The sequence below is a fragment of the Abramis brama genome (genome assembly GCF_963993115.1).
Source record: "Abramis brama genome assembly, chromosome: 9".
NCBI classification, from domain to species: Eukaryota; Metazoa; Chordata; class Actinopteri; order Cypriniformes; family Leuciscidae; genus Abramis; species Abramis brama.
The window spans coordinates 33,542,935-33,831,292 of record NC_139971.1 but is presented as its reverse complement, the minus strand read 5'-3'; the positions used below and the strand labels follow the sequence as shown (position 1 = coordinate 33,831,292).

Below are 288,358 nucleotides of genomic sequence, written 5' to 3'. Positions count from 1 at the left end.
TGGTCCTGGTCAAGACAATCTCCTGAACTCCAAACTGAATGTCAGAATGGGAAAGAAAGGTGATTTAAGCAATTTTGAGCGTGGCATGGTTGTTGGTGCCAGACGGGCCGGTCTGAGTATTTCACAATCTGCTCAGTTACTGGGATTTTCACGCACAACCATTTCTAGGGTTTACAAAGAATGGTGTGAAAAGGGAAAAACATCCAGTATGCGGCAGTCCTGTGGGCGAAAATGCCTTGTTGATGCTAGAGGTCAGAGGAGAATGGGCCGACTGATTCAAGCTGATAGAAGAGCAACTTTGACTGAAATAACCACTCGTTACAACCGAGGTATGCAGCAAAGCATTTGTGAAGCCACAACACGCACAACCTTGAGGCGGATGGGCTACAACAGCAGAAGACCCCACCGGGTACTACTCATCTCCACTACAAATAGGAAAAAGAGGCTACAATTTGCACGAGCTCACCAAAATTGGACAGTTGAAGACTGGAAAAATGTTGCCTGGTCTGATGAGTCTCGATTTCTGTTGAGACATTCAGATGGTAGAGTCAGAATTTGGCGTAAACAGAATGAGAACATGGATCCATCATGCCTTGTTACCACTGTGCAGGCTGGTGGTGGTGGTGTAATGGTTTGGGGGATGTTTTCTTGGCACACTTTAGGCCCCTTAGTGCCAATTGGGCATCGTTTAAATGCCACGGCCTACCTAAGCATTGTTTCTGACCATGTCCATCCCTTTATGACCACCATGTACCCATCCTCTGATGGCTACTTCCAGCAGGATAATGCACCATGTCACAAAGCTCGAATCATTTCAAATTGGTTTCTTGAACATGACAATGAGTTCACTGTACTAAAATGGCCCCCACAGTCACCAGATCTCAACCCAATAGAGCATCTTTGGGATGTGGTGGAACGGGAGCTTCGTGCCCTGGATGTGCATCCCACAAATCTCCATCAACTGCAAGATGCTATCCTATCAATATGGGCCAACATTTCTAAAGAATGCTTTCAGCACCTTGTTGAATCAATGCCACGTAGAATTAAGGCAGTTCTGAAGGCGAACGGGGGTCAAACACAGTATTAGTATGGTGTTCCTAATAATCCTTTAGGTGAGTGTATATACACACATATATACATATATACATATATATAGGGTTTTTTTGGTGCTAGGCAACGATTAATCGCGATATATTTAAGAAATATTTGCATGTATATACTGTATATATATTTATACATAATTTATATTATATTATATATATATATAAATAACACATTTTTTCGTAAATATATACATGCATATGTTTGTATTTATATATACAAAATAATTGTAAACAGCACACACACATATATTAATATGTAAACACAAACTTTTATTTTGGATGCGATTAATCTGTTGCCCAGCACTCATTTTTTTAAATGGCTCATCTTCATCAGTTAGAATTGTGCTAGAATTGCCCTGCTGTATGTTATCATCTCTTCTCCTGCTGCTGAGGAGAACTAGGTGTTTCCAGTCATCCTTCATCAACACAGCCCTGTTGTGAGAGCATATGTCAGTGCTTGCGCTCTTGCATGTACAGGATATTTGGTTCTGTTTACACCCATTAACTCATCTCAGGTTTACACACACAATAGTTTAGGTTTCTTTATGTGTACAGCATCAATATAACGTCATACATCTGAAATTTTCTTCACATGTGTGCACCCATATGTTTAGGTATTTGCGTATGCATCCTTGTGAGCGCATGTGACGGGTGTTTTTTTCTCGCAACTTGGAACAGGCTTGTCAAAGGGGGTTCTAGCACCCGTTAGTGAGAGGAGGGGGGCGAAGGAGGGATTGGGGGGAGTGTGGAGAGCAGTAAATTATTTGTGCTGGCAGATGTTCACAGACCCAAATATGCATGAGTTTGTGGACCTGGCAGCTCTCGTCTCCTGCCAAACTTGCTGCTTTTTCATGATGCATGCGGGAGCAGTTGTTATTCTGGCGGCGTTACAGAGTGCATTAATCTGAACTGTCATCACCTCCAACCGCTTTTGGTGGAAATTATTTCACCCCTTTATTAAGGGAACTCCAGTGAAACATTACCGATGGCGGTAAGGTCAACATTCTTGGCGGTTCTGTCATCAGGCTGCTGTGTGCGTTGACGCTGGCCTTTCTGTGCAGCGTATACGGCAATGTAAACCTTGGATGAAAACTACAGATCATGAGGAAAGGTGGGACTGCCATTTCCTGGCATTTCGATCAACTTTCGCTCATGTTTGTTTTAAAAAACCCACGCTGTGATTTGATTCCATTTTAAAGGAACGCTCGTGCCAATGGCGTATTGCTGTAAAGTGTCAATGTATGTGGTTTTGGATGTGGTTCAGAATGAGTCAAGCTACTGTTGTGTTGCCTTATTAGAGTGTCTCTCTCTCTCTCTCTCTCTCTCTCTCTCTCAATGTTTAGCCAAACCATTTGAGCTGATGATTTCACAATTCATTTGAAAGCAATCTTTTCCAGGCCGGCCCAGCGTACACATACAGTTCACTGGTCCTTACCACAGAGTGGTTATGGGAATATTCTCCCACTGAGTGGTTGGTCAGTTTGACCATTATTGTTCAGAACACATGCTTCTCATAACAGCTTAGAGAAGCAGATGGAAAAACTCTTTGTATGAAAGAAGCAATCAGCGGTTTATTCAACTATCCCTTTGAAGAGACAGTAAGAAGCCCCTCTCTGTGTGGATCAAATACAGATGCGCCGTGTACATCTATACTTAGTGTCTGTCAATGGTATGTTTTGGCAGCTCTACCGGACGGGCTGTCATGCTGTGTAAATTGCATAAGTATTCAGCATGCGATGCCCATTGTGACCTTTGGTCTCTCTTCCTGTTGCAAACTAAAGCCATTTAGCCTGTCAGGGCCTCAACCTTTTTGTAAATGTCACTTATTTGAGGGATGTGTGAAAGCCATAACAATAGCCGTCGTGTAATCAAGTTATCAGCGTTGCCCAGAAAAAAAAAAGTGCAATTATCATAATAACATATCCAGCCAGTCACTTACTGTCATGCCTGTTCTGACTACGCACGGGGGTGTGCGGGGAGTCTTTTCTAAAGGAGGGCTTTGGCAGTCTGCCACAGAGTGCGCTTTTCCCTCGAGGCCTCTTACTCACCAGTCAGAGAAAATGAGAATTACACATATTAAAGAGGGTAAACGGCAGTAATCACCGCACTGGGAGGAGGCAAGAGGATTCACGGGCCTGCTGAACGTGTAGTGCAGGAAGGGAAGTGTTGCTCGGTTCACACACACACCCTTTTGGAGAAACGAGCAGTGCTTTGCCCCATATGCTCTCAAGAATGTGTTCCATAAACTCCATCCACTTGTAGGCCAGCGAGCTTTACGACTTGTTATTTTAGGTGTTCTCGGTGTCAGCGCGTAGGTTTTGTTTCCAGTCATTGATCTTAGATGAATAGACCACTGGTTAACACAATACATACTGCAGTGTTTTCCATCACTCTGTAGCATTTGCATGTGTGAAAATACTGCCAGCACTTCTGTTGGTTTGCCAGAATGTATTAGATTTAAATCAGACATATTTATGTAATTTATAGGAAAATATTTAATTGTGATTATTTTAAGTAGTGAACTCAATTGTTTAACACATCCGATTTTGAGTGTCATTTGTGTGAATGACACTCATAGTAAAACTACACTGTAAAAAAAAAATATATATATATATATATCCGTAAAATAACAGAAAAAGTATGGATAATGTCCGGGCAGCTTATTACCCGGACATTATCCAGTAATTTTCATTTTTCAACACAATGCAATGCCGTCCAAATTAATACCATCAAATTAATACAGTATATTTAAAACTAAGCTATATGTGCTGCTGGCTGACAGTCCGTCATTTGTACCGTAAATCTCTTATCGGTGATTATTGTACTTATTGAGCTTTGATGATTACTAATTTACTACATATAAAGTGCAAATGACTGTAGTTGTTGAACATCCATTCTGGGTTTGATTTTTAAATCAAATAAGAATAAATAGATTACAATAAATCCATCAATTTTAAGGTAAAAATTACCCATGTTTGACTTCCCCCCCCAAAATTTCCAATGAGTTTTATTAATCCCACGGAACAGAATGAAACTGTTGTAATGTTTAATTGAATAAATTTGACTGCCATAGTAACTTCATTTGTATTCTTCCAAACGCTGTGTATCTTATCGGGATACGCCACAAAATATCTCTTTCCAGTGTTGTATTTGATCTCTGTATCTTGTGTGACGGCCTTTCACGGCTCGCATCACGGCAGAGCTGGGGAGAATTCAGTCCAAGCGTGAAATCATCTGGCTTTCACCAAGCCCTTTTAGAGCTGTGATGTTTCCTCCGGTGCAGTCCTGAAAACATTGACCCCAGGCTACTCTGCTTTCCTTGGCAGTGACTGCGGAACCTTTACAAGGAACAGCCTGTTTGTTTGTTTGGTCCATAGAGTTCACTCAGCGTGGGTTGTGTTTGCCAGGTCACTAGAGCCCAGCTGAGTGGCGGAGAGGACCGAGGATTGGCTAGGACTGCTGTGGCGGAGAAAGGGAACAGCTGCATGGCGAATCCTACACTGTAACCCTTTAATTTATTGCTCATCGCCACGTGTGTGTTCCCTATCTGGCTCCATAAGGAAGATACTAGTGGCTAACGGCGGACCACCCTAACCTCGCTGGATCGAAGTCTTCACCACGAGCCTCAGATAAGAGGCCTGGAGCGGATCCAGGTGCATTAGAGCTGGGTTGAGTTTCTGACACGAAACAGCCCTCAGGGGGAACCACAGGCATCCATAAATATTTAGGCACCAAAGAGGTTTATGGAGTTTGTTGTAAAAGGATTTATGATGGGCCGCGAGTCCATCCAACAACTTGGAGAGGGGGCTTTTTCTTTGGCTTAATGCACTGTCGAACCGCACTCTTCACAGGAACATCAGCCATGGCTCAGGAGAGGTCCGATCAAAAACAAACACTTTACACACCAAGAATGCAAACAAAACCTCATGACCAGCAAGCTTTTCAGGAAACAGGTGTGAGCTTATGAAAGGCTCTTTACCTGCTGCATGAACGATGCGTTCCGGTATGCAGAAGAGATCAACAGATGTTTCGGCCCTTATTAGGACAACACAGGAATTGCGTAAATGTAGATGATGGCCTATGCCCATTATTGGATTTAAGAAGAACTTAGTAGTTAGGGAAGAACAAAATTTCAATACCATATTGGTAACTGGCCAATATTACTGTTTTTTTATTTTTTATTTTTTATTTTTTTTAAGTTTTGGAGTTTGGATATTTAATCGTGCATGCAAATTTCTCTGTTTATGTCTTCGCCAGAAAAAGACAGTTCTTTGAATTGGTTCCAAGAAACACACAGTTTGTGTGTGGGTTTGCCTACATTTGTGTAAGTGTGACAACGCCTCTTAATCTTCAGTTAATTACCTTGATGGAGATGGGGTAAGATTTGTGTTTTATTTTTCAAGTGAAATGTTTCTACTTGCATTTAATTATGTTATATATTCAAAACTGCAAATACAGTATGTTTAGCGCAATGAATTCAGTGAAGCATTTCCACATTGCTTCATTCCAGTGAGTCAGTCTGGCTCTGATGCCAATAAAATATATTTCCCTTTAAACTATTTAGTGTCTGTTTGTGCAGGTTCATTGGTTTATGGTGCCAAATGAATAAACACAGAAAGAACTGGAATTGCGTGAATAAAACAGATGTTCCTACTTCTGTGGGGGAGATCCTTAAAGGTACTCTATGTAATTTTTTTTTTTCTCAATACAGTCAATACATCATCAATTCTTTCTTCCAAAACCTGTTTTTGCCTTACCCTGATTCACTATGGTAAGCCTATTATAAGAGTTTATATTTCAGACCTGTTGGTACGGTTTACGGTGGAATTGTGTACATACATCACTCGCCTGTGCCATCTCGTCATATCAAATCTGTAAATAGAGAAAAGTTGCTCCAGCTACTCTGTTATGTGTATGGTGCTAAATCTCGAAACTCCGGTGAATCACCCGAGAACTGAACAGTCTGCTGGCAGATAAAGAATGCGATAGAGGACGTAATAAAAAACAACATTGGCTTGGCTTTTCGGAGATGTTAAGAACTGAGGGATGTTTTAAAAGTGAAGCGGAGATGGTGTTTTTATTACTCAACAGGTTATTAAGGTATTTTATTGAACAAATAAATTGTCAAATGTAGTTCTCTGAGTTCATTGTAAAGCATTATCTATTGAGAAAGGTCAGTTCATACGGTTGTTGTAGCGCTGCGCTGGAATTTAATTTCAAGGAGGTACGGTGTCCATTAATGGGTATAGTAACGTCTTCAGCTAGTCAGCTTGAGATCCTTTCCATCTAAACTGGTTCTCTTAAGTGTAGTAGTGAATGTTTTATGAGCAGTAGGATAATCTATCTTGTTTTGGTTTTTTTTGTTATGAGAAAGATCCATATTCATCCGCACGGTCACACAGAGCGAAGCACAAAAAAAAGCAACATTCTCGCTGGCAGTTTTGTTTTTTGACCGTTAGAGGGCCAGAAGTTACAAAGTGTACCTTTAATGTTGATTTACTGCATCTGCAATGGAATCTGTTATGGCCGATGTTTAAGATTGTGTCGTTTTAGGAAAAGCAGATTCTACTGAAGGTTTCTCATGTGAAACTCCCCTGATTAAAAGAAAATAGTACAACTATAGAGCAAAAGAAAACAGAAACCTTGTTCTCTATTTTACCGCTACAGGACCATTATGACTGGAGGCAATATCAGGACTCTCACTTTGTATTTTATGAATTCAGGCTTCAGGCCCATGTTGCTTTATTCCCCATGTGGCCTAGCTAAATGTGCACATTGACCATTATCACTCTGTGACTATTGAAAGCGAAAGTCATTTTTAGATGAATCTAACCCTTCAGACAATTGCCACTCCAATATCCGGCAATGTAACTCAGGCTGCCTTCTGTTTTCTTTGTCAGTTATCAGACAGCGGTATAATAAAAGAGAGACTTGGGCTAGTCTTTTATATCAGGAAATATGAATTATTGAGCTGTCTGAAGATCAGGCTTAAGATTACAAGGGAACATATCTCCAGCAGACATCATATAATGAAAGAGATTTATCATTTTAATATGTGCATGCTGCTGCTGTAAACAGGGCCTATGCTAGCAAAGACCCCAGGAAGGGTCCTTATTGGTGAGGGGTCCGGAGCGAACAGCAATATTCCACCTGTTTTCATTAAACCCATGCTCATCATGAACTCTATCATGGAGATGTCAATCACACCCCTTTTTTATTTTTTTGTGAAGGTATTCTGATTGAATAAGCCTCACAGTGGAAGGCCATTGAATTGAGATTTGTAATTTTTTTAGCCAATATATTTTTTCTATAAAATAAGCTGTACAATATTTTGCACCAATATAGTTAAGCCAAAAATCATATTATGGTCAACATCAATAAATGGTCAATTAAAGTCAATAAAATTCTATACTTTTATTGTCTAACAAAAATAAAGCATTTTGAATACAAGTGAATTAAGGCATCACACCATTAAAATATACAGTATGAAATTTGGATATTCTTTTTGAAATTTGACAGTTTTATTTAAAATATATATATATTTGCTTTAAATGAGCTTTAGATAATAGCAAAAACATGCACAATTAATATATCCAATATTGGCTTGTACAGTAGATATCCAATATTGACCAAATATTACTCTGTTTATTCTAGACCAGCGGGATGCAGCAACATTAGCCATGTTTCCATCCACCTATTTTTGATGAATTTTGGGATATCGCATTAAAATTCTGGATGGGAATGCCAAGATGCACATAAATTCTAAAAATACGCATTACATTTTTTAAAATCTGATTAGAAGACATGCGTATAAACTATACTGGGAAACCATTTAATGAATAAAATCCTTGATGCACATAAAAAAACAAACGTGTGACTTTGCATGATGGGATGGCATAACTGGACTAACCAGTGGACTGAACTCGATGTACAGCTTCTGAAATGTTGTTTTGGTCATTCTGAAATACCTTAGCCAAAGTCTGTTACCAAAGTGGTTCAGTATAATTACCTCCCAGAACTGTCTTACCCGACTGTGTTCCCAAACAACATAGCATCCGCCTCCAAAAGCAAGATAACATGACCGCGTTTATTGCATTTCGTCTGCACATTCTGAGGCACAAGTAATTTATTATATACAAAAAAAAAAGACCCACAGTGGCTTCTCTCTCCTGCAGCACCATCAATTTTTCTTAGTCATATTTGGCTCAAGTTTATTAGGAAGTTACAATTTTGTTCTCTTCGACTCACTGGATGGAAACGGTGCTTTATTTGCACACTTTTTATGTGATATTCCAATTTTGCGCTAAAGTTAAATTCACAATTTTGGATGGAAACATAGCTGTTGAGTCAATTCTGCAAGTTTAGGGCAGGACTATCGCTTAATCTAACCAATGGAAGTTGATGGAAGTTTTTTTCCAATTACATGGAAATAATTGCATTTAGTGACGCTAGGGGTGTAGAAATGACACACTTCATCTTTAAGTCACTCAGAAATCAAGCCCACTGCACAGCTTCACACTCTATTTTTTTTTCACACAATTCTTGTACTCTTGCTCTCTCTCTCTCTCTGCCCATCTGGCCAGCTCACAAACTCCCCTCCCCTCTAGTCATCTGTCCATTTCTCTCCTCGGTTCCTTGGAGGGGGTCAGAGGTTCTCTCTGTCGCAGATTGCCAGAAGATCAAGAATCCTCATTATCCTGTTAACTGTACATTTATCAAACAAGGCAGTGGGGCTGCGGTGCCCCGGCCATCATTAAGGTTTAATAGAAAGGGGGCAGAATGAGCGAAGGAGCAGTAAAAAGCTGTAGCAGGAGCTAGCGTTTCCTTTTAATGACTCTGATATCCCTGACAGGATTATTAATCAGGAAACTAAAAGATATTTCTTGACCTTTTGCTCCCAGCTTCCTCACTTTAGAGTCTTTTAGCTTGTGGCATTACATAGCAACTGACAGGTCATGAGGTCCATTGCTAATTGGTTCTATGGGGTTTTGAATAACAATGAGACGAGCCCAATTACCGCAGCTACAGAGAAGCACAGATGAGAGAGTGTGTAGGAGCCCAGTAGACGCTCAGTGCAAGCTCAGATAGTGGAGAATTCGGGGGGGTGGATTGATGGGTTTAAAAAGAAGGGGGGAAAGTTACGTTTCATCCCTGCTGTGCCTCTCTCTCTCTCTCTCGCTCTCTCTCTATTTCTCTGTAAGGGCATTAATGAGATTTTCAAATCAACTGGCATGCGCTCTAATGGAGAGCAGAGCTAAACAGTAGCATTCCTGAAGGACAGCTCTGCCTCATTGACTATTCCATTTGAGGAAGACATCCACATGTTCTCTGGGAATTATTTTAACGTCCCAGTTATCTCGAATCTTTTTGTATGGCATGTTCATTTATTAGTGATATGTTTTGCTTCCTTGTATCTCACACCGAGGATCTAAATTAAGGCTCCTTGATGATTGGCTCTAAGTGATCTTCATTGGCACTTTAATGTATTCTTCAAAGCTGCAGGCTGCTTCAAAGCGCCCAATTTGTTATGTAGATTATTCTCCGCTCTCCTTTACTGCCATGCCTGTTCCCACCTCCTATGTTTTACTTCTTATTTTTGCAAATTCGGATGCCTATTGTCCAGTTTATAACAATATTTAATTTCTTATGTGGTGACTCCCCAAAATGATACACTGAAAAAAAAAAAAAAAAGGTTGCTGCCTTGAATTTTTAAGTACAATCAACTTGGATGTTTAAGTCATTTCAACTTAAATTACATTAAATTGACTTAAGAAAATGATTTCAATCTTGTAAAACTTATAAGAAAAGTTGAAAATTGAAAATTGAAAACTTATTTTGATGAGTTAAGCAATGTAAAAACATATGTTGTCTTATTGAACTTATTGATCATATATTTTTTATAGTGTATTTATGAATTAATATTTGTAAACTTTTTTGCAAATTATGCTTGTATAAAGATTTAGTGAAAATCCTTAATTTTTTTCTTTTAAAAATGGAAACTTTTCTTGAAAATGTTTGATATGAAACCAATGTAATTACATTTCTAGGATCTTTGCACGTCTTTTAATTTAAACTATATTTCTGAGAGATTTATCCTTATGCATCATTGACCCTAAAACCTTCAAACATTAGTGATTTGATACATTTTCTTTGTTTTTTCTTCTTCTCAGAGAACCTACTTTATGAAGGCTTTGGTCTGCAGTCTTTGCCCTTGAACTAATGTGTCCACATCGGGTGCGAGAGCAAGAATTTAATTTGATCCCCGTTTAAATAATCTGTTTCAAATTCATGAATTCACACGGAGCAATCCTCCCCGTTCTGAGTATTCATCATTCTCAATAAGCCCTTGGAGAAGCCGTCATTAGGTTTCGGCCTCACCCGCTTGCACTGAACCGCTCCTCAAGGGCTGCAAATTGGAAATGGGACTTAAATACTGCTTGAAATGGATACTTCATATTCACCTAAGCCCTAAGACTGGGCTGTCAAGCGCAAAGAGGGAGGAAGACGTGCGCTTTCCATGCCCGTTGTACTTACGGCATTGAGTCGAATCCTTTTAATTGCCCGAGCTGAAAGGCTTTACTCTGACCTTTTCAAAGTCATGGAGCAAACAATTCTCTCCAAGGTTAATGCGCCTTCCTTGTTTTTTCTTTGGTGGGTGCTTTTGAGTTATTGACCGAATTGATGCAGTGCTTATGACTTCAACCCTGAGCTTTTGGAGTGAGCTGTATTGAAGAAGCTACTCAGAGGCTGTGCTCGAATCAAGCCGGTGGAGTGCAGTCGCATCGCAGTGAAGAGCCTAATCTAATTTTCATTTTTGAATAACTGTAAGCGCAAATGCAGCACTAGCGATACGTTGAGAGACTGTCTGATAAGAAGTGCTGATTGACCTGCCGCTCATATAACCCACTTGATTGGATCTGCCATTCGCAGACAATCTGTCACTGCTTGTGCATCCGCATATCTGATTCATTTGTGCTTTAAAGCAGTTTAAAGAGTTGAAAGAGGAAGGCCTCTTTGCCGTAAAGTCTATGTAAATACATCTCTCGAATCTCATCTCAACACAAAGACCCGGAGAGCTCTCTAAATCCCTGCAGTTTAAGAACAAACTGGATACCATCCACCAAACTTGACTGTGGGATCTAATTATGCATTAGCAACTTCCAAATCTGCATATCTGCATACAGTTGCGCAGCTGCAGCTGTTGTCTCTGAAGAGTTTATCATTATTTCACATTTATTTTGTTTCCCTAATTACCTAATTAATTCCGTTGTTTTGATTGTCATGTTTACCATTTGCTTTGTGGAGGCATTATCCTGTTCTGTTCGTCTGTTTGAAGAAGGAGACATCTCGCTGAATAATTCATGCCCTGTTCCAGCATCAGCGCAACGTTTAAACGATGAAGGAGTTTGTGCAATTCTGTCTTAGTCTTGGGTGCATGCACACACAATGTGTCTTTATAGATCCATATATTTATGCTGCCTGAGGCAACGGTATAGGTGAAAAGTGGATTTCACAAAGCTCACATGATTCAACAGCTGTGACAAAGATCTCCTCTGATGTGTCTCTCTAAGGCTTAGAAGAACAGACTAACTGGACAGTGGTGTTTTGGGACTGGGTTTAGTCTATGGAACATTCATTTACCTCTGTGTTGAGACTCTTAACCACTTGATTTCACTAATCAGCATCTTGATGACGCTAATTTGGGTCCTTACACTGAATTAGTCGCAGTGCCCTTTAGGCTGAGTAATGGCTTGCTGTCCTTGAAGTGGAATATGGGTTCTAATTGGGCTGCATGTCTCTTGGTTGCTTCTGGTTTTGCTCTTCTCTTGACATTGGCCTCCTAAGAACTTAATTTGAAGACAGGCCAATTGTAGTTGGGTAAGCAAATTGTTTCTGTGCAGTATGTGGTCTGGTTAAGAGGCAGAATACAGATGCTCCTCCCTGCTAATTCTACCCATCTGAGTGCATGTGAAGAAAGAGAAAGCATCTTTTTATGGTTTACAGGTTGTTCTTGTCATGCAGTACATTTTGGACCTTTCATGTGAGGTCAGTTTCGGTTTAACAGGCTTGCAGAAATATGCTCTGGTCAAGCTTATGCACTTAAACTTTCAATTATAATTTTGTGCACAATGACAAAAAATTTACGGATGGAAATAAAGTGGTAATGTTAGCCACTGCTCAGTGAAGGATTGTGAGTTAGTTTACATGGGGTGTCAGGTTCATTTTGATATTTATTTAACTTTTAATCTTTTGAGGTTTTGATGTTAACATAGCATATTTTGTAATTTTATCAAACATTTTTTGCTTCTAAAACATTTATTAAAAATGTCATTAAAAAACAGTTTTTTGTTACTTTATTATGGGATATTTCAAAAGACCAGATTGATGGAAAGTGATATTGAGGACCCAGAAAAAACTCAAGACCAAAAAAACAAAAAAAAACAAAAACAAAAAAACCTCTCTTCTTTTGTACTTTTTGATAGTTTTAAAAACAGCCATGTTGCCATTATTTGTCTCTTTGTTCAGTTAATTGAGATATTGTGCAATTTTTTAAAATATGATTTCAATCTTTAAAAATTGTGAGTTGAATGTTTTATGCTATATATTAAGACACGTGACATAAAAAACTGCTTAGCAGAAATGACACTTACTCTCAGGCTTTATAGATCATTTTTGCGTTCATCTTCTTCTGTAATTTTCTCTTTTCTGTTAGTGTTACACAGACAGATCACCAGCACATCAGCACAGGGTTCATTGTGTACTTATTAGCAATGTCATCCCTAATTATTTAAGCTCAACTGCAATCTCATCTTTCTTTACTTCCTCCCTGTCCATTATTTCCAGTCTGTCTCTCGCCCCTAGCAAATGTCTTTATGGATTCTGAATTTACATTGACATATGCTTCTGCTATCCACACTCATGATGAGAAGGGATCTGCCCTCCTACATGTGTGTGTGTGTGCATGTGTTTGTGCGAGTAAATTTGTTTGCGCTCAGAACCCGGGGTGTTTTTTGATGGACGTTATCACATCCAGAACAGAAGCGCCAACAGGTATTGAGTAGTGCAGCGAGCTTTTTAACAAACCCCCTCCTCCCAAAGGTGTAACATTTTCCTGTTTTTGATCTGTTCTTATATGATCATCTTTAATCTTCCCTGCAGGCCTGGCTCACTGCAGTACCGCAGCAGACCCAATGGGGGCGAGATTACAACCAGCAGTTCTGTTCCCTGTGGCATCTTACCTGCAGAGTCGGCGGGGGTGGGGGAGGTGGTCTTGGTGCTTGTTCATATCTTCATTAACAAATATCTTCATTACCGCACTGAAAAACAATAGGAGAGGAAAAAAAAACAACAGCCGTGCGATGAAACTATGGCAGCCCCTCGGGGCGTTCTGCTGTTTGTAGTGACACAGAGGACGAGTTATGCTAATTGAGTGTTCTTTGCATAATTAGAAAAAAGAAACTTTATCATTATTATGAGTACAGAATAGCCAGACTGTGGGTAATTTAGAGTTTCCCAGCAGGGTGCTGCACGGTGGAAAATGAGCGAGAAAGAGAGAGAGGATGCCCTCTCAATGTTATTCTTCTGGATATAGAAAAGCATGTTCATCAAGATGCTTTGCCAAAGTGTGCCTTAATGATAATTACTTTCCTCAATGTGCTCTTTTTCGAAGTGATTTAGCGAATTTGTTTTTGAAGAGCATCCGTTTGCGATGGAAATTCACGAGGAAATATTTGGATTGAAGCAATTGGCGTACATTCAGGCACGTTGCCAGCATCTTTTTTAGCAGGACCAGACGTTACTAAACCAATTAGGCGTCTTTGAAATATTAAGAGGCCTAGAAACCTTGCGTTTCATTCTTTGCAGATGGTAAAACTTAGTCATTCGGAGTGCTGTCATGTCTCCTCTCCTTTACTTTCCAACATGGCCGACTGTGTAGTCTACCTTGAGACAGCAGAGAACATCCCCTCCCGCTTCAAAGGTTCTCTCGCCTTTTTCATCTCTGTGTACCAGCCCACGGCCAGAGCCATGGATTAATATTTCAAAACATGTTTCCCTCTCTCTCTCTCTCTCTCTCTCTCTTTCTCATACCTCCTTCCAGCCCCCCCCCCTCCCCTTGCTGTCTCATATACACAGTCCTCGTTCCCTGTTCACCACTTACTCTCTCTCTCTCTTTCTCTCTCGCTCCCTCACTCGCAGCCTGGCTGCAGACACGTGTGATATTTTCCCATATCTCATGTTTTGCTACTCCGCTGCTCCCAGAGCCCAATCACTGGAGCAGTATGTTTTATGAATTAATAAGAGATGATCCTGGAAGGTCCAGGGAGGCAGCTAAGAGAGAGCCAAGAGCAGAAAGATGGAGGGAGAGAGAGAAAGTGAAAAAAGGAAAGAGAGAGGGTGGAGGCTGCAGTCGAATTTTAATGAGCACCAAGGGGAATATCAGATTTTTTTTTCTTTTTTCTTTCTGTGGATATCCAATGGCACACTGCTCTAAATCACTGTCATGCAAACAAGGTATTTCCCATCATGCCCTTGGTTTTTGGCTGGTAAGTGTGTCACCGTGTGGTACAGCTTGGCTCGCTGGGTGCACCTGCTCCGCTGTCCTAATTGAACAGATGATCTGCCAATTTGTCATGTTTATCTTCAGCGCCTTTCCTCGGCGGCTTGCCCACTCCCCACAGCCCCCTCGCAACACGCTGCAGATGTTAGCAGCATTTTTTATGACAGATCTTGTAGTCATTACTGAATAATTCATGCTTGCATTAATGTCTTCAGATAGCATCTCCAGCACCCCCTCCCTCCTGCTCGCTCTACCTCCATCACTTCCCCTCTCCCTCTCTCTCTCTCTCTCTCTCTCTCTCTCTCTCTATCAGCCGCTCGCTTTTCACTCATCCCCACCCCCCGTTTCTCGTCCCCAATCACATGGGAAAACTTTATTATGCCTCCCTCTGATGGCAAAGTATACGGATAAAATACCCCCTATTGATATGAAAATAGGATTTAAATTATTCACTGAGGTTTAAAGGTTAGTTGAAGGTTATTACTTGGGGACAGGCATAAAGGGAGGAGAGAGAGTCTCTCGGTGCATTGTTCACCAGCGAGCAGGCGAGGCGTCGGTGAAAGGCTAATTTGCGGCGCATGCTGCAGTGGCCTCTTGTGAATAAAGCCCAAAGCCTCTCAGGAGATTTTAACATGGGAGAAGTCAATTATTTATAAGGAAATTATGTCTGGCTTTTTCACCCCAACAAAAAAACATTTCTGCTTGTAAATAAGGTGGGGGAGCGTGTGTTTCCGCTCCATCCGATTGCTGTTCTCGAGATTATTATGACATGTCATTTTTCTGCTCAGCCCAGCCAGGCGAGGATAATAAGAGAGCATCTTGGAAAGGGAGGTGTCCTCTGAGATTGCCTTCAACATAACTCAGATGAGTTGTAACGCTTGCAGGTTTTATATGGGTTGGATAATGGGGCTTAGTATACAGTGGACTTAATAAATCATTCCCTTTGTTGGTGTGTGCGCTTTTTTCCCTATACGGGTTAAAGAGCCAGAGCCTGTTCAGAGGTTGGTCCCTCTGTTCTTACGCCGCACTGTATCTCCATGGCAACCACGCGTGCAGGTACCGTGCGTTAGCGGGGAGTCATGAGGAGCTGTGATGCACACGGACCTCCTCCTCCTCCCTCGCTTTCTCCATCACAGGCACACACAAACACATTCGCACCCTCCTTTTTTAATCTGTTCCTATCCTTCGCTCCTACTGTGGAGTGACCTGAGGAGGTTTGTTTACAGAGCTTTGTTTATGTTCTCTTATAACTCCCTGTCTCTTTGTCTCTGTCTCATTTGCATATTCCCACACAGCACTCCTCCTCTTCCTCCTCCTTATCCTCCTCGCTGCGAAAACACTCGGCGGCTGTTTGCCTTTACGCTCCTGTCATTTCTCCTCCGATTTTATGACCCCACCGTTCACGTGTCATGCTCGATTATTATAAGCTTGACTATTCTGGCAATCTTGAAACCCTTGTGCCTCATACAAGTGGATACAAGCACAGGCAAATCAATGTGCCTTATACAAGTGGTTCTGGTGGTCTGGAACATATAAAGTAGTTAATTAAAAAAAAAAAAAAATTTAGAAATACTGCAAATACCTTTTTGACATAATATATACTATACTATGACATAATATGCTATAAATAGGCAAATGCTTGAGAGTCAATGATTGTATTATTATTGCAGTGATTATTATGTTTAGCATGTTATATGTTTGGCAACTGACACGTCATGTGATGTTAAATCTTGTGATGTTATTTCCATCAAGAGGTGCATTAATTTTTGTCAAGATCTTGTATTGACAATGCAAGAGTCCAGCACTCTGTAAAGTCTCCTCCAGCACATCCCAAAGACTTTCAATGAATTTAAGGTCTGGACTCAGACGTGTCAATTCATGTGTGAACATGATTCTTCACGCCCCATCCCAATCATTCTTTCACAATTTGAGCCTGATGAATCTTGACATTGTCATCCTGGAATATGGCCATGATGTGTCTTCCTACATGGTTGTTTAAGAAATGAAAAGCTACACACTCCATCAATTAGGGTAAGAACTGTTGCCAAATGTTTAACATGATAGAAACATAATAATCCCTGCAATAATGATCCAATCATAGACTCTTAAGCATTTAAATCCAAACAGTGACTTTTTTTTTGGCAGGGCAGTGCATATTTTTATTTTTCATGTTCTAATTTCAGTATATTGTGTGTCTAATGATTAGAGCCCAAATTACACGAATCCATGGTATGTGAATAGTCATGGTGGTGCTTTTTTTTTGTTTTATTTATTTGTGGTCTGATTTGATTTGAAAAGTTTAAGAGTTACTTGTTTACGCCATTATAGTGGTTAAATTTCCTTTTTTTAATTTCAAGGCCATAAATGCACCCCGTGTTTTTGGGAAAATCTGAAGGATAGCAGAAGTGGTGAATGCTCATTTGGAACAAAACAATTCATTGTGGTAAAATGAGCACCTCCTTGGGAATTTCCTCCCATTAGTTTTTAAGATAAGTAAGAGTCATTAGTTGGTAAGATTTACGCTGGCTTTCCTAGGCTCCAGTGTGTGTGTGTGTGTGTTAATACTTTAAATGGAAGTGTAGCCACATCAAAGATCCACAAGATGAGAGGAAGAATTAATTGCAACCTTGGGAAAGTGAGACAGAGCTGTATGTGGTAGTTTGTGCCTAGTCCCTTGTCTCCATCCGTCCAGTCCCTTTCTCTTTCATGCTCTCTCTCCTTCTTTCCCCCTCATTCCGTGTTTTGTCAGGAACATTTATCCTGAGCTTTAAGCCGCCTCATAGATGCCTCTGAGTGATGTTAATTACAACCGTTACCACAATTCATGCTGAGTGTCAATTTTCACCCCCATAGATGCTCCCTCTCCGTTTTCTCACCAGTTGAGTATTCATTTGCTCTGAATAATACTGAGCTTATCAAAGTCAATCAGCTGTGAAACTCATTTTCAGATGGAAAATTTGAGGCTATTCTGACTTAATTTGGTAAAGACTGCTTTATTTGCCCGTTCACAGAGCCCAGAAATTTGTTGGTTATTGGGCCTGCGACAGCAGAACACTTTGTTTTTGATAGTTTCTGAGCAGATCATTAACTGAAAATAAGGAACTCGTGAGAGGCTTGACTGAAGCACTCTAGCAGAAAGGCAGTTCCAGATGGTCGAGCGCTGGTCGAGAAAGCAGATGTGCTTAAATAGGAACACACACACATCACGCTGTTCCGCTTCTTCAAATGGAGCATAGGAAGCTGTCATATATCACTAAAATACATATTCTGGTGCATTCATGCAGGAAAACATGCATTCACACTCATAGGATCCTTCTCTCTGTCTATTAATCTGGCTCAGTAACTCGGAAGTTAATGCCTTCCTGTATTGGTGTTGCTGTTTTGAAAGTTCCATATTGGTTGCTTCCCCCCCCACACACACCATGCTCATTTAAATGCAGTTTTTGTCTGTTGAAATGATGAAAATGTCCTTTAAATGTACTCAATATTTCAAAATATTAATTTTTTTTTAATTGTCAATTCGTTCTCTGACGGAAATGGCATATCATTTTAATCCGCAATTTGACTATTTAGTTAATGATGACAAAAGGGTCAAGTAAATTTTAAATATTTATAAAAATTGTAAACATTTATTAATTTAAATGTATCAGAAATCCATTAACATCAACAAAAACACGTTTTAATTGTGAAAAACTGATCTCCAGAATTAATATTGTTGAAGGAGCATAATGAATTTGCTACTTTTTCTGATTGTTTGCTTGCTGTTTTCTGATTGGTGGCTTGTTTATAATTTATAAACTCTTTATTCACTTTCTATTTTAGAAACTGTACTACATTAGCATTGTGAATTGTGTATATATATATATATATATATATATACAGTATATATATATACAGTATATATATATATATATTTTTTTTATTATTATTTTTTTAATATATATATACTTTAACACAATATATTTGAATTAAAAACATTTAATTACAGTCATGATATAACAACATATTTGTCTCGTCTTGTCTAGCCTTTATCCAAACCAACAATTTTGTCAGTATTTCCATTTGACAACATTAACATTGGTTGACCCCTGAACTTTTCTGTTGTCTCGAGGTTTCGACTCGACCTTTCACGCCTGGTAACTGAATGACTAAATAATGACAGGACAAATGCGTATTCTGCATGTTAATAACAAATCCATATTAAAAACTTACATGCAGTGACACATTCCATGTTGTAAAGGCCTCAATTTGCTATTTTTGGATAGTCGTGATTGATGAGCGATGTAGATTTGACTTATGCGGTCATTGATGCACCTTAGAGAAGTCCACATTCATCTCTCTCCCTCTGTTGCTGTGGAAGCCGGCGGATCAGATGTGTGCTGTCAGACAAGGCCGGACTTAATGGATGGTGTCAGCAGAGGGGATCAGTGCCATCTCCCTCCCCACTCATCCCTCCAACAAGGCTACAAAAACTGCACTCCATCTCCGGTGAAGCCAAGAGGCACTTCTGCAAGGAGTTTTTCCTGCTGCTCCAAACAGCTTGTCTGATTACAGGCTGATCAATACTTGGCCTCTCTCCCCCTCCTGGCAAGGGAAATGATGCGACAAGAGAAGCTGTGACATTGACTGGGCCCTGGAGGGGGTGCCTGAGTATTGGTCTCAGAGAAAGGGTCCTGCTATTAACTCAGCTGGCCTCCTCTGCTGTGTCATTGTTAAACGCTGGCAAGGAAAAGCAGCTTGTATTAAACGGCTGACAAATGGCATCATAATTGCACTCTTGTTTTTAATCGATGAAATTAGGGACCATTTACACAATGGCGTTTTTGTCAATGGCGTTTTGGGTGCCTAAAAACACAAACTTTTGAAAACAGGATTTAAAGTGCAAGTTTTTCAAAACGATACCGTTATCGCTGCCGTGTAACCTACAAAAACGTGAATTTGGGAAAACGGTGATGTCATGAGCATGCGTATTACGTGTTCAGTCTATAGGCGCGTAATGTTTCTTTACAAAGTGACATCTCCAACTGCTGGCCTAGCAGCGCAATACAGCGTTTTTAGTCGTTTTCGCGGATCCGCGTGAACGGGGATCGTTTTGACAAAGTTGTCGCCTACACGCAAAAAACTTTTTAGTACATCATTGTCGTGTAAAAGTACCATTAGTTTTATTTAAGGAGTGCCATTGTCAGACTGATTGCTGTGGAAATTAAATCCATCCGTTCACTCCCTCCCTCCTGTTATGTTCCATAAGGTTCTGTCAATATCGTTTTCGCCAGCTATGTTTAGAAAAAATGGCTCTTCCGCTATTATGTCTGTCATTGAAAGTGTTAGATATCTTGCTTTCTGTCAGTGTCTATTTTCCCCTTGTGTCTCCATTAGGGTGCTGTCTCTCTGAAAAACTCTCTAAACCCGTAACCATCATAAACACACATTTCTATTCAGATTAGCGGTCAATCAATTACAGGTCATGTAAACACCCTGAACTCTGTTCAATATGCCAGATAAAGGTCATTAATTGTTTAAGCAAAACCCAGTCGGCACCATTGTAAACATCTTTATTATTTTTTCATGTCTGTTAACATTTTGATGTCAACACTAAATGAAAAAACAGTCAATTTCAAAGTTTAAACAAGTCAAGTCAAGCGCTTTATACAACACGCATTGTTTCAAAGGATAGTCGTCAAAGCAGCTTTACAGTGATAAACGGGAAAATAATAGAATCAGTGATGCAAATAGAATTAAATTCAGTTGTAAAACTCTAAAAAAGTCAGTTCAGTGTTGATTCAGTTTGATTCAATAACTGTGTAAAGTGTATCAATTATGAAACGAGTTCAATTTAGCTATAAAGGCAGCTCTGCAGAAGACAATAGTGTCGATATTCACTTTGAGTCAGTTCAGTGTTGATTCAATTCACTTCAATGACAAAACTCGTCAATTATTGAAAGTCGAATCAGCTATAAAGCAGCTATGCAGAAAACAGTGGTGTCATCATCCAGCTCAATTCAGTTAAACTTTGGTTCTCATCCAGTAAATTCAAATCAATATTTAGTGTCCTCAACTAAAGCAAGGAACTCGAACTCTTCAGGTGACAGAAATGGAGAAAAAAACAAAACATTTTGAGCATTTTGCTGTAAACACATTGAGTATGATTTACATTTCCTCCCACCAGTCTTGAATATTGGGTTACATCCTTGCTCATACCTCATTGATTTATGACAGTGTACCAGACACTATAGAGTTCAGCCCACTTTGAAGTTATTTTAGCTGATATTGCAGAGGTGAGGTTTGTGATATGGTGTGTCCTGTACCATAGTGCCCCTCACCTGGTCCTCTGTGTGGGTCACACCGCTTATCTCCCCATCAGTGGCTGTCTGGTAGCTTTTACAGCCTCAGTTATTTACGGCTGAGCCAGCATGTCTTTCTCTCTCACTGTCTCTCTGAGGCCCCGCCATACCTATTGAACGCTTTTATAGTCTCCCCACCGTTTCCTTGTTTGAAACAATATAGCCTGGACTGTTGTTATTGATTCTACCGGATTGTGCCCTGGGTAAGTGCTCCTTTGAGCCTTGCTGCTAAATTAAGCCATCGTTCCGACAGCGGATGACAGCACTCCTTAGATCCTGGCGGCCTTCTAATGGCTCTGGTATTACTCATATGTTAATTGATTGGGCGGCGGAGGAGGAAGCCGGCAGCAAGGTGGAAATGACTCTGCTCAGCACAGAAGTCTGATGCAGACCTTTCAGAGAAATAAGTTACCAAGCAGAGTGACAATGAGGTCAATCAACTGCACAGAGAGAGGGAAAATTACTTTGATGATTAAATTGATCAGAATGACTGAAGCACCATAATGGACTACCTGCCTGCGTGCCGCTACTATTTCAAGACTGGACCTCTGTAACATTTACATCTCAGAACACTGTAGAAAACGATTCTCAGATAAAGATGTTGATTATTGTCATTATTTTAAGTTTATTTATTTTTTACAAAGATCTTTCTCGCAGAAACGCAAGAAATGGATCTCATTTTAAAGTCAAGTCACCTTTATTTACAGTATATAGCGCTTTATACAATACAGATTGTTTCAAAGCAGCTTTACAGTGATAACAGGAAAATGATTCAGTGATGAAAAAATACTGCTAAATACAATATTTATTGTCTGTCAAAATGACGGAAAGTACTTTGAAATATTATCACTTTTTATTAAGGCAATGTATGTTACATAAAATAGACAAATATTACTACAGTGATATTTAACCTGTCCATATATTGCTGCAGACAGAATCAAACTTTTGTGGTTATTCGTGGTCTGTTGTATTAATTTAATGCTTTTACAATTTTCAGTTTCCTTTTAATGTTTGATGGTTGAAGGGTGAGAATAATGTCACTTCATTGTACCCAGTTTTTTTTTTTTTTTTTTTTTTTTTTTAACTTATTATTGCGTTCATTGAGCGAGCCTTTCACTGTTTGTTTACAGTTTAATGGAAATTAATCCTATAATTTGCGTGACGTGTCATGGGGTGTAGGAAAAAGGTAGATACACACTTTAGAATCGGAAGTAGTAGGTCATCCTGTTATGAGTATACTGTGAATTCGGAAATACTTTTTTTGTGACATACTGTTTTTCGCCTATAATATAGCATAGGAAAGAATGCTATTTCAGACGCAGCCAAACACTGACAAAATTGTGGTTCATCTAAAGAAAGGAAAACATCTAGATTGGGGATGGCATGAGGGTGAGTAAATGATGAGAGAATTAAAAGTTTTGGGTGAACTATTCCTTTATGTATTTGTAGTGGGTTGGACAAATGCATGTACTACATAGTCATTGTCTCATGAGTGTTCATGTGATGTTGTTTGCAGAATAAGATCATATGCACTTTTATCACTTTTCTCTGATGTGTATACTTTCTCAAAGAAAACACTTTCAAACAATGATTTAAGGTTGTATGCCGATAAAACTTAAGACATCCATTTTGAGTTGAATGGACTTACTTTTTTAAGTAATTTAAATTAATTTCTTAATTATTTTAAGTAAAGACCTCAAGTAAACTTAGTGTCAAGTAGACTACAACTAAAAAGCCACACAAACTGTTGCCTTCATTTTTCTGAACACCTCCTTTCACATTTGGCCTTATTTGTCATCACCCTGCAGACTGGAGAAATGACACAAGGGGGCAATCGACAGGCTTCAGATCGCAGCTCAATGAGCCAAAACAGCCAGAGGAAATATTTGCAGTTTAGGCGGTTAAATGCAGAAAAAAACATCTGGCCTGTCACTGCATAATCCCAAACATAATCCAATTGGCTGCGCTCAGCTGAGGGGGTTTTCAGGGGGTGCAAAGGGAACTGCTAAAGTCAGATATTACTCTTCTGCTTATCCAGTGCTACTCCTTGTTAGTAATGTTTTTGCGGCCCTATAAGCTGGAAGCCGTGCTAAAAAAATATCACCCAAGTCGCCCGCAGTAAACGCCCCATTCATCCTCCGTTGTTCTCCCTGTCTCTCTCTTTTTCTTCCTCCCTCCTCCTCTCTTTCCTTCTCTGTCTTAGGCCTCATTTCCTTTCTTGTCCCATGGATGATTAGGAGCAGCCTGCAGCATTTATCATGGGCTGAGAGGAGGAGAATAGGACAGCATGAGGCTGAAAAGCAACCAAATCTGCTGAGGTAAAATAAGAGAATATCATCTTAACCCATTTGATCCCCACACCTACAGAAACGTGATGGATTTTAAAGAATATAGAGATTGTAAACCTGTGCTTTGTATAACAGAAGTTACTCTCTTATAGACTTATGTAGAGCAGAATAAAGTACACGGCATATAATATGACAGGAAACAAAATGAAGCTGTGAGGGGCAGAAATACAGTACATTTAAAATCAGGTTAAATGTTCTCATCCTATTTAATCCATACGTTTTTTTTTTTTTCTCATATTCTGTTGACATTGACTTTAATGTTTTTTTCTGTTTGGTGTTCCTGAGACCTCACTGATATATGTATAAAATAATAATAGTCATTTTGATAAATGAACTCTTATTTCCCTTCAAATTGCTTTAATAGTTTCTCTGAAATAAATCAAAACCCAGTATGCAGATATTATTGAAGTTTTATGTCTCTTTTATGTTTTACCACAAGGTGTGAATTATTCTAGTGATTTTGTTTCAGTCCTGGCTCAATCTCAACCTCTGTTTTGCATGTGAAAATGATTTGCCTTTATTCATGTCTCTGTCTGAGACCCCAAACATTAGCAATGTAATGTTTTTTTTTCTTTATTGAAATATGTAATCAGAGTTTATATATAGTTTGTAATATCATAAGATTTGGAGTATTCATGAATTGTGAGCCATGTTATGTATGTTTTTTAGATGTTAAGACCCCAAACAGAACATTTTTGATTCCATCAAATGAAATATGGTGTCTCCTCTGAATAAAGTCTATTACCTGACTGTCGCTAATGCTGTTTTCTCTTTCAGCCAGAGGTGACATGTGACATTGTGTTGGTATTTTGTACATGGAGCTAATTTGCTAATGGAAGGGCCTCTTTTTACTAGTAGCTAATGAATATTAATCACTGCTAGTTACGTGTGGCACGGTTAATTTGGCTAGCTGTGCAAGGGCACCATTTTCTGTTTGTGTCTTTAAATGTGTGTCCAACCTGGTCTTCACCAACCACCCCCCACAACTGGCTCGCTGCCAGGCAGAAGCATTATTATGATCATCAATCAGCGAGAGGGGCAGCTAAATGTCATTATTGCATGCTGCAAGTGCCTCTCGGGAATCTGAGGCTGCCCGTTTAATTTCTCTAACAGCCTGAGAAAATGTTTCTTTGCATCTCTGGTCCGTGGCAAAAAAAAACCTATCAGCCACCACGCAATTAACGACATAGATCATTTACATAGTCACACAGCTAATTTTCATAATGTTCCCTTTATTATCAGAGGAAGAAATTAACCCAGGAATTTATTTACATATCCACTGCAAACGGTAACAGTGCGCTAATTGGCTGTTAGATGATTAATAGGCTTACAGCAGATGCTAATGAATCATGCACTCACTGTTCTGAAGGTGCTCTTGCAGTGTGTTTGTGTTTTGGCAGCTTAATTAGTCTGATAATTATGTACTTGTTGCGTTTGCTTTCAAGCAAATACAATCAAACATTGAAAAGATTAAAGTGGATTGTATTAGTGAGAGCAAGTGTTAGCTCTAGCACTTAACGACCCCGGCTAGACAATCATAGATTTTTGTTGTTGCTTTAAGTTAGTACTTGAAAAATGATTTATGATTTTGGGCAAGGTAGATTTGTGAACCAAAAATAGACAAGCACAAGCTTTTAATGCTTGAATATAAGGGAATATTGACAAATTGCAGCACGCAACTCAGCTTGACTGACAGTTTGAGACTTAATTAGGCAAATGAAACCATCTGGCATATAATTCAATAAAAAACATCTGTTTCCATTTCTAATTCATTTTAATGGAATTTATTTGTGCAGAAGAGGGGCTTTTTTTTCCATTGACTTGCCAGATTTAGGAGGAAAATTGCTCTACTCTTTAGTAAACTCTGAATGTTTACTTTATTTGCCAATGTGTGTTTTTGCCAATGTATTTACACACACACTTTAATTTGTCAAAAACAAATGCAAATGTGTATCTTGAACGATATGTCATGATACTGACCCAAAATTTGCTTAATTTGAAACGGACATCACTGAAAATAATGATCATAAAAGAATAATCAATTCAGTAAGTGAGTCAGATAATTGATTCAGTTCAATGAAGGAGTTGTCAGACTGATTCAAACCAGTAACATTTTGATCTATTCATTAATTCATTCAGGACTACACTTTTTTATTCATTAAAAAGAACTGGCTCATTACTGGACTACACTGGTTCCCTTTCAAGGGAACTCCCGTTGCGTCGAGAATGACGCTATGGGGAACGCTTTGCGTGATGACGTCTTGAAGCACATGTAAAATCAGTCCAATGGTGTAGCGGGACGTCAGAGGCGGGTGACGTCACGTACCAGGAAGCTATAAAAGCCGGCCCGAAACAGAAAACGAAAGCTTTCTGAGTCTTCAGTCGCGCTCTGTGTTGAAATCTGTCCTTGTTATTTGGTGTTGTCTGTCTATATATATATATATTTATTCAGATATGGCGAGCAAGCAGCAGTATCGAGTGTGTGTCCATCCCTGCCCGCGTTATTTAACGGGAGGTGACACACACACTCTTTGTGTTGTTTGTTTGGGAGAGGAGCATGCCCAGTCAGCACTCGAGGGTGGTGACTGTGTGCATTGCTGTGCGCTTCCATTGCGGACGCTCCGATCCCGGTTGGCTCGGTTCAATCCCGACCACGTTCCCCAGGGCTCGGGTCCCGCCGCGGCTGAGGCTCGGCGGCGATCTCAGACCTGGGGTTCGCAAATGGATCTGTCAGTGGATGTTGAGACGGGCTCTGCCTTATCTCAGCCTCTTACTGACAGATCCAGTGCCTCTCATCAGGGTGTGGAAGCACGCGCTGCGGTTTCTTCCCCCCCGATAGAGGCACCAATACTGCAACTATCCAGCTCTGAGGAGTTGGATGTTGTAAGTATTGATGCTGAGTCTGAGGATTCGCCACCTCAGTCTCATGCTTTTGAAGAACTGCTCGATGTGATCACGAGAGCAGTTGACAGATTGTCTATTGAGTGGCCAGAGGATAGGCAGGACGTTCGTTCAAAAAGCAAACTCGACGAACGCTTCCTGCCATCTCGTGCTCAGCCCCAGCGTAGGAGCCTGCCGTTTTTCCCCGATCTCCACACCGAGGTGTCGAGATCGTGGGGGAGACCAGTCTCTTACAGAGTTTACACACCACACACCTCTCTATATTCCACCATTTCACGATATAAAGAGCATGGTTATGGGGAGATGCCGAAGGTGGAAGAGACGCTCGCGGGCTATCTCTCTCCAGCAACGGCATCTTCCCTGAAGGCTCCTACACTTCCCTCAAAGCCAGTAAAGTTGACATCTACCCTGATTAATAAGTCGTATGCAGCCGCTGGTCAAGCTGCAGCGTGTCTGCATACGATGTCCATTTTGCAAGCCTATCAGGCAGAATTATTGGGGGATTTAGAGGAGGGCGGGGGAATCGGTCCCGACACTGTGGCTGAACTGCGCAGAGCCACGGATGTTTCTCTCAGAGCCACCAAGGAGACCGCTAAATCTATCGGGCGGTCTATGGCAGCCCTGGTGGCTACTGAGAGGCATCTGTGGCTCAACCTGAGCGATATTAAGGACAAAGAAAAGCATGTTCTGTTAGACGCTCCGGTTTCCACTGCCGGGTTATTTGGGGATGCAGTAAATATTGCGGTTGCAAAATCACAAGAAGCCGCTAAACAAGCATCTGCTCTTCAAAAGCTTCTTCCCCGCCGTTCTTTCTATGAGGCTGCTGAGCGGGAGCAGCCTCACTCCTCTAAAAAGGGTGCTGAGCATCGTGCCACTCAGAAGCAGAGCGTGTCCTCCCGTGCTCCCCCACAAAAATCTCGGGGACACGGAGGGCGCGCTCAAACCCAGCAGTCTTCGAGGGGTAGAACGGATCTGCGGACCGTTATTACCGCCAAGAAGGCTGCTGGGAAAAAATCCTGACGTCCGAGGGCTCAGGATTAATGAGGGTAGTCCCCCCCGAAGCAGAGCGGTTAACACCTCTTTTTACGGTGCCCGTCTCTCTTCGGTACCCTCAGGGGACCGTTCTGCCAACCCTGCCGCCATCGGTGTTACAGGGCGCAGCGGTCTCCGGCGAGCACATATCTCAAGGACCACCCGGAAACGTAGTGGCCTCGGGATGCCCGCCCCCTCAGAGGAGGGTGTTAGAGCAGTCTGTTCGGTCGCTCCCTGCCGGTGCGCCGTTACAGGGCGTCGAATTGACTGCTCAACAACAACAAAATCCAGAAACCAGTCTCGAGAGGCTGGTACCTCTAGTAGAATCTTTGACAGCGTGGAAGCTACTGTCAAATGTTTCTCGTTGGGTCCTGCAGACCGTAGAAAAAGGGTATCAGATACAATTCAAGAAACGCCCACCTCGGTTTATGGGGGTCCTACCCACAGTGGTGGGCCCCGAGCAGGTTCTGGTTATGGAACAGGAAGTAAACACTCTGTTAGAGAAAGGGGCCATAGAATATGTACCTCCCTCCGACAGGGAAACCGGGTTTTACAGCCGGTACTTCATAGTTCCAAAAAAGGACGGGGGATTGCGTCCCATTTTGGATCTTCGAGTTCTGAACGAGTCAGTCATGCAGCTCAAGTTCAAAATGTTGACATTGAGACAGATCGTGCCACAGATCAGGTCCGAGGACTGGTTTGTCACGATAGATCTCAAGGACGCATATTTCCATATTTCCATCCGTCCGTGTCATTGGAAGTTCCTGAGGTTTGCTTTCGGGGGCAAAGCATACCAATATCGTGTTCTTCCATTCGGCCTAGCTTTATCACCCCGCACTTTCACGAAATGTATGGATGCAGCTCTGGCGCCTCTGCGCCTTCAGGGGATTCGCATCATGAACTACATCGACGATTGGTTGATTTTAGCTCAGTCGCATCAGTTGGCGGTTCAACATCGAGATGTTGTTCTCGCCCACATGAAAGAGCTGGGGTTACGGCTGAACGCCAAGAAGAGTGTGCTTTCTCCACTCCAGAGAACCACTTTCCTAGGCGTGGTTTGGGACTCAGTGTCGATGCAGGCGCGCCTGTCACCGCCACGTATAGAGTCCATCCTTGCAGCTGTGAAAAGTGTAAAGCTAGGCCAGCTACTCACTGTCAAACAGTTCCAGAGACTGTTGGGTCTCATGGCAGCAGCTTCCAACGTGATACCTTTTGGACTGCTGCACATGAGGCCCCTGCAGTGGTGGCTCAGGACCAGGGGGTTTTCCCCGAGGGGCAACCCATTTTGCACAATCAAGGTCACGCGGCGATGCCTACGTGCCTTGGTTATGTGGAAGAAACCTTGGTTCCTGTCCCAGGGCCCAGTGTTGGGAGCTTCTTGTCGTCGCAGACTGCTAACGACGGATGCTTCCCTCACGGGTTGGGGAGCGATCCTGGAGGGTCGCTCAGCTCAAGGTCTGTGGGAAGACCATCATCGTTCCTGGCATATCAATCGCCTAGAGATGTTAGCTGTCTTCCGGGCTCTGAGGAGCTTTGTCACAGACCTCAGGGGACACCATGTGTTAGTGCATACGGACAACACGTCGGTAGTCGCCTACATCAACCACCAAGGGGGTTTGCGCTCGCGCCCATTATCAAATCTGGCACGCCATATCCTCTTGTGGTCCCAGGGGAAGTTGCTGTCACTCAGAGCAGCCTACATCCCCGGGGTTCAGAATATAGGAGCAGACACTCTGTCGAGGCAGGGGCCGAGGCCCGGGGAATGGAGGCTCCACCCCGAGGTGGTGGAGCTGATATGGAGGGAGTACGGCCAAGCACAAGTGGATTTGTTTGCGTCTCGAGAGACGTCTCACTGTCCACTTTGGTTCTCCCTCACGCATCCAGCTCCTCTGGGACTGGATGCTATGGTTCAGACGTGGCCGAGGCTACGTCTGTACGCCTTTCCCCCAGTTGCTCTGCTCCCGGGAGTTCTGGAGAGAGTTCGCAGGGACCGGGTTTGCCTGCTTCTAATAGCCCCGCGTTGGCCGGGCAGAGTATGGTTTCCCGATCTGGTCTCCCTCCTCGACGGGCATCCTCTGGAGTTACCCGTCAGGAGAGACCTTCTGTCCCAGGCAGGGGGCTCAATATTTCACCCCCGCCCAGAACTGTGGAACCTGTGGGCTTGGCCTCTGAGGGGGCCCAGCTCATAGAGTCAGGTCTCTCAACTGAGGTTGTTGAGACCATTCTACAGTCCAGAGCTCCCTCCACGAGGAAACTTTATGCCCTGAAGTGGAGAGTATTCACTTCTTGGTGTAGTGACCGTCGGTTGGACCCAGTCCACTGCCCAATTGGTACAGTGCTGGAGTTCCTGCAGGACCGGTTCACTGCAGGTCTGACCCCGTCCACTTTAAAGGTCTATGTGGCGGCCATAGGTGCTTACCACATTCCTTTGGGTGGAATGTCTGTGGGGAAGGACCCTCTGGTATCTCGTTTCCTTCGTGGCACTTGGAGGCTGAGGCCTGCAGTCCGCTCTAGGGTGCCGCCATGGGACTTGTCCATTGCTCTACAAGGCCTGTCCCTGGCCCCCTTTGAGCCCATTGAGGAGGTTTCGGAAAAGTTTCTGACTTTGAAAGCTATTTTCCTTCTTGCCATTTCTTCTCTTAAGAGAATTGGGGATATTCAAGCATTGTCGGTTGCTCCGTCCTGCTTAGAGTTTGCTCCGGGTATGGTGAAAGCTTTTCTCCATCCCAGACCGGGTTATGTCCCCAAGGTCCCCACTAATGTGGCCAGACCTATTATTCTGCAGGCCTTCTGTCCTCCTCCCTTCCAGAATGCGGACCAGGAGGCTAATAATTTGCTTTGCCCAGTTCGGGCGTTAGACGCCTACGTCCACAGAGCTGCCCTGTGGCGCAGAAGTGATCAGTTGTTTGTTTGCTTTGGCTCCCCTAACAAGGGAGGGCCGGTGTCTAAGCAAAGAATGAGCAAGTGGGTGGTCGAGGCTATCTCACTTGCTTATGAGGCGGCTGGGCAGCCTTCTCCTTTGGCTGTCCGGTCGCACTCTACAAGGAGTATGGCGGCCTCTAAGGCCCTTATTTCAGGAGTTTCACTACAGGATGTCTGTGATGCGGCAGGCTGGTCCTCACCGCACACTTTCGTCAGGTTTTACTCTTTGGATCTAGACTCTGCTCCAGGGTCTCATGTTTTGTCATCCTAGTGCTGCTCTATTAGATTACACACAGGACAGACATTCGTAGCTATGGAGGCGTTGGTATAGACGTTCCCCATAGCGTCATTCTCGACGCAACGGGAGTTCCCTTGAAAGGGAACGCCTCGGTTACGACTGTAACCTCGGTTCCCTGAAGAGGGAACGAGCGTTGCGTCGCCTTGCCATATCTCCTTCATGCCTGTCAGCTCGACTTCAGACTTTTACGAAGCTTTCGTTTTCTGTTTCGGGCCGGCTTTTATAGCTTCCTGGTACGTGACGTCACCCGCCTCTGACGTCCCGCTACACCATTGGACTGATTTTACATGTGCTTCAAGACGTCATCACGCAAAGCGTTCCCCATAGCGTCATTCTCGACGCAACGCTCGTTCCCTCTTCAGGGAACCGAGGTTACAGTCGTAACCGAGGCGTTTTACACTGGTTTTTGATTCACTCATTTGCTTCTGAATTTAACTCCACTATTCATTTCAATAGAACTATGTTTCTTGCCATTTTTTTGTTTTTTATGTTTTATTTACCATATTCATAACAGACTTCTGACTCCCATTCACAACTCAGGTAATGATTTATTTTGCAGTGGCACTGAAAAATATTAATATAATATTATATTACTCAGGACGTAAATGTATATCTACTTAACAAGGACACATTCAATATTTCAACCCAAATTATGTAGTAACACTCCTGATCCACACATTATAAGTGTGATTATACTCCTAATGCTTGGATGAACTTTCGCATTTTGTCTCTGTGACGATACACAACTGCATTCTGCATATTAACAGGTCTTTGAAACAAGCAGATCAAGAGAAACCCCCAGTGAAATCGTCTGGGACGGCAGAGGTGCACTGCCCTGTAATTAAAAGATTCCAGTAAGTTCATTGACTCTGCACAATGTCCTATAATAAACCCCCCAAATCGGCTCTGGCTGGAGAACCATTAGGAAGCATTGCTTATGAATATTTGATGCAAATCCTCCTTTTTGTCTTGGACACAGCTTGAAGCAGGAATCGCATTGATCTGCTGTTATAATCACAGATTAAAAAGAGCTCTCCCCAAACCATTCCCTGATTAAAGGCCTGTTTACATGCCATGCTCACACACCACTGCTGCTTTTTCATAGGCCTTGAACAGGCCCCCATAGGCTAAACTGTGCGGCAAAAACCGACTGAAACTAATGGGCCCCTCACTGGCTGCTGAGAGCAGGGTGTCTTTTAGATTTGTGTTTCAACTCGTTAGTTTCTAGATTTGGCCGGAGTCTACAAAATGTCCCTTATGAAATATTAAATTCATCAAATCCTCTAGGAACTCAGCTAAAAGAGGAGTTATATCACTTTGTCTTTTTGGATCATTTCTTCGCAGTGTGCTCTGACCGCATCATCACCAGAAAATGGACATTCGAAGGCACTTAAATGTGCATTTTTTCTTAACCTACTTTTCAGCCAACATTAAGATTTTCCCTGTAATCCAATTCATGGTGTGGTTTTTTTTTTTTTTACTGCATCAGATGGTTTTGCCCCAAAGAAAAACTAGGGAAATTCTATGTTCTCTTCTCTCATTCCCTGGCTTCAAACAATGCACAGTTCTCTTGTATTACCTCCACTTTGTATTACAGATACATTTTGCCACACATAGTGGTTTACAGTGGTTTAGAACAGCTAAACTTATACTTTACCTTTCTTTTGAGAAGCCTGGATTAAGCATTGACAGATTATTTCTGACAAAAGCCATTACATTCAGGATTGGCTCGGGTCATTCTATATATTAGACTTATACATTAAAGGAATAGTTAACTCATCCTCATGTTGTTTCAAACCAATGTGACTGAATCTTTTAATGCTGCTGCTGTTTATTTTTCAGTATATTGAATTTTCCAAGATGACAAAAAAGTACCATAAAAGTGGTCCACGTAAGTCGTGCTACATTCAAAGTCCTCTGGAGACATACCATAGCTTTTTGAAGATGCTATTCACTGACATTTCTTTACCTTGACCTTGGTGTGAGTGTTCTGTTATTGATGATACTGAGCATACATGGTGCTTTTACATCCTTTTTATGGAATTTCTCAGTTGAGGAGATCACTATAATTCTCTGCGACACATTTTTCTTCAGTGCACATGCAATTCATTTGATATTGAAGCTAAAAGAGAGTGATGTAGATTTATCTGGCTTCTCGATTCAGAGTGTCACTGTCTCCAGTAAGATGGATGGCAGCAGGTTGAGGGGCCCTTAGCAGTGTTCAACGTGTCTGCCATCAGATTACAGGCTTCTGGGAGCCCGGTGCCCCCCGTGTTCACGTCAAGAAGGGGCTTGAAGCGTAGCAATTATGGAGAAATCACAAAACGTATGGTGCGACTCTTACCTTCACTTGTCATCCTGACCGTGTCTCATTTGCACAGCCTCTCGTCTCAAGTGGCAATGAAAAATTGCTATAATATAAAAGATTACATAATAAGCTATTTGCATCTCACCGAGTGTGTGAGGCTCCCTTAAGCGTAGCATAGTGCAGTCGAGCTCTTGTTCAAGGGAGCTGCTTCACGTCTAGAGCAGAGACAGAATGAGGCTGTGGGTCGAAAGATCAGCAATCAAATCAGCGTAGTGTTGGGTTGTGGAGAGTCCTTGAGTGACAGCTGTCAGAGGGTGCATCCAGAATCACGCATTATAAACTCTCTGGCTTCCTGGATGAGCTCTTGTGGTGACGCATGCGATAGTGACCTCAAAATAAGGGCAAGTTGATGAGAGGGTTTGGGACAAGTGAATTAGCATAGCTCGGGATGCGTGTCTGAGGCAGCTCTGTGGAGATTCGTGAACACTTGAGTTGGCCGCTCACACACTGTCCTTCTAACCTTCACTTTTGTGGCTATACGATCAGTGCACGTTTAACGCTTGCCTGAGTTTTAAGCCACGCTGAGAGTGCCCGAGAATTAAAGCGCCGCTTTCGTTAGTGCTTGAGCATGTTCTGCCTTTGGGGACGTTCCAGCTTTGTAAGATCTGATTTCCCAGCTTGTCAACATTGATCATGCACTGTTGTGTTTGAGAAAACACAGTTTTCACCCATTCTGTTTTAAAGGGCTTGTGGGAGCAGTGCTCTCTTTAAACCACGAGTCTCAGAAAGAGCAGGTCAGAATTCGGCCTTCTGATGAATGGTTCTTAGATTTAATAAATAATGCTGAAAGAATGAGCAAAGATCTATTGTAGCTTCTTCTCTTTTTTTCTTCTTCTTCTTCCTTTTTTTTTTTTTTAGATTATTGTGGCTTATAGTTGGTTTATAAAAAGATTTTCTTTTTTGTTGTTGCTTTAATCAGGTAAGTTAATGCATCTTTTCGTGTCTGAATAGGCCTTTACACTGAAAATAGTGGGTTTTTGTTGGGTGTTGTTCGGTCCCATTCATCCTCTCCCGAAATCCATTGAGGCATGAATAAATTGAATGCGTCACATTTAGTAACTTCTTGTCTTGTGATGAGCTTGTTACTGTTACTCAAAATGATCAGTTTGTTGATTATTACCCTAGTCATCATTAATTAGTGTTTAGGTGTGTAGCAAGTCAACGATATTTGTTTATTGATTCATGCATGTTAATGCGATGTTGTCATTTATTAGTAGAAAACAATAAGCAATTTGTATAACATGCATCATATTGAACATTAAAGCATGCAAATAAGTGGAATAAGAGCATATAGAGCTTTTTAAAGTGATACAGCTTATAGGCAAACTAAATAGGCAATTGATACAATAATGGCAAATTTTAAGTCATGGAAACTTGACATTTAAAGTTCAGTGAATACAATTTCTTCAAATGAGGTGAATTTAAAAACTAGCTTAGTATTCTTAATTTAAACATAAAATATTAACCTGTTGGGAGTGCCGCCTGATGATGAACAGGTGTGGGTAGCAAAACTCTGCCCTTATCATAACAGTGTCTGTCAGTTAGCTCTCAAACGCAGCTGGTTCTTCCTAACTTGTTTAAAGTACTGGAAGGAAACATCCATATGCTGTCAATCAAACTGATGGTGATGTCATTATATCTGCTGTGAGGGAGTTAGTGCTGTATGAAGTGGGCCTGACCTCGTGGACAACAGCGGCCTTGAGAAAGATGGGAAGCTTGTTAAATAGATAATAATCAGGAACAGAACCAGCAATGCCAGATGCAGACTCCTGTTTCTGTATGTTGACAAATGGCTTCTGTGTCTGTGCTGAGAACGCCCCTATGACACAGAAAAAAAACAACAAAAAAAAAACATATTTTTGTGATTGAACAGGAAATGTGCTCAAAGTCTCTTTCATTGAACAAATAAAAAACAATTTTCAGCTTCAAATGCCACTGTAAAAATTAGTCAGCCAAGTTTTCAGTGAGAAAAAAAAAGTAGTATTTAGCAACATGGTGGCCCTTATGGGAAAACACATTCTCATATCATGTGAACAACAACAAAAATGCGGCAAAATAAAATTCTGTCATTATTTACTCACCTTTGTCGTTTCAAACCTGTATGACTTTCTTTCTTCTGTGGAGCATAACAGATTTTTATTTTTTTTCTCATTTTTATCTTTTGGTCCATACAATGAAAGTCAGAAGTCACCAAAACTGTTTAAAAATATCCTCTTTTGTTTTCTGCAGAAGAGAAAATGCATACAGGTTTGAAACGACATGAAGGTGAGTAAATTATGACATATGACATATTTTCATACCCAGATTTTTGGGTAAACTGTCCCTTTAAGTGTGTGAATATTTTTGGTGGGCCACTGCATCTTGGTCATTTGGGATGAAACAAAATAGCCACATATACCCTAATAGTTTCTAATCGCATGATATGGATAATGCGTTATGGGTCAGCTTTAACACCTGAACTGAGCTCTGGTGGGATCACAGTCATCCTGTTACATTATGACTGATTTCAGCACGGGTGGAGTTACCAATCAATGGAGAGAGAGAGAGAGAGAGAGAGAGAGAGAGGTGCCCCCTTGCACTTTGACTCTGTTGAATACTGATTGTTTCTCTGTCTTGCCGCCTCTTTCACTGAGCCATGGAATTGCTCTCTTCTCATTCTCCAGCACTTGTGCCTTCCCTCGCTGATGGACAGCCGATTCATAAGACGTTCCCACTGAAGAGTAACATTTCTCATTTTGTATCTGATTCCTCCCTAACAAGGCGATTGCACCGTTGCATTCGAATGCGGAGATAATGAAAAATGTTATGAATATTTCAACGGCGTGACAAAAGAGAAGTTTGTTCGATGGCTCTGTCCTCTGATCAATCCCCACCGGACCAAACAGGCTTAATATGAGAGAACAAGCGATCCGACTTATCTGTGATGTGAATGTATAATGTTAGGTTTTTTAATAACTGCAGAGTGGCCTCGGGGCCTGTCTGCAAAATAGCTGGTTCGCTTTGGTATTTGTGCATTTCATTTCTGTTGAATCATTAATGTTTCTCTAGGCTAACAGCTCCTCTGGCAGCAACAGTGGGATCGAAGAGAGGCTGAACTAAATGCCTGCATTGAGCGGTACTCCATCTAAGGCATCAAGCCTTTTTATTTATTGGATAAATGCATGTGTTCTATTCTCATGTGCTTTCCTTCTGCTACTGCTATATACCTCAGTGGTGACAGAACATGCCTATTGTGACCTTTGACCTCAACCTTGTACTCATGTTCTGTCATGCAAGTAGGTGCAAACATGCATCCAGATGAATATGCACTTTAATGGATTTCATGTGAATAATCATTTCTGTCATGGCCAACAAGATCTGTGCGCTCTATGTTCAAAAATAGTGTTTGTACAGAGGCATTCACTTTAATGGAATTAATTATAAATGGATAATTGGATCAGTGTGCCTGGCAGAGACTTTCAAGTATACTGAGAAAGCATCTTAATAGCCATCTTTCTCTTTCCACTGAGTTACGCTTTTAAAAGACAAGGTGCTGGTCTAGAGGTTAACATAATTAAGGTCCAATTCTCTCATTCACATCTTTCAATGATAGTAATTAATCTTGCACATCTTCAGAATGAATTGCCAATGTGGTGTGTAAGAATGCTGAATTACTGCTTTTTCATGTCGCCTTCAGATTCAAAAGTCTTGAGTGCTGTATTGAGCATTGCCATTTAAAATAATGGGCGCTGTAGCTTTAAAAGGGATAGTTTATCCAAAGATGAAAATTCTGTCATTCACTCACCCTCATGTTGTTCTGAACTTGTTTGACTCTCTTTTTTTTTTTTTCTGAGTAGCACAAAAGAAGATAGAAATGTCTCATTGTTTTTTGTTCACATAATGAAAGTCATTTGGGTCCAATGTTGCTTTGGACCCCATTGACTTTCATTGTATGGACAAACATTTTTCATGAAATCTTCTTCTCTGAGTTCTTTCAGAAGAAAGTAAGTAAGGGTGTATTTTTTGGGTGAACTATCCCTTTAAGGAATTTAAACCAAGGGCCATTTGTTTGAAAATTGCGGTGAATTCATGATTATGCATTGTTGGTTGTCGAGCACTGCAGGGAGAGCAGTTTATGTGCAAACTATAGAACATTTGAATGTAAACGGTGGTGTGCTTTACCCATCTAAAGCCCTGATTTACATTGCATCCTAAGCAGCCTTTGTGAGCCCAGTGAGGTGTGAAGAGATGTAATGAAACAGAGCTTCTGTTTATGAGGGGAACATTCATATTCATTAGCAGTCAGTCATTAGCATACGATGCCTGTGACGAAGCCTGATGCATGTTTTATGAGCACGGTTAATGGTACATTGACAGCGCAATAAAGTCGAGGGAAAGTGTGTGTGTGTGTGTGAGAGAGAGAGAGAGACGCTTCCCCAGGAAAGCCACAGGGCGCTGGGCGGGTTATTGATTCTCCCCTGTGTCCTATTGATCTCTGATGTTTTCATCTCACAAAGGCCCTGCTAAGCTGCCGTGTATCTGAGAGACACACTGACAGCGCAGCCCATTGACTCTGGCTATCAATAGCCGGGGAGCTGGATATCATTAAATCCTCATCATTGTGTTTTTATCTTCCACATACCACTGACTGCCTCTGGTGACCTCCAAATGAAGCTGAATGTTGCACGAGATCGACACTGCCTGGCACAGAAGGCAGTCTGGTGCATGGCACTTGCACCTCTATTAAAGCAGACTCTTCTCACATGGTAATCGTGGCGGTGTGTTTTTGTAATCAGTTTTCACAACTTTGCACATGAGCATGAGTTAGAACTGCATTCAACACAAGTGAAATAGTAAAGGCCCCGATATTATTCAAGCGAAATCAAAGAACAAACTGGTGTTTCGTCATTTCGAACCAAAACCAAGTTCGCTTTGTGTTCATTTCGGGAGTTCGAAACAGCTTTCCGGAAAAGTTCGCTCTGGCTGTTAAACACCTTCGAACTACGATTGGTCCGTGTTGATTACATAATAGGTAGGTATGCTCTGTGGCTCCGCCTTCAGTCACATGGAAATCTTCTCCGGTTCATCTCTTTTGTTCAGTCCCTCGAGGTTGGACGTCCTCGAGTACAAACATGAACACACTGGAGAGCCCCTTTATAGTAGAAAAAGTAGTTGTAATTCTGTTTTTTTTTTTGTGGGTTTTTTTACTGTTTTTTTATGTTTATTACTGTAAAACTGCTTGCTTTTAAACAATATGTTGGTACAGTATATAAATAAATGTGACACGACTTTACTGGAGTCTCGAATTGCAGAGCTCGTGGAAACATCGACTTCACCATGATCAGATGCTTTCTTAACTACAGTTTTCTCATCACTCTCACATTTGTGTTTATATTGTTATTGATAGGAAAGTGCACAGGACACATTTACATATGTTCATCTAAACGCTGCTCTCAGCAGCATGTGGGCCTTGTCAGGATGTTAACAGTATACCGTTTCTCACTTATTTCTAACTTCTTTTTGAACACTTCTTCATAGTGCTCCAGTAGCTCCAATAGCAGAGCATGTATGTATGCAATATGAGTCACTATATGGATAAAATTGTCTGCTAAATGCAAAAATATAATGTAGTAAATACGTATTTTGTATTTATATGCAATACTTATATTTACATATTTTTCATTAAATGTTTTTTTTTTACTATGAACAATAATATATTTTTAATATTTAACATTAAACAATATTTATAAATGCTGAAAAAATTGCTGTTTGTTGTTAGTTAATGATACTTAAAGCATTAACATGCATTCTTCTTATAGCTTATATATGAAGGTAATGACGTTTTCTTTCTTGTAAATATTTGTAGGGCAAGCGACATTCTCGTTTTCTTAAAAATAAGTAAGTAAATAAATAAATAAATAAATTGAGTGCTTCTTCACAATAGGGAATATGACATGGAAATCGTTTGCTCTTGCTAGCAGAATAATTGTCAAAAATTCAAAAAAGTCTAGACTGCAAGAGTAACTAATAACGAGTTATTAAAATGCAGAATATTCTATAATTTGAAGTAGATAGGCACATTCCTATTGCATAATGCATGCGGGGAAAGATCAAAGGGAAGTCATGTGTGAGACATGGTGAGATTGTCTCCTGTTGCTAAGAGCCCCCGTGTAATGGTTTCTGTTGCTGTTAATGGAGGTTTTGCTCTCCTGCACTCCGCTGGCTGTATACCTGGGGGGTCGGGAGGAGGAAGACTAGCACCTGATGAGGCCTTCTTTCTCTCCGGAGAGCTCGAAGAGACTAGTCATCATGGAGCAATTCTTACAGGGACAAGACACGTTGCCCCTCTGTCACGCCTCGTGGGGAAGGAGGGGTGACAGCGGGGGCAAGGACGGATGTCGCAGGGATCAATAGAGCTGGAGGGGGTGGGAGGAAGAGCTTGGATGGTAAGGATGGGTGTGGGGGGGTTGTTCTAATGCCATGCTCCATTAGAGACTGGAGACACTCGTGACTCACGAGCAGACAGCCTGATAAACAGCCTGGGTTCTGATAATAGTCTGTCTGATCAATAGCCTGTCCTCCCTCTCTGTTCCCTGGGAGTGGGGCAGGGAGGACTGGCTGGTGACCCCGGGGTCAGAGGTCGTGGGTGCTTAAGGAGTGGAGGTGAGAGGGAGGAGTCAGTCATAAACATCTCTCCAGGCCTGTTTCTCATCACACAGCAGCTCTGGTCTCATGTTTTCTTAATATCTCTTCCATCTCCTTCTCTCTCTCCACGCAATCATCTGTCCTTGTTATTATTGCCTCGCCCGCCCTTTCAGCTTATTGATCATGTGATGAAGAGTCTTCTAGAGGAAGAGGAAGAGTCATCGTGGCTCCACTGATCTAATGGTTTTCATTTTGCCGCTGTGGATGTATGGCGCAGGTTATTGATGGATATTCTCAGCACCTCAGTCACTCCATCCATTTAGTTTATTTCCAGTGCAGTTGTTGGTCTGTTGTGTTCTATTGCAAACCCACACCAGCCTTATATGGCTGACACTGGCCTAAAACCTATATATTATTATTTTCTGGAATTATCTGTGGTATTGGGTGTATGAAGGAGAGACAAATGTATCATATCAGGGCTCAACTGTAAGTTCTTTTATAAGGGCTATTAGTTATTTAACATTTTCACTAGCCCCATCACAAAAGAATGATACATTTTTATTTTATTTTTTATTTTAATTAATTTTTTTCAATTATTATTTTTAGATTTGTTAGAAATATGTGTGTATATATATTTTAAAATATATAATATGTGTATATATACAGTGCTAATTTTTTTGATAAAATATCAAAAGGATTAACAATGCAGATTTATTTTGATCATATTTACCAAGGGGGCAAATCATTCTGACCATTTACTATTTTTGTTCAAATTTTTAAATATTTTAGTTCTATTTTTATTCCTTACACAAAAAGAAAATATGCTACAAACAACAAATTGGGGGGAAAAAACTATAATGGAATACCATAAACACATGCACAAAACAATGGCACAGAATGCAAAACAATACTGATTGATTTGTACTTTATATTCATTACTCTTATATTCTTACTGATACTAGCCTAAAACACTCTCAAACTGGCCCCTTTGTTGAGCCTATACTTTGAGTGTTTTAATTAAGTCCTGTGCAAAACATCCATTTATGTGTGAAATTTATTGATTTGGTTACAAAAGTCATTAAGGTCATGTTGCATTTCTCTAGCAATTATCTTAAAGAATGTGATATGAGATATTCCATGTGATAATATGTGGGCAGGAGTTTCAAAACAAACCAATTCATTTAACATGGCATTGTTTTTTTAAAATGTAAGTTCTGAACTTTCTGAAATGCTGGTAAACTCCAACAGAGTCTATAATTGGATATTTCTACGTAGGTTTTATAAAGGTCAGTCCTTTGGAGGTTTTCACTATTTAATCAGGCATGTTCAAACAGTGTGTACAGTCAAACCGGCAAGCAATTTAAAAACTGAAGATGCACTTTATCTGCCTCGCTGAGTCTGTGGAAAATTATTTGCCTTGTTTTATAGAGTTAATGATGTTTTAGCATGCATATTCAAAGAGGATGTCATATGTGGCACAGCCATGCTCACCCCACCGCTTGTTTTACATAGGCCGGATGGAAAAATGTGAGTCAAAGAGGCCTGCACTTTTATCAAGTCGTGTTGCGGTGTGTAAAAGTCATGAGTTTAGCAGAACTAACGAGGTTAAAAGAACAAGTTCCCTTTCTTGAGGGCAGAGTGTGGGAGGAAGTTAAATCTCCAGAGCGCGAGTTTGCAGCCTTGCACTATAACTCAGAACAGGAGGTGGAAAAAGCGCTAGCTCGCACAAGTACACAAGCTCATGTTGTCGCTGAATGAGTTGCGACCGCAAGACTGTTTTTAAAGTTCCCCTTTTTTTCCCCCTTCTATCGCAATGCGCCGCTGTTATCTCTGAGTGACAGTTGTGGCTTGAACGGTGGCGATATATCCTGCCTGGGAAAGTGAGACACCATATCTTGAGAGAGAGAGAGAGAGAGAGAGAGAGAGAGAGAGAAAGAGAGAAAAAACAAACCCACAGACCATAAACCACATGCGAGCAGCCTCTGTACTGCAGCGCGCCTCGACTTCAAACGCTAACAAGTTGGAATAACATTTTGCTTGGGGAGGCTTCTGCTGGCGGTGGTGGCAAGCTGATTTGAAAGAAGCCAGATTTATTACATGGCTTGTAGACCTCAGATGCAAGCTAAACCGCATTGCATAAATAGCGGGGGTGGGGGGTGTCGACTGGTGGAGCTCCTGATTGCATTTACATTTACATTTATTCATTTAGCAGACAGAAGATTGCTCGACGAAGACCCCTCAGTTTTTCACTTCGATTTTCCTGCATCTTTTTTTTTGTTTGCTCTATATTAGGCCAGTCCTCCTGGGAGACGGCGCATGCTTTCACTCCGAGCTGCGTGCAAAACATAACGGTGTGCTTTACTGGCACTTCCGGGCGCGTCTGACTCTTTCTGAATATGCTGACAGCGAGGTAAATCATGCCGAAGGGGGGACTGGATGTGTCAACTCGCTGTGGCTGGGGCACAGCTAGTTCTGTGACAGCATGGGGCAGAGTGCTAGGCTCCACACTAAATTCCACTTACACTAACTGGCAGGGCTGTCTGTTGTCATGGCAACAGCCAAAAAATGTTCACAACTGACCTCCCAGCATTTCTTGCCAGAGTGTACCGTTTACCACGCTTCACAGATTTCTATCTCTTTATCTCCTTTTATCTATGACTGTCTGTTCCTTAAGCTCACTCTCATTTCTCTCTCTCTCCACACCTCTTCTACTCGCGCGGTTTCTCTGATGTGATAACAGGAAGTCGGAGCCAATGGGATCCAAACGTCTCCGTGCACACAACAACACACATTGCAATCGTGCCATTGCACGTAAGAGCTTGCTCTCATATGCACCCACATAAAAAACCAAAGCAGCTAAACAGACAGCAGGGCCTAATGCGATAACTACTCGCACATGTCTGAACAAAGTTGCGGCTTTGCTGGTGGGACATCGACACATGCGCCATCTGAGATGCCGAAGCGAGTGTGAAAAATGTAAGCGAGAACACGCTAGTTTAACCAAACCACACTAAAGGAAGTGGCATGGAAAGTATGGTTGAGGGCTTTGGGTTGAGACGTAGATGATGTTTGTTTTGTTACAGAATAAGGTCAAGATCTGAGTGTGCTTTCAGTTCCTGTGTAATACGATTCTGATCTATTTATGCTTTTCCATCACAGAACTAAAGAGAGAAATCACACCACAGAGAAGAGTCTAGCTTTACTTTCACCTCATGCTTTGAATGTAAGGTTAAGGCACAGGCTTTCAAGAACACTTCAGTTATTTGGAGATATGTCCTCTCAGTGGATCGTGTATGTTGCAGTATGCACAATGTGACATTCTTGAGCTTTCGCCAAGTATCTCCGTATGAAAACTTGCATGTCACTGCATAGGTCAAATACGTTATAGAAGCCCAAACAGCCTTATTTAGATGCTTTTCTAAGGATGAAGAAGTAGGTAGTGGCTGGAAAAAGACAGCGGAGGCAGCTCAGACCACCCACCTTGTGACGGAAGTATAAATCGGGCAAAGTGTGGTCTGGGTGAAATGAAGCCTCTAACCAGATAAGTCTGTGCTTTCATCAACCACATTAGAGGAACCTACATCTGCAGAACATTTCCGCCCTCATACATCTCAACAAAACACTCCATTTAGACATCACAGAGTTGGAAATTAATGATTTTATTGACGGTGATAGGAAAAATGGGCACATTTAGTTTAATGCCAAAGTGAATGTGCTAATCTTTAAGGGTGTATTTAAGTTTCAAGTCAATTAAGCATTTTTCCCCCCATTAATTTCACCAGAAAATCTGAAATTTAAAAGGATTGGCAGTTGCTTCTTAGAAAATGAATCATATTTTCAAATGTAAATTGATTATATGGTAAAGTTTTGGTTATTGTGTTTATGAAATAGTTACAGTTAACGTAATAGTAACAAACTGGTAAGTTAACATAAAACATTATGGTAATTATCTTAAAAATATGTATATTTGTTTATTTAGCAAGTTAGAAGCACAGGGCAAGGAAAGGATAAAAAGGCATCTTCATGTCAAAAGTAAAAAAAAAAATAAAAAAAAATAAAGTCAGTTTTACACATATGATAGACAGAAATAGTGAATATTTTGTACAAAAATGCATGTGACAACCTTTTGAAACCACTAATGACTGTTTTCAAACAACTGTCTGTCACTGGTTGGATAAACAGTGAAACTCAGTTCTACCAGAAAGACTCGAGAGGCAAAATGACGTACAAAGCAAATTTATTAACAGACCAGCAAGAGCAAGCAAATATTATATTATGAGGTTCTTTGCCGTCCGTAGCTCACAATCAGAGGGTAACGGAATCTGCATTTTCTGCCTGAAGACGAAGGCAGGGGCGCAGCCGACCCCCTGGGAGGTATGGGCAGGGACCATCCTGGTGGTGGTGGGGAGGATGGAGGTGAATGCTGGCGTCAGCATCTGCGAACTCAGAAATGTGTAAGTACTGATCTTTTATACTACAAGTATTAGAACATGATGTGAAGGTAATAAGTGACGTAACAGTTGAGTCTTCCTGTTAGAACTTATGCTAGAGCTTTAATTTCTATCATGACAACTCTCGGAAGATTGGTATGGTAATAGAGATTGGCATGGTAATGGCAATGTTAATGTGTTTGGTCTAGGCGGAATAGATCTGCTACGCTGCTGCTGCTGCAGAGCAAGTATGGGACTTGCTACTACCAATACATTCACAGACATTGCTGTGAGCAAGTAAGACACGCTGTACCAGATCTATACAGGTGGAGCTGGGGAAGGTGGAGGTTTCTGAAAGCGTGCTGCAGACTGCTAACAGCAACACTACCGGTATTTGTTTGAATGTTGAGCCGCAGCTCACTGGCCCCTGATCCAACAACAACCAATTAGCTGCGCTATGTAGATAATGACGTGATTGTAATCGCTCCCAAATGAGTTAGATCTATCAGCCTGCGCCATCTAGAGTTTCACGACAGAACTATGTAATAATGTCGGTTTCGTTGGGATGCTGATAGCATCAAAGAACTGCTATGTATACACTTTTTAAGGGAATCTGCCTATACGCATTACTTATAGATATTTTGGTGTATTAATACAGCAGAGAACTTTTAAAAGGATTGTTTTCATTGTACTTTCCTTTCTTGCGTTCTCCTTTTTGTGAGGACAAACATTAGCTGCCAGGTTTTTCTAAAACTCTCTTGTCATGGGCAATCAATACACGGCCATGATTGTAGTGGTTAAGAGCTCCTCTGTTGACATGCTGAGACCTCTCCTATTCTTATTCTTGAGTGGTCACACCACAGTGTTCACTGTATTGGATGAATGGCCAAAGTTCAACCCAAAGTGGGTTGAAGACGGCATAGAGATGAATTATGGGAGCTTGATGTCTGTGTGGTTTTTATCCTTTTCGTATTTCATTGATTTACAGCAGCGAGGCAGGCTCATTGTCCCAGCCACTAAAAATAACAGAGAAGGAAAACAACAACAGTGACACGGCAGCGGTATTGATTTTAATGGCTGGCCGCAGCCTTCCAGCCGCCCCAGGGTGCTTTTTATCGAGAGCAGTAAAATAACAAAGGAGATGGGCTGGAAGTTTTCCATGTATACCAATCAGAGTTTATAAATTGCTCCATTACCTTCATTTCCCTTGGTTACTCTGGGAACATTAGCAATTATTTTCTCACGGGCTTCGCCCATGAAACTAATAATCTGGTGATTTAGTGTCTTGTGGCATAGTGCACCCTCTCCTGCCTCCCTTAATCCATTCATCTTGCCACCTATCAGTTTGACTTTTGTGGGGACAAATTGCTTTTCTGAGTACATCTGGGGAAAAAATGGGTCAATAGGTGTCTTCATGATCAGTCTAAAGGTAATTTCTCCTATAAAATAGGCTGGGACTGGAAAGAGGGTGGAAATTGTTTCCTGTATACATCATGTCCAAGCAGAGAGGCTTATACATTGGCTGTTTGTCTGTGTGATTATCTGAGAGTATACTAGCGTGCAGGGCAGCAGCTTATTTTAGTTCTGTTAGTACAGTAGATGGATAGCAGGCTGTGGGAGCGGAGAGGGCAGCTGCGGTGTTGTGGCTTCAGCATGCTGTCCCATTAGCACACCCCTGGGGAGGGACAGACCTGGAGGACAAGGAGACAAGCCCGGATTAGCTCATAAATCACAGCCCGGGGGACCTACGAAAGGCTGTGACATCATCATTTAGAGACAGACGACTGCTCCACACAGCCCAGCTGACTGCACGCTCCTCCTGGTGTTTGATTTGGATGCAACGTTGGCTGTGCTCCAAAACCAGCGTTGTGTGAAATTCACAAACGGCTCACTTTCACTTTCACTTTCGTTCGTCAGTTATTATCTTTCTATCCATCGTTCTATAGTGTTCTATCTCTGTTCATAAGCCACCTCAAAGTCACCACTTGTGTGCTTTTCTAGTTAACATTAGTCATATGAATTTTGATTCAATTTAATTCTACTTTAATTCAGTTGAATTCCAATTTTGCGTCCTGCTCGCTACTTCAATTTACATACAAGAAATGAATTGGAATTTAATTCAGTTCTTAAACTCTAATGCAATACATTCTATAAAGTAGTCTTTGTGTAGATGGTAAATATTCTTTTGGAAACTTTGAGGTGGACGTTTGTGTCCGACGTTTTGTGTTTTTCTTCGACTAGGGGAGTTCGCTTTTAAAGTTGGTGTGTGGGATGTGTTTGTTTTTATGGAGGCCTCAAATTTGTCCAGTTCTCAGTCTGTAATAAGGCTTGTGGGTCTCCCTCCTTCACACAAACTCACACACATGGATCTGTGGTAAAAGAGTGATCCAGCGTTGGCTGACGGCCCTGACCTCAGCTCTTCCCAGGCTGGGTGGGATGGCGAGCGCTGCCAGGCCACAGTTTTACCAAAATGGGCTGAGAGCTCAGACACCACAATGTGGGTATGTGTGTGTGTTCATAGCGCAAGGGGATGTGGCTGTTTCACCAGTGACCCTGTTATACCAATGCCACATACCAGCGTGGCCCACCCAGGAGCTCCTGAACACCAGTAACCTAATTACCCACCCAGCACCTGGCTTCACCATTGCAGCAGCTTGGTACGTGGCTGTGCATCAAAGGTAGAGGGCTTGAGCAAATGTGGTGCTTTCTGTCCACAGTAATTCATGTCACCTCCGAGGCCTCTGTGCTTACCGTAACAGCAGTGCAGTGCTGTGGGATGAAGGCTCTGTGTATAATAGGAGTCGACACCCCGCTCTTACACCCATTGGCTGGGGGGTGATGGAGTGGAAGAGTGCTTCTCTCCTAGGTACCGCAGACCTAGATCTCTCATCGAGCCGTCTCAAGGCGCTGGGGGCAGAAACTGTGTGTCACCCAGGCGCGAGTCACCACTCTCTCTCTCCTTCCTCTCCCCATGGGGTGCTGCCCTTTGTCCCTGTCATATTCAGTTGTTAGAATCTCTCAGACTAAACTGTACATTTGCACAGGATACAAGGCTGAGATAAGATTCCTTGAGGGTCTGACTTATCTGGAGGTATCAAAGGGGAAAAAGCAGGAGTCAAGCCAACTTATCTTCCCCCTCTGTCCCACCAGTGTCCACAAGCCTGCTGTTTTGTCTGACTGTAAATGTTAGTCAACTCATAAACAGTTTTTAAATGGAACTGTAACACTGTTATATGTTTATGATGCGTACACTGCTGTTTTATAGTTTGTAGTCAGTAAGATGTTTTTAAACGTTTTAGTAAGAAGTCTCTTATGCTTACCAAGCCTGTTTTTATTTGATCAAAAATACATAAAACTGTAATATTATTACAATTTAAACAAACTGTTTTCTTTTTAATACATAATGTATTTATTCCTGTTATGGCAAAGTAACATTTTAACAGCTGCATTTGATTGATGTTGATAACATTTGTGCTGCTTAATATTTTTGTGGAAACTGTGAATACAATTTTTTTCAGGATTCTTTGATGGATAGTAAGCATAGCATTTGTATACAGTAGCATAAATTTAATGTATCCTTGCTAAATAAAAGTATTAATTTCTTTCTTCTTTTTAAAAAAAATCTTACTTACCCCAAACTTTTTAACAGTGGTGTGTATACGGTATATACATGTAAAAAAGTGGAAAAAAAGAAAGGAAGGAGGAAAAAAGAGCTTGATATTAATATTAACAGCTGTCACAAGTTTACTGCACTGCACATTCCCACATGTAGGATTGTCTGCGCAGTGTTTTCTGCATGTTTGCAATGAGCGCAGGCGAGGGACATGAACGTCTGTCTGCCTCTGGGTTTTAGAGGAAATGCTTCAATACTTTTTACAGCTTGCTACCATATGAAATATCAAAACAGAGTCTGAGCAGGAAGGGAAATAAGACATCACAGTGTAAGTAGCAACTGCGCTCATCTGAATACGTCCTGTGATCTGGATGCAATGGAACCGTTATAATAGTCTATGTGTTACAGCCGAATCAATCACATAGCCATAGACATTGCATACAACTGCAGGGGCCCAGGCACCACTCAGCACTACCGCAGTCCCAAATACAGGGTAGTCTGCTCCACGCTAAACCCCATGTTAAGCGGCTTCCCGACCTCAGCGCTAGGGGTCAGAAGCGGGAAAAAAACATCACACAAGAGCCACAATTACAGGCCTCAGACATGAAAAGTGTCTCTTTTTATTCCCTGACAGGGCTCCCGTTGTTAATGGCTGGGTCTGCATGCTGTGTAAACAAACTGGCAAGCCGAGGCCAGGCCGCGTCTGTGTTGGCTGCCAGCAGCAGCGGCAGTGGTTTCAGTGGTGGGGGCCGATTACAGGATCCAGCATGGGCTGTGGCTGAGATGGCACACAGTTCAGTCCACTTTGGGCTTCCGTCACATTGTAAAGTGCTCTCTATCTCTCTCCGTTTCCTCCTGACCCTCAATCTCTCACTTTTCTCCCTTCCGATTTCTTTCTGTCTGTGTTTATCAGTTGATGTTGCTAAAGGAAGCATCATTAGCTTCGTTTACATGCACCCAAATAATCTGTTTATGATCAGACCGATGATGGCCCAATCCGCTCATCATGTAAACACCACAAACGATCCAATTGAAAGGGGTGTAGACCTTAAATAATCTGATCAACAAGAAAAAAAAAAAAAGCATGTAAACAAAAATAATTCAAAATACCTTCCACACATGTGCAGTGCTGCGGTGCGTATGTTTACTTACATTTGACATCATACGAACATTCGTGTTTATTTACTTACCATGTCTTATGAACCTGTCAGTGAATTAAATATTAAAAATATTATATTTCTACTAATATTTGCAAAAATCACATATCTAAATACTGTAACATCATGGAGACAACTTTTGGCAAGGCAAGCACCACTCAGATTTTCTTAAGAAAAATAGTTTTGCTTGATGTCTATTTTTTTCTGCTCTCACTGCTGCCATCAACCGCTATATAGTATTTTGGAGGAGCCTTTGGGCTTTACACAGATTCAAATCAACTATCTTCTGGTTTAGGAACTGTGTGTGTTGTACATCTGTTATGCAGTCCCTAAAGGAATGACTGTCGTTATGCTGATAAAGTCCATGGAGGAATTACTGTTACCCATCATCATCTTTTAAAAATTGATACTAATATACAATATTTTCTGTGCTGAGAATATCACACCCCAGAGTTGGGATTTATCCTGCTTATCTTTAAAGTAGCATAAATAGGTGGAATTTGAGTTCTATATCCATAATTCCTTTATATGTATGAAGATCCTTTTCATCTTTTTGGAAAATTGAGAACGGAAATATATAAGCGCAAGTCAATTTACATTTTACATTTAAGCTATCATTAAGCCCAAAAAGTTGGGGGCCTTAAAGTACATATAGATAAGATTACAAGTGTCCAAAATCCAAGATGTCTTTTGGTGCTCCTTGTAAAGTTAGCCAAAAGTTAGCTCTACCAAGGCTGTATTCAAAAATACATTGGAACAGTAATATTTTTGAAATTTGAAATAAGTCGTCGTCAGTTATTCCTTAATGAGTGTTTATATTTGCTGATGTTCTATCAGATCTTAATAACAGCATGCAAGCGGCCCATTTATGGCTATACCTCCTTTTTGTAATCTATACATGTAAAGAATGTGTGCTTTTAAGGCCCCTCAACTTTTTGTTTAATAGCCTATTTTTTGTTTAGCGGCTTAAAGATAACACCTTTGGAAAATGTTTGATAGTTTAGAGTAGACAGAAATGAAAATGAAAACACGGGACATATTGAAAGGGGAAGATTACAGCAAATACAGCCCTTCCATTAGACATGCACACACAAACATCCGTAGGCTTACACACACCATTCCCCCAGTGGCCTCTGAAATAGAGAGAGAAGTGCAGCTGGTGCACCTGCCTGTGTTTGTCTCCTCTCCCCTCCTAAGCTCTGCTAATGAGGGGGATTTTAATTACTGATAGCGTGTCCCAATCCCTCCGCTAACTGTACTCGGCTTCATTAACCGCCATCAACAGGAGAGTGCTGAACATAAACACAGCTCATTAATGCTGCCTATCCTCCCGCTCAACTCGCCTCATTTTTCTCTTTCTCTCTCTCACACACATCCTCCCTCCCTCTCTTTCCTCTCGTTCTCCTTAGTGGCATTCCTGTGGGATGGGAGGAGGTCACAGTCCAGGTCAGCCCTCTCTTAGATTAAGATGCAGAGTGCTGAGAAAGTGATGTTTTTTGTTTGCGCAAGGACTATTTCAGAGAGTTCTCGGGGCAGGTCAATATCCCAGAGGTCACATGACTGTACAATCTCCACAGGAGAGATTCACCTTGATATAGAAACACTGGATGTTGTTGTTGCTGAATTATCTTATGAAATGTCACAGAGCAGTTTGAGGAGCAAGTGAGCAGAGAGCACCCAGCGAGTCCCCGTGGCACGTCAGATAATATGGATTAATCTGCCTTTCACACTCCAGATACAGCAACAGCATGAGCAGACCCGGTCCCACTCCCTCTCTCTCCTCGCTCTGGACTGTTCATTGGACCTGAAAATGTATTTTCGCATCTCGGCCATAGAGAGAGTGATGGAAAGAGGGAGGGTGAGTGCTTGGGCAGACCTCTCGGATTCAAGAAGCACACAAGAACTGTGTTTTACTTTCTCCATCTTCCTCTTTATCTGTGTACACACTCACACACAATGCCTTTACACTTTATCAGTCTGACAGACACCCCACACTGAGTGGGAAGCTGCTAAACAGCACATTGTCTTTTTGTATTCTCACCCAGAAATGCAGTTTTACAACTGTGTGACAATGACAATAACAACATACTAATGACTTGTTCATGACATACATATAAAAAATTACACACACAGTGGCCCGGTTTCACAGACAGGGCTTAGATCATGCTAGGAGTAAGCCTTAGTTCAATTAGGACATTTAAGCAGCTTTTAGAAAAACACATTACTGGTGTGCATCTTAAGACATTAAACAATGGCACTGACATATTTTAAGCAAGTTGCTTTCAGTTAAAACAGAGCAAACATACATTTTAGTCAGGGACTAGCTTAAGTCTTGTCTGTGAAACCGGGGGAGTGTGTCAATCAAAACATGTTTTGCCCCATTCAAGTGTTGGTTACTGTTTTTACATTTACTGTATGAAGCATAACCATTCATAAGATTGGAAAAAAGCATTTGACTTGCACAAAATTAGGATACTCGTAACAGTGGAATAATGCTTGGAAACCCTTGTATTGATTATCTCGACATCTTTCATGGTCCATTTTGAAGGCAATCAGCAAAGAAATCTCAGCGATAAGCCTTATGGGAAATGACGCCTTGCGTGATATCAGTGCTCCAGTAAAACCAGTCTTGGCTCTGGGATGAATGATTAATGTGGCTACAAAGACGGAACGTTTATGACATCATTTTACCCTCTGGAACATGAAATGTGTCAGATGTAAATGCAATCATTTGCCGTTCTAATTACTCTCTAACCAATCTCTTTCTCCATCTCACTTGCAGAGTGATACATTGCACCAGCATTCACACGGCGGCACATTCATTAGGCAAAAGTGACGGCAATATCACAGGCCTGGGATGTCGGCCCACGTATTTGGATCTGCATGAAAATATTTTGGACCATGCTTCGATTCCTGCCCGCCACACGTCATCAAAGCCTTTAATGTTGGCTGGCTTAGGAGTGCACAATGTAGCAGGTACACTGTGCTCTTTGTTTACCATCTTCTCTTACCAATCTGGTGCACAGATGGCTAACAATTACTTCTCTGTGTGCTCATTGCTGCTGGGAAACTACCAGCATGCTCTGAGATTGGTGTAATCTTTTATTATTTATGATTGTCTTAGATTTCTGGATCAGTATTTGAGCACAATCTGTTGAATAGCTGAGAGGCGCGACTGAACGGGGGAGGCGGAGGAGTAAAATTGAGTGTAAACAGAGCCGAGAGAAGTGGAGGAGCTACCGTAATGAAGCTGTGATATTGGGCCCGTTTAAACGCGAGACACACTCCTGAATTCAGCTGGATTTAATCCCATTACCACACGCTAAATATACAATTTGTTTTAAGCTTGCCGTTGGTTGTGTGTATGTTAATAAGCGGCATGCTGGAGGCGCTTTCAGGGAGACTTTTGGAGGGCACAGGCTAATAATTAGATTTCAAAAGGGAAGTCAATTTAAATCCTCATTTGAAGGAAAAATAAGAGGCTTAGTTTCACACTGTAGAACCACATTAATTTGCATGGCTTCTGTTCGCTCTTATTAAGATCCTCGTGCCATATGATATCAGAAATCTTAAATTAGCAAACGTAATGACCTCATTCCAGCGATATCAGCGCTGTGAGGATTCTGTCGTTATCACATGGCTGTTTTTGTTTGTTAAATGGCCGAATGGCAAGGGGAGCTATTACGTGAACGTATAGGTCTCAGACCAGTGATCAATGTAATTTCCAGCTGATTGTTTTGCAGACCCACTGGTGAGATCAGAAGTGCTCCTCTTCACGGATCTTCACGTCCCAGTGAGCGATCTCTTGCAGAAAGGCCATGGTTCCAGCTAGACGCTCACTCTTAACACCAGGCCTCATCTCCTGTCAGAAATCCCACTCTATCCATCGATCTGTTGTTCCACGTAAAATACATCTCTCTCTCCCCCTGCCTCTTTTCTCGCTCTCTGGCTTCTCTATTATTCTTTGACTCTAGTCGTCCTTCTCATTTTTCTCCTCCTCTCTCACCGTATCACTCTATTACATTCCCTCTCTATCTTTCTCTCTCGTTTTCAACTTAATAATGGAATGGAGTCCCCCTCTGAGGCGGCACAGCACCGTAGATGGAGGAGTAATTTTTTTAGGGAGCATGTGTCAGTCAGCAGCTATAGGAGTGCTTGTGCACAGGCAATTTTGCCTGGAGGAGCAGGGCTTTATTGCTTTTGTGGCAGGAAATAAGAAAAGAGACTCTCCATGGTGTGGAAGTCATGAAATTACAGTATCTCGGAAGAAAATGAATAGGGGCCGTGTGAAGTATAAGTCCCAGCCTTTGTTCTGTGAAAGCAGCACTGGCTGCCTGAGCCTGTCCGAACGTTACCGTCAAACTGAGTACATGGTCACCCTGATGGAGCTCAGGTGTGGGACAGGAACAAAAGCCAAATGTAGTTTTTTCGCCAAAAAAAAATCTTTATAAAAAGATTTGCAATGCCCTTTAGCTTCAACAATACAGTGAATATATAGCACCGCCTCTTGTATATTATTGCTTAATTAGAATATAAGTGAAATCTAGGGTTGGGAAATGTGATGGAGACTAGACCTTGAAGTTGTCTTCCATCACTGTTTTTATTGTATTCTTACTGTTCATTTTATAACATTTACTTGATGGTTTATATTTCTGCTTTTAGCTGAGTGGGCGTGGCCTTAAATAAGGCGTGAACCTGTAAGGAATGCTCATTTTAGCTAATGTATAGAAATGTTTGTACAAAAGTTTGTTTTGGTTTTATCCATCCTTTTAATTGTATTTACTGATGTTTTTTTTAACTCTTGTACTTAATAATCTTATGTATTTATGTATTAATCATATGGTGAGACAAGAGAGAACTTGGTAATAGTATGTTGCAATTAGTAAGTGCGGGAAAGATGTGTATATAAGATGGCGGACCAAAGCAAGAGACTAGCAGATGGATTGTGGTTTTAGAGTAAATTTAGACAAGGTTATTGTAGCACTGCTTGACCACAGTAAAACTCTGGCCTCAACTTTTTTTTAGTACCAGTTCTAGTTTTTAGACTGTTTTTATTAATAACTTTTGTACTATTTAAACTCTTAACCATATTTATTTGCATTTTGCACATCTGCTTTTAATAAACATCTTTTTGGATGCCAACATCGCAACATCGTTTACATCTCAGCGTGATTCATCTTGTGACCGCTTGGGTGTCTATCACAGGAACTGAGAACTGGTTCTGAATATAATTTTAAAAAAGAATACCAGAACCAAATGCTTTTGGGTGTTCGGTCTAGTTCACAGTTTTTGCATGTGTCGTCGGATCGCTGTGCTAAAATACTCTGAAAGTGTTCCCTGCATTGCTATTCAGTGAGAAAAATACAATTAGATCTGTGAAGTATAGTCCTCAAATGAATCAAGAACAGACAGTGCGACCAGTAAAGTCTGATTATTTAGTGTATCCAAAGGGATAGTTCACTGAAAAAAATAAAATTCTGTCCACTTTACTCACCCTCAAGTTGTTCCAAATATGAATGAATTTCTTTGTACTGTTGAACAAAAATTATTATTTTATTTTTTTTGAAGAATATGGGTTACCAAACAGTTGATGGACCCCACTGACTTCCATAGTATGGAAAAAAATACTATGGAAACCAATGGGGTCCATTAACTGTTTGGTTACCGACATTGTTCTAAATATCTTCTTTTGTGTTCAACAGAAGAAAGGAAGTTATACAGGTTCGGAACAACTTAAAGGATGAGGGTGAGTATAAAGGATGACAGAAATGTAATTTTTTGGTGAATTATCCCTTTTTAAGTCCGACTCCTCGTAATCGTTTTACAAGTGAAAGACTCTTATGACCTGTTTGGAGAGTTTATTAAGTAATCTGATTCATTCTTCTCTTGAGACCCCTAAATCAGAAGAGTTACTGACTGGCTGTTGACAATGTGTAGTTGAAGAGACAAATAAAGAGTTTTGTCTGTATTTTATACCAAAAAAAAAAGTATTGAAATATTTTACCATGAGTTTTCATTGTTATTTTATATTTACTATTGAAGTGATCATTTCACAGCAAAATTGCATTTTTGTTTTCTAATCATTTCTTCCTCAGATTTGAAAGAACTGTTGATGGAATCGTTAAGAAACCAGAATCATTAAATTCCTTATGTTCCCATCTCAAGAACTGTCAAAGAGTTCTTCTGTTCCTCCCACGAGTTTGGTTTGGCAGATTCTCTAAACAGAGGTCCTCTGGCCTCTGGAGCACGGGGTACAATTTTTATTATTGTCATATCTGCGTTCGGTGCTTGCAATACATCTCTATAATCACACAACACCACTGTTGGCCAGACAACTGATAACTTAATCTGCTTCCTAATCCTTCTCAAAGCATGCACTTGCACTGAAAGCCTTTTTTTTTTTAAATATTACTTTAATGCATTACTTTGCATAATCGGTTTTGATGCGTGGTTATCTGCCTGCATTTGTTAACTTGTTGAGTCCAGGGTCAGGTTGACTGGACGGCCATACTTTCATTCCATTTTAAGTGCCAGACTGCGTATCTAGAAAAAGCAAATGTATTTAGTAAAAGTCATTTATCATACGAACGTATACGTTGTTGTGTTTCTTTGGATTGCACTTTTCATACTCGTTTCCATGGCAACTATGTGCTGCACCTTTACAAAGAGATTATGTTTTGACTAAAGCATTCTTAACTCCAGCTTTGAAAATGAATATAATTTGTTTTTTATTAAGCCTTTCTGAACAGATTTTGATTGAACAGTTGCATACCAGTGTGTGTGCGTGGCGGAAAGCAAGCATAGCGGCGTTCATTGCATATGACATTCTGGAAGTGAGTAACAAGCACGTAGGAGATAACAACTTGGCATGTAGACAGCGCTCGAAACCTGCGGTGAGTCTCCTGGCATGGAAAAGCATCGAGCGACAGAGCAGTTATGAGAGCAGACAGCACGCTAAAGCTGTTTGTTGCAAGGGGGAGGAAGCAAGCATCTTCTTGCAGCATTAGAGAGAATTTCTGGAGCCCCCTAAAGTCTAGAGTCCATCAGGCTGGCATGCACGTGAAAATAACAGCCCTACTGTTTCATGCTTACATATTGAGGGTCCCTGCTATGCTTTCTGGCACATTGATGGCATGATGACCCAGGCCACCACCTGCAGCGCTCCCCGAGGGTGGCGTTCTCAGCTGCAGACAGACGACTCCCCCTTCTATCTGCTCAGACAAGTCTCCCTGTGATTGACCCACAATCCACTGGGCTTTCAGTTCCCATGGCAACAGATCTCCATGCAGTCTTGAAGTGATCTACAAAATAATGCACATCAACGTTCCTGTAATATGCTTCGCCGTCTCTCTCCCCAGCAGCTCAGCGCTCGCAGATGAGCGCGCACACGCTGGAAATCTGTCAGACAATTAGTTTTGCTTAGATTCATCACAGAACTGTCAGGCACAAAGCTTACATCAATCACACTCCATTGATTTTATCTAACTGCTGCCGCAAGAAACGAGACCTTCGCAGATGTACAACAGATAGTGTTGATTTGTGTGAAAATACAAGAGAGGCAGAATCTAATTAGAATCGGATTAATCTTTTAGGGGGGTGGGCATAAACTGACAATGATGTTGTGAACCGAGAGGGGGAGGCGTGTGAAAAACAGAACAGATTCTCCTATTTTCAAGATGCTAATGGAATCGTCTTGCAAGGTGTGGTGGGTTTACACCTTGATTATGGCCCATTGTGTTCTTCATCCTTTGGGGACAATTTGCGCTAGACCCAAAGAAAAAATAGTAAAGAATCTGCGGTAGGGGTTGTTTGGGGGAACACTGGCGAGTGAGAGGACCTTGTTGATCAGTGTGGAATAATAATGACACAATACTCCATTAAAATCTCCCTCCCAGTGACTAATCCCTCTCCACTTTAATGAGAGCGACCGAATCCAACAGAGACACGGAGCGGTTTGTGCTCTGGGAGTTCAAAGGAAAGGCTCTGGGAACTTTAGCGGCTCATTGTGAAATTGATGTAAATGCCGAAGTGAGTGTCGCTAGCAATTATCTAACGGCTCTGCTCTGGCCTAGTCTGAGTGAGATGTGACTCGAAGAGAAAAGACGAGAGCGCGGATAACAGAGGGCCCTTTTGCCGCTGCAGCCACGGGTTTGACGCTAACAAGAGAGCGGAGGGGGTCGCGCCATGTTTACAACAACACTGAAATCCCTTCGTAGGAGAGAAAAAAAATGTATTCTCAAGTGTCATCGTCTCGCTGGTTTGCGGTTAACCTGAAGCTACGTGATGCTCTATATTAATGGATTGCTAATCAACAATGGCACAAGAGAGGCTTTCAGTAGCTTTTTGTAGCTAAGAATGCCTGACAGGAGGTCAGACTTCAAGGGTTTGATATCACACAGTCTGCCAGCCTGAGCGGAATAAATGATGGCCGTTACCATTATGGAGGAGGAGAGGCTTTGTAAATGGGAGCATACAAGCCTCTTGACAGATGAGTCAGTCGCTGCGCACAATAGTCATTAATGCAGCTGTGTTCTCAAAACGGGACTCATTGTAGCATTTTATTGTCAGAGGCTGAATAGCATTAACCCTTGCTCTGAGGATATGAATATACTCTCAACAGATCCTCCAAATGAGGAAAAAATGACCATCTGACTGGTAGTGAAATATTAACAGGCCGGAGGGAGTGTGTGCGAGAGGCGTTTCTTTGGCCGTTAGGCCCCTTCTAAAGCAGTGTAGACAGGGCTATTGATTTTTACGACAACACAGTGAGAAGGTCATTGTGGTTGAGAGGTTTTGGGGGATCTTTACTGTTCATTCTGCCAGCGTTTTACCCTTGGCGGTTCCAGCAAATTGCTCAGGCAGCTGTACCTTTCAGACACTCGCATGTAATGAGATCTTCGCTTGAAGTGATGTCAAAATGAGTAGGATTGCGTTTATTAGCGACAGACAGAGAAAACGATACAAAAAATAAACGACTAACAGGTGTAACAATATACTCATCACATGACTTGGTTCGATACACAATACTAATCTCATGGTATACGCTACTCTCACGATGCTTTGAACAAAGCCAAATCAGAGTTCTTTTTTAGTACTTCTAACACATATTGTAAACAAAAGAACAGTTAATTAAAAATGCTAAATTTAATGAACTTGAATAGGCTTGGACTTTGTCATTCTCCCTCATGCACAGGGCAATGGTGACACCAGAATAGAATATTCATGATTCTGCTTAGCCAAAAATACAAAATTGCAATATATTGTTACACCCCTAATGACTAATCATCATAAAGTCACATTCAGCCAAAGTATAAAATAATTTGACTATCAGACGATCTAATTTGTGTATAGTGCAGTGCAGAGACAATGCATTTCCGTTAGCCTGCAGCACGTAGTGCTAATGCCTGTACTTGAGGCTTTAAGATATCAATGAGTGGCTGTTGATGTCAGAGAATTAGAATTTCAGAGTAGTAATTGGCTCTGTTTCCCCGCTGCTGGCTGCATTCAGCCTGGACCGGAGCCTCTGCCAACGGCTCCATCCCTTTTTGTTTGGCGACACTGTTCATGTCTGCATTTGTCCCTTTTGATAAGGCCTTTCATCCTGTTTGCATTGATTACAGCCTGACGAGTCACCCTGATACACTGTGGGCCATTCAATTCCCTTCACCACACACTGGGCCCATTGTGGGCTTGGAATGCGTGTGTGTGTGTGATTGCACTCTCTGTTCTCCTGGCTTTTAGGTACCAAAGCGCAAGCATGTCAGTGCCCTGGAGACAGCGCTGCGGCACAATACTCACTCATCACGGAAATAAGCCCCCCATTTTATGCTCCATGAGCGGGAACCTTCCAATTGAATATGGTGGAGAGTGTGGCGCATTACTCATTTATGGGCTGAGAGTTTACATTTCACCCTGGCTTCTTATGTGCGTCACATTAATGACCACATACTGAGCAAATCTGCATAAGGCACCAATCGGATGGTGATGAATGCTGGTGCAGATTCAACTATTTATCTGTGCCTCGTTTTCAGCGTGCATGAAACCATTAAGGGCTCACAAGATGTATAGCCTTCTTATGAACTGGCATTATACTGAATGTTTAACAACAGCTGAGCCAGAACAGGAAAGAGCCATCTACAATGGCGAGAGGGAGAAACACAAGACGAGCTGAATAACTGGAATATGTGCACATAGTTACTCAAATGTCTGAGCGTGGCTGGATTGTTTTTGGTCATGTGTTTAGGTTGTGTATATGTGTGTGTGTGTACGTGTGGGAACTGGGCAGCGGCTCAGGTTGAGAGCGGGGCAGGCGATCCTTGTTCTGCAAAGAATTAAAAGCACCTCTGCAAATAGTGGCATGTGTAAATCCTGGGGGTGGGAGTTTCACAGTGGCTGGGGTTTCCGTGTAAATAAACAGTGAGGAGGTCTGTGTGGGTGGAGGGGCCCTGGCCTTCTCCCTGGGGTTAGGCCTAGTCTTTTGTTGCTCTAAATCCAAGCACTTTCTATTGAGGAGGATGGGGGGTTGCCTGGGAGAGATTAGTCTGCCAGTTCTGACACCCACACACACACACACACACATACATTCTCCTTCTCTTTCAGCCAAAAGAACAGCCCTGATAAGCACCTCCTGATTTTTTCCTTTTTTTATCAAAAGGATGGACAGAATCAAGAGTATCAGTCACAGGCCAACAACAGAACATGACGTGTGTCTCTATGCATGACACCCTCGATTCAAAACCAAAACCACAGTCCATAAATACTAAAGACTTCACATCACTGGGCTGTAATAGTCCCAGACCTGGAATAAACATTAAGCAAATTCATGGTGCATTGCATTTTTTTTTCTACAAGACCACCCTGGTGTTTATATGTTGTATATTATCCATATTGATGTGCATATTATAAAATAAAAAAGTATGTAAATCCAAGAACAAGTAAACAACAATAGAAAAGTATGTGATATGCAAATCCAAGAACAAGTAAACAACAATAAAAATATGATAATGAATAAAATAGGAATAGCGGAAACAATAGGATAATTTTTATATATATAAAAAAGAGATTTCTCTAAAAAAATAAGATAAACATAAATAACAAAATATTAAATGTCCTAATCACAAAGCATTAATTGCTCTCTAAATACTGACTAACTTGTTTGTAAACAAATATCATCATGTTCAGACATAATTTTACATTTTATTAATTTATTTCCTTTTTCAAGAAATAAAATCAGCTTATACTGCTATAACGATGCTATTTTATATGTGAGTAACATGTGGTTATGAGCGAAGGGATTTTTTTTTATGTTATTAAGTGTTTGCATGCTCCTTTGCTCCTTTGTTTTATGTAAGGCTCTCATTACCACGTGGTAGTAACAGATTGTTTGAACTGGAAAGAAAAGCCATTCGAAGCTAATTAAGCAGCCATTCCAGGCACTATTCACGGGCAGAAGAGCGAGAAGCACAGGCATTTGTCAGCGCTTGACCCCGCGTGGTATTGATTGACAACAAACCTTCTTGAATGACAGCCTTAACCTTTACTGTCCAATTGCAGTCGAGAGAATATGAATGCTACTCTGTGATTGGCTGAGAAGCTGTAAAGCCGCAAAGGGATCCCACGTGGGTGCAACAGAAGAAACTGCACGGGATTGGGCGCTTCTTCCTCTGAGTTCAGACATGGCTGTTGTTCACGGAGATCAAACCTGAACAATCATCGTATTCCCAACGCTAGCTATCTGTCCATCTTGACGATATGTCATGTACACGTTGTGTACATTATGTTATGAAAGGGACATTAGCTTGAGAAATCTGAAAATAATGTTTTGTAAACACCGATTAAACGTGCGTTATTTAAATAGGAAAATTAAACGGATTAGAAGTTATGGGTATTATATATACCTACTTTAAATTGTGATTTATTTATTTTTAACCGTGAGATGTACACATACACGTTATTAATGTGTGTGTAATCTCATCGTCGTCATTTCATATACTGTTTTCCTCTAAAAAACTTTAAGGCAGATTTCTAACCTACTAAACATTTAATGTTTTAACCGACATAAATAATAAATAATAGTGTTTGTAATACACAATGTTGTTGTTTTCCTGCTCAGAACGTCGTATGGGTCTATACTGTGACTGTGTTAGATCTCCAAACAAAGACATTGACTGTGACATCGGTCCACTTTGTTCAAAAATACCTAGAAATGTTCAGCGGCTGCATTACGAGCTACCTGTTCTGATCTAAAATGGCGAGTATGATGTCATGCATCAGGATGCAGTCCCCACGTGGGGACGCGGCCCTGCAATTGGCAGGCAGGGCGAAACTCTCGGTTCTCTCATCTCATTGGCTAGCAAGAGGCGCTCTCGCAGTGGCTCAGCCCTCGTGTCAGTAGACTGTCTGTGTGTGGCACAGGGTTGCATTGCTGGACGAAGGGGAAATGCTCGAGCGGCGAAGAAGTACAACGTTACACTTTTAAACGTCCCAAACCTCTTCAAATTCGGAAGTATCTTTTTGGCAGTGTTTTCTGGGGATTACACGAACCTTTTTTTTCGCGCCGTGGAGTTTGGCGTCTCTTTATTTCTTTGCCTCGGAGAAGCTGATTCTCATCGAGTCGCTTCTTGTGATAGAGCGAGCGCACGAGAGATGTTCGCCACCGTTCGCGTCAACCAGGAACCATATTTTTCTCTCAGATATTGAACCCGTGATTAACATTTCAGAAGTGGAACAGTGGAAGTGATTCGGCAGTTCGGGCGCACAAAGACAGGTACAGTGGGCTAGCAGGTTAGCTAACGACAATAGCTCGTTATCCAACCAACCAAGACTTGAAACGCTTCTCACACTCACACACTGACTGAGCTCATCACTTATCACTTTGTCGACTCATTTACGGGCTTCTTATTCGGTTTCTTTCAAGCAATGTGAAGCGCTAGATGAGGTCCTGTCAAAATATCAGTTGCCAAACAAAGAAAAACACCAAATTTCTTCTCAATGTTCCTGTTTTTTTAGTAGCAGAGAATGTGTCGTTTCGCTCGAGCGTGTAGTTTTTTCCCCTGACACAATGAACGGAGTTGTTTTCAAAGTGCAGGTGAAAATGCGTATCTCAACCGCAAGTTTAAATGTCCAACACTCATTTTTACCCTCTGTTTGAATGTAACGGTCTCCTCCTCGTCTGTTTGTTTATTTTTCATTGTTTGGGTTCCAGCAACCGAGATCTGAGAGGATTTTTGCCCCCAGCGTCCAGTTGGCTTCGTGTCCGGCTGATTTTTACAGTACAGTGGCGTGCCAGTGGACACCCCCCACCCAATAGACCTCCAAAAAATAAAGGATACATTTCAAAATGTATCCACAGGGCCGGCATCCGGTAAGTGCATCTTGAACTGATATGGAACATAATTGCTACATCTGCATCAGTTTAGCTGGAGAGCAAGGGCAGAGCCGCCCGTCCATGACGAACGACATCCTGATGTGCATGATGTGCACCTTCATTTGATTTGCTAAGCCCTGGTGCCTGTGATAATGCTTTGAAGTGAAAGAGCAGGGTGGTTGGAAGCACAATCAAGTGGGGTAAAAACCTCTGAAGCCTCTTGTCAATAAAAGAGTTGATGTTGAATGGTAAAGAAATCATCATTGTTCTCTCGTAGGTAAATTTTCATGTTTTTTCACAAGCACCTGGTTTAGAAAGAGAGAGAGAGAGAGAGAAAGAGAGGCTGAAAACAACAGCTTTTTACAGGCGTAGTTTGGCACGCTCAGACCTATCCAAGCGAGGCGACCCCATTTCTCCCGCCGGTGTTTATGTGAGGCACTAAAACGGCAGACCCAGAACTGTAAAGATTCCCCCCCCGCCTCCTTTGTCAGAGCGCTACTGGTGCTCCAGCTATCTCCCAGATGTCACTGTAGCGTGGATGTCACCCCCAGCCCTCATTCAGGCTGAAATATTAGAGCTGCTCTCCCAGGGCCCAGAATGCATTAGAGGCTCGCTCTGCAGTCGGTGGAAAACAAATTTGGTTCTCTGAGGATGTAATTGAGTTTGATTGATGTGATGGCTGTCTTTCAGGCGCCCCACCAGCCTGGTCAGCCAGGCTTCAAATTCACTGTGGCGGAGTCCTGTGACAGGATCAAAGACGAATTTCAGTTCCTGCAAGCCCAGTATCACAGGTAATAATTTAGAGTTATATGGCCGTAAAGTAGCTTGTACAATTACCGCTTGGCCTAATTGTGTTTCACAGGCGAAAGAGGAAAAATAAATCTAATTTGTGTTGTTTTTTTTGTTTTTTTAAGTGTGCTAAATGGTAAAAAATGTGAAGTAAAAGTGCATGATGTATCGACACCATATTGGTTATTAGCTAATGTTATGGACATTTAATTGTAGATGTTTATTCTGCCTGTTTTTAGATTTTTGATTACTTCAGCTGTCATCTAATATTAATCTAAAGTGATTGTGCTTGATTACAACAAAGATTTAACCTATAAAAGCACAAAAATAATTTTAGTACAATAATGGGTAACACTTTATACAAATAAGGTCTCATTTGTTAACATTAGTTAATGTATTAACTAACATGAAATACAATTGTTACAGTATGTATTAATCTTTGTTAATGTTAGTTAATAAAAATACAGTTGTTCATGTAAGTTCACAGTGCATTAACTAATGTTAACAAATACAACTTTTGATTTCCATGAATTAATATTAATAAATGCTGTAGAAGTAGCTATTGTTCATTCTTAGTTCATGTTAACTAAAGTAGTTAACTAATGAAACCTTATTGTATAGTCTTTTTTTTAGTGAATTTTGTTTATGTCTAACTTCACTTTAGCATTACAAAACTTGAACGTTTGCTGATTTGAGTGACAAAATTGTTATTTTATTTATTTGTGATTTTATTATTACTCTTATTGCTTTAAAAAACAGTTAAGTTTTTATTATCAGCTATAATGTGAAAATTATTATTATACTGGTTCATAAATGAAAATATTATTATTATTAATTTTAATATCGCTGCGTCCCTAATTTAAAATGTTAAAATTGATTTTATCACTTTTAAAATGAAGCCTTGTAAAATGTGAATTTATTTGTTTAGCTTCATGTTTGCACTGTGGATTATTTTTGTGGGTGTAAGCAGTGAAAACACATGTTTGTTCAGTAGCTGATTTGTTTTGTTTTCATCCCAGTCTTAAAGTGGAGTACGACAAACTGGCCAATGAGAAGACAGAGATGCAGCGCCATTATGTCATGGTAAGATTAGCCAATATGTAAGCTGCCATTACTAGTAGCTGGGGCGAAGGCAGATGCCTTGTTGCGTGTCTCTCTGTATGTGTGTGTTTTAGAATGTGTTTGTGAAACCCCCTCTGGTGCTTTTAGTTCAGCCTCCTGCTTTATTAAAGGGCCCTGACTGACTGCTCTTAGCCTCGGGCCCTTTCATACACCAACCCTTAACCGTAGGGGTCAATGACCACAGCATTGTCCCCTCTTCTCTCTCCCCCTTTTCTCTCCCCCTTCTCTCTACCTCCCTCTGTGTGTGGATCTGATTATTCTCCAAGGAGACGCTGCTCTCAGACAAATGCATGGCTGTAAATTGGGTGAGGGGTGATGGAGGAGTGCCAGAGGCGTCTGTGGGAAAATACTAGATCGCAACAGAAATCCAAAGTCTCTGCAGCGTTCCGTCTTTGATTACAAGATTTTCCGCACAAACAAACGGCTACATAAATTCAGTGTTAATCTTAATCACGGGCTTAATCATTTACACAACACCAAAGCCCTAAATTCAATCGTAGACATTCATGAGATCAAAACAGCCTCATGTTAGGATTTATGATAGGGAGAGGAAAAACAAAGCTTTCCGTGGTGTAGCTAAACAAGGTTAAACTGTGGAAGTGTATTCTCTTATCTTGTGTAAACATGCGAGCAATGACTTTAACCAATACCCAGGGACGCTAGTTAAACATTCCATTCACAGGAAAAAGCATGTCAGTCAGAAAGAGGAGGAGGAGAGGTTAGGTAAACACCATGTAGAATCCCCATGCTGACTGTTTGAGCTGATAGTGTCAAAATCTAGACTTGCAGAAGGATCAGGGTGTTTTTTTTATCTTTCTTTTTATTATTATTATTATTATTATTATTATTATTAGTTTTATTTATTAACTAGGTTTTGCTAGAACAAGGTGAAGCATTTTAAAAACATATATATTTTTTAATATGGTTTAAACTTTTGATTATATGAACAGGTTTCCCAAAGTCAAAATTGTAAAATTGTCACTTTCAGTCATGAAATTGATAAAATATTAGTGGAAATGTTATAAAATGTGTTAATAAATAGTGTTATTTCCTATTGTTTTTTCTGTTTGAATATAATTTTTGGCTACAAATTGCTCTTTGTGAGAAATTATTACACAACCTTTTGACCAATAAAATACTATTTTTCCCATAAATTTATGGGAAATTTAGTATTTTATTGGTCAGAACGTATGGGAACTCTGACCTCAAAACCAAGTGGGATTTCCATTGTAAACTTTTATCGTTATAATTTAGTGAAAAAGAAACTGTGCAGAAATGAGAGGCTGTTTTGGGACATGATGTTGAAGTGCGCAGCAAAAGCCTGTTCTCCTCTTTTCCCCTCATGTTTCACTAGAATCTGACTTTCTTTTCTCTACTCTCTGATGTGAGGTGAAAATGTTTGATGTTCCTCGGATTGAATAAAAAAAAACCTGAGTATTTTTCATTTCTCTTTCTTTCAGTACTATGAGATGTCCTATGGGCTGAACATTGAAATGCACAAACAGGTATGTAGCCCTTTGATCCGTGTTCACACAATCTTTGAGTCACAGAGGATCCATGCGCTGTGTGTGTAGACGTCAGTCAATGCAGTCACACCGGTGTGTTAGGAGACAAGTGAAGTGCACTCCTTAGAGATGATGAGAGAGAGACTGTAGACTGTGTTCTTTTGAGCAGCCGTTAGTATAAGCTAGAAGTCAGGACATTACAAGCGCACACACAGAGTCACACACACGTCTCTTTTCCTGCTTGTGCTGAGTAGAGTGTGGTCAGACAGCTTTGATAAGATTAAAGTCAGGACTTTGGCAGGAGGGGCCGTGTGATTTAATGACTAAAGGGAGTAGAGTGTGGAGTCCCTATTATGTCAGCACATTTAAGACACCCTTTATAAATTAATGCTAAGGGAAAAACAGACTGCCATGAATTCATCCCCTCCAATCAATTCTTACCCTGCAATTTCTCTAGGGCTGCAACTAACATATATTTTAATAATTGGATAATTGGTCATTTATATCTTTGATTTGATCATATATTCCATATCTTTTTCAATAAGCGCCTGAAGCCAGCATCATGGCCACATTAAACTATATGACCTATTATGACCTTCTTCGAAGCATTGGGCCAATTGTGTTGTGGACTTTTTCCCCTCCTCTGCCATTTAAAAAAAAAAATTCCTGACAATTGTTTTTTTTCCTACTGCAAATTGACATCACTGACAAATGTTATCTGTGCACAGGATAAGAACTGACTAAGTGACTCTTTTCATATTGATATCAACTATTGTTTTTATAAATCAGTTGTTTATTTCCTATTTTTTGTCCACCTTACTACTTTCAAAGTTGCACTTCAAATTTAGGTGACTCTTCCACCGTATTTGCAAAGACTAATCTGATGTGTCTTGGCATTATTGTGATGCATCGTACATGTCCTGTCCCCTAGATAATAATGAGATTGTGCTGTGCACCAGATGTAGTTAGGCCACCTAAGAGACAACCCAACTTCCTCAGCCTGCTCCCCTTCTCCACCTTATGAAGGTTAATGGCATCAGGGAGGAGCTTGTGGATGGCGATCCATCAGTGTCCACAGTGTGAATCTCTGCACTCATCTGTCTGTCAGGGCCCTTGCCCCTGCGATGCCTCCTGTTAACCACTTATCTCCCAACTGGTAGCTAAGGGACAGAAGAGTGAGAGAATAGGAGTAGAAGGTGGGAGGCCTGGCCTTGTGTAAACGGGTTAATCGACTGATCCATTTTAGCGCCTTGACTTTTATCAGGAACCGCCACAGAACCCATGGATGCACTATTGAATTATTCATCCAACGCTGAGCCTAACCTGCTAAAGAGGAGGGAGGTAATGCTGTTCATAAGCAAACAGACAGATCCCACCCTTTTATCCAGGTCTGTTGATCTGGGTTAAACTGAACCCAGGAGCGGATGCCAGACGGGGGGTGGTTAACCAACCGAGGTAGTGTAGATTGCAGGATCCACACCGCATTATTCTCAGCACTGAGGATTTAATTCTGACCGCTAGGCAATCCGTTTCCTCATCCATTCTGTCGTCTCTAGGCACTTTGTATTTTAAACAGTCGTGGCATAATGCGGATTTCAGGATGCACGCTAGCGTCTGATACCTGCAGACAGCCATAGTGAGGGTGGAAATGCAGCTGTAATGGCAGCTGCTCCATGTCAATGAGCTGCTGTGATGACAGAGGTGCACTCACAGCGTAGCTTATTTTGTGAGTTTTTCTCACCTGGTGTGAGACTCAGAAGGAATCTCCTCCCCTCTCCTCGCTGTCAAACCCAGATTGTGGCAGTCAGGCCCGGCTTGACATGAGGACGCTGATAAATGATTTATAAGGGGTGCCCTAGGAAGTGTTTGCTAACTGCTGGATTGTCCTTCTCTATGTGAGCCAAAGCAAACTGACTGGCTCAGTGAGATGAGTACACAAAGCCTCTGATAAAGAGGTGGGAGGATTGGGAAACACAGGCCTGCTCCGTCATACTGTTTATGGTGGTTAGGTCATGAAACCAGGTGAACCTGTACAATGACTCTCCAAACATATGCATAATAGAGCAGGGCTATTTGCAGAGGCTGAGTATGTCAGAGACAAGCAAAAAAAACAAAACAATTGAAAACACAAGCTATCCACCCGTGCAGACCTACAGCCCAGCTCCACTAATGTCGATCAATGCAGGTAAATTTTAGTGCCAGTTCTCAACAGTGCTGCAAGTTAACAACCCTGTTAAGCTTGTGCTCTCACCTCCGCCACACACACATATAGATCTTGTTATACCTTTACTACTGAGCATGAGGCTGTCACAGAGCATTACCACCCTCTCACCCTGGCAGAATACAGGGGCCCCATCAACCTGGCTAGGTCAAGTATTGTTTGTGATGGAGACGCATGCCTGGAAGGGCCAGTTGTTTTCCTCTATATTCAATGCTCATCAGCGTCTCACTCCATTCCGCTGGCGCTGATGGCAACAGACAAATAGCTTTCAGCACGCCATTGACAGCCTGGCCCTGGAGTGCTCTTGAAATGGTGCTAGACAGGTCCGAGTACCTGTAATTGTGTACCAGAGCGTGAAGCTCGCCACTTAAGAGGCAGGCTTTCATCTGCTTAAAGTGACATCCTATTTTTATCCGCAGTTGTAGCTAAAAGCTCTGCTTGTCCAGCTCAATGCACAGCACTGCTTTCATCATAGATTCATATATTACGCACAGCATATGCCGACTTTTTATGTACATCACCGCCGTCGGACATGTTTTCCCCCGACAGCGGGATTGTTTTTGCAAGATAAAGCATGAAGCTTTAGAGTGAGTGTCAGATAAGGCAACCCTTGACCTCACTCGGCCAGCTGTCAACGTTGCGTTAAGCCCTTAAGGAATGTGTTCGATGCTCTCCAGGCCTCTCAGCAAATCCTGTCAAATGTTAGGCTGCTATTGACGCGGTTTATCTTGGCAAATAAGGATTATACACTGAGCTGGCTTTTCAACCAGCATTTTGTTGATGCGTTCTTCTAGTCATTTTTTTCCAGAGTATAGTAGGGTGTCTAAAAGCTGAACTTGTACCCTGCTTGTCACACAAAGTTTGACTATAGCTTTTGAGAATGTGTAAAGCTGGTTTAGGGATGCACAAAATATAATGTTTTTAATGTATTTATTTGTATTTTTTTTATGTATTTTTTTATTTTATATATATATATTTTTATATTTCATACATATTGTCTTTCTAACCTGTTTCAGATTTACAATTTTATACTTTGCAAGCACTTAAAGTATTTATAGTTACTAACAGCAATATGGGCAAAATTATATTGCGCATTTCTAAATGTCAGATTTTTTTTATATTTTGATGTAGCATCATGCTTTTGAAATGGACTTATGTACATAATCTCAGATTGTGCTGAGCGTTTCATTTTTATATGGTCGGCTATAGTATTTTCTTTAATAGCGTGCATGGTTTATTCAGTATTTCCACTATAGCTTGTCCCGACATACAAAGAGAGGGAGCAAAACTTTCTTGGGTGTTACAGAGTATCTTGTACAAAAATATTGTGTCTGGATTCTGCAACCGCTTGGCATTTTCGGCAATATGTTATAAATAATTTCCTGGTCGGCGCAGCGCTGCGTGTTTGCCATTGAAATGAAAAATAGAGCTGAAATTCCTGTGATGTGTTTGTACTCCGTTCTGGCCCTGGGTTGAACTGAGCCTCATCAATTCTATAGATGATGTATCTGTAGCCGAGTTATTTTGCAGAGGCTTTCCTTCCCCTGTCCTTTGGTCTCAGTCAAAGCCAGTGCCAGACCTGTGATGTGAGCTCCTTTCATCAGTGGAAGAGGCTGTGATGTCGGCCGTGCTGTGTTCCTGCTGGCGTCTGATGATGGAAAGGAAGAGGGATGGAGTACATCCTACTGTAGCTGCATGTAGCCTTGGGTGGAGAGCCCTGGCTTTGCCCCCACCCCTCCTTTTACTGTCATGTGTTCTCACAACGACCCCACATCATCCTCCGCTATTGCTCGCCTTTTTATCCACCATTCGTGTGCGGTACTCAGCCGATCGACAGGCCGAAAATTCAATTTAATGACCTGCCTGTGTGCACGTAATATGATTTTACAGGCTGTTACGGTCAAGCTGAGGTACCATTTGCATAATGATCGGCGCGCGATAGGAGACGAGGCCTGCTCGGCTACAGTTGCCATGGCAACGGTCAGGCGGGTGGAGAGAGAATGAAGGTCGGGTCCCTGCGGTGGGCTAGATGAAGGGGGGACTTGGGGGTGGGTTGCTGAGAAAATGAAAAAGGTGGGGTCTGGAGAAGGCAAAATAGGTCTCAGCTCTTGACAGGTCTGGACGTAATCCACCTTTGTTCATTAGACACATTATTGTGATGTGAACAATTTGTGTTCTGTTGTAAAGGCTCATCGGAATGCAAATTTTAAAGGTGTGAGTATCCCTTCAGACATTTGGGCCAAATTTCTGAATAACATGTTCAGCTTTAAATGAATATGGTGTAATTATTTTTATTTTTTTATTTTTTTTTAACTAGGTTGTAGTAATTTTTTTTTTATTATTATAAAAGCACTGAAGCAACAATGATGCTAAAATCTGTTGGCTCTGACTGCTGCTGCTTAGACAGTGTGTAAAAATTTTGGATGGTGGAAATTCATAAATTTGGGATTTATAAAACAGCTTTTTTGTGGTCAGCCCTTAAGTCTTTTATCACATTCGTCTGCTTCCAACATGCCCTCAGGGACTGTCTGCATTATTTAACATCTGCTAAACAACAGGAGTTGGCAGTCATTTTGTTGTGGAGACATGTAAAATGAACGGAATCAACTTCTGCAAGCTTTTGTTTTTAGTGCAATTACAAATCAGTGGTGATAATGGTAGAGATGAAAATGTGAAGTTCAGAGTGCAAAGGAAAGTCTTGTGTGCTAGTAGAATGTACCTGCAGGCTAATGGCAGCTGAAGTGCAGTGCTACTCTTAACACAGCTCCAGTGTATCTGGCTCGTTCTTCGTGTGGTTTGGAGTATACACTCATCACAGCTGTGCTCTCTCTCTCTCTCCCCTGGGCTCTCATAATGTTTTAAATATTTCACATGTCAATATCACGCAGTTTGGAGTGTGCCGAGTCAAGCGGTTCTGATTGCCGTGGTAATTGGCTTAATCGTTGGGAAACGCTAAAAAAGGCTTAGTGGTGCACTTTAACAGAAGTAAATGAACCCTTTTTTTTACTTTTTCCTCTTTCTTTTCCTCTTCCAGACTGAGATTGCCAAAAGGCTCAATGCTATTCTAGCCCAGATTATGCCTTTTCTGTCACAAGAGGTGAGTTTTATTTGAATTATAGCTTCATTTTAGTTTTAGATGTAGTGTTTTGAGCTTTATAAAAATTTGAAACCATATCTTTTCTCCTAAGTTGTACTGTTTATTATTATTTAAGAACTTTTAGATTTTGTAATTTGCTTTGACTCTGAATTTAACCAGATTTTCTCTACCTCTTGCAGCACCAACAGCAAGTAGCACAAGCTGTTGAACGTGCAAAGCAAGTGACAATGACTGAACTAAATGCTATCATCGGGGTACGTGGACTTCCCAATCTGCCTCTCACCGTGTGTATACCTCTTTAATTACTTTATTTGACCTTAAGAACGGGGTAAACCTGCACTGTTGTAGATGCAAAATAACCCTATTAACTGATTTAAAGATTAATTTTGGAATTGGTAGCTTATTTTAATCATGTGCAGGTTTGCCCCTACAATGAATGCCTTTTTAATGTTTTAAAGATTGAACTGTGTGCTTAATCTGATTAAAATGTATTTGTGGATTGAGTGAGGAAGTGGATGCATTTATAGGTGTATTAGGGTCAGAGTTGGCGTTAACTGAAAACTTTCTGTCATAAACCGAATTCACAATATTTTAGTGTCTGATTAAAAAAAGAGAATGATAGAAAATATACAACCCAGTCCATTAAAGGGATGGATAATGATTATTTGCAGCACAATCTCTGATTAGGTCTCACTTTTCTTTACCTATTGGCTCATAGCTGCATTATTGTTTCTCTAATGTACAGCCGGACACTGTTGACCAAGCTTTATTTAGTCTACTCTATATGTGGCAGGAGTGTTCTTAGTGTCCTCTGTCCCCTGAGTTTGCATCTAGAAGCTGTTCAGAGCTCTCTTTCAGCATTAGAGGCTGGATACCTTTAATTAGATCAGGTTTTTCAAGAGAGGCTCATTCCTCTCTGCTGACCTGGATTGTGCTGGGAATTAAAGACAAATAGGATCTTGCACACATATCCCTGAGCTACCACAGCAGTTCTTTTCCTAGAATTGCCCACAACTCCCTTCTAAACGTCACTTATTGATCAGGGGCAAGTGACCCAGATCCCTATCAACATGTAGGCAAAAACAAATCTGACCCCTGTACATCCAGAAGTAAGGCTCGCTCTGATCTGAGCCTGCTTTGATTTGCCGCCTTTAGATTTGATCTACAGGTGAAGAATCTGATAATCATGGGGTGAAGGTTTGAGGGTGGATTTGTGTTGTCTGATATTGGAATTCAATTAGATCCTGAGCATTGACACTTACTCAGAGATAATTCCAGGAATCAAGTCTGAACGGGGTAGTCATGTGGTCGCTCTAAAATGCCACGTTATCTCCAGGAAGGATAACCGTCTGATAGCTTTGATGTTGTATTACAGCAGCCCAACTGACTCTTAATGACTCTTAATCTTTTAGAACTCATCAAAAAGTTGAAAAGCAGGAAACATACTTTCTTGTCGGAGAGTTTTTTCTTTGAGTAGGGGGGTATTTGTAATTCACACAGTAGTAGGCAGGATGTGTGCACTCACGCAGGTGCCATAGTCCTCATAAATAGTATAAGGCAAAGGTGAGATGTGAGCTACACGTACACACACACACACTCTCTCAGAGCAAAAACCACCAGCATCTCTTATTGATGAACCTCAGGGCTGGTAATAGGATGCATCTAGGGCAGCAGCTTTTTTTTTCTGCTGTGCTTTGACTTTGATCAGAGCTCTTAAGATGGCCTCCTCTGGCAGCTCAGCATTTCTGCCCTCACCAACAGTGTGTGTGTTTATCTACAATAGCCCTATTTATTTTAAAAAAGCATAAGTATTTATATACACATTTTATATTGTTCTCAGTTCTTTCTCCCTAAGCTTAACTTCCTCTCTGTTTTGTTTGGACTGGTCTGGTTGTCAGGAGTTTATAGGCTGTGGTTGAGTTTGAAGCTTGTAGTGGTAGGCTTGGCAATATATGAAATATTCACAATTTGCTGGGTGTATAAAACTAAGCTGCTTAGTTTTGTTGATTTTAACATGCTTCTTATTTATTCATTAGGTTTTCAAAAGAGCATGTCATTAGACTTGTGACTTTTTAATAGCGTCTTTGATTGACACTTGACTTTAGTATATATTGCATTAGAAGTGGTACGTTTGATTTATTTCCGGGAATCAGTTAAAATAGTCACATTCAATTAAATGATTTAGTGCTCCAATTCAACTATTTGTGAAATGTTTTAGTGAAATTATTTTCTTTTCTACCATGTACTACTGTTGCATTGGTGCAAATACATAAAAATGAATTGGCTATATTTTTTCCTTCTGTTTATTTAGTGGAAAACATGCATTTGATTATTTTAACTAGGCCTAAATTTTTACTGTATTTTTACTTTTACAATTTAATTGGCTGCTTGGTCAATGTTAATTCCTCTAATTAAAAGAAGAAACAGCCTTTTCAAAACTAAAATAGACACATGTAATATAGATATATCTATTGAATGTTGTCCAAAGGCAAAAAATAAAATAAAGATATGATTGTTTTAGCTATATTTCCCAGCTCGATGCAGTGGGCAGTCATCTGCTGTGGATGTATGGATAGATCTCTATTAAGACTGCCCCCATCTGTGCTGTGGGCCCAATTAAGTGTGTTTGTGGCCGAGAGGGTGAATCATGGGGCTTTATGTTTTTGAATCCCCTCAGGCCTGCATGTTGCATGGTTACAGCACTAAACTCAGGATGGGGTTGTTTAACATACACACCTGAGAATAGAAAAAGGCGCTTGTCTGATTTAGCCACTTATCTTTTATATGTCCATTGTTAATTGTTCACACTGGCTCTAGACTCATTGTTTTGCTGTAAGAGGGAGAGATTAGCACCAGTTGAGACGGTCTTTATGCAGGAATATTAAATTACTGGGGACATTTTATTTCTTTATTTTCTTGTCTTCATAGCCGGGTCTCTAATGAGGGTTCTCTTATTGTCCATGCATATTACACATCAGTGGCTCATTAGCTGGAATGAGCAGGGAGGGTTCTCCCCCATGAATCAACGGCTTCTTTAATTTCCCATGTGGTCAGTCATCATCTCTAAAGCCACACTCAACCCCCACCCTTTTCACTAGCGGTTCACCTCACTTCCTGACACATCCACATGAACACCCTAGCACCTACACTGTTTCTCTCTTACAATCACTCACTTCCACTCTTGTCTCACTATCTCTCTTCTTTTCTCTTGCCCTTTCACTCTCTCTTCAAGAACATGCACCCACCACCCACGTTCAGTGCCACGGTACACACACACTTCCTTATCACATCTCCTCACAGATCCACACTCTGAGGCACAGCTCATAATTGGCTTGGCAGCTCTGTTGTGTTGGGGAGGGTAAGGTTGCAGGTTCAAATCCCAAGCGGAGCTCTTCTATATACCATTCGCTCTTCTGCCAATCTCAAAGGCCCGAGTCTCAATATACAGCCAGCTGTGCAAATAATCCGCAAAGCTGTTAGCAATTATACTCACCGCGAATAAGGGCCTGTGATGGACATCTTAATAATGATTTACCCACTGGAAAAGGGCAAGCTTTTGGAGCATTCCAGACTTATAAATAAGCCTTTAGTATTGATATTTACTTATGGCATGGCATTAATGACCTGCTGATAATTCTGAAAGGTTGTACCACCATGATCGCCGTACATAGCCAATAACATCTACCCTTTCTAAGTCAAGCCAAAAAAAAAATGTCAGGATTTTTGAAGAATGACCATATATGGTCATTGATTGAATGGTGAGGTCTGTACAGAGTTGGGTGGTATGTGCACTAACAGCCATTTAAATAATTCATTCTTCCTGTGGATGCTAATAAATTGTGGAGGCTGGGTTTTTTGTTGTTGTTTTTTTCTTTATTGGTGGCTCTGCTAAGTATTATTTAACCTTGCTTTAAACTGCTCGCTTCCCATGCTGAGTGGTTTTTAACTCTCGTCAGTTTCCTCCAAGCTTTTCAAATATTGATGGAGGTATTGGAGGCTTGAACGCGTGCCAGAACAGGACCCCTCGTTCTTGGCCGCCGTTGCCGCAGCCGCTCGACACGCACACACACACAAAAGCGGGGCCCAGCTGCTGTTGGAGTGGTGTTTAAAGTTTGGTTTTCTTGAGTGACTCATACTTTGTGCAATAACCAGACCCAAATGTGAGGGAAGTAAATATAGCCGTCCAGCGTTTTGATGGGGCTAAGGAGCAGGTGGTGTTAAGCCAATGAGCTGACAGCATTCCAACGCCTGCTGTCTTTAAACTATCTTAAATAGGGCTTGACGACTCTTTTGGAGAGCAAGAGTGAGTGTGAGAGTTTTATTATTTAATGAGTGAATTTACATGCTTTTTTGTATAATATTCCACAGATTTTGTTACATTTGAGCTGGGAACCTGAAACGTAAAGTCACTAGGTGCACGACACTGCAATTTTTTATATTTTCAGGTTAAGGTCCAATCTACATAAAGACGGGGTTGTTTGCAGGATCCTCAAATATGACTTGCAAGCACGTGAGGATGTAAACATCCCAGGACCCCCGCCTGTGCTTCTGAATTGGCCTCACAGAAGCAGTGTGTTTTGATTGTGGCATAGATTTCTCTACTTTTTTCCCTCTGGCCCACTCTGTTGTCTGTCTCTCCGCAGCAGCAGCAACTCCAGGCCCAGCACCTCTCTCATGCTGCTCACGGCCCTGTGGCTTTACCTCCCCACCCTTCTGGCCTTCAGCCACCAGGAATCCCACCAGTCACCGGCTCTGGCTCGGGCCTGCTGGCTCTGGGAGCCTTGGGAAGTCAGCCACACTTGCCAGTGAAGGATGAAAAAAACCACCATGACCTGGAGCACCGAGGTAAGGAGCAGACTCCCACACTGCTCTCATTTAAAGCCAAGAGAGTGAAACATTAGTTGCTCAGCCATACAGAACTCTTGTGTGAATCAAACGCTTGTTTCGTAACACCCTCCTCTTCAATAATTATTACAGCTCTTATAGTGCTGCTGACATTATTGACCTCCTTAGGTTTTCTTTATAAGAGTACACTACTCTCATGGCTTACCATTTAAGGATGTAGCCTATTTTCAGAGAAGAACCGAAAGTGTATAAAGCGATTGAACATACACATGACACTCTCTGTGGCTTGAATGATTGGCCAAGGTTAATAAAGGACACATGCTAATGGTTTGCTAGCTGTATTGTGTACATAACAGACATATTCTGCCTGCTGATGAAATCCTCTCTTAACTCTGATTTTCAGTCGGTCAGGGTAATTGACTTTTGTTTATCTCTGTTTTGTTTTGCCGTTCTGCCTGTCTTTCAACGCCAACTGGGGTCTGCTGACTACAGAGAGCACGGTGAGTCTCAGGTTTCCTGTTGCCTCAGTTGTCCTCTTCGATTTCTTTGTCTTAATAGCTTTCTTCCAAAACCTAGTGAGCTGCCTACATAGGCAACAAATCTGCACAGGAGATTCAAGACTTTGTTGATTTCAGTAGATTTTGGAAGTTAGCATGTTGCTAAACATTGGATAAAATAATCTATTGGTAGTTTTTATCCGTGTTTTTCTGTATTGAATATGATATATATAATACTTAATAACTTTAAACATTATGAAATAAATTTCTCACTTTGTCCGCCGTTATGATTTATTTACAAAGTGTCGAAAAGCAGCATAATTAAGTTGCATAGTGTTTTGAACAGCCTTCATGTCAGGAGCACTCCTTAAATGATACCTTAATGTTGCCTCCATAGGCGGCTCACTAGGTTTTGAAACGGAGCAAATATGTCTTAGTTGTACTGGGTGAATACCACCTCTTGGCCCATTTCATGCCTAAGAAAATTTCCATTAATGTAAATGTCAAGTAAGATCCTTCATCCTGAAGCACACGCAACTCGTGCACGAAATGGTAATCTGCGTTCATTAAAATGACTAATAGAGAAACAAGCTTTTTATGAAATAAGCACTCACATCTCTCCGCAGATGGGAAATGACTCGTATTACAGTGCGCAGATTAGCGCGGCTCTATAATTTCATCACAATTAAAGACGACGTCGACTCCCTCCCTCCTTTGTGGGATTTATTTTATCCCTCTCCCCTCTTACCCACCCCTCTGCTATCTCCACTTGTTTACCGCCCCTCTCCGCTCTCTTTTGCTAGCGTGATAAATATGTATGAGCACAGGCGCGGGAATTGTTTTCCTCCCTCTCATCTCTGTGCCCTTGTAAAAGGCATTTATTCGACGGGGTTTAAATCTCTCTGATGGCTGATTGTGGCCGTGAGATTGGGTTTCTGCTGGCCCGGCGAGGCCTGAATGGGTGCAGTCATGTCTGAAGGAAGGGGAGCTCCTCTGGCGGTTAGCAGTCCAGGCGCTGTTGTGAGTTCGCTGCTGCCGTTGTCTAAGGTCATCTGATAGCACGCTGGTGACTCTCCTTAATGAGTCACGCTAAGCATCTCTTTAGAAGGTCAGACATCATGCAAAGAGAGCGAGAGAAACAGAGACTATTGGGCGTTCGGCCCAGTCTGCTACTTCATCTTCTCAGCTGAATCCTTTTACGCTTCCAGTGATCTGGCCACATTTTCCCTTGTGAATCTTGTTGCCTCACACTGAGTGAAGGCTCTTGGGACAGGATGAGTAAAGCTCTAGGAGAAGGGATTGTTTTGAGAAAGTGCCCAGAGAGCACTCAAAGTCCTGTTGCATATGGAGCATGCTTGCTAAAGACTATGAAGTCATGAAATATTTTTACAGCGCATTATTGTGAGTATGGGCGGTAGCCTCAAGCAGAGTCATCCACCATTTCCTAAGGATATAAGTCCCCTTTTCCATTTTTCTGCCCTGTAGTCACTACAGGCCCACAGTGTGCTGAGGGAAGGGTACTAGGTGATCAATGGCTATTACATGCTCCCACACACACAGCCAGAGTTGGACTTCTCTCAGATAATGGGCAGTTGTTCGACAATAACGTGCTGCTCAGGTCTTCCTGAAGCTGTTTGTTGTGTCTTTTAGAAGATGGAGGGATTGAGGTGGGGGAATGAAGGGAGGGCAGTAGGGGAAAGTAAAAACAAGCCCCGCTTTGCTCTGGTTAACTGTCTCTACTCTGTAGTGCAGCCAGCACATTTTTCTGTGTTTAGTCTACTGTGGGTTGTTAGATACAACTTGGTGAGTCTCACTATATTATGTTAGGCCTGTTTTGGGCATTCGAGTTGGATAGCTGGAATGAATAAATCGCTTTTGGCTTTTTAAGTGTGCGGTTTTGGAGTGATAAGAGCTACTCTGTCCTTTTTTTTTCTCTCCTTGCTGTTGATTTCCGAGCTTGGATCTCCTTCAGATCCGACAGCTGTGAAGTACCTGTCATTGTAATAGTTTTTGGCTCTAAACTCAAATAATTTGTCACATTACATAAAACCAGAAATAAACTTGAATCAGGTTGAATCAATTGGATAAAAACTATTGTGTGCTGAAAGGGGTTGATGGGTCCTATAGGCTATTTTCAAAGCAATTTAGAGGTCTTGTGACAGTGGAAAACAGTGGAAACCACCTGCAGATCTGCATGTAGAGATAAATGAGTTGAAATAAAGTCTGCAGTCTGATGGCACACTTTCATATTTCCCCTTTGTCTCCTCCTCAGAACAACTCCATCTCTCCATCAGACAGCCTGCGCACAACTAGCGAGAAACACCGTGGCTCCTCCGATTACAGCTTGGACTCCAAGAAACGCAAAGTGGAGGACAAGGACAGCATGAGCCGATATGTGAGTGATGTTACCTGAACCTCCAATAAAAGATTCTTGTGTAACAAAATGCTAGGGATACTAACTAGTTGACACATTGTGTTTTCAGGACAGTGACGGAGACAAAAGTGATGATCTGGTGGTTGATGTTTCCAACGAGGTGAGAAAAATATTTTATGTTGGGACTGAGAAGTTATTAGAAATTGAATGCAAATTTTTCTATTTAATTTGTGCTTTTATTTTCATTAATTCAAATGAAATGCCATCAATTATTCCTTGCATGTATGGTCTTATATTTAACTCCTTCCTGTTATATATTTGCGCTCTAGGACCCTGCCACACCCAGAGGCAGCCCTGCCCACTCCCCTCCTGAGAACGGCATAGATAAGCCCCGCCCAGCAAAGAAGGATACGCCCAACAGCCCCGCCTCTGTGGCCTCTTCCGGCAGCACCCCCTCCTCTAAAAACAAGGAGCACGGCCATGTACGGATCTTTCTCTCACACTGTCACACACGCACATCTGGCTACATTTAATACAGAATGCTGCATTTATGTGTATCAGCTCTATCTGGATTTTTATACTGTAATAATTGGTAGCACTGCAAGATTTGATAGAATATGGGTCTGTGCCACTGAAGCAGAATTATAGGATATGTTTGATGGGAGGGGGCAGCTAGGGAAGCCTGAACGCTCTGTGATCTTCCACTCTCTCTAATGGCTCAGGAGTGAATGTCTGTTTCCCAGCCTCAGCTTTAAATACATCTGTAAATGTCAGGGATAATGCATTCCCATAGCTGGATCAGTCGTGTCTTCCCTGCTAATAACTCAATGCGTTTAACCATTCTGGGCCTCTGCATCAAAAAAAAAAGATTAGAGGGAGAAGCGAGGGAAGGATAAAACGAGCCTCATCTCCATTGTAGCAGTAATGGGTTTGGGGATAAATAGCAGGGTTTATAGTTTCGTAGGAGTAGTGAGTTTGTCAGAATTGGATTGGATTAGGTTCTGGCGGCACTTAAATCTTCTGCCTGGATGCTGCCTCGTTTGGGGGATTTTAACTCTGTTTTCTCTATCTCTCTCTTTCTCCCTTCTCCTCCCTCTCTTCTCTCACATCTGCAGAATGACAAATCCTCCACGCCCGGTCTCAAGTCCAACACCCCCACGCCTCGTAACGATGCCCCCACCCCGGGTACCAGCACCACCCCTGGGCTGCGGCCCATCCTGGGCAAGGCTCCGATGGAAGTTCTAAGTGAGTTCATAATCAATGTCCGCAGAGGTGTCGTTTCACTCTATACTCTATACTGATGGGCCGCATCGTACAACACAAACACAGCCAATATTGTAACCAAAAGAGAGTTCTTTGCATATGGAAATAATCCAAAGCTTCAGCAAATTTTTAGGCTTGCCTTTTTAACAGAGCTTAAAGCAGTTTTCGTAAAACTAGTCTTTGAAGCAGCTCAGTGTAGGCAGGTCTTTGATTGAGATTTATCTCCCTGTTCCCGAGTTCAGCTCCTTTCCCCGCGGTTGACTGATGCTGATTTATGATTGGCTGTGTGTCTCTGTGCTTGCAGCCGCCCCTGCTCTGCGCACCCCCCTCTCTTACCCAACTCCCTTTGCCATGATGAGCCACCATGAGATGAATGGTTCTCTGACCAGCCCTGGAGTCTATGCCGGCCTTCACATCTCTCCTCAGATGAGTGCGGCGGCTGCTGCTGCCTACGGACGCTCGCCCATGGTGAGTGTGTGTGTGTGTGTGTATGTGTATGTATGTGAATAAGTGCCTTCAAAAGAAGGGGTACAGGGAAAAAAATATTAACAGATGCATCATGATCCTGGATCTGTTGAAATTTTTAATTAATAATCTTGTAGGAAGTGGTTCTTTTTCATGTACAACCACAGATAACAATATTCATGCTCTTTAAAAACAATAGAATTTATGGTTTCTCTAATGCGGAATTGCAATATGTGTACAAATGAAAGCTGAACAAGAGTTAACATAACATGTTTAATTGGTGGGTCTGAGCAGGCAAATGTTTTATATGTGAAATATTTACACATAATTTGGCAGTAGGCCACCTGAACTCCCCAAAGATTTGTGCCGCTACGCTTCTACTAAATTTTTTTGATGTATTGAGAATTATTTTGCAATCATATATGTGACTCCCTGAAACAAAATCAAATAAAATCCTAAGGTGCCTGAAGATTCCCACCCATACTCAAAAGTTGGTCTGTCCCCCACCTTACCTTTCTTTTCCAATTTCTGCCTCTCATTTCTTTTTATTTTCTTGCTCGATTTCAATCTCTGTCTCTCTCACCCAAAGCCCACAACCTGAGAGTGGAGGGAGTGCATGAGGTGATGTAGTGTGTGTGACTGGGTGTGAAATGAGCGTTACATTGACTGGGCTCTCAGGCTACCTGACTGCCTGCCGTCTGATTGCTTCATCCTTTCGGTTAAATGAAGGTGCAGGGCACAAACCATTCCTCTGTGGTTGCATGGTTTTTTTGCAGTAAACATTGATCTAGTCAAGTTAAAGGAATATTACACAGCACAAAAATCTAAACAGTCATCATTTACTCACCCTTATGTTGTTCCAAACCAATAAAATGCCAAGGAGAAATTTTGAAGAATTATACTGAATTTGTTTCTCTTTTTCTGTGCATAAACAATGAATGGGGGCTGAGGGTTTCAAGCTTAAAAAAATGCAAAAATTAAATAAATCATGGTGCACTCCAAACTAGAATCAACTGTGAATTGAATCAACTGATTAATTGAAAAATAATGATTTATTTACATATTTTGGACATTTTTCACACACAGCTATTGAATGGCTCCATAAGACATGAACCATAGGGCACAAGTAATATGTACCACTTTTTTAATAAATGCAGACCGTACAGGTTTCAAACTGCATAAGAGTGAGTAAATAAAAAGTGAATCTATGCACAGGTCTATACTGTATAAGGCTTTGCTTGTGGTGTTTGAAATGTGTGTTTTAATACAGATCTTTGTTGAAATGCAGCATGTTCTGTTTTGTTTCTGTAGGCGGGTTTCGAGCACCCTCATATGAGAGCTCCCGGCCTCCCTGCCAGCCTCACCTCAATCTCTGGTGGAAAACCGTAAGTGTCCGTCAAAGATTAAATGATCATAAATAACTTGTAGCCGCACTAGACCTTTTTCTTTCCCCACGCTATTTATGTAATGGTTCCATGAGAGTGCTTAAGAGCACAACCTTTTCCACCTCTTAATACCTCATTTCAAACTACTTACTCATATTGCTGTAATTTATTTAATTAACCCACTTCAATCAGTGCGCTGTTGACTGCTAGATTACTAACGAGGTCTCTCTCTCCTTGTCTGTCTGTCTCTCTCAGAGCCTACTCTTTCCACGTCAGCGCTGACGGACAGATGCAGCCTGTGCCCTTCCCTCCAGATGCTCTCATTGGTCCAGGGATCCCACGCCATGCCCGTCAGATTAACACACTCAGTCATGGGGAGGTTGTGTGTGCCGTGACTATCAGCAACCCGACTCGCCACGTCTACACTGGTGGCAAGGGCTGTGTTAAGATCTGGGACATCAGTCAGCCTGGAAGCAAGAGTCCAGTGTCTCAACTTGACTGCCTGGTAAGGGCCAAAATCATACTTAATAGAACTATTGCTCCTCTTATTGTTTATATTATATTAATAAAGCTTTACATACTTATAGCACCTTTTTAGTTGATTCTAAAAAGTAACATCTCATAACATTGAAGTATTTGTGGGAATATTTTATTGTCCCTCTACAGAACAGGGACAACTACATTCGGTCCTGTAAGCTGTTGCCTGATGGCCGCACACTTATCGTCGGAGGGGAGGCCAGCACTTTGACCATTTGGGATCTTGCCTCCCAGACACCCCGCATCAAAGCCGAGCTGACCTCCTCCGCACCGGCCTGCTACGCACTGGCCATCAGTCCAGACGCCAAGGTGTGCTTCTCCTGCTGCAGCGATGGAAACATCGCCGTCTGGGACCTCCACAACCAGACCCTCGTCAGGTGGGCCTATTTCAGGATTTCTTTTTCTTGTGAATTACATTTTCTTATGTCTTTAAGATTAGAAGCAAAGCCTTTCTCTAAACCCTTTACTTTTTGTGATTTGCAGGCAATTTCAAGGCCACACAGATGGTGCCAGCTGCATTGACATCTCTCATGATGGCACCAAACTCTGGACAGGTGGCCTTGATAACACAGTCCGCTCCTGGGACCTGAGAGAGGGCCGGCAACTCCAACAGCATGACTTCACGTCTCAGGTTAGGCCACAGCACAGTCGTGGAGCTTTGAAGTCACGATGAAACGGTGACAGATCTTTTCTACTGTATTGTGACATACATCCGAGTTTATCAATACTGAAAAAGAAAAAATGCAGTGGTGTTCTATGCATCGGTTGTTGATTTAGATTTTGAAGTATGGTCATTGCATTCAAAAATGTAGGCAGATAAGTGTGAGTATGCAGGGGCGGGTATGACTAAATTATCTGAAAAGTCCTGCATACATCACTGGAGTCTGTTTCACCAGAAGATCGAGTTATGAAATATTCATCATTATTTTATTTTTAATTTTTTTAAATGAAACTTGCATGGATCAGTAGTTCACAATATGACCTAAAACATGCATTTGAAAAAAAAAATGCATTTTAATTTCATGCTGGCTTCAAGTGCAAAGCTATGGCGCTCAACTTGTGTCTGTTCCCCCCAAACGCAGATCTTCTCCCTGGGCTACTGTCCGACGGGTGAGTGGCTGGCTGTTGGCATGGAAAGTAGCAATGTGGAGGTGCTCCACCACACCAAGCCTGACAAGTACCAGCTGCATCTTCACGAGAGCTGCGTTCTCTCTCTCAAGTTTGCCTACTGTGGTAAGAGACTTATTCAAGCTTCACAGATTGAGTGCAGACACTCTATACATATCTTCACTAGAGCTTTTGCTTGAAGTTATCTTAAAGTTATACAGCGGCACTTCTGCACAGCACAGTGACAGAACCTTGACTGTCCATTGTTTTGTTGTTTTTTTGCTTTCCATTTTTTTGCTTTCTGTGCATATCCTCCATTTTGCCTGAATGTACTCTGAACATAGCTCTAATTATGTTTGATTTCCCTTGACAAGGTAAATGGTTTGTGAGCACTGGGAAGGACAATCTGTTGAATGCATGGAGGACTCCCTACGGCGCCAGCATATTCCAGGTACAGAGATCAATACAGACTGTCTGCAGGAAATGTGTGGGTTGCCTGAATCAGTAGAAAGGGCACAGTGACCGCTGGCTGACAGGCCAGGCCTTGATCAGCGGAAATGGGCTGGAGTATGTCATTAACGCTGGGTCCTGACCACTTAGTGCGGATGTGGGTCCGCGTGTGTTGCTTGCATCTACCAGCTTAAGAGTAAATAATGATAACCCTTCAAGTGTTTATGACTGAAGGGGCTCGGCACGAACGCTAATGCATCATTTGGTGGGGGGAGAGAAGTGCTTTATATATACAGTTGTCAGCATTTTCTTTGAGTAATAGAGGATGTCTGAAGAGTTTTATGCAGGCCCTTTGTGGCACATTTGAAGTTAGTATTTACATATTTTTATTTCACTAGATTTATTGTGGCTTTTTTTTTTCCCTTCTCGCAGTCAAAGGAATCATCCTCGGTCCTGAGCTGTGACATATCAGCCGATGACAAATACATTGTTACAGGCTCTGGAGACAAGAAGGCCACGGTGTATGAAGTGATCTACTAGACTGAGAGGTAACAGACTGGAGCACTCAGGCCTCTGGAGGAGGAAGGGGACACACACAACTTCTCACTCCAGTGACTCTCCTAGTCAAACAGACAGGAACAGCCCTTGTCTGTCTGACTGTCTGTCTCACACTCACTGACTTTTTACTGACTGACCGCAGAGGTGAACGAGTGTATGCTGGGGTGACCCTGGACTGAGCTGCCTGGACTAAGACATGAATGTGCAGCCCTACAGACCCCAAACACTCGCCTGGTTCATATGGCACTAGAGAACACTTGATGTTTCCTTACTTGCTGGGTTTTTTTTTTTTTTTTGCTTCAAACATTTCTTTGTTGGATTTTGTTTCCTTATTTTTTCCCCTCACTATGCAGTGAGAATGTTCCATAATGCATTGTGAAGCAGCGCTTCGTTCTGAAACTTCATCTGTGTGGAGGGTATGTGAAAAGTGTACATAATGGAGTATTAAAATGCCTTTTATAGATTTATATTTTGGTGTCCTGTTACACTTGTGATGGTTCTCTTTCTCTCTCTCTCTCTCTCTCTCTCTCTCTCTCTCTCTCATTCTCTCCTTGATGCTTCGTTTCCCCTTCGAGGTTTGGAAATTAGATTAAGACGTTTTTTCTATGAGGATATTCTATTCCGTTTTCCCCTCCCTTTGAGAAGTTCATTTTCCAAGCTGACCTTTTATGGAAATCTAATTTACTTTTTTCTTCCCTCCTGAAAAACAATTTTGAGCTAAATCACATTACAGAGGCGTTTTTGTAAAATGTCCTGTGGATTTTTTTTTTTTTTGAGTGGCTTAAACCCGATGCAAGGCACCTGAGACTGCAGTTGAGACTCCACGGGGAGGGAGTCAGTTCTCAAACAAACTCCCTGTCTGCTCTGCCTTCCTGTGAGAAAAGAGAGCCTGCCTCGTACAAGCAGACAGTTCCTCAATGGTGCACTCGGCCCTGGATTTTGATATTTACCGATTAGTAGAGGACTACTTTCAATCCTGTGACTTCATTGTGCTTTTGTATGACCAGCACATGACATCATCTCTTGTAGTGGAAGACTTGGAATTTGGATCAATTGGTTATTTTTTTCCCCCTTTCTTGAGTCTCAAGTGACACTGTGTTTTGTGTGCATAGTGCTCCATATACAGGAAACACAAGAGTAAAATGTCTGCCGATAGGCTAAATGGACTGTAACACCCTGGCCTAACGCACAGACACGCATTTACTTACTGTCCAGCTTGTTTATAGCATCACACTTGTTAGTATGCCCCCTCCCGAAAATAAAGAGAAAAGAGCTGCAAGAAGTGGACACGTCTCAAAATACACACCAAAGTATGTAGCAAACTGTGTTGTCACTGAAGATATGTACAGTTGTTGATAATTCAATAAACTGTTTTTTTGTAAAAAAAAAAAAGAAGAAAAAAAGAAAATATTTAAGAATGTCTCAGTGTTGTAAACTAGACACTCACCGTTGGCCTGTTCGGTGGGTATTGTAATGGTGCATCAATGGAGAGTTGAACTTCAAGGCACTTAAGGGGAAGAATGACGCAAACCCTGCTCTTCGGCCTCTCTGAATGTTCTGTTGGTAGTGGAGCACTCTTATTAGGAGGTCAGCTGAGATGAATGCCCTCTCCAGCCCTTATTTTCTGTCTGTTCCTCTGTATAGCGAGGGGCTCTCTTTGAGAGCTCCATCCCCTTGCCTCTTTAGTGATGTTTTTGTAAGACTATAAAAGCAGAGACGGATGGTTTTGGCTCTGAAACGCTCTCTGTCTCTGCTTTCCTCTGCTTGTTTCCCTTTCTGTAATGCCCCCCCACATAGACACAAGTGTGCATTTCCTGAGTGCATCTATATAGCAACCCCTCTGCTCTTCTGGAACTTTCCTCCTCTCAATCAAGAGGTTGAGGGGCCGTACAGGGATGAAAGCTTTTACTCCCTCCGAGTGCCTGACACTGGACGAGTGGATGGGCTGTCAGTCGTTTCCGTCCCTTTTCATGTTTTCAACAGATCTGCTGGAGATGAAGACGGCTTTTCATTTACATCTTGTATTTCTTATTGACAATGAAATCAGGTAAGCCTTCAGAGAGCTGTGATCTTGGTTTCAAGAGAGGCTTGATCTTTGTAGGAGCAGCTTTCATCTGATTGGTGCATGGGAAAGAACATCCGTTTTCAATACTTTTGCTCTGTTTAGGTTAAAACTCTGTTCCAAAACCTAGTGAGCTGCCTCTGTAGGTAAAGTGTGTTTCAAAATTGTGGATCTCTTCCTATGATGCAAAGCTGAATTTTCAGCAGCCATTACTCCAGTCTTCAGTATCACATGATCCTTCAGAACTTGCTTGGTGCTACATTTATTATTATTATCAATGTTGAAAACAGTTGTTTAATATTATTGTGGAAACTGTGATACATTTTTTTTCAGGATTCTTTGATAAATAGAAAGTTTGAAAGAACAGCATTTGTTTATTTTTTTTGGTAAAAATAAAAATTAATAGTCTTTACTGTCACTTGATAAATTGAATGAATTTTTGCTGTATAAAAGTATTTTATATACTGTATATGTATTTTGCTAAATGTACATAGTAAATTGATATAGTATATATATATCTTTCAAAAAATATATATTTTATCAGTAGTGGATGTAGAATGTTCCTAATCAGTCACTTGAAGTTCCATTCTGATTAGGATGCTGCCTATGTAGGCAGCGAGGCACCTCACTAGGTTTTTGAAGCTTCTTTGATCATGCAATGAAGTAAGTACACACACACACCTTTACTAGTAACATGATTGCCAATGCCAAACTGGATTTTCCCTGTCCATTTTGTGGTTATAATGCTATGGTGCAGCAATTACGGATCAACAGCAATGTGCTTCTGCTGGTGTGAAGTTACATTCCCTTTTAGCCAGTGGAGATGGACAATGTTTCGACTGGCAAGGTCCTGGCACGGGGCTGAAAGACTGTAATAATGGCCTAATCACCTGAGCATTGCCAGGCTTTGGCTTTATCTGACGTGGATGCGAAAGCCCCCTCGGTGCTGTGTGATTACAGCGTTTGATCTGGGTAATAATGTCTTTACTGTGGCCCTGTCTGAGCCCTACGGGCACTGCTCTGCACTAATCCACACAGTGCATTCTAGTGGAATCGCGTTACACAAAGACCACCAGAGTTCTCTGCAGAGGAGTGGGAAAACTGGTGGGGGTTGGGGGGTGGACGACTGTGGTTGCCATGGAGACAGATCCCTTTTCTCTGCTTTTCAATCTCCCCTCCTCCTTTTCTCTCCCCTCTGCCACCTCCTCGCTCTTTTTCCCTCTATTCCTCTCCTCTCTGGCTGCCTCTCTCTCCCAGGACAGATAAGCATGAGGACAGGTTTCTGTGTTTACTTGACACAGTAGGGCCCTCCAATCCCCAAGCAGGGCTGACCCTGATAACACCGCCTGTTACAGCAGAAAACCACTGACAGTTGATAAGCTGCAGTGCAGGCATCTCCCTTCCCCTTTCTCCCTACCCGGGATAACCACAGCTACGCACGCTGTGTTCATTTGGATTAGTGTGGATTCAATTGGATTATTCCTCCTGTGTTCAGAATGTTGATGTCCGAAAGCACAACACTATTGCTTCCTTTTTTGGAAGGCTGGAAGGATGAGCTAAATGTCATAGTCAAGAATCTGCGGTGAAGTCATCGGCAAACTTTTCATCGTCTGGATTGTGTGGTCACTGACACTATCAGTTGAGAACAAAACTTGAACTGAATTGAACTGGATGGTGAAACTATCGACACTGCTTTATAGCTGAATCGAATTTGTTTTATAATTGATGAATCATGCAACATCAACACTGTTGTTGACCTGAATTGAATCAGGATCGAACTGATTCGAATAATGATTTGAATAAAGACACTATTGTCTTATGCAGACCTACTTTTAGCTAAATTGAACTCGTTTCAGAATTGATGATCTCTACACAGTTATTGAACTCTAAACTGACTTGAACAGAATGACACTAATCTTTTTAGAGAAGATTTAGAATTTTACAGAATTTCCATTCCAATGTGTTACTTTTCCATTCTTTTTCCTATGTAAACACGTGCTAGATGGACGTTTATAGCGGTTGCACTCAGTCTTTTGCAGTGTATCGCGTATTGACACTGCGTTCTAAAAACACGCCGCTCAAATTAAAATCAGTCCAACATCTCTAGACCTTGCGTTTTTTCCCATTCCGTCTCACGTTTTTCAAAGCAAAAACGCGTTCTGTGTGAACGAGTCCTTATAGCAGAATTTGACTGAGAATTTGAGGAAGTTTGCATCATTGATTCTTTTATTACCATGAAGCTGCTTTTAAACAATCTCCGCACTATATAAATACAGATGACTTAACTTTAACAAGCGGCATTTCGCAGACACCTAGAAGTTCTTGTGAATAGCCTGCATTCCTGGGTGTTTATCTCTTAACTGCTGGCCTGTGATCGTAGTCATATGATGGTCCTTTCCGTCCTCTTGACATGGGGCTAATATGCCTTGATCAAAATCACACAGTGTGGCTGTAAAAGATGAGGTATTTTGAGGCCGGGCTGTCAGGCTCAGGCTTTGTATTCCTTCCAAGTAAGCATTGAATTCCAGGCAGTAATTAGATGTTGTCTGTAATGAGATTTGTGTGATACGTTTGCTGTGAGAAGGTACCGGCACTCACTCACTTTGATGTTGAGATTAAGACGCGCACAAGAGTGCTTTTATGGCGCATATTAAGCCTACGCGGTAATTACATTCTCACACAAATGTTGAGGTTTTAGGCCCAGCTGGGGGTTAAAAAAAGAACATGCTTAATTATTGAAGCGAGAAACAGATTATTTTGTGAAACAAATGCTCTGTTTTTATTATAAAACCCTTGCTTCCAGGTGTACAGTACATGCAGACTGATTTGATTTGTGAAATAATTGCTTACATTTACAGATGTGTACTAATTAAAAGTTATTTGATAAACTATAGGCTGTCTTTGCCATTCCATGAATCATAGCGAGACTACCGTTTCTTGGTCTTCACACATTTTGAAGATACTCTAAAATTATTAAATTACCCTTTTGTTTTTGTAATATGACAATTTTCTGCCTTATTTGTTCAATAGTGGATTTTTTCATCTTTCAATGGTAATTTATTATCAGACATTTTAAAATGGCCCTGCTAGCAACCATACAACATTGTTTTCAAATTGAAAAAAACGATTCCAGATTGTTTATTTAAGCTTATTCCATTTTTAGCACAAAGTTCATGGACTCTGAACTACCAACAATATGGAAATACTTAGCTGAACAGAATGTGTTCAATTCAGGTCATAATTATCTCTAATGGGATTCTAAGAGAGGTCAATCCAAGCTGCAGACTGGCTATTTTCAAACGATTATAGATATTCTAGTGTTTATTTATTTTTATTTTTTTGTTTGCTTTTTTTAATCCATTTTACCTTCTTCGTGGTTTAACATCTGGTTAAGTTGTAATTGCCATGAAGCTCAGATTGGCAGTCCCAAAACCACTTGTATTTAACAGACAAATTTCTCTGTTCGTCTTTTATATGAGGGCACATATTCTTCAACAAGTACATAGTATGTTTTCTAGCTTCTTCCTTTTGCATCTGAACATTGTTACATGAGAAGATCTGGTCAGATTTGATTATTCTGTATGAATTATGTGGTTTATGCTGAGTTATGCAAATATGCAGTGGCAAAATAGTACAGTTTGCCTTTCCCAAGGTAGCCATAGTCAATGTACCATCTAAACATGCAACACATACAGATTCAAGGGCAAATGCACTTATACATGCATATTAAATAAGTTAAAAATGCAAGCTTAAAGGCAAATGGTCTTTTACATTTATTTATCCTATATTTGTCCTAATAAGCAGGAGCTGGTCCTTGTTTTTGCATGTGAACACCATGAACCTAAGACACCATTTACCCTTTTTTTTCTGTGACCATTTGCATAAAAATGATGCTTGTCCAGCACAATTAGAGTCAGTAGGAAAGTGAGACAGATGACCTGTAACATCAATGCAAAATTATGCGTGTTTGTTTGTCAGTCCAATCCATGTGTGCTCCAGTCCAGTTTTTGTTTGACACATCTAAAAATACAGAGCCCTGCACTTCACATGCAGAATAAAGTAGGTAAATTGTGCTCACAAATTAGTACAATGTGACCAAAAACAGGGGGAAATTGTGGGAGAAAATTTTTCATTCATCCATTTTTTTATTTTCACGTGCAGAGTTATTTACAAAAAAAAAAACCTTTTAAATTACATTTAAGCATCGTTTCCCTCTAGTCAGTTGCAGTCCAGTGAATCTCATCACTGAGCACTGAAGAAAGCATGGGCTAAAATGTCTGCTCTCTGGTCTGTTTTTAAGACTTTGCACATTTTTGATTGACCTTTTTTTGGCCTAAATTGCATTTTTTTTTTTTCAGTGTGCGGGCAACTTTGGCTACTTGGTTGACAACTTCTATAGTTCTACGCACCTGAGAACTCTTCTTTTTTGAGCGCATACAATTCCTTTTGATGATTTTGGAGAAGTGAATCTAAGCCATTTGTGTATTAATTAATGCATTTAATTAATCAATAATTTAGGGTGTCAACATCAGTAGATCGTTCTTCTTAAGAGTTCCTGTAGCCCAACCGGTAAACATATACTGGTAATTATGGATTTTTACATTACCTCCTGATTATATGTAACTGATTAATAATTAACATTTAATTATTTATGCTATAGCAATTGCCTAGACAATGAAATCAGCTAGATTTGGGCTTGTATAACCGTGTGTGTGTGTGTGTTTGTGTTTTAAGTGTTGGTTTTTGGGGGGGGTTTCTCAGTGAGCTCATAAATTTTCTTTTTTTTTCAAAAGTTATACAAAAATCTTTTTACAAGAATTTATTTTATGTCAAAATACTGGAATTTTTATTTAGATTTCTGCAGTATTTATTTAAATGCCAATTGTCCTTTGCTAATGGTATCTGTGTCCTGTGGCTGTTTCCCAGTAACTAATGTATTTATTCTTCTAATAGAGCAATACTGCATTTAGATATTCCCTTTCAGTAGCTTGGCAATTAAACTGCAGTGTCAACAACTTAATACAACTGCTTTTGTTTTGTGTCCTCCTGCCAGGATTGCAATTACAGGCCCTTGTAATGGACAGGCTTTGCTTATGGGTCAGTAAAATGACTCAATAGACTTTAATGCTCAAATCCAAGTTGGAGTTGATTAATGTCTATTCCTTTTGCTTTGGGGCAATTTTAATGTTTCGTGGTTTAATGAATTAACTATTTTACCCTTTATGGGTTCTTAGCATTCGCCATCTCAGGTCACTTGCACAACCTAATTTTGACTCATCCCCATCAACCATGATGCATCTTTTAATTGGCTTAGACACGGATTTGATGGCTTGTACTGGTACACGGTTTAATACTTTAGCCCGTACAAGCCCACTTGGTTTCTAAAACAAAACATGAGGTATAGTGGAATTAAATGTGTTGATATTTAAAAATGTAATGTAAGTGATTAGTATTAGATACAGAATAGTTGATGTCTACAACATCTGTTTGCTCAGTATGCTTGTAATGGACATTTATTTTATGGAGACAAATGTTCACACTTTCAAATGATTTAAGTGGTCATTTTATGGATTATTTTATTAGTTAAGGCCAACAGGCATAATGGTATTTATTGAAACATGAAATAAATATTAAATGTAATACAATGGAATTTCTTTTTTAATGTTTCTTTGTTAAGGTAGAGGGTATATTTCAAAAGAAATCAATATTTTTTTTCTCTAAAGTTTATTTATAATTGAGGATCCTTCGCTTAAGTGGATCTTTTCAGTTAGTCTATGATGAGAGTCTGGCAAGGCCAAATGCCTCAACACTAGTCGCTTCCTGATATATTGTTAAACAGAACAATAGAGAGATATTGTTATTCATTCACATGGCGTAGGCGTCAAATACGAGTAAAGATGAGACTTTCTAAACCTCTAATGGAATGCTAATGGAATGTCATGTATTAATTTATTTTTTAAAGTGAATAATTCTTACCATTGTTGATTTCCCTTTCCATTTTAGGGTCACTTTAACTGACATCCGCGGGACTGCAGTTCACGCTGGGTGGAAAACGCATCTACCGCTGCGGTGATGTATTTGTGGCTGTGGTAAAACCTCTCCAGGTGCCCTGTTTGATTCATTGGCGCATCTGTCATCCCCTGCCTCTCCTGCTAAACCAGACAAAAGCAGAGCCTCGCTAGATTGAAAAGGCAGAGGAGCAATCTTTTAAATGGATCTCTTTTCGAAAATATATTATGACATAATCATGTTTTCTTCTCAAAGCCCAAGGGAAGGCTGCCTGTCAGACTCTGGCCTTCTCTTCACTCGCCTTCCCCTGAACAAAAAGCACCAAAAAAAAGAAAGAAAGCGAAAGGGAGGGAAAAAACGTGGTTGTGTGCTAATAGAACCCAGAGGCACTCTGAAACCTTAGACATTCTGCTTTTCTGCTCTGAGTCGGGAGATTAAAGCTGGGGAAACGTTACAGGAGGCTGGATAATTGCCCCTGTGTCTCCAGCAGACAAAAGCCAACGCTTCGACAATTCCCCGCGGTAAGTCGTCAAGAGAGGCTCAAGGATCCTTCAAGGCTGCAGCAAATTGTATAGTCCTGTCTAACAAACTACCAATCTCTGGATATTATGAGGCACCCATACAATCCCGGGCGTAATGACAGCTTGCACTCCCATAATGGAGTGGAGGCACCGAATGTTTTTTCCTCTTTCCTTTTTTGTGAGCACTCTTGAAATGGAAAAAAGCTACACTGGCTACTGTTTTTTTTTTTTTCCTCTCTTTTTGTGTTCCCGTTTGTATTTTGATTTGAACATGTCTCTCTTTGTCTTTCTCTGTTTTAAATATCCACTATCGCTAGCTGCCACCGCCAACAGGTGATTGCAACCTTTTCCCCAAAGGACCACTTGATCCTTTGCCTGAGAAAAATCTGCACGCAGCTAATGAGTTGGCTAGGATTGGCGTGGCTATAAATTAACAAGGGTTTTTGGTGTGATTTTCCCCTCCACCTCAACCCCTCCCGCTCTCACGTTTTTCGATTTGCTCCCTCTCTCTACCTGCTTCACGCCTCATTGCCGGCAGCAGCGGTGTTGTCTGGCTCCGAGCAGCCCTTTTTTGTCGGTTCGGTTCATGTTTAGAATTAGCCATTTGACAAGAACAAAAGAAATTAATTGGTGGTTTAAGCCCTAATGAGACGGCTTTGAAATTAACAGGGCTCATCAATGGAAACAAACAAAATCCTTCAGGGCCGTTGTTGAGGGAGCATTACTCTGACAGAGCTTTTGACACAATGATGAATAGCAGGTCAGGAGAGACCATCTGTGCTTATTTAAACTCCTGCAGGAGAGGGGAGGGTTGCGGCCTGGCTGGAAGAGATGGCGATAAAAAGAGGGAGGAAAGGGAGTGGGGGCCGCAAATAAGCCGAGAAAAGCTTCAAATTCACCAGCTTTATTCATCGCCCTTCAGCATGACACCACTGCCCAACTAGGGCTACAATGGAAATAAAAAGCACTCACATTTGCATGTGAAAGGTTCAGGGACTCTGACTATGCATCCAGAAAGCCAAAGAGCTCTGATTTCAAGGGATATTTAACCTCCATTCAGACTGTAACAAAGGCTTGGCTGTCGGGCTGAGAGCCCCGGCTCGGGCTGATTGGGGAAGGGGGAGGATGGTGTGGGGGGTTCAGGATCACAGACCTCATTTGTTCTCCCTCTTTACTCTGCCCTGTCTCTGTATCCGCCAAGAAGCCATAACCGCTGCCTCCCGTTCGTCTCCACGGGCACAGGGCCCTCCGCGTTTTGTAAAGGCGTCATTTTGCGACTTTATTGTGTAATTAACACATTAATAATCAGTCAGCCGCACGAGGGGTCGTTCTTCTGCAATACAAGCGGGTGTTTTGCCGCGTGATGTCAGGGTGGTTGCGGAAACGGTGCCGCCTGTTATCTCCAGGCACAGCTCAGACTCAATGGCCTGGCCCCTGATCCCTGAGACTGTCCTCCCAGCATGCCTCAGCTCTCCCCTGCCAGCTTGTTTGTGGATCACAGGGGAGTGGTGATAAATAAACAGCCTGTGTGGTGAGGGGGGAGGGCAGGATGAGTGCTGCGGTGTCTGTGTGATGTTTAGCTCTTCCTCTGTTAGATAAGGAAATGTTTGATGAGGTAAGGAGGAACGAGAACGATTTAGGTCATCTAATCTGATTCTCAGAGAATTGGTTGAGCCTCAGTGGGGAGCAGTAATTACATAGTAGGATTAGCGGGTCCGCTTCCCCCCTCCTTCCAAAAAGCGCTCATGCCCTGTAGGGGTGGCCTTTGGGGGAGGGGGGGGTGGCTCAAGGGGATGTTCAACATGTCAGTCAGAGTGCACTCTGGGTAAAGCTGGGGAATGAAGATCTAATAATATAAATAGGTAAATCCTTTGCTTGCTAAGACAGGGATTGCTCCGTAGCCTAACAAGGATTAGCCCAAAATATAACATCTGATGCTTTTTTGGGTCGGTCAAGTAGTAGGTATTAATCAAGTGCAAACTGATAGCTGCTTAGTCTCTAATTTATCTGGTTAGGAGGAATTAACTAATAAAGATACAGAGGACAGTCTGATTTAGTTACTTGAATTGTACAACAAGGGATTTCGAATTGTATTCATCTGTATTTGTCTGTCTGGTTTACCACTGTTTTCAATGTTTTAAATTAAAAGGTTAATAAAATAACTATAAGCCTGTTTCTGCCTCTCAGTAAAATAATAAAACGGGTAACTGAAAGTTTAAAGATACGTATACGTATACACATATATACATTTACACAAATAAAGACTGTATTCATAATAATTTCAACTTTTCATCTCACTTTGACTATTTCTTACTGTGTGTGTGTATATATGTGTATATGTATGTATATGTATATATATGTATGTATGTATGTGTATATATGTATTTGTATACATGTATGTACAGTGAGGAAAATAAGTATTTGAACACCCTGCTATTTTGCAAGTTCTCCCACTTGGAAATCATGGAGGGGTCTGAAATTGTCATTGTAGGTGCATGTCCACTGTGAGAGACATAATCTAAAAAAAAAAATCCAGAAATCACAATATATGATTTTTTAACTATTTATTTGTATGATAAAGCTGCAAGTAAGTATTTGAACACCTGTCTATCAGCTAGAATTCTGACCCTCAAAGACCTGTTAGTCTGCCTTTAAAATGTCCACCTCCACTCCATTTATTATCCTAAATTAGATGCACCTGTTTGAGGTCGTTAGCTGCATAAAGACACCTGTCCACCCCATACAATCAGTAAGAATCCAACTACTAACATGGCCAAGACCAAAGAGCTGTCCAAAGACACTAGAGACAAAATTGTACACCTCCACAAGGCTGGAAAGGGCTACGGGGAAATTGCCAAGCAGCTTGGTGAAAAAAGGTCCACTGTTGGAGCAATCATTAGAAAATGGAAGAAGCTAAACATGACTCAATCTCCCTCGGACTGGGGCTCCATGCAAGATCTCACCTCATGGGGTCTAAATGATCCTAAGAAAGGTGAGAAATCAGCCCAGAACTACACAGGAGGAGCTGTCAATGACCTGAAAAGAGCTGGGACCACCGTTTCCAAGGTTACTGTTGGTAATACACTAAGACGTCATGGTTTGAAATCATGCATGGCACGGAAGGTTCCCCTGCTTAAACCAGCACATGTCAAGGCCCGTCTTAAGTTTGCCAATGACCATTTGGATGATCCAGAGGAGTCATGGGAGAAAGTCATGTGGTCAGATGAGACCAAAATAGAACTTTTTGGTCATAATTCCACTAAACGTGTTTGGAGGAAGAAGAATGATGAGTACCATCCCAAGAACACCATCCCTACTGTGAAGCATGGGGGTGGTAGCATCATGCTTTGGGGGTGTTTTTCTGCACATGGGACAGGGCGACTGCACTGTATTAAGGAGAGGATGACCGGGGCCATGTATTGCGAGATTTTGGGGAACAACCCCCTTCCCTCAGTTAGAGCATTGAAGATGGGTCGAGGCTGGGTCTTCCAACATGACAATGACCCGAAGCACACAGCCAGGATAACCAAGGAGTGGCTCTGTAAGAAGCATATCAAGGTTCTGGCGTGGCCTAGCCAGTCTCCAGACCTAAACCCAATAGAGAATCTTTGGAGGGAGCTCAAACTCCGTGTTTCTCAGCGACAGCCCAGAAACCTGACTGATCTAGAGAAGATCTGTGTGGAGGAGTGGGCCAAAATCCCTCCTGCAGTGTGTGCAAACCTGGTGAAAAACTACAGGAAACGTTTGACCTCTGTAATTGCAAACAAAGGCTACTGTACCAAATATTAACATTGATTTTCTCAGGTGTTCAAATACTTATTTGCAGCTGTATCATACAAATAAATAGTTAAAAAATCATACATTGTGATTTCTGGATTTTTTTTTAAGATTATGTCTCTGACAGTGGACATGCACCTACGATGACAATTTCAGACCCCTCCATGATTTCTAAGTGGGAGAACTTGCAAAATAGCAGGGTGTTCAAATACTTATTTTCCTCACTGTATATGTGTATATATGTATGTATGTATATATGTGTGTATGGAGAGTCCCCACAAATATAGCGAACCAGACGCGTGCGTGCGCATATGTGTGTGTATATATATATATATATATATATATATATATATATATATATATATATATTATAATATATATATATATATATACACACATGCGCACGCACGCGTCTGGTTCGCTATATTTGTGGGGACTCTCCATAGGCATGATTTTTATACTGTACAAACTGTATATTCTGTCCCCTTACACTAACCCTACCCCTAAACCTAAAACCCCTAATTTAGTATGTTTATTAACCCATTTCCCACTGGCTGGTCCCCACAATGTAGGTGATCTCAGGTTTTACTATCCTTGTGGGGACATTTGGTTCCCACAATGTAATATAAACTTGTACACACACACACACACACACACACACACACACACACACACACATATACATGTATGTATATATATATATGGATGTGTGTGTATATATATCGATATTTAATTGTGCATGCTCATTACCTTTGCCATTTAAAAACAAAAATCATTAATGCTGATAATTGTAATCTTTAGCAAATATCAAAATGAATTGTTTTGTTAGGGAAAAATAGTATTTATTTTTAATATTGATAATTTTATGTTATCACCCTTAACTGGAAATTAATTTTGCAGATTTTAATGTCAGTGTATCCTTATAAATTAACATTATCCTTTAAATAATTTTTCAGCTTTAATTAATATTGTTAGTTCTGATACCTAATGCTTCAACTAATGTTAACGATCTGAACCTTATTGTAAAGTTAAATGTAACTGTAAAATTAACTATGGCTGTCAATACTATATGACAATATGTATAGGCTATATATATATATGTATATATATATATATGTATGTGTGTGTGTGTATATATCGATATTTAATTGTGCATGCTCATTACCTTTGTCATTTAAAAACAAAAATCATTAATGCTGATTGGATGGCTAATGTATATCCATGAATGTGTGCATGTATTATACAGTATAATGTATGTACATGTATCTACATAAATTACATGTAACATTGTAAGGCCCCATCTTTATGCTCACCATTGGTTCTGTAGCCTCACGGGACCATTTGACAGAGTGCTTTAGCATACAGAGACATACACGGGCCCTGTCCTTCTGCTTACCTTCTGTCTGCACCAGAAACGGTCTTCAATGTTCCTTTTGCATAATTCCCAACTGTCAGTCCATTGCATCCAGGGTCAACCGGGAGTTAACTTGTCCCCAAGGAACATTATTTGCTGATGGATACACACAACACATATTGAAAATTTCACTGCGTTCCACCCTCCTCTATTTTAAGCAGTTGCCTGAGTGCGCATGTGTGCGCTTGAATATTGAGTGGCTACTTTAAATCATGCAGAGAATGCGAGCATGCGTGTGACATGACTGTGTTTTTAAATTGCACACATAAACGAGTGCGGCCCTACGAGAACAGCAGCCTCGATTGCGAAAATGCCTGCCACGCATGGCTGCCGTTTGGAAAGGGTAATCCACTCATTGCAGTTTGCATTCAGTGCTGTGAACCGTGGGGCGCCCGCCCGGATGCCCGTGCATAAATTACTGCCACGGAACATAAAGTGCTGGGAGGATTTTCCTTAACGATCGCCCTGGACCGCTTTAAACGCTTCTGCTTGAGCAGTCGATACTGCGCAGCCCATTCAATTATGCAGACGGCAGTCCCTCATTAACAGAATCCCGACCTTGACATGCCTGCCCTATTTCTCTCCCCTGCCAGTCCATGCCGTCTCCCCCGCTGCACGCGCACACGCACGCCCAACCGCTCTGTTTGCCTCTTCGCTGACCTGGAAATCCATGAATATCGATTAGTTGTTTGCCGTGTAATTGAAAATGTCAGTTATGAGGCCTGCACAGATAAAGATCAACACCGGCAGTGGGGGCTAGCTGTACTACTACCTGCTGCTCATGTTTATGTGTGTGCTAGAGCGGGAGATGAGGCGGCGGTTGCTTGCTAAAGTGCTCTAAATAATGTATTTCATTGACTTGGTGTAAGTGCACAAATGGAGATGTATGTATTCGGTTTGTTTTCATTCTAATAGAGACGTATGTATGAAAAAAATATTCATTGAAACTCTCTGAACCCCCCCCCCCCCCCCCCCCCCTCCCTCCAATTTCATAACCTTTCTGTCATTTCATAACCTTTCTCTCTCGCTACTGGGTTTGATGAATTGACAGCATGTCACTTGATTTGAATTCAAAATCAGTTTTTGAAAGGTCAAAGGTTAGTTAGCATTCAGTTCACAAAGGGCTCACATGGGGGTTTAAGATTATGTTGGGCATGTAGATGCCTCGTGTTTTTTGTTCTTCATGCCATCCAGGAGCAGGTGGCTAGCGTGCTTCCCATAATGTTTACGCATTCGGTCAGAAGTGGAGAGTAGGTGGTCTTTTGTGGCTGTTCAATGCATCAATGCGTTTACACTACTGAAGCAATCCGGTTGAATGCTTTTTCAACTATCTTTGAAAGTGGTCCAAAGTGGACGATCACAAAACATTTTAGACCCCGTTTACACCTGTATTTAGCGTTGTCTACTTGTGATCGGATTGATGAAAACGTATCTTAAAGAAACCGTATGTAAGAAATGTATTTCAATTAATCATAAAATGGCCCTGATATGTCACTAGACATTAAGAAATAATGTTCATTTCAAATACTTATATCACTGACAACAGTAGTCCGGCCAGTATATTGTCATTTAAAAGTGAAGTTGCAGCCCTCAACTGATGTTGATGTTGTCATGTTGTGTTTTGGCCTGATGCCCCACCCTCCACCTATCTACTAATCACAAAGTCAGTTGTGTTTCGGCATCCGGGTTGCCAGCTCTGCTCTAGTTACCACAGCTGCAGCTAAACATGTCGGATAAAAAATGCCTAACGTTACGAAACCTAAAAGACCTTGTTATGAATCCAAAATGCGCAAAACATCTCTCATAAAGCATTAAACATAATTAACAGAAAAAAACGTACTGTGCAGGACTCGTCACTTGCCATTGGAAGCTCCTTGTAGCAGCCTATGTTCCTGCTGGATCCTGCAGCCTAACTGGCAACCTCCAGTCAGGGGGGAGGGGGAGGGGATACACCGCTCTACAGTAATTTGAAAGTGATTGCAGTACCAGTTTTGGCCACAATCTTACATAAGGTTCCTTTAATAACAGGGTGTAAACTATTTATATTTGTTAGCTTTGAGGCTAATCTATATGCTAAAATACTCTGAGAAGTTGCTCAAATTAGCATTAAACATGTTTAAACTTGTTTTATTGTCTTTCAGTTAATTTTTTTTGTGTATTTTTTCATTTTTAGAAGTTTTTTCAAATGTCGTCTTAGTTATTCATTTTTATTTTTATTTCAGTTTTAGTTATTTTAGTATTTTTTTTTTGCTAATTTTTTTACAATTTTGCTTTTTTGTTAAAATTTTAATTAGAGAAAGACATGCTGATGCAGACATGGTGACAGAGCTGATTTTTGTCCAATCAAATTCTTAATAGAAAGTGAATGCCCCACCTGCCTCTGCAATAACAAGTAACAAAAAATGGTTTGTGTGTGTGTTTTTATATATAAAACCTTTCCAAAATGCCCTGCCTAAGCTTCCTGATTAGGAAAACATTGAAACTGGAATGTAAACTACTCATTTGAGTAGGTTTAAGTTGTAGTTTTAAATGCTCAGCATGGCTTTTTAACATAAAGATTTCAACTTTAGTCCGTCCCTCTTTCAGGCACACCCATGCTTCCCTGGATGCCACTGCCTGCCTGCTGGTTCTCTAATCGATTGCTAATGGCTTCAGTTCCATCACTGCGGAGCAGCTTGGAATCTGGCCCTGGGACTGAATGGAGCGGAAACACCATTTTCAGCTCTATGAGCCGTTATACTGCATTGAGAAGCTCATTCTGCATGCTCCATAGCCCTGCTGATGGCGAGTGCATGATGGCTTTTGAATCTGACTCGCTCTCTAATGCTCTCTTTTTCATTCTGTCGATTTCTTTACAAGTCGTAATGCTGAGGGCGCGGCTCGCTTCGACATACAGCAAAATAATCTCTGCTGATCTCCGTCAATGCATCCGATGATTGCAAATGTCCTTGTTGTTTTCTCTGTTGTGTTTTCAATAATGTTATCAATATTCATAACTGCATTGAGCGCTTTTTAAGAACATCCTCGATGTGTTCTATGATTTTAGATGGCGCGATTGTTGGGTCTGTCATACAGAGTGTCAGTGTTTACACACATCAGTTGGCTCAGTGTAAGGTCATGCTGACATTAGAGCTGCAGGCTCTATAGGATGTTATTCAGCAGAGTGTGTCAGTAACCCAGGCTTGTGTTAATCTGGGATTTCTGCAATCCGGGCTCGCTGTTAATGAGCACCTTTGGATTATGGCCTCGGGCGCTCCTGTGGACCACTAACAGGCCTCAAACCACAACACCACATGCTGATGATCTTCTCTGCTCTAGATGCATTTTAAGTTTTGTAGTTTGACACAGCCTTGGGCAACTTCTGATAGTGTTCACTTATTTTAAGAATGTTTTGGCCTGTCAAGAACCAGAACATTTTACAAAGACAAGGGCAATGCATGTTTGTTTTTTAATCATCTTGTATTTTCATAATGTATATTTATTTATTATCTTGTATGTTCATATTTGTTGTCTGCTTTATCAGAAAAAAAAAAAAATATATATATATATATATATATATTTTTTTTTATAGTCCTGCATCTTCCACCATGTTATGCCATTTTTTTCTTCCAAATGATATTTACATATTTGATTAATGTTTAATACAAATAATTGTAATATTGCTTTTAATTATTAAATAAATGTAAAAATGTTAACCTTTTACCTAATGCACGGTATAGTGTTATTGTGAATAAATAATCGGTGTGCAAAAAAAATCGGTGTGGGCTATTAACTTTAACCAAATATTATTTAGGCCTAGTTTTAGGAAAATTCAGCACCGACTTTTCACCATAATCAATTCCTGATGAATAAAAGTTCCTTTTTTTCTCATTGAATTAGACATCTGAAATATTTCTAACAGAAACAAGATATTCAAAGTGAAATCGTTATGGTTTTTATGTATTTTCATGTATTTATGCCCATCTCTGCCCCCGTCTGCTATTAAACTGTTACATTTCCTGATCACGTTAAACGTGCCTTTAGACTTTCCCTCCGAGCTGCAGGGTGGCCGCAGGCTTGCTTTTCCCTCTTAAAACACCCGTTTATACTTACAGTACCTTGTGGGGGAAAATACATTAACATCCCAGACTTCCTCTTGGGAGGCAGCCAGGGGATGCTGAGTGTTCAGAAAAGAGAGAGTCATGCTGGAAGAGAGAGCAGGGTGTGTGTGGCACAGTGACGTTTCAGAAGACATACAAACGTCTTCTTTGAACTGTTCGCATTCTCTTCCAGAGAGCACCTGAATAATGGATTTGTGCTTATGAATATCGTTTGCAGGACTTGGGATGGGATTGTGATCAAATGCATATTTGCTGTGCTTATGGCATATTGCATCTTTCTGCTGCCTTGCATTTATTTGCTTTTATCTGATGGTTTTTGTGTATCTTCTGATCCCATGATTTGCATTAATTTTATGTTTGTTTATCTATTCAGTGCCTAGATGTTTACTTGGAATGTATGAACCATGTAGAGTGCATGAACTCATAATACATATTTCTCTGCATTGGAAATCGAATCGATGAGTCATTAGGCCTATACTAAAATCTTGTTGATTTTCATTCTCTACATTTATTTATGCTTTTTACTTTTTAAACCTTTTGAAATAATTTTGTATTGTTTTTGTATTACTTTTTAAACCTATACCACAAACCAAATTATACTTTTTAATTTGATCTAGTTTTTATTTATATTTTATTTTCAGTTTATTCGTTCAAATCAGTTTCGTTGTTTATAGTTTTCACTGTGAATTGTTAGATTTAGTTCAGTTCAGTTTAGTTATTTTATTAGTTTTTATTTTAATAAAAACAAAGTTAATGCGCTAAATATCGGCCAATAATCGGTATCAGCCGATATAAAAGCTTTTGTATTCATACAATCTGCATTGTTTGAAAACAGCAGATAATCAGGGCCAATTATAGGCTATCCTGTTCATCAAAAGAGTGCTGAAAAAGTGTCAGACTGCAACTCATACAGAAGGAAATGTTTATTGTGTTAAAATTAGGACTGTTGAAGATATCGCGACAATGAGGCATTAACAGTTAAAAATAGCGACGTTAAAGCAGGCTGTATTTGACCCTACAAATCACCCGTAGTTCAAGACAGGGTTGCCAGTTCCACGGTGTTCCATACACCAAACATTGTGGCGTGTGTTCCGTCTAATAATTACTAACAGCTTTATTACTTCTGATAAGAAAGTCTCAGCTTTCAAATTCTGACTTTTTTTTTTTTTTTTTTTTCATGTAATTCATAGGCTACTAAATTAAAGGCAAAATAAGTGGCGTTAATTTAATGGCTCTTAAATGTGACGAGACAGATCGCTGTATTGTGCCTCAGTTCAACTGCCAGTCTTTTTTTACACTCATACAAGATAAAGAAAAAGAAAAAAACCCTGCATGAACATCAAAAGTTATGTTGAAAGATAAAGCAGGCCTACAACATACTGAAATGTATCGTCTCGTGTAATCGCTCAGTCAGTGATTCATATCGGTAAGACGTCAATAAAACAGCTTGTGAACAGTTACTTAACGTTGCATTTACCTCAGTAAAGTCAGGGTTTACAGTTCGTTTGTTTGCTTAGCTATACAAAAAAACAATAGAGAGTCAGAGGGGAGCTTAGTTATACTTACTGTTAATTATACTTGTATGTTTGAATAAATTTGTCTTGAAGAGGTGTTTTAAAAACTTATTGTACACCTGAATTATATACAAACATTTCCGTTTTTATTTGAGTGTAATTATTATATCTGAAAATAAATAACAGTTGGATATAATAGTTTGGGCTCTGAACCTTTAGAATTATAGTAATGTATCAAATGAAAAATCAAAGTATAGGTCTATCAGTATCTAGTTTTGAGAAATAAAGTATCCATATATATATATATAATAATATATATTAAAAATGTTTCATGCTGTTTAAATTATCAGCACAATCTAGTTCAACTGCTATCACGTGGCATTTTTGTGTTTAATGCAGGCAGATTGTAAGGGTTTAAATTTTTATAATACAATGTATCAAATGTTCTAAATATATTTGTGGCTTTTTTTTTTTTTTTTAAATTTTCAATTTACGTTGATTTTCAACATACGTAAATTTTCAATTTACGTATGTTTTTATCTTTATTTCAATTAATGAAAGGGTTTTTTGTTTTTGTTTTAAGAGAGGATGCAGTCATTACAGTCCCAGGTCATTTCTCATGCATGACTAAAAGAAAAAGCAACATGGGTGAGTCGATGATGATAGTATTTTGAGTTCAAAAGCAAATTAAGTTTGACCGCATGACACCGTTTTTGAAAAAAATTTGTTTCACATCGAGGTGGCATGATGCTTATGTTTGAAATGCATGTCTTTTTTACAATTTCATCTTCAAAGTGCCGTGTATACGACTGCTCAGCTCACCTACAGCTGTGAAGCTAGTAAAGCATGAGAAGCATAGAGGAGGAGTCCTGGACCACAGATCGAAAATAAGAGGGAAGAAAGGCAAAAAGAGCATCATGTTATATGAGCAATTCTGGGAATAGCCACATAAGAAAGCATACATTAATATATTGCACTGCTGTGTGTATGTGTGTACCAGGGAGAGAGTGAGCTCATCCTCTTAGAGCGCTGGTTACATGGGCCTGTGTGCTCGACGAGAGATCTGCATGGGGCTCAGAACCAGGAGCTTTGTTGAAATGCAAAGCTAAGCAGTCAACACTGCTCTACATTTCTGAAGCATTCCCAACAGACTTTGCGGTCTTTGAAGCATTTCTAGGCCAGGGATACAGCCTTGTTTATTCAGTGCATCTGGAAAAAAAGGAAAACAGCACGAGGGGGAGAGAGAGAAGAAAAACGCAGGCTATTTTTTGTTCCCTCGATACAGTGAAGTGTAACTCTCTTTGACGTCTCAACAGAAGGCCTTGTACTACAGCACTTACTGCCAGATGCCTTGATAGAAACACCCTTGTCAAACAGGAAAAGAAATAAATGCTTCATTGAACTAAAGCTTGGTTTGAGGGGGTGCCCGCCTGCCCGGGTGTTAGTTCCCACCTTGTGTGTTTTCCCCGCCACGTTGCGTGTGTGTGTGTGTGTGTGAGAGAGTTTCTTTAAACAGGAGAGGAATAATTGTACTGCATCTTTAATTTTTTTTATTAATAGATTGTAGTTCTTAGAATTCAGTTAGACCTTTTTTACTTTTTTTTTTTTTTTCACGCCACTTTTTCAAAAGCAGATGTTTGTGTTTGTTCTTTCAGGCACATCCTCTGCAGCGCCAAGTAGAGTATGAGAGGATTTACATTCGGGCTTCTTAATCTGTGTAAGCGAACCTGTTTCAGGATGTAATTCACATGGTATGTCTTTTGATTCGGATTAGTTTGGGCAATCCTCTTACCCGCTGGCTCAGTATAACTTATCACTGACAGGGCTGTCTCGTGGAACACAGCAAATCCACATATCCATCCCGCCCAGACTTCCAGCCCCTAATTCTAATCTGTCTAAATCTGATCGGAGACTTTAACTTCCAAATACCTCTTGAAAGCCACAGCTCGCTGGGTAGTTCATGTGAAGGCTTTATTTTGATGAGAAATCGTGGTCGAGGACCGCCGTGTTCTTTTCGTGCGTGAGCTCAAGGGGAACTTTTGTAATTTGAAGGATATTAATCGCGGCTTTAATCTGCCTTGATGTTGCAAGGTATTGTCAAACCTTCTAATGTTTTTGTGTGTGTGGTTTTAACTGTTTTCAATTAATAATTATGACCGCGTTCCACGTGCCATCGCCCCTGACCGGTTATGAGCGTGAAGACATGCATTAGTCTCTTTCACACTGGCACGGTTGGCATTGACACCTAAATTGCAGTCTTAAGGCCAGCAACCCACTCTTATCCCTGTTACTTCCGTGTGCCTCCTTCATCTTTGTTGGTAATACATCTTGTTGAGATAGATTTAAAATCAGGGCATGGCTTAAAAAGCTTGAGGCCAATGTTCTGTCACTGGCCATTTCTCTACTTTCTTTTTTTCCCTCTGTGCTTTGACTTAGAAATACCATGAAATATTTAAATCCTTGAGTCATATTCTTTATCCTTTAAGGTTCTTTATAATTCAATAAACAGGATTAAAGGCAGAGCAGGCATGCTCCACTTTTCTGTGTCAGCCGCCAGGCCACAAACAGGCTCTTATTAAACGTTGTAAGATTACGCCTTAATCTCGCAGAACACATGTTGGGAGGAATAAAACCAATTTTATTTCAGAAACGGGAGTCCGTGGCTCTCTCCGTAATCTCATCGTCGTGCCGTCAAAAGGAAAAGACGCTGTTATGCGTCAAAGGCAATGTGAGGGTGTCGAAGGAGGGTGGAAGACAAAAGATGTGACATGTCGGGGTGATTCTTGTTCTCGCTCTCTCTCTCTCCCTCTGCCTCCCACACACAAACACACACTCACACACACACCTGTTTTCCAGTCGGGCCTCCTCCCTCTCCCCTCGCATGAGCCTGCTTACTTTAATTTGCTTCCCAATCATGCAGGATTTGGTGCTGTGGTCCCTGCGCCCAGTGCGAGGCTGGTGTGAAGATGACGATAAGCTAAAGCCGTAAATCCCTGCCTCAGCTGTCTTATCAGGAGCTGCTGGGGCGAGAGGCATGCTTTAATGGAGGCGGCTCTCTGTCTGGGATTTAACTCCAATCGCATTAAGACTCGCCTTCACGACTGTGCCTGATTTCTTTTTCACCTCCTTTTTCGTCATCATCATCATCTTTCTTTTTTCCCCCTTTTTTTTTCCTGTTTTTTTTTTTCAAGTTGGATGTAGGGAAATTCAACTCATAAGCTCCCGCAGTTAATTCTCCACATAGTCATTTGTCTTCCTGGCATTTTTCTGGCTGCTGTTCGGCAATGATTGTAAAGAGGCGATTTAATAGCAAATTACTTTGCTTGCTTTTGTGCTGATATTGTTCCTTAATGGACTGAAAGGGAATTTGGAACAGCCATTACGACGAGATTGTTAAAACTGACACTGTAAAAGATATTGGACTTGTCATAATGCTTTTAAGACATTGTTAAAGCACATTTTAACGTCTGTACTCCTGTTCCTCTGCATCTACGGATTAAATATGCCTTTCGTCTAAATGTTTAGTATACCTTAGGCTGTTCACACTGTCAGGGTTTGGGATTGACAACTGCATTTACATACAGGTGTGAGTCTCAATGTTCGGTTCATACAGCAACTTACAGTAGTGTCTCGAAATGCTGTCTGTATGAAAGCACAACCGAAGTCTAGCCGTAACCCACCTGTAACCACAGCAAAAGACAAGACAAGTTTTTCATAATGCACAGTTGTTTCATAGCAGCTTTAGAAAAAATCATGATGTTATGTATGTTTGTAACTTCTGTTGCTGTTTACGGTCAGGGACTATTTTTTCCAGCGGAAGGAAGGCTAAGGCTTTTAGTGATTTTACTTCATGAAAGTTGCATAGATACATATTTTTCGGCTTTAATACTTGTATTGTGTGGTAACCGTTTTATAAAAGCACACCCTTCAGCCGTGACTGCCTTATTGCTTAATATAGTGAGCTGTGCGAGATTTGCGATTATATTGCATGAGACACTAAAGTAATATCAAACTGCATCTAAAATCTTCAAATGACACACTGCTCATATATCTGGGGCTTTGCAAGTTAACAAAATCACGCATGAAAATGTGGCCATTGTGAACGTGTCCTTAGATGCGCACGTTTTTGACTTCAACTGCTAGTTCTCCATTAGCAAAGCATCTAGAGCAAAGCTATGCTAGGTTCCAATTCTGAAACGCTGTGGTATCAGTCTTGTCTCATCAGGGAATTAGCTTGTAGTAGGCCTAGCTTACGTTACCCTTGACCTGACATAGTGGGCTTACCGTGTGCTGAAGGCTGAGCACAGCTCTAGCATCCTTGGCCTGACACTAATAAGGTCCCGTAGCTCAGTCACACAACAACAACCTGGCCCATGTGGCGCTCCAATGCCCGAGGTTGCACATAGCTGGCGGAAGTCTGGCCAAAATGACAGGGAGGGCTCTAGGGAGAGCGAAACTGCTTTTGGTGTTATCTCCCGTCACACACGCTGTGACTGTCTCTGTGTTGATTCAGGTGCACCGCACTCCGCCGCTCAGCTCTAAACTCCTGGGCCAACTCGAACTCTCCGCTGCCTCTCAGGCAAATGCCAAAACAAATCTTATCATAATTAGCAGTAATCCAGCTCATTACCGTCTGCCTAATTATCCTATTAATAGCACTTCCTGGGAGAGCTTGTTTGCCACGCAGGCAAATGTTTGTTCCCAAATTAGCAGACAAGAAGACAGCTCCATTGTTCAAACACAGCGCTTTGACAATGCAGAGCAGGCTAGATTAGTGACACGGGGAGGGAGGGGTTCTCTGAGGTACATGAGCTCTGTGCTTGCTCAAAGCCAGCTGCACTAGTGTGATGCTGAGTGTGTGGTATCACGAGCATCAGCTCTGATTTAATGGAAACATCAAATCAAAACTTTGACCTCATGTACTTTCTTAATGCATGGATCTAGTCTAAATGCAAAGTATTTGTAAACTTTTATAGCGACATTCCTTTTCAGGTATCGTCTTACTTTGCAGCTCTTCCTCTTAAACCACCTGACTACATTTTGGTATGTAACACCCACTTTACACAATCCAGTCATGCATAAATGGTCTTAGTTATCTTGTTGATTTTCATCATTTACTCACCCTCATGTCGTTCCAAACCTGTATGACTTACTTTCTTCTGAACAATACAAAATAAGTTATTTTGAAGAATGTTTAAAGTGTTTTGTCGATACAGTGAAAGTCAATGGGGTCCAAAACAACTGGTAACATTTTACAATAAGGTTAACTTTAGTTATCATGAACCAACAATGAACAGTACTCCTACAGCATTTACTAGTCTTAGCTAATGTAAATTTCAACATTTACGAATACAAGAATTGTATTTTTATTAACATGTTAACAAAGATTCTAAAATACTGTGAAAAAATATATAGGCAATTGATAGTTTATTTTAGCTAATTCATTAGCTAATGTTAACAAATGAGACCTTATTGTAAAGTGTTACCACAGCATTGAACCTCATTGATTTGTTATATAGTTGTATTAACAAAACAAAAAACTTTAGAAATTTTAGAAATATCTTCTTTTTTGTTCCACAGAAGACAATAATGTAAACAGGTCTGGAACGACGTGAGGGTGAGCAAATTATGACTTCATGAGTATATTTTTGGTTGAACTGTCTCTTTACCAATACAGAGTGTGTAATTAGAAAGACAGCGTCATTCTTGTACTCTGACTGTACCACTTGTGGTGGTGAGTCAGACGCATCGGGACATGGGATTTGTGATGTCTTTTTTTGCAATATGACTAAATGATCATGAAAAGTTTTAATAAAAAAAGGTTTTTCCCCTTGCAGGTTGAAGTAAAGGTCAGGCTGTGCCAGGTCTAGAGGAGTTAGGCCAGGTGGTCTTCATCTTAGTAGCTGATGCATGTGCAGAGAAGACTGATCTTACTCAAGGAGTGTTGCACAATTAGCTTCAGATAAGCCTCAATGCACATTGTCGGCAGTGTTCTGTTTTTATTTCAGCTCTTCTTGGTTACCTGTTTCTGGCATAACACTGGACCTGAGCCAGAGAAAAATCCCTTTAAGTCAGTCCGTTTGGCAGCCATCTTGGAAACACCAATTTTTTAGCTATTTTCTATGAAGGTAATAATAGGCATGCTCGTATTAACTCCAGAACTGTTTATCAAAATGACACATTTCATAATTCACATCAACAGATAAAATCTAATAACAAGGTATAGGTTCAGTCTATAACCAGCTATCATACACTTAGCTTCTTTTTGCTTCTTTAGCCAACATCACACAAAATACATTATATCCCATTGTTATTGTTAACTAAAACTATTTTAAAAAAGTACTAAAATTGAAGTACTAAAATGACTAAAACAGAAATAAAAATGCATTAAAGCTATATAGAAATATTAAAACAACTAAGAAAAAATTACCAAAGCGCATAACAAAAATGCTAAAACCAATGTGCCGGGACTTCAGATTCATTTGCTGCTATTCCATCGAGTTTTCCATCGATTTGATTCTCAGATTTGATTATGATTATAATATTATGTAATATTATTATATCATATTTTTAGTCATCTATAGTTAAGTTATATTTTGAGTATTAGAGTATATTGAAGTTGAATATGCTGGCAAAAATACAGATAATAGTATTTGTAAGCTGAAATGTTCATGCACTGTACTGCAGCTCATAGGGTAAAGATTGTTTTGATTCTTTAATAAGGGAATTGTTCCTTGTATTAGCTGTGTTTCCCTCAGAATATAAAATGTGTGTGAATTTTAGAGCCTGAAACCAATTACTTGACCGACTCTTTCCGTTCTCCAGAGTTTTTTTTAATGAGTTTACCGAAAACCACTCTTTGTAAACTAACACGCATATTGCAGACCACGAACATGCTCCACCAGCTCTATATATAATAAATGACTCTCTTTCCTCACACACCCTACCCTCCCCACACACACACACACACACTCAAACCCTGTCACGGTATGAATAAGCAGTTCTTGGCCTGTGGAGCCAGCAGTGCTGTCAAGCCATTGATGTACAACACTCTGGCCTTTGTTCCCCTGTACACAAACACGGTTGCCACATTAATATTTCACAGGAAATGTACTCTCTGCTCCTGATTTAAAGCCCTTTCTTGTTAACAGCGCTGTTTGCCTCATTCGGCCGCTCTGACGTATGAGCTTACAGGCCCACATTTGTCCCTGACTGCGCACTGTCGTTTAGGATCATACCATATTTATTTTTCATAGCAAAGCGTTTTGGGTAAGAGGTTTAAGAATGAAGTCTCTTTATGGTTATGTCCCGCAAGTACCCTAATTTGTTTGTAATTAGAAATCATTATGCTCATCTGCGGTTTGCTTGTAAGATTCATTATTTGTATGGGTTTCATTGTTTGTTTAATGCATGCGAGTGCGAGCACTTGTAAATGGCCTGTTGTCGGCCATGTGTTTGTGTTGCGATAAAGTCAGTGTAGTGTGATCATTTGTTATAAAGGGAACGGAAGCAGAAGCACTGTAGAGCCCAATAAAAAAACAACAAAAAAACAAGGGATCAATAGATTTTCTCCGCAAGAGTGAAACATAACAGACGCAACTAAAGCCTTTTATGAGAGAAACAATACATTATTCATGGCAAACTCTCTTTTGTTCTGCTTTGTTGTGTCTAATACAGATGGGATTACAGAAGGCTAGATCTTGGAAACATATGAAAGATTAATACGTGAACGGGGACATGGTTTGCTTACGAAAGCACTAAATAATTATTCTTTCACAGTGAGTGGTGGTAGAGCTCCAGAGATTGGGAACTGGGAGCACACTTTGACTGCAGAATGAGACGGGGAAGTCAAAGCAGCCCCAACCGAGAGTGACCTTGATCTGGCAGACACCGCTGAGTCTATATCTGGAACTTAAGACTTTTTTAGTTATCCGTAGATGTGAAAAGTAATCACAGATTGATGGTCTTCTTAAAGAAACCACGTTAAGTGAATTTTTATTGGATGTTTCAGTGGTGTGTTAATGTTTCACAGGCCTGGGTGCAACCGGAGCGGCCTGTAACATAAGATGATCATTGACGGGGTTCACATGAGGACTGTTATCTCTGAGTTTGTCCACACAGGCCAACCATTTCCACTCAGTCTAGCCTTTTATAATCATACCACAATATTCTGTGCACCGTAGCCCTGCTCCATGAATAAATAACAACGAGAGATGTGAAGCGTCCATTTAAAAAGCTTACTGCGGTTCGCTCTTGCTGGTCACCGGGCGTTTGTAAACAGATTGATATCCCATCGACTTCATTAAGGGGCTCTGCTGGAGCGTAATTGGCGTGTCCCGAGGAGCAAGGTTAACAAATCCTTCCGCTGTCCTTGTCTATCATCAGACTGGCACATTAATTGATATGAATGCGCAGGCACAGATCCATATGCCGCAGAGACGCGCTGATGAGGCGTTGAGTGAACAAAAAAAACACAGGCGAACTGGGATAAATACAGTTGTTAAGGAATCCCGGCGTAAATGAAAATGAATTGATTTATTTTAATTGATTGAATAAAACACAACACATCCGTAATCTTTGCCGAGACGTTCGAAGGAGGACTAAACATTTGTCAGTCTTTATCTATTTTCAATTAGCTGGCTATAATGATTAATTGAGTGCTCAGAGTTATAGATGAGTTAATTAGTGTAGAGAGCTCATCTCATTAGAGCAGAGTGGCATACTCACCACATGCTGCAAATGCTGCTCAGGGTGGCACTGCTCTTTCTATCTGCACGTGTCCACCATTCTTGAGACCCGCTCATTATTGACACACTGCTGCTAGTCATTATCAACATCATCATCGTCACCACCAAGGGCACAGAGTGCAGTGGCTTAAGTTGAGCTTGTGTTTTTCTAAATTCTTGGAGATAAATATAGATGATGCTCCATACAGCCATGATAACATTATTCTCTCATGCACTCTTCCTGTACGTTGCAGCTCATAACTACCTGCTTGACCTTGAGACACATGTTGTTTCTAATGGGGTTTCATGTGCTTGTTCAAGGTTTATTTTACAATTTCTTCTACTTTTCATTCATTTTCACTATAGGGCAGTGTTCGTTTTAGTTTTTGATTGATTGATTTTTTTTTTTTTTCTTAGGGCTGCCAAAATTAATGTGCTAACTGAGATCATTCAGATATTTAAATATTTAGCAGTGTTAAATTTCTCACCAAAGTGTTAATGCTATTTAGTGGAATTTCCATGGTTAAAATACACTACCGTTCACAAGTTAGGGGTCTGTAAGATTTTTAAATGTTATTTAATATTTTTAATTCTAAATTTATTGCAAAATGTAATATAACCATTTTCTATTTTAATATTTTTAAAAATGCAATTTATTCATGTGATGGCAAAGCTGAATTTTCAGAAGTCATTCCTCCAGTCTTCAGTGTCACATAATCCTTCAGAAATCATTATAATTTGCTGATTTGGTGCTCAGGAAAATGTTTTTATTATCAATTCTTTAATGAATTAAAAAAAAAATATTCCAAATTGAAATCTTTTGTAACCGTATAAATGTCTTTACTGTCAGCTCTGATTAGTTGAATGTGTCTTTGTTGAATAAATGTGTTCATTTATTTAAAATTTTATTTAAAACTTTTGAACGGTAGTGTAGGTGAGATAGGTAAAAATTAATTTGAGGCCATAATTAAGTTATTTTTGTGTCATGAAATTTTAGTGTTTTTATTTAGTTTCAGTTCAGTTCAGTTCCACTCATTATAATAACTGGTTTCTACCCTCCCTTTCTCGGGACCTTTTATTCCCAGTGCTGTGAATGCCTATGTCCGAGCGAATGCAGTAGTCCTGGAAGCATATGCCCTTTAAATCTGAGAACGTTTTTGCAATTTCTCTTAAAATTATAAAATGGAACCCACACAATGCTCTCAGCTGCCCCAAACCACAAATAACAACACCTATGCATTTGTGAGGGTTTCCTATTTCTCAGGACTGAGTTGGCATTTAACGGCTGGCCGTGTGCCATTAGCTTTTCTTCTCGTTCTGTACCTCATTCACCTACTTGTTCGCTTTCTAGCGACGTTTCTAATCACTTGAGTGATTAGATATTTGTAAGCAAGTGCATCGCCTCATTTTAACTGTAATTAAGCTCGATGAGAATGATCCGGCTGAGATGACAGGGAGTGTGAATCGCTGCTCTTTGTCTCCTTCTCCCCGCCTGTCTCGACTCACCTTCATGTAATTCCCTCCAACTACATTGAGTGCGCCGACCACTTCTTAACTCTTTGCTAAGTGTTAATTAAGCACACAAGAGCTCAATAATTGAGATAACATGGCAATTGGATGGCGGATTCCTTTTATTTTTTAATTATCAAACCCTCAGGGTGTTACTCCATCTTAATGAAATATGGACAATTTGACAAATCAGTCTTTCCTAAAGGCGTTAATGCCTGCTGCATATTCATGGCTTTTTAGAAGTCTAATCAAAGTCGTTGTTGGGCCTCCCGCGTGAGCACTGCATGGATGTGTGAGCGCGCGCGCGCGCGTGTGTGTGTGTGTTTACGTCTCTCGCCTATGAATGATTCATGCTGTTTAGCTCGCAGTTGCTTGGGTGCATCTGGCTCGGGGAGGTGTGAGTCTGGCCAAATGGAGGGGCCACATGGCAGCTCCAGATGTTCAGCTTTTGTATATGCACAGCTCATCAAAAACAACAACCCGTGCCACCCCTGGGTCTCTGCCATCTGGGGGAGAACCTAACTACTGCTTCCCGCCAGCCTGCCAGTGCATTGTGGGGGAAGGTTTGCTGCAGCACTTCTGGAGGAACAGCACTAGCACTGTCAGACGAATCTCCAAACTCTACTTTTCCATCTTCTCAAAATCGCGGGTCACGGTGCACAACTGATTGGTATCCATAGATACGCATATCCATGTAAAATCCCAAAGCACTCAGGGAGGATATTTCATGGCCTGCCTCTCTTATCTTCCCTTTGATACATTTTTTATCCACCTCGATTGAAGATTCAGCTCTTTCATTTCCTGTGATATGTGTCCTGGCTTTTCCCTCTCAGCAGTGAGGAACAGATAAAGCCCCCAATAACCAATTCAAAACTACAGAGCTCCTCAGCTGCCCTTCTTCCCACCTTAACCCTGATAATGAATTCATTAGACTTTGCAATAGCATCTGCTGGGAGACCAAATGCAGCAAACCCTAATAAATGCTTTATGGATTGATGTGGCTTTCGTAGTCGACATTTGGTAATGTGAATGGCTGGCAATAAAACTTGATGCATGCTAGTTGATCCACTGAATGCGTGATGACACGATAGGGTTGGCGTTCAAGAGGTGGAACAGACATGAGGATTTTGTGTGACTGGTGAGCTGGTGACTGGTGTTTATGATTCTGTTTCTACAGAAGTTTTATGTCTTTGTCACTTTATGTCATTATCTTTATGTCTAATTGTAGCCAATCTAATTTATATTGGCCTTGCAGCTTGGTAGCACCCATTTATTATCTAATTACAAATCAGAAATTTTAAGAGAAAGCAGATAGCGGTATGTTCGCTTCTCGAAAGAGGGGAAAGGTGGATATGTGAAAGAGAGGAAAGGTGGATATCCCTTTAAAGTGTGGCTTTAAAGGGATAGTTCACCCAAAAATGTAAATTTTGTCATAATTTACTCACCCTCAAGTTTTTCCAAACCTGTATGAATTTCTTCTCCTGAACACGCACACACACACACAAAAATATGGGTAACCAAACAGTTGATGGGCCCCAGTGACTTCCATAGTATGGAGAAAAAATACTATGGAAGTCAATAGGGCCCATCAACTGTTTGGTTACTGACATTCAAAATATCATCTTTTGTGTTCGGCAGAAGAATTAAGCTCATACAGGTTTGGAACAACTTGAGGGAGAGTAAATGATGACAGAATTTTCATTTTTGGTTGAACTATCCTTTTAATAGCATTAGTTGTTTTTTTAACATTCTTTGTTAAATTGGTTTTAAATCTGTTGCAGTAATGAATAATTAAAATATATATATTTTTTTTTTTATATAGGTTGGACTAATAAAAATAAAGCTAAAGCTTTGATTTAATTGTCAGCTGACATTCCTTTAAGGTTGTTGTGAACTAATTTGGGAGTCTTTTCCAGTGGTGACACCTCTGTTTATCACATGGCATACAGAAACTAGATGGCCTTCTTTTTAAACATCAGTTTTCTGCCCTCTGGCTCTCTTCCTGTGATGTGTGTCTATTTGATGTGACCCAAGCTCACTTCTTTGACCTCCTTGTTGATTCTCTTGTACAAGTCATTGATTGGTTCCTCTTCCTTGCAGTCCATACTGATCTGCTGACACATTGCAAGTTCACACTTTGAACGATTGTGGTTACAATGTCAGGTATATGGGAAATACTGTAACAGGTATTCATTATGTCCAGTCGTCTAGTTATATAGATGAACAGAACAGATGCAGAATTTGCAGTTTAATACTAACTGCATTATGAAGGGCTGCTACTTTAAATGCAACACATGTATTTAAAAATGTATTTAAAATTTCCAATTTTTTTATGTTGTATTTAAATAGTACTAAACGATTCTACAATGTCCAATTGCGAAAAAATTTACTAATAATAATAACGATGCTTGGTACATTTTGTTCATAAAAAATTGCTAGAAATTATTTTGGTACATTTCCACAGTAGCAATTCCCAATTTTACTAATTGAAGATGATTCAGACGGCATGAAATGTCAGCATGGCAATGGCACAGAAAGTGAAAACGTGACCATATGACCTATACAGTATGTGAGATAGTGAAAATTATGTGAGAATTCTTATTTATTTATATACTTTTCATGCAAATCCACATATATAGTAGAGTATGCTGTTGTAATATAATGCATAGAATGTTGGAAACACCAAAGACATTGGGCATTTGGTGTGTATAAATACACTTTGATCTGAATCCATAATCCACCTATTAATAAGAATGATAACACTAGACTGTTACCATCACCAATAGTCTTTCTTTGCTTTGTTCAGTATATGTTTGTCACAATAACATATTCCATCAACAATAGCTTTCATACTTTTCTTTTTTTTTTTAGTTTTGCATCCAGGCTCATAGCCTCCCGACAAAGAGAGAGGATTATAGGGGAGTTCTATGAGTGAGTCATCACTTTAAACTACAGATGGAATTTACAGTTCAAAAGAGATTATGAATATTAAAGGGGGATTTTTAATGATTGGGTTTTGTTCTAGCAGGCCGCACAGTAAAAGAGCACGCACAAACTCAAAGGATTAGATAAACACAAAGCTTTAAGGTCTTTGCCTGGGAGAGAACTGTATTTATTAAATCGCCTCTTTGTAATTTCCTTTAAATAATGTATTATTGCTGAGTCTAACCGCTCATCACTGAAACATAGTAAAAGCACTGGGGAGTCAGACTGGAGAGATGTGTTCAGGGTTTTGATTGGCATGGGTGAAGCACAGATTCTGCTGATCTTTGGTTAGTGCATCAGTGTGTGTGTGTGTGTGTGTGTGTGTGTGTGTGTGTTTGTGCATATATTATCATGTTTGCGTTGTAAGGACTGGTGCGTTGAATTTTACATTATCCAAATGCTTTTGATGATAATCCCCTACTTGTTTTGTGAATAATTCACTTTATATTAAAGAGAAGGGCTTTGAAATTCAAACACACTTTTATAAAGCACTCTAGGGTGGAATAAATGGATGTCAAAATGCAGCCTGCCTTTGGTTTAAGTGCTGGCAGAATAGAGGTACATATTTAAGGCAGTTAATAATCAAGACATTTGAGATATCTATCCAAATGAGAACACAACAGAAAAGCATATAGCATATAATTAAACAAAACTGTCTTTTTTTTAATCCTTGTCACGAGAATCAGATGCACTTGTACACTGTAGCAGTGATAAGAGGATCGGTATGAGCTCATATATCGTCTCTGCTGTAATCATGTTTCTCAGTGAGTCTCACTGGTGGTAATTAATGTGCATTGCCTGCTGAGTAAGACAGTAATAATAGTGGAGACCCATTATTGTAGCACACCCCCATACTTCACATATGTTTGGAAGCAAATTACTGACCCGGTCGATACCCAGTGGGCACAGGCGTAGATCAATACCTGCTCTCCCAGGGAACAATCTTCAGCTTTAATGACAATACATTGATTTTTAAATAACTGCTCATGTTTCAGAAACGCTAATCACTCCGCTTTCTCAGGGGACTGAGAGTCTGTCTTTTCCATTTCTCCTTTTTCTTCTCTGCCTCTTTCTCCCTCTTTCTTTTATATGTGAGAAAGAATGTGTAAGTGTCCTGAATTAATTTTTTGGGTAGTTTAGTTTTTATAGATTTTAGTTGTAACTTTTGCAGTTTGATTGTTTCCCTACCTGTAAGCTTTGTATATTTTGATCATGGTAAATGCTGACAAACGATTGTATAACATACTCTTTACTGCTCAAAATTATATTTAGTCATCGGTGCATACGGTGCTTGTGAACTTATGAGGACATCAGTGTGCATGCAAAACAGTCCCTGAGTACTGATAGTTACCATGTTGAAATTAAATTAAATTGATAACAATCTTGTTAATAATGCATCATAAAAAATAATTACAGCAGGAATACAATGCAATTGGTAATGCAATTATAAATAATATATATATATGTTCTGTAAATACTATACACCTGTTTGCATAGCAGCTTGAAAGACAGGTAACACTTCAGAGCGAAAGTTGATTGAGGTTATTTAATTGGGTTTTTTCTAAATTGGAAAATAAAGATGAAATTGAAATAACAAACTGAATGTGATGATAATGTATTTTATTTACAACAATTGTCAATATTACAATAGGTGTTATTTTACTTTGAGCTGTTTTGAATGCGCAGTAAAAAGCATGGACATTGCCAAGGACACATTCCAGATGTTTGGTAACCCAACTCAAAGTTCATGTGGTCTGTATCTGTCACGAGCATAAACTCTATGCTAACATAACACCCTGACCCAGGTCACAGCAGTAGCACTGAGGCCAGCTGGCACAACTTTGCAGGTGAAGATGTTGTGTTACCGTCTTGACTGACTGAACTGAGTGACTGCACAACATGAATAAATGATTAGAGAGTAGAGGTGAGCCGGGCGACAGCAGGCTAGGCTGGATGGGGTATGACAGACACAATCTCACGTCTTTATTTTATTTTTTTCTCTAAGGAGACTGACTCACCAGCAAACAAGCCCCGCTGTCGGAAAAAGCCAGACAGCAGTGTTAATTAGAGGAGCAGGAAGATAGAAGCGGCAGGGGCAGGTAAAAAAAAGACACACATACACACACACACACACACACACACACACACACACACACACACACAGAGAGATGGGATGTCTTGGAGGAATGTGATAGGCAGGTAGTCGTGCCATTTTCTTTCAGACAGGGGATAAATAATTCTAAGCTATTACCTATTAGTGAAGTGGGTGTTTTGTTTTGTTTGTAGTATTTGATTTTGCTGATTTTTTTGGGACAGACAGATTATTGTTTGCAATGCACTGTTAAAAATAAAGGTTTCAGAAAAGGGGTTTTGCCACAGAAGGGTTACGATACTTACAATGAAAGTCAATGAAACCACTTTTTAGAGGATTTCATAAATATATAAATAACTTTACGCAGGAAAAAGTACGGGTTTTTTTTTCCTCACGTTACATTTTTTTCATGCTACCAAATGCATTACCTAATGTTATCAAATTTAACCTTATTGTAAAATGTCACTTGGTTATGTAAGGCATTTAAAAATGGAAGACAGGCATTTTGAGCCATGTGTCTGGGCCGCAGACAAAACTTTCCCTGACAGGTATCACAATGCAGCCGAACACTGATGTGGGCAGACGGCACCAAAGCCCAGCAAAGCCTCTGCTATTTCTGATGCCACAGATTCACTGACAAATGCACCCACAGACTGAATAACAAATCCCTCTCTCACAGCCTGGTCTAGACAGAGAGAGAGAGAGAGGTGCGAGAGAATGAGGGGTAGTGTTAAGTGTCTTATTAAAGGAGGATGATTACGGCGGCGGCGGCTATGGAGCCGGACCTGCCACATGGCAGTCATCATTAGAATGATCACAAGAACCTCTTGTCGTGGATGGAATCGTATTTTAATCCACAACACATTATTACCACAGCGAAGGGCAGGTCAGCTCTCAGACACATTTAAGTAGTGACTAAACTCTCCAGAGAGCTTACAATATTCCTCCTCCCAACCTCAAACCAACCTCCACGGTGAAAAAAACTGGTCATATTTTACATTAAAGCGGCTTTTTTCAGTTTTATACAGCCGCAGTAATGAAGAGTCTAATGTAATGCAGCTGCCGAACCCTCCATGGGGACGATGAATAATGCAAACCTACTTGTTCTTCAGTTCGGCTGATCTCTGGAGGTTTTTCTCTCTGTATTGTCCATTATGACAGCCTATTATCTGGCCTTCAGACTGCTATCTCTCAGACGTTGTGCCCGGTCCATTTGTTACCCCTCTTGCCCCTGGTAACCTTCAACCAACTGAGGAGAATGATTGAGACAGTATTGTTATATAAACATAAGAGCCACAGGCGAAGAGAAATGGGGAGGTGTCACATATAAACCTTCCATCTCACGATGCATTTGTGCATTGAATTGCTCTCTTCTCTTCCTCTCTTGCTCTCTCTCTCAATACACTTTTTCATTAAGAGCCATTTAGGCTTTACTTCTTGCTTGGTCATGCAAAGACTGAACATCAACTTATGCTCTCAGTGGTGATTAAAGATTCTTAAGAGGTAAAATCCATTTAAAAATTAGTGGATGGATGGCCATAAAATAAGTTGCAGTGTTGCTATAAATATATGGAGGATAATGATGATGTTGTGTTATACTAAATGTTTATCTGACCCATCAAACCACTGTCACACTGTGTTTACATGCACTTTAAAAGTTTTGATTGCAGTTGGACTAAAGCAGGGCTGTCTGATCCTGCTCCTGGAAGGACACTGTCCTGCAAAGTTTAGCGCCAACCTCAATTAAACACACCTTAAACCAGATCATCAAGGTCTGACTAGGCATGCTAGAAACGTCCAGGCAGGTGTGTTGAGGCAAGTTGGAGCTAAATTCTGCAGGATAGTGTCCCTCCAAGAGCAGGTTTGGACACCCCTGGAGTAAATCATTCGGTTGTCTTTTTAAAGTGTCATGTTAATGCTTTAGTATACAAAAGGCAATTGTAGCTTGGATTTTTCCAGCATGTTTATATGTTAAGCAAACTACAGTTGCAGTTACTAAATTGCTATGAAATACAGAGGTGACCCGTGATGTGTAAAATCGGCATGAAATGAAAATTCGCCTTATCTATTTTCTAATTTCATAGCTCACAACTGTCTCCATCCAATCAACAACCGATGGATAGAACCAAGTCCCGCCCTACATTTATCTTTTTCCGAGAATTCGTGACACGTTTGTGTACAGAAGAATATATCTTTTGCTACTTCTGTTAGATATGTTATGATATGTTTTGTGTTATGTATATATACGAGGCTGTAGCTTAACTATTTTAAACCCCTCTGTATCAGGATAATAACTGCACATGTAAATTTACTTACGGTACATAAATAAAATAAAAAACATGCATAATAATTTACTAATACATTTAATTCACTTAGTCAAATTTATAATTTACTCATGTTGTTTCAAACCTGTATGATTTTCTTTCTTACATGTAACTCAAAAGGAGAAGTTTTGATGAATGTTTATGCTGCTGCTTTTCTATACAGTGAAAGTGGATGACTAAAAAAATGACTAAAAGCACCATAAAAAAAATCATAAAAGTAGCATAAATGGATCTTATGACCCTATATATATCATATAGCCATATGATTGGTTTGTATGACAAACAGATAAAAAATGTTGTCATTGTTTACTTAAAATCTGCTACATTTCTGAATAAGAGTAGATTAGATGCTCTGCTATAAATATCATTAATGTGGATCAAAGAAATGCATTCATGTGGATTTTGAAAGAAATGTGAGTAAATCATGACAAAATTGTCTTTTTTTTTTCTTTTTCTTTTTAGATTGAACCGTCCCTTTAAGGTAAAATTGTCATCTTATATCAATACCTGAACTGACACTGTGTGTCAAAAGCTATATATCTGAGGTGGAGTGTGTCTTGAGATGCACATCTGAAATGTATACTGGCGAAGACGGGTCACTGCTTTGATCGGTCATTGGCTTCACAGTGGGTGTGTGTGCATGTCTGTTGAGCTTGATTGTGTCATTAGGTGAGCAGAACAGTTCCCCCTTGGGTGACACCTCAGCCATCTTGGATCAATGCCGGTAGCGGTTCTTAAATCAATGTAGCTTTAGCATTGCGGGGATTTATCTATAGACTCAACCTGAGACCAGAGTGAGAGAGCAAGAGAGAGAGCATGAGCCTTATCTACTGACCTCAGTAATTACCCTGTCCTGCAGCTCTAATTCAAATGTGTTCTGACTGAGATAATTGCTTATTGGAAAGCCCAGTTGAATCTCACAATAATCACCAGCAACCCCCACAGCCTTTGCCGTGTATGTGTACATGTGTGTGTGTCCGGGCGCATTGAGTTAATGCATGTGTGTACAGCCTGCTGACACCACTGTGCTTCCCAGGTCTTTCTCTTCTGGTTAGTGTCCCACTGTTTTACGTGACAGAGAGAATTGAAAGTGCAGTTTGGGTTGTGCGCACCACCCAGCTAGTAACCCTGCTGCGGTCCCGCAGGGCTAAGGCCAGCTAATCAGAGCGCTGATAATATCAAGGCAGAAATGGAGAAAGAGAATAAGGAGGGGGAGGTGAAGGGATGGATATATTTATCTAGTTAATGAGAGGCCAAACATGGCCATGCTCCATGGGGAGAGGGTAGGGCTGAGGAGCCATGAGGGGATGATGGTCTGCACGCCGACACGGTCCCTGCGCCACTCATTATATCAGCATCATCCTGGCCACCCTGTACTCACACACACACACACAAACACCCGCATCCTCTGATTAATTCATGAGAATGGGGAAGAGTGTGTCTACTGAGAGACATGGCTACTGGCTTCAAAACAGATGTCCCCCCCCACCCCCCACCCCCCCCACTTCATCTATTTGGCGATGAGACGGGGCGAAAATTATCAGCGATACAGATGTGTTGTGAAACATTAATGGTACTGCGGCATTTCCCCTACTGTATTAAGGAAACCCAGCCAAATCCATGCATGTGTGAGTGTTCACTTTTATTTTAATGTGGCGCTTTCCATTGTTATCTAGATGAGGCGGCGTGAACACGACAGGCGGTCTAACGCGCTCGTTGGTGCGTTGCCCATGCGTGTGCGCCTTTATCGAGACTCCGCAGATGCACTCTCTAAAGCCGCCCGAGGGAGGGGCTCGCTGGCACAGCCAAACAGGAAATGGGCCTGGATATGGATTGCTCCAATTGAATTAAAAACATTAGCTCTAGAACGATGGGGGTTCCTCGGGAAAATGTGGGGAATTAATTTGATTGCAGTAGCATGGAGAACTGGCTCTAATGGAGCATCGGGAGGGAGAGACAGACGGGAAGCAGGAAAGAGACAAAGGAAGCAGTGGCGAGCGAGAGAGAGAGCGAGGGATAGACAGACAGACAGGCTGGGGAGGGGAAGGGAAGGGGTAGCGTGCAGAGTAGCCAGATAGTTTCAAATTAACTGTCATCATGGGCAGCTCCATATATGATTACCCATGAGAGCTTGGAGTGTGGAGCTCATTTCCAGAGAGAGGTCAGATGAGAGGGAGTGAGTGTGTGTGTGTTTGTGTGGTAGGCTGACTCTGCTTATCCCATGCCCCATCATGCACTTCATTCCCTGAGTCTCATTATCCCCGATCTCCGGGCGCTGGGGGTCGGTCACGCACTCCTAATGATCACACACAACCGAGCAACCAATGATTTTTCAATTAAGACAAATCGTTTAATTGCAAACAATTAATCTATTAATTTACTGGAATGGCATGCACACTCTCTCTGTCTCGTCTCATCTCCTGTCTGGTTTGTTTACACAGGCAGTGCCCCCCTCCCCCTCCCTCTAACATGTGTGTGTGTTGTAGCTTAACAGGATGCTCGGGAGCGCAGGAGGTCAAGTAATGGCAGCCTGTCTCTGGTTTCACCTCCACATGTTAGTTCTGTTCTCAGCGTTGAGAGGGGGTGTGAAACAGACCCCGAGGCTGGTGAAAATAGATCAAGCTTGCATCCCCCACCTCTTTCTTTCTCTCTGTGTGTGTGTGTGTGTGTGTGTGCACTGGGGGCCATCAGTGCCACATGGTTACAGTCCACCAGGCATGGTCAGCCATGCGTAAAGAGAGGGGGAAACTGACAGCTCCCAACAAAAGCAGCATGACAACTGAATGCTTTGTTTGCCAGTGATTGTAATGACTTATTATAATTGGTCTGCTTATCTTATATAATACACAATTGTGCATGATTGGAATGATTCCAGTTTTTTCTTGTCACATTCCTCCCCTCACCCTCTTTTTTTTGTGTGCGTGGCGTGAAGTAGGATGACAGTGTGTAATTGATGTGACAAGCCAGAAACGCTTTTGCCATCCTCTTTTTGAAAGCAGCAGGATGTGTTCGGTGCTGTTTTGTAAAATTATTAGGTTGGAATGCATTCTGCCTCATTATCGTGGAGGTGGAAAATGTAACTATAAATGAATCATTAAATTATTCTACTGACATGAAGCAAGTGATTCTAATTGGCAAGGCTTTAAATGTTATCTGTCTTTCTTTTTTTCCCTCAAGAGCTGATGAATGCCTGCTTGGTTTGACTTTGGTGGGGAGCAAGGCGAGCTTTACAGTTAAAAGAGGCTAAACGGATGACAAGCGTTTGGTTGTACGGTAAGCCCGCATTATGATGCTTAGACATGAATGAGGATGTGAAGCTGCACCAGATCGACTCACTGCACAAGCTCCATGTGGTGATAAGATGCTCAGGCTTGGTTTCGCCACTGCTGTCTGTCACACACAGGGGCTTTTGGAGGTGACATCGCTGACATCAATCATCCGACACCTATATAAAACGATTTTGGATGGTTTACACATCTTAAAAGACACTGGCTAAAGAAAGGTTCTAGATTTAGATAAGTAGAAGTGAGTGATTACAGTATTGTTTGGTTCAAAATTTTGGAGTCAGTAAGACTGATCAAAAGTGACAAAGACATTTACATTGTTTCAAAATATTTCTATTTCAAAGAAAATTTCAAGAAATGCTGTTCTTTTGAACATTATATTCATCAAAGAATCCTGGTTTCTGCAAAAATATAAAGAAGCAAAATTGTTTTCAGCTATGATAATAAAAAAAATTCTTCAGCACCAAATTATAACTGAATGATTTCTGAAGGATCATGTGACTTTGAAGACTGGTGTAATGATGATGAGAATTCAGCTTTGCCATAACAGGGATCAATTACATTTAAAACAAATAATAATAAAAATAAAAATAAATAAAAAATATATATATATATATTATATATATATATATATATATACACATTATTATAAAAAAAAATCTGGGCCTACTTGCAACTTACCCCACGATCCCCCGCATCTTGGTTACAAAAGCTTTTTCTTTTGAAATGAATAATAGCAAAATTCAGTACATACAAGTCAGGCACAAGAACAGCTTAATTTAAAACCTATTTATGATATGCACAATGCAGGACAAAGGATCTGCAATCAACCACTATTATCCAACATCAATGCACTGTAATGACTCTCAAACAATGGTAGAAACAGTTAGGGGTTCGTTTCAAGTGTACACACACTCACACACACGAGCACTCTCTAATGGACGCCAATTGCAGTAGATCTGGATCTCTCCGCTCATCTGTTGCTGGGTATGTGCTTTGATCAGCAGTGTGGCACAAACTGAAAATCCTGCACAGCGAATGACCAACAACAGACCCATTTAGGATGACATATTGGTCTAGGCTGTCCAAGTCTTGGCTCACAGACATGAATTGTGGTGGGTAGATATTTTTATGTGTCTTCCGCTGTACTACGCTATTCAAGTATGTTTTCTGTATTTATAGGTTATGAGCAATACTGTTCTCAGTGGTGGTTTGTGGATTTGGTGTGCGGTGGCTCTCTGTGTCATTTGAGTGATTTGCAGTGAGATTTGTAGTGATAGCCATCAGATCGGTTCAGCCTCCCCCTGCAGATTATGGGCTGCTATAACTGCTGATTATGATGGCAGGTTGCTGTTGGGGAGAGATAAGAGATTACACACAAGGCACAAAACTTGGTGTGTGTGTGTGTGTGTGTGTGTGTGTGTGTGTGTGTGTGTGTGTGTGTGTGTGTGTGTGTGTGAGTGGGTGGTTGAATACTCTTGAAGTTTTATTGGATGGTACCAATGATTCACGTCTGGCATCTTAATCCTAATCAAACCTGCAGGGTCTGACTAAAGACCAACTACACAATCAATCACAGAACAATCTCTGAGGACTTGTATTCTGTTTTTACTATTATATAATATCTCAGCCATAAGTTCTAATCAGACTAGTGCCTGAAAAGAGTCTTTCTATTAATAAAAGAATCCACAAAAATCTCTTATTTGTAATAAGAAATGTTTCTTGAGCAGCAAATCAGCATTTTATAATGTTTTCTGAAGGATCATGTGACACTGAAGACTGGAGTAATGATGCTGAAAATTCAGCTTTGCCATCAAAGGAATAAATGACATTTTTAAAATATATATGAAATAGAACATTTTTTATATATATATATAATATTTCACAATACTGTTTTACAGCATTTTTTATCAAATAAATGCAGTTTTGGTGAGCCTAAGAGACTTCTTTCAAAAACATTAAATATATATAAAAATATTATAACAATGTTGAAATTATTATTATTATTACTATTGTTATTAACTCTGTCTTGAGTCAAAGTCACAGTTTGGAGGAAAACCTCTGAATCAACTTTACTGGAGTGCAAATTAAAATTTAAAACCTACAAAAGACAGATAGCAGCTATCTAAAGTTCATTGTAAAATATACTAAAAATGTTAGCTGAGAACTGCTTTAGTTTGTTGTTCTTATAAAAAATATTTTATAATTTTACACATCAAATGTTCATGAATCCACATGTAAATTTCAAACTGATAGTTGTGGTGTATACTATAGCAACTAGCTTTAAATTTTTCTCACTTAAAAAATTATTTTAAATATTCCAAAGGTGAAATGGTAATTAGACCCTAAAACCTCTGAGCAAGTATGTTGTATAAATTGCCATATTATTACTACTTTGTTTTGTTTTTGTTTTCTATTTCTTTTGTACATGTAAACGGCATTAATAATTATAATAATAATAAAGATTTGCAGTATATAGCAATTACTTCTTTTTAGGAGGAAAGTTCACCCAAAAAAATGTCTGTCATCCTGTATGGCTAAAAGAAGATATGCTGAAAAATGTTTCAAATCTCTTTGTCAGTACAATGAAAGTCAATGTGGTTCACCAGAAGAAAGAATGTCATACAGGTTTGTAAGTGATGTTTTAAAACTTCGTATTTGGGCAAACTATCTAAGCATGTGCCATTTAACCATCTTAGTATTGTCCTATGGCCATCATAAAGATAATATGAATTGCATAATATAATGAATTAGTTTTGTAGTTAGATATTGTATTAATCGAACTAGTAGCATAGGTTAAGGATTGTGAACAATGACCTGGGCCCGTGTCTGATGATCAGTTGTCCCTTGAGCCCCACACAGAAAGTATCTCTCATAGATACAGGTGCATCATTAGAGTAGAAACGACAGAGCAATGGAGGACAGTGTCACCTTTCCTGCAACCATATTATTTTACCTCAGGCGGAAAGTTGCCCAGCAGACAAGACTACCTGCCAGGCCCCCTGGGGAGCCCACTCTCCTTGTCTCCATTCTCTCTTTCTTCCCTGACTACTCGCGTCTCCCCTGAGAGTGCTTTCTTGCCTAACCTCCTGAGTGAGACTCACATTAGCTGACATTTCCAGCAGCTCCGAGCCGAGGCTGCTCCCTGCCGAAGAAGAGCAGATTTATCACACCCAAATGTGCGCCACCTGTCTGCCTCCCTCCCCCATGCCACCTCGCCACTGCCACCAGTCACCATTATGGCACGTCGCTCAGCGGGAAGCGGTAATACCCTCTCAGTCTCTCTTATCATAAACAGCCAATGTGTCATTTTTATTAAGGCTGAGACATGAGACTGTGGCTTACAGATCATACTGCCTTGGCAGATTTCATGCTTGACATATGCGAATACGCCACAAAGTCAAAATGAAACCTGACATATCAGAAGGTATCATTTTAAATCTATTACTTCAACAGATTCGGGACTAAAGAGCTTTGCCGCGTGTGATATCATGTCCTGAAGGTGGCCGTGTATAATAAAAAAGCAAAGCGCAGTATTAAACACTCACGTCTGGCTTGCATTAATAAAAGCAGGTTGGAATAAGTAATTGAATTTGCTTTGACGTCAAGCACCTTGACAGTGAATCCCTTAGGTGTGAAAACCATAATTCTTGAGGAAATTTTCTTCTATTACACCTGCATGAAACTCGGCTCAAAGTTTCTGCTATAAAGCGCTATATAAATAAAGGTGACTTTAAAATCATATTTGAGAAATAAGTAAGGGTGACGCCTTCGACAGTCGTCCAGTTGAGGTTAGGAGCGTGTGCAGAACGTGTGCACACAGGGAGACAGATGGCCTGGCACTCAAACAGAAAGGTCACGGAGGCAACCGTGTCCATGCTGGCTGTGCACATTCATTAGGAGGGCAAGAGAGCTGCGGGAACCTCCAGAGCACAAATTAATCAGCTCTGCATGGGATATATGGGCCCTTTAATCCATCACACTCTGCATTCCACTGATATATTAAGGTTATTAATAAAGACTAATTTGGATTGCGTTTCAAACCATGATATATGCACCCGTGAGTAATGTGCCACAATTGGGAGCTATTTATAAATGAATGAAAACTGAGATATGTGGGAAAAGATGTAATATTCACATTCATTTTAGGAGTAAGTGCTAGCCACAGTGGACGTTAACACATTCTGAAGCATTGGAAAGATTTGTGTTAGGGGCAGACAGTTGATTTAAAATCGTAATTGTGCATGTATTATAATGTTATTAATGTTATATAATGATATTATTCACACATAGGTTCATTTTAATTTATACAAATTATATTGTTCATTGCCAAGTTTGTTCATATATTATTTCATTATAAATTTGTTTGACTAATGATAAGTTTAGAACCTTATTGTGAAGTCTTGCAGTATATTGTTGTTTTATAAGCCTTTGAACATAAGCCTATCACTGGCTTACAGTCCAAAACAGTCCACTATTCAACTTGTCAATCTGTCAGAGGATAAATTTATAGGCCTTTTTTTATTATTTTTGGTCTATGAACACATCTTTGGCTGTTGCATTACATCTTGTTGCTTTTTTTGCCGCTTCACTCCATAAACGATATGCATTTAAGACACTGTCAACTTAAAATCATTTTTCGAGATTCTGTTTCATTCCGTTGCACTCCATCCAGCTGGTTTTGAATGAGAAAACACATCCAGCTGACAATTGACAGTCCTAATTTGTATATAATTTGCATATTACACATCACTACACATTATTAATTGTCTGGTTGTACATCATTTTTTTTATCTTATGAATGTGAAATTATATTAAAAAAAGACCATCTCAAAACAAAACTAGGCTGTAAGCCTGGAAGAGAAAAAAAAAGAAAAGAAAGTGGTATCAAGAATTCATATTAAAAAATACGAGGGATGGTAATATCATAGCTTATTCTCACTTTTTTCTCATCTCTCTGTATCCTTTGTGAGTGTGTCTGCAGGCTGTGGCAGGTGAAAATTGGGGGTGAGGGTTCTAAGAATTCATTATAGACAAATGATTACAAATCTCTCTCCAATGAGCTTTTTTAATCAGAGGTGGCAGCGGAGGGTGTTAATTCATTCTGTGGGAGGGAAAGAAGGAAGAGGAGATTGGAAGGGTAGACTCTTTTCTCCTGGGCTCCTCGTCTATAATTTAACCACCGCGTGCAGGAAGAGAGAAATCGCACTCATCTCTCCCGCAGCCCGCTGCACTTAAGTCCACCGCGTAGAGGAGAGCGTTTATAGGCTGATTATGTTTTTGGATCAGAGGGAGAAACTAATTAGATTTGCTGTAGACTTTTCAAGGCCTGATTTGATCTCAGGAAGATCACCAGTGACTGAAGTGCATTTGTTATTCAGGATTTTGTTGATTTGTTGTGTAAAAAACTCAATCTCGTCACGCATCCTGTCGCAAAGCCCTTACGCCGAGTCCACATCTTATTTGTTGTTGCAAATGTAAGATGTTAATGACACTCAAGCTGTTTACTTAAGCCGAAAATAAGCCCAAAAGGCACTTTCTCCCCCTTTTCCGTCCCCGCGTTCCCTTTATTTCTCGGCTAAAATCTGGGCTTTGGAGCTCAGTGCTGGAATGAGCAGCTCCCAGATGCCATCCCTGCTTAATAGTGTCTCTGAGCTCCCCTCACCACCCAGGTTGGCACCCACTACAAAGAGTGAGGTTGGCAGTAGCTGTGAGAGACTGGAGGAGATTACCACACATGCTGCTTAGACTCAGTCCATACTGCATTCATTGAGGATTAGACCTCATCACAACCTACAGCCCTGGTTTGTGGCCTGCAGCGGCACTCTGTAAAAGCCGGCTGCCTACCTGGTGCCATCCGTCTGCCTGGTCCATTTATCTGGCTTTATCTGATACGCATGGCCCACTGTTTAGGCCCCAGGGGTGGAAGACACATTAGCAGATAAAGAGACGAAGGGTATTGCTTTCATATACGGCTATGGGTGGGGCTGGCCTGGTTAGTGGAAATGGATTCCGAGTGCATGTATACATTGTTTTTCTTTTTCACATATCATGATATATAAATGAGAGCGACTTTATGGTCAATCTCTTCCATTAGAGAGATAAGTTGTTAAAACTTTTCCATCTGCAGCGAGCAGGTCTTATTGCAATTATGATCAGGGGTGCACATAACTGGTACGCAGCAGAAAACGTGTAGGGAAGAGCTTTTGAGTACCAACATTTTTGGGGACAGGGACACGTTTACTTACTGGAGTAGGATTTTTCTCCATCATTTCTCCATCGTTAGATAGGAATCATGATGATGAGTGTGTTCATTAATTATTAGGCGTGCAACGGATCGCAATTGAACCGTGATCCGCACGGACCAGGGCCCCACGGTTCGGCACGCATGTGATTCGAGGATTAACTGCCAAGTTTAACCATCATAGAGTGAAAGTTTATCATTTGTACGTTTTTTTTCCTGCCAATTTACACATCCAAATGATTTTAAACGAGGAAGAGGTGAAAATCTGTACTCTGCACACGCAGAGAGAGAGAAGCGTTTTTAGACAGCGCTCGAAAACTGATTGATTCCTCTTCTGCGTTTTCTTGCACTTGAACGGTCACATACACACAAAATTATGTCAAAACACCCGTCTCAGCAAGTATTCTCTCGGTTATGTCATTAATAAGTGAACACTGAACAGTTGAGTTAGAAACTGGATGTGTGTCTGTACATGTGTCGGTCTTAAAGTGACAGCAGCCTAATATTGATGTTGTTGTCTATGTCATTAATGTTAAGCTTTTACAAAGATGAACCTATATTTAATTTCTACAGTGAACAAATAGTGGTATTTTACATTTAGGCAGCTTGTAGGATAAGTGTGCCACGTAAAGTGTGAATACCAAGCATCATCTCCAGGTGCTCTCTTGAGAACCAGACCAAAAAATGTATGTGCACCCCTGATTATGATCATGTGTTACACACCACAGATTCCATGCAAAGCCGTTTACCTCTTTAGTTAAAGAGATCACCCAAAAAATTACAATTACAAAAACCTGCATGACTTTCTTTTTACTGTTGAATGTAAAAATGATGTTTCGGATGCCGCCGACTTTCACTGTAAGAAAAAAAAATGTATAGAAAAACTTCTGTTAAGTTTATGGACATTAACTTCAAACCTAAAAAAAAACGACACGATCAATGCATAATTCAAAATATGGGTAAAACAACTGTGAAAATCCAATGTGGATTTCATATTCACATGGTGCTTTGGGCCAAAAAACTTAAACATCCTTAAAAATGCATAAAGTTTTGGATCAGGCAAGTAAAAGAATTTTCACCCTAATTCACTTTCTCTGTCATTTTATGGCGAGTATATTTTAAAACTCCACAGGAGAGTGTATTCTAGCTAAACTTTCCAGTGCATCATTGTAATGTACCCCTCCTCTCTGCAAATAGCTTGCTTTAGACAGATTATTACGAGTGTTTAATGCCACGTGAATGGAGAGTTTAAAAAAGCAGAGAAAATCGAGCCAGATGAAATGGTCCGGCGCGTGAATTGGCAGCCGTCCACGTTGTAAGTGTAAATATAAACAGCATTAAACTAGGGTTGCAAATATTGAGTCCCTTGATACTAATGAGAGTGCTTTGCAGAGAGTGGGCCAGGATTACTGAGAGGCCATTCACTGGTCCGCTCTCTAAATGCTATGCATTGTAACGGGAATCTTGTTTTCATGCTGGATGCAGTCCCCCTCAGCTGCCTTCTATTCTGACAGATGCAAGCAGATTTTTTCCTGAAACTGGATCTCTGTCCTGCACTGTCACAGTGCGTTCTTTTTCCTTTCATTTAGGCGTAAGGTCAGCCTCCTGTGGATAGAGGTCCTGCACTCACTCACACACTCCGGCCTGTTATTTCTATCTGTTGTGGTCTGTTCTAATGACCCTGCCCACTCAATCTCGTGTTCGGGAGGGCAGCACGACCGTAAATGTGTTGATGTGAAATCATCATAGCGTGTCAGCATGTGGGCTGCGGTTCTGTCAGAGCACACAGCATCTAAAAGAGCCAGACTTCACTACACACTAATTAATGGGCTGTACTTTCCAGTGAGATTGCGCAATTTTCCCGGCAATGGCTATATTTGCATCTGCTGTGTGGGCTAAGGAGGGTATTTATAGGTAAAAATATTAGCCGAGGTGTCATGCAGCTGATTTTGATATCCAGTTACGTAAGTGTTAAGAGAAGGTCAGAGAACTTTGAACTCCATTAGTATAAATGTGGCGCATAATGATGTGCATGCTGATTTTATTTTCTGATTGTGAGTTGCACGTTTAGAGAGGTTTAATTGGAGGGGAACGACACCTTGAAGTAAACAATGATTAGCAATGTCCATCCCATTCCAAATTCGTCATTACTGCTTTTTTGTTGCATAGAATAGAGTGCATTAGTTTCCGTCCACTTTGGATTTTTTAGTGTCCGTGTTGTTGTTTTTTTCAGTGGCATAGTTTTTCAATTCATTTTTTCAATAGGGGATTTTTTTTTTTTTTAAGTGTATCTTTTTATAAGATATGAAACAAGCCAACCAGCTATGAGGTGAATTACAATATTACAAACTTTGATTTAATTCAACACTGTAAAGAATTATATGATCAATAAGTCATGACAACATATGTTTTGAATAATGTAACTCATCAAAATAAGTTTCATATAAAGTTTCAAATACAATCTTCAACTTTTTTTTATAAGTTATACAAGATTCGACTCATGTTAAGTCAGTTTAATGTGATTTAAGTTGAAATGACTTAAACATCCAAGTTAATTGTACTTGAACTATTTGCAAATCGGACAAAAAGACACGTACAAGACTGTGTACTTAACGGCTTTAGTGAGGGAAAGAACAATCCCATGAAACATTGTAAATTATATAATCAAATTAAACTATGGTGAAATATAAAACTGTTCATTTAAACTAAAGTTGTTGATTATATCTATAGAAACAGTACATTTTAAGTTTATTGCAAAATATGCATATATTTACAAATATTAAAGCATTAGACACCGACTTAATTACATCATTCACGGTGCTTGCTGGGAATGAGTATTCCCTACAGAGCTCTTTTGGTGCGATTTGCTTGCCCAATTTTCTCTGACTGTTGGATATTTCTGTACAACATATTGGGTAATGTAGTTTTTCACCCCACATTCCTCTGTTAAACATGATTATTTAAAAAAATAAGTTGAAATAATGTGAACAGATGGCTTCAGCATAAGCATACACCATCAATTAACAACCTCGGAGTTTGTCTTTAAAGTTTCCCTATGGAGAAAATGAATGTTTTTACTGACTGTTTCACTCTATAAATACTCATACAGGTTTTGAGGCAGAGTAAAAAAAGTGATCGTTTATCCAAAAATGAACAATCTGTTCATGTGTCATTTGCGTTTTCAGTGTCATGATTTACCACATTCACTTTCTGAAGTTGACATGGTCAGGATGATCAAAGCGAATACTATAGTAAACTATACAGCACCGTTTGTTGGCCCATCTGGAGACAGTCCTAAGCACTATCTGCTCATCTCTGCCATCGCATGAATATAATCGACTCTTGCTGAGCTGTAGAGGGTGGCATGAGGACGAAGGGGCAGGGCTTGAGGGTGCTGAAAACCAAGCTCTCAGGGTACATGGGGAGTCCTTGTCTTTCACAGCAGAGCACTGTTGTCACCTCTTCTCCTCTCCCTCTCTCTGTGTGTGATAGCAGAGGGCTCTGAGCAGCTGAAGTCAGTGCTGGCCATCAGCGAGGGGATTGTGTGTCTGCTCTGCCTGCCTGTGTGAACTGTAAAAGAAGCCTGCATTGGCAGGAACATGCCTGCACCCTTTATATATAGGTAGTTGATGCAAAAACGATTGCATAGACCTGTTTTGTCAACAGATTTTAGATTAAATATAAATGATTGTATTGCATAAGTAAGTGTATAGGTGCTGCTTGTAGAGCATTATTAATCATGATTAATGTTAAATTCTTCACTACAGTTCAAAATGTTGTTTTTTTTTAAGAAAGATTCAGCCTTGCTATTACAGGAATAAATGGCATTTTAAAATATATTGAATTTGAAAACAATTTATTTTAATTAGTAATATTGTAAAATATTATTACAGTTTTTTTTTTAAATAAATGCAGATTTGGTGAGCATAAGAGTGTATATAATGCATTTAAAAAAAAGTTTATAATTAAGTATAAATTAATGAATAAAATGCTTACAAGTTAGTATAAATTACTAAATATTCGAATTAATAAAATATAAACTAACATTAGTTATAAACATTTGAATTAAAAATGAACAATAGGCAAGGCAAGTTTATTTATATAGCACATTTCATACACTGGTAATTCAAAGTGCTTTAAACAGAAAGGAATTAAAATAATCACAAAATAAAAGCAAGGAAAATAAAACAGTTATAAAAGAGATATAAAGATGATACAGTTATAAAAGGAATTAAATGAGTAAAAATATGATGCATACTGTAGATAAACTTCTCATCAGGCAAAACACCAGTGTATGATATTTCTCACAGCTGCTTGTTTTACTGTGAGATTTTCCAATGTTGATTGTACTGTGTCTATGGTGTTCTTTCTGCGCCTAAGAACAATAGTATATAAAGTAGTATTAGCCTACATAAATAAATAAAAACCAAACTGGTTCATGAGACATAGTGCATTAGCTAATGTTAACAATCCTTAATGTAAAGTGTTTTTAAAAGTATAATTAAAAAGCACTTTTTCTTAAAAGTACATATATTCTACTTCGACTCTCAATTAATATAATGTGACTTAATAATTAGAGCAAAAACCTTTTCAAATATTTTTAGTGGCAGGTCACACGTCGGACATGTCAACGCTGTTTCTAGCTTGCAGTTCTAAATGTTTGCTTTACTGTTTCAGCTTCACAATGATTCCGTTCCACTTTGGCATGCGACCGCATATAAAAAGGCAACACTCGATATTACAAACTTCCTGGAAATGCCAACATGCGAATATGTAAGTAGCTTCAGAGCTAAGCGTTTTTTCGCCCCTCCCCCCTCCCTTGTGGTCCTGAGCAGTGTTTGTGTATTTTAAGTGCCTCTGAGAGTATAAAACTAGCAGCCGTTCTAGCAGGCCAGGGCAGACTGCGGGTGTCTGGTATCATGTTGAATTAAAGCACTGTCAACACATTGAGAATGGCAGGGTCACATTTCGTCTCGCTCCCAGCCTGCAGTTATGTGGGCAGATGAACACAGTTGCCTACTGCACATTAGACACACACAATTAGAAGCCTGTGATCTGCAGTGGGATTGCACTATTCTTTTTACTTGTTGTTTGCTTTTGTGCAGTTTTGTACGGTTCTGTTCAATACACGACAACCAGAGATGATTTTCGATCCAAATTCCCCTTGTCACCGACTGTCAAGCTTTGTTTACTGAATATTCCCTGTAAAGACGTAAAGTAGGATTGAATGCCATTTCTTATTGATGACATCAAATGAGAAAGGATGACATCTTTTGTCCCGCTGCATTACTGTCAGTATGAATTATTAAGGATCTGGAGGGGTGGTTGGCGGCTGTTGCACTGCGGTGCCGCGTTTTAGTATTGATGTATTACGACACCATGTCATGTCTATAAAGGGGTGTTTCTGCTTCAAGGGCGAGAAGTGCGGCCCTCCCCTTTCTCTCTCTCTCTCTCTCACTGTTTCCATATCTCTCTTGAGCACTCCGGCTCCATTCCTCTTTATCACTGTACTGCAGGGTTGTGCTTAGAGGAGCAACTATGGAAGCTTGTTTAATTAAAAGCAATCACAACTTTTTATTTCACAATTCAGATGTTTTTCCTCACAATTGCGAGTTTATTTGTTGAAATTGCAAATTATAAACTTGTAATTGCGAGGTTAAATCTAGCCATTCTTCATTTTTCTCTGAATTCTGAGTTTACATTTAGCAGTTCTGTTTTTGTGTGTGTGTGTGTGTGTGTGTGTGTGTGTGTGTGTCCACCGTGGAATCAAAAAAGTAATCGCAAATTTCAAAGTTTAATCGCAAAGTTTACATCTCGCAATTATGACTTTTTTCTCAGAATTATAAGTTTACATTTCACAATTCGCGAAATTTCACTGTTCTGTTTTTTTTTTTGTGTGTGTGTGTGTGTGTGTGTGTGTGTGTGTGTCTACCATGGAATACAAAAAAATGGAAAGTAATCACAACTTTTTATCTCACAATTGAGAGTTTATATCTCACAACTACAAGCTATAAACTCAAACTAAAGTTTACATCTTGTAATTCAGTTTTTTGTTGTTGTTTTCGCCTCGGAATAAAAAAAATAAGATATTTGCAACTTTTTCCCCTTTGTTTCAGTCTCAGTTACAATTTATAAACTGAGTTAATGTCTTGCAATTCTGACTGTTTTTTTGCTTCTTTTTTTTTCTCAAATTTGCGATAAAAATTCAGATTTGTGATATATGAAGTCACAATCCCCTTTTTTTTCTGTGGCGTAAATAATAAATGACACAACAGCAAAGGAGTTAAGTCCCCGATATACTATTTACGAAGAGAAAAAATCGTAAAACGAACTGATGTAACGTCATTTCGAACAAAATCAGGGCAACACCACTTCTTTTGGAGTTCATTTTGGGAGTTTGAAACTTTCTGGAAAAGTTTGCTCCGGCTGGTAAACACCTGTGTACTACCATTGGTCCGTGGCAATTATGTACTAGGTAGGTGTGCTGAGGCTCCGCCTTCTTTCACATGGAAATCTTCTCCGCTTCATTTCTCCTGTTCAAATCCGTTTGACTGAGAGCTGCTTTATAGTAGAAAATGTTGTACTTCTAATGAAACGAGACACTGACACTGTTTTTCATGTTTAATATAGTAAAGCTTCTTGATTTTAAGCAATCTATTCTATATAGTGCAATACCTATAAACAACCGTGTCGTGAATTTACCTGAGTGCTGAATTGCAGAGCTTGTGAAAACAAGACATAAGACATTTGAAAAAAAAAACATATCCACATTGCCGTTCAGATGCTTTTCTTATGCTTTATTAATATGCTTGCTGTTTACTCAGTTTTGTTGTGTGTTTATTTTGTTATTGTGAGGAAAGCATGCAGCACATATTTACATATTCATCTAAATGTCACTCTCGGCAGTGTGGGTGGCGTCAAATGTTCGCTAACAGTATATTGCTGCTCACGTATTTCGAACTTCGTTTTACCCCTTTAGTGAAAATCACTTCCAGAGCCCCCAGCCCCCTTCTCCTGTGTGGGAAGATAAATGTCAACCTTCAGCTTATTAGGCCTGACAGCTCAACCACTGTCCTCGGTCACTCATACATTATAAACAAAAAAAATCTCTCACTGGAGAGAGAACCGCTAGCCTTAAAGCATGCATGCATGTTTATCTGAGCCAACCAGGCACAATCAAGCTGAATTAAATGTGGCTTGATTTAGTTCTCATGTTCTGATTTGTTTGTTGTCTGCACAATCTGCAGTTTTCCGGTGAGCTGTATTTGTGCACACGCTGTTTTTTTTTCCCCCTGGAGATTGTTGCTTGAAGGTGACATCTGTCTGCAGCTCTGTCAGTGCACTATAAATATGCCTGTGCAGTAGGTGTGTGTGAAAGTGTACACGTTTGTCTACGTGTGTGACAGAGAGCACAGTTGATCAGATGGTATGGGCTGAGTTCAACGGCATACCTGCTACCCGTTCTGTCACATCCATAGAGCTCTTCATTATTGTGGCAGCTCCCTTCTGTACGCAGGTCCAGACATGGCTGAGCCCCAGGCAAAACACAATCTACACATAAACACACAGGCACACACATGGGAAGAAACTAACTTTGGCCTGTGTAAGCAAATAAAGTGACTGTATTTGGTAGGCTGGATGTGGAACAAATAGCACACTTCAATTGTAGTGAAAATCATATTATCTGGCACCTTATTCGGGGTGTCTATTTACACTAAGTGCAAATAGCCCGCCTTGTTGGCAGAGGCTATTTACACTAACTCCGCCCACTGACGTCTGGTTGGGCCAGACAAAATTAAGGAAGTCGCTAGATTCTCAACATTAGCAATAGTGTAGGGGTAAGGCGCGTGGCAGAAAGTTTTGACGCGATTCGACCCTAATTCGAATCTGTCTTTTGCCGAACTTGCTCTACTCCCTTTTCCCATCACATATCAGATCAGAAAGGCATTTATTTAAAATAAAAATTTGAAAAATATTTGAAACTGGAAAAAAGTGTCTAACGTGTGTTTAATAATAAAGTGTTTAAAGTTAGGGGCATGTGTAGGGAGGACTTTATTGTCCCAATAAGGCGTCATCCATTTAATCATTTTAATAAACATAATCATTTAATCGTTTCATGTACAAACAACACTGAGGTGCAAATAGTAACTCCCACTATTTTTGTGTAAATAGCATCTAACTGCTATACACTCAGCCTATTGCAAAGAAAATACAATATAGAATATATCACTATTTTCTCTTAAAAATAGCATATCGCTAAGAAAATGCTGCTATTTTCACTTAGTATGAATAGAATCTATTCCTATTTAAACTTGGTGTAAATAGCAGCTATTGCTATTTGCACTATTTGCACTTAGTGGACAAAATCTTTAGCCTTTGTTGATTTGTCTACTTACTATGTGATATTGTATCTTCAACCTTTTTTACTTTAAATTGCACCCAAAAAAGGAGAAAGGAGATTTTGTGGCTTTTAGTTGATGTTATTGGCTAGCTTTACAAAATAAAATTTTAGATGATTTTTTAAAAATAAATGAATACTTTTATTCCGATAGAATGCTTTAAATTGATCGAAAGTGATAGTAAAGACATTTATGTAGAAAAAAAGATATTTCAAATAAATGCTGTTCTTTTGAACTTTCTAATCATTAAAGAATCCTGAAAAAATGTATCAGTTTCCACAGCAAAATTAATCAGCACAGCCATTTTCAACAGTGATAACAATAGTAAATGTGAGCACCAAATCAGCATATTATAATGATTTCATGTGGGATCATGTGACACTAAATACTATATAAAAATTCAGCTTTACCATCTCAGGAATAAATATAATAAAATATAAAACCCAGCCTTGATAAACATAAACATATAAATCTTCTTTCAAAAACTTCACTGTACTTACCAAAAACCTTACCGAATCAAACTGACCACAAATATTCTTGTTTTTTTTAATACAAAATGGTCATAAAGGACACACAAGACTGATTGTTTCACAGCAACATTCTTACATCTTCACTATATTATGAATTTCATCATCACAATGAATTTTATCATCATGAATACATTCCTTAGACTGCATCGTTTGGCTTCCCTGTGAAGGACGTCTTTACTGTCCCTGTGAGGAATGTGAAACAGAACCACAATGGCTGTTTTGTCTGTCAGAAAGAACTGTTTGGGGTTAAGATGTGGTCTGTTAGGTCTTGTTGACTGTGTAATGTTTGAATTATCTGAAATGAGGCTGTTCCAGTATGTTCAACATATGTATTTGTACGTGTGTGGCAGAGTAAAAACACAGAGACAAATTACATGTTTCCATTAAGTAAGTCAAGAGCGTGAGTGAAATGAATGCACTGAAGTTCTCTGCTAAAGATGGCCTCACTTTCAGCCTACAGCATGTTTGTCAGCAGGTTGCTATACTTATGACCCTCACAATGTGTGTCAGTGTGGCTTTTGCCCGAACTCGACTTTATACGGAAGAAAAAAAGGGTTTTCTTCATGTAAACATTTTCATTGGAAAGATTTCTCCAACCACCTAAGGCCTGCTGTGGTTTTTGGCATAAGAGCTGGGCTCTTGGCATTTTTAGGATATGAGAGGTTTGTCTTGGCTAACTCGACTGGCCTTATGTCTACAAATGTACTCTCTGTCTCATTGAGAGAAAGATTAATGTTGATGTTTCGGCCTAGCGTTGAGGGGGGGGGGGGGAGGTAAATTTACCATACGTCTCCAGGGAGGACACATGTTTATTCTGCCATCTCTGCATAAACAAAAGTGGCACATGCGTCACAGGTGTCAAGCACTCACAGAGATCACTGCAGGCTTGACTCTGTTTGATGGGCAGGGCTATTAAACCAGCACTGTGCAATTTCCATCCAGGTTTCTTTTTTTATTTACACTTCAACCGATTTTTATGTCATGTTTATGGTGTGTGTTTTTTTACGCGTAATAGCTCTAATTCAGAAGAACCATGTAAAAACTGTGTAAAGTGTTTCTGTTCGTTTATGAATAACCGTTTATAGTCTACTTACTTCTTGGTCGGTCTTATGAAAATATTGTGTCAGAATGTTGCAAGAAGAGGGGCACATAGCATGATTTAATGGATTAATTCAACCCTGGGTCTGCCTTTTATCAGCTTTATTTATTTTTTTAAAGTACGCTGGTGAGGGTGCCCACTTTTTTCCTTTGGGGTCATGAGCCCTCATGGTTTGAGGAAATGAAAACAATCCCATAGTCGCTGTTTTAAAAACTGAACATCCTGAGTTTCTAAAGCCCCTTCTAAAGAGAATAAATGTCATCACTCCAGATATTTTTGATTCCTTTAGTCACTGAAGGGAGAGAGTGAGGTAATTTGAGGGCTTTTGGGTTTTGCACTCACAGGCAAATAAAAATCTGAAATTGCGTGACCATCAAAGACCCTTCTCTTCCCTCTCTCCCAGTTCCCCAGCTGCCACGTGGATGTGGGCATGACATGTATCACTAGCAGTCAGTAAATTGAGGAACAATTTCCCATCTAATCCCCGCCTTCATATTCTTCATCATTTTCAACCTTGACACGTCATGCTCGCTGAGAACCATTGAGCAGTCAAGCATTTTTTCTACATTGAGCAGTCAAACACTTTTCCCGCTCTCTCAGAGTCCTTTGATACTTCAGTTGCAGTGCAATATCTTTTATGTTTGTAAATTAGATTCAGAAGGTCATCGTGCCTCATGTCTCTGTCAGTGACACTGTATGGAAAACGACGAACCTTTCTTTAATCTCTTTTATCTGGAATCATTCATGTCATGTTGGCTTCTCTAAACTGATGCTTAGATATGGATGAAGGCCTTTGGCACTTTGGCATATACAAAGATGTCTCTAATGGCTCTCAGTCTGTGGTGAAAGAGAACTGCTGTCACACTGGATTTATATGCAAGTCTTTAAGTATTTTTATAACATTAAATGCAACTGAGAAAATATTGTGTTTTTCTGCTCTGGTATTTATATTTTCAGTGTGTGCAATTGCTTTGAATTGTAGGTGTCCCTGAACGAGAGCTTTATGTCAATGCAAAATTGTACAGGTCTAAAAATATGTCATGCATGTAGATAAATTACCAATGTATAATGTAATTCATTCATCTAAAGACTAGCAAGACTTTTTTTTTTTTTTAGCTATGGGGTAAAGTATGCCAGATCCTTTGGGGTAAGCTGTGTCAGTGGTTCAATTAATTGATAGTGAACTTTGCCTCCAAATTCAAGAAATAGTATTATAAAAGATATTTGAAGATTGTCTCCATACATTAAAATAATCTGAATATTAAACCTTCTATAAAAATGTGAATAATGTGCATAAAATGAATTCGGATAGTACTTTTTCGTGTTTTTTCCCCAATTGTTTTCCCCAATAATTCAGCTTTATCTTTAGATATTCTGAATTATAATCTCCTCTCAACAAGTGACACAAGTCCACTGTTCTCTGTACTTTTTATATACTATTTTGTTTCATTATATGTTATACAAAATGTATAATAAAAATTATATTTTCTATGCATGTGTTATAATGATGTGTATAACATCATATATAAGATATTATAATGTTTCACACTGCAACGATTTGGACTTGCGGAAGTCATGTCTGTCAGTGCAGTGTTGTAATGCTGGTGTGTATGCAGGTATAATATTTATGTTTTCGCTCATCTGTGACACGTAGACTCACTGATTAGATGCTGTGCTGCAGACACTTGGAGGACCTGTTTTGTTTACAGATGAAGATTTGTTTACTATGGTACGTTCAATTTGCTCTTGAAAGCTAAAATATTGCAAATATTAGGGAAAACAACTTAAAAGTGAGCAAAGAAAAGATAGAATGTCAACTCATGCCATATTTGAATAAGTAGGCTATATAAAATATTATCCATCACAGCATAAGCAATCATGCCAGTTTAAAATTGCACCCTCAGATTTTAAATTCAGCTTGCAAAATGCACACAAATAAATTAAGTTTCATGATTTTTATAGATAAAAAAGGGTATGTGTGTCTGAAATGCTGTGGCAAAATGTCACACAAAAAAATGCATAATGATCAACTTCAAAGACACACTTTCACTGTTTATAACGGCAGATTGTTTTTACTAACAGTTGCCAGCAGTTGTCTCGCTGTGAGCCCAAAGGAGAATAACATGACCATCATGCTCACTGTCAGCTCTGGAAGATGACCAACAAAACCGTGTGTGTGTGTGAGAGAGAGAGAGGGAGAGCGAGAGAGAGAGAGAGAGATGGCAATCTCCCACAAAGATGCCAATATCAGAAATCCTTGTCCTTGTGGGGACAGTTTTTGGCCCCCATGAGGAAAACATCTTATAAGTCATGTTTTTTGAAAATGTAAAAATGCAGCAAGTTTTCTGTGATGGGTAAGTTTAGGGGTAGAGTTAGTGTAAGGGGAGATAATATACAGTTTGTACATAATAAAAATCATTATGTCTATGGAAAGTCCCCATAAAACATGAAAACACAACGTGTGTGAGAGAGAGAGAGAGAGAGAGAGAGAGAGAGAGAGAGAGAGAGAGAGAGAGAGAGAGAACGAGAACGAGGGCACATGAAAAATAGAGTAAGCGATGTCATTGGATAGATGACCAAATATGGCCTGACCATGTGATTAGACCCCAGGGTCGTTGGCTAAGTCACTTCAAGTTTTATGTCTGGCCTTTTAATTATTCATCAAGGTATTGCTTGGGATGTAACCTCATTTAGAGCAGGCTCCAGGGCCAGCCCATGTGGTGTTAACACTGCACTGTGATCAGATTAACCACAGAGATGACTGCCAAGGGGAAGCGATACTGCGCGGCCTGGCTCAGGTCTGGAGACTTCAATTGGCTCGCATTAGCAGGGCTTCAAGTGTGCTTTGGATGTCTATTTGATGTTGAGGGACTGCGGTTAAGGCTGCAGGGGCTTGGGGCCATTTTAACTGCGCTTCACTATTTGCTCCTGTCATCGGATCGAGCTAAGCACAGGTATTTGGAAGAGAGAAAGCAGGAGATAGATTTTTAAGGGCGTACGGTATAGATGTGGAGAGAGAGGATAACAGACGAAGGCTTTAATGAGCTTAAAGAAAGAATGGAGCACGATGTACCCGCCTGGGACGGATTGGCTGCGCTCCCACATTCTCTGACCTCTGAGGTGGTGGCAGTAGATAATAGGTGAGCTGTCACTGAAACTGATCCAAGATCAGCAGAGAACTATAATTTCCTCCCTCATCAACCAAGTCAATAACAACAATGGAGACCTCGGAAGTGGCACACAGCTACATGCTAATTTGTGGCAAATGATTTTACAGTGGAAGGATAAATGGAAGATTTCTCAGATAAATCCTCACAAGGTCGTTATGTTGCTCTGCCTCGCTGCCAAGTTCACCTGCTGGGAGTGAATTCACCGGTGGGCTAGCATCAACTCAGACTAATTAAAGCTGACTGACACTAGCGTGATGCTAGCAGAAGGTGCTCTGGCAAGAAGCAGCACCTCCCCGCTAGTATTTGTCCAACACGAACTGTTGAGTTGATGCCCCTGCGTGTGAACTCCTGCGAGGTGTTGGATGTTGCTCTTTTACGGTGATCTACGATCGCTCTCTTCTGCCCCCGTCTAATGCCTTAATCACTGACCTGATAAGATCAACCTGTGAGGGAAAGTTGATCCAAAGATTCAAATTCAATCATTATTCACTCATCCTCATGTCATGTCACTCCAAAAATATATGTTTTTCTTTTCTTTTAAGCACAAAATTTCGGAGAATTTCTGAAGTCTTAATGCAGCTGATTTGTCGTTAAGCCCCCCCCCCAAAAAAACTTTAAAAAAACATGAAACGTAGTAGTGCATATGACTACACTACAAGTTTGGGGTTGTTACAATTTATTTTTTTATTTTTTTAAGTCTCTTACACTCACCAAGGCTGCATTTATTTGATCAAAAATCCAGTCAAAATAATATTATTAAATATTAGAATTTAAAAAAACTGTTTTCTATTTTAATATATTTAAAAAAAAAAAAAATTTATTCCATGAAGGCAAAGCTGGATCGTTACTCCAGTCTTCACTGTCACATGATCTTTCAGAATTCATTCTAATATGCTGATTTGCTGCTCAAGAAACCTATCTTATTATTATAAATGTTGAAAACAGTTGCTGATCAATATTTTTGTGGAAACCGTGATTTAAAAAAAAATCAGGATTCAGGAACAGCGTTTATTTGAAATGGATATCTTTGGCAACATAATGAATGTCTTTACTATCGTTTTTGATCAATTGAAAAATAAATGCATCGTACTGACCACAAACTTTTGAGTGAAAGTATATGAGGGTAAGTAAATAATAACTTTCAATGATTATTGATGTAAATAATTCTTTTCAAAGGAGAATGGTTCAAGAGGGTTCCTTTTTCTCTCAGGAACTTTTTCTGTTTCTGTTATCAATAACGCTATAGTGGGATATTGTGCTCTGTGATCAGTGTGAGATGAAAACACGTTCAAACTCAAAGCACGTAGACAGGATGTTTACCTTCCACTTCTTTGTCCAGCTTATCTTACCACTTCTTATTCTTTATCCTTATCTTTGTGTGTGTGTGTCTTTGTGTTTGTGCATTCCTGCTTTAACAAAATCGTTCTTTACCGCCTTCAGATGGAAAGTGCACAGATCCAGTGCACAAGTGGATTTCTAAAAATGTAGTGCATCTTCCTATAATAACAGCTTTAGAATATAAAACTAATGCTATTTTTGTCTATGTTGACATATCCTCCCCTCTGTCCATCCCTTGGTATTTTCCCAATGACGCATAAACGTTCCCTGTTCGCCCATCAACCCCTATCATGCACATCCAGGTAATGCTAATGAGTGACGCTGCCATGGAAATGTGTGACGAATGGCGCTTTCACGCTGCCTTAGATCTGGCCCTCGGCCGTGCCATTTCCTGTTCCCTGAGCCACTCGCCACTCAAAGCCTGACACTGATATCCACCATCTGCTCCACAACGACGGGACAAATCGCACACAGAGCCCTTCAATTTCCCCCCGCTGCCATTAAAGACAACTGATTCAATAGAGACCGAGAGTGCAGGCATGTGGGACTAATCTATGAGGCAGCGCTGGAAAAACAACTCCTGCCCTGTAATTGACAAATGTCAGCCCACAGCACTTCTGCGCATTCATTAAAAGAAGGAAACCTTGTAATCCAGAATTTCATCGTGTCCAATGAATGCATTGTGTCTGCTGACAGGGAAGTTTATTTACACCCAATTTACTGAAAGAATGATGCAAATCGGAAAGTGCTCTTGCTGCACCATGGAACTGTTTTATGTACTTGATTTATAGTGCTCTTCTCCATCACATGATGAATTACTGCTTCCATAAAATGTGCCCCCCCCCCCCCCCCCCAAAATTTTTTTTTATATAATATAATTGCAAACATTTTTATAAAATACTGCCTGATTTCTGTGCAAGCTGTCAGATAGTATTTTGTAAAATGTTCTTATTTTATTTTTTGCAATAATATTTTAAAATATTTTTTTTTAATGCAATTGGCTGATGCTTTTATCTGAAGCGACTTCACAGAATGTCCATCCGTTTCTCATTCATTATGCTGGAACTAATATTAGAACTTTATTCTGACTAAATGAGTCTTTTATTACACACCTCGCTGTCAAATGTTAACCTAAACAGACAATTACCATGTTATGGAAAGCTCTCACGCAGCATGGGGGTTAATGACTGTCAACAGACTCTCCAGCATGTACATATAATGGGAAAAGCAGAAGCCCCTTTGAGCTCAGGAAGAGGTTCCGTATTACACCCAGAAGTGCCTTACAGATGTCCCGGAGAAGTGTAAGCAGATCCAGGGAGCACATCCTGAAAGAGCCCTTACAGGAAACCCGGCCAGATGGAACATCCTGTGTCATAAATAGTGAGTGAACTGTGAGCACAATAAAGCTCCTCATACACCACATCAGATGACTAGTGTTTTTTAAATTCATGACAACAATGATTAGGGTGTGGATTGTGAAAATAGCCACATCCTGCTCATGACTTAACGTCTTCCTACGAAACACTAAAGGATTTATTATGGCAAACGCATCAATTATGGAAAAAATAATGGGGGCACGTATACAAGTGGAAAAAATCATCGTACGTGTGTGATATCTTAAGATATCAGAAATGTACTCTTCTACAGTCAAATGGTCATAACTAGGCCCTGAATTCTGCACCAGTGGAATTCATAAGAAAACTGCAGAATTAGAACATGCTTTCATTAATTTGATAGTGCTTACATTATCAAATATTGGTTGATAGTACAGAATTTTTAATTTATTGAATACAGTGTTATTATGCATACTCAAAATCTGAACCTATTCATGACCCCAAATGTATTAATATTGAATTACTAATTATGTTAATGCTCTGTTCTCTGTGTTACACCATCACAGTAGAGAAAAGCAAGTTACACTAATGTTCAAAGGTTTTGGGGTCAGTACGATTTTTTTTTTTATTAATACTTTTATTCAGCAAGGATTAAAAGTAACAGTAAAGACATCGTTTTTTCAAAAGATTTCTATTTAAAATATATGGTGTTTTTTTTCCATCTTTTTTCACTTTCTATTTATCAAAGAATCCTGGGGGGGGAAAATCACAGTTTCCACAAAAATATTAAGCAGCACAACTGTTTTCAACATTGATAATAATGAGAAATGTTTCTTGAGCAGCAAATCAGCATATCATAAGACTGGAGGGTTCGGCTTTGCTGTCACAGGAAATTACATTTTAAAATATGTAAAAATAGAAAACTATTATTTTAAATTATAACTGTACTTTTGATCAAATAAATGCCTTGGAGAGCATACGGAACTTTTGAGCGATAGTGTAGATGTACACTATCATACATTGTGGCCCTCAGGTACATTTTTAAGTGGTAAGAGAGCAGTTTGACCCCATGAATGTGTAAATGAAAAAGTAGACATCCGAATTGTGTTCTAAATTAAATATGTGCCTGGATGTCTAAATGTGTGTTTAATTGCTTACAGAGAGCATTTGGTGTTCTGCAGCAGCAGAGTTTGGCATAGCATTGCGGTGCTCAGTGGTTGCTTCAAACATTGGCCTCTTTTCCAAAGGAGAACTAATTTAGTGCAGGCAGGCTTCACAGCCAGCAGTGCTTCACTTCTAACAAGAGCAGGGTGCCTGCAGTGCTCTGATACAACCATGTGCTTAGCTAAAACATGAAGCTCTTTTATACTGCAGCAGAGATGTATTAAAAATGCATTAAAGCAAATTATGTCATTATAACACCATACCTAACTTTATATGTACAGAAATATTTCAGTACTGTGGAATACATGATATGCAGTGAACTACCTGACGCAAAACTGTATTATACAAACCTGCTAATTATTATGCAGTGATGTCACTATGCGTGCGCTAAGCTGTGGTGTTTAAATAAGAGACTTGAGTTTGTGTCCAGTCTGCGCCGTGCCTTGATTCCAAAACCCTCCGAACCTCCCTGGTTTAACATGGTTAATTAAGTAGCTTCAGGTTTTGCTATCTATCTGCATCCCTGCGCAGGCTTTGTATGTCTTTGTATGGGCATATTTTATCTCCTCCACTGCACCGCTGTAATATTCCCTTTATTGAGTGCATATCGCTTTTGTTCAGAAATATGAAGGTAAGTCAGGCCTTTGTCTGAGAGAACCGATGATGAATAACTCCCAGGGCCCATTTGGGGCCTGGCTTGTGTTAACGGCTTGTACGCCTAGATTTTCAGGGCGGCGCTGCTCTTTTCAATTGACGCTCGCCGCAATAAAGGAGCGAACATTATAATAACCCAGCTGAAAGAGACGTCGGGTTGCAGCACTGGCAGCTATGCGCGGGCAGAGTGCCGTGATCCGCCAGGATTATCCGCGGTGGTGGTGTGGCAGGCGCTAAGGGAGCGGGGCTTTTATTATGGAGTGTTTTATTGCTGACGGGGGTAAGACTGGCAGGGGAGGAGATGCAATAAAAGGCAGCTGTAAAATATTGCGCCCTGAGCTTCCAGTTGTCTTGTCGCTTGGTGGAAGAATTACAGTGCAGTTGTGGGGGTGATAGAAGGAGGGTATGTGTATCTTGTCTATGAGTTTAATGTGCATATACAAACAAGTGGGGTTATACATGTGTGTGTGTGTGTGTACTGGGTGTCAGGCAGAAAGCTGAAGTAGGTGTTAATATTGGAGTTAGGCCTCTGGAATATAATAACAATCCTGAAATATCTTTACCTGTGGCGTCGCGAGATATATGGCAATGACCTAAACCTAATTTCACTTTCTACTCAGACACACACAATGTTGTATGTGTGAAAGATACTGAGCTCTGCTGGAAAATAGCTACATATTTAGCTGGTATATTAGCGCTTTAGTAAGGTGGCACGTTTGTAGCTGACTGACCCGCTTGGACCACCTAGAAAGCAGCTGCTATATTCCAAAACACACTTTAAGCTGGGTTTTCCAGAAGGGCGAACTGACTGGCATTTTAACACGCTGTCACCTCTGTTTTAGGACTTAAAAAAGGTCTGGCTATAATTAAGTGACCCAAATATCTCGCATCAATCTGCAGTGCAGGGGCGTTAGTGGAGCCATGCGTGAAATGTAAGAGAGTAATAAATCAGTCTTATGCTTGTTATTACATTGAGTTTAAAGCACTGTGACTGAGTAAATCAAAATAATAGACACACTTGCTTGCTGGTTAGTTCAAGCTCATCACTGGCAGTCACACTAGTGTGCGTGTGTGTGTGTTTGTTTAACCTACATTAAACCTACTCAAGGATAGTAAAACCTGTTTAGTGTAAGGGGATAGAATATATAGTTTGTAGACTATAAAAACCATTACGCCTATGGAGAGTCCCCACAAAGATACCACAACCTAACGTGTGTGTGTGTGTGTGTGTGTGTGTGTAAGTGCGTGCAACTTAGAACTGTTGTGGCTTATAAATATTAATTAAGTAAAGTGATTGGGCAAGATTAGGAACAGTCGGGTTCTGGAAGTGAAAATGCCATTCGAATTTTCTTCACAGCGGAATTGATTTTTAACGATTAACGATTAAAGACAGACCTACTGTGAGCTCAGAGGTTGTTAATCGATGGTATGTGCTTTTGTTGAAGCCATCTGCCAACATTATCTCAACTTATTTTTTAAATAATCATTTTCAACAGCGGAATTCCAGGTGTAAAACTACATTACCCATGATTCTGCGAAGAAATCTCCACCAATCAGAGAATAGAAACAAACAAATCATGTCATAAGAACCACCCACTCCCATGAAGCACCGCATATTATGTAATTGAGTCAGTCTCCCTAGACTCTCCTTTAACTATTTGTGTGTGTAGGCCTATGTGTGTATATAAAAAATAGTTTATATAGAGTTTATATTAGAGTGATATATATGTATATATAGGCCTAACTCTTTTTCGTTTCAAGTTTGTAAGGTTGTGATTCACCTTGTAGCTGGTTGTTTTTGTTCACTGCATATAACTTCTGCATACTGCCATATAGTGACATAACTACCAGTCCATCTTTGCTGGCCACAAACACTTTTTCAACACCTTACACTAACTGACGAATGCATAATACAGTATTTCTTCTGTCATGAAAGCATAGAAATGAATAGGTAAATTATGGCTGGGATTCTGTCTGTGTGTGGCATGGTGTGTGATAGAGAGTTACCGAGAGAGGGCATGTTTGCCGCTCTCTTTCTCTCTTTCTGTGTCTCTTATTACTGCTGTTTTGGCAGCTGACTGTGGGTAATGGACGCCGAGCTGTCAGGGAAATTTGTAGCTGTCTGCTTTACAGGGGCTCTCCATTCCAATCAGCAGCTGTCAGCCTGGGCCCGGGTGGATATTAATGACGGCCACTAACTGCCTCGCAAATTCTCCACACTATTTGGGAGCTGGCATGAAATAGGGTTGTGCTTTCTCAGTGCGCTGCGGTAGACTAATGGAGAGGGCTCAGATATCTCACTGCACCAGAGACACAAGCTCTAAAAACTCCAGCCAGCCACAGTCTCGCTCTTGCTGAAGGATTAGCACTGCCACTGAAGGCTAAGGTGCCTCTTTAGCGGGTATTTACAGGTGAGTCCTGTTGCCCCCCATAACTCTGCCCTCATTAATTGTCATGTACGACACAGTATGTAATAGCTATAATTGGGTAATGATCATAAATAAAGCTCGGCTGACTAGAACGTAGGAGGTTGAACTAATAGAAATGTTCAGGCGAGGCAATAAATGTGCGTCTGACGAAGAGAGCATGTGTGGGCTGACTGGGGAACATGCAGCACATTTGCTTATAAAGGGAGTTTTGGGAGCAGCTGACCAATAAATCCTTCAGGCCAGGAGGGTAAGGGTGGGCAAAGGCCGCAGCTCATGTAGTCGGCCGCAGTGTGTGTGGGGGAAAAAATGGCTGGGAGAAGGATCAAGCATGTGATAGGACACCTGAGAATCTACTGATGATGGCATATCCCCTGTCTGTCCCAGTCACTTCCTGTTTGGAACTGGCTTGTTAGAATTACAAGGAACTACTGAGTTAAGCCATGTAATTTCAGTCATTGCAATGTGAAGGGGAAACCCTACATTATCTCTGGAGACCAAGGAAAATTATAGCTCATATCAATGTAAACCTGTTAACCTCATATATGTAAACCTGTTTAATCTTGCCATAGCATCTCTGTTTTGATTTCATGCATCATCGTGTTTTCATAAGAGATTTCAGTTTTTCTTTTATTGATCTGCTGCTGCGTGTGTTGTTCAGCTTTGTTCTGCTTTATCTTTCATCTCTAGTCTGTCAGTCTTCACTCATCCGATGCCTTGCAGTGTAATTAAGACTAATGCCAGTGGCCATTACACATTCCTGACCTGTGACAGCCACTTATTATACACTTACAAGGTGTAACAAACCGTTGTCTTAAGATTTATGTCTCGGTCTCACTCTGGGGGAAATGCCAGATGTCTTTCACTTTCAGACTAAGAGCGAGCGAAATGTGTAAAATGTAAGCTTTATTTGCACGTAAACATGGCTGTTAGTGTATGTTTAAGCAATAGCACACAAACAAGAGTTGTATGGGTTTGTATGAAACACAGCTCTAAATCAGCACTTCAACACACTTGCTTTTATATAAAAAATGTTCTATAAAAACGTTCATATAAAGTACCTTTAAGAGAAAATTTGGCCAGTTAATTTGTATAATTTTTCTCCACCAAAGAAAGTTACAAAATTGCCATAGCGTTTATATCACTCTGGTTGTCTGGGCTTGTGAGTTCCAGACACGTTGTCAGTTTGTGTATCATTGCATGGAATTTTTAGCAATCATTCAACTGATTCGTTATAAAACACTGATTCTTTCAGGAAACAAAACAAGCATCCGGCTGCATCTGAAATTACATACTCTCAAAGTAGGTACTTATTTTGAGCAAGTAATTACTTTTTGATCATATGAATGTGTCTGGTATGAATGTAATCCAGATATATATGACATTCGTCATGTCATTGTTATGTGACTTACGGTGTCAGTTGTCGTTTCTCTGCCATTCACATTTGTGTTGCCATTTACTCTTGTGGCCTCATAGGATATTAAAGTGTCCATCAGATGCACACTTCAGAATCTCGCCAGAAGTAGTAGGTTATCTGGGTACTTTTCACCTATATGCTGTGAATTCAGGGAAGTATAGTAGGAAAGTATGCATACTCTGATGCAGCCACCATCTTTATTAGTGAGTCATTGACTCATTGATTCAAAAACACACTCGCTTCGTCCGAAATCGAATACTTTCCTTCTATATATATCTAAATCTATATATGCTAAAACTGTACACCAAAAGAAGAGTATGTCCGAATACACAGTATTCAAAAAACAGTAGGCATTCGTCAGTGCGCATTCGATGGACAATTTATTATCCCATGAGGCCACGGGAGAGGATTTATGAATGGAAGTGAAGCGATGCAACTGACGCTGGTAGGTCACATGACAGTAACATCATGGCGGTTGTAGTACATCCGAATTACATTCACACTCCCATATTCATACTACATAGTGTACTTTTTTTAACGGCTACAAAATAAATTCAAATTCAAATGTAGTACCTACTCAGACAGTACGCCATTTCAGATGCAGCGACTATCTTTATGTGAGTCATTACACGCATGACATCAGTAAATTGTGCTGAAGCTTTGTTTGAAACTGTTTTTGATGGTGGAGCAAAAAAAAGACAAAGTAACTGGATATATTGTGTCTAAAATGTAAATTACTCAATAATAAATTATTGATAATTGAAGCTCTTGTAAAAAAAAAAAAGACAAACACTAGAATAGAAAACAACATCACTCATGCTTGTGTGATATTGCTTAAATAGCAGATAGACATGAGTAAACAGGTTAAGCTTTAAACAGTAAAAACAATAAGTTATTAAGGCTTGTAATATGATACGAAACAGCCCTAAGCAAATGAATCAGATTATATCTATAGGTCTGCTTCCCAAAACATCTAAGCAGTGCAAGGGCAGATAAACATGCATGACGCATGTCGATTTTTGCATGCACGTAATAGGAGATTTAAAAGAACTTTTTCTTGGCACAGATCTAGTGATGGGGAGAAAGAGATAAAATGGTGTTAATGAGAGCTACTGAAATGTGGTAAAGCAGGTGAGGTGAATTACTTGTTTTAACACAAGGTTTAAATGAAGGGTAGAGAGGTGAAACCATTCAGCCTGGAGGCTTCCTACACCCTTTCTCTACAACACTAGAATACACACACCCAACCCTGTCAGACAAGCACTTCATGTAACTGCACATTCGCACGCACACACACACAAAGATACACAGAATGTGGGCCAGGACGGATCTCTCATCATAGACTTGTTGGTTGTTTTGGCAACAGCCAGCAAAGAAACGCAAAGACAACACACTTGATAACAGACAACAGCTCACAAAGAGACTTGTCATAATGATGAATCTAAGCATTGTGATTTGGCCTCTGCTTCCGACAGCCTCTTGTGTTTGTGTGTGTGTATCTGTCTGTCTGTCTGAAGCGGCTCATTAAGAACTAGACCACATATGAGACACTGTGGAGATTCATTCCATCACACCTGGAGATTGGCAGCACTGAGTTACGAGTTCGTCTGATTATTCAGGCGGTCACAAAAGAGAGTTCGGACTGCCCTTGCCTCAGGTTGGCTTCCGTCAAGAGTGCACTGGAGCGTGTCCGAGCCCGTCCCTGACTACTATAATTAGCCAACTTTAACTGCTTATTGTGAAGCATGCATTCGTTTATAAAAGATCTGTGTGTAGCACTGATTGTGAAAGGGGAGTTATGAGCCAAAGGGTTGATTTAAAGGTATTTATTACTTACCTGAGGCATCAGGTGTGTGTGAGAGCTTGAAGCCTCAGTACTGAGGTTGAACCAAAGGTCTACTGAGAAATTGCATGTAGAATATTGAATTTCTGTGTTTTATTAAGTATTTGGCTCTGTCACAATGTGTACGGGTCCGTTACTTTTTTTGTGTCTATATATATTGTATAAATATATGTATGTATGTATACACACACACATTATGCATACAATGATACATTTTTGCATAGATTTTTTACTTTTCTAAAATATTTGTTATTTTTGGGGAGCATAAAGCTATAAATGACTGGGTGATAAACAACACTACAATAAAGTTCAACTTAACATTAAATAACAAGACTAGTAGTAGTGTGTATATGTATATATAGTTGAATATATGTATATTATATATAGGAAAAATAATAAGTCAATGCTTTTGTGTTTTCTCACAATACGTTTTGCGTTCCCCTAAAAAACAAACACAAAGTTTCTCGGGAGACTCAAAACATTTGCGAGAGAATGCCAAAGTATTGACATATAATTTTTCCTCCATCTAATTTTTTTTTTTTTTTCTTCACTCAATTTTTTTCTTCCACCCCCATGTCCCTTTTGGGGCTTCATGACATTTACTAATACATTATTTCAAAAAAAAAAAGTTGTATCTGTTAATATTATTTATTGTATCTGAGCATACCTGATCTAACAATAAGGTTGTGTTTTTTATTAGTTAATGCAACAAATAATGTTAACAATGGGACCTTATAATAAAGTGTTACCCTGTCCAGATATCATAGGATGAGAAAAGCCTAATTTAAATGGTAGTTTGGCATAATCTTTTAGTTGTTATTTTATATATATCTTATTTCTGATTGACCCTTAATCTCTGGAGCTAATAGATGCAGACATATTAAAAAGACCTCAATAGATTTTATGAGGGAGGGAAAAATGGGTCAGAGGCCCTTGGGTGTATAACAATCCTGTAATACAGAGGAATAATAGGACCGGAGGGACAGAGAACAGAGCTAATAGGCGGGTGTTGATCTGTTGGCCCCGAGAAACCTGCATTTAGTGACGTGTGAGCTACGTGACTGAACAGAACACTGAGACCCAGCTGTACCACGGCATCATTAGTGAGGTATGTTATCTTAGATTTCATCAGATCGCATCGTCTATCTCTCCATAACTGTGTGCCGCTCACGCCTGTTTTCCCAGTACACATTGAGTGAGCAGGCCTTAGCACTTTCTAAAGGCTTTCATTTGTTCAGGTGTTTAAATGTTGTTGTTTGCTTCAGACTAAGCCAGTGGCTGTCACAATGAAGTTAGTATACATAGCTTGACTTGATCATTATGTCCTTCAGCCATGGAAAAGATAAATTGCATTTTTTATGGTGGAAGTGTGGCTGTGTTTGTCAGGTGAGAAGGTTGTTCCTCCACCAGACATGTTTTCGTAATGCTGTGGGATTTTTCATGCTTCAGTGGCAGACCAGTGATTTAATCTAATCCTCATTCCAAAGCGAAGTCGTTTTATTGTTCGGAAACTATGCAGAACCGTTCTGGGTTCCTGTTAGTTCAGTGAAATTAATGCTCTGTGTCATCCTGCTTTACGCTTTTAAGTTTGCAAGTTACATCCGAAGTGGTTTGGTTTATTCTAGGCCACAAACACTAATTCTTATTTGGAAGAAATAAATGTGTCACTTCCTCTTCTTTTATAGCCGTTTATCATCCATCTGTGCTGAGGATGATGATGCGCACAAACACAAATACACCCATGACACTGTTATTTCACACAAACACATTTCACAGGAATCATATTTTTTTGGAGGAGATATTTTAACACTTGTGTTTAGCCAACAGATTTCATTTCATGAATACTTTTGCCAAATCGTATATCGTCTTGCACAGGTATAACGTGCAAAAAAACAGTGCAATTTTTCCCACAAACGCCTCTTTATTTCACAGTGGGTCTTTTAATAAACCACCGTGTACAATGATAATACTGTTTAAATTATTCAGAATAATTCGCATGAACGAAGATGCTGTTGATTACCACAGAAAATCATTTACAATAATTTGCACTAACATAGAAACGCAGACCTTGTTGTCCCATAGACTTTTATTTATAAGTGTGTTTCTGTCCAAATATTTTGTTGTTTGCTTTTTATAAAATGGGTTACAAGTTATTTAGAAAATGTATATTCAGTAAATCTTTTAATTTATCAATATAAACACTATTTAACCTGGAATATTTTGTTTAACCCTTTCACGCATAGTGGTCACTACAGTGGACAGCTATTAAAAAAGCATTTTCTTGAATTTGCACGGGTTTTTATGGCAAAGTTGCACATCAGCCTCTTCATTGGACCCTGGTGCATCATCCTATAAATTGCAACCAAGTGGCAAGCCTTTGTGTTTCGATTTTTTCCCCCTCCAAACCAAGATGGCCAAGGGTCAGTCAGACATGCCAAGTTGCTCCGGAATATCCACCCATTCCTTCTATCCTATGAGACTCTTGTAGGTAAAAAAAATATTGCAGCATCAAGCAATATCTAATGAGTCATATCACAGTAAAATTTTCCAAGTTTTGATTTTAGATTGAGAGAAAACTCTGATTAATCACATGTCCACTGTAGTGGACGTCATGCATCAATTGCTATATTTCAGCTACAATTCATAATTATAATGTGAATATTGTTTTTGAAATTTAAAACTTAAAAACTTAATCTGCAGTGACTTTTTTACTGTAAATAAATGTACTTGTATTATTAGAATGTAATTTTCATTAACATCGAAAAAAGTCATGTGATTACATAATGTATGACACTTGTAATGCATTACTTTACTTGTTAGATCAAAAAGTAATCTGATTTCGTGATGCATGTTATTGTAATGCGTTTTTTTACTCATAACATCAAAAAGTAATCTGATTACGTAATGCATGTTACTTGTAATGCGTTTCTTTACTCATAACATCAAAAAGTAATCTGATTACGTAATGCATGTTACTTGTAATGCGTTTCTTTACTCATAACATCAAAAAGTAATCTGATTACGTAATGCATGTTACTTGTAATGCGTTTCCTTACTCATAACATCAAAAAGTAATCTGATTATGTAATGTGCGTTATTGTAATGTGTTTCTTTACTCATAACATCACAAAGTAATCTGATTACGTAATGCATGTTACTTGTAATGCGTTTTTTTACTCATAACATCAAAAAGTAATCTGATTAGGTAATGCACATTACTTGTAGTTAATTACTTGTTAGATAAAAAAGTAATCTGATTAGGTAATGCATGTTACTTGTAACACATTACTTTACTTGTAACATCAAAAAAGTAATCTGAATGCGTTATGCATGTTACTTGTAATGCGTTACCCCCAACACTGATCATTTCAGATGAGATTGAAAAAAACGTATCGCTAGGTTTTCTCAGAGGAGGGCTATGATAGAAATGTGCATGTCCATCTTGAACATAATCAGAATTATCAGCCAATAAGGGTAAATCTTCATACTCTGGTGCACTGGAGGGAGCATCTGAGTGGTTTCCACAGTTGTACCTTGACATACTGTAGAAAATTCTGATGGAATCACATCCTCATGTTCTGATATCAAAGATACGCGAAGTGCAACTTGTATGAAGTTGTATGAAGCCTTTGCAATATTTTGCATTTATATTTTTTGTATATATTTTATAGTTTTCACATGATTTGATATAATTGTATTGATTAGTTTGTTAAATTCACATACTTTATGTGTTTGATTATTGTCTTATATTTAATATATTATATCTTAAGTTTAAACCAACTGCATGCTGTCCACTCAAGTGGACATCTGAAGATCTCTTTGAAAAATTTGTAAAAAAATTAAATAAAAATCAATTCTTGTTTTTCATGCCCTAAGAGCAATAAAAACACACACATAGGAAAAAAATCCTGACTGAGGTTAACATAATTCATGCATGAAAGGGTTAAATGTAGCTATGTTCATCTGTTGTGTCCTGGTGGAATATTACTTTAAGAAGAATTGTAATACGATCTTGACATCTTAAAACATTTCATTTCAGAACCAGAGGCATTTGATACGTCTACTCAAAGATCAAACGTTATAGCATTTAAATTTCCATTGAAACGTGAACGTTGGCTCTTTAGTTTCTCACACCACAACACTTGGAATCAGATGGCACTGTAATTATTGCATCTTGATGAGAGTCTTTTCCAATTAAACATATCAAACTTTGAAATCAGCAAGCATGAGAGAACAGGACAGTAGGCGTTGAAGAATGTGTTGGAGATCAGATTAAAAAAACTATTGTTTGACATTAGAGAATAAGTTGTGGAGAGTCATGTTGGCTCATGGTCAGTGTAAATCCAACCTTGTTTTTCCTTTTTAGTGAAGTTCCATTGCTTTGAAGAGGTAGAGAAGCATATTATTCATAGGTTTACCAAGCCACACCATCTGCCAGCCCACATCCTGCATATTATACCTCTCCATGGAGCAAATCAGTTTGCTTACCCCACTACAGTCTCCTCACACTTAAATAAGTCCTTTGGACATTATTGTACTGTCATAATTCATTGTAATAATTTGTTGAGTTGGCTCATGCGAAAAGCGTAGCTTAATTTGTTATTCAGATGCTTCACCACCTGTTTGCGAGCCTGTGATTCTTGGTGCACTGCCATGCAAGAAAGGCATTTTAGAACACAAAGGGACCTTTCGTCTGTCACACAGAGCTAGTTATTAGCGTCTCAGGATGGGAACAGACTGAGAGAGGTCTGAGAAGAGGCCAAAGCTAACCATTTTACCAGGCTGGAAAATATTGTAAACATCAGACACCCGCAGCCAAAAAAACATGGTGGTCTATTACTGTATGTGGGCAAGTAATTGATCCAAAATAATGTCTATCCACGGACAAAACAAGGGGAGAGTTATGGTAGGAATCAAATTTTTAAAGATATTTAAGGAACAAAAAGATATTTTCATTAAAAATCTTCCCATACGAGTTACAATATTTTATTTATTTATGTACCATTCAAAGGTTTGTGGTTAGTAAAGGTCCTTGCACACTGAGTCTGAAATTCACATCCGAATTTTTCGCACATTAAAAAATAAATAACGACTTCACGTTATGTCAATCACGCTTGCACACTGCCTCCGAAACTTTCGTCCGTCATAAAAAAATTCGGATCAGGTTCGATTTTCTGCGTTTTTCGCATCCGAAGCAAGCATTTTGAATGGTGTTTTGACAATTCAGAGCCACCGAATCACGACTACGAAAAAATGCATGCGAAAATTTCGGACTCAGTGTGCAAGGACCTTAAGAAAGAAATTAGATTTTTTTTTTTTGACAAAAAGCAAATATGCATTATATTGATAAGAAGTGACAGTAAAGACATTTACATTGGTACAATAAATATACTAATATACAGTGAGGAAAATAAGTATTTGAACACCCTGCTATTTTGCAAGTTCTCCTACTTGGAAATCATTGAGGGGTCTGAAATTGTCAGCGTAGGTGCATGTCCACTGTGAGAGACATAATCTAAAAAAAAAAATCCAGAAATCACAATATATGATTTTTTAACTATTTATTTGTATGATACAGCTGCAAATAAGTATTTGAACACCTGTCTATCAGCTAGAATTCTGACCCTCAAAGACCTGTTAGTCTGCCTTTAAAATGTCCACCTCCACTCCATTTATTATCCTAAATTAGATGCACCTGTTTGAGGTCGTTAGCTGCATAAAGACACCTGTCCACCCCATACAATAAGTAAGAATCCAACTACTAACATGGCCAAGACCAAAGAGCTGTCCAAAGACACTAGAGACAAAATTGTACACCTCCACAAGGCTGGAAAGGGCTACGGGGAAATTGCCAAGTAGCTTGGTCCACTGTTGGAGCAATCATTAGAAAATGGAAGAAGCTAAACATGACTGTCAATCTCCCTCGGACTGGGGCTCCATGCAAGATCTCACCTCGTGGGGTCTCAATGATCCTAAGAAAGGTGAGAAATCAGTCGTGGCCTAGCCAGTCTCCAGACCTAAACCCAATAGAGAATCTTTGGAGGGAGCTCAAACTCCGTGTTTCTCAGCGACAGCCCAGAAACCTGACTGATCTAGAGAAGATCTGTGTGGAGGAGTGGGCCAAAATCCCTCCTGCAGTGTGTGCAAACCTGGTGAAAAACTACAGGAAACGTTTGACCTCTGTAATTGCAAACAAAGGCTACTGTACCAAATATTAACATTGATTTTCTCAGGTGTTCAAATACTTATTTGCAGCTGTATCATACAAATAAATAGTTAAAAAATCATACATTGTGATTTCTGGATTTTATTTTTAGATTATGTCTCTCACAGTGGACATGCACCTACGATGACAATTTCAGACCCCTCCATGATTTCTAAGTGGGAGAACTTGCAAAATAGCAGGGTGTTCAAATACTTATTTTCTTCACTGTATGTATATATATATATATATATATATATATATATATATATATATATATGTATGTGTGGAAATTGTGATATTCATTATTATTATGTTTTTATTAAATCAAACTTTTCAACTCAAATTATTATTATTATAATATTTGTAAAGGAAAAAGTAAAAAAATAAAAAAATAAAAAAAGAAGCTAAACAGAAGCATTATGAACTCAGAGTAGTAATGTGTAATTCTCAGGATCAGAAATCCTCCTGCCCACACAAGCCTTGTTGGTCTCAAACATTGGGTCTCGGTTTGAGACGAGCCTTTATGTCTGAGGAAGTGGAGCTGATCTATCCGTCCCATCAAAACAAAACACTCAGAGAAAAGAAGCCCTTAAGCATCCGAGCCAGGTACGGCATGGAATTCAAGTTCAACCGCAATGCCACCCACTCTCTTTACCAGCGCAAAGACTACAGATCAAATGAATTCGGAAATGCGCAGTTTTGTGGCTGAGCTATTAGTGGCTTTCGGAGCTGGCAGTTGTGGAGATGGATGGATTAGCTGACTTTAATAGCTGGCACAGCAGCATTAGAGCCAGGCTGAAGCAGGAGAAGAGGAACAATACGCCACATTAGAGAGGCAGCCAGCAAACACCAAGCTAGTTCTAATTAGCATTCATTAACTGTAGGGGAAAGAGCGATTATAGTCTTTAAGAAGTGCATTAGCTAATGTTGCTTTTTCACATGTCAGCAGATCTGAATGGGGACCGTGTTGCTACATCAAAAGGTATTTGTGTTACGCTCTCGAGATCGGTTGGGGGGTGTTAGTTCGGTTATCTCAAACAGTGCTCAGCCTTTGTTTGTTTGGTTTTAAAGCTTCGGATGCAACTCAAGCTTGACTGGAGTTTAGGCCTGACCCTCAACTTAAACGTTACGCCTGCTTATCCATATCAAATGACCCAAACTAAATACACATGCAGGGAAAATGAAAGCGAGAGTCTTTTCAGTACCTGTAATATTCCACACGTCACACAGCCGGGCCGAATATTTGCTCAAATTAGCCAGGTCTGACTTAAGCATATCAGCGCATATTGTTCGCAGTTTGCCCCATGGCAAGAAAAGATATTTTCTTTTGCCATCATGTTGACAGTTTCCCAGAGCCTTGAGGAAATTGCTCTGGGTGTATGTGTTGCTGAGTGAGGCCTATTCCCAGACGGTCAATATTTGTCTGTTTGTTTGCCAGCGAGGCCCATAGATTAAATGGGACAGGTTAGCAAGCCTCATCTAAACAGTGAGACACTGTCATTTGAGAAGTTAATCTTTTCCCCTTATTCGCATTCTCTAATGAGACGCAAGTCAAACATTAGTCAGCCGCTTGTTGTTATTAGCGCATTCACCTACACAATCACTTCTATGTTAGATTATGATTCATGCGGAAAGCTTTCGGTGCGTTTAGGGTCACATGACAGCTACTGTTGATTCTACCAAACCAACTGTTTGCACAGCTCTCAGGGCATAAAAGTGTCTGTGATTACCGAGGAGACGTGTTGATACGGTCGTAGGTGGGGTGGGCGTGGATCTTATGATTCACTTACCTTTGTAAAGACAGACAAAGAGTTGACCTTGGGCCTGTTGTTTGTGTCCTTTGACAAATTGACCTTCCCTTGCAACCCTGAGAAGACACAGCCCTCATTAATCCCACAGCGCGCTTATAATAGGCTGTAAATATGTGCGATGTAGATGGAACGACGGGAATCTTTGACCGATCTTTGTTGGATCACCGGCTCCTTCAGCAAGAGCCAGGAGCAAAAGAAGGAGAAGAATGCTTTGCTAAATTCCTGTCATCTCTGTATCCCATGCTTTGTTGCCTCTGTTGTGAACGGTCAAGGTTCACCAAGAGCACACACTAGGCCCCCTCACACACACACACACACTCACAGACGGTGCACTCCCCTCCCCCACCTTCCGCTCAGCCTGTTTGCTCAGCTAATATTGACTCTCCTGGCTAACACTGCCTCTATTGAGCTGAGCCATTCACAATAATGTTTGACCAGCATTAGAACATCATTGAGATAACAGGGGAGGCGAAGACCAGGCCTCGCTAAGGTTGTCCGGCTAATGAAAACCAGAATAGGAGTAAATGACAGGGGAACTGGGAAAAACCACCTCAAGATGAACGCGGCTTCCAAACCATACCGTATTTGCAGTGTGACGTACATCTACCATTTCAAAAATGAGGAAGAACAAACAGCTTTACAGCACCTTTTCCATCCCGTTCCAAGTACTTTGCAGTCGTGTATTAACATTTCAGTATTTCCACTCATTCGCGGTCTCAGTATGCTTCTGTTGCTCTCTTGGACATATTTCTCATAAGTCGCTTTAAGGATAGTCAGTTCACTTGGCAGCCATCTTGGTAAAGTCTATACAGGCAGTTGATTTTCAATGTAGGGTAAGAAAAATTTGTTATTTTAGTATTTTTAAATATACTAGCCTATTATAGAATGTATTGTTTTATTTTTATTTATTATTTTTTGTATAGGTTGTAGTAATTTAGAAATAAGTTATGGGCTTCTGTCATTTTATATTTTATATATTTCTAATTAACTTTAATTACTATTATTATTATTATTTTTTAACTTCAACTTATATATTTCAACTAGTTGCCAAGACAGCATTGTTAATTTTTTTCAGTAGTTTTTCATTTGATGCTTTTTATCTAATATTTATATTTTATTTCAGCTTTATTTCAATTAACAACATTGATTTTTTTTTATTTATTTTTTTTTATTTTTTATTATTATTATGTTAGTTTCCGTTAACAAAATCAACCCTGGGATAAATTGAATAAAGAGAGGCTAAAATCTCCAAAACTGTATGTGTCAAAATTATATTTCTGTAACATATTTCAAATCAGTAATAGACTTTTTTTTCCCCTTTCTTTTTACATTAAATCATGCTAAATATTTTTCAGGTGGATTCAGTTAATGCTTTAAAAATAAAAAATAAAAGCTCTATAAAAGCATACTACTCTTACTATTTCTGTCATATGGCAATATGCTGAATTCAGCCTCCCATTCATTTTTATACAAGTGGTCCATCTCCTCCCACTGTTTGTACCCAGCAGAGCGTAAATGAGGAGAGATGGAGGAGACCCGGTGTGAGCGGAGGAGAGTGCTGCCATCTCATGGTCGTATGCGGTCCTGCTCCTGACTTCTGCTGGGCCACACTTCATGCCTTGTGTGAATGGCTTCAGGTTATATTTCCACTCAGCCATGTAAGCTAAATGAAGCATATATAATGCAAATAAGAGACCAAGTGAGAGAGAGGGAAAGAAGGGAGGTGTGGAGGAGAATGATAGCAGAACAGCCCTCTATAGTGTTGCTGGTTGAGAAGAGGGAGAGGACAGCATCTTTTTGTGTGAAAATCTGCCATTTTTGGGGGAAGAAAACAGAAAACGATTTTATTAGGCCATATTAATAAGACCATATAAGGTTTAACTATAATCTACAGTCAATTCGGTAACGCTTTATATGTATTCTATATATAATATATTCTTACAGCATTTATTAACCTTTGTGAATGTTAGTTAATAAATTCAGAATTCTAGTGTTAGTCAGAATTCAATGCAAGTTCACAATGCATTAACCAATGATAACAGATGCAACTTTGATCTTATTAGTAAATGTTGAGATTAACATTAGATTAATAAATTCTGTATAAGCATTGTTCATTGTTAGATCATGTAGTTAACTAATCCTAACAAATTAAACCTTAACGTAAAGTGATACCGTAAATTCTGATGTCGTTATATGCAGGGAGTTTTATATGTAAATAGACAGCATGAAAACAAAATAATCTAAAATGGCTGTGTGTCAGCGCAGGTGATTGCTATTTAACTTGACTTGGCAAGGCTGCCTCTGTGATATTTAGAATTAATTATTCTAAATGTCTGTCAGCAGCGATGGCAGACCAGATGCGTTCACACGACAGGTAGGATCTTGCATAACAATGCAGATTTGTCTTATGTCAACAACCAGATCTAAGAACTATTATATAAATATATAGATATAGATATATATATATTGCATGGAGCACATGGCATGCTATATATATACATACATAAACACACACACACGTACATATAGTATATAGTATAAGTTTTGAAGCCTTCACTGAGCCCATATTCTCAAACTGATTTTATATTTAATTTATTTTTTGCAGTATACGTACTAGTAATACATAGCGAATAGCTTATGCTAGCTATGTGGAATGTGTCCAGTGGACAAAAAAAAAATCTGGCAGTGGCCTTATATTGGCTTTGACAGAGACGAGAGATAACAGAGAGACATTGGCTGTTCTTTATTAGATTCTCCTCTGCCCCTCAGCAAACAGAAGTAGCTCCGGCCAAACAAGCTCAATCAAAAGGTGGCTTCACTGGACGATGTTAGCTCAGCAAATCCAGCTCCACACACACGGCTTCAAAGAATGGGCCCATCTCCACCTAACCTTTGATGTATTGTGTATTGATCACGAGGAGAGCCGGGAGAGAGTGATGCGATGGATGCCCTAAGAGGGATTAGTGGAGGCCTGGCCAGGCTCAAATACAAATGTTCCTAAAGAGCAGCTTGGTCTCTGGGGCTTGGCCGGCTGCCCTGTCCCCAGAACAACACTGTAGGAGTGGATGCTTTAAAAATGCCGGATTAAAAAAAATCACTTTTAATTAAAACAGACATGCTTTGGTGGATAAGAACTAAGTCGGTTGCTCTGAAGTGACTTCAAAATCACTCAAAACACAAATGACTCCATATATCACACTTTTTTGCCAGTCCACTCCAGAGGGTTTTATACTTTTGTAATGTAAAGGCCCAGTTATACTGTCATGCACTCATCTCCCGTCTTTATACCTGTCTCTCGTCAGGGAAGTTAAGTTAGAATGACATTGTGAGTTTTGCTTCTTTTTTTCTTTTTCACCACAGACAATCGGAACGGGCCGTCTTGGAACAGTGTGTTCGCACCTGTACCTGACAGCCACTGTGACGGGTCTCTTCAAAGTCCGTGTTTACAGAACGGCTCCTCACGACTACATGAAAGAATGGAAGAGATGAAAATCCTCTTTGAAAGACAAGAGCTGGGTATCTAAGCAGCAGCCTACAACATTTCATTGAAATAATATTTTTATTGATGAACGCTTACGGGGTAAAGGCACAGTGCATGTCACAGCCTGCCACCATTTGATATCATTTCAATGAAATCACACAGACTTTCAACAGGCAAAAAAGCAAGGCATGCAAGAAAGCGTGTGTATTTTACGCATGACACTGAATGCCTAATTTTAAGTAATTAAATACTACGTGGTAGTGCATACAACTAGTATACCCAGTGCATAGAGGAAGTGGATACAACTTTTGTAGTATGCAAATACTAATTGTAGGGGGGGGCATAGTTGAAATCCACTGAATAACACACTTGCTCTCTAATAACATGTATGAATTGGTTCATTTGAACAGTTTGTTTTAATGGATCGTTTAAAAAACTGAAATACATTTAAAGTCATGATGTAACAGAAGTAGCAACATTATTTTCTTTCAGAATACATTTTCATTAAATTAATTTCACCGAAAAGATCAATAACATAATTTTTTTGAAAATATATAGGTAGATTTCCATTTCATGCCAACTTTAAATATTTGGTAAGACTTTATAATAAGTATACAGTAAAAAAGTGCTTACAAATGATTAACAAATTATTATAGTGTATATTGTGGACTCTACATTGTTAATATATTAATAGGCAATATGCAAATAGTGAGTTCACTGTAAATAACACAATTATTATTGTTTAATTAGCTCATGGTAAAGGAATAGTTGGTTATTAGGAGTAAATAGAAAAAAATGTTACCAAATATTTTTATTTTTGGTATTTTGAGTAGCAGCTGTCACTTTAAGATCCTGCTTGTTTGGGACAGATAAATGAAATTTAAATTTTAATGTTTTTTTTATTTATTGTAGATAGCTTGCCTAAGTCTCTAGCTCAACACTACACATCGGTAACTGGATGAAAGCAGCAAGCCATGTAACCGTGCAGCGCTGTGAAGGACTCACTGTGGTCACAGCAAAAGTGAGTCAACGGAAATCAGTTCTGGCAGACTGTCACCGCTGCGAGGTCACAGCCTGTTAGTTTGGGCAGCGCATGCAGACGTCAAGACAGCTGCAGAGAGTTAGAGCACTGTCAGAAACAAAGACCCCGAGGGGAATATAATCAACTGTTCATTCATACTCGTATTGTGATACACATGAAAGGATATTTATTCTGTGGAAACTACTAGTTTCTTATACTGGAGGACATCCATGTTATTTATTATGAGCTTTTTGGCATTTGCACTAGATCTGTTAATTGTAACATTCCTCTATTTGGACAAATATCCTTCATAGTAAGAGGATCATTGTCTCATTTTACATTTCAAAATGTAATGAAAGTTTCTAAACAGATGTCTGGAAGGCGTCCATTAACTCCATTAAAAAAATATTTATCAGCATCTGTGAGGGAGAGTTCGCCCAAAAATGAAAATTCTGTTATCATTTATTCAGCCCCAGAGGTGGACAGTAAAGTTCATTTACTTGAGTACTGTCCTCAAGTACACTTTTTGAGTGTCTGTACTTTACTTGAGTATTTTTTTTTTTCTGGAAACATTTTACTTTAACTTCACTACATTTGAAAGACAAATATCGTACTTTTTACTCCACTAGATTTCTGTCAAGGTAGTAACGTCAGTCAGGGGATGATTTTGGTTGCAGGGGTTGCATTTTGGTTGGAAATAAAAGTCGAGTTGACGTCAGATTGATGTTAACATCCAACGTCGATTTGACATTGCATTTTGGTTGGAAATGAAAGTCGGGTTGATGTCAGAACCCAAAAAAGTTTAAATAGGGCACTATTTGAGGGAACAGCCATTTGAGTGTCCGAAACCATTGTGGATGTTGAGTGCACTTATTCAATCTCACATTCAATCCCACTACTGGAACTGTGTTCTAGTAACAATAATAAAACAATGCATAGACATTTACTTTTTACTTTTGATACTTTTAAAAACGAGTACTTCTGTACTTTTACTTAAGTAAAAATCAGTCTTTACAACTTTTACTTGTACTGGAGTAATATTTGACCAGTAGTTATTTGTACTTTCACTCAAGTAAGGAAGTTATGTACTTTGTCCACCTCTGAGCCTCATGTCATGAGTTATTTAAAGCAGAAAATCTTTTTCAAGATGAATTTGAGCCTGTTCCTTAAGCTATATACATTCCAAATACTTGGAATATGATGCATATGGACCTATTTTATGGTGTTTTTGTTGGAGCTTGACAGCCCCTGGTCCTCATCCAAAGTCATTGTGACGAAGAAAAGAGCAGCGTTAACATTCTGCTCAACTGACAGGAGTTTGAGTAAATCAGGGCTTTAACCATAACAGACTCTGAGGGAGACAAGTACTACTCAACTTTTTTATGACATTTTACCGTTTTGAAAATATGCTATCTTTTTACAGTATTCATTTAATTCATAACTTAAAGGGATAGTTCACCCAAAAATGAAAATTATGTAATTAATTACTCACCCTCATGTCATGTCAGATAAAGTGATCGTGTCTCTTTTGTACTAAATATATATTTTTTAAATAATTAAACAGTGAAGCCAAAATTAACAATTCATATTGATTAGTTTTACAGTCACTTTATGAACTTTTTGAAGCGTCAAATGGCGCTTTTCCAATGCATGGTACGGTACGGCTCGATTCGGTACGGCACGCTTTGGCGCTTTTCCACTGCATGGTACGGTACGGTACGGCTCACTTTAAATGGTACCACCTCTGTTGAGGTTCCAAGCGTACCGTACCGATACTAAAATGTGCCGTGAAAACACTGCAGATCACTGATTGGTCAGACAGAATCATCACTACCAGCATCCGCTAGATTTAAATAGCCAGTAGACAACAGCCAACGCTGTAGCGCCTGTTTTAAAAGTATTTGCTTTAAAAAAAAAAAAAGAAAAAAAAAAAAGAGTATAAACTTCAAAAAAAGAAATGGCTGAATCGTGGTCAGTGGACAAGGTGCAGACGTTCCTCTCGTTGGTTGCCGAGGAGTGGATGGGGAAACACGGAATGAAAAATTTGCATTTAATATGATGATATCATGGCAGTAGAGACGGCAACTATAACGATCAGTCCCACCCACTTTGAAGCGGTACTAACTGCAGTGGAAAAGCAACCGAGCTAAAGCGAACCGAATCTTGCCGTACCGAGTCGAGTCGTACCACGCAGTGGAAAAGCGAAGCGAGCCGAACCGCTCCGCGCCGAGTCGAACCGTACCGAGCCGAACCGAGCCGTACCATGCAGTGGAAAAGCGCCAAAAGTGTCAGTTGTGTAGCTGTCAATGGTGGAACAAAAAGCACTCAGATTTCATCAAAATGATGAAATTTGTATTCTGAAGATGAACAAAAGTCTTACGGGTTTGGAACGACATGAGGGTGAGTAGGCCTATTACATTTTGGGTGAACTATCCCTTTAAGGTGATAAGACAAGAAACATTAGACATACCAATGATAGTGAATGTGTGCAAATTTTAAAGTTTAAAGTTGTTTTAGTTCTTTAGTTTTAGTAGATTTAGCAGTTTAAATTCGATAACTCCATAATTAGAAGTAACTGTTCTTTTACCATTACTTTTTCTTTATTCCCTTAAGTTCTTTATTCCCTTATGGCCTTGGAGTAAATAATGACAATTTGAATTTTGGGTGAACTATCCCTGTAATAATCAGTAAAAAGAGTGGATAACACTTTAGTTTAAGGTCCAATTCTTACTATTAACTAGTTGCTTACTAGCATGCATATTACTAGGATATTGGCTGTTTATTAGTACTTATAAAGCACATATTAATGCCTTATTCTGCACGACCATATTCTACATCCTTAAACTTATTAATAAGCAGTAACTAGGACTCTATTGAGGCAAAAGTCATAGTTAAAAGTTAAAGTGTGAATTAGACCCTAATCTAAAGTGTGACCACAGAGTGTTTACCAAGGAGGTAAACTGTGTTATCTTACTCCCTTTTTTTACACGAGAAACAAGAAATACAGAGCATTTAAGATAGTCACAGGCAGTTCAGGCGATACACAACACATTTTTTAGTCAGCGTTATGAACACGCCTCAGGACAAGGCAAAATAGACTGACCTAGTGTGTTAAAATGCAGCTCATATCTCAATTTACCCTGCGTATTGGTATGCGTGCTGATGAGCAGGAGCCAAAGAAGAGTGAAGCACCACAGTAAAGCGAGATGAGACCTCGGGGTGGGCACGAGACACGCTGAATGACAATTGCACCCGACTGTCAACACTCATCTGCATTTGAACCTCCCTTTGGACTGACACACTGGCTCACGGGCAGCCACGATCCTGACATATCAAGATGTAGAGCTGGAACCCTGCTCTGGGCCTTCATTAGCAAAGCGCAGGGCTCATGCAGTATTTACAGAGTCGTCCACTAATTGAGTTTTAATGTCAGTGACTGCTCCCCAGGACACGTCTAGATAGGTATATGGGCCTTTAAAGGGCAGGCTCATCTGCGGTTCAATCGCCACCAACCACAACATGCCCTTCTAAACCTCATCGCCCCTGAGGGGATCCCGCCATCATGATATGCAAGAGGAAAAACTCCCCTCTCATCTAATTCAGCTAAAAGGCTGGAAGAAAGCCTCCTCAGCTGACCACCATAACCAGCCTTTGTCCCGGTGGTTAAAAGATTAATAGAGTCAGCATGGCAGCCTTGTTTACAGCATATGAAGGAAGGTTTCCACTGCATAATGCCAAACACTAAGTGTTGACAATCCTCTCCCTGAGTGTCTACATAATACATAACATCAGCCAAACATGGGAAAACAGAAACGGCCTGTGCGCCGGAGCCGGCTCCGCTGACATGACCTGACAGGCCGTGAAGCTCAAGCACACCTGGTTTACACGTCAGATCAAACGCCGATCAAGTCAACAAGCTACGGACAGACCATGATGAAAATCTTACATTTTAACTGCATCTGTGGTGTCGGTTGATGTGGGAGAGGAATGATTAACGGCAAACTGATCGTATTAATGAGAAAATGAACCTAGAGTGCTCAGGTTGACGCATGAAATAAACATGGAGAAATTTGCATCGGTAATGGTTTGGTGTGGTGGGGAAACGCGGCGAGAAGCTCATTAGGTGGTCTGCCTCACTCCAAATTATTTTGTGTCCGTTTCTCTTGCGGCAAGCGATAGACTAACAGAGGACCAAAAAAAAAAAGACTCTGCAGGAATTAATCATCCAAATAGCAGATAAACCATGCAATCATATATTTTGAAAAGCCAAGCTGACTAATTAGTGTGAATTCAAGCAGGCAGTTCTCCAGTATTTTCTCTCTAATTCTTTATTGTGTATTCTGCAGGTGAAGCACTTAAATAGAGAATTACTTTCACTTTGTTAAAAGAACTTCCTGCCTTAGAAATGTGCCAAATGACTACTGATGCATTCTGGTAAGTGGTTCTTCCCTAGCTTAGAGAATTTAATAGCAAAATTACTTTCATTTTCTTTTTTTAAAGTCAACATAAAAGCATTTTTTATTTTCTATTGTAATTCATTTGTGCAGATTGTTGCATATAACTGTTTTGTCCTTGTAACCTTTAATCAAAATATAATAACTTGGCTCTCTTCTTCTGAAATGATATTTCTTTTCCGCCAAAGTCACTTGGCTAAAAAGTTAGCCTATTACTGGATTATTTTACTCTATTCTGGTATGTAAAGGCCACTTTTAACCATAAAATGAAGAGAAACAACAATAAAAAACATTACAATACAGAAGTAAACTAGCAGGATTTCATGTTCAGTATAAATAATTTAGTTATTAATACATCTTTTTTGGGGGGGGGGGGGGAACCCATTCGATTCCATGCATTAGCATACAAGCTACGGAATTCTACGAAAGCAAGGTTAAATAATAAAAACACCAATTGGCTGTGTATTAGTACATCATAGTAAATCAATAAGCTTACCATAACTATGAAGGCTTTTTTACAGTGCTAACAGTGCTTTTCACTCCAGATCTGATGGCATAAGTGAGTAATATATGCTTATTTATTTGAAATTGCTATATTTTCCAGTGAGGAGCTCTCTGAGTGGTAGTCTTCCAGGGTTGCTCATGTGTCTCTCTCTTTTTCTTTCTCACACTTCATCGGATCATAATCCTAATGCAGTAATCTAAAGCTCTATCATAGCATAACATTCTCGCTAGCTCCAGAGCCATTGCCAGCCGAGCCAAATGATTATATTGTAGTGTGGCTCATCAAGCTGCGTATGGTCAAAAAGCAGAGCACTTGATGGCTTGCACAAGTGAGTTTAATGTCTGCTCGTTGCTTGGAGCCCTTGACCCTCTCTTGGAGGCGCTCCATGTTAGTCACTCTCTAGTGCCTCCAAATTGAAATGGAGTCAGAGGAGCAGATGAGATATCCACCATCAGGCTTTGGCTGTGGAGCTAATAGAGAGATAGATACAGGGCCCATGAGCCATTCTCCTTACACAACTCAGATTGAGATGTCACAGAGGACAATTAGCCTACTGTACAATCCATGAGCAGATCATTTAAAGTGCCCCATTATGCTTTTTTGGATATTACCATTAATGTAATGTGTTGTATATCTGTTTGTGAATGTAAAAAGACTGTAAAAGTTTTGAAGATCACAGTGCACGATAAATGGAGTTATTGTCTCACAAAGGAAATTCCAGTCTCCTCCACAAACTGTAGGTTTGTAACAAATTTGCATAATGCCCATCTATGGTCTTCATTGGCTGCCCATGAAAAGCATCTACTTTGACCCGCCCTCAAATTCTGTAGTTGTAGCTGAGGCCTGGAAGAGTTTGTCGACATGTCAAGAAGATAATTTTCTGCTCTGCGAAAGCAAAGCCACTTTCGCATGCACATCCAATGAGGACTCATGCTGGAATTGATACGGTAAAACCATCGTCATCGTTACAGTTTGAATCATGTTTAACTCTTTCCCCGCTAGTATTTCTATTTTTATTGCCAGCCACTGCCAGCATTTTTGATAATATTAACAAAACTTTCATGGCCACCAGTATATTTTGTTGTATGAATATCTGAACATGCAATATATATTAAACGAAAACGAAAACAAAAAAAAGTTTTATTCTAGCTTCGTGCATTCTTTTCTTATCAACACTTGAATGTGGGTAAGTTTCACAAAAAAGCAACATTTTGAAGAAAAACTACAATGCACAAGCAATGCTTTTATAGCTTGTTCTGCTCCTTTTTTGCCTGTGTTTTGATCTGGAGATTCAGTACCCTTTTAGATGATGCGTAATAGCGCCCCCTACCATATAACATTAGCTATGATTTCCATCACCCTGTTTTTATGCGCATTTTGAAGTATTGCATCAGAAACGAGTGATGGAAACACCAAATTTCGGAAAAACTCACTCATTTTTTTTTTTTTTTCGCTCACTCGAGGTGGTTTTTGACTTGTGCGAAAAAGAGTTCATGCGAATAATGGGAGATGGAAACGCATTTCCCAAATAAATTTTGACGTAGAGAACATTAAACCTACGTGTTTCATGGGCTGTTTCCACTGATGGTTTTATTTATTGTTGGTTACTAGGTTACCAACACCACCGTCATTCGCTCAAACAACTTCGCACCTAATCCGCATTTGTTTTTTGGCGAACTGAAAAGATTCGCTTCACGTTTGAATGGAAACCCAGCTAGTGAAAACATGGAAAGCCGGAAAATTACGTTAAGTGTTAAATTGTTGAGGAAGCCTCTGGAGCTGAAATCCAAATATGGTAGCCTAGTGGGCATTTCATTTTCAAAACGCGCTGCAAGCGATAGACCAATCACAACAGACTGGACCATCTGACGAATCAGAGCAGAGTAAGCTCTCTGAAAGGAGGGGTTTAGAGAGACTGAATCATTGATCTAACCATTTCAGACACTGTGACAAAAGAGGTGATGCTGCAATGTATATTATGAGAAATTTTTTTTACCTTGGATGTATGTAAACCTATGTTAAGAGACCTCTAAAACAATATTAGGAACCTTTAATATGGGCCCTTTAATATTTTGAGAACGAGACTATATGGTTTTATTCTAAGCTGAAAGAGAAATCCCAGATAGAAAGACAAGGTGGATTCAGTTACAATTTTTTTTTTTTTTTTTTTTTTCTCAGAGCAGAAAAACCTTTGTCCACAAACCTCATTTCAGCTTGCTGTGGGAATGAGTGGTAGAATACGAAATTCTTTCGAAATTAAATTGGCAGTTTTGGCCTTGTAAGCAATCTTTTTAATCGAAAGGTAAATCCAGGAAGGAAGTTGAAATATTGGGAAAATATTTTGGAGGAAGTTTGCCTCATTTGAAATGGAATGTCTGGGCTCCAAACTCTTCAGACATGGTCCACTTCAGGTACTTGAGCAAAATTGCTACCACTCCGACCTCCTTGACCTGTAAACATAGGCACACTTTTTTTGTCCTGATACAAAATTGCTTCCACTCAAAGCAGCAAACACTCAATCACCTGCTAACATCTTAATTCTAACCAACCAAAAAATACTGTGTAGTCTTACATTTTGCATCAAGCTTCCTTGCCAAAACCCTGAATAAGCCAATAAGCTAATGACCCTTTTTAATAACCATTTACCACCTAATTTAATATATATATTGTACATAGATACAAATACAGCAATTTCTGCAATTTAATTCAACAGTCTGTCCTGGCATATGAAGTAAACTGTTGAACTCTCAGGAAAAACAACTGATGGTCTGGGCTCATTCATACCATCATAAAGATGTGTAGAAATGTTTGTGTTCGTACCATATGTGAGAGATGTGTGAACAGTTTCAGATTATATTACGGTAATAATTCTTATCTAGATCCAATATCTTTGTGAGACTGAGTCTGTATTAAATATTTAATTGAAAACAGAAGCATGGCACCATACAAACACAAAGAGCTCAACAACTCCAATATAACAAAACAAAAATAGCACAGCCCTAATGTTTTTCTTTGTTGGTGTCAAAATGGGAGAAAGTGGTCAAATCAAGTGCTAAGCTTTCTGAACCGGTTTTAATGTCACTTGTCGTAATGTACAAACAACAGCAGTGCATATTTCAGTAAGACGCATGACATTGGCACATTTACTTCTGGCCTCTGTGAATTGAGGCTTTTAACGCATTTCAGTGATGCCAAATCAGATTTGATGCGTTAAGTAAATACAATTTCATAATCTAGTGCATAATCATAATTCCTTTAGACTGGATTTCAGAAACGTTTATTTACATGCCATGGATGTTGTGCTCACTAAGGCAGAGCCAACTAAAATATATTTTGTGAGCAGAATAACAAGCTAACAGCACAGACATTCAATTCAATATTTGTCCATTGATATTCTGATAGATTTATCATTCATTTATTTGTATATTCTTAATGTGACAATCACTATAACAAGATAATACAAAGCCCTTATGTGTTAAGCATGAGTTCCTGTAGGTCAAAGAAAAATTGTTGGCTTTTTAAATAGGTTTAAAACAGGTTTAAAATGTGAACATAAAAAAAGGCTCTTAAAACACTAGTCATCCTGTCTAACAGTCACTACTCAAACATGCATGACTGTAAAATGTCTTTTCCCCCCAGTAAAGTTAAACATTGCATCTACATCTCAAATTATATATCGTTTATTAATATTTTATGGAAATGACAAACACTTTGGCCAGAAAAACACTATTGCTAAGGCTAATTTCTTTTAGGATTTTTACATTCAAATAACCTTTCATAATCTGAAAAATATATACATACAGCTTGATAAAAACAGTGCTTTCTGATATTTTCCTTGATTTTTCACTTTTCTTCACAACTCTCATACTTCATCTTAAAGTATCCATTGTCTACATGAAAAATACATAAATAGCCTTACTGTAGGAATTAAAACTGCTGTCCTCGATAGTTTAAACACTACTGCCATCTACTGATTTCTTATTTCAACTACTGAGAGAACTGCATTACAAAAACAAAAAAAAGGAATAGATAAATGTGTAAAATTAACCACTATGAATCAAATAAGTATATCATATGCAGTTTATTAATGTGTCTGCAGCAATATCATACAAATGAAACTACATGAGTACTTTTCCAAGATGCTGCCTAGAGAAGTCATGAGAATGACTTGCTAAAGGACTTATAGAAACACCAGCAAATGTTTGTCCTAACTGTCAAATTTCAAGAGTAACATATATATATAAAATACACGCAAATAGCTAATGTGCTTAAAGAGACCGTTAGAAAAAACAAAACATTTGTAACACTTTTTTTTGTTTTGTTTTAAAAACCACCCAGACTTTAAATGTGAATTTTACATGGCAACACCCGGGTAGAAAACGCAGTACAAAAACAGCTTTGGTGAACTTGTGTAGTCTTCTATAAAAAAGATTCTTTACATAAAAAGCATTAAAAAGAAAGTTTAAATATTATAAAGTGAATTTGCTATTGCACACAGTGAGGAGAGGCTTCGGCTGTGATGGCAATGCGAGAGCAGTCTCAAGGCTTTCTGCGTCTATGAAACAAAAGGGGGTTAGACCTCAGCTTTTAAAGTTACTTTTTACCTGTGACAAAAAAATATTATGAAATGATACACAAATAGAGAGCTTACTTTGTATATCCGTGATGCTGATATCCAGGTCCCAAGTTTGAGCCAGCTCTCATCTCCAAAGCCACAGAGCACTAGAGTAAAGTCAATGGATAGATTTGGATTATTTGTCATTTAAAATATAGAAACGTATGCATGCACACACTCGTTCAAAAAAGGATGTATTACATTGATCAAAAGTGACAGTAAAGACATTAAATGTTACAAAACATTTTAAATAAATGCTATTCATTTAAACATTCTATTCAAAGAACCCTGGGAAAGAAAAAAACATTTCCACAAAAATATTAAGCAGCACAACAGTTAACAGTATTGATAAGAAATGTTTCTTGTGCGTCAGAACAGCATATTAGAATGATTTCTGAAGGATCATGTGACACTGAAGAATAATGAAGAGTAATGATGCTGAAAATTCAGCTGTGTCATCACAGGAATGTTTTTTTGTGTGTGTTTTTTAGGTTTTAAATACCAAAAAGTAATCATTGACCTTTAAATGTGGGCATTTAAGTGTTAGTGTGCGCATTTAGCTAGTTGACAACAGAACATTTCTTTACCCTCGTCTCCACATCAGTCCAGTCTCCCTCCATAGGCTCACCATCCGGGCCAGACTCTGATGATCGCCTCTTACGGCTACTACTTAAAACAAAAAAACAATATAGAGCATTTACACAGAGACCTACAAGTTATGCACACATGACCACCAAAGCATTCAAACTTGGCAACAATCACCTGGCCACAACAGGGTTTTCCTGCTTGAGCGTTTCGATGTCTGTGAATTGAACAGCCTGTCCTCCACCTCTAGTTCTGAACACTTCACCCTGATAAAGAGCAAAGGATTTTAATTTCAGCAGACACACAACACCAGACTGAGCAAGACCGCCAGAAAAAGGAAGCTACCTTGATTAGCTTGGTCTGAATCTCCCCATCCGAGGCCACCTCCTGGTGTGTCAAAACGTACTTGTCACACTTGGACAGAGCTTTCTCATTAGGAGCGTTTACTTTGATGGCATTGGGAATGTTTGGCTGGAGAACTGTATCCAGGTCCACATTAGTGCTGGGTGTATGATCAACCCACCTCTCCCCACCTGCGGAGTGCGAGCGTCTGTGTAGAGGCCGGACCGCCGGCCCAGTCTATTCAATTAAAACAAACACAGTAAGACAAACAGAAAACAGACCACAAGCATGCCTAAGCGTTAGTGTGTTAGTGAATTTCTAAGCACAAACTAGACGTACCAAGCTGTTAGGAAGGGAAAAAAGCTGGAGATTAGAGTGGGACGCTTTATCTTCAAAGAAAAAAATCTGCTTTTCAGTCTGCAGATATTAAATCTTAAAAAGTTTAAGTTTAACAATTTAAGCTTCACCTTATGAGCATAATCTGTCTAAAGTGTATGAAGAGCAACTAAACAGTATTATGAGTAACGGATGACATTGAGAAGATGAAAATTCAAATTTATTCATCTAAAAGTGCAAAACAAAGCCATTACATGGTTAAAATAAGCAGCATCACATAATACCTTATAATTTTACATTCAGATCTTCTGGATAATATTTGGTGCAGCTTAAAAACAGATCAAAAGGTCTACATTAAGCTACAATGTCTATATTAGTGTCTTGTTGAAGCTATACCTACAACTACAGCAAGATACTCCACTGACCCAGTGATCCGTTTCCTCTAGGTCTACATCTTGCGGCTGGACAGGCACCTCTCTGGCCCAACACCTGCCTCTTCTCCTGCTAAGACTGTCGGGAAGGCCCTGAGCTCTCTTCCTACTGTCTGGAGGCGACTGGCTACCCTGCCTGCGAGACTGCGGGACTCCCTGCTCCCACTCAGAGATGCAGGAAGCCACTGACACACTGCCTGGTCTGGGGAAGTGAAGATCTGGCCTGACCGTCTGAGAGAAGTTATATATAGGCTCCAAGGAGGAGAGGGATGACTGCGAACCATTGTAGGGAGACTGAAAGTGACATGATTAGTTCACACATGGTTTGCATGCAACAAACACCAGTACATTAAAAACAACATTTACAGCATTAAAAACAGCTGGGAAATCTGTGAAGGCGCACAGGGTTATTACACACACACACTGCAAAGCAGACCATGCATGGACAAATAAAGATGAGGTTTGTGGATTAGGTTAGGCATAATTTTCAGGGTCAGGCGGTCTAGAAACGCAAGTCAGTTAAACGTACAGGAACGGGTGACGGGGAGGCGGATCTCTTGGGGGGAACTTTGTCCTTTTCTCTGGAGGGCCGCTGTGGTTGCCGGTTCTCCGACTTCCCCTCTGTCACAATGGCTTTGAGTTGTTTGAGTTTCTCATCCTTCACCCACAGCTTATTCTGCATCTCCAGCTGCTTGGCATTAACCCGCCTCTCCTGCAGAGAACAAACCATCCATGTATTACACCAACAAATTAAAAGAAAGATAGGCTAGTCTTAACCAAAACAAACTAATTTCAAATATGTGACCCTGGATCACAAAACCAGTGACAAGTAGCACAGGTATATTTGTGGCAATAGCCAACAATACATTTTATGGGTCAAAATTATTGATATTTCTTTTAAGCCAAAAATCATTAGGATGTTAAGTAAAGATCGTGTTTCATGAAGATATTTTGTAAATTTCCTACCGTAAATGCATAAAACATTTGTTTTTGCGAGTAAATGCAGCACAATCGCGAACATAAATGGACAACTTTAAAGGCGATTTTCTCAATGTTTCGATTTTTTTGCACCCTCAGATTCCAGATTTTCAGGTAGTTGTATCTCGGCCAAATATTGTCATATCCTAACAAACCATACATCAATGGAAAACTTATTTATTCAGCAAAAATCTATGAATGTATAAGCTTCAATTTCAAAAAATTCACCCATGTGACTGGTTTTGTGGTCCAGGGTCACATATAAGGTCTATGGAAAGATACTCACACATTCCTTCTCCCACTTGAGCTTGGCGTCAGTGACGATGCCCTGCATACGTGATTCCATGCGTCTCTTTTCAGACATTTCCCTTTGAAGCCTCTGTTCTCTGCTCTCCAATTCGTTCTGTAGAGATCGCTTGTCCTCCTCATAGATGTTGGTAGTTTTCTGCAGGATGTCAATCTGCACACAGAATAGCAATGCAGATACATTAAAGCTGCCATATTCAACACTTCCAACATATAGTAATTATTTCAACCATAATTATCATAGCCTAGTTTGTGTTGTGAAATGTCAGTTAAATCTACTGTGTACACTACAGTTCAAAAGTTTGGGTTTATAAGATTTTTTTTTTTTTGGCAAAAGTACATTATATTTGATCAAAAATACAATAAATATGAATGGTGATATGAATATTTGTAATACTTTGTGGTTGAAAAGACTGAATCAGTTTCATACCTATACATTGCCTCTGACCTAGAGAGAGCAGTTGTTGAGTAAACACAGATTTGAATGTTTTGGTGTGATTGATTTACCGGTGTCTATTAAACCTTTGACATTGTCATTTAGGAATGAGATCATTTGAATGTTTGAATTGAGATCTTTTAACGATAAATTGTGCAGCACCATGTCCTTGTTATACAAGTATAAAGTTCTTAGAAACAGGGTTCCCACACCTTGGTTAACTTCAAATTCAAGGACCTTTCAAGGACTTTCCAGGTCCATTGTATCTATGCATATTTATTTAAAAAAATTAATAAATCTGATTCACAAACTTTCAAGGACCCGTGGGAACCCTGTTAAAACAACCCTTTAGAAAAATATTGCACTTCATTTTTATCCTGACTCAATGATGGTGCAAATACCTTGTACTCCAGCATCTTAGATTTCTTTTCCAGACGATCAATCTCGTTCTTCTGGTTCTGTATCATTTTATCCTTTTCCCCAAGCTTGCCACGCTGCTCATGGATGAAGTTCTCCTTGGAGAGAATGTTGCTGTCCTGCTCTTGAAGCACAGACTTCAGCATGTTGGCTGAAGCAAAATAAGGACCAGAAATTAAAAAAATAAATAAAAGGTTGCGCATGAAAGACAATTAAAAAGCTCTGAATGATGATTTTTACCTGTTTTATTGTACTCCTCTATCATCATCTGTCGAACCCTGTGTCTCTTCTCCAGGGCCTCGATGAGTCTGGGTAGAGTGACATCATCATTAGGGCCAGAAACCTCACAGGGAGGAAGTGGAGGAAAGGACTGAAGAAGCTGGTTCAATACTGTTGGAAACTCTGTAAAAGCACACATCACATATTGTAACATTAACAGTAACATTTAACTGAGACATTAGCCTGCATGTTAAAGAAACAGCACATTTGAGATGATGTTAACTCGTGTTACATTCTCAAATAATGTGAAAGTTCACACACACAAAAAAAATACCTCCATCTACAGGACCACCACGTTCCTCCAGTCTGCGAGTCAGCTCGTCTTTGAAGGCTTGGTTCCTCTGTCGGCGACCAGCAGTATAGCCACAGATAGGCCGGTCAACAGGCCGGGCCACTTCCACTTCCTGAGTCATCTCCGCAAAGCGCATCACCAGCTGCACACAGATGAGAAACCCAAATATCACAGTACATGTAGTATAAATCAACAGGAACAATCCATCTTTTGACCTGTTGATATTGCTTACCAATGTCTCCTCATAATCATCAGCTTTTGGATTTACACACACGACCATCCTTACTTTGCCTTCACCATCGAAGTAGTTTTTGAATAGATGGGTCACTTTAGAGTCTCTGTATGGAACCATCTGAGGACAGAAATCAAGAGTTCCTTGATGTTGCTGAATTTAGAAATTTTTAATTAAATGGTCAGTCGAAATCTTCCACATACCTTGTTCGTGCCACACATCTGGTTCTCCCTCAGTACCTCAATACATGTGCGCAGAGTCATTAAAGATTGGTTTATGTTGCCTGCGAAAGTGAAAAAAACATATGGTCTTCATATAAAACACACCCCTGAAAACCTTAAGTAAAACTTTAGTTCTTAGTGCCATTGGCGGACCTGCTTCACGGAGACGACTGCCCTCTGCTCGAGTTCTGCTAGTGCGTTCACTGCCAGCCAGATCCACCAGACACAACTGGCTCACGTTCACCTGATTCTTATCCTAAAAAAAGGAAGATCATAAATTAAAATCAAGTATTAGGTCAGTGGTACCACTATCACAAACAATTCAGAGCCCAACTTTGGCATCTCCACATGTAGAGCCAAAATGTCACATTTGAAGGGTTAGTTCACCTAAAAATGAAAAGTCTCAATTACTCATTCTCATGTCACTCAAAACTCAAGATTTATTTCCCTGAAGATATTTTTAACAAACCCCGAGACATTTCCATCCAAACCAAAGCTTTGACGCTTCAAAAAGTAAAAAAATAAATAATTTGACATCCAAGTCTTCCGCAAAGAGACAATCACTTTATACTTAGAAAAGATTTAATTTAGGCATAGAAGACTATGCTTTTAACATCACACAATCCATTTAAAAGCTTTATCTGACTTGTCTCAGCTTTGACAATGTGAAATTACCCACAAATATCAGGTTCTCAGAGGGTTGTGTCAAAATACTTAATAGAGTGTTTAAAATGAAGGTGAAACTGCTGAACATTAGTTGATCACTAGGCGGTGTTAAAATACCTACAGACATCACATTCATTAAACCTGCATAAAGATCAGGAACACCACAACTGTTTAGCTGTGGCAAAAAAAAAAAAAAAAAAAAAAAAAATTGTACATGCTTTATTTATAATGGGGTAAAAAGAAAAGTTTTACTTGGCATTTGTCTGAACAACAACATTAGGTACCTAACAGTTAACAGAGTTATATTATTAAAATAAAATAAAAATTGTGTAACTAGTGATTGTTTATTGCAAAAAGGATTATTAAAAATAAAAAATAAAAACACTTTAAAGCATTAGAATTAAACCAACCTGAAGCACATTGTCTCCATCTGCATCCAGAGGTGCTTGTGCCAATTTAACAATGAACACACTATGAGAGCGGCTGGACTCACGGTTCAATTGCGTGTTTGCAATCCTGCGCTTCTTCTGACCTGTTTAGAAAACAGAAGTGCTCATACAATAGCTCTGCGTGCTAACCACAAACAAACCATTTGAAAAAAATATAACATCTACATCAATGTACCTCTCCAAAAGACTTCAAAAGCTTCCTCTGTTGACTTGACCTCAACCTCGGTGCACCCAGCCACATACATGTTGTGATTTTGATCTTCACGCAGTATTTTGGATTGGGGCGGTCTGAAATGTGAAAAAGCATGAGATCACTTCTGTAACCACAGAGTAGAACAAACAAATTATACAGCCATGTTGCAATGAAGCGCAGTTTCTGCATGGGTGTCTATTGGCAAGGAAAACAGACAGCCAAGACAAAAGCTTTTACACTGGCACAAAAAAATCTGATTTTTTACTCACATCTGACAGGTCAGAATTTGTTGCACACAAGTAAACACAAATCGAAACCATTTTCGCATCTGATCTGAGCATTTTCCAAATGTGGTTTTAAATCAGATACACATCTGATATCTGGACATCCAACATGCATCTAAAAACGTATATTCAATTTCAAGTCACCACAAGGCGAGGCCAACACATTTGCCCACAAAGATAGCTTTTTAATGTCGTATCATGAAGCAGATGTGCCTGGTTTTTGCAGTTTTTTATTTTTTTTATTTCAATTCTTATTTCAGAATTCTTATTTCAAAATTACCCTTATTTTCCTATATATCCACTCGGTCAGATTTTGCGGTGCAAAACATCCATGACAGCGGTTTTCTTGTATATGCTGGCAAATAATCACGGCCACCCGACATGAATTATATTTAAAAAAATTAATAGCATGGCCATTCAAAACCAGAGGGTCTACCATGTGCATAGTAAAGTGATCACCAACAATCATTTTGGGAGGGAATTAATGTAAACAGATATCGGATACCAGTCGTGTCTAAAGTAAATGTAAACAGGCAGGCCCAAAAAAAAACCTGGATATGGTCAAAAGATCAGATCTGAGCATTAGGACGTGTAGTATAAACGCAGCCACAGAGAGACTAAAAGCAATTGAAAGCAAAGACAGGACATGCAGTACAGCTACACAAAGGAAAGAAAATCCTTAAAGGCAGCAAGTCCATCTATAAATGGATTTCACTGGCCACGTACATGAACTCAGTGTTGTTTCTCAGAGGTGTGCCTGCACCATTCCACCTAGTGAAAAAATATAATACATTTATCTATAAACTAAGCTCACTGATATTAAACAACTATTTTTAACTTCTTTTTTTTATCCAATTAAACTAAACTGAAACAGTCTTGGGGTTGGTTACTAAACCTACCAAGTGCAATGAAACATTTAAATTGAGTAAATATTGCCTAAAATAATTGTATTAATAAAAAAATAAAAAAGCCTAATAAAAAAAATCATAATGACAAATATACAGTGAAATAGTAATATTGCTTGCTACAATTTAAAAATTCATTTTAAAATAAATTCAGCAGCTATTCTTCAGTCTTCAGTCTCACGACACTTCAGACATCATTCTGATATGATGATTTGGTGCTCAAGAAACATTTTTTAATCTTCAAAACTGTTGTGGAGTTTAATACCCTGGTAATCCATAGTTCTCACAAGAGCATAAGTTGAATTTGCTCAGCAAGTTTACTCTGGTGTTGAGTAATGATGCTTATTAAATATGCCCCTCGATCTGAGCTGCACCAATCACATCGGGTTATCTGATATAGGCAGGCCAGAGGCGAGCTAAACAGATGACGACAGCGCTGTGACGTCGAAGTCATTAGTAAACATTGCAAGATGGCTATGGATGAACACCAGTTGTTTGAAATGGCTTTGGCCACTAAATGAACGAGTTAGACGTGGCTTTTTATCTAAAACAGGAACAGAAGACGCCGCTCCGTTTTTGCTGTTTTGACAACCGGATACGGTAAGAGTATAATCTACCAGTTAACTCCGCTGGTAGCTGGGATTTATTGTTGTGATTGGTCGTAGTGTTATCCAATTGCGTGCAGTGAGATTTTCAAATGCACACTTGGTGCCGCTGTTGTGCCGAATTTCGACCCCCTGCCAAATTATTACCCCCCTCGTTGAAGTCAGTACCTGATTGCCTAATCCTAACCCCACCCCTAATCCTACCCCTCCCCCACAACTAATCCTAAACCTACCAATACTAGGGGGGTAATAATTTGGCAGGGGGTCGAAATTCGGCACAACACCGCCCCTCGAGCTGGGCGATTTTCATTAGTCGACACCAGACCATTAATCTTTTAGATTTAGGTCTGGATTTCCAGGCTAGGAGCTTAATATGTTTGTGGGGGGGGCAAAAAAAAAATCTGGATAATTTGATAAATATAAAGTTCAAAAGAAAAGCATTTTGAAAGGCAATCTTTTATAACATTACAACTGCTTGTACTGTCATTTTTGATCATTAATGCATCCATGCTGAATAAATGTATTAATTTACATATATATATATATATATATATAAAATATAACGGTATTAAAAAACCTGATTCCAAACTTATGAACAGTACCGCATAAAGTAAGTGTTTTATAAAGCATACAGAGGACATACAGCGCACAAACAGTGAATGAGAAATGATAAAATCACTCATTTCAATTTACCACTAAATATTAAACTTAGCTAGCTTACTTGGGCTTTATTGGGTCAAAAGGAGTCTCCTCCAGGAGATCATAGATGTAGTTGTTGTAAATCTCAATGTAAGACACAAAGACACTATAGCTGCTGTCCTCATCCACCCCATCTGCTCTACAAGCATCCTCCGGGCTGATCATGTCAGCAAACTCAGGGTCAATTCGCCTACAAAACAAGAACAGCAGATAAATGTACTGTGTTTCGTTTAAATTAGATTAGGTTCTTTTGTAACTGATTTCAAATGGAAATAACCTTGTACTTGGGGTCTTCGGTACAGTTGACTGACTGTCTCGCTTCTGTCGGTCCAAGAGTGCATCTACCTGATTCTGCACCTCCATGCCATTTTTATCATCAGGCTTGAAAACCTAATGAGGGAAAGATCAAGATGGCTCAAAGATGGAAACTTTACTTATGCTCTTTTATTCTGTTATGCAAGAATAAAAGAAAAGTAAATTGACGAATTGACTCACATATCTCTTGGCCTGGTAGGGGCCAATGCTGTTGAAGATCATGTCAAGGGACCGTGGAAGCAGCCCACCTTGACCCGGTGAGCCAGTCATTGTATGAGTTTTCCCACTGCCGGTGACACCGTAGGTGAACAACAGGCCTAGTTTAAAAATAAGAAAACTGCTGTCAGTCTTACCACAGACCAAGCTTAAGCCTATTTCAAGACTAAAAGGCATGTTTGAGCCATTTTAACTGAAAGCAACTTGCACTAGCATCTCTTAAAATATGTCTCAATATGCACACCAGTATTTATTTAATTTTTTTCATAAAAGGCATGTTTATGAAAGCTACTTAAATGCCCTAATTAAACTAATGCGGCTTAATCTAAGCCCTGTCTGTGAAACCAAGCCAGTGTTTTTAAATAACAAAATGTGTCCAGAAGAGCATATTTACCATTTTTACAGTGAATAAGGTCTTCCACCAGAGGTTTAGCAACATCTTCAAATAATTCCTTCTGTGTCGTTTTAATTCCAAACACTTTTTTGAAGGAATATTGTGTCTGAAACAGAAACGATTAGTTAACTTCAGTAGTCCAACAAAGCCTGACTAGTGCCATAAGCTTCAAAGGAATATTTTTCTGTTCCATGCAACACAAAATTATACAACAAAATTTTGCAAATGACAGAAAGCAGTTCATTGAAAAGATAAGACTCAAAAAGACTTGAAAAAGCACACAAGTTGTACGGACCACATTTATGGTGCTTTTACAGTCACTTTACAAGCTTGACAAACCTAGTACTCGCTCATTTTTATTATATAGAAAAGTGTAACCATTGCATACATCAGAAATCACTTTGTGTTGCACAGAAGAAAAATTCATACAGTATTAGAGAGCTGGAGGGGAGTAAGGGTGAACTAATCCTAATTCACAAAAAGATACATTTTTTAAATAATTCTTGAGGGCACTCACCTCTTTGTATTCACCATTCCTATTGGCTTTGAGCCCATCAGGGGCATGTAACTGAATGGTGGTGTTGCTTATAACCTCAATACAGCATTCCTCATCATCTGCACCCAGTGGGCGCACGCGACAATACACCTGCCAACACACACATCGCAGATTAATACGTTTATCGTGATTTTGATTAACTTAATGTGAGCAACAAGTTACAACATACTCCAACAGGGTCCTTCTGGTTGTTGGAAGTCTTTTTTGGAGGAGGGCGGCGGGGGGTCTTGCCCTTCCTGTTACAAAAGCAAAAATTCAGACGTCGTTCCGTCAGCAAATAACTTCAGTTCAAGCAAAAGGAGTCTGGCTTTGGTTGAAAGGGTCCTAACTGGCTATAAGCGATCTTTTTGGAGTTACAATAGGAAAATTGAACCAGCAAACGTAATTAACGTTACTGATTTTAACGTGAAACACTAAGTTGGTTAGCGTAACGTTACACGTTGGTAATAATGTGGTCAACAAATAGTCAACCTACTAAAATAAATAGAAAACATGAGAAATTACGCGGGATTATGAACTGATCCAAAGTACAAACAGTGGTAATAACGCTAAATAAACTCAACGAGCCGTGAGCGAGTTAACGTTACACTAGTTAACTAATGTCTGCCAAGACCCACCTAACGTCTTTCTTGTGAGACCATAAACTCAGTTATTTGTAAATAAACAGAACTTTAATAATTCGCTATCAGTTTAATATAACTAAAGTACAAAATATGTATAACACACTTACGCTTGCCTATTCATGTTGAGGGTGTTTTAGTTCAATTCCGCGACGCCGTTGCCCTGTTCTTGTCCGTATACAACATTCGAAGTTCAAACGTTCCCTCTCATGCGTCAGAAACTGATTTTTCAAATGTGACCAATCAGCGAGCTCAGAAGAGCGGATGTCCCGCCTCAAGCCCCACCGCTCTCCTATTGACAATATCCGGTTTTATCCAGAATAAACCATAAACAAGGGAGAAAATGTGGTATTAATTTTTAAAGTCAAAAGTTATTAGAAAAGTTGTTTTATTGATGAATTTGTATTAGTGTATTGTTTGAATGTTTAATTGTGATGGTACACTGCAAATGTGGAAACTCATTTTAGCTTTGTATTTATAATAGTATGCAATGCCAATGTAACCTGTCACTAGAAGTGAAGTTTGTGTTTTTACTTCAAGGACCGCAATGGAAACAAGTTTTTAACTTTATCAGAGAATGTCTAATATGGCGAGAAGTTTCACTCTCACTACACTTCCGGCTTCTGAACTGGTTGCAGTTCCACTCTGATTCCATATGAGGGCGCTCACATGACGAGTGCAGAATGAATGGAGGTCAATGGAGCTATACCAATAAAAATCCACTTTTCTCAGGATATAATTTTTTGTTTAGTAATTTGAATGTTGTATTCGAAAGGAGATGCAAAGAAATTACACATTGCTGGGTGTTAGATTTTTTAGAGTCACTTATTTGCTTTAAAAAGTCTTTCAAAATGTCAATGACGTCAGAATGCTGACGTCATTAGCAGAATGCTAGCGTGTTATGGGCAACAACAACTCAACCTGTAAGAAATCAAAACGACATAAGTACTCGTTCATTCAACTTTCGACCTAAAACCCATGTTGAACTTGCAAAATCTACAATCAGATCTGAGATTTCTCAACGGCAATCGGGTGAAAGAGACAAATTTAGCCGTCTAGCCCCATAGACTCCCATTCATTTTGCACTCATGGCGAGCGCCCCCAGTGGAACTCTGGTGGTACTACAACCAAAATTCGGTACAATAGGGCTTAATAGGGAGTGGGCAGGCTCTCCGTAGACGGGCTCTGACTTTATTGTGCTATCCTTTACAAATGAGTGTATTTCACTACTTTTTTTTTTTTGTCTTAATAAAATAAAATCAAACACGAGTAGCTTTTCTGCCGAAAAACAACTAATATCTGCACATTGAACAAATAATATGTATAAATAATATTAATATGAAAATAAAAAACGGTATAATATGATACATAGGAAAAACTAAAAATATACAAAAACTAAAAAAAAAAAAAAAAAGTTTATAGGTTTGTTTGTTAAGTGTTTAACATCAGGGCTATTTACATGGCAAACACAAGGTCAATATCACAATCCATAAAAAATTTATTATTATATAAAATATTTCAAGACATAAGATAAACATTGACATGAGATAGAAAATCTTAAATACATCTGGGTGATACATTCTGAAATATTCCATTTAAACATGTTTCTGCGTATCATAAAAATTACAGTCCAGCAAAGTATGTTTTACAATCAAAGTAACTCGACACGAGAGACATAAAAGGAGGAACTTCACCTATCAATAGAAACTCATTGCAAGTCTTGAGTAACCCAGTCGGCACCTAGTGAAGATGACTTGATCATGTCTTGATTTGAAGTTATGGAAGACACTTCTTTTTATACTGGGGTTTATTTCAGTTTATTATTTTTACATTTGTCCCATTCCTTCAGTCACTTGATACTGATGTACAAGCTAATTAATGGTCTGAAGTCAGAAGTCAGGTGATAAAGAGTGTATCAGTCGTTTTATTTAGTAAAAATATAAAACGTTACATAATAACAAGATTTATTTGTAATATATATTTTTACAGTGTTCAAAAAGGCCGATTATAAAAATGCACTTGTATATAAATGATGATAAGTCTGATTAATGTGCTTCAAAAACATGTAAATATTCTTTGAAATTGTGCAAATGTTAAAGAATTGAAGAAAACAAAATTACTACAAAAACATTGATCAAACATACAACCTAATCATAAATTATACAGTCTTTATACAGTCTTATACTCTTCCAGATTAAATAAAATCTTCTCAGGCTGTTCATAAAATTGCTTCTTTTGAACAGTCATACAATATATAAGTATATTTTACACAGTTTTAGGGAAACTAACATGGCTGCCCGGAGTAACCTTATCAAATGTCACATTTCAAACTAACTAGTTCTTCACACCTCTGGTGGAGAAAAGTGCCAGACTAAAAACGTATATTATACAAAGCCCGCTGACCACACTAAAGATTGCAGCTCCCGCAGTGTTTGAAAGGGTGATTGGTGGCAAATGAGCATGAAGCCACTGCTTCCGTGCAGCCATGTCCAGTTCATTAGCAGTCATCTGGAAATACGTGCCAATAATAGCGAACACGTGGAAGAGCTGATGACTGTGACCTGTGAAGGATGCATAAAAAAAACAAAGTTTATAATTAGTAGAGTTTACTGTTGTTCGCCACTATAATTATACCATCTGAATTGGTGATGATTAGTTTAAAGGAAATCTAAGGATCTGTTATTGTACCTATGTAGTCAAAACTACCAGGAGCCAACCGTTCTGGCAGGTGTGTAGCAAAAAGAAAGCCAGTGAAGAGAGCCAATGACGTGTGCTGATAGTGAACCGTACTGGCCTCATTAACAGTGCAACCCTCACCAGCACACACAAAGATCTACAAAAGGAGGCCAAAAGTCCAAACAAAGTTACTTTACATAAATTCATTTTGTTCAATTTCTCAATCAATACAAATACAGCCAAAACAAAAAGTTAAGTTGTTCCACAAAAAAAAAAAAAACACCCACAAAATAGAAACGACCCAAAACACTTACTCTATAAAAGAGAGGGATGTTGTCAAAGAGATATGGATAAAGAAAGGCCATTATCCTTAGACGTTTACAGAGCTTCTGATCTTTTCCCCCAGAGTACCTAAAAGAGAATAATAATTGTTTATTTACTGAAAATATATTTTTTTACAATCAAATATGCCAAGGTAAGAATGCAAAAGAGGAATTACCTTTTAATGCTGTGATAATTATACTGAAAAAATGGTAAACCAAGTCTTAAAACAAAAGAAATAAAATGTTTAGTCTTGACATATTAGCACAATATATACTTTCAGGAAAATGTATATTTGCAAAATGTAAATTCACAAAGCAGGTTTGAAATATGTCCGTTTTTATTGATTCCTTATCCTACCTTGAGTAGCAGGCCAGTGCAGTAGAGATCACAGAGTTGACAACAGCTATAGGAACATAATATTCATGAAATGTGCTATTAACCCATTTATCTGGAAATGAGTAAGAAGAGTAGGCGATGGCAGAACCTGTTGATGATCAAATACACAAATTAAAAAAAGAGGAAATGAAGGAAAGATAATTAAGACAAAAAATATTAAAGAAACAGAAACTGCATTTTTCTCAATACTTCTGTTGTATTTTCTACATACCAAGGCTGTAGAAGCTGAGTGCTCCATAATCAAAGAAGAAGCAGATGTGCCTGGCCCGTTCTGACATGGTACTGAAAGTGTGAGCACAGCTGGAAGCGAGTGGGTACACACAACATGACAGCAGGAACACCAGCAAGGGCCAGGTGAACGGGTCCTGCCAGTCATCCTGCACCAGCAGTATCGTCAGCAGTTTCCATAAGAAAAACCTTGCATAACAAAAACATCCATTACCTGACAATCTAAATCGCAAGCACGCATGAAAGACGTGGTGTAGCAGTAGTCTGAATGTTCTTGCAATAAAAAGGCTAAACGCAACCCAAAATTACACACATATACATACATATACATATATATGTATACAAACTGCCCAGCAAAAAATAAATAAATTATATATATATATATATATATATATATATATATATATATATATATATATATATATATATATATATATATATATATATATATATATATACAGTGCAATGCATAAGTGAATACACCCATGCTAAAGTTGACTAAAAAGAGGAATAAAAAATCATATTTTGGAAATTGAACTTAATGTCTTAATTTAAAAAATTAGGAAAAGTCCAACCTTTAAGGACACCAATTTTCTTTGTGAATGAATAATGTATCGTAAATAAATAAATGTTCTTCCTTAAAATACATGGTGCATAAGTGAGTACACCCCTATGTTAAATTCCCATAGAGGCAGGCAGATTTTTATTTTTAAGTATTTTTTTTTATTTTTTTTAGGATACTATGCATCCTGATAAAGTTCCCTTGGCCTTTGGAATTAAAATAGCCCCACATCATCACATAGCCTTCACCATACCTAGAGATTGGCATGATTTTATTTCAGTTAGCCTAAAAGCTAGTTTGATTTGCATTGAGAGATGATCTTATGGAAAGTACCCCATGCCAATCTCTAGGTATGGTGAAGGCTATGTGATGATGTGGGGCTATTTTAATTCCAAAGGCCAAGGGAACTTTATCAGGATGCATAGTATCCTAATTATTATTTTTTTTAAATACTTAAAAATAAAAATCTGCCTGCCTCTATGGGAATTTAACATAGGGGTGTACTCACTTATGCACCATGTATTTTAAGGAAGAACATTTATTTATTTACGATACATTATTCATTCACAAAGAAAATTGGTGTCCTTAAAGGTTGGACTTTTCCAAATTTTTTTAATTAAGGCATTAAGTTCAATTTCCAAAATATGATTTTTTATTCCTCTTTTTAGTCAACTTTAGCATGGGTGTATTCACTTATGCATTGCACTATATATATATATATATATATATATATATATATATATATATATATATATATATATATATATATATATATATATATATATATATATATAACTGTTTGGATTCAAATAGGCAAATGGTTAGGAGTCTATGATTGGATCATTATTGCAGTGATTATTATGCTTCTAGCATGTTTTACATTTGGTAACAGTTCTTCTAACACTAACTGGTCGTGTTGTTTTTCATTTCTGAATCAACCATGTAGGAAGACACATCATGGCCAGATCTTAATCAAAAATTGATGCACCTTTTGATTGAAATATATGTTGTGATGTCATTTCCATCAAGAGCAACATACATTTTTGATCAAGATGCAAGAGTCGAGCACTCTGTAAAGTCTACTCCAGCACATCCCAAATACGTTCAATGAATTTACATAACATAACACTGCAATAATGATCCAGTCATTGACTCTTAACCATTGGCAAATGCTTGCTTATTTCTTAAGCATTTGCATTATTCATATATATATATATATATATATATAATATATATATATAATATATATATATATATATATATATATATATATATATATATATATATATATATATATATATATAATATAATATATATATATAATATAATATATATATATATTATAATATATATATATATATATATAATATAATATATATATATATATATATATATATATATATATATATATATATATATATATATATATAAAAATAATATTATATTATATATACACACACATACATACATATACACATATACATATATATATATATATATATATATTAGTTTAAATTCAAAATTAATGTGGCAACAATTAAGTTGATCTTACAGGAAAATTCTCAATTTTAACATTAGCAAATGTAAACATATACAAAACGATGAATGCTGAAACTGAATTTACCATGTAGGCAGAAAATGAGTCCAAATATTGAGAGTTTCATTTGTTAGTTGGAAAAGACTAAGCACACACTCTTTGGCAGAGCTGCATGGGTGGCGATACCCTGAAATGATGCCATCCTCATGGAAGACCTATAACGAAACATATATTTATTAACTGAAATTTGAATTTATCAAGTTAATGTATCTGCTTTAATAGTTTATGACTGACATGATAAATCGCAACTCAACCAGTGTACAACAAATTCAACAGTGCTAAACAATGATATTTCTTGCAAAGTAACATCAGCACTGAAAAACTTACTTTTGGAACTTGGTTGATGGTGAACACCTGAGGTAGCTTGATGAGATTGAGCATAGCAGAGGAAGGCTCCAGCAAGCCTAGTGTTCCCTTCGATTATAGTATCTCACAGTCCAGTACCCATCTCAGGATGTTTCTACAAAACCTCCCTAAGTGCACCTATGGGAGTCAATAGTTTCAAGATGACGTTTTGAATCTGTAAGTCTTTCATACATAAAGCTGTTATCTGGAAAAGCACATCAAAATAAATAACACATCACATATTAAAATGTAAAAATGTGTTGCTGTCTAACCAATCATTTGTGTTTTAGGATAGAGACAAACTAAACGTCTACGATAGCCTTTTACAAACCTGTTATGAGCAGCAGTGGGGTTATCAACCTAGTCATAAACCTTGTTGCTGCAAATTTACCTTCCTGAATAAACACAAATTTAATCATTAAACCCCTATTATTCTCATATTTATACTGCTACCTGAAAATCACCATACCTCAAGTACAAAAGGTTAGTAGATCATTAACTTAAAGACTGGAGAGGGGAGCTGGGGAGAAGAAAAAAATCACATGTCTTTGCCCTTAACTTTTTTTGTTAGGTAGTAAAATCTTCAATTGATTAAATATTGTTTAACATACACTAGAGGGATGTGTAAAATCCTAAAAATAATATATATTACTGGTGTATCAGAGCTCATATTTTGGGAATATAGCCTATAGCATAGAATACACAAATACAAGGGTCCTACATCTTTATTGTAACAACAATCACTAAAATACTTAAATGGAAAGATAACAAGTAAAATGTAACTCATCTGCATTGTGCAGTATCATTAATAAATGGTAAACAACGAGGTACATTTTTTGAATTTGGCAACAATAGACTTGAGACAAAAAAGTCAAAGCACACAGGCTCACCTGAGGGGAAAAATAATCCAAAATCCAACTAAGCATATAATAATTACAAGGTGGAAGTAGATATTGTCTTTAACATTCTGATTTCAAATATTGATTTTGATTGTTGATTTGATAAGTGTATACATCAAAAATGTGAAGACACTAGTTTAATCCATAACATCACATCAAATCTGATTTAAGTGAAGCTCATCGCTCATAATTAACAACACGTGGCGCGAGTTCACACTGAAAATGCCAGGCAAAATTCTTCTTGAATTAATTATTTGCCCTACAAAGCTGTTGCAAAATATAAAGACTGCAAAGGAATTACTTCATTGCATATTATAAAGAAAATACCTCACGTTTTATTTCTGAAAAGACAGTAGCTTTAATCAATAAACGCAGCTCAAGTCTGTTCTTTGTCACACTTACCGTCAGATGTAGATGTGTTTTCGACGTTGAGTGTGAGAAATGAATAAACAACACACCGTGACTGTTTGATATTTTTCCCCTTCTGAAAACGAGTGGGAGGACAACATGCCTTTCTTTGTTTTCGTTGTCAGCTGTAAGTCCATGGGCTTCTGTGATTGGCCAACACACACGCCCTGAACTCGCCGTATCCAAGACGCTAAAATCAAATCTCCCACTGCAAGCACAACGCGACGCCCACCAAAGTGGTCTAGATCTGAGATTTTTTTATTATTATAATTTTTTTGTAAATTGATGTAAAATTAAATTTATTTTTGTTTGTTAATGTAATTTATTTATTTCATGTCCCAAAAATCGCAAACATCATATAAAAATGAATGGAAATGTATTTATATTTTTGTATTAACTTGTTTCTACATTATAATTATATAGTATTATATCAAGTTTATATATTATTTGGTTTGAACAGAGACTGCGATTAGTTTAAAAGGAAAGTTCACCCAAAAAGGAAAATTCTGTCATCATTTACTCACCTTCAAGTTGTTCCAAACCTGTATGAGTTCTTCTGTTGAACAAAAAAGAAGACATTTTAAAGAATGTTGGTAATCAAACAGTTGTCGGACTCGGCACCCATTGACTTCCATATTCTTTTTTCCTACTATGGAAGTCAATGGGTGTCGTCAACTGTTTGATTACCAACATTCTTTAAAATATCAATTAAGAGTTTTCGGGCAATATATTTGTTACCTAAATAGCAAAGGTGCAAATGTTTTTATGATTTTTTCTAGTGCTGTGAATTTGAATATCTTTAAAAAGGGATAATTGAACAGAAATATTCATAAAAATTAATGTACATTATTTACTCAGTCCTATGATTACTTTCCCACATTTGGCGCCATCTAGTGGATAAATTATGTTTCGCGCTCAACGATTACAAAACATTGGGTTTTATACGTCACTGAATGTAGTCAAAATGCGTGTCTGTGCACGTGTAGCGGTGTTGATCTGCGAGGGCTTGCCAGTGTAATGCAGAAAGCTTTACATTTGCAGGTAAGAAAGAAAGTGCATTATTCTTGTTGTTCGGGTCGTTTCTACGATTTAACTTTATGTGTAACGCATAATTGCATAATTGCATGCAGTGTCTTTGTTGACCCTTTTCACAATCACAAGTAGAAAGTAGACTTGAAATGGCGCGAGGAAGGGCTCAGACAGACTCAACTGCTTCGAAGCAGACGAAGAACGTCAATTCAAAGAAAAGACCGAATGAAGAACCTCCTCAAACACTCTCCAAAAAGCTAAAAGCCAAACTGAAAGGCAAGACGGCACCAAAAGCGGGTGAGGAAAGCTACGCAATGGCATAGTTTGTTTTAAATATACAAAAAGTTAAATTTAATGGCTTGAGGGCAAACATAATTTTTTTTTTCAAAACTAACCAGTCACTAATCTAGATTTGCTGGTGAGCTAAACTGGATTTCTGTAATGTTACAGACACCTACATACAAGCAAGTGTGAAATGGACTGGAGGTCAAAAGAAAGTGGGCCAAACAAGTATCCTTCACTACATTTACAAAAGCACCTTGGGACAGAGCATCCATTCTCAACTGCGCCAGGTGATGATGACAAGCATATAATGCATATACAGTATATGGTGATATGTATAATATGTATTATTATGGTGTGGCCTATACACTCTGCAATTTAGAAAACTAGTGCAAGAACTCAACAACAACAATATTACAGTACTATGTACTACTCTCCCTTGTGTTATAGTGTCTGCAAGAGCCTTTCATACGCTCTCTTGGAGCCTACCAACTTCACCGCACAGCCAGCCCCTTTGACCGGAGGGTCACTTGTCTGGAATGGCATCCCACCCATCCCACCACTGTTGCAGTGGGCTCCAAAGGTGGAGACATCATCCTGTGGGATTACGATGTGCTGAATAAGAGAACTTTCATACAGGGGGTGAGATGAAGCTGGATTGTGAAGTGAAGAATATACTGTTCAAAGTGAAGACAAAAAGTACTTTCTAGAGTTATAGCACCATTTGTTTGCAGATGCAACTTGGTTTGATATTTATCTAATCCAATGACATTCATACATTAAGTGTCGGTTAAAGGGATAGTTCAACCAAAAATGAAAAATCTGTTATTAATTAGTTACTCACCCTCATGTCGTTCCAAACCCGCAAGATTTTCGTTCATCTTCGGAACACAAATGAAGATCTTTTTGATGAAATCTGTGAGCTTTTCTTCCTCCATTGGCAGCTACGCAACTGACACTTTGAAACTTCAAAAAGTTTATAAAGAGATCGTAACACGAGATGCGTAACACGAGAATGAACCTCATTGGTTCTCGCACGTCAAGCGAACAACTGATGTGCGTTTTCATTTTTGGGTGAACTAACCCTTTAATTGTCCAAATACTTTTGGGGTCCCAGTGAAATCAAATCACAATGTAGTGTACATATTAATGGTTAAATCAATTAAAAATGTTTATGTGTAAATAGCTAAACAGTGTACTGTAAACTATTGAAAGTCTTGATTAAGAATATAGTAAAAGTAAAGTTCAGCATTTTCAGATTTGAACAGATTACAAATGCAGTTTTGGTGACTGCTGAGATTTTCTCCTCTGTTCTTTATCCTAGATGGGTCCTGGAGATGCAATAACAGGCATGAAGTTTAACCAATTCAATACCAATCAGCTGTTCACCTCATCTATTTGGGGTGCGACCGCCCTTCGGGATATCAGTGGAACGATTATACAAGTCTTTGCCAAAACAGATTCATGGGAGTAAGATCCTTTATTAGCACTTGTGGCTGTTCTCCCATTTGCAGACCACACAGAGATTTACAGTACTTGAAATTTGCACTTTTCTTGATTTGAGGCTTGAGCTGATGCTTTGTCATGTTGATGGACACTTCTGTTCATTCAGTTGAATTATAGTATAACAAGTGTGCGACATTAGTTATCGGTATTTCATTCAGTTGACTCTTGAACATGCTTGTGCTTGAAGTTTCACACAGTTACTGTGAATATATAAAATTCAGTTCCATAGATAAAGTGGGAATTTAATGTATTTGTGTATTTTTTGGTCGTCTGATTGGTATGAAGTTGGATAAACCCTGTGATAGATCAGAGGATGAAATTTTTCAGTTAGTTATGATATAATGAGATATAATGATATAAATGGCAGTATACTATGTTCATCGTCTCCATGTCTTGATCAATTATTAAGTTGCTTTAGGCCATTAAGAGTAATCCATTTAGTCAATAACATTGTCATTTATAATTTGTAGTATGTATGTTTGAATCTTAGCATGTTATTGGCGAACATGAAGAACATTATTTGTCTTCACCTTCCTCATGTTGTTGTGCTGGTTTAGTTGCAATATAAATTTGTAAATATTATAAACCCATAGTCCTCCCTCGTCATGGCCATATTTGGTTTTGGCAGTTGTATCTAGATCTTACAAGCTTGTGTTTGTCTGTTGTATCCATTCAGAAGGGAGCTGGTGACTTTATTGGGGGGATGAAGTTCTGCCCCACAGATGTGTCCAAAATCTTTGTCGCTTCTGGTGATGGCACAATCAGCGTGCAGAGTTTTGAGGGCTCCCAAAGTCAGATATTGTCTCGAACCCCAGACTGTGGCCATGACCACCATGATCTTTGGTGAGGACAGTGCTTGTTTGAATTGTTCAGCAGTGTTGGGAAATCAAAAATATTTTTAGGTGATGTTCAGAGGCGGACAGAGTACACAGCTTCATTACTTGAGTAAAAGTACAGATACCCCTTGCTAAATTTTACTCAAGTACAAGTAAAAGTACTACAGTCAGATGTCTACTTAAGTAAAAGTACTAAAGTACTTGTTTTTAAAAGTACTTGAGTATCAAGAGTACATTTTCTAAATATTGCATTACTACTGCCACAGTGCTTACATTGGTAAACACAGCAAACACTTGAAGCGAAAACTATCATTAACTTGTTCAGAAAATTGAAATAATCTGGCGAGGTGGGGCCACGGGAGCGATATTTTTTTTCCCAGGATGGTAGGGAAATACTCATGAATATTCATTAGGGAAGTCATCCCTGATTGGTCTGATGACCTACCCCTAAACCTACCCGTCACTGGGGGTCTTATGACCTCCCTAACCCCGCCCCTAAACCTACCCGTCACTGGGGTTAAGACCAATCAGGGATGACTTCCCTAATGAATATTCATGAGTCTTCCCCCTACCATCCTGGGAAAAAAAATACTCCCGGGATGGACCTGCTGCGTCTTCATCCATTGTTTCGTCCATGGTTTCGTCTCTTATCTAAATCTGACCATGGAGTTGACTTTGGCAGAAAGCTGAAGGTGATTGCTTGCTGATAGGCTGTCCCAATCAGTGGCGCCTGCACAATCCAATCACATTTGAGAGGGAAACAACAAATTGAGGGTTTCCGAGATGTTTTTTTTTTTTTTTAGAAGAAGTAGTAACGGGTACTCACAGTTATGGATAGAAATGTAGTGGAGTAAAGAGTACAATATTTGCCTCTCAAATGTACTTGAGTAAAGTCATGAGTACTCCCCAAAAATGATACTCGAGTAAAGTACAGATCCCTCAAAATTGTACTTAAGTACTGTACTCAAGTAAATGTACTCCGTTACTGTCCGGCTCTGGTGATGTTTATATCTATTTCATATTTATGTTTAATATTCCATATTGCTGTAAGAACAACTGCCCTTAAACATGGAGTATAGATCGGTTGTTGATTTGTCTGCAATTTCTTTACACAGTTACTGTATATCAGTCTATTCTTTCACTTTTTAAAGTCGTCATGAAATCAAAATTGACCCTATTTACTTTGTTAGCGCAAATTACTTGTCTTGTGGTGAACAACTAATCCATGCGAGTTAATACACAGAGGAAAAATTTGTTTGTTGTGGTAATCTTTAATCAAAATCTGAAAATTTGAATGGCGTTCCTTTTCTGATGACGTCAGTTTTAAGGTTTGGGTTGAATATCCTTAACAACTCTCCTCTAACCGTCTTCTATGAGCGAGGGATGGAGAGGAGGTGTGCTAAAGTTAAACCCCGCCCTCTATTCAATATTCAATTTCACTTGGAAATACGTCACAACACTGAAGTAAAGTCGGTTGCAACTTCCGGTTCACAGAGACTTTAAAGACCATGCATTCCACTGTCATATATTATTAGGTATAAATTGGATATTACATGAAGATGTACATGTTTTTAATGCCACAAATGTCACTATCCCAGTTACTGGTTCTGCTGCGTGGACGTGTCTGTTAGCCGTCAGATGCTTGCGACTGGGGACAATACTGGAAGACTTCTCCTGCTTGGCCTGGATGGGCAAGAAGTAAGTGATGGAAATATCTAAATCAATTCTCATTTCCAGAATCAAGAATAAAGCTGTCTGATATACATATTTTTGTAAACGTATTAAGATTTTCAAAGAGAAGCTGCACAAAGCCAAAGTGACCCATGCGGAATTTAACCCTCGTTGTGACTGGCTGATGGCAACGTCCTCTGTTGATGCCACGGTCAAGCTGTGGGACCTCCGAAATATTAAAGACAAAAGCAGTTATATCGCTGAAATGCCTCATGAGAAACCTGTCAATTCTGGTAAGAGACCAAATCAGAAAAGCAAGGAGGGGAACAAGTAATAAATAAAAGCCTCTCAACTGTACAATAGGTTTAAATGCAATTTTTTTTTAATTAATGTTCTTTATTTTTTTTCAGTGTACTTTAATCCGACAGACAGCACCAAGCTCCTTACTACAGACCAGAGGAACCAGATCAGGGTATATTGCTCATATGACTGGTCTAAACCTGATCAAATAATTATTCATCCTCATCGGCAGTTCCAGCACTTAACGCCCATCAAGGTCTAAACTTCCTTAAGTTTAAACTGCATGTTTTATGTTGTAATCAAGTTTATAGGCATCTTAGTGGTGTCATAGTTTCATTTTGGTCTTTTTTTCTCTCTCAGGCAACCTGGCATCCCATGTATGACCTCATCGTTGCTGGCCGTTACCCAGATGATCAAGTATTAGTCAATGACAAGAGAACTATTGACATTTATGATGCCAACAGTGGTGATCTTGTGCACCAGCTGAGAGACCCCAATGCTGCTGGTATCATATCTGTAAGCATGTTTTGGTTTTTCCTTTTAAATATTTTACAATATTTAACATCATAATGTTAATTAAGATTTTTGATAATATATACACAATCGTTCAACCATTTAGGGTCAGTACGATTTTTTTTTTTTTTTAAGAAATGAATACTTTTATTCAGCGAGGACACATTAAATTGATCAAAAGTGACCGTAAAGACATTTGTAATATCACACAAGATTTCCATTTCAAATAAATTATGTTCTTTTGAACTTTCTATTCATAAATCCTGAAAAAAAAAATCACCATCTCAACAAAAATATTAAGCAACAGAACTGTTTTCAACATTCATGACAAAATGTTTCTTGAGCTCCAAATCAGCATATGAGAATGATTTCTAAAGGATCATGTGACACTGAAGACTGGAAAAATTATGCTGAAAGTTCAGCTTCGCAGTAATACATTACATTTTAAAATATATTGAAATAGAAAATGGTTATTTAAAGTAAAAAAAACTAAAAAACTACTCTTTTACTGTATTTTTCATCAAATAAATGCAGCCGCCTTTGAAAAATGTAAATGAACGGTAGTGTATATAGGTTTATATACACACAATTGTTTACTGATAACATTGCAGGCGCAAATATCTTAATATCTCACGTTTATTTTATTTCAGCTCAACAAGTTCAGTTCAACTGGGGATGTGCTGGCTTCTGGAATGGGTACAATATAATTTATTTTCTTATAATCATAGTAGTCAAGAGTGCTACGTGACTTAATTAATTTGAAAAGTTGTACACTTTAATTACAGGCTATAACATTTTAATCTGGAACCGAGAGGACACACTGAACCATGTTAATTGGAAACGGACAGTGGAGGACAGTGGAGGCAGAGCTGGAACCTCCAGATCTCAGCGCAGAGCCCAGCAGCGCACGAATAGAGACGGAAGAGCAGCTGTTAATGATGCCAAGCTCAAGAAAAAGCTGTCATCGTTGTCTTCAACAGAGACCAAGTCAAAGACCAAGAGCAAGACCGAATGCAAGACATCAAAAGTGAAGAAAAAGTGAGAAAGAATATACTGAGCTTTAAGACTAGATGCAGTACTCAGTGTCTCAGGTCTCATTTGTTCTGCTCATTTCAATGAATAATTCCTGGAACAACAAAAATTAAAATAAGGACTTGTTACCTTTTTGTATGTCCCAAAATAATGTATATTCTGTTCAAAATAAACTTTTTATACTTTACATCAAACACTTGGTTATGTGTCTTTGTGAGTGTAATAAAATATGTTTTGTATTTGAAGAACCAGAAAAAATAAGCCATGGTTGGAGGTGAAGAAAATCAAAGCAATTCAAACTGACAACAAAGATTTTAGAATTCATTACAAACTGTACTTTGATGAGTCATTTAAGCCAGGTACAAATGATCAGGATGTTACATTAATAACTGGTATGTTTATTGTTAGTTAAGAAGATTTGCGTAGCTGAATGAAAGTAGCATTTGCAAGGCGACCAAGAATATCAGTCCAGGCCTGCTGCTCTGACTCCAGCCTCTGGTTTCGGGCCTGGTAGGCTGAATAGATCATCCCGAGGATGAGGGTCTCAAACTGGGCCTGAGTGAAAGAGTTGTCTTGCTCTTCCTGCATAGCCAGTAACTTCTTCATTGCAGACACAGTCTTTGGAATACTGTCGTTTATCAGAGATAAGAAAGCTCGTCCTTGTCGCATAGATGCTATTTCTTGATCCCGCATGACAACATTATTGTCGACATCAATCTCCAGTCCTCTCCATAAGAACTAGGATTTAAAAAAAGGGTGAATGTAAAATATATATATTAGTGCTGTCAAATCTCATCTAACATAAAAGTTAGTGTTTATATATGTGTGTGTGTGTATATATATGTATATTTATATATATATATATATACATACATATATACACACAGGATATGTATACGTGTGTGTGTGTGTGTGTGAGCGCGCGCGCAACCATATATGTATGCATATATATACATAGTGAGTTCATCATCTGAATGGAGCCCCAAAGACATGCTGATGGGGGGAAATATGCGATGCAAGGGAAACATCTCAGTGCCTCTGTTTGTTCACTTTGTTCATTTAAATGAGAAACCTGAAATATAGTGGTCCCCTACACTAGTACACAAGTTTTTTCTCTTCTTCTTCTTTTTTTTTTTTTTTTTACAAAAAACTAACATTTTACAAGCAAGTGCAATGTTTCTTGGAGCTTGGAGGAACAAATGCAAAGTTTAGGCTATTTGGGGAATGCAAAAGCATTGAAATATCAGTTATATTTAAATATTTTTTTGCCATCACCATGTCCCCTTAGGGGCACCATAGATTTGCTTCTTCAGTATTTGTCTATACTTGTAGTTCAATCAAGAGTTTAGATTAAAATCATAATATTTATTATTTTACAGTTTGCTATAGTGTGAGAACTTTTTAAATATCTTTTTTAGAATTTAAAGTAGTCTTCCAATACAGTGTCATAAAAACTGCATGCATAATATTTGTAGACCAATTAGAAATGTTTAGATGAACTATATAATATAATTCTGCTTCTGTGAACTAATAAAGGCTATTCAACTTTATATTAACAAATGGTCATGATCACGTCAGAGTGTATTTAAGAGGAATTTTATTGTATCATTCGTGACAAAAATCAATGTTTTAACTACAATATTGAATTCGACTAATGCACGGTGAAATTAATTGTTACTTTGAGTGCTTTGAGGAATGTATGGCTATATTTTCTTACCTCAAACATCAGGTCAGCATCACTTACAGATCTGATAAAACCCTGAGATGCCAGTCCTCCGTGCAGAACCGCAGAAACATCTGCATGACAGCACACACACTTACATGGAAATCATTAAGCTTGAACTGTACGAAAACAAGTCTGAGCTGAATTATTATTGATCAGTGGTAAGCGAGCAATGGCATGGCAAAGTTAAGTAAAATATAAAACGAAAGATTTCAACAGTGCTCGCGTAATTTAAAGAATCTGACATCATGATTGGCACAAATCATGTCCAGCATGCCACAGAATGCCAGTGCCACATTCCCAACAGCACTGTCTGGAACAGCTAATGCAATCCAGTAGCCTACTAGTACAAATATCATAAGAAAAACTAAATGTATATGTGAAAAAATAAAACTGTCAAGCAAAAATATTTACTGCACATGTCGTCTCGTCAAGTTCAAAAGTCTTTACCTGAGTTATTCCAGGGCTCCCTGAAGCCAATGAGAAACAGGACAACACATACCAACAACATTGCCACAGAAATATAATTGCACTTGATTCAAGCAGCTTTCAGTCGTCATCCGTTTTGAACCACACCCACCAAAAAAACAGGATTCCTGATTTAGTCTAGTGCGTCGCATTTTTCCACCTGCGGAAAAAGACAATTTGAGCCAAGCTGGAAGAGAGAAAGAATGTGACTACAAGAGATAGTGACTTAAATCTATTTACTTTTATTGTAATTGCAAATACTATATATATGTCGTTATATAATTCATCTGAATTAAAAGCTAAGTTACTCGAGCATACTTTTTTTAAATAAATAACGTTACATTGTTTGTTTTTCGAATTGCAGTGCAATGACAGTCCTCCAACACACTGGGGCAGCAGAGAGTCACGTAAACGCGAAGTGACGTCAATACGAAGAAATATGCTGTTTACTTCCTAGGGCTGACTTTTACAAGCAGTCTCCTGGTATGGCAAATATTTAACACATGCTAACATTTATAAATAATATTGTCTGAATGCGCATGTGCTGTCTGCAGAGTTACATCTGACACACACACAAAAAATCTGCTGCGTTTGATTGTGGACTCATTAGTATGGTAGAAGTTAAATAGACCCTAATCTAGATGGTTTATGTTAGCATTAGCTTCATAGCTGGCCAGTTTACCATAAATGGACATAATTTGGCTGACCTATTGCTCAGTCAAAACTAACGCTTATGTGAACACTAAGCCGGTAAGTTTCATGTTTTGAACCGGTGGAAACGTTTAAATGCAAAATCACATATGAACGTTGTTTTAATCTGTATGAAATTTTGTTTGTGTAGATTGCAAGCAGCAGATTCCTTCATAAAGAATGCTACATATGGCTTTACATCAATCTGTCAGTTATTTTAGAGCTCAGTGAGCATTAAATCCCAAGGCAAATCCCAGCCTGCTAGTTAACAATTAAAGCTACACGAATGCCACCATCTGAGAGACAGCTGACTCAGTAAGTCATTTATCAAGTATTCAGGTGAAGCTGCTTCAGATTTAAGGTGCCATGGAGTCTGGTGAGGATGGAGGCTACAGCGTTGGAGGTCCATCGGGGGATGAAAACTACTTCCAGGGCTACACCTTTACCGATCGCTCCCATTCCAGCCGTGTTGTGAAGAGCATCATGGACTTGTGTCTGGAGGATGGTCTGTTTGCAGATGTCATCGTCACTGTGGACAGCAAAGAGTTCCAGCTTCACCGCCTGGTGCTCTCGGCACAAAGCAGCTTCTTCAGGTCCATGTTCACCTCTAACCTTAGAGAAGCTTATGATCGTAACATTGAGCTGAAGGACGTCAGTGCACCTGTCTTCCAGTCGCTGGTGGACTACATCTACCATGGAACAATAAAACTAAGGGTTGAAGACCTGCAGGACACCTATGAAATGGCTGATATGTACCAGCTTACTGCCCTCTTTGAGGAGTGCTCTCGCTTCCTATCACGAACTGTGGTTGTTAAGAATTGCCTGCAGGTGAAACCTTCGTTTTGATTTATAGCATACACAAAAATGCTTTGATAAAGATCAGCTGAATCAGTAGGAAACTGTTGAAACTTTCTTTCAGATTATGTGGTTGGCGGACAGACACAGTGACCAGGAGTTGTATACGGCTGCCAAGCACTGTGCAAAGATTCACCTGGTTCAGCTGCACCAGACAGAGGAGTTCCTGAACATGCCTTTGTGCCTTCTCATAGACATCATTAAAGGTGAATGAATAGTGCAAACAGCAAATTGGATTCACTTCATATGAGAGATTGTGATTAGAAAGAGTCAGAGATCATGTTAATTTGTGTCTGTAATTTGCAGATGGGGTGCCAAGCTCACAAAATCCAACTGCAGCTATTGATACTTGGATAAATCACAACAAAGTCGAACGAGAGGAGTATTCTGATATGCTTCTAGACAGCCTAAAGGTTAGTGATGATTAGGGGTTGGGAAGAAAAATAGACATTTCACAGTATTATTTTTATCACAGTTTATACAGTATTTTATCTCACAATGCAATATTGATATTCTATATTCTTCAAATGAAAATATATTAGTATATATTATTAAGATTTCTACTCGACAAATTATAAATTCAATTTAAATTGATTATTTTATATTTGCATTACATCATTTTAAATGGAAATTATTTGCATGTGTAATAAATATGCAAAAAAGATTATTTTTTATTTTAAAATAAATTCAAGTTCAAGTGTTAAGCACATTTTAAAAACAACAAATGCTGCAAATAAAACCCCTATGCATCTCAAACAACATCATAGGCTATGGAGAAAAAAAATATGTCTTCAACCTAGATTTAAATATGGCCAGTGTGGAGGAAGACCTAACAAAAAACAGAAGTGTATTCCACAACCTGGGGGCCGCAACTACAAACGCCCTTGGTTTTCAAGCAGGAATGAGGAACAGAAAGAAGTTACTGATTTTAAAAAATAACCTAGGTACAAAAGGAGATCAGCTATGTAATGTGGGCCTAAACCGTACAGCAGGACATTAAATTTAACTCTATAGCTAACTGATAGCCAATGTAGGGAAGCTGCTGCATTTTGGACTAATTGCAGGTGTGAAAAACTGAGACAAATAAAGTGTCACATATAAATACAAATACACACATATAAATTGCATTGCAGTAATCCAACTGGGATGTAATAAATGCGTGAAATACTATTTCCAAGTCCTTCTGAGAGAGGGAGTGTTTTGATTTGGCAATGGATTTGAGATGAAAAAAGCTTCCTTTAATAATGGCATTTATCTGCTTATCAAAGATGACACCCAGTTCTTCACTTTATCATGCAAGGTTAAAGAACAGAGTACCTACCTGATTTTCAGGTCAGTGAAACACAATAAAGGACCAAAGGCAATGGCCTGATTTATCCTCATTAAACTTAAGAAAATCTTCAGACATCCATAATTTTAACTTCCTCAAGACAAGAGATGAGATTACTGATGGAACAAGAATCATTTGACCTGACAGGAAGGTAAAGTTGTGTATCGTCAGCATAACAATAAGCTACACTGAACAAAAAGATAGAGCCTTGAGGAAAAAGCAGAGGACCCAAAATGGACCCTTGTGGGATGCCACACGTAATTAGATTAGAAGATGGTTGTCAGTACTGATAGAAAAAGTTCTGTCTTTAAGATATGAGAGAAACCAATTTAATACAACCCCCTGGATTTTTAATTTGTTTTTATTTAAAAAATTTCTTTGCAAAGAAAATGTGCAATTATACCTGGAAATTATGTAATTATTATAATTATTATAATTAAGCACTTTTGCTGAAAATGAATGGAATTTTTTGGACGTTTTAATACATTTTCCAATTTATGCTATCAGAAGTCATTCTTGCAATGCCCAGAAAACCTCATCTATGTTAACCAGCTAGATCGTTCTGACCAGTTTAAAATGTTGACACGCAGAATTCATAATCAACTGTTGTTTATTATTACTATTGTATTGTTCGCATGCTCATTGTTGGCTTTGTTGCAATTTAGGAGATTGGTGAAAAAGTGCACATATACCTAATTGGGAAAGAAGACACACGCACACACTCATTGGCAGTGTCTCTTCATTGTGACGAGGATGATGCCATCAGTGTGAGCGGCCAGAACAGCCTGTGTCACCAGATCACGGCTGCCTGCAAGCATGGGGCCGATCTATATGTTGTCGGGGGCTCAATACCACGTCGCATGTGGAAATGCAACATGCACACTATGGACTGGGAGCGCTGCGCCCCTCTGCCCCGGGACCGTCTCCACCACACGTTAGTGTCTGTGTCTACAGAGGATGCCATATACTCGTTGGGAGGCAAGACCCTTCAGGACACTCTCTCCAACGCTGTCATTTGCTATACAGTACAGGACAACATATGGAAAGAGACCACTCAACTAGACACAGCCGTGTCGGGTGCAGCCGGAGTCAATTTGGGAGGCACCATTTACCTTTTGGGCGGGGAGGAAAATGACATGGACTTCTTTACCAAACCGTCTCGCCTTATCCAGTGCTTCGACACAGCCACACAGAGGTGTCAAACCAAGCCATACATGCTGCCTTTTGCCGGATGCATGCATGCCACTGCCCATAAGGACCTTATATTTGTGGTGGCAGAGGGCGACTCTCTGGTGTGCTATAACCCACTGCTGGACAGCTTCACTCGGCTGCGCTTCCCTGAAGTGTGGAGCTGTGTGCCATCTCTATGGAAAGTGGCCAGCTGCAATGGCTGCATTTATGTTTTTAGGGATAAATGCAAGAAAGGTGACGCAAACACGTTGAAATTGAACCCTGCCACGTCGGTGGTCTCAGTAATTAAGGGAATCAAAATCCTCCTTACAAACTGGCAGTTTGTTTTGGCCTGAGATGTTCTACGTAATGCATAGGACCATGATAAAAATGTACTATGGTGATTTAATAGACCGCAGTCGTGTAGAAGTTGTTACAGTGGTACAAGCTTTATAATGTCATGTGAAGTGTTACACTAGGACACCGTAAAGTGTTAATGGAGGCCAAATGTAATGTGTAATGTTTGTCAGTATCTGCAGTGTCATTTGCAGTTGACCATCGTAGTTTGTCAAGCTTTAGTTTAGTATTTCATTTGGATTTCAAAAGGAATTTATATTTGAATTTCTTTTTAAACCATTAACATTCCACAAACGTTTCTAACACCACAAGAACTAATTTGTACACATCATTTACCGAATTAACAGAATACATATGCAGTGTATACAGCTGTGAATTGCATATCATTACTACCTTAAATAAGTGATAGTGTGCGATATATGGTGTCTTTCAAATGTCTGCCAAGATACGCTGAATGTAAGGAAATGTTCTCAGATTAACCATGCAAAACATCCTCAAGGATGTTGACAAAAGTATTTATTACCACTGTCAAGGGGCATTTAAAAAATGTTCATAATGAAAGTTTGCCACTTATATCTCTCTTACTGATAATTTCTCAATTGTCACCTCAGATTCCCCTTTCTCAGTGGTTTATGACTGGACAGGAACTTTATATTCGGTTTCCACCTTAAGCTGGTTTGCAAATGTATGCTACAACTGTTTATATTTTACTTTATGCAGTATATGAAGATGCAGTCCATTTTACATCTGCCAGAGACATAGCATATTCTTGTTGACCTTTTGGAGCTGGTTCAAAATATTGTTACTAAAAATGACTGAATTAACTTTTAAAAATCTGTGTTGTTTGACTCCGTACTTTTGGTCAACTTTCCTCTTGAATTAAAAGGCAAAAATAAAATGTTTCATGTTTCCCCCCTTTGCCTAACAGTTATGATAATCCCACCCTTCATGTTGTTCCAAACCTGTATGACTTTTTCTTCTGCAGAACACAAAAGTAGATATTTTGAAGAATAGTCTGAATTAGGCTATATTCAGACTACCGGCAAAAATCTAAATTTTTGCACATCCATATGGGTTTTTGAAAGTCTGGACAGCAACAAAACACATGGAATCCTTTTTTTCCCCCTGATTCAAACCCCATTTGGAGGTGATTCAATCATTCCATTCAGATTTTTACAGATGCGTTGGCTGCTCAAATTGGATTTCAAATTGTATTGTGATATCGTCAAACGATAACCGATAACAGATTTGCCTGAAGTATTCAAACGGTATGTCCAAAGATTTCGGCCGTGGCTACAGCACGGAACATCACATTACAAACCAGTTTCCTCTGTTCCTGAGTTTTTCTTGTGCAACAGAGGAGTTCTGCACCACGACTTGCTTATTTGGAGAGTGAGATGATGCACCTCCATTTTGAGAAGCTGCTCACTGCAGAGCAAATGGGTGGAGCTTACTTCTAGCTCCTCCTCGCTAGAGCTCCAGCGAGGAGGAGCGAATGTAATTTGGGCCTAATGGGTGGAGCTAGAATATCCAACCACACCCTAACCCTACCCACAACTCTATCCCTCCACCCCCTTAGAGTTGATCGTCATTTGACTCTGCAGTGAGTACCACTTGTCCATTTTTCTTGCATCTCGTCACATGTGTGTTAAAACAGACTTGAAGTAAATATTTGTGTCGCTGTGCTTTCTAACTTGCATTCCAGTTATTATAAATTCTACACAATACAGTCCCCAAAACGTGCTAAAGCAGTGTGTTAGCATTTCAGGAATTGTGTAAGACGTGACTTACAGCCATCAGACGTTTTCTTTAGTAACATAAGCCATCTTGTGAATGGCAAGGTAGTAAATACTCCCTATTTGTATCCGTGAAGCTGGGTGTAAAGGGGGAAGGAAGGGCCAAAGAAAGCCAGGTTCAGTTGAGAACCCGACAATTCGATCCTATTGATGTGTTTCAAGAAGCAGCGGTACTGTAACTCAAGACAAATACCATGTCAGACTTTGTGAACTATTCTAAGCATCAGTTGCTGACACCAAGGCTGGGGGGCTGGGAGGTGGCACAGCAAGCGGCTTAACAAGGCCCACCCACAGGAACTGCCACTCTATGAGGAGCGTTTGACTCCCTCTGCTTCACCGTTGTGAAATATCTGTCTGTTTTTAGACTTCACATGTTCACATGATGTCCAAACCTCTGCTGTAGCTCGGGACTAAATGTTTCCGTAAGTTGTTTTTTTTCTGAAGGGTCATTCATAGCTGTGGTGCTTAAGCCTCTTAACGGTGTGAGGATGTAGAGGTGAACAGCACTACTCTTGGTATGAAGATCGGCGGATAAGCGTCTTTTGTGACCTTGGATCTTTTCAGAGGCTGAAGCTGGATTCCACCAGGGACACATGGTCCAGAGTGACAAGGCCATCTGCTGTAGCGCCAGCACTGCAGTGGGAGGGAGGAGAAAGATGAAGGGGTGGTTTGTAGGGGGTGAGGGTACAGAGAATTCCTCCTCCTCGGGTGTGGAAGGACTAGATATTCTGGGAGATCATTGCCAGCACCTTGGATTGAGACTTATTTCTTTAGTGTCACATTTTTTCCTTCAACTTTCTTTCCCAGCTTTCCAAAGAGACTGAGGTTGGGTCTTTAACGTCTAAAGAAATCATGATTTTGTGATTCATATGACGTGTTTTCAAAGTGATGAGCAATGAGGATCTGTACTCTGAATACCTTGCAAGCCGTAGATCCAGTTTCTTCAACATCTCTTTGCACCCAAAGCTGAGAGTTGTGGATCAGCGAAGCAAGTGGGTGCAGATTTCTGGGGTGGAATTGACGGGTGAAAGACAAAACAATTGCACCCTTGCACTTCCCCAGACGGCCGAAGAGCCAAACGGATGGTTATTTTTATGAGGGACTTTGTAGCAGAAATGGGTCAGGACCAAACCAAACAGCAGATTGAGAAGGGACTGAAGCTCTACCAGTCGAATGACACGGAAAAGGCTTTATATGTCTGGATGAAAGTGTTAAGGAAGACATCTGATCCTGGGGGGAAGTTTCGCGTTTTAGGGTGTCTGATCACAGCACATTCAGAAATGGGGAAATACAAAGAGATGCTACAGGTAAGAGCCGCTTATACAACCATCCTGCTCTCGTGCCTTGATATTATGTTTGTCAAAAAAGTTAATTCCATCTACTGACATGTAAACTGTTAAATGGATCATTTAAATTGAGGGATCTTTCATTTAAATGGACCTGTATGACTTTATTTCTTCCTTTCCATATAATAAAAGTCAAATGGGATCGTAACAACATTGGACCCCATTGACTTTCATTGTATGGTCAAAAAGCACTTTTTTGTGTTCTGCAGAAGAAATAATGTTATACATGTTTGGAACAACATGAGGGTGAGTAAATTAACTATCCCTTTAAACATTGATATCTGGTAAATAATTGATAAATACACAAACTGAGACATGATTTGCACCAATTTGCTTGCAACCTTATTGAGACAGATTTCAAACTGATATATATACCAATGTGAAACATGCATATAATATATAACTTCCATAGTTACATGGAAGGTAAGGAGAGCCACATGCAATTTGATCCTCAGCACAGAGCATCTTGTTGACATAAACCTCCTTGCAGAGGGACCTGCTTTCCCGAGTTCAGCATAGACTTCATTTGCACTATGATGTGTTTAAACAACTGTAGTTCTCACATAATAATAATAAAGCATGCTTGATATCTGTTGTGGTATGTAGACCATCTTAACAGTAGTACATTGTCTTGTCTAGTGTCATATCTGGTTGCAACAGGATTCATTTTTCCCTATGGGGAAACACCTGAACGGGCTTTTATTTTCAATGCCAATTGTAAAATTCTGGTGTTTTCTGTCCCTATGTACATGCAACCATCGAACAGTACTCACTAGCTCAGATAAACACAGCCAGAGAGATGGAGGACCCTGACTACCTGACGGAGGGCTACCTGAACCTGGCACGCAGCAACGAGAAGCTTTGTGAATTCCAGAAGACAGTCTCATATTGTGAGACCTGCTTAAACATGCAGGGCACCACTGTTAGCCTACAGCTCAATGGGCAAGTGTGTTTGAGCATGGGCAATGCCTACCTGGGCATTAGCGTTTTCCAAAAGGCCTTAGTGAGCTACGAGAAGGCCCTGCGATACGCTCACAACAACGATGACAAGATGCTGGAGTGCAGGGTCTGCTGCAGTTTGGGCAACTTCTACATCCAGCTTAAGGTATCAATACATTATCACTCTTTTTTGCTTCTGACACACCTACTCATTTTATTATTACTAGTTTAAACATTTTATATAATAGTAAAATCATCAAATGGGTGGATGGAAATTATGGAGTCACCCAAAAGAAATTATATGTATATTATATATATATATATATATATATATATATATATATATATATATATATAAAAAAATGTCAACTCTTTTCTAGATCCAGTACATACATTCTTTTAACTATAATGAGGTGCATTCTGGGATGCTTTTAAACAGTATTGAAGGAGTTTCCAAAAATTCTGGACACTTGTTGGCTACTTTTCCTTCACTATTAGCTTATCAATTAAAACTAAATATATTTAAATAAATAGTAACACTTTATTTTAAGGTGACATACTTACACGTCCTTAGAATAGAATAACTGTAAATTATGCATAATTGCAAGTCATTTACCCTAAACCAAACCCTAACCGTAACTCTATAGTATTTAATTGTATTAATGTAGTTAATTAATATTACTCAGTACTTATTTGAATAACTACAGTGTAACTACTAATTCATTCATAGGATTGTCTACAATCTAGCCTTTAGATCAGGTTTAAGATCATGTCCAAATGTTTGACTAGTAGTGTATACTACTGTTCAAAGTTTGTTTTTTAATGTTTTTGAAAATGGTTTCTTATGCTCAACAAGGCTGCAATTATTTCACCAAAAACAGTAATACTGTGAAATATTATAATTTAACAATTTATTTTTGATGCAAAGCTGAATTTTCAGCATCATTACTCAAGTATTCAGTGTCACATGATCCCTCAGAAATCATTCTAATATGCATTTCCTTTTATAATCAATGTTGAAAACAGCTGTGCTGCTTAATATAAATAGAAAGTTCAAAAGAACCACATTTATTCAAAATAGGAATCTTTTGTAACAATGCAAAGGTCTTTAATGCATTCTTGTTGAATATTTTAAATTAAAAAAAAATTCAGGCCACAAAGTTTTGAACAGTAGTGTGTGTATTAACTGATGAAAACCCTAAGTATGATCATTGTCTACCAGCATCACTGCATACTGTATTTGTTTTAGGCCTACAGTTATTCGAGCTCTATTTCACTCACTGACAGAGTACGAAGTTTTTACATCACTAACAAACTGCCTTCTTGTTATGTACAATGTATCCAATTGCAAGTCAGACAAAGCAGGTTTGGCTCGATATAGGCATTTGTACTCACCTTGACACTAGAGATTTGAAGAGAGTAAATCCCCTGGATTGCCAGGAAGGCCTGCTGTAATATGTATGTGATGAAGAGGCATGCAGAGAATGTAAGCGCTACTAGGAGCAATAACAAGACAGCTCCTTTTAGCTGTGGCAGAGTTCTATCTCCCTGCACAGGAGAAATGATCAGCTTTGAGTGGTTGGTTGCTTTCTGCATTCTCATTTACATTTTCATCAACATCTCTCTGATAATCATATTTATTTAAATGTATTCATGTATTGACTTAATATTTCATTCTAAGTGTGTCAGTCACTTTCTTTACTAGTATTTGGTTGGTGTTTTGAATCAACATTCTTAAAGATACAAGTTCCTAATAATTATGTACAGCTTGTTTTATGCTAATAAGTGTCCCTATCTGCATATTTTGTGCTGTTGCAGGATTATGAGAAAGCACTCTTCTTTCCTTGCAAAGCAGCTGAACTGGTGAATGACTATGGTAAAGGATGGAGTCTAAAGTACCGTGCCATGAGCCAGTACCATATGTCCGTGGCCTACAGGAAGCTGATACGTTTACCAGATGCAATGGAATGCTGTGAGGTACAAACATTAAATATGATTTTATGACACGTCAACCATTTTTTAAATAATAATGTGTGTATGACTTTTTATCACATACACTGTAAAAAATAATTGTAATTTTAACTGTAAAAGACTGTAACAAATGTGACAGTAAAAACCAGTTAATTGGTTAACAGTAAGTTCCCCTTCTATATATGGGTAAAAACTATAATAGATTTAATATTTTGTCATTTTACAGTAAAATACTGTTAAATGTACCATTTTTGGAAGTAAAAAGAACAAATCATGTATGTAAAATGTACAGTGAAAAGGAATAAATTGACATTCCCAAAATTCTGTGTGACACTTCCCATTTGAAGGTTTTATTTTTTAATAATCATGTTCCTTCTTTTCTTTTTTATTATCAGTTACGTAGTTTTTATTATATGTTACATCTTATGTTATTTAACCCTCTGGTGCTCTTCGTGTGGTGGTCAAAAATGACCAAAAAATTATTATTTAAATGAAATGAATGCAGCCTACTATATTTTAGTAATACTTTTTTATTTAATATTTTGTATTTTTAGGGGATTTTATGGTACTAAATTATATTTATACTGTAGTTATAATCACTTTTTGAGCATAGACCTGAAAATGAAATTTCCAAATTAATCTGTCATAAATCCTAAATGCTTTGGAGCACAGACTTTGGTCTCTTTTTAAAAACGACACGTGGCAGATTATTGCTGAAGTGGAAAAAGTAAAAAAAAAAAAAAAAATGTAAATGAAATATATAGTTTCCAAAACACGTTTTACTCTGCTAGAAAATCAAAGCCATAAATCTAAACAAGTTGTGCTTCAAATTTGAGCTTGATATCTAAAAAAAAATTAGCTTTCAGTAAGATTTTGTTTGGGCGCAGTACCAAAAGTTTCCACTAGATGAAATTAGTTTCACATTAATTTAATTTTCAGTGAAAAATGACTGCACAGCACCAGAGGGTTAATGAATGTTTATTGTTTAGTGTGTTACCATAATACTGTTTTGTATTTGTGTCCGTGACACGGCTTGCACCCTCTATATATTACGGTAGTATTTTCCTCAGCTTGTGGAAAAGTTACTTGTGATGAACTTAGATTCATCATGTGGTTTTCTCTTTACCCACAGTGTTATGTTTATGTAACGTGCAAAACAGCCTTTAGCACGCTAGCAGCATGACCTTGCTAATACAGCAGAAAAGGGCTGTTGGATTTACTGATTTAAAATGTTATATTTTTTTGTAAATTACCATTTTAAATGGTAAAATGTACAGGTAAATATCTTTACATTTTTACTGTTTTATCTACAGAATTAATCTGGCAACCACAGCTGCCAGTTTTATTCTGTAAAAACGACATGATATTTTTAATGAAATTTATTCATTTGGCCACTTTGCTCTTCAAATATACATTTAGCATGTGTATTTATGTTGTAGTGTGTATCATAAACTTACAAATATGGCAGCTTGGGTCAATGGTCACCTGGACGAATTTAAGGCAGCATCTTAATCCCCCAGGATGCCGCATGTTGATCATATTTATCAGTCCCCTTGGCGTAACCCTGGCCTCTGAATTTCTGCAGCTTGGGCCACGACACAACTGACAGGTGCAGCTATTTGTAGGGCTAGTTGTGCCAGTCCTCTTTACTATGGCTGATAAAAATACGCCAGTCGAGAGTCCATCCTGCTGAGGTGCCGTCTGAGAGGAGTGTTAATGAAGAGCAGAGCTTACACTTAGCCCCCCTCGCTAATGACGAGGAGAGAAATATCACAAGCAGTCATTGCTTTGGACTGTGAGCGTCACAATGTGTGCCGTCTGCAGCAGTGATTCACACACGTCAAACAGTGCAGGGGATTAATGCAGGCTATGTGCCAGCTGTCACGCAACTGAACTTTTGGTACATACGCTACTGGTCAAAAAGTTTGGAATAATTACGTTTTTTGAATGTTTTTGAAATGTTCACCAAGGCTGCATTTATTTGAGCAAAAATATAGTAAAAACTGTTTAAATTGTTGTGAAATATTATTACATTTTAAAATAACTGTATGCACGTTTTATAAACGAGGCCCAACGTGATTACATAATTTCTAGGTAATATGTGAAGTCAAAGAACATCTGGTGGTGGGACATTTGAGCCACCTGGGGAAATGTCTGAGGGAGGATATATTGTCTGTCGTAAATGGAAGTGACAGTAAGATTAACTTTATGCTTACTTAAACTGTATACTGTATGTGCAATACGTGCAACGTGGAGCTGTTCTTATTTTAGGTTTAAGAAAATGTAAAGGAAATATACTTGGCGAAAGCATGCAAAAGCAAACTAATGTTGTAAAAGGAAAACAGTTTGTGAAACTGGAGAACAACATGCATACATGATTCCTTAATATTGACATAAAACCGTATGTCTCTCAGGAATCAATGAAGATTGCATTGCAGCATGGAGATCGACCTCTTCAGGCACTGTGTCTGCTTAACTTTGCTGATATTCATCGCTGTCAGAAAGATGTTGATGTAAGTTTAATGCAAACCCCAATATCTTTTTTCTATTTTACTCAAGCTTGCTTTCCAGTATATTGCTGGCATTTCTGTTTTTTATCCTTAAAATCACATTTGATATCATTATAGGGATCCTACTGAAAATTACTAGTGCATTTGGCACATCATTTTTATACAAACAATTTTTTCACTGTCCCACTTACACATTATTAGAGTGTTGTGCTTCACGGTTATGATGACTAAAATCATAATTGTCATTTATTTCCTTTTATATCATAATCACGATTAGTAAATGTTGATCAATGGAATTTACATTAATATACAACATTCTTGCAACTTGCTACAATGTTCAACGCTGCAAAAAATTACCTAATTACGGCAGCCATAATCACAAATGTTTTTTCGATTATTCCTGCATTCCTATTGTAGAATACTCAATACTCAAGTCTGTAACAGTTGCTTTTCTTTATGCACTCACCTTCAATACAGAAAGCATTCCCTCGCTATGAGTCCTCCATGTGCATAATGTCAGAGATTGGCAACCGCCTTGGACAAGCATCCATCTACGTCGGAGTGGGAAAGTGCTGGATTCTGCAGAAGGAATACGATAAGGTCATGAAACTGATTTGATTGTGTTGTTGTCATGATAGATGTCCATTACTGAACATTTGTGATCGACACATCTGGAATATCTCAGACTATTGTCTTTACAATTGTATGACTTTCACAGGCTCTGGACTCAATGCAAAGAGCACATGATCTGGCCGAGGCGATTGGAAACAAGGTGATGCATCTGTTTTAGATGACATGCCATTAAACCCATTCAGAAGATAAATACATGCTCTGTATTAGCATTAGCATAGCATTTAACCATCCATCTCTGTGTTGTTCTGTTCCAGCTGTGCATCCTGAAGGTGCACAGCCTGTGTGAAGGCATCTACCGCAGTAAGGAGCAGCAGGATGAGCTGAGAGAGCAGGTCGTGAAGTTCCTGCAGTGTGTAGAAGAGCTGGAGCTCTACTGTGGCATGTGTGGGGAGTCTATCGGAGAGAGGAACCAGCAGCTGCAGGCCTTGCCCTGCTCTCACATTTTCCACCTCAAGTAGGTATTGTATATTGCTCTCTGTAGTCACCAGCTATGAGGAACTACGCAACTCACTATGTTCTGTTCACACACGCAGGTGTCTGCAGACAAATGGCACGAAGGGCTGCCCAAAATGTCATCGTTCATCAATGAAGCTGGGTTTTGTATGAAATTGCACTCCTGCCTCGGACAAAACGGCTGAATCCCATCACAATGTCTCGTCTGGGAGCAAAAGTTCCAGGGCCTTCTTCCAGGGAACATTCTAGCTGGACAAAAGGAGGTTTTCCAGTGTTTCCATCCTGCCTTTATGGCTACTGGGAATAATGTGGAACTGAAAGGACATGGATTAATAGTTCAGCGCAGAGACGTCATGAATGACAGCAGATATTTCTTTGAACTGACCTTATAATGCTGCATTGGTGTAAGACAGAAACATTAAAAACAGCCTTTGAGTGGACCATGCAGCATTGCTGTCCTCTTAGTGAGGATATTCATCAAAGAGGTGAGAGCTTTACATATCACGCGGTTTCATAGTGGACATTATTGCTATATTATCTCAGCTGAGCAGAACAAAAACGTCTACCAAATTTCAAGCCCTAATCATTTTTTTCAGATTGAAAAAAATCAATCTATGATCAATGTCATTTGAAAAAGATAAAGGTGTTCTCTTTCAGCTGTTCTGTTTGAGTTTGTTTGAGGTTTGCTTTGAGCTTGTAGTAAACTCAAATGTCTCTAACTGCCTCCTGAAACTGTAAAATTCTGAAGCAACAGGGGCGTGTTCAACTTATTAACTTGACCAATTATGCATTTTGTTAACTATTTATATGACAATTATTTATGTCTTTTAATAAGAAACTTACACAGTACACACAACATTACTTTACTGTTTCTGATAATAGTTGGATGAATTTTACTTTGAATCAACAAAATGTGAAATGTAGTCTATATTAATTTCTTTATTTCTTTATTCAGTGCATTTATATGATGTGCGGTTAGAAGTAGTTTTCGAACATCACCTTATGTATCATCTCCATTATTTTCTACAACCTTCAGAGATTCACAAAAGAGAATGCGCTCTGTATTGAATCAACAAAAACCTGTATAGCACTAAAGTATTTGAGTATGATTAATCAGAATGGCCCATAATTATCTTACCTTTTTATCCTTATTTCTTTCTGGGCACTTTAATTAAATAAATAAATAAGCAAATTGTTATATATATAATCAATTTTGAATGACTATGCCCAAACATTACAAGCGGTATATATACTGATAGACTTTCATATGAACAATCTTATTTGATCATCTGACAAATGTTCATATTCTTTTGTTAATCATTAACTGTCAATTCTCTTACCTTTCATAACTGCTAAATTGATTTCTCATCATTCATCATGTGAGGATTTCAGGTAGAAATCTGAGGTCATGTGCATGTTTCTTTTGACTACTATTTTTAAAAGTGGATCTTCTTTCTTTGCCCCTGTAATATTTCCATAACTAAATAATAAAATACAAATAAAACACATATATTTTATAAAATCGCCCCAAGTATAAGCTCTTGCAACATTTAATCTTGGTTGTGATTAGACATATTCTTACAAATACATACTAAAACAACATGACATGGTGATTTATAATTGTTGAATTGATTAATATATGGGAGCAATATTTAAAAATGCTGCTTATTTATTTCTCTTTTACCTTACTTTCATTTTTATAGTAACTTTTTCCTTTCCTATAAGCTAATTTCCCTGCATGCTGTGTAAAGCCGTTTCACATCCTGGTTACATACAGGTTATAACTACCTCTCCACATTTTCCCCTCACAATACTTGCATGTTTATGCAGTAGAATCTTCTGAAAATGAGAACTGGACACATTGTTTAATTAAGATAAGTCCTGTATATACATTCAATGGACTTTTTCTGGTAAATCTTCAATAAAAAACATTTTTTGCAGCTTCCTTTCTGATGAAGTATCTTTTTAATCAGACCACAGCATGACTCATCATGTCCTCGGAGTTGCACAGCAACATTTGTGACATGTTTAAGAAGAGACACTATTTAAAAATAAGTTTAATAATCAGGTCGAACCAGTCTGTCCCAGTTGCAGTGCTCACTACTTTCAGATTTTCTAAAGAGAAAACACATCTCAAAGACTTTGGATTTGCAAATTCACCACTGTGGAGGATCTACAGTGTCCCGTGTGCTCTGAGGTCTTCGATGTCCCTGTCACACTGGGTTGCAAACATAGCTTCTGCAAAACCTGCGTTCGGACACACTGGACTGTAGAGGAACACGACAATGTCCTCTGTGCCGCTGTACAGAGAGCTCATCCAGGCCTCCAATCAATCTGGCTCTAAAGATAGCCTCGGATGTCTTCAAAAAGAAGCCGGAGCAGTTCAGGGTTAAATTGGTGGAGTTTTGCTCAAAACACAATGAGGAACTGAAGCTTTTTTGTCGGAAAGATGCAGAATTTATCTGTGATGTTTGTACGTCATCAAGAGGTCACAGAAATCATGATTACTGCCCTATAGCCGAGGCAACATCGGAAATAATGGTAAGGAAACGTACGTTAACCTGTATGAAGAAGATGAGTCTTATGTCTTTTGTAGCTAGATATTAGCATTTGTAGATATGTAAACTGTGTGGGCTATACAGGCCGTTCATAATTATAATTATGACATAAAATGTAATATTCATGAGATGAAAAGTCGAAATTATAACAGTCATAATTTTAACTTTTATCTCAATTTCTACTTTTTAATCTCATAATTTTGACTATCTCGTAATTACGATTTAGTATATCATAATTTTGACTTTTTATCTCATAATTACGACTTAGTATATCAATTGTTGTGGCAGAAATGGTGTCAAAGGTCTCAAGTTAAATGGGATTGGTTTATAAATATAAATCTTTCCATACACTCACCCCACAGAAAGTGCTCACAACTAGGTACAATCCAATGAAAAAACACCTAACCACTTTTCAAAGGTTAAAGGGGAGCTTGGAGGAACTGGAAGCATACATACAGGTGAACTATGTACAAACCTACAGTCCCTCAACATTAACTTCCTCATGAATCATCCAGTCAGATTTACTGTTATTCTAATTTACAGAAACAAGCAGCTGAAACTGCTGCAGAAGTAAAACAAGAGTATGACAAGTTATATACAATCCTGAGGGAGGAGGAGGCAGCTCGACTCATGGTGCTTCAAAATGAGAGCAACAGCAAGACCGAGGTGGTGAGAGAGAAACTGGAGGAGGTCAATAAGAGCATTGAAGAGCTCTCTGACATCATCAACTACATAGAACCCATCATAATAGCAGATGATCTGACATTTTTAAAGGTCAATATGCTTTTAAACCATTATTTCTACTTAAAGGTGCTGTGAGCGATGTTATAGATTAGATATTCCTGAACTTCCTCCTTACCGAATCAATACATCCTGTATTTTTACAACCCTGCCGCATTGGTGTAACCACGTATATGGTATCATCACCTGTCATTCAGCTTATTGGTCTCATTATTTTCCTCTGTCTTTAATTGCCTTGCTTTTTAATTGCATTTCGACATAAACATACACTTGAGGAATATCTTTGTGCCACTCTGTGTGAACGGACCCTAATAATATAGGTAAGATACCTAACCTTACCTAAGATACCTAACAGTAGTTTTCAGGTCTAGAAATTGAATAAAGTAATCAAATGTAAAACGGATGTGCACGCACACGAGCGAGTTCTCTTTGCGGCTTCTTGCGCTTGAGTGTTTAAATTGACAAGGCTTAAATGAGTTTAATTTAAACAAAGATATCAACGTGGTGTTCAGGTCTCACCCGGGTAATAACAGTGTAAAGTCATATTAGAGCATACGGCGCAATATCTCAGTACAGTTTTTCAGTGACATCTTTCGGGCATTAGGATAATTTTCAGCGTAGTATTCTATAAAAATCACAAACAAAACCTTTAAGTTAGGTTCCTTATTTGGCCTTATCTGATGCAAAAAATAAAGTCTGGTTCAAAGGATTAAAATTATGCTAATACCTTTACATTTTCTCTACCTACAGGAATGTAAGGAGGCAATACGACGGTACTGTTAGCAATTGCTTTAAATTTAATCAGTCTGTTTTCTCTTTTCACACTGAATGCATTCATTCTAGGACTAACAACACTGTACCTGAACCGGAATATCCAACAAGGGCACTTATAGATGTGTCTCTGTACCTGGGATCATTAAAGCACAAGGTCTGGAAAAAATTGGAAAACGATGTCAGCTACTGTAAGTACACATCAAATGTCTTCCGAGCACTTTAAAGTCAGCATGAAACGGAAGTTGTGATAGTCTTTTCTTCCCTATTGAAATCGCTTCTCGAACAAGAAAAAATGTAGGACCAGACCTGATTTTGTCCATCGGGAATCGATTGGATCAGTCGTTGTGAGTGACAGGTTGTCCCGCCCTCACGCCAGTAAACACGTCATTGCAAGAGAAAGGGGAGGCTATTTTGATTAAAGATTACCAGGGCCCATGAGTTAAAAAAGAAAAAAGCTTTTACAATAAATACTGCAATATTCCAATGTCAATTTCGATTTATATGGTGACTTTAAAGGGAGTGTTCTTCCCAAACTGCAATTCTGATATCGTTTATTAATCCTAGTGTTTTTAGGCAGCATGGCAGTACTTGCTGCTAGCGGCTTCAATTCAGGAAAGCAGCGCTGGTATGTAGAGGTGGCACACAGCAAAGAGTGGTACGTTGGAGTGGCACGAGTGTCCATAAAGAGGAAGACTGCAGTTTTCCTCAACCCAGCAGAGGGTTTCTGGGTAATTGCAAATAATGAGGAATCCTACTGGGCTCAGACCTCTCCTGGCACTCTACTGACTCTGAAAAAGAAACCACAGGTAATCACAGTTGAACTGGACTATGACAGAGGAAAGGTTTCTTTTTCTAACGCAGCAGATGGTGCCAGTATTTACACATTTAAAGAGAAGTTTACTGAGAGAATCTTTCCTTATTTTGCCACTGGGATAAATGAGGGGAACACACTTAGAATATGTGCACTTTAATGTGTCAGTAATGCGGTACAAATATGTAAATATGTATCATACAACCACTATTAACCAACATAAATGTTAAGGTCACATTTTCCCCAAAATCAGAGGGATAAAATAAGCTTATTTTAGGATCATTTGTGCATTGTGCCATTTTTATGGGACCATCATTTATTTATTTTTTATTACCATTATTTTCAAGGGTCATTATCATTTAATTTCCATTACTACATTTTTACAATCACTTTAAATCATGATTACGATGTGAAATGATGATTAAAAAGTGCAGCAGCACAGTATGTTTCATATTCCTTTAAGGATATTTCTATTTTGTAACTATTTACTTGAGCTAAATGGTTATTTCTGATTCAGAACATTGCAGAGCTATTTTTAGGGTAAGCATTTCAAGCGCAGAGTATCATCTACCTGAGTCATCTGCAAGTCACACAGAACGGACAGCCAAAGAAGACTACTACTACTGTACTTACAGTATTACAAATATGCTTCAAACTATGCTCTTAAATTAACATGAAAAACCTTTAGATAACATATTAAAATGTGTTTTACACCACTTTGAACTGTACAAGGCCTCCTGATCAAAGGAAGGTCAACCCATTACAAGAAACTCAGAAAAGCAGTGGTAGAGAAAAAGAATATGGTAAAGCAAACAATTCTGCTTATAATCTACATAACATATAAAGATCTTTAACCATGGTCTTATTTTACCATGGTGCACTAAGAAAGACTCATTTCCACCTACTATCATCAGATGTTTGTTTATGTATTAGTGATTCTGTTTAGTAAAAACTCCAATTCATATTGCAGTTCTTCATCAGAAAACCTTTTGTTTGCTATTTCTCAGTTCATTCAGTTTTGTCCCATTCATAGGCCAACATCCGTAATGAAAAAGACAAACTAAATAAAATATGATCCTATTGTTTCAGTTTCTGAACAAGACGTTCATTCATCCAATGCAATGGTATCAAACACAAACAAGGGCAAACAAGACCCAGTTTGTAGCAAACCAAGTGGCTTGAGGGACCTTTAAAAAGCATTTTAAGTAGTTTTAAAAAAAAGCATTATGTCGTGCCACATAATTTCTTGTCATAGGACTTGTGTTTATTAGAAATACTGCCCTTTGTAATGCTCCTTCTAATGTGTTCAGCATGCAAATCCTCCACTAACTGCATCCATGGAGCTCACAATGCCACCTCAGTCTCTTATGTCCTCTTGTGGACAGATGTACTGTACACACAGAGACACCGGGCTGTAGTAGTAGTAGACTAAATATATTAAATGGAGTATTAAATGGACCAAATCCAAAGCTTTGCTTAGCCTGTGCTCTTTAGAGCTTAATTGGAAAACTGAGAGATTACATCTGACATCAATAATCAATGCATCAATCACTGAAAGAGAAAGTGGAGCAACTACCTAAGCTCCCAGCAACAATTCTGCAAGACATAAATCTTGTAAAGGGATTTCAGACTAGCATTAGGATTGGTATTTCAAGCTCAGTTGTCATTCATAAACCCACTTTTCATTGTCAGTGCCAGTTCTGAGAATCAAATATGGCTGGTCTTTATGTTTTATCTTTATGTTTGTATATTTGCATTCCATTAAGCCATGCCAGAGTGGATCTACAATAAATAGCAGCTGTTCTCAGCCTTATTTGGGAACTTACCAGAATCACCTTACGGTTAAAGATCAAACTTAAAAGCATAGAAATCTTTCTATACATATTTTTCAAGTAAATAACCAACACATTTAAATTAAACAGCATTAGATCGATCAAGTGTCTGCTAGAATGTCAGTTCTCTTTGTCTTTGACTTTAGTTTTTCTTTGAGATGACATATCTTTCAGTTTAGAGTCTAGTTTTCTCTGCAGATATGCTTTTTTATTCGGATCCATTGATTTGTCCTTCTGTCCACTTCCTGCGTAGAGCACCCCTTCTTTACTTATCCTCATTCTAGCCTGAGCTTTTGCTTTGTCTCCACATCCGTGAACCTAAAAAAGACAATACATTATTTAGAACACATCTTTAATATGAATGGTTAAAAATGATCATAATACATTTTTTATTATTTAATTTTAATGACTATTTATGACCCTCTCTCTGGCGTTTTTTATTGTATGACATGGTTACAAATTTTATACTGCACTTTGGGCTTATAATAAACTTTGAACTTGAAACTTAAAGTCTCTGATGCCAACAGCCTGGAACATTATTAAAAAGAACAGGTGTTAATTTATAATAGCATCTAACCAGCTTTCACTGTATAACATCATCTTGACTGTATACAGCCATTTCTGGTTACTGAATACAATGAATTCAATAAACGGTTGATTTAGACAAGGAACAAAGTTTCAAGTTTTGAAAGTTACAGTCCATTTTCATATTACAATTATCTCAAGGAAAGGAATAAAGGAATATTTAGTTCTTCATGATATGACCTCTTTAAAATAAAATATAAAGCAAGGTGTACCTCAGGTATATGGTGACTAAGACAGTATTGTCTGTTACAGTGGAGGCAGAGCTGCCCTAGTGTGAGGACGCTGGCTTTGCACTTCACAAAAGCACACACGCTGTCAGCTTTAACCACAGAATCGATAAGAGAGTCAAAATCATCATCAGCTGTGGCAGCTGCAGCTATATCCATGGCTCCTGCTTTTATCTTAGTGCTTCCTATGAAAGAAAGACCATGATGTGTAACACAGAGAATACAAGTATTGAAAGAATTCAGATACTGGGATAGAGATCACAAACCTTTGGAAGATGCTTTGGGTTTCTTAACAGACTGGTTTTTACTCGCATTGAAATCTGGTCTCATGCTCTGCTGTTTTTTCTCCTCTCGTTTCTCCTGCTCCCGGCGCATTCGCTCCAAATGTAGGCTTTTCAAATCAATAGCTGCCTGTGAAGAGGCTTTTTGTGATTCTTCTTGTATCTTTGCTGCTGTACATCCGGTCACGTCTGGTTGTTCAGGCTCCTTCACAGGCTCCTCTGGTCCTGATGGAGGCCGGGACACAGTTATGCGACGGTTTTTCCCTTCTCCCTGGCTTTCATGCCTCAATCCCATTTCTTCAGAGAGCTCATGGACCAGTAGACGCTCGTGGGAATTTAGCGTGGAAGGAAACTGTAGTTCTGTCTTGTTTGGGTCTGTCAAAAAGTTCAGAAGCTGATCCTTTATTTCCTTTTTCTTGTTTTGTGTTTGATTGACGTCTTTGGGTTTAGAATGGAGTGAATTGGTGTTTTTAAGTTGATCTGGCTGAACACTGGACTGACTCGCTTCACTGCTTTTATTGTTTGCACTTTTCTTGTATTCCTGCTCTGATTTCTTGCCTTGATTCTTGGGCTTCTGTTTTACTGATATAGCGTCTTTGGCGTTGATCTGTTTGTCCTTGATCTGTTTGTCCTTTTCATCACGGATGTAATTCTGTGGCACACAGTCTTCCAGGTACTCAAAGGCAGTATGTAATTCTCCGTGTTCAGACATATAGTCCACTAAGGATTTGAGGAAATCATGGTTTCGAACAGTCTGAGTATCACACACTACCGCGAGCTGGCGTCTTGCACGTGTCACAGCAACATTGATCCTTCTGTCTTCAGCAAGAAATCCAACCTCACCTTTGGGGTAAATGAAAGACAATTAATATCTCAACCTTTCCTTATAATCACATATTTGGAGAAGCTGGTGCATTTTATGTCATACAGATTTGAAATGTCAGGAGGGTAAATAAATGGATAAATGTAGATGTAGTCATGATTTAGATCTGGCGTACCCTTCCTGTTGGATCTGACCAATGACAACACCACTGCCTCCTTCTCTCTGCCCTGAAAACCATCAACAGACTTGATCTCCAGCTCTGTATATTTATGTGACAGTTTCTGTCTCAAAAGATCCACCTGAAATAGATAAAATCCTGTTTTTTTAATGCGTGAATGAATGATATTCATAATGAAACAGCAGTGTAATCCTAATGAAGGCATTGCTTTGCACAGATAGTTTTTTTTTTTTTTTCACACATAAGTACTTTAAAAAGCATCTCACCTGGAGATTATAGGGCGCAATAACTGCAATGTCTTTGACATGAACTCCAGCCTCAGTAAGAGCTTTGATATGAAGTGCTACAATGTCTACTTCTCCTGTGAAGAGAATAAATATTAAAGCTTATTCATATACAGTATTTTATTATTAAATATATATATATATATATAATGTATGAATTAGAGCAATAGCACAGCTATACATAAAATAATGGGAGACATATCAGGGCAAATTATTGGTGCGCCCAGGACAGCAAGTCTTTGTGATGTATCGACAGTTATGGTATCCAGGGTAATGTCGGCATACCACCACATAGGACAAACCGAGGTTTCATTATCCAATCCCTTATATTAAATATGTTAAGTGATATAAAGAGGAGGTTGTATTTGGAGCTGATATCAACCTTGATTGCCTTTAGACTGCTCATCTGTGTCCTCCATCTCATTCAGGCCACAGCCTGCAGTGTCAATGAGCAGAAGGGGAATTCTGGTTTCCTCAACATCAGCAACACCAGCCAGGTCTCTGTTCAAGATACAATCAGTATATCTTCCTCCATATTACCTCAACACAAGTTAGCTAGCAAACTTAAAATAAACATTAAAAAAAATTTAAACACTGTCTAAAACACAGCAGTATTGGGGACAGCGATTCTTTGTTATTTAATTTCTTTTTTTTTATTTCCTTAGGGGGAACAACAAGGTAGAATTTCCCTGATTTAAAAATTATGATAAAGGGGAAGTTAAAAACTCTAGGGACAAGCCCAAATAGTGAAACCGATAATTAAAGATACACAATGAAACATTTTATAAAGCTATCATAACCTACAGTATTTTTAAATCATCTTAAAAAGAAAAGTTCCACTAATTGAACAATAAAACATAGTACATGACCAACAGTGCCAAATAAAACGTTTAAATGTTTTCTCCAGAAACTTCTAACATATTTTACACACCTAAGCAAGTGTTTCTCCACTGAAGGGTGGGCAAACAGCTTTCCCTGATACATCTGCTCTGAAGCCCACTGCATGATGGCACTGTTCATACGGTACTGAGTGGTCAGCATTCGAACCACAGAGTCTCCATATTTCTTTATTAGCCTCTCCATTAGGCTGACAGACAGGCCTTTAGATGCAGCACTGTGAAAGTTAAAGATAGATAACATTTATAATATGGACAACATTTTATCATTATGAGGGTACGTTTTCAACTAAATGTAATTCATACTTAAGGGCCTGGTTTCACAGATTAAACTGTTTCACTGATTTCACCTTAGATTAAGGCAGGAGCAAGCTACTTAAATTAGGACATTTAAGTATGGCACTGACATATTAAGATATACCAGTGCAAGTTGCTTTCTGTTAAGATCGCTCAAACATGCATTTTAGTCTGGGACTAGGGTTAAGCCTCGTCTGAGAAACCGGGCAAAAGTTACATAAAGTTTATCAGAAAAATAGACCAAAAAGTATTTCAAAAGATATATCCTGAAAAGAAAACGTTAGAGCTCATCAAGAATGGATACCATAAAGCAAATAATTCACAAACTTAAGATACATTTCCTTTTCCTCCACACCTCTGTGATTTGATCGTGGGTGGCAGCTGTTTGTAATCCCCAGCCAGTATGCATTTGCGTGCTTTGAGCAGAGCAATCCAACAGCTGCTCTCTAGAGCCTGAGCACACTCATCTATCACCACCAGGTCAAAATGATCTTTAGGAAGATGTTTGAGAGGACCTTCGTCAGAGGCTCCTATATTACACAAATAAATCATATTTGAGTTTAAATTAGGCATAAACAAACAAACATTTCCTGAAATAAAAATCATGACCACTAGGGAAGGTTTACTTGCCAGTGTTAGTTGCTAGAATGACATTGGCTCTTTTCAGGATCTGAGTGATAGCCGTTTCCTCCCTGGTCCTCAGCTCTCGCCGCAGTTCCCCGATTTCCCGTTTCAGATTGCTCCGTTGGCCTTTGTCCCGAGCCTTCTTCATTTCATTCTGTCAATGCATTGGATTTGTTTTTTATTATGACTGTATTACAATACAGCTTAACAGATGGCCCCAAATCACATTTGAACACTCAAGCCGCACTTTTAAAAGTTTGCTGTTTTGAATATACAACATAAAACCAAGCAGCATTTGCAAACAAATAATGCTAGACTTAATTTTGAACAGTATATTTATTATTTTATAATTTAACCATGAAATCAAAATGAATGGACAATTCTTATTTTTATGGAATATTGCAGTTATTTGCACACATTATTATGTGCCCTTGTAATCTTTAATCAAAATATCTTCCCCTCCCTCTTGCAGCAACATCTCTTGTCTTCTCTGATAGCGCGTTTACTAGAGCAAGGGCAGGACAACCTGTCAATCACATGAAATCACAGCAACAGCCAAACCACAATGATCCTACAATCCAGTCAATTCCTGATGGACCTGCCTTACTTTTTTTTTTTGCTCAAGAAGCCATTTCACTCATACGTCACAATAGGGAAGAAAAGACTATCGCAACTTCCTTCTCATGCCGACTTTAAATAAAAATTTTTGTGAAATGTTTTGCTTGAAAAAAGTGCTTTTAAGTTTTGAAATACATTTGGGGCCAATTAACCAGTTAAATGGGCAATTCAAAACAATTATGAGAAATCAAAATCTTACAAAAGCTTTGTCCATGTCTTTGCGAATATCAGAAATGATGTTGGTGTTGTCACTGTGCGCAAGGACCGCATCCAGTGAGTGCTTCTGAATCGACTCGAGCAGACGGGCTGGGTGACCCAATCTTAAAACCTTGACCTTGCTCTTCACAAGACGCTCCACCAAGTTGTCAACAGCCACATTGGAAGGTGCACAGCAAAGGATCTGTTAACATTTACAAAGATGTTCATCACAACACTGCATATATACTACGTCAAATAATTTATACCTTAACTATTCAAATTTAGAGTTTGATATCTTGCTCACCTTTTGTTCTTGTTTTACTGCCTGTAGGATTACTTCAACCACTGTAGTGGTCTTGCCAGTCCCTGGTGGTCCATGTATGATTGCAACATCTTTCTGAGACATTGCAAAGGACACAGCCTCCTTCTGAGAATTATCTAACCCAGTGTTGCTAAATTCCAAAACTTCTGCAATAAAAAGAAACATTAACAGACTTAAGGCCCCATTGGACTAGGCAGGGTGATTTTCCTGCGTAATGCTGTATTTTAGATCCATTTCAGGTGTCACTCCATGTATATGCTTACGTTGATGTGATAATATCCCTGGTTCTGAGTAACCAAAGAGGACACTGATCAGGTAAGATGCAGGGCCACTGCTGTATCCATTTAAAGATTTTAAGGCCCTGCAAGAAGGAAATGCATCAACAATTTCATGTGGAAAAATACAAATAAACCTGTTAATGCAGAGCATATTTCATAAACACAGCTGATTTTGTGTACTACTGTAACAGCTCTGAAAATCCAAAAAAATTGATTTTGAGGAAAAAAGTATTAGTACTTGTATTATTAATGATACTAGCTGTATGAACTGATAATTGCACATACTTTGACAGTCGTCTATAGGTCACATTATTTGCCAGCTTCATTAGATTGTAGAGTCCATCTCTGTCCAAGTTTAAACTGTCCTGTGTATCATCAAAGGCCACCGTCAGGGACGCCTGGGTAACACGTGTTACCACACCTGAGCCCAATTCAGATGGCTGACCCTGACCCTCTGACTGATACAAACCTATAATGTCACCTATAAACAGAATACAAAAGAGAGCAAGTAGCATTAGGTTTCATTAGTAGTACTGTATGAAATCATGTACTCCAATGGATTTTTTATTTTTTTGCACAGAATGTCTCACCAGGTCCGAAGGTATTGCTGGGAAGAACTGAGGGTCCTATACTTTTCCTAGGTTCAAAAACTATTAGACGTCTGCCATACATGCCAGTATGTTGGCTTCCGATCTGAAGTTTCATCAGAAGCACTCCTTTGTGCTGTAGATTCTTGGGAGATAAATTCTCCTGCCATGCTCTGACAACACAAACAATATTTCATAGTTCACTGATACATTTGGGCAATACAAATTAATGGCTAGATAAATACACGAGTAGAACAGTGAGACGTGTGTTATTTACCGTGTTTCTTCTAATTCAGCCTCTCTCTCTTCTTGCAGGAGCTCGAGGGTCTTGGAAACGAAGTTTTCAACCTCCATAGTTGTCAAATCACCTCGAAGGGTAACTAAAAGGATAAGCTTGAAATTCTTACTCTGGTTATTTGCAGTTTATCTATTAAACATTAAGAGGTTTATAATGTCAAAAAAACAATTTTGCTAAGTGACACAAGTGTGCGTATATCATATGAGGCTGTCATGTCTGTTTGTATATTACAGCGCATGCACTGGAATGGGTCCGTCTCTAAATTCAATCCCACTCTGCACAGAAGATCCAGTCAGTATAATTCCGTCACGAACAGAAATAGTCTCTAACTATTAAAACCTAGAGCGATTATAGAATTATATAATGTATATAAATTACCTTTTATCACAGATAAAAAAAAGTATGAAGTGTTCACATTTTACGACAAAATTGAAGCGGAACTGATATTTCCCTTGAGGAAGAATATTGTTGTTGCACCGGTCATGCTTTGGGAGAAGAGAACGATGGAATGTCAACGGTGAAGATCTACAGTCAGTCCTACTCGTTTTGCCGTGCAATAGTGTACCTTCAGTGGGATATCTAGAAAGCCAGTATATAGAGAATAATGGCTCGGGTGGTGAAAGTGTTTCGGACTATAAGAAATCACTGGAAAAAGTCTACATTTGCTGTGTGTGTGCTGTCATATGGAGGACACTGGTTGTATGGAAAGCACTGGTTTGTATAATAAGATATATGACTGTCAGTTTCTGACTTTTATCTATCTATAAACCCCTTTTCTCATTTGATGTATATCAATTCTAATATTTTTTTCACAGTGAAAGTGTGCTGCGACGAGAAGCATGTATAGAGGCCAGGGTAAGGAATATTTAATTTGAAAATAACTCGCACTCTTTTTTTTCCCCCCAGTTCCGACAATGTTATGGTTTTAGCTTTTGTTAACTATAATCATTTTGATACCCAGAACCTCAAGGTTCCCTACATTGAAATAATATGGATTTAGCTTGTGTCGACTATAATAACTTTGATACCCAGATTCCTAAGCTTCCCTACATTTAAATATATGTATCTGATGGTTTCACAGGAATTTGGTCATCAGTCAATTGGACCTCAGGAGCATCTGAAGAAAGCCACAGTCATTCTGAATCCTGCTGCCTGTAAAGGGTATGATTATACTGATTTATGTAATAAATCAGTTCTGTTTTTCCACATTTCAGTTTCATCATAGTTACATTTTCTCTGCAGAAAAGCCAATAATTTGTTTGAGAAGAATGCAGCTCCCATTTTACACTTGGCTGGTATGGAGGTTAAAATTGTGAAGGTATTATCCTGTGGCCAGGTCCTTTTTTTAGGCTACACCTATTTTGTATGCATTTTTGAACATATTGATTGTTTGCAATCTGTTTTCTGTCATGTAACAGACTGATTATGAAGGCCAGGCGAAAAAGCTCATGGAGTTGATGGAGCAAACAGATATGCTGATCATTGCTGGTGGTGATGGGACATTACAGGAGGTACAAAAGTATCTTCATAAAGTGGTTTCTGACAACTTGAGCATATTTAATAATGTTTTCATGCATTGTATTTGACCCATGTTTTCATGCATTGTGTTTCACACAGGTGATAACAGGCCTTCTGCGCAGAGCAGATGAGGTAGTTACTAGTAATAAATTTGTTTTAAGACTAAGTTATATTAAACATCCCCATGTTTTCTGAATTTGAACTACTGTAACCACAGGAGAACTTCAGTAAAATACCAATCGGTTTCATTCCTCTGGGTTCCAGTAACTCTCTAAGTCAGAGTTTGCATCTAGTTTCAGACAACAAAGTACAGTAAGTCTCATGACTTCACTTTTCAAAGAAAATTATTTTGTTGTGATCAAATTGTAATAAAATGTTTCTGTTTTTTTAGGCACATTACCTCAGCAACCCTGTCAATACTGAAAGGAGAAACGGTTCCACTGGATGTTCTGCAAATAAAAGTGAATTTGACAGGCATTTTGAAAGAGAACCTGAGATTTGACAGCATCGACTATTTTCATTCCTTCACACAGAGTTGATTGTGTAATTCTGTTCTTAGGGTGAGAAGGAGCAGCCAGTGTTTGCTTTGTTATGCTTACGTTGGGGTGCATTTAGAGACGTCGCTTCTTCTATCAGCAAGTATGCTTCTGCTTCATTTTTGATTTGCAGCATAAATAAACACAAAATGCGCATTTGTATTTCTAACATGATTTAATTTGATTCTTTCTTGTCAAGATATTGGTACCTTGGCCCCTTGAAAACAAGAGCCGCGCACTGGTTTAGTAGCCTTAAGGTGAGTGCAGTGCTTCATTGACAGTGATCATATTTCAGTTACATGTACATCATATACGAGGCCTACATATTAGTGAGTATTGGATTAATCAGATTATCTTCTCTCCTACAGGAGTGGCCACAGAGTCACCAGGCGTCCCTCTCCTATCTGGCTCCTGTACCTCGTCCACCTGACCTGCCCACTGAAATCCCACACAGGCCCAACCTCCTTTACCGCATCTACCGCAGACTCCAGAACTACTGGAACCCTCCTATAGAAGGTATTTTATCATTTTTACAAATATATTTCTTTATATAAAACATAGCATATGAATTAGGACTGGGCATTGACACAAATTTCACGATTTCGTTCGATTCGGATGCTTGCGATTCAATTCTGATTTTGATTCAGTTCGATTAGATATCGATTCATTTTGACATATATATCAGATACAGTACATGATTATTTTTCTGAAGGAAAAACAAATCTCTTTCAACTAATGCTGTGTGTCAACTAGGGAACCCTGTCAGTTGGTACATAACTATAAAATTGAAGGTTAAAATGAATATAAACATTTAAATAACACATAAGGCAGTTCATCAAAATGAGAAATGATTAAAAGCGAAAGTTTCAACCCAGCCCTAATATGAATAATGTTACTCTGATATTGTCTCAAAGCAGGTTCAGACTTATTGCTAAGCAATCCAGGGCAATTATTGTGTATCTGTTTATATCTAGTATTTAATTCTTGTTTAAATCCGTTTGTGTTGGTAGAGCCACCGGTAGAACCCGAGCCAGAGCGATGGGAGAGCAAAGACATTTCCACATTGGAGCTCTCAGTTAGCACACACAATAAGAACCCTGTGAAGAGAGTGAGTACTGACATAACACTCGTTATTGGATTATTTTGTATATCTAAATGTACAGTGAGGAAAATAAGTATTTGAACACCCTGCTATTTTGCAAGTTCTCCCACTTGGAAATCATGGAGGGGTCTGAAATTGTCATCGTAGGTGCATGTCCACTGTGAGAGACATAATCTAAAAAAAAAAATCAGAAATCACAATATATGATTTTTTAACTATTTATTTGTATGATACAGCTGCAAATAAGTATTTGAACACCTGTCTATCAGCTAGAATTCTGACCCTCAAAGACCTGTTAGTCTGCCTTTAAAATCCATTTTCCACCTCCACTCCATTTATTATCCTAAATTAGATGCACCTGTTTGAGGTCGTTAGCTGCATAAAGACACCTGTCCACCCCATACAATCAGTAAGAATCCAACTACTAACATGGCCAAGACCAAAGAGCTGTCCAAAGACACTATAGACAAAATTGTACACCTCCACAAGGCTGGAAAGGGCTACGGGGAAATTGCCAAGCAGCTTGGTGAAAAAAGGTCCACTGTTGGAGCAATCATTAGAAAATGGAAGAAGCTAAACATGACTGTCAATCTCCCTCGGACTGGGGCTCCATGCAAGATCTCACCTCGTGGGGTCTCAATGATCCTAAGAAAGGTGAGAAATCAGCCCAGAACTACATGGGAGGAGCTGGTCAATGACCTGAAAAGAGCTGGGACCACCGTTTCCAAGGTTACTGTTGGTAATACACTAAGACGTCATGGTTTGAAATCATGCATGGCACGGAAGGTTCCCCTGCTTAAACCAGCACATGTCAAGGCCTGTCTTAAGTTTGCCAATGACCATTTGGATGATCCAGAGGAGTCATGGGAGAAAGTCATGTGGTCAGATGAGACCAAAATAGAACTTTTTGGTCATAATTCCACTAAACGTGTTTGGAGGAAGAAGAATGATGAGTACCATCCCAAGAACACCATCCCTACTGTGAAGCATGGGGGTGGTAGCATCATGCTTTGAGGGTGTTTTTCTGCACATGGGACAGGGCGACTGCACTGTATTAAGGAGAGGATGACCGGGGCCATGTATTGCGAGATTTTGGGGAACAACCTCCTTCCCTCAGTTAGAGCATTGAAGATGGGTCGAGGCTGGGTCTTCCAACATGACAATGACCCGAAGCACACAGCCAGGATAACCAAGGAGTGGCTCTGTAAGAAGCATATCAAGGTTCTGGCGTGGCCTAGCCAGTCTCCAGACCTAAACCCAATAGAGAATCTTTGGAGGGAGCTCAAACTCCGTGTTTCTCAGCGACAGCCCAGAAACCTGACTGATCTAGAGAAGATCTGTGTGGAGGAGTGGGCCAAAATCCCTCCTGCAGTGTGTGCAAACCTGGTGAAAAACTACAGGAAACGTTTGACCTCTGTAATTGCAAACAAAGGCTACTGTACCAAATATTAACATTGATTTTCTCAGGTGTTCAAATACTTATTTGCAGCTGTATCATACAAATAAATAGTTAAAAAATCATACATTGTGATTTCTGGATTTTATTTTTAGATTATGTCTCTCACAGTGGACATGCACCTACGATGACAATTTCAGACCCCTCCATGATTTCTAAGTGGGAGAACTTGCAAAATAGCAGGGTGTTCAAATACTTATTTTCCTCACTGTAAAATAGCCTTGAGGTTTTGTTCTGATTGGTATTGTCTACTGTCTTCAGCGTGTGGACGATTCTATGCTGATAACTCTGGACCCAGACTCCCTCACAGTTGGTCAGTTCATCACTGAGGGGTTAGTGTAAATCATTTTATATTGTAACTTATATTATTTATAATTATAACATCATTATATATTATAATAATACATTATTATAAATCATTTATAATAAATACTGCAATATTCCATTTTTACATTCCAATTGTCCATTTTGATTTCACGGTAAATTTAAATAAATAACAGTACATTTTAAATAATAATTTAAAATAAAAATCCATTTAATTATTATTTTTCAATAAAATATAAATATGAATAATAAACTCAGCTTTTTGTGAGATAAAAATGTTATAGTTGTTGTATTTTGAATAATTATGTTTTCAATTTAAATTCTTCTGAAGAAGAATTTTCAATTCTTTTATAAGGTCTCATAAAAAGAATAAATTTGTGAACACGAATGAATATTGATTTATGTTATGCAGGACTAAGAAAGCAGTAAACCCAATGGAGTCCATAGAAAATACTTTGCAGATAGAAGCCAGTGCTGCTCGTCTCAATCTCCCAGAGGTCAGTATGTTTTGGAAGTTTTTTGGAACTGATTTCTTCATTGATCTAAGCTGTGAGACAGCCGTTCTCATCTATTGCTTTTCTTCTCCTGTCCACAGGAGGGCGCCGGATTTTATGGCATTGACAATGAGGAATATGAGGCAATGTCTGTGGAAGTGAGACTGTTGCCACGGAAACTGAGGTTCTTTTGCAGTGCTGAGCGCAGAGAGCAGCTTGCACAGGCTCAGTGATGGCAGTGCCGTGATAATGTTGGTTACGTAACAAATTGTGTAGAGCAGTGGTTCCCAAACCTGTCCTGAAGGACCCCCAACACTGCACGTTTTCTTTGTCTCCCTAATCAAACACACCTGATTCAACTCATCAGCTCATTAACCCATGTGATAATGAGCTGATGAGTTGAATCAGGTGTGTTTGATTAGGGAGACAAAGAAAACGTGCAGTGTTGGGGGTCCTTCAGGACAGGTTTGGGAACCACTGGTGTAGAGGACTGCAGATGTTTTGAGACGTTTTCCTAAAACTACAAGAGAGAAACTGGAAAACCAGTGGAGTCAAATGAACTTTGAGTTGTCATAAAGTCATCACACTCTAACAAGAACATTTCGTGTTCTATGGACCTTAAAGAGTTAATTCACCAAAAAAATAAAAAACTTAAGTTTTAATTACTATAAGTAATTAACTTAAGTCATTAATTACTCACCCTCGTATCGTTTCAAACAGATGTCGTTCAGAACACAAATACCACTTTGATGTTTAAAAAAGTTCATAAAGAGATTGTAAAACTAATCCATAAATTGAGTGGTTTAGTTCGAGACTCGATCGCTTTATATGAGCAGAATTTAGGCTTTTATTCACATATAAACATTCATCATCTTGCACATCAGTTGTGGTAAATGCAATGTTCATTCCAATGAGGACGCAGCACGTTTGAGCTTTCACAAGAGGTTTGTTCTCGCGCGTTGAGCTTCTGTTTATGTTCGCTGATCACTGTGTATATGTGAATAAAAGCCTAAATTCAATCTGTTCATTGTATAAAGTGATCGTGTCTCTTCAGAAAATTTACTGAACGGCTAGATTCATATGGATTAGTTTTACGATGTCTTTATGAACTTTTTGAAGCATCAGTTGTGTAGCTGTCTATGGAGGAACAGAAATCTTATCAGATTTCATTCAAATATCTTCATTTGTGTTTCGAGGATTAACAAAAGTCTTATGAGTTTGGAATGACATGAGGCTGAGTAATTGACAAGTTTTTCATTTTTAGGTAAACTAAACCATTAATTGAAAGGCGGTTCTATGTGTTAAAGTAAGTTTATGTCTCAAAAATTGTCATTTTTATGTTTTTTAACAGCATGGATGAGGTTGTCATACTGTTATTAACTTATTATAGTCCAGACTGGTTTATTTTGAGAGAATGTTTTTGGGAGTGCAAACATGGCTCTAGAATTTTCTTGATACAAGATACTGTAAATGTCTAACCAGATATGAACCAAGAAATAAAGACATCATCAATCTCTTATTTTTAAAGGCTTTTCAATGCATTTTTTATCATTTCAGTTGATAGTGTTTTGTCTAAAACTACCCTCAAATACAGTGCAGAAAAAACGTGATAGAAAAGAAAGAACCGTTTATTTCAAAATGGCAGTGAATAAGAATCACTGGCTTTAAAACAACAGACACATGCTGTTAGTTTGTATAACTGTATAGGTAGTGTGTAAGACAGAGGCATTACACTAGTGCTTTGTGGTACCAATAGAGTAAAACTCAACATTCATTTAGCTTGTTGTTATGACAAAGACTTGTGTAACACTTAGATAACGCACAAAAAAGTATCTCACATACACAATACCAGACAATTCCACCTGTACAATTATGTTACATGGCTGCTTAATATACATTCTCCATTAATTTACAATCAGACACTAAATAACCAACCAACAGATTTATAATACAGAAGTTCTCAAATTCTCTGATAGATAAGAAATGTAAAAACTAAATTCACATTTAAGCAAATCTAGGTTATAAGCATCAGTATTATTTATTGTTAATTTAAATATTTGATTTAACATAATTTAAAGAACTTTTGTCCATCCAACTGTTACAAACCTGAGTGCCTGCACTCGTTCCTAAGAAATCAATTGTCACAATGCGTTGTTTTGTAAGCAGGTTAACATTTAGATGTATAGTGACTTTAATCTGAACAGGTCAAGTAAATGCTTTTCCACTTATGTTTTCTTTTGAATTTCACCTATATTGATGCAGCTCTACAAATAATTTGATTAATTAAGGATCCAGATTGGATTTTCACAGGATGAACATATAAACACACACAAATCCACAAATTAATCGGCCTTGTGAGGCCAGTCTGCTGCTGTTATTCTGAAATTATCGACCCAACACATTTAAATAAGAAACCTCAAATATATACAAATTCAAAAGTCTTTCACAAGTGATAATCATGAGCATTCACTGATGACAAAGACATGAACAGAATCACATTCATTTCTTCAGAGCAAATTAAGTGACTCAAAAAGCTGAATGTAACATTTCTGTGTCATTTGCATCATTTGTGCATCAGCCGGTGCATTAAATGTACAATTTACATTCAATACCAAGGGTGATGGTGATTAAAGGCCTATATTCAGCATGAACAAACACATTTTATGCTCCATTTCATCAATATGTAATAACAGCATTGAAATGACATTTGGGGAGTGAAATAAGAATGACTGAGAATCTCCTACAGTGTCGTTCATTCCCATTAACATACATGAATAAGTTCTGTGCCAAACTACAGTAGCAAAACTGATTGTGTATCTTTGTTCATGCACAATAGATCACAAATAACACAACAAACACACTGACAGATGCCAGTTTTTTCCCAAAACGAAATGACTGGTTCACATGTATATGATTAAGTTAAAAACAAATGTGGCAGAGATTGTGAAAATCTTCATCACAGTAGTGTGTAATATGCAACAACCATAAAACCTTTAGAAATACAGATATGACATTCAAAGCAAACTTTACCAAACCGTTGTTACCAGCAAAAAAACAGGAGGATCCAGGAAGTGAGAGTTGCTTTTCCGATTCTCTGGTGTCCAAGTGAAGCAGATTTGTATCCACTGGGGACGTCACATCAGTTGCCCCAGACAGCACTGGCTAGAAGAACAAAGTCACAACTGAAGACCACAGATTGAAAAGCGGTAGAGAGAGGCACAGAGATCATGTTTTGGAAACAAGCTTAGGCAGAGTCGAGAAGAAATCCAAGATGGCTGGAAGGATACGAAGCACACAGAAAGGCAGACAGATAAGCAGAAAGACGTCACTGGATTGACTGGCCGCAAAGTGCACAAGAAGCCTGCAGTCAGATTGCACCTTGTTGGTGTTGGCAGTATCAGTGTGGTCCAGAGGTGTCAGGAATGGCTCCTGAGATTGCCAAGCCAGAGAAAGAGAGAGAAGAAAGCAGGTAATCAGTAGGCAGTGGGTTGCAGCCCTAATAGAAAATGGGCTCCAGAGACAGAGTGTCTTACGGGCAGCAGGGGTTGTCGATAACCAGCATGACGTCGATGCCGTAGATTTCCAGCAGGTCGACGAGGAAGCCGCGGTCGGCCTGAGGATCCAGCCCCATGGCTCTCACGTGCTCAGCAGTCAGGGTAGGATCAGCGCTCGCCGCCAACTCAGACAGGGTCTGGAAGATTCTGTTGTTCAGTTCCATGAAGAACCTGGATCACAAACAGTGGCAAATTCCATACAGATTAGATGTCATTTTTCCATTGGTTTTCACAAGAAAAAGGTAAAAATAAAAGTAAACATATGTCAGAAAAACAGTGTGCTTCCACAGCTTTAGATTTATATTATATTAGACACTCAAGAAATAGTTGCTTGATGTATAAATAAGGCTTTTTACATGCTAAATGCAAAGCATCACAATGCAATTTACATGCGCAAATTTATATGGCATTTACACAAATATACTAGCATTCAAAAAATCTGGGGTTAATAAAGTTTTTTTTTCAGCAAGGATGCATTCAATTTATCAAAATTAACACTTAAGACGTTTATAATGTTACAAAAGATTTCTATTTAATTGCTCTTCTTTTGGACTTTCATGGTTTCCTCCAAAATATTAAGCAACACAACTGTTTGTTTTAGAAATGTATCCTGAGCACCAAATCAGCATATTAGAATGATTTCTGAAATGATGCTAAAAAATTCAGCTTTGCAATCACAGGAATAATATATATATATATATATATCATAATTTTACAATATTGCTGTTTTTACTGTATTTTTGGGTCAAATAAATGCAGCCTTGGTGAGCATCAGAGACTTATTTCAAAAAACAGTGTAGAAAGAGAAATTAATTTAATCAAACTATTCAAAGTATAAAATAAAGTATTGGATTTTTTCATTTTCCAAACAATACTGTATATACGTATGGTTTATATGCATATGGTCTTAAAGCTTATACTATTTTAATAGAAAGTGTATTGAGTTGTTCCATTTCCAAACACTCTTTCCGTCTCACTAAAAACTGCTGATGTGATAAACCGAGGTGTGTAATTCCATCACGTACAAAATGAAGAGTTCTTCCTCGTTAGATGTGCAGTCTCCATCCACCTCCTGAGAGTACAGCAGCATCTGCCTGCAACGATAGCAACATCATCATATGCCTGTGGAGTTATGTTTTCATGTGTTTTTTCCACCTCATATGCCTTTCAGATTTTAAAAGGCTTGTGTACCTCTGCTCACAGAGCTTGCGATACTTCTCTCGGTCCGCACTGTTGAGTCTAAGCAGAGGCTGGAGGCTCTCTCTGTGTGTCTTTACATTCTGATTGTCTATGTAGACATCATACAGATCCTTCTTTTCCTCAAAGATCTTCTCTGTAGTACCTGAGAACCCAAATTAACATCTACTGTTTACAATGGTTAAACCATTTTGTGTCTGTGGAATTTTGAATTTTGCCAACTTCAGTCCTTCTCTTGACTGAGAGACTTACAGGCCACATAAGACATCTCAGCTTCAAGAGCAGTGATGTCAGCAACGTTGATGTAAAAGAAGGGGCGGAACTCCGGAACAGTCAAGCCCATCCCAGGAATGGACACATTAGCAAGGCAGCAGCAACAGTATACTAATGGATGCAAAACAACACATAGCAAAATAATCATGAGATAAGTGTGAAAACACCCAGAATTATATAATAAAAGTTACAGATTAAAAATAAATACACAAATCATTAGCTATGTTTCCATTCGTGCTTTATAAATGACTTGCACTTTTTTTTATGTGATATCCCAAAATTCGCATTAAAACAGGTGGATGGAAACATAGCAAAAAAAAAAAAAAAAATTTAGTCCTGTTCAGCTAAGCGTTCACATTGGCATTTTAACACCAAACCTAAAGGCATAGAGATATGTTCACAACCCGATTGATCGACTTTTATTATATATTTCGCGTCAGAACTAACCGAACATCCAAAACGATGCTGTGTGCTGGGCTAAATGCGCTTGATGTATGTGCATAGCCTACATATGATGGTATTTTGACCAGCTGAGAACTCATGAAGAGCTTATAAAATGTGTAAAGGAGTCAGAATCCCTCCGTCACACACACAAACAAAGATCTGCTGCGCACCAGGGTTCGTTTTAATCTAACCAAACATGCCATGTGTGAACATACCTTTAATTTGTATTGGAAAATAAGTGTTAGCCATGTGTCAGTGTACATGTTAATGGGTTTCCTCGCTCACCTCGATAGCAGACCACACCGACAGGGGGAGGAGAGAAAATGAGGATGCGTTTCCTGAGCAAAGCAAACTTCCACAGCACCATGATCTGCTCTCCAAAGAAGCGGATGAACTGGGACATGCAGCCAGCCGGGTGTGTAATCTAAGGTGTACAGAGAAAGTGCCAAAATTTGTTGCTTCAGATTTCTTATTAAATGACTCCACATATACAGACACACCACACATATTAAAAAGGTCCTTTAAATTTATAAAACAAAGTATGACAGCTTTTAGATCATAGAGAAAATGATGAATAATAAAATAATTATTCATAGCCATAGACCTTAGTCAGGGTAGCAGCATTTATTTTTTCACAGGAATGAAAACGAGGTTGTGCGGGATAGAATCACAGTGTGTTCAACGGATCGTACAGTTGTTTAACAACATACCAATCGTCCAGCCGACAAAACTTCCTTCCTTAAATCAGTAGACAAAAACTCCATAAAACAGTTCTGAAAGTTGTGAGTTATGAAAATCACGTGATCTAGGACCTTTATTCAGTGCACGCCACTGTAAAGACTGTTCTATTCAATATGGCGTCTACCCTGACTAAGGTCTATTCAGCCAATAATTATGGCAATTTAGCTTATTAATAGAAGAGGTTATTCAATCTAGTATCATCTTTAAAATCCTCTGACAGGCTTGTCAGTGCATATAGCAATTATTTAAAGTTCAATGAGCAATTTCAGTTTTCATATTTTGTGAACTTATTTTTTTTTTTATATATACAATTGTATGTACTTTTTGTGTACTTCATGCTTGATATCATTACATTTTATTATTTACCGGCAATTTTATGTAACTATGAAAACCATAAACATTTAGAATGTGCATATATTCCAAGACTGAACAAGGCCTTATTCAATAAACAATATAACCAGATCTAGTTCTGAGCTGAAGTATACATCAGCATATTTATCTCCTCATATGGAATTCTTCTTTAACAATAGAGGATCTTGTGGTTTTTACACAGACAAATTTGTCTCACAATAGTTCTTTTTTTTACTCCACGAAACTGAACTCTCCCATGCTTATGCTGCTGTCAGGATGTGTAGAAGTAATGCACTCTGGTTAATCAGTAACACGAAATTCCCTGAGTGGCCTGACCTAGATTTCTTTAGAAACTAAAAAATAACTCATCTAATTATCTAAAGCTACTATCATAAAAAAAATATTTAATGAAGAGATCTTTAAAAAAGCTGAAGCTTTGATTAGCGGCAGACAATATTGGGTTACATCTTCAAACCTTCATCTCTGGGTGCATGCAGCGGTTGACTATGGGTGCAAGAGCGCTGGTCGGGCAGGCTGTGACCAAACCGTTCCCTCCTGGGGGCAACACTGCCTTTTTATCCTCGTAGAAAGCTTCCAGTGGAGAGTACTGTCCCGGACACTGCAACTGGTGCCTGTGAGAATGCATTTGCAGAATTAAAGCTAGTGTAGGCAATGTTTTTTATAAACACTTTTTGTTATACTGGTTGAAACTCTCTTCACATCCTGATAGTAATCAATAATCTATTCATTCATAAACCAATTCAGTCGTATCTGACTCTTGGTGATTCTATGGGCCATCTCTTGCATACGCGATTTAATAAGTCATTAAATAAGTAATTCAAATAATAATAAAATTAAGTTTATGGTTCCCTGAAGTCAGTTAATGGTCACATGACATGCAGGTAAACAAATACAATATTTGTGTTTTATTTAGATTGTTTTGATCTTAAAATTATTCATTTTAATTTTACATTTTTATGATTTAATTACTTAATAGCTTTTCATTAAACTCAGAAACCCCTGCAGTTCCATCATGAACCATAATGTAATATTTAATGCACTTCATGTTGTTGATAACAAAGAATGGAATACATTTTCCTTCTCTTTGTATTTTTTATATTAAAATGGTACAAGATTATCCTACTCAAATCAATGTGATAAAGTTAGGTCAAAAGTAATCTAAAAGTAATCCAAGTAGTCAGATTACATTATCTTAAATATGTTATGTAATGGATTATGTTACTAAATACAATTTTAGTCATGTCATTTGGAATCAGTAACCAACTATAATTTGTAAGTAACCTACTCAGCACTGCACTCACACCTACGGAAAATTTTAGAGTCTCCAATTCACCTATACTGCATGTTTTTGGATTGTGGGGGAAACTGGAGTGCCCAGAGGAAGCCCACGCAGACACAGGGAGAACATGCAAACTTCAAACAGAAAGGCCTTCAGGCTCAGTCGGGACTCAAACCGGGGACCTAGGCGACAGAGCTACCCACTGAGCCACTGTGCCGCCCTCAGCAATTAATAATATATATCTTATATGGAAGACTCAGGACCAAAAAATCTGAAACTGCCTGTCAACCAATGTATTTGCATACCTTCACGCAGATATCACGTCATTATCATCATCACATGCAACTCAGAGCTTATGTTTAATGCATAACAACATCTTAAAATAGTAATGATGCGTGCAAAAGAGTAAGAGGAGGAAACATAAAAAGGTAAAACGTGATGCAAGAATACACTCACCGGACTTGGTTCTCCAGGAAGTGCATGTAACGGTACAGCAGTGTGTAAGAAGGAGACAAAATCCCTACAGATTTCATCCGAGCTCCTCGTTCCAGCTCACTTTCCACAGGCATGTTGGCAAAGCACGCTAGTCCAAAGTAACAGCCTTTACGGAAATATCTACAAAAAGAGACAATCACATTTAATCTGGATTAATCTGCATACATGGCTATGTGCACAAAATTAACCTGTTTGAATGCAAGTATGAAAATACTACTGATCAAACAGTTTGCCCCTCGATTACAAATTAACTTGATGAATGTGACAATTACATTACAAAGCAAAACAATTGGTCAAATCTTACGTAACAGGATGTGGATGAGTATCCAATCCAATATTTGGATTCAAAACATTTATTCCATTTCTAGGTTGTTGGTTAAAAAGTAACAAAAAGATACCATAAAGGATTTTATAATGTGAGGTCCAGGGCAAATGTAACACTAGATATGAAATAGAAATTTCATGTATTCATGTATTAAGTAAGTCCTACTTAAACTTTGTTTAAACTGTGCAGAAAATTATTGTAGTGTGTCTTACTAATTTTACCACAGTTAAATCAAATGTTTATTATAGGAAGGTAGTTTTGCAGTTATTAGTTACGTGTTATGTAAGAAAAGTTTAAAAAAAAATTACAATTGCCCTCTGCCCCTTATAAATACAATGAGATTTAAGAAAGAGATTCCTACATGAAGTCACTTGAGATCCGATGAGAGCCGCTGGCCATTGACTTGAACTCTACTCCCTCCAGATTCACATCTTGAGGTAGGCACCATTCTATCATGTTCCCTGTAAAAGACACAATGTGGGCCTATGTAAACATTTGTGAAGCTGTTGGACTAGGTTTTTGTCAAATAGTGTTTGCAGAAGAACACAAAAACTTTCCAAATGCCTTTCTCCGCTAAACTTCCTAGAAGCAAAAGAGGAAGCTGGGTAAGAATAGTATAGTAGTCTGCCGGATGACTTTACAACTCTCACTACATATTCTATTTATTTCCTTACTAGTGATAACACAAATCCTCCCATATGGGAAAAATGAGGATGCCTCTGTCACAAACACACATTATTGCACAGGGTGTTATTGCACACATCTATGATAAACAAGTTTTCAGTTTCTGAATTAAAAGAAACATTTTGATATGTTTTGTGTAGCTTACAGTAAAAAATAAGTGGTGTAATGGTTTGGAGACTGCAATAAATAAATAAAAACCTCATAAAAAGTCTGGAAGGAAAAAAAAGAAAAAAAGGAGTGTAAGTTAGGCATAAGTAACGTTAGTTCAGCATAATCTTTCATTGTTCGATTATTAGAACAAACAGCAGAGACAAAAAAAAAAAAGAAATTAATAAAAATATATTGTTTATATTAGCCTAAAACTTTCTGAGTAACTAACATACAGGAAGCCGATTTTGTCATGTGACAATAAAATAAGTTTTATTTTATTAATTTTTTTGCAGAAAAGTTATTGTTATTAAATCAAAATAGAAATTAGTTTTTTAAAAATATATATTTTTTAAATTATCCTCTTCATCATCATCATCATCTCTGACATTCTTATTTGTGACTGCCACATACACGTTTTTTTTTTTATCTCAGTCAGTCATTTTACAGTTATTTGTTGATTAACCTCACCCGATCTGGTGTCGAAAGTCACAACAAACACAGCAACAATCTGATCTTTTTCTTCCCATCCAGACCCAGTGATCCTCCGATCCCTGACCGACAGCCCATGAAAGGCGCAGTCTCCGTCTTCATCAGTGGCAGAAGCATCTCCTCCCGGGCCGCTGTGTTTATGAGGAGAATGTGCACTTTCACCTGGAACAGCTGTTACACTATTCGGTCTCGCTGGGCTTCTGTTTAGGGAAACATCTACCTCTACACTGCCCTCGGTCGGGTAACACGATAGACCGGATTGTATTGAATCCCCCGTCTCCGGTGATGGAACTGATGGGGCAAGTTCGGCCGGGGGAACCTCCTCCCAGTCCAGCAGCGGGGCGCGATCCGACTGCTCGACCATAGCGTTTTTCGATATTGACTATCGAAGAAAAAAACAAAGTCGTCGCACTCGGTACAGAGCGGTCAGTCGGAGCGACCAACGCCACGCAAGAAACGGAACATAGCGCAGTTTGCGATACAAATCCCTAAATGTAGTAATACAGACAGGGTAACAGACGCTACCCAGGCGTACACTGTTTTGATGATGTCACACACTTCCGCTCACGTGGTGCAAAAGGGTTCTCGTTATCAACCTCCACCCACCCGAAAAATAAATACACCATATGATGTTGTCTGTGTACGCAGTCCCCTAAAATAAATATGTTGACGACTTTCAATGACCATAATTAGTTTTCCTTAACAGTCAGAAATCATGTTTTGGAAACCACACATTTAACTTTTTTAAATGTTTTCTATTTAAATAAATCATGTTTTCTGAAAGTGTCGATATTTGTGTAGTCTATAGTGCTTTAAGCATATGAAGAAACGGACATTTAAATAAATAAATACTTGTGATTAGGCTACTTATTCCGTGATTCATTTCACACACAAACGTAACGTCGTTGCCTTCCTATTTGGATCATAACAAATCTTTTCGGAGAACAGTCAAAAGATTCGAGTCATTAAGTGTGTTCATGTGTGAAGTGGCGATCGGTTCAAGTCAAACACACCTACTGAGTAAATCTAAACGCTTGATACTAGTTAGCAGAGTTAATTAATGGTCGAGTCACTCCGCCCATAGTTAAAGGACCTCGTTAACTTTGACGCGCCAAGTTCAAGCGTGATCGCTCGTGAGCTCATTTCAGGGTAAGTTGGGACTGCATTTATGTTCAAAACTGCATAATAACATCATGGAAGCGATATATTGTGAAAGCAGAATCTAAATATTTAGCTCTACTCACAATAAATCATCTTTAGAGGCCTAGCGAAACTGCTTTCATATAACATCAAATAACATAACTGATTATGTTTGCCAGTCATCTCTTTACCTCAAATACATAAAGTTATTGTGTAAACAAACCTTAAGCAGATCTCAATTGCTATAATTAATTTTAATAAACCCATATACACCATATAAGTTGTTTTATTGGCCATCTGTCACCCCAACCTGTTTTTGGTATTTCATTGGCTGACCACTAATTTACAGTATGGTAGTTGTCATTCTAAACCCCTTTAGAATAAATCAGGTTTTTTCTTTTTCTTTCCTGATTGTAGTGGTCTGAAATGGCCTCTGTGAATGCAGCACAGCAGCACCTGAACTTCTCCAGCAGTGGGGAGGAGGACTTCAGTGACAATAGCTTTGATGAATGGGCACACAGAAGTGTTTTGGTCAGAAGCCCCTGTCGGACGCCCCGGATACAGCGCCACCGTACCAGGAGCATCACTGTTTCCCCTTCCATCCCTACTTCTCCCATACCGTATGCTGCCTGGAAAAAACTCCGGCTTTGTGACTCGCCCAGTACACCAAAGGTAATCTTCCAGCTCTACGGTTTCATGTGAACTTTAATGCAATGGCAGTCTACTTTATACTTCTGTATGAGCAATACATATATGTATTGCAACTGTATACAGTTGACCCTATAAAGATTTATATTTACATCATCCAACTTCCTCCACTTACAGAGTTTGCTTTCTAAATCGACCCTCCCTTGCTCTAGCAGCAAGCCGTGTCGCAGTCAAAGATTCCTTCGTCTGCCTAGTGCTTTTGACCATGTGCCCTCAGTGAACGTTAACCCTTTCACACCAGACACGGTGCGCAGGAACAGTGAACACCACAAGAGGAAGAGCCAAAGGAGTGATGATTATGAGGATGATGCACAAAGGTAACACAGCACTTGCATATAAGTTGTGGAACTGGATTTACATTGAAGTACCTTATTTCAACAGATCTATGGACACTCAGAACTCATCAGAGGATGAAAGTTTCTTCCTCCCCTCAAAGGTACGGTTTCAAAGACCATAGTTCATCCTTGTCTTTAATGTGGTAGGTTTATAATACTTCATAATCCCGCTGGAAGCTTTGGTAAATCTGTGTTCTCTCACATGGTCTCCCATCTGTTGGCCTTCAGAGGCCAGCAGTGTCATCCCGCATGCTGTCACGTTATGAGAGTGAGTTTCTAGAGCTGGGCTGCATCGGCGGGGGCGAGTTTGGTTCCGTGTATCGATGTGTGAAGAGGCTGGATGGTTGCATGTACGCCATCAAGCGCTCGCGCAGGCCAATTGCAGGCTCCGCCAATGAGTGAGTCAGCACTGCCATAGTGCTCAATAATCTTCTTTTTCCAAATGGACCCTTTTAATGTTTCCGGGGTTCTCAGAAGCAGAAGTCGTCATAGTTGGGTGAACCTGTAATGGTGACCGGGGTTTCCAAAACCGGGGGGGGGGGAATCTTTCGGGGGGTTTTTTTGGCATCAGTGGTTCCATGAAGAACTTCCATTGCTTGAAAGGTTCTTTAAAGTGGAGAAAGGTTCTTTATATTGACAAAAAAAAATGTTTTAAAAGAACTGTTCACTGAAAGGTTCTTTAGGGAACCAAAAATGGCTCTTCAATGGCATCGCTCTTTTGGAAGAGAAATGGCTTACAGCAGCATTATTTTAAAAAAAAAATTTTTAATGAAAAATGTACTAGATTTGCGATGTTGATAACTGTGTAAACGTGTCATCGTATAGTCTGTGAAAAGGGTCCATTTTAAAACCTCCTATTTGTATCCGTGAGCTTAAATGTCTTAATTGAACTAAGGCCTAATCCTGGTTTAATCTAAGCCCTGTGTGAAGTTAGGTTAAGATTTTTGTGATTCCTTGATGAATTTTAGACCTTATTAATGTAAAACAAGTTCCTTTTTTTTTTCAGACAGTTGGCCTTAAAGGAAGTTTATGCTCATGCGGTGTTGGGCCATCACCCTCATGTTGTCCGATACTACTCTGCATGGGCTGAAGATGACCACATGATTATACAAAATGAGTACTGTGATGGTAGGACAGAAGATCACAATACAACATACTGTAGATGGTTATGTGAGTGTGTATGGGTTTTTTGGGGGGTTTTTTTAGAACTAACTCTCAATGTTTTTTTTGGTCTTGTAGGTGGTAGCCTCCATGATGCTTTAAATGAAAAGGAGGAGCAAGGGGAGTATTTCAGAGTTCCTGAGCTAAGGGATCTGCTCCTACAGGTCTCCATGGGGCTCAAATACATCCACAGCTCAGGCCTAGTGCACCTCGACATTAAACCCAGTGAGCTCTGTCTCTCTTTTGTTGTTTTTCACATGCCTCTACCACTTAATTAGAAATTTGACTTTTTGACTGGCACATACTTAAATTTCCATCCTTTTCAGGTAATATTTTCATCTGCCGTCGACCCAGCTCGAGTGCTGGTGGAGAGGGAGACAGTGAAGAAGAGGATGAAAGCCCCTCCTCTGGGGTTGTGTATAAAATTGGTATCTTCTTACCTCTCCATGTTTTCAACCCTTAAATGCACAAGTTTTTATTATTATTATTATTATTATTATTATTACAACATATTCAGGTATTTATTGATCCGGAAGGTTTATTTAACATGGATGGATCTCTAAATTGCCCCACAATAGGATAAAATAAATGTCCTGAAATAATTACTGATCACCAATATAATTTTTTTCACCGAAACCTAAATTAAATCTTAAATTTACCCTAAACTTAACTTAAATTTGGGCAACTGAGCTCGTTATGCTGTTCAGGGTGATGCATTTCAGCTGAACAAATTTTGCATATTGCTGTTCTAGCATAAATTTTGATTATGGTAAAGTCTGTCCAGCTGTCCATACAGCATACATGTTTACCTGTTGAGGCTTATCCCTGTTGTGCACACAAAATAATCGCGCACACATAGTTAAAACAAGCCAATGTCACTGTTTTGACATTTCATTAATATATCATTAATAGCTGATATCATGGGTCCCTTGTTCTTTAGGTGACTTGGGTCATGTAACATCCATCTCAAGCCCTCAGGTAGAGGAAGGGGATAGCCGTTTCCTAGCCTATGAGGTCCTGCGAGAGGTACAATATCTGTTTGAGCTTTCTCAGGTGGTTTAGTTTGCTGCAGAGGTTAAACTGCACTGATCTTATATACAATGACTGCCAAAACAAGATAATTGTGGATGTGACCAACTGTTGCTGTGATTTTTGCTGGCTGCATTTTGCTTTTTTTGTTTACAGGACTACACGCATCTTCCTAAAGCAGATATTTTTGCGCTGGGCCTGACACTGTTATTAGCTGCTGGAGCTCCACCACTTCCTCAGAATGGAGACAACTGGCATAACCTCAGACAGGGTGAGCTGCCCAGCCTGCCCCAGGAGTTACCAGCACCCTTTAAAGACCTTTTAAAGGTACTGTTTGAGTAAGCACATCTGAGTGGTTCATTGCATTCCCTGTAATGGTTTCGACAAAGTTGGTTAAGTTTCCCAAAATAATCAGTTTACTACTTGACCTCACAGACTTAAACTTCAAAACCACCAGAATATTCATGAGAATTCTTCAGAATGGCAGAGGACTGAACTGAAACTAAAAGTATCAGCATTCAGGGGAGTCTAATTCCATTTAAATGATGGTGGTGTGTATTTCTCATATTCATTTAGTCTTGGGTGGTTTAAAAAAAGCATGTACTTTTATTCAACCAGCAGAGGGCATGGAACAAACTATAATAAAATGCTAGTCAATGTAGTTTCGGTTTAGTCCTCTGCAATTCTGAAGAACTTTCATAAATGAGCTGGTGGTTTTGAAGCTTTGTTTACCATGGATTCATACATTCAGTCTCTGAGGTCCAAATTGAAAACCTAATATGGACAATAAATTTGTTTTTGATAGACTATGTTAGATCCTGATCCTACTACAAGGCCATCTGCATCTGCGTTGTGTCGGCATGATGCACTGCACAAGGAGAGAGCTGGCAAACTGGCTACACAGCTTCGCAAGGAGCTAAATGTGGAGAAGTTCAGAACGGCTATGCTGGAAAGGTGAGTCATCTGGCATTTATACTATACTGTAGTACTCTATTTCAAGGATGTAAACAATACAAGTAGTGCTTCCTTATGAAATAATCACACATGCTGAGGTATTTATTGCAACGCCTTTTATTTCTACTTAGAGAACTCAAGGAAGCCCGACTGGCTGCTATCTCACCCCAGCAGTCATCCCAACCAGGGTCTCTTCCGAGAGCTGGGAGGAAGCTTGTGGGTCGAAATGCAGCCCGGTCTATGAGCTTTGGTTTCCCCGGATACTAGCACTGAATCATGTACTGTCTCAACATGCTTACAAACTATTTCTGTAATGCAACAGTCTGACGCTTTTGCATTACTCAGCATGTCATGGTAAAAATGACACATCAGATCCTGTTTTTGTCTTGAACTGACTCGTGTCAAAAACAAACACTGCCACTGCTGTTTTATGTGGTGCATGAATCAGCACATATTTAAGGTTTGCTGTCGAATGCCAAATTTATCTTGTCAAATAACCAGTTCATTTTAATTGTAAATAAAGTTTTTAAATGGTTTTTCTGAGTGATGCTGATTTATGTACTTTCAACTCTATCTGCTATGTTTGATTCAGCAACATCAAACTTCACAAGATAAAGACGGCAGAACAATTAAATGTCCACCAGGTATGTTTTTTAGTAAGACTCGGGTGATCCTCCTAGAAGAGATGTCCTAGTACAGTGGTTCTCAAACAGGGGGCCCCAAGGTGACACATTTTTGAGTTTATTACAAGGGGAGGGTTTTAAATATTGTCTGTCTCGTTTTGCCAACTCTTCCTTATCTGGCAAGTGCAGAAGGGGGAATTCGTTTCCAAAAACCCCTTTCTCCTATAGTGCAGGTCATTTGAAAAGTCTGACTTTCAAAAGACTTTAAAGTCTGCTTATCTTTGCCTTCTCGGCGATTGTTTTTTTTAAAGTCACACCTTATTTTAATGCTTTAACTTTTAACAAACAGCGAGAATAATCTCTAACAACATGGTTTCAGAAACGCTACACAGTCGTCTAGACTTTAGTGGGAAATTCCGGTAGACTTTGGCCACGCCCTCGTGGCTCGTGCGTTACGCGTCACTGATATACAAGAACAACAAGACGAACGGCGGGGATTGAAGATTCTCATTTCTCACAGCACTTTTTTTAGTTTGTTTGTTTTTCTGAGATAATGCTTCACCGTCCGTTATTTTGACAAAGTTTACGTAAGTAACGAATGTTTCTTCTTTCACTCAGAAGATGTATATAACGTTAGCACTACACGATTTTGAACATTTGCGTCAAAGAAGAAATATTATTTAATATAGTGTAAAATCAGTACACCCCGGTACTTTTGCTACGAGATCGTAGCCTTATCATGGTTTGTGTCGATAATGTCACGACACTTTATGCAGTTTTTTTAAATATAAACATCCATTCACGTGTCTACTCTAACGTTAGTTTATTTAACGTTAACGTTAACTTACCTAGATAGATCAATATTTCACGCTTCCCTCGGTTTGACTAAACTTTCCTTTTAGTGCAGAACTGCACGTGATATTAATGTTCAGAAATGTGCTGCATCTGGCTGGTATTTCTTAATTTTTTAACTGCATTAATCATTGAGCTTTTGTGTGGTCCTTTTTAGAGATGAATTTCGACTTCAGTCTGTCTTTGTTTTGATCTGAAAATCATTTCTTCTGAAACTGATCTTCGGCACAAAATGGGGGAATCAACTAAACGCACTGTTTACAATTACATTTGTATTCTAAACTTCACTAAGACTTAGAAAATTAGCCCAAAATGATCAATAATAGACTGAATAATGTTAGCTAGCCGCTAATTAACGGTTCATATTTTCAGCTGCTTGCTAACTTAGTTAGCTAACCTTCTCTAGTTTGAGCTTGGATATTTCATCATCTTTTTACAAGCCAACCGTCGTCACAACCATGAACTAGGCTACATGTTTGCGTTTATTTAGATTTTATATATGTTTTTTTATATACAGTTATATAATATATGAATGATAATACACAGATGTTCATGTGGCTTAAAGGGTGGAGCATGGCATTAGCAACGCCACGGTCATGGGTTCGATTCCCAGGGAATGCATGGACTGTTAAAATGTATATACCTTGAATGCAATAGTCTGTCAAATGCACAAAGAAGTACTGTCATAACAGAGAACATTATGAAGTTTTACAAAGTCTTTTATATTGTTTTTACAAATGTGAATGTCAGGTTTAGTTCACTTCTGGGTACAAATTTGTCCCTAGACCATAAAATATATATGGTAAAATATTAAATGCATTTAAATTATATATTTATCAGGCTGTAGGCTATAGACTTGAAAATCATTACCGTGTCTTGTTTTTGTCAAGATAATGAAAATAACTGCTTTTGTGTTTCCTTTTAATTGCAGAGCACCTGTTTGAGGCATTACACAGGTTTGTGCAATGGACCACAACAGAAGCATTGACAATTTTCCGCACTGTTCCCTGCTGCTCCTTTCCTTTTTTGAGCAAAAAGGCTGCCAAAATAGTGTGCTTAGAAGAGAACTTGATGACTTTGATCTTCCTTATGATCACAATTATAACGAAAGCGATGGCGATTTACAAACCGATGGACATAGTTCCTCAGTCACCTACAAAGATCTTTTACATGAACTTCAGAATCAAGTTCAGCCTCAACTGCCAGGTATTTTTATTATTTTCTCTTATCTTATTTTGTACTGTTTTCTGATTACCTTAATTGATACCAGTAAACCAATGATTATTTTAATGTTATGGCTGATAATTATGGAAGCTTGTTTCCACCAAGAAAAGAAAAAAAAAGGTAATTGCGACTTACAATTCTGACTTTTTTTTTCTTGCAATTGCAAGTTTATATTTCACAATCACAACTCACAATTCTGACTTTATATCTCTCAGTTCTGACTTTTTTTCTCACAATATCGAGTTTACATTTCTCAATAGAGATTTCTTTTCTCTCGGAATTGTGAGATATCACACAATTCTGATTTTATAACAATAATGAATTCTGAGGGGAAAAAATTGTGAGATTCTGACTTTTTGCAGTTGGGAGTTTAAATCTTAAAATTCGGAGAAAAAAGTCAGAATTGCGAGATGTTAACTCAGGATTGTGAGGAAAAAGTTAGAAAGTTGGTAGGAACGAGTTTCAATAGATAGCTGATAAATAGACAATATTTTATCCAATGAAAATATAACACACAAATGTTTTTCTCAAATCATGATATTGTTAATATGTAATATTCTGATGTGGGACCTCCATTAGAGAAAAGCACTTCAATTAATAGTGCTAAATCTTTGCCGTAATCTGGCATTATCTGTTTAAATTTCAGTTATATGATATCAGAAATGGTCAAATATATAAATTGGAAATGAGTGGTGGCCTCACCAAAATGCAAAATTGACTGATACCGAGTAGATTTTTGGATGAATTATTTTGCATCCTTGATTTTTAGTTATATTAAAACTACTGTATTTTTGCTGTTGTCCATGTCAGTTAACACGGCTCTTATGTATCTCCATCTCAGTTGATGCTGAACAGGCTCAGGCAGCAAGGGAAATGGCTGCAGAGCTGATCAGAATTGCAGACTTGCTTGAGCAGAGAGTCCTGTACCAAGCCGCTGAAACTTTGACCAAGAAACTGGACACTTGTGACCCTCAGGTAAGACAAATGATTCTGAGCAGTTTATTTATTCTGATAAATTTACACTAATGGTTCCTCCTTAAACCTGGCATCATTTAACACCCATATCTCACAATATTCCTTTAACATTTGCAGTTATGGTCCAGACATCTATCTGATGGAGTGCAGGGCTTACTTCACCAGGTGGTCGGAGCCAAAGAGTTTAAGAAGGAACTTGTCGAGATGGCCTTGACTTTTGTGCTCATGAAGACTGTGTGTGAGCGTGTGCCCCGGTTTTTGTTCAGACTTTATGGCACTGTGGTGCAGTATTTCGGATCTCGCTGATCCCTGATGAGATCTGTGTACCAATTATACATTTGTAAGGGATATGTGAATATGGTTTTGTATAAATAAAAGATACATTTGAAAAGTTATGCCTCCTGTAAAGAGAAAGTTGGGTCATGGTTCAGTCAAAGTTTTAATACTTTGTAAAACAAGTAATTTTATTTTTGCATTTTGGTCATGTTAAGTTTTATGATTAGGCATTAGGCTGTTTCTTTAACTGCCATGGAAAAATAATATCCTGATTAAACCAGAAAATTGTATAATAAACCAAATTAGAGAAAAATGCATTATTCATCTCCCCTCTGCTAACTTTGTTTAAAAGTGCATTCAGAAATTGTCACTCAGTCTGTACAGGATATCACATGATCTCACATTATTTTCATGTACAACAAGCCTGAGTCATATTAGTACAAAATAGAGGAAGAAACTTAGTTTCTGCTTGCATCTTTTTGTTATTTTAATTTAGGCAGTGTTTCATTATAATCAAATTCATGCTTAAATTAGGACACAAAACACCAGGTTCACCCTTGATTGAAGTTTTATTTCACAGCTTTTGTCCATCTATGATACAAAAAAACCTCACTTGCAAAAAAAATAGCACTTTGTTTTCTCTGACGTGAGGTTGCCAACCACTGACACAACAGGTGGATCCTGCCTGTAGATGTGACTTCTGCTTATGTTTTTTATTGTTTTGACAAAGGTCTCTATTGGATAGGCACACAACAGGGAAACGGGTGACAAGGCTGTGCTGTGCAGGCCTTTTGAGCTTTTAAGGATCAAACAACAGCACAAGATACAGGCAAGGTGTAAATCAGAGGCTGAAGACGGACAATACTTTGTGTGAGGAGACAAAGAAAAACAGTAAAGGACTGATGACTGATTTGTGTGGTTCAGAAGGCATTTAGAGACATTCTGGTCCCCCAAACCTGAAGTCAGCTCTTGATTGACAGTTAAATTTAGAGTGGGCAATGTTTTTCATAATCACTTTTTGTTTTATAAGGTTAAAAATCCTTCCACATCCTGATAGCAATCAATAATAGAAGTGGTCTAAATATTTAAAAATATACATATATCTTTTGTGGAAGTCTCAGGACCAAAAAAAAAAACGGTCCGAATTCAATAATAGGATGTCCTACTTGCCTGTCAACGTTGCATACCTTCGCGCAGACATCACACGTCAGCGCATTTCATGAAGCTATGCAGAGTTGTAGACAGTCAGGAAGTGCTGCAAACAAACAGCAGCCACCTTTTACAGTTTCTCCTGAACCAAAACAAGCTAATGCTGCATTCACACCATAATTACTTTAATTAAGAGATGGCAACCCATTGCGTTCTACTCTGAGAACTAATGAGAACTAAAGAGAACACCGTCTAATGAATTTATGTGATTTTATGGCAACAATATCAACGCTGAAATGAACCTGCAGCAGTCAGGTGGTACAACTAGAGCTCTATTAGTTGTTTACGTTCATTATTATTTTAATGTTATGTGTTTTGAGACATGAGGTAATTTAATACCGTCTCTCGTGACACTTTGCAGACTCTGCTCTAACAGTGCGTGTTCATGTGCTTTGAAGGAGGTGTGGCTTTGGAGACGCTCTGAAGGGAAGATGGGATCTTATGATTTCAAAGCTAGCTTGCTATTGCTAGCCTCTCCGAAATAGCCTACCCTACCTTTAATGTTATCTAACACAGCAAATCACTTTTTACTCTACAATTACAAAATCCATTTGGATGTTTCTGGAACAGGTTGGTTTAAGATTAAACCACCTGTTTAATGTTTCATCATACATAATATTTCAATACTTCACAAAAAGATTTTATTGAAATAGTTCCTGACCCAGAATTAGGGACATTTAATTACAAAATGCATGCTTGGAAATATCATATTATAAAGCTAAACATGACTTTCCAAACATGATCTTCCGATTCCTGTTTCTGAGATAAATTCAGTCAATTGCCCTGATGCCATGGCACTATTGACTGTGCTGGTGTAGTATTTTCACATGAGCCCTAAACAAACATGTTTTTGTTCCTCAAGGAACAATTGTTCACATTATAGAAAATTGTTGTACATTTATTGATGACAATCCCTTAAATAAAATGTAATAGACAAAGTGAAGGGGTTTCCCATTTCAGGCTGTGACCTAGGCTTCTAATTTTAGATTTAAAAGGGGAAATTCAAACAAAAGCATTCATTCAAGCATAATCAGGCCCAATTTATTCTAATATTACAGTAAAGATGGTTGATATGAATGTCCAAATGATGTGTAAAAGGAATCAAGGATACGTGAAGACTTTGCTTTTGATTATTGTGAGTAATCTTGTTCAAATATGGATATATTTTTAGTGTCACACAATCCATCTAAAGGGGATTGCCCATAAAAAGTGTTGTGTTTTAATATTTCATGTCTAACAAGGTAAATTCATAATCATGCAATCGCACAAGCTAGTGCTTTAAAATAAAAATTAAGTTAATTAAATCATCGAATATATATATATTAGAATAAACATGCTTAACTAACAAAAATTAACTTCCTTTGGATCTGAAGCCTTGATTTTTCTTTCGTTAATATTAAGGAACCAGGCAAAACCTAGGTCACAGCCTAGTGAACGGATCACTCCCATGTTCACGAGTACAGCACAAAAGAAACCTGAATTTACACCTGCAAGTTCCCGTCCAGTCATAAAGATGGTTTAAAGAACTAAGCCAACAAATAAAAGCAAGGAGAACAGAAAACAAAATGGTATGACACATTTCAGAGGAGTACTTTTCCCATAAAGTATAGCTTGTGGTGGCACGTTGACCCACGGGGCTCCATTAGGGCAAGAGATACAGTGAGGTCATGGACATTCACAGACTTTCTACTTCTTCCTGTAGGCCAGCGCTCCAAAGGCCAATACTGCAGCAATGGCCACCAGGGCAGCACCGCTGTATAGCAGCACAGGGAGATCAGAGGACTCGGGTTGTGGCTCTGTCTTTGTCTGCACCTCAGGAGGATCTGGGACAGAGAAGTCGTAGGCCTTCAGCTCAACCTCTGGAAGTATCACTTGCTCAAGGGTTGCTTCTGGTTCTAGATCCGGTGGGGATGATGACTGTGGCTCCACAGGAGCTGGAACAGACTGAGATTGAAGCTCAAGCTCAGGCTCAGGCACGGGCAACGAGGCGGTAGAAGCAGCATGGGTGTCTTGGTGCTCTTGCTCTATTGAGGCTGGAGGTGGAGGTGGAGGGATCTCCATCACGATCGGTTCCACAATTGGCTCCGGTGCGGGTGGAGCCGGCTCTGCATCTGACGCTTCTTCTCTGACTGCGGCGAGTTCGCTCTCGCTGCCCAGCACGCTAAGTACGCTACTCTGCAGCTCCCCTTCCTCCACCGTCTCCCCACCTTCTTCAAGCAGTTCAGCATCTTCACGCTCCACATGGACAATGTCAGAGTTTGAGGAATTGTTCTCGCTTTGCTCTTCGGCTAACGCCACTCCCTCGACGCTGTCCAGACTCTTGACGTCTTCTGGGTCCATCATGCCGACCTGCGCCCAAGACTCGTGTCCTGTCAAAGACACAGGAAGACTCTCTGTCTGCCAGGAAGCCGGCCCACTACTATCTCCAGGAGTCAGTAGTGAAGCAGGAGGGCTTAGCTGATCCGAGGCCTGTTCACCTGACAGGATGTAAATGTCGTTACTGTCCTCAGCTATGATCACACCCGGGTCCTCCGCTTCATCCAGGCTGAACACAGTGCCCTGTAATGTAAAGAGAGGAAATATCAATCAGTTAGTTCATTAGTCGTTTTTTTTTATTTCAAACATCAGAAAACCTCTATACTGATATAGTGTTTATAGAAAATTTTGTATACATATATAGTACCATGGTCTGTCTGAATACTCGATACTGATTGGCTGGACGGTGTGCAATAAAACAGTTTAATGCACAGGTAGTTGCCGTTTAATCACCGTTCTATATTAATGAGCTCCTTTTATTGAAGCACGCACCCACACACATACGTATCACTCGAAGACAGAGATCGGAAATGGCGCTGTGCACAGAAGATTTAGGAGCACAGAAACTTGTTGCCAGTGGTGCCCTTCAACTTAACATAGCTTCGCTACTAAATCGCTACATTACATTTTTTAGCAACGAGGGGGGTAATGTTGCCGTTTTTGAATTTTCTGAAACCTACAGCTTCACTATTAGTAGAGAGACACTGCACAGTCGCAAGTAATTCACACGCATCTCTCTCTCTCTCGATAATTCATTTAAATAAATGTAATCTTACCGCAGTACTTTATCTCTATGTATGATTTCAGAGTGGAAAGAATGCTAGATCTAAAAAGCCATGACTGACAAAATCATTTTACCATAATTTTAACCCTTCTGGTCAAATATTGAGCAACAAACATAAATAAGATCTTTAACTTTTCAGTCTTGGCAAATGACCATGGTATAAGCAGGGTAATCCACCTCTAGCTGTGCATTAAACGATTTGAATTTGATTATTGAATATATATATATATATATATATATATATATATATATATATATATATATATATATATATATATATATATATATGTGTGTGTGTGTGTGTGTGTATGTGTGTGTGTGTGTATGTGTGTGTGTGTGTGTAAAATAGAAGCTTTTTCATCAAGATAAGCTTCTAAGCAAACACTGAGTCATAACAATTTAGTCTTTTACAAACTGTGGTTAAAGCAATGTACGCATTTCCTAACGTCATTACCTAAGCCACAGTAAGATTGAAAAACAAATGCATATTGTTTGGTTTTTAACTGCATTTCCTTAAGTCTAATCATGTCTGCAAACCATTCTCATGTAGATTAGTGTGGCTCATCAAATATAAACTTCACAAACAAATGAGGTACACAGATGACTTAAAATCAATTTTAAACAAAGGAACCCGTTCTCATCCAATTAACATCAAATCACATGTTAGACATCTTACTCGTTTTATTAGGGGTTCAAGCACAAAGTGCTGAAACCCTATTGTAATTGTTAGTAATTTTGTTATTTGATTTTTTCCGCCATAAAACTGATCAGGCAGCCCAAAGCGTAAGGCCTAGAGACTTGAGACTTGGTCAAATGGTAGTAGTATTGCTCGCTACTCAGATGTAATACTGGGCCAAATCGGCCCATAGGTGGCGCTACAGCGATCAAAAGCACGGAACTGCTCAGAACTCCTAGACCGTATGGTGTAGCCTCAAGTGTCTTATATCATTAGAATCCAGAGCTCCTGAAGAACAAAACGTATATATCTCCGATTTTATTTCCGGCATGATAGATTTTACGCCATTTTGAATTTTGTCAAAAAACTACTTTTGCGAACAAGTCCTAGGTTTTCGCCCGATCAGAAACCAAACCAGTGCAGAAATGTTCTCTGGAGTCTGAATATCAATAATTATCAAAAAAAAGTTGAAATTTCGATTCACGGTCGCTAAGGGGCGCAAAACGAACGTTGTGGGAGGAGCCTATTTTACTAAAATGGCTATAACTTGAGAAGTAAATGAGATATCCTCACCAAACTCGGTACACATATGTAGGAGTTCAATTTGAGGTCACCGTAATCGTGACGATTGAACACTAGGTGGCGTTTTACGGCTCTGTAATCACGTGGTGTTTCACACATCCATACAATATGCATATAATTTGATAGATCTCATACTGAAAAACTTTGTCTTAAAAACCACTGCTGTCAATCAAATTGTTCATTAAATATTCGGGATTATGTTAAAAACCTTCGCCTGATCGGAACCAAACCAATCTAGGACAATTCTCTGGATTCTCTAGATCAATAATTATTAAAAAAAAAAAGTTAAACTTTTGCATTTTTCATATGGCTATAACAGGATCATTTAGAAAATGGGCATGGCAAAATACACTCAAAAGCCTATAAATCCTAACCGAAAACTCAGAACTTCATGAAAATTGGCGAGCATGTGACATAACATTCTAAACAAGCATGTAAAATTTTATGGAGATCGGACCATAGGTGGCTCTATAATGGTCAAAAAGCTTTAAAAAACATATTTCCTATGGTAAATTGCCTGTATTGGCGGTAAATGGTCAATGGTCTTTTCCATCTATGATCAAGATGGTTATATGCTTGCTAAATAAAACTTAATGTCTTTTAATGCTTATGTGCTTAAAGGCCTTAAATGCTTGAATGTAATTGTAAGAATGTAATTATAATTGTAATGTAAGAATGTAAATGTGTACCTTTAAATGCAATGTAAGTCGCTTTGGATAAAAGCCTCTGCCAAATGCATAAATATAAATATACTCCACATATATTTATTACAATACCAACATTTATTTGCAAAATTATTTATTTTAAATAAAACTTTTTTCAATTCAAATGTTTGGGGTCAGATACATTACAAGATACATTTTTAATACTTTTTTCAGCAAGGATGCATTAAATTGATCAAAAGTGACAGTAAAGGCATTACAAAATTTCAAAAGATTTCTATTTCAAATAAATTCTGTTCTTTTTAAGTTTCTATTCATCAAAAGATCCTGAAAATCTATCATCGTTTCCACAAAAATATTAAGCAGCAACTGTTTTCAACATTAATAATAACAAGATTTTTTTCTTAACAAATCTGAATACTGTATAACAACTTGCCATCACAGAAATAAATATATTTATACTGTATATTTGATAAATACAGCCTTGGTGAGCATAAGAAACCTCTGTCAAAAACATAAAAAAAAAAACATTTTAGCACAGTGAGTTAACAGTCAATTTACCATAACATGGAGTATTTGTCATTTAATTTCATATGCCCACCAGTGGAGTGTGAGAGTATTACATCTTTAATAATAAATACTCTTCATTCATGGTTTTAATAAACAAAATAAGCTTTAAAAAGACTTTACATAACTAGAGATATGGTAAGTCAGGTCAAAAACATGGGGGGAAAGTGCCATCACCATTTACAATAAGGAAAGAACTCCACATGAAGTGTGTTATCCCACTCTCCTCTTTTTCAGCCTGTATTCACTGCACTGTTAGTTTTTTCTATTTACGGTCATGTCTTTATCTTACTCTGCCATCCACACAATGACAAAACCTAACGGCTGTGGTGTCTGTCCGCATATGACGTTGGTTTCTGCGTGTCTACCACAACTAGGTCAAGCATGCTCATTGTCTGACTCTGTAAATACATCCGTTTCTGCTCATTTGCATAAAGCAAACTGGAGATATTGCCTCTCACTTGATACATCATAAAGGACACTCTTCTGCTGGCTGTGCCCTTTTAGGCCTTTTCAGTAATCAACCACTGTGCACATGCATCTAGTTTCACATGTAATCCTGCCTCACACAGATGCATTCACAAACACATTAGATCCCAGCATCTGGCTTAACATCTGATGGCCAACAGAGAGAGGACACAACCAGTGGAATGTTACAGCGCAATATATATTATGTAGAGTTTGTCATGGTCTCCACAACCCTTTAAATGAACAGTCATATATTTAAGTCAGTTTCCAAAGAAACCAGCTGACCTTTATGTACTTTAATAACCATACAGTCAGCAGGGTAAACAACAAACAACAGGTCAGTTAAAGAAAAAAGGTTTAGGGTTGATGAGGTTTTTTTGGAAGTCTTTTATGCTCACCAAGGCCTCATCAATTTGATCAAAAATACAGCAAAAAGCCGTATTACAGCTAGTAGTATTATTATAACAATTTAGATATTTGAATATATTTTAAAATGTAATTTATTCCTGTGTTGCAAAGCTGAATTTTCAGCATCATTACTCCAGTCTTCAGTGTCACATGATCCTTCAGATATCATTCTAATGTGCTGTTTTGATGCACAAGAAAGATTTTATATTATCAATTTTGAAAACAGGTAATCTGCCTAATATTTTTGCAGAAACCATGATACATTTTTTGTATAGCATTTATTTGAAACTGTATGTCTTTACAGCTACTTTTGCTCAATGTAATGTAACAAAAACCACATGCACAAAGTCTGATTTGACAATAGCTTTTTGAAATGGTGAAGACAGACATGTTTTCTGCAAGATAAGGCTTGCTGTCCTATCCAGAGACCGTCTTAAAATGAAGTTATGTTGTTGTAAGGCGTTTCTTCTTAGGTGAGCCATAGGTGCCTATGCAACACCACCCAAGATACATGTACCCACCCTCGCCTACAGACAAAACTCACGCATGCCTGCCAAACTCAAATGCTTTCACGTTCATATGAGGGCGCAATACTGAAAATGGGGTGATACGCAGATCATAAAACCGATCTAGTGCTTAGGCATTTAGTAATTTAGTACTAAAATGCTACTAAAGTATGAGAACTAATGTGCCTACTAAACATACACTACCGTTTTAAAAGTTTGTGGTCAGTAAGATTTTTTTATGTTTTTGAATAAAGTCTCTCATGCTCTCCAAGGTTGCATTCATTTGATCAGGTATACAGTCCGATGGTAATACTGAATTATTATTACAATTTTAAATAACTAATTTCTATTTTAATATATTTTAAAACGTAATTTATTCCTGTAATGCCAAAGCTGAATATTCAGCATCATTACTCCAGTCTTCAGTGTCACATGATCCTTCAGAAATCATTCTAATGTGCTGATTTGCTGCTCAAGAAACATTTCTTATTATTATCAATGTTAAAAACAAGATGTGCGGAGTAATTTTTTGTGGAAACTGTGAAACATTCCTCAAAGGCTTCACCCATAGTGGGCTACATTTCTCCTCAAAACATCTGAACACATCCTAAATGTACATAAGTGAATATTTAATATTGTTAAAGTAAATCCAAACCGGATTCCTAAGGTGAAAAATTTGTCTCCCAGAGTATGTCAAGCATACAGGTCACGATCTCGACTAGCACAGGGAGTAGTTTTGAGGCAGTCAAACTGGGACAGCCCTGCTCAAGCAGATTTCATATGAGGATTTATCAGATTTATTTCTGTTCTTCATCTAGAGCATGTGGGGGTGGCGTATAGCCACAGTTTGTGTGATGAGAGCAGCACATCGCCTGTAAAATGCAGTTACGTAAGAGCTCGGACTGAGCGATGCGCAGGGTGATGCGACCTGACGTGGATCAAGCTCTGCTCTCAGCACTTACTGATATACGGAGCGGTTTGTCTGTACCACACAACTGGAGTCAAATTACATCACATCATGCCATCTCAAGAATCTTTGCTGGGCAATGTGACACAGACACACTGAAGGTCACCTCTGTGTTGCGTACATTACAGACAGAGGGACAAGAAGGGGATCATGGGGTTACTCACAAGACAAAATTTCACACATCTCCCTCATATCAGGTATCTGTTACTCCTTTGGTGGGGTGTATTGAACAGTTTCCCTTGACCTAGAGTTTATCATGATCAGAGCAGACGGCATGATTCGGCGGAACACGTCATTGACTAATGCACTGTTTTAGTTTTCAAAATGGCTTCTTGCTGCTTTGCCCTGGGTTTTGCAGAACAGACACACACACATTGGGTATCCATGATTTATGGGACTTTCCATAGACATGATTTTTATACTGTACAAACTGCATATGCTATCCTGTAACCCTAACCCTCACAGAAAATGTTCTGCATTTTTACCCTTCCAAAAACATCACCTAGTATGATTTATAAACGGTTTTCTTCATAAGGTCCAAAAATGTCCCCACAAAGACAAAGATTTTGGATTTTGCCATCTTTGTGTGAACATTTTATCCCCATAACGTAGGGTTTACCTGAACCACAAACAAGCAGAGAGAGATCCTTTCTCATTCCCGTCACTGGCTTTGAATCTCATTCATGAAAGAATTTTCTGCATAAATCATCCAACAAAACAATTTGTACATGAATAGTCATAGTGAATTGATGCTATAATTTACATAAGAGCAAACAATATACTCAGAAATGTATTCTCGTGTGTCACGATTAAGGCCTATTTTGTGGTTTTATAATACTATAATAATTGTGCTTCTGCAAATGTGCAAAAAATTTAATCAAATTCATCCAAAAGAAGAATTGAGCAAACAAAGTTACTCCAGCAGCAGTCGTTTCTACACTAAAACAAGTTAAATGTTAAATTCAATATTTACTGACTGACCTATTTAATGGAGATAACTAAATACAGAATTAAACCTGAGTGTCCTTGCTAAGATAAAGTGCTTGCAAAGTGATGGAGAGCAAGATGGTGGACAAAAAGAACTAAATCGCAAAAAATTGTTTCGTAAATGGACCATGAAAGTATAATCTCATCTGGTCCAGAGCTCAAGAAGAAAGCAGCTGTCCTACCTGCCTGTGTTCAACTCCTAAGTGCGCAGAACTCCAGCAGTGATCACAAGGAAATAAAGTGAATGAGTGCCGGAGAGAACGTATACACAGGATAAAAGGTTGCTGTCAGAGTAATGTGGCTGGAAGTGCCGAGAAGGAGGTCTGGTTTGTTTGCACACGGATTCTCCTCCTACTTGTCCGACTCCTCCCTCCTGCATTCAAACTCTCACAGATGCTTATTCAATATCATGTATGCCAAAGCTCTCACTCCATCACTGGAATGTGGTCCTGTACCGAGCTGAAGTATAAAACAATGGTGTCCCCTCCTCCCTGCGTAAATGTCAGCGGTGCTCTAATTAAATTATTCCTTCTGACTGAGTTCTTCAGCTCACACACAGAACACATCAACTGCGTCTTTCATAAGGACGGCCCTCCTATGAGATATAATGTGACCCAAATCGGATGTCATAAACAAACAAGACCTTCATATTCCTTTACAACATCATCTAACAGAGGTGAAGAACTGTTCTCATAAAACATTTGCATGAGGGAAAGATAGCCTTCAGAAATGAACAATCTTCAGTTTGAACTAACAAATTACATACATTTTGATAAGCTGAATGGGAATGAGTGTGCACATTATGCAAAACATTCAGTTAAAGAGGAATTCTTTATTATGGCCTTATATATGAAGTAGCGAAGAACTGTGGCTTAAACAAATATGCTCTTAATCACACTGTCCATAAAGGTGAGAGGAAGGGGAAAGTGTAGAAGAAACACTAAATAAAGTTATCTTGCTCATCACACAGCAGCATAACATGTTTAACCAACACTAAGCCCTTTGTATCTAAAGGGTTCTGCATACTTTGAGCAAAAATTTTCATTTTTGCTCAAAAATCAAAAAAAAAAAAAAATCAACACACAATGGCTAGCATTAGGCTATCATTATCCAACAGCAGCTGAAGGGGGTTATATGTAAAAAAGAAAAGAAAAAACGCACAGCTCTGGCTCCCTCTCCTGACAGAAGTCAAACCATTACAGTTCTGTGAAGAAACACGTTTTGCCTTGAAACTGACCTTAAACTCTTACAGACAGTGGTTCTCAACCCAGGGGCCAGAACTAGAGGTCTTCAAAGGTAGTCTTGGATCTAAAAAACAAAAACCAAGGTCCGACCCGAGACCCGAGCAGGTTTGAGTCCAAAACTTTGACGAGTGCTTTGAACATGGGTCGGGTCTGATATCAGTACCCTTAGGTTTAATACAAATAAAATGGGCATCCTTTTAAATCCACACGTTCTGTCATATTTCTTATTTGTCGTCTCTGATTTTGGTCTTAGGAGGCCTGAGCAAACTTCTAATGGGGCTGCAGGATGACTTAACATTTTAAATTCATTTTAATAACTATTAATAGTACTATTATTTAAAAAAAAAATATTAAAATAATCAAATTAAATGCTAAATCACAATTGATTTTCCCTTTTGTGTTTCCCAGTTTCTGTTTATAAAAAAAAAAAAAAAAAAAGATTAAAAACAAACAACTTTGTCATATTTATTATGAAGGACTAAAAATGACAGAACGAAAAATAAATAAATAAATAAATAAATAAAAGTAGAAATAAATAAATAAATGCAGAAATAATAGTGAAAATAAATACATTTTGGTAATATAAACGGCTATTTCTGTATTTTTACATGTATTTATTTATTTATTTATGCATTTCTATATGTATTTATTTTGGTTGGGTGACAGTTGTAGGTTACAGTTTGACAAGAGTTTACAGTTTGACAAAAGCACAATGTTGTGTTTTACACAAATATAAGTAGGCTAAACACTTTGCAGTTTTAATTATGTCCTGTATGAACAAAATGGAGTATGTTTTTATGTTTCCACTGTTCGATCGCGCCCGCTCTCTGACACACACACACACAGACACACACACAAACACACACACACACATTCCAGCAATGCAATCTTGACATCGCAGCCTGTTCATTATTCTGCGCTCACACCAAACGCGAATAGAGCGTCAAATTCGCGCGTATCCGCGTCTAGTTCGACGCTTGAACATTTTGAATCCAAAGCGAATAGGACGCGCGTATAAAGCGAGCGTTTGAAGCGAAATAGCACCAAACTATAACGTTTACACTGTGAACTGTAAATCTTTGTTCTGGAGCTGAAGCTTATCGACCTTCTCAACTATAAAATTATTAATATATAACCCTCCAATGCATATTTAAGGCCCTTTTGGTGACATCGAGATGATATATAATCTTTCTGTCTCCAAAAAATCATCAATTGACTCCTGTGAAATGTCTCCTACTGTGACAGCTGCCAAAGCGCCTGTTACCGAATGTTGACTGTTTGTCCGAGTGAGTGGAGGGGGCGTGGTTAGCCATTGGTCAATTAGCATACATGCGCAGGGAAAAATAAATGTAGAAATGTGGAAATACAGAAATAAATAAATGTAGAAATGTGGAAATACAGAAATAAATAAATGTAGAAATGTGGAAATTCAGAAATAAATAAATGTAGGAATAAATAAATGTATAAATAAATACATATATAAATATATAAATAAATAAATATATAAATACATAAATATATAAATAAATGTATAAATACATAAATAAATACATATAAAAATGCATAAATAAATAAATAAATACATGTAAAAATACAGAAATAGCCATTTATAATACCAAAATGTATTTATTTTCACTATTATTTCTGCATTTATTTATTTATTTCTACTTTTATTTATTTATTTATTTATTTTTCGTTCTGTCATTTTTAGTCCTTCATAATTTATATCAGAAATACTAGAAGAAATCTAGTATTGGATCTGGATCTTACCTCCAGATTTGTGTTGGACAATGGGGGGCATTTTAGTCAAAAGGTTGAGAACCACTGCTGTAAGGTACACCCAATTGGACTATCAAACATTTTGTTGCTAACGAGTTGCAGAGATGTTCAATATTTGGAGAATAACACACTACTACACCAGAAAGAGTGGCAAGAAAATGTGCATATAATTTTTTTTTTTACAATTGCTTAATTCTTTTTCATGGATTATAGTATGTATTTGGAATTTAAATTGCACTATGATCGCAGTTATCTCAATATTATAAAATATTCAGTAATAATTATGTAATAATCGCAACAGGCCTAGCATTATTGATGAAAAAAAAACTTTTGATATGGTTAAGAATCAACTGTTTAAATGATCTAGATCAAACTAGACAGTAGATTACCGATTAAATGTAAGTCACTCACCCATCCTCCCTGCATAATGATGAAGTCTGCTTGTGATTCCTCAAGATAACGCAAACCATAATGTAGCAGAGAATCCAGCGGCTGCCCTTCAGTCTGCAGGTTCTGTAACAATACTAAGGGTACCAACACCTAAACAGAGAGACACAATAATAGAATGAGAAAATGAAAGACAGAGACATTAACACATTAGTGAAAACAGCCCAATGGCCTTGAGGGCGCTTTATGTGCACCTATGTGGTGCGTGTTTTAAATGACCTTGCTCCATCCTCCTTGAGCGTGAGAGGACACCTCCTCCACCGCTGCTCTGAAGTGCTCAAAGCTCAAATCCCTGCACAAGAGACACATTCATATAATCACCGTTCAGAACATTTCTCTGCATTTATTTGAATTTGCTAGTTGTTCTGAAAAACATCAAGATAATATATGTTGAAAGCTTTCAGTCAATATTTAAGTCAAATGTCAAGAATAGTCATTTAAACTCCCTTTACAAGCCAGCTTATTATAAGTGTGTGCAGGCTGTTTACACAATACATTTTTCTGGCATAGACCTCTGCCAAGAGCTTTTTACCAACTACTAAAAATTGTCCAGGAATTCTCCCTGGACTTTTAAAAGGACCTGCGCAGAAGCGTGTGAGTGGCGGGGGACAGGTGCATGTCCAGGTCCCGGGAGATGCGGTCCCCCAGCACTGCCAGACTGTCCTCTATGGAGCTCTCTGGATTGGCTGGACTGAACACAGGGGATGTGTGCTGATCAAAACCAGTCCTGGAAAAAGCTGAGCAGAAAAAAAGAGGCAGATGACTTTAAACCATGATCCAGATTTCAGATTTATTTTATCATGAAATTACAGTTATAACAAAAAACATCTTACAGGCCGCAATTTCCTCTTCCAGCTGCTTCATTTCATTCTCAATCTGTTTCTTCAGGCTGCTATTCCGCTCTCTTTGCACTTCCTGTGTAGAATGGCTCTCTCCTGCACAGAATAATAACACACGTTTATTTATTACAAAAAAAAATTTTTTAATAGAGGTGTTTGCTGACATGTTTATGAAATATTACATTTTCATCAGCTATTTAAATATCTTGCTAATATTAAGTACTTAATTTTTTTAAGCAATCTTGATTATTTGAATCTTGACACAAACAAGCATAAAACAAGCCTGGAAACTCCAGGTATTCAAATATTTAGGCAAGTAATTTTCTGCATGACTGATGAAGCTAAAAAAGGTGAAGTGGAAAGAAAACAACAGAGAAACTGAGCCAAAGATACTGGACTATAACAAAGATCTGCACTCCTTCAAATTCTAACATAACTTCTAAACAATCCAAAAGCTGTTCTTTTTATCAGTGGAGATCATATCGACTTTTGCAAAACATAGGAGCGACACAAAGTGAATTTTGCACAAAATATTAGCATCCATAGCATCTCATATCTAACAGACAGAAAGAACAGAAATTAACAAAGCTTTTGACATACTACTGCATTCAGAACTTATAATGTGATGTCCAGTATGTTCAGCATATGATGTGCTCCAAATGATATATGTAAACAGCCTGTTTTTATGATCATTTCCCTATCAAATTCTCACGTGTCCAGGCATTTTAGTTTAAGTTCCTTTTAAATTCATTCCCATTGTTATCAACATTGGTTCTAATTACTTTTACATTTTACTATATTTCAATACTGTATTAAAAATGATTCTGTAATACAACTGGCTTTTCTATGCTGCCATAAAGTGTTGTGTGGCTGTTCATTCACACACCGGTGAATTATTTAGTGTTTTCTACAGCCCAGGCTTACAGGGACCAATAGATTCAACATTCAACTCCCTCAACCACAAACACCAGTGACTGACTACAAAAAGAGAAAGTGTTAGAGGCAGAAAGAAACAGTCAGATAGACTTAGAGAGAGTGTGTATAAAGACTGTGAAGTGGACAATAAAGCCTTAAACAACACTGCAAAAGTTGATGGGAGCTCACATTGATTTTTCCCAGGCTGGGCAGGTCTTAAAACAGATTTGAGAGGGCTGCGCTTTACTCTGAATCAGTGGCATGTGAACAAGCCAACGCTGATTGCACATGACAGTCTGTCAGAGTGCAGAGCAGGTCGAGTGGAAAGAGGGATCAGAAGCTACTTTCAAAGCTGACTGATTGAAAACCAGAGCAGGACACAGGACATTCCTTATTGAACCACTGATGTGCCCAAGGCTCCAAAATTTCCAAAAGGCAGCTTACGCCCATACCATCCTCTGTCAACCAGATTAACTGTCAATGACATACTGCATGTGCGCTTTGCATCTCCTTCTGAAGTCCACAAGTACTAAATAAATGGACGTATGCTACAAGTCAATATTCACGAGAAGCAGTCCTATAATGATTCCAAGCAAAATTCCAGGGACCGCTTGAAGCTAGAATTGGCCAAATGACATCAAAAGACTAAACAACACCAGTGGGACCAAATTTGCCAACCATATATGGACTGCCACATAATTAAGAAGTATAGACAACACATGCACTCTGAAGGATTTGTTAATGCATTACTTGCAATACCTGCAGGCATTTTTCAATCAAATTACACTAGTTACAGCACTCTGTATACAGCACTTTGAGTTACAGCCCATGTTCAAGGACAAAATGGAGATTCCTGGAAGAGGAATGTGACCTCAGTAACTGTGGACAAACCCTACTAGCGACTGAAACTGTAATGGCAAAATTAGAAACCAAGATCCTTAGCAAAGCAGCTCTAAGGCCATCACTAACAGTCCTAGGGCAGGTAGTTTCAGCCTGTAGAGGGAAAACTCAACTGCACAAAGACCTTTTGGAAGTTCTGAGGTGCATCCCAATTTGCATTCTTATACTACAAAATAGTGCATAAATGATGAGTAGTTTGCTCAAATGTAAAATGCCAACAATAAGTGGACTTCAAGTACCTGGATGATACTTATTTAACTGAAAAAGTGACATTTTGGACACTATCATAAATACAAATTTCCTAGTCAGAAATTGGACACGAACAACCTCTCCAGCCGTAATTACGACTGGGAAACCTATTTGTGTTTTTTGAAACCGAAGTTTCCGAGTTCGGCGGGCCATATACTTTAAACATTGTAAAGAAGAGAACTATTGCTGTAGTGACTGTAAAGTTTCATTAATTTTTCCCCACATCTACACTGCTCTCTCTTGCCTTTACAGTCATGTATATTTGCATATATAAATAACCATTTGATGCATATTTTATGTACTTTAAACATCGGGAAAAACAATTATTTGACTGAAATTACAGAATCTAGATGGCACAATTAATGTATGCAATAGGGAGGGTATGTTTATATGGTTGAATGGCACTTTATTCAAATTCCATTGGATATTGACTAAATATCTTCAATACATTTTGGCTTTAACAAGACTTCCCCAAGAAGAGATCCTTGTATCCACCATGACTCCTATATTCTTGAAGGCAGTTGAACGCAACAAACTCAATTGCAACTTCAGAATTGGGGAGTAGGAAATTTCGTTGCACTGGCACTGGCATATTTTAAGAGATGTCAGCACAAGTTGCTTTCAGTTGAAACCGCTCAAACATTATTTTAGTCCAGGACTAGGCTTCGGCCTGGGCTGCGTTTCCCAAAAGCATTGTAATCCTAAGATGATCGGCAGAGACCATTGGTGGCAATTGTTCTACGATCAACTTAGGCTTACGATGCTCTTGGGAAACGCAGCCCTGGTCTGTGAAACCGGGGGTATTTGTTCAAACCACTGAATTTTGTTAAATAAATCTTTCCTAAGGTTACATACATACCATTTTTGCATCAGTCCCATTATTCCTATAGGAATTTGTATTGCATAAACCAAATGACTTTTTCCCATGCATGTACAGAGAAAAAGTGATTTCTTGCCTGACTATGCATACACTACAATATATGCTTCCCGTTTCCTTGCATTACGGACACAAGCGGACTACTGAAAGTTGCGTCATTGTTTTGAGACGAAATTAAACTCCTTCCGGTGTGATCTCTTACCCTCCGCTGTCTCTGAGGTTCTTGATCTTGGTGGTGGGGGCAGGCTGAGGTAGCTAAGAATGACATACTTGGTCTCATAGTGAAATCCTTCAGGCACAGTGGTGGAGGAGCCAGAGGCAGCCATTTAAGAGAAACGTCAGGCTCTCAGTGACATGCACAACCAAATGACAGTTTTCAAAAGTCCTAGAACAAAAACACAAACAAAAAACACTTTATAAGGCACTTATAAGAGTACAATTTGGGATTGTCTGAACTTCTGGCATCCGTTACACAAAGAAAAAAGCTATATTTTTTTCTGTCAAGTATGTGAACATAAACTATGTTACTATGACCTCAAGATAATGACTTTAAAGGACAAATCCAGTGAAAAATGAACCTTTTTTTTAATTTTTCACTGGATTTGTCCTTTAACCTGTGATGCACAAAGGAGATATCAGCAGAATGTTACTGACTGACTGAAAAACATTTTCTTTCTATACATTGAAAGTGACTGAGGTTGTCATTGTTCAACATAAGCAATTACTTAATTTGTATGTAGTGGTGGACAAGTTAATGAGAACTATACAGACTACTGTGGGAGCTGCCAGTCTGAAACAAAAATACAGGTGTAATTAATACGGTTACGTACGATTTCACAAACCCTTGACTGCATGAAATGAATTCTTTCCATGCATGCAACACTAATACACACAACTGCAAAGTTGCTCAAGTTTCTCACACAGACCACTTCAAAACTGAACAGTTGTTATAATACTGCAACGTATTGTTGCTAGCAAATGTCCCGAGAATGAGTAATATTTTTTGCACTAAAGAAGTCCACCAAATTTATTAGAACATCGTGTACAATGTAACGCACGCGGACACCCACCGAACCTCTACTGCACGCCACACCTACTCGCATGCCAGAGTTTCGGCTAGCCGCTAAAGTTTAAACATAACCTCTTAGTGTCACTCATAACATAACATGCTATCCGTTTAATGTGAGCATGCTGCGACTTAGCTTGAATATATCGTACCTCTGCGCCAGTGATAATTTTGTTCATTCAGAGGGGGTGACTGACCGGTTTCTCTCACTGTTACTATTTTACTGCTTCGACTGTGTGATAGCTAACTGTTCAGACATGCGCGTGCGTGGTATCTATACTGCGCGTGTGCGAGAGGATGAAACCACTCGTTGCTCCGCCTTGGTTGTATTCCTGCTACTATGACGCGGGACGCACGGACGTGAAAACGAAAAGGTCAAGGATAGAGAGGGGAACAGAGAAAGGTTTCTTATTTAGCACCTGTTCCATTTTTAGCTAAACTTATTTTCATTTTAAGTTAATTTCCGTTCACAGTTCTCGGCGCGAACAGGATTTGCAGGTGCAGCAGTATATATTCCAATGAGAGATTGTTTTATTAAGAAAAGAGTAACTAATCATTTGTCAGTATATGCAACAGAACTGTTGGCAATATTACTGGCCCTGCAGTGGATAGAGGAGAAGAAAATAAAAAATACTGTCATTGCATCAGATAGCTACTCATCACTAGAAAGTATACGATCTGGCAGGTCATTAGTTAGGATGGATATTATCAATGAGATATTCAGTAAGATGTATAATATGAAAGTTATGGGTATTTCTACACGTTTCATTTGGGTTCCTGCTCATGTTGGTGTGGAAGGAAATGAGAAGGTGGATATTCTGGCTAAACAAACTTTAAGAACAAAGCAAGTAGATTTTCAGGTCCCATTAAGTAAAGCTGAAGCAAAGGTACTCATAAGAACATATGCACAATCAGTATGGCAGGTATATTGGGATGATAATGAAACAGGTAGACATTTATACAATATACAAAAACAAGTTTGTGCTGGGAGGAGGGAGAGTAGGAATCGAAGAGAAGGAAGTATCATAACTCGGATGAGAATAGGTCATACTGGACTTAACAGTACACTATATAAAATTGGAAAACACCCAACTGGGGAATGCATACACTGTAGCCAACAAGAAACAGTTGAGCATGTATTAATCCATTGTAGGAAATATAATAATGAGAGATGTCACCTTATTCAAGCATTGAAGAAAGTAAAACATCATGACTTTACTTTATCAGGTCTATTAAGGGAAACAGATAGTAAGTTGTATGATGAAATCATTAAATTTGTGAAAGAAAGTAATTTATATAAAAGAATATAGCGGTTTTGTTTTGCTTTTTGTTTATTTGTTATGTTTTATTTCCAGTTTGTTTATTTGTTTTGCTTGGTTGTTATGTTTATTTATTTTGTATAAAAGCAAATAACTTGATCCATATTCCATTCCAGTTGGTGGCGGTAATGCACCAATAAGCTAGGTTGCCAACCGCCAATAAACACCAAAGAAGAAGAAAGAAGAAGTTCTCGGCGCGCAGAAATGAATCTTATGAGTTGAATCATGCAGCGCGAGTAGTTTTGCTCGATTCACGAACGTATGATATTGCTTGGATTAAATTGATAACATCTCAAATTCATTATTTCGTCGCTTCCAATCAGTAACTGTTGCTGTGTTTTGTTAGGCCTACATGACAACGTCAACATACACAATAAGAGTTTTATTGTAATCAGTGCTATTTCATAAACATGAATGAATGTTGCTATTTTTATTTTATCATTTTTATCTACTATAAAGTACCAATATTGAATTTTAGTTGCATTGTCTGTGAAAAATCATAAAAATTCAGTTTATTTGAATAGCTACACTTTTTGCAAGAATTTTATTAAATGTATGTCTGTTCTGTTGCACTTTTTTGGTCTTTATAATTTGAGAGTTTTCTCTCTGCCTTGAGCTCAGATACAAATATGATGCATAGATATGAAATGTATGTGCCCCAGATGCAACCATAATGCAATCCAACAAGTTAGGTGTTTGCATGGCCTGCTGAATTTGCTTTTGCTGCCCTCATATGGTGCAAAGCCTGCACATGTATTTCTATTTTTTTATCCAAAGTAAAGTGGACAACTTTCACATCCTTGAAAATGTATTGCCATAAAATGTATCATCAAGTTCACAAATACATTCCATACCAATCAGAATAGAACATAAAATTTTCTCTAAACTGTTCCCATATATTAGGAAATATAAATGCAGTGTTGGGGTAACGCATTACAAGTAATGTGAGTTATGTAATCAGATTACTTTTTTCAAGTAACTAGTAAAGTACTTTTACATTTACAACAAAAAATATTATTATTATAGTTAGAATAAATGTGGGTATACATTTACTCATCTCACTTGCACAAAAAGATTCAGTATTCCTCAAAATGGATAAAAACTGTGAAATGCAAACTCAACTAAGAATATTACGGCTACCTGCAATATTTAAATATGTTAAATTACACAAATATACTTTATGCATTTAATCACTTTATTAACCAATGTCTTTGCTGTTGACCTTCGATTATCCAATTCAACCATACCATTAAGCAAAAATGATTTTATTTAAACAACACATTTGTGTGTGTGTGTGTGTTTGTTTGTTTTTTGCTGAAGAAGAGTGTTGAACTCATAGATATCATATCTATGGTTGATCTTTCTTTCTTTCTTCTCTTGTGTCCTATTCTTCTGTAATCCAGAATAGCAGCACAGCTGAAAGGTTTGTTTGAGCTGCGCCCTCTACTGTACAGGCGTGAATTTGCATTTCTTTCACTTATTCATTTCACTTTTGATGTGAAAGGACCGTTACATTTGCCAAAAAACAACATTAAAAACATAACAACATAAAAAAACAAGCAAGCAAGCCCAGCCCAGGTGAGAAAATGTAATGCAATATTGTAATGCAATTTTTTTTCAAACATTTTATATATAGGCTGGCACATACTACATAATCAAACTCCCTTTAAAGTGCAACAATATACAATGTGATAATTATAGATTTTAATGCTCTTTTAGGAAATTATACACACATTTATGTACAGAAACATCAGGGCAGAATTCATTAACATTCTTTGAGGTTTCAATCAACTGATTCAATATAGTTATAAAGTTTGCGAATAAAGCATAAATATGTACAAAAAGACAACTTACAAAGAGTTTTATTTTTATAAAATGCTTTTTATGTTATTGCTTTTAGGTTAGGGAGAGACCATCTATTTAAGATGCCATGAGGGTGTAAGCACTGAGGCTTTTGGAGGTCTTTTTTTGATCAGACACCGTTTTCTGTCATTCATCTTTCACAATAATAATGTATAATATCATATCATCTGGGTCTTATTTAGAGCCACTAAATGAATGAATCATAGGGGGGAAAGCTTGCTAGCCTTTATACAGACTGAATATCCTTCAGACACAAAAATGTGTTTTCCAAAGTGGTTTACTCCATCTGGTCATTAATTGTTTATATACACTTAACAATGTCAGAAAACGAATATAGTTTATGGTTTTTACTGCAAAACAGGACAACAAACTTTTGACAACTATGTGACGTAACATAGATGTAAGTTTTATTTTAAATTACATAGAGTTTGTATTTACATTTCAAAATATGAAATACATTAAAGATAAACATTTTTATGCTACAAAGCAGTAATAAATATTTGTATTATGGTGGGGGGAGGGGAAACAAAACATGTAAAGATGATAAAACAACTTAAGACTTCAAAATCAGTTGTGATACAACAAATCTGCAGTTTTTTTAAAGGTACACTAAGTAACTTTTTTTGTTTAAAATTAACAAAATTTAAACGATTCAGTAAATCATCAATCCTTCTTCCAAAACGTGTTTTTGTCTTACCCTGATTCATTACCCTGAATCAACATTGGCTTGGCTTTTCGTAGATGGCAAGAACTGAGGGGTTTTAAATGTTGTAAAAGCGAGATGGCGTTTTTATTACTCAACAGGTTAGAAAGGTATTTTATTGAACAGATAAATTGGCATACCTGTATGTAGTTCTCTGAGTTCATTGTAAAGCATTATCTATTGTGAAGGGTCATTTCATACGGTTGTTGTAGCGCTGCGCTGGATTCAGTCCATTAATGGGTATATCTACAGTAACGTCTTCAGCTAGTCAGCTTGAGATCCTTTCCATCTAAACTGGTTCTCTTAAGTGTAGTAGTGAATATTTTATGAGCAGTAGGATAATCTCTCTCTTTTTTTAGTTATGAGAAAGGACCATATTCATCTGCAGTCGCGCAGCGCCAAAGCACAACCAAAACAATGTTCTTCCACAAAATGCAAAAGTTACATAGTGTACCTTTAAGTTGCTGGTCATTTGTGTATGCCATGCTGCAATGTCTGGTCTACTTTTATCTAACGCGCCAGAGAAAAGCACTGTACAAGGTCAAAGGTTTTGAGGTGGGATCTTTAGTTTGGAAGGTAACTGAAGTGCAGGAGTGGTGTGGTCATGACTGGGTTTTGCAGGTATGCACATCTACCTCCTCTTCGCAGTCCCTGCAGTGAACAGCACAACACCAGTGGAACTTGCACTCACACTTGGTGGTGCGGCTCACGCGTGATGTGTCATAGCCCCGCCCACAACACATGACCTCACAGCTGTCAGCCCCGCGGGACGTACGGTTGCATACTCGCCCACCTGTGCCCACAGATCCTGCAATAAGACAAAAATAAAATGAGACATCATAGGATTTGAAAATGAAACGGCCACATTAAAACTGTGATTAAAAGTCCTCACTCAAATAACCATGTTTCCAACATACTGTATATGCAGTACCGGTCAAAAGTTTTGAAACATTACTATTTTTTTATGTTTTTGAAAGAAGTCTCTTATGCTCATCAAGCCTGCATTTATTTGATCAAAAATACAGAAAAGAGTAATATTGTGAAATATTATTACAATTTAAAATAATGGTTTTCTATTTTAATTTACTTTAAAATAGAATTTATTTCTGTGATGGCAAAGCTGAATTTTCAGCATCATTACTCCAGTCTTCAGTGTCACATGATCCTTCAGAAATCATTCTAATGTGCCGATTTGATACTCAGTTATTATCAATGTTGGAAATAGAACCTGTGATACTTTTTTCAGGATTCTTTGATAAATAAAAAGTTAAAAAGAACAGCATTTATTCAAAATAGAAATCTTTTCTAACAATATAAAAACGAAATTACTGACCCCAAACTTTTGAACGGTAGTGTATATTGTTACAAAAGATTTCTATTTTAAATAAATGTAAATTTTTATTCATCAAAGAATACTATCACGTTATAAATATGAAACAGCACAACTGCTATATATATATACAGTTTAAAAACATATAACAAAATAAAAATTAGCTTTCCAAACAATATTTACAACAACAATAATAGTAATAATCTTATTATTTTATATATTTTAAATATAAAAATGCTTTTCTACAAATACAAATTGATCATTCTTTTGTGATAAGGCCAGTGAAAATATTAGAAGGGCGGGTAAAATTGTTACTACTGGCCTAAAATAGCCAAACCTACCAATTAAAAGAAGTCATCCATCCACATACTTTCATCCATTAATATTGATACATTGTACTGCTAGAATCTATTAATGTAGTGAATATTTGAACAAATTCCTGAAGCAAGCAGACCTCGACTGAATAGTCATGTGTAGTGCCTGGCAGATGTCTGATAGTGTCCAGACAGCGCTGTCTTGAAGAGGCTGGGTTTGTCGGCACCATGTAAAAGGATGACCGCTTGGTCCTTGGTCAGATGAGGGACTGATGATAGAAGCTATCAAGCATTGCTCTGGGTCTTCATCACGTACTCATTTCAACGGCTCTAATCTCAACAACCCCGCCCTCTATGAGGCTGACGCGTCGCTGATTGTTGCTGATACAGAAATTGCTAAAGACCTTGTATAAACCCTTGCTTTAATGCTCCCTCTGAGTGACAATCTACAGCCTTTGTTTATAAAGATCCCTTCAATGCCAATCAACACTCAGAACTATACAAATAACTATTTTTCTTGTGGTTTAACCAATTTAGAGTTGGCTTAGTGCAAGGTTTTAAGATGAGAACAATCCTACAGTGAAGGCCTAGAACTGCAAATCTCTTCAGTAGCACCAGCATTGGTATGTCACCGCTGCTCTATTGAACTCAATTGCAAGTAGGCAGGCATGTGTCTGGGCATGACACAGCCACTCCCCCCCACCCCTCACCCCCCCACCGCAGTTCATCAGGCTGGTATGCTGGGCGGATATCGTTTACATCATGGCCAGCCTTTACCTGAGCGTGGATCTGCTTATTGAATTAAGATGAGGGGGTGCCAAGAGATGAGTTTAACATGTGTGACCATGGTGAGAGCTAGTAATTGATTTCACACTTATGCAGTAGAGGTATAGTCTATGTCTCCTAAAACTGACATCAAACAGACTGCCCCGCCGAGAGTTTCTCACAAACCACCATGCTAGAGAGGTCAGCACTAAAATATGGTCGTCATGATTTTTTTAAATGTACCTTCAAAGCTAATGAGAAAAAAATGGACAAGATGTAAAAAAAAAAAAAAACATTACATTAATATCTTAATATCCGAAAATTCTGACATCATCATGTCATTTTAAAGGGATACACCACTTTTTTTGGAAATAGTCTCATTTTACAACTCCCCCAGAGTTAAACAGTTGAGTTTTACCGTTTTCGAATCCATTCAGCCGATCTCCGGGTCTGGCGGTACCACTTTTAGCATAGCTTAGCATAGATCATTGAATCGGACAGGACCATTAGCATCTCTCTCAAAAAAATGACCAAAGAGTTTTGATATTTTTCCTATTTAAAACTTGACTCTTCTGTAGTTACATCGTGTACTAAGACCGACGGAAAATGTAAAGTTGTTTTCAGGGGCTGCGTCATATCATTACGCCTGCTGGACTCATGGAACGGCAGCAAAGTTTCTTGATTATTACGCAGGAATGAGAGTATAGTTCCTAGCCATATCAGCCTAGAAAATCGCAACTTTACATTTTCCGTCGGTCTTAGTACACGATGTAACTACAGAAGAGTCAAGTTTTAAATAGGAAAAAATATCGAAACTCTTTGGTCATTTTTTTGAGAGAGATGCTAATGGTCCTGTCCGATTCAATGATCTATGCTAAAAGTGGTACCGCCAGACCCGGAGTTCGGCTGAATGGATTTGAAAACGGTAAGACTCAACTGTTTAACTCTGGGGGAGTTGTAAAATGAGCCTATTTCCAAAAAAAATGGAGTATCCCTTTAAACCTGTATGATTTTATTTTGAAAAATATCTCAGGCTGCATCCGAACTCACATAATCGTTCCCTACTTTATAGTATGCGAAAAACAGTAGGTGAAAAGAACCCGGATGACCTTCTACTTCCTGCAAGATTTTGAAGTGCGCATCTGATGGATACTTTACTATTCCATTAAGCCAAGGGAGAGGATTTGTAAGTGACAGTGAAGCGACGCAACTGACGCCGAATGTCACATGACAAGGACAACATGATGGATGTAGTATGTCTGGATAATATACTACATACATTCATACTATATAGAGCATACTTTTTTAATGGTCACAAAGTAATTGCTCATTCATCCATTTAGCACACAGTCTCAGCGTGCGATTTCGGACACAGTCTCAGTGTTTTTTTTCCCTTGTCCATACATTAAAAGTCAGTGAGGTCCAATGTTATTTTGGACCCCATTGACTTCCATTGTATTGACAAAAAAAATGTCTGGTGTTTTTTTTGTGTTTTTTTGTAGTCTGCAGAAGAAAGAGGTACAATAAAAAAAAAAGTCACACAAGTTTGGAACTACATTTTTGGATAAACTAGCCTTTTAACTGTTTTTCCAGTTTTTATGATCATGCAAAATTGATATGCTTATAAATGGGCAGTTATACTGACATACAATAAATAATAAATACCTAAAGTGGGTTCAACCTTCATCTCAGGGCACTTAAAAGAGACATGACCTACCTCTCTAAATATTCCTGCCAGTTTTAGACAGAAAATATAGAGGTGCCGCCGTGGAAGGCAGTGATTTATAGCATTTGCGCGTAGGGATTAAATTTCAGCTCCCGTTCTGCCCACAAAACTGTGGTAATGTGTCTAAACACAGCGTCACCTGATAGCAGGGATCATCTGCAGTCTGACAGGCACCCCCTCCCTTACTGCTTCCCACATAGGTACACCTGGTGTTATTCAGTATGTACACACACACACACTAAAAAGTAAAAAGAGATAAACCTCTGCCTTAGGGAGGGAATCTTAACCGGCATTCAGGTTACAGGATTGGGTTATGACTATTGTGTATGTAATAACCAGCTAAATAGCTCCCGTCCTCTGATTACAACGGTGTTTGGGGGCAAAGACTAATGCCTAGCTGATTTTGAGCAGAGAGTGTGGGAGTCTTGCAGGGTGGAGACACAAACAATGGGTTATGAAACATGTTGGAACACTACAGATTTGATATATCAACTTAATTCACCTCTTGAGGAAATAATTAAAAGGACAGTTCGCCAAAGTAATTTAAATTACTTTCTTTCTGATGCAGCACAAAAGACAGTTATTTGAAAAGAAAAAGAAAAAAGTGTCCATACAATGAAAGTCAATGCGGTTCAGTGTTGATTTGGACCCCACTGACTCACTGTTAAGACATAAAAAATAAAATAAAAACTTGAAAAGTGAATCATTCTTTTTTGGGGAAACCATCTTTTTAAGGGTTATGGTTTTCCCCCAGCACACTTACCAGATTCGTGGTCCCATATACAGTAGTCAGGTGAGTCTTCAAAGTAGACAAGGTCATTTTTGGTAGGCCTCTTAAACATCCTGTAAGCACTGGTGAAGCCTGTTCCATACTGGTTCATCACCACCTGAATGGCATTGTTGTACTTTTTGCGGAGATAGTCACCAGTCTGCCTGAAGTCTGCCATGGCTAACCAGCAGGTTCGTACATTGCATGAGCCACTGACACCATGACACTTACACTCCAGGTTCATAAAGCGCTTCACTGCCTGTAAATAAAAAAGAAGACAGTGTCTGTATAGTAAGCCTCTGACTGCTCCATCTCTGATTGCATGACAATATGGTCACGGATTATGATTTGTCAAGATTTCATTTCTCAATATGTGTCTCAACAGCTGTTTGCAAGAACACGGCCTTGTTACCTTCCTCCCTGCACGGTTGTTGTGCAAGTTCATGAGCGCTCGTGCATCTCTCTCCTTCCTCTCCTTGGCGTCAATGAAGACCTGAGTGAACTTGATAGCATGGTCAACATGATCGCTGCAGCCACCCCAGTCGAAAGATCCCTTGGCATCACGAGATGAGCCTTTTTTTCCGGGGTCGCAGGAGCAGTTTTCTAGTTCACCCTGACTGCACGCCCTGGCCAAGGTGTAGACCATTCCTGCTGAGGAGATGGCATAGACAAAGGCGGCCTCACGACTGCCTGAAAAAAGAACACACACACACACAGAAGGGGAATAGCGTTTAGTGAGCATAAAAAATGTTGCATAAATTAGAGAGGAGCAGGTAATTATTTAAAATTAAAATGTTTTTGTGTGTAGAATATACACACACACACACAAAAAAAAAAAAAAAAAATGAAATATATCATTAATATTTATTATAAAATTATAAAAATATAACAAATTTAATTTTATAATTAAAATATAAGAGTTTATAAGACATTACATTTGTGTGAGTATATCTATGTATCTATATACAGTACATACACACACACAGACATAAAAAATACATTATACATATTTAATTTGATATAAAATTCATTTAAATTACTTTACTTTTACTTACAAGTTAATTTCTTAACTTTTGCATAGGCTAATTTTCATTAATATATACACATGTATAATTATTTTAAATGTATATTTCATTTAATTTTGCATGTTATATTATACAAGTATTATAAATATTATAATAATTAAGGTAATAAAAATCACAATAAATTAATACGTTTCTGTTTACAGGTCAAGCCGATTCCTAAAATAAATGCTGACTTTATATATTTTTAAACTGAAAACCTACTAATCTCATAATCCATTATAGAAATCTAAGGTTTACTTTAGAAAGATATATGTCTGAGAGAAAAAGTGTATGTCTGAGTTTGAGCATATGTGTGACGGAGATCACGGTGGGAAGCATTAAGAGAGGGAAGAAAGAACAACAGTAACAAGCGACCGCCTGAACAAAAGTTATAAGCTGCAGCTTTTCACATGTATACCAAAGATGTTTCCGTTCGGCAGCTTTGTCAGACTGAAAGAGAATGCCTGCCATGCAATTGTTTTAAATTAGTGAGCTGACATTGACAATAAGTAGATTCTCACAGTGTCACAGAGAAGTCTTTCTGGGAGGTCTGAATACCTTAAAGCAAGAAGATTAAAGTCAGAGGTTTAACCTAACTTTAATGTGCAGAGCAGCTTAGAGGCCTGGGACACAGAGTTACTTTGAGGATGTTCCCATTAATATTATTTTACGCGGGATGAGAAAATAGAGCCAGAGACACTTACAGTTGCAAACCTAAAGTCACAAAACTGGCAATTACACCTAGTTAAAGCATCAAGCTGCTGAGCAGTTCTGAATGAACTCACCAGACAATAATCCAGCCTTTGTTCCCCAAACTCACATAATTCTTGAACACAATGAAAAGTAAAGGATACACTTGCATGCTAAGTGAAACTTTTGTTGAGTTATCGATTCAAATTACATCTAGACATCTTGAGATGATCACAGAACAGTATTGTGTTCTTTATGGGTCAATGACATGACTTTTTCAGATCTGGATTTAGTTATTTAAATATATAGCCCTTAAATGCAATGACAAGAATATATATTTTCCATTATAAACATGTTTGAGATTTATGAATTTACACTTAAAAATGAAAAAAAAAAAATCATTCCACATGTTTGGGGTCAAATATGGACAAGCCCAAACGTTGGGTTAAAAAATTAATTACAAAATTTAAATCAATATTTGGGTTTGAAACATTGGTTGAAACAGCCCAGCATTTTTTTTGTGTAAATAATTGTGATATGTCTTATGGGACTTAAAGTCACAGCCCATGTGTCAGATTTACCAGGTGGTGTAACAGTCTGGAAACGGGCAAAAAAAATAAAAAAAATAAAAATTAAAAAAATTAAAAAAAATAATAATAAAAAAAATAATAATAAATAAATACAAAGAAAAGAAAATATCTTATTATTTCTTTAAAAAAATGATTTGCAGACAAAGTCAGTGTGGTATAACCAACTTGAATAAAATTTTACAGTCAACAACATTTTGTTTTCAAGAGTCAATAAATCGACAGTTTTGTAGAAAACTGATTTTTTTTTAATGTAAACTAAAATGAATAGAAGGATTAGGCTACATTACTAAGAACTTGCCACATGTTTTAAACTTGTTTTTTTCTCTCCTTTAATAATAACCTCATACATCCTTTGATCCTTGTGTCTCATAAAGCCCATATAGACTACTATCTTTTTATACTATCTAAAAAATCTGATAAAAATCAAACACACTGTGCTGCACACACAGATGAGCAAAGAAGGGTCAAAAGCACACCCAGTTCATCAAGTTTTACTTTCTGTAATAGGATCTGATATCAGATAAGGAATTTCACTGAGTGCAGAGAACACACTGTATGTACACAGCCCTTATACACTTGAAACAATACACTTATGCCTTACTCACTTCGATGCAGAAGCCTCCCAAAAAGATTGTGCTCGCGCGCCATGGTATTGCAATTCCATCGGTGGTTCCTGAACTGGTGCTGACATTCTCCAATCCAGTTTTTAATTCCAGCTCCTATAGCCTGCATCACCTTGGGATGCTGGCGGCACAACTGGCGTTGTTTGTTAATTAACCCCGGGATGTTGTCGCACATCACTTGCGATCCAAGAGTGCCCATGTACCTGCATAAAAGATGAAAGCACAGGGAATGAGCGATGGGAATCTCTTAAAGACAGTCATCATGTTTCAACACACAACTGCGTAGCCTACTCGGCACATTCATTTCACAAAATAAAATTTAGCGTAGTTTAATTTTTTTTTTTAAATTTTTTTTTTTTAAACCACATCGTACTCTAAAACTATTTACATTTCTTAACGAGAAAGCATTACTAAAACATATTTAAAATAAAACAAAAACTGTAAGTTACCCACCACCACGATGCGTCGACCCTTGATGTGAACCAGCAAACTGCCACGGACAGATAAAAACATATTCCACTTGGCAAAAAGTTCATATTATAAAAATTGTATTGATACACTCATTCGTTCAGGCACTTGCATGCAGTTTAACAACAAAACAAATGAAACATCGAATGCTGAGGCGGTCGGAGCAAATTGGTAATTTACTCTCCCAGATCAAAAATCAAGTGGAGTGACGCGACACAAGTGAGCTGAGCGTCAAAGCATCGTGAAGTGTGTGATGTGTGGCGCTGCACACACAGCCTGATGCTCGTCCTGAGGCTGAAGTGGCTGAAGATAGCTGATGATCTCCTATCAGGTTTAAATTGCTTACACAAGGGGTGGGCGCAGTCCTGCCTCAGGAATGAAGTGAAGAAATTAGATGTCTGAAAGTATCTGTTCAGGCTAGCTTGACACCAGCCACAAGTTTTGGCTTATTTCCAAAGCAGCGAAAGTGTAGAATGTGGTCCAACGTGAAATGCCTATCCATACCCTCCTAAATCCTAGCACTTTAATAAATAATGCATTATTATTATTATAAGGCCTGCTAGGCAATCGCTTTATTTGTATTATTCATATTAAATTGATCACTCAGTCCATTTATGCATTAGGCCAATTCAATTTATTGTCAGAATTTCAGGAAAAAAAAAATTTAACCTTGAAAAATATCTTTCTCAGAGAATAAGGCTTAACTGACTGAAAGCACACTCATCCTCTCAACAAACATGTTCCGCTCTTGATGATGTGCATTGAAATTGGATTATCACATTCTTTTGAACTTTTCACGAACTGTTCAATTGTCGCACAGAATTTCCTCTATCTTTGATCACCAGTTATGTGAAAGAATTAATTTGTCCTTCTTCCTTGTATTGTAAGGTCCTTTCTACTGATGGGAACCAAGATTATTAGGAAAACCGGATTCTTCTTGTGATCCCCGTGACAAGGGCGCGGTCGCGAGAGCGTGGAGAAGACTTGTCATCGGTAATATGATGGAATTTAAATTGGCCTAATTTCATCCTTTTCAAGTCAATAAGGAAAGACCATTCTGAATCCTCTCAGTGGTTTTTAAATATCATTATCCCTAAAAATAATAATATTATTATATATAGAGAGATTATCTGATGAATCTGGCCGTTCTGATTTATTTTTATTATAAACGCCTTGAAAAATGGATAACTAGTGCATAACTTATTCAATGACTCTCATGGTAACCAACTTAAATATTTCGGTAAGTGTCTGGACGCAATCGGTTGAGTTATCCATTATTGAGTTTAGTCTAAAACAGTACACCGATTATTTTTCAGCAGGTGTAAAACTATAATAATCCGACAATTACAGTTTTTAAGTTTTGTCAAGGTATCATCCGATCAAACAGTCCGCAATGGTTACCTTCTTAGAAGAACGCTATTTTTGTCCGCTAGCGTAGGCATATACATTTAGCGCACTCTGATGAACTTATAATAATAATTTAAAAACGTTTTCATAAACTCTGCAGAAAAGTAAGCAAGGCTCATACCCAACAAGACATACTTGACATTGTTACAGCTTGGAGAACGAGTTCACCTTCGTCTAGGGAGAGTCAAATGTCAAGTGGTTCTTTTACATGCATATTATTTGACATAACTCCTGCTAACACACATTATATACAATGCATGCAACCAAAAGAAATTGAAGAAATTGCCTAATAAATCAGCTGCCATTCTTTGCTGCTCATAGATATGTCTTAAGTAACACTCAGATGGGGCTTTCAGGAAACTGCATGCATATGCCATATTACATTTCACTGTCAAACAATGAACATGTAGCAAGTATTTGTTCAATATTACTGAAGATTGATCTAAGCAATC

At 38.8% G+C, this 288,358-nt stretch overlaps 16 protein-coding genes across 34 annotated transcripts; 9 read left to right on the top strand and 7 right to left on the bottom strand.

The window, feature by feature from the left end:
• The first annotated feature begins 61,087 nt into the window (after positions 1-61,087).
• tle3a (TLE family member 3, transcriptional corepressor a) lies at positions 61,088-84,743 on the top strand. Its single transcript, XM_084124423.1, has 21 exons — positions 61,088-61,461; positions 61,900-62,058; positions 62,752-62,852; positions 63,870-63,933; positions 65,433-65,477; positions 70,733-70,795; positions 70,975-71,079; positions 75,439-75,640; positions 76,133-76,140; positions 78,410-78,532; positions 78,621-78,671; positions 78,841-78,993; positions 79,627-79,756; positions 80,079-80,242; positions 81,551-81,624; positions 81,880-82,129; positions 82,291-82,538; positions 82,645-82,792; positions 83,244-83,394; positions 83,643-83,719; positions 84,151-84,743. Exons 2-21 carry the CDS (start codon positions 62,035-62,037, stop codon positions 84,256-84,258), a joined length of 2,289 nt encoding a protein of 762 aa, XP_083980549.1. The 5' UTR covers positions 61,088-61,461; positions 61,900-62,034; the 3' UTR covers positions 84,259-84,743.
• A 70,471-nt stretch (positions 84,744-155,214) lies between these two features.
• Positions 155,215-166,692, top strand: LOC311089819 (uncharacterized protein). Its single transcript, XM_084124812.1, has 5 exons — positions 155,215-155,319; positions 163,736-163,885; positions 164,571-164,601; positions 165,588-165,743; positions 166,621-166,692. The coding sequence occupies exons 2-5, from the start codon at positions 163,796-163,798 to the stop codon at positions 166,668-166,670; spliced, it is 327 nt and encodes a 108-aa protein (XP_083980938.1). The 5' UTR covers positions 155,215-155,319; positions 163,736-163,795; the 3' UTR covers positions 166,671-166,692.
• A 9,058-nt stretch (positions 166,693-175,750) lies between these two features.
• kif23 (kinesin family member 23) lies at positions 175,751-187,276 on the bottom strand. 8 transcript variants are annotated; one of them, XM_084125073.1, is made up of 24 exons: positions 187,171-187,269; positions 186,610-186,676; positions 186,402-186,530; positions 185,885-185,990; positions 185,455-185,591; positions 185,237-185,349; positions 184,982-185,149; positions 183,477-183,521; positions 182,449-182,561; positions 182,235-182,356; positions 181,312-181,414; positions 181,141-181,220; positions 180,938-181,057; positions 180,688-180,847; positions 180,375-180,536; positions 180,119-180,285; positions 179,262-179,435; positions 178,527-178,709; positions 177,992-178,291; positions 177,234-177,467; positions 177,066-177,154; positions 176,891-176,972; positions 176,340-176,410; positions 175,751-176,243 (listed from the first exon to the last, which is right to left on the bottom strand). In XM_084125073.1, the coding sequence occupies exons 1-24, from the start codon at positions 187,182-187,184 to the stop codon at positions 176,228-176,230; spliced, it is 2,955 nt and encodes a 984-aa protein (XP_083981199.1). In that variant the 5' UTR covers positions 187,185-187,269; the 3' UTR covers positions 175,751-176,227. The 8 variants fall into 8 exon arrangements, with proteins under 8 accessions (XP_083981199.1, XP_083981200.1, XP_083981203.1 ...); XM_084125074.1 differs by having other exon boundaries at positions 176,891-176,969; XM_084125077.1 differs by lacking the exon at positions 177,992-178,291 and having other exon boundaries at positions 187,171-187,276.
• A 1,265-nt stretch (positions 187,277-188,541) lies between these two features.
• Positions 188,542-194,613, bottom strand: paqr5a (progestin and adipoQ receptor family member Va). Its single transcript, XM_084125120.1, has 9 exons — positions 194,490-194,613; positions 193,171-193,326; positions 192,871-192,998; positions 190,668-190,873; positions 190,418-190,544; positions 190,236-190,280; positions 190,051-190,147; positions 189,749-189,893; positions 188,542-189,621 (listed from the first exon to the last, which is right to left on the bottom strand). Exons 2-9 carry the CDS (start codon positions 193,222-193,224, stop codon positions 189,395-189,397), a joined length of 1,029 nt encoding a protein of 342 aa, XP_083981246.1. The 5' UTR covers positions 193,225-193,326; positions 194,490-194,613; the 3' UTR covers positions 188,542-189,394.
• Positions 194,614-195,424: 811 nt separating this feature from the next.
• ddb2 (damage-specific DNA binding protein 2) lies at positions 195,425-201,858 on the top strand. Of its 4 annotated transcripts, none has more exons than XM_084124622.1 (11): positions 195,425-195,536; positions 195,657-195,821; positions 195,975-196,096; positions 196,257-196,448; positions 197,131-197,276; positions 199,747-199,846; positions 199,935-200,112; positions 200,230-200,375; positions 200,480-200,635; positions 201,283-201,328; positions 201,418-201,858. In XM_084124622.1, the coding sequence occupies exons 2-11, from the start codon at positions 195,674-195,676 to the stop codon at positions 201,672-201,674; spliced, it is 1,491 nt and encodes a 496-aa protein (XP_083980748.1). In that variant the 5' UTR covers positions 195,425-195,536; positions 195,657-195,673; the 3' UTR covers positions 201,675-201,858. The 4 variants fall into 4 exon arrangements, with proteins under 4 accessions (XP_083980748.1, XP_083980745.1, XP_083980747.1 ...); XM_084124619.1 differs by lacking the exon at positions 197,131-197,276 and adding an exon at positions 197,989-198,155 and having other exon boundaries at positions 195,440-195,536; positions 195,660-195,821; XM_084124621.1 differs by having other exon boundaries at positions 195,440-195,536; positions 195,660-195,821.
• Positions 200,750-204,244, bottom strand: LOC311089720 (protein FAM180A). The gene is made up of 4 exons (XM_084124627.1): positions 204,197-204,244; positions 203,838-204,015; positions 203,382-203,461; positions 200,750-202,402 (listed from the first exon to the last, which is right to left on the bottom strand). The coding sequence occupies exons 2-4, from the start codon at positions 203,896-203,898 to the stop codon at positions 202,073-202,075; spliced, it is 471 nt and encodes a 156-aa protein (XP_083980753.1). The 5' UTR covers positions 203,899-204,015; positions 204,197-204,244; the 3' UTR covers positions 200,750-202,072.
• An 18-nt stretch (positions 204,245-204,262) lies between these two features.
• Positions 204,263-209,155, top strand: kbtbd4 (kelch repeat and BTB (POZ) domain containing 4). Of its 3 annotated transcripts, none has more exons than XM_084124616.1 (5): positions 204,263-204,605; positions 204,697-205,373; positions 205,465-205,606; positions 205,707-205,813; positions 207,396-209,155. In XM_084124616.1, exons 2-5 carry the CDS (start codon positions 204,912-204,914, stop codon positions 208,254-208,256), a joined length of 1,572 nt encoding a protein of 523 aa, XP_083980742.1. In that variant the 5' UTR covers positions 204,263-204,605; positions 204,697-204,911; the 3' UTR covers positions 208,257-209,155. The 3 variants fall into 3 exon arrangements, with proteins under 3 accessions (XP_083980742.1, XP_083980743.1, XP_083980744.1); XM_084124617.1 differs by having other exon boundaries at positions 204,278-204,338; positions 204,900-205,373; XM_084124618.1 differs by having other exon boundaries at positions 204,487-204,605; positions 204,900-205,373.
• A 1,200-nt stretch (positions 209,156-210,355) lies between these two features.
• On the top strand, positions 210,356-219,852 carry rapsn (receptor-associated protein of the synapse, 43kD). The gene is made up of 8 exons (XM_084124545.1): positions 210,356-211,360; positions 212,166-212,504; positions 214,157-214,315; positions 216,724-216,822; positions 217,297-217,419; positions 217,538-217,591; positions 217,707-217,906; positions 217,986-219,852. Exons 1-8 carry the CDS (start codon positions 211,136-211,138, stop codon positions 218,056-218,058), a joined length of 1,272 nt encoding a protein of 423 aa, XP_083980671.1. The 5' UTR covers positions 210,356-211,135; the 3' UTR covers positions 218,059-219,852.
• Positions 218,527-222,949, top strand: LOC311089528 (zinc-binding protein A33-like; the record flags this gene model as incomplete). Its single annotated transcript, XM_084124253.1, has 7 exons — positions 218,527-218,586; positions 220,141-220,446; positions 220,826-220,921; positions 221,007-221,237; positions 221,955-221,977; positions 222,048-222,166; positions 222,543-222,949. 7 exons carry the CDS (start codon positions 218,527-218,529, stop codon positions 222,947-222,949), a joined length of 1,242 nt encoding a protein of 413 aa, XP_083980379.1.
• ighmbp2 (immunoglobulin mu DNA binding protein 2) lies at positions 222,930-231,394 on the bottom strand. Of its 2 annotated transcripts, none has more exons than XM_084124409.1 (15): positions 231,097-231,394; positions 230,823-230,992; positions 230,518-230,713; positions 230,218-230,315; positions 229,937-230,100; positions 229,634-229,834; positions 228,823-228,970; positions 228,548-228,722; positions 227,931-228,113; positions 227,382-227,500; positions 226,982-227,076; positions 226,713-226,836; positions 225,700-226,557; positions 225,419-225,618; positions 222,930-224,939 (listed from the first exon to the last, which is right to left on the bottom strand). In XM_084124409.1, the coding sequence occupies exons 1-15, from the start codon at positions 231,171-231,173 to the stop codon at positions 224,742-224,744; spliced, it is 3,006 nt and encodes a 1,001-aa protein (XP_083980535.1). In that variant the 5' UTR covers positions 231,174-231,394; the 3' UTR covers positions 222,930-224,741. The 2 variants fall into 2 exon arrangements, with proteins under 2 accessions (XP_083980535.1, XP_083980536.1); XM_084124410.1 differs by having other exon boundaries at positions 229,937-230,097; positions 231,097-231,355.
• Positions 231,395-231,587: 193 nt separating this feature from the next.
• On the top strand, positions 231,588-238,074 carry agk (acylglycerol kinase). 3 transcript variants are annotated; one of them, XR_014607720.1, is made up of 16 exons: positions 231,600-231,831; positions 231,933-231,972; positions 232,199-232,278; positions 232,360-232,435; positions 232,536-232,628; positions 232,735-232,767; positions 232,853-232,947; positions 233,027-233,096; positions 233,195-233,274; positions 233,371-233,428; positions 233,540-233,687; positions 234,182-234,279; positions 235,991-236,061; positions 236,466-236,550; positions 236,649-236,842; positions 236,991-238,074. XR_014607720.1 is itself a non-coding variant. In XM_084124422.1 (16 exons), the coding sequence occupies exons 1-15, from the start codon at positions 231,722-231,724 to the stop codon at positions 236,778-236,780; spliced, it is 1,269 nt and encodes a 422-aa protein (XP_083980548.1). In that variant the 5' UTR covers positions 231,600-231,721; the 3' UTR covers positions 236,781-236,827; positions 237,034-238,074. The 3 variants fall into 3 exon arrangements, 2 of the variants coding, with proteins under 2 accessions (XP_083980547.1, XP_083980548.1); XM_084124422.1 differs by having other exon boundaries at positions 236,649-236,827; positions 237,034-238,074; XM_084124421.1 differs by having other exon boundaries at positions 231,588-231,831; positions 236,649-238,074.
• Positions 238,075-238,157: 83 nt separating this feature from the next.
• dennd11 (DENN domain containing 11) lies at positions 238,158-247,118 on the bottom strand. Of its 4 annotated transcripts, XM_084124414.1 has the most exons (11): positions 246,530-247,118; positions 245,589-245,688; positions 244,864-245,022; positions 243,583-243,739; positions 242,301-242,439; positions 241,551-241,682; positions 241,293-241,443; positions 241,127-241,195; positions 240,081-240,272; positions 239,926-239,976; positions 238,158-239,709 (listed from the first exon to the last, which is right to left on the bottom strand). In XM_084124414.1, the coding sequence occupies exons 1-10, from the start codon at positions 246,912-246,914 to the stop codon at positions 239,964-239,966; spliced, it is 1,497 nt and encodes a 498-aa protein (XP_083980540.1). In that variant the 5' UTR covers positions 246,915-247,118; the 3' UTR covers positions 238,158-239,709; positions 239,926-239,963. The 4 variants fall into 4 exon arrangements, with proteins under 4 accessions (XP_083980540.1, XP_083980539.1, XP_083980537.1 ...); XM_084124413.1 differs by having other exon boundaries at positions 238,158-239,976; positions 246,530-247,116; XM_084124411.1 differs by lacking the exon at positions 239,926-239,976 and having other exon boundaries at positions 246,530-247,116.
• A 995-nt stretch (positions 247,119-248,113) lies between these two features.
• wee2 (WEE2 oocyte meiosis inhibiting kinase) lies at positions 248,114-252,413 on the top strand. Its single transcript, XM_084124141.1, has 11 exons — positions 248,114-248,362; positions 248,516-248,715; positions 248,780-248,834; positions 248,962-249,131; positions 249,740-249,861; positions 249,973-250,119; positions 250,221-250,322; positions 250,835-250,920; positions 251,080-251,250; positions 251,729-251,877; positions 252,009-252,413. The coding sequence occupies exons 1-11, from the start codon at positions 248,117-248,119 to the stop codon at positions 252,142-252,144; spliced, it is 1,584 nt and encodes a 527-aa protein (XP_083980267.1). The 5' UTR covers positions 248,114-248,116; the 3' UTR covers positions 252,145-252,413.
• A 402-nt stretch (positions 252,414-252,815) lies between these two features.
• Positions 252,816-256,151, top strand: bida (BH3 interacting domain death agonist). Its single transcript, XM_084124143.1, has 4 exons — positions 252,816-253,087; positions 254,284-254,558; positions 255,418-255,551; positions 255,669-256,151. Exons 2-4 carry the CDS (start codon positions 254,318-254,320, stop codon positions 255,855-255,857), a joined length of 564 nt encoding a protein of 187 aa, XP_083980269.1. The 5' UTR covers positions 252,816-253,087; positions 254,284-254,317; the 3' UTR covers positions 255,858-256,151.
• Positions 256,152-256,377: 226 nt separating this feature from the next.
• bcl2l13 (BCL2 like 13) lies at positions 256,378-274,614 on the bottom strand. Its single transcript, XM_084124142.1, has 7 exons — positions 274,428-274,614; positions 273,412-273,594; positions 270,263-270,364; positions 270,010-270,166; positions 269,649-269,721; positions 269,394-269,522; positions 256,378-259,595 (listed from the first exon to the last, which is right to left on the bottom strand). Exons 2-7 carry the CDS (start codon positions 273,533-273,535, stop codon positions 258,723-258,725), a joined length of 1,458 nt encoding a protein of 485 aa, XP_083980268.1. The 5' UTR covers positions 273,536-273,594; positions 274,428-274,614; the 3' UTR covers positions 256,378-258,722.
• A 2,293-nt stretch (positions 274,615-276,907) lies between these two features.
• Positions 276,908-286,800, bottom strand: wnt2 (wingless-type MMTV integration site family member 2). Its single transcript, XM_084124963.1, has 5 exons — positions 286,485-286,800; positions 286,014-286,234; positions 283,477-283,754; positions 283,059-283,323; positions 276,908-278,968 (listed from the first exon to the last, which is right to left on the bottom strand). Exons 1-5 carry the CDS (start codon positions 286,565-286,567, stop codon positions 278,763-278,765), a joined length of 1,053 nt encoding a protein of 350 aa, XP_083981089.1. The 5' UTR covers positions 286,568-286,800; the 3' UTR covers positions 276,908-278,762.
• Between the last annotated feature and the right edge of the window lie 1,558 nt (positions 286,801-288,358).

What these genes read in the sequence shown, in the direction of transcription:
- tle3a (XM_084124423.1), top strand. Translation starts at nt 62,035, where the DNA reads ATGTATCCACAGGGCCGGCATCCG. An exon ending in TGCCTTTTCTGTCACAAGAG is followed by an intron (nt 70,796 to 70,974) that starts GTGAGTTTTATT and finishes TACCTCTTGCAG; the next exon opens with CACCAACAGCAAGTAGCACA. An exon ending in AGCATGACTTCACGTCTCAG is followed by an intron (nt 82,793 to 83,243) that starts GTTAGGCCACAG and finishes CCCCAAACGCAG; the next exon opens with ATCTTCTCCCTGGGCTACTG.
- LOC311089819 (XM_084124812.1), top strand. Translation starts at nt 163,796, where the DNA reads ATGGTCGTATGCGGTCCTGCTCCTGACTTCTGCTGGGCCACACTTCAT. An exon ending in CAGATGCGTTCACACGACAG is followed by an intron (nt 164,602 to 165,587) that starts GTAGGATCTTGC and finishes TTTTCACCACAG; the next exon opens with ACAATCGGAACGGGCCGTCT. An exon ending in CTTTGAAAGACAAGAGCTGG is followed by an intron (nt 165,744 to 166,620) that starts GTATCTAAGCAG and finishes TATTTATTGTAG; the next exon opens with ATAGCTTGCCTAAGTCTCTA.
- kif23 (XM_084125073.1), bottom strand. An exon ending in GGAATGGTGAATACAAAGAG is followed by an intron (nt 185,991 to 186,401) that starts GTGAGTGCCCTC and finishes TTTCTGTTTCAG; the next exon opens with ACACAATATTCCTTCAAAAA. An exon ending in ATGATTATGAGGAGACATTG is followed by an intron (nt 180,848 to 180,937) that starts GTAAGCAATATC and finishes ATCTGTGTGCAG; the next exon opens with CTGGTGATGCGCTTTGCGGA.
- paqr5a (XM_084125120.1), bottom strand. Translation starts at nt 193,224, where the DNA reads ATGCTCAATCTCATCAAGCTACCTCAGGTGTTCACCATCAACCAAGTT. An exon ending in GCACTGGCCTGCTACTCAAG is followed by an intron (nt 190,281 to 190,417) that starts GTAGGATAAGGA and finishes TTTTGTTTTAAG; the next exon opens with ACTTGGTTTACCATTTTTTC. An exon ending in TGGTAGTTTTGACTACATAG is followed by an intron (nt 189,622 to 189,748) that starts GTACAATAACAG and finishes CATCCTTCACAG; the next exon opens with GTCACAGTCATCAGCTCTTC.
- ddb2 (XM_084124619.1), top strand. Translation starts at nt 195,674, where the DNA reads ATGGCGCGAGGAAGGGCTCAGACAGACTCAACTGCTTCGAAGCAGACG. An exon ending in TGAGAAACCTGTCAATTCTG is followed by an intron (nt 200,113 to 200,229) that starts GTAAGAGACCAA and finishes ATTTTTTTTCAG; the next exon opens with TGTACTTTAATCCGACAGAC. An exon ending in AGCACTTAACGCCCATCAAG is followed by an intron (nt 200,376 to 200,479) that starts GTCTAAACTTCC and finishes TTTCTCTCTCAG; the next exon opens with GCAACCTGGCATCCCATGTA.
- LOC311089720 (XM_084124627.1), bottom strand. Translation starts at nt 203,898, where the DNA reads ATGTTGTTGGTATGTGTTGTCCTGTTTCTCATTGGCTTCAGGGAGCCC. An exon ending in GGAGCCCTGGAATAACTCAG is followed by an intron (nt 203,462 to 203,837) that starts GTAAAGACTTTT and finishes GCTGTCATGCAG; the next exon opens with ATGTTTCTGCGGTTCTGCAC. An exon ending in ATGCTGACCTGATGTTTGAG is followed by an intron (nt 202,403 to 203,381) that starts GTAAGAAAATAT and finishes TTTAAATCCTAG; the next exon opens with TTCTTATGGAGAGGACTGGA.
- kbtbd4 (XM_084124616.1), top strand. Translation starts at nt 204,912, where the DNA reads ATGGAGTCTGGTGAGGATGGAGGCTACAGCGTTGGAGGTCCATCGGGG. An exon ending in TTGTTAAGAATTGCCTGCAG is followed by an intron (nt 205,374 to 205,464) that starts GTGAAACCTTCG and finishes ACTTTCTTTCAG; the next exon opens with ATTATGTGGTTGGCGGACAG. An exon ending in TGCTTCTAGACAGCCTAAAG is followed by an intron (nt 205,814 to 207,395) that starts GTTAGTGATGAT and finishes GTTGCAATTTAG; the next exon opens with GAGATTGGTGAAAAAGTGCA.
- rapsn (XM_084124545.1), top strand. Translation starts at nt 211,136, where the DNA reads ATGGTTATTTTTATGAGGGACTTTGTAGCAGAAATGGGTCAGGACCAA. An exon ending in AATACAAAGAGATGCTACAG is followed by an intron (nt 211,361 to 212,165) that starts GTAAGAGCCGCT and finishes ACCATCGAACAG; the next exon opens with TACTCACTAGCTCAGATAAA. An exon ending in GCTGTCAGAAAGATGTTGAT is followed by an intron (nt 216,823 to 217,296) that starts GTAAGTTTAATG and finishes CCTTCAATACAG; the next exon opens with AAAGCATTCCCTCGCTATGA.
- ighmbp2 (XM_084124409.1), bottom strand. Translation starts at nt 231,173, where the DNA reads ATGGAGGTTGAAAACTTCGTTTCCAAGACCCTCGAGCTCCTGCAAGAA. An exon ending in GCTGAATTAGAAGAAACACG is followed by an intron (nt 230,993 to 231,096) that starts GTAAATAACACA and finishes TTGTGTTGTCAG; the next exon opens with AGCATGGCAGGAGAATTTAT. An exon ending in CAGTAAAACAAGAACAAAAG is followed by an intron (nt 229,835 to 229,936) that starts GTGAGCAAGATA and finishes AAATGTTAACAG; the next exon opens with ATCCTTTGCTGTGCACCTTC.
- agk (XM_084124421.1), top strand. Translation starts at nt 231,722, where the DNA reads ATGGCTCGGGTGGTGAAAGTGTTTCGGACTATAAGAAATCACTGGAAA. An exon ending in CTGGAACCCTCCTATAGAAG is followed by an intron (nt 233,688 to 234,181) that starts GTATTTTATCAT and finishes TTGTGTTGGTAG; the next exon opens with AGCCACCGGTAGAACCCGAG. An exon ending in CTCGTCTCAATCTCCCAGAG is followed by an intron (nt 236,551 to 236,648) that starts GTCAGTATGTTT and finishes TCCTGTCCACAG; the next exon opens with GAGGGCGCCGGATTTTATGG.
- dennd11 (XM_084124411.1), bottom strand. Translation starts at nt 246,914, where the DNA reads ATGGTCGAGCAGTCGGATCGCGCCCCGCTGCTGGACTGGGAGGAGGTT. An exon ending in GACTTTCGACACCAGATCGG is followed by an intron (nt 245,689 to 246,529) that starts GTGAGGTTAATC and finishes TGTCTTTTACAG; the next exon opens with GGAACATGATAGAATGGTGC. An exon ending in CGCAAGCTCTGTGAGCAGAG is followed by an intron (nt 241,196 to 241,292) that starts GTACACAAGCCT and finishes CTATCGTTGCAG; the next exon opens with GCAGATGCTGCTGTACTCTC.
- wee2 (XM_084124141.1), top strand. Translation starts at nt 248,117, where the DNA reads ATGGCCTCTGTGAATGCAGCACAGCAGCACCTGAACTTCTCCAGCAGT. An exon ending in ACTCGCCCAGTACACCAAAG is followed by an intron (nt 248,363 to 248,515) that starts GTAATCTTCCAG and finishes CTCCACTTACAG; the next exon opens with AGTTTGCTTTCTAAATCGAC. An exon ending in CCTTTAAAGACCTTTTAAAG is followed by an intron (nt 251,251 to 251,728) that starts GTACTGTTTGAG and finishes TGTTTTTGATAG; the next exon opens with ACTATGTTAGATCCTGATCC.
- bida (XM_084124143.1), top strand. Translation starts at nt 254,318, where the DNA reads ATGGACCACAACAGAAGCATTGACAATTTTCCGCACTGTTCCCTGCTG. An exon ending in AGTTCAGCCTCAACTGCCAG is followed by an intron (nt 254,559 to 255,417) that starts GTATTTTTATTA and finishes TCTCCATCTCAG; the next exon opens with TTGATGCTGAACAGGCTCAG. An exon ending in TGGACACTTGTGACCCTCAG is followed by an intron (nt 255,552 to 255,668) that starts GTAAGACAAATG and finishes TAACATTTGCAG; the next exon opens with TTATGGTCCAGACATCTATC.
- bcl2l13 (XM_084124142.1), bottom strand. Translation starts at nt 273,535, where the DNA reads ATGGCTGCCTCTGGCTCCTCCACCACTGTGCCTGAAGGATTTCACTAT. An exon ending in GGAAGAGGAAATTGCGGCCT is followed by an intron (nt 270,167 to 270,262) that starts GTAAGATGTTTT and finishes TTTTCTGCTCAG; the next exon opens with CTTTTTCCAGGACTGGTTTT. An exon ending in TCATTATGCAGGGAGGATGG is followed by an intron (nt 259,596 to 269,393) that starts GTGAGTGACTTA and finishes TTTACATTACAG; the next exon opens with GGCACTGTGTTCAGCCTGGA.
- wnt2 (XM_084124963.1), bottom strand. Translation starts at nt 286,567, where the DNA reads ATGAACTTTTTGCCAAGTGGAATATGTTTTTATCTGTCCGTGGCAGTT. An exon ending in ACAACCGTGCAGGGAGGAAG is followed by an intron (nt 283,324 to 283,476) that starts GTAACAAGGCCG and finishes TTTTATTTACAG; the next exon opens with GCAGTGAAGCGCTTTATGAA. An exon ending in TATATGGGACCACGAATCTG is followed by an intron (nt 278,969 to 283,058) that starts GTAAGTGTGCTG and finishes GTCTTATTGCAG; the next exon opens with GATCTGTGGGCACAGGTGGG.